This window comes from Echeneis naucrates, chromosome 24 (assembly GCF_900963305.1).
Source record: "Echeneis naucrates chromosome 24, fEcheNa1.1, whole genome shotgun sequence".
NCBI lineage: Eukaryota > Metazoa > Chordata > Actinopteri > Carangiformes > Echeneidae > Echeneis > Echeneis naucrates.
This window is the reverse complement of record NC_042534.1, coordinates 8566200-8854557: the sequence shown is the minus strand read 5'-3', so window position 1 is coordinate 8854557 and position 288358 is coordinate 8566200. Positions and strand designations below refer to the sequence as shown.

Sequence of the window (288358 nt, the reverse complement as noted above, 5' to 3'; positions counted from 1 at the left end):
AGGTACATAGATGTTAGGAAAGCCGTTTTTACTGTAATGAGAACAATTTTGTTGTTATAATTATATTTGAATTCATCTTCAATTTTGTTCTGTTTTGGATATGATGGGAAAAATGACAAAATCTATGTTTGCTGCAGATTTCATTCAGTTGCCAGCTACAGTGTCTTCATGTGAGTCTTCCAGTGTCTTTGTTATGCTCCCATTGCTGTCATGACCTCCCTCACTTTCAGCTCTTGTCTTTGAACTGTAAGTCAAACTTCACACAACAGCAGCCCTGTCTCAAGAGCTTTCAAACACAATACATGTCCTCTCTGACTTGAATGGGACTGGGATTTTAAGATCTGGCTTAATTGTTGTCTTTTCAAGTGTTTAATTATAAAAACACCAAAGCACAGTCTCTGTTGCTGTCTAATTCCACTACGTTCCGCTAATTATGTTGTGTTAATAGAGGTTTTTCTGTTGTGGCGTCACACTCATTAACTTAGCGGTGACACTGCCCTTAATTGGATAAGAGGCCATTAAGTCACTTTTCTTTGATTCAAATTATTGCTTCCTTATAAACTTCCCAGATACTAACTGGCTCAAAGGATGTGAAACAACATTTGACATAACTTTCATTATGGCAATCAAAATGTTGTAAACGTAATATGACATTGGACATCCACAGGGAAAGCTTCACCTCAGCTGCATAGTCCAACACAAAGAAACTACACACAATAAGTCAGTCTATGTAAGAAGACATGAATGTCACTTGCTGCTGCATACTCATGTTGTAGAAGCAATACAGCTCCACAGTATGCTGTAGGTTTAATAATGATCAGTCTGGAAAGAGAGGTTCCACAAACCTCTAAAATGTCAGACACTGCAGTATCATCACTCTCAGTAAATTGCTTTTTTTCCCCTTGATCTTCTCCCTTTGTCTTTTTTGTTGTGATCCTCTTGGGTCTGATGCACAGCGGTGATGTTGTGAACTGATTATTAAAAAAATACAAGCTTTCAGGTCAGCTAACTGATGTATCTTTCAAAGTCAGTGCTTGGAATTCACTCCAGTTAAGTTAGTGCTGAAGTCGTCCTATTTAGAGCGTGTTGTCAAATCACTGCCTGCCATCATGTTTAAAAAATCTCAAAGTTAATATCAAGCAGACCTCCATTTAACACAAGGCTCAATATAGACAGAAAACAGTCTGACACTACTACTGCTTTCAAATCCCCAGTACCCCTGTTCCCATACCCACACATGCCCTCAATTACCCTATGAGCTCCACATGTGCAACATCATTAATAAGATCCACTAATAATGGTGGCGAGCTCCATTGGCCGTGAGTGAGATTTGACTAATTACTGTAATTGTATTGGAGTCATGCTCATTAAATATGAAAATTGTGTTCTGTGAAATGAATGGGGTTTCATGATCACTCTTGTATGGACAGGCAAGAAATAAATTAGAGAACAGTTTCTCGTTGCACAATTAACTACTGCACACACAGCTACCTGCCACTCCCCCCAGTCTGGCAATATAATGTGTGTCTGCGTGCGTGTGTGTGTGTGTGGTTGTATGTGGTGTGTGGGTGTATTTCTGTGGATGTTTGCCAATGTGCCATTACTTGTTGCTTATGATTCTCTGTGCACATACTGCATGCATGACCTGGTTGCCCATGAAACGTGGAAATGTTAATATTGCACACAGCATATCATTACAATTATAATGATTTTTTCTTTATTTTTCAGCTATATTTAATTCATTTTTTCATTTTTATTTGATATAACAAGCCACTTATATCAAGTGCTTTCTCTTTTCTTTCCAGTTGAACAGAATAAGCGATAAAGATGGCATGAGGAACAGAAAAACAAATTCTTAAATTTAGCAGTTTTTATGGAAACTAAGATATTTAGAATTTTAAACTGTACAACTAGATTGTATGATGGAATCACACGACTGACAAATAGCAAAGTCAAACAGCATAACCACAACTGAAATATATGTTTTTATGCCCATAAACAATTAGTGGTATACATCTTCCAATCCAAACACAAGCATCTCATCCCTTTACCCAGCAGGATATGCCAGTGACTCTTTGCTGTAACTTTTGTTCATACTTTTTTCCATCGTCTCATGGGATTTCAGCAGCTGTCAGGACTCCAGAGCCTAGACGACAGTGTCTGGGAGTGGCTACGTCCCAGAGGAGCAGAGCATCTTTTTTTTCCCCGCTGTGTTTCTGCATGCTCAAGTTGTTTGAGAAATCTTGCAATGCAAATGTGGTACTTACCTTTACCGCCCAGCAACAAAACTGTGTCACAGTCAGAGCGTTCTGTGAAAGCCCTGATTTTGTCTGAAGAGATATAGAGGTGAGGAGAGGCAGGTAAACAAAGCATAATGTGGAGGTCAAATGCTAATGAGCGCTCCATTTGTTTCGTCTGGCTCCCTCCAAAGGCAAAGTAACAACGTCAGAGGAACCCAGACATAATAAATCATCCAAATAAATAATAAAGATTCAGAGACTTCATGGTGTTCATTGTGCCACTTTAAATGGATTTACAGCCCAGGCCTGATTTCTCTCATGTGGCCTTATTTAAATTGTCCCCATTTTAAGCATCCTGCTTGAGACAGCAAGATGCTTGCAAGTCCATTTCCAGGCCCAACACCCCACCACCCCACCATATAATTTCCATCTGTTCACTGGTTAATAGGGTAAGACCGGAGAGAACCCCACTATCAACTGTAGTGTAACTTGCTTTAGCTGAGGTGCTGGCCAGGGCACTGTGAGATTTGAACAGATGCAATGCCATGCGGGGTTTGCAGCTGTTGCGAGCTCGCAGAAAACCCACAGCTGTCCCATCTCTGTCTGAGTGCCCCGGTAAACGGAGACTGAAAGACATATGTGACTGATGAGGTGACGAAAAATCCAAAGAGGCAGGTGGATCAAGACTATCACAGGTAGCAGAGCACACAATTATAGTTTGCTTCTGATCATTAGTTTTCTTTTCTTCCTTCCCTCCCTTCCTGCACTTTTCCATACACTATTACCACCTATAGATGGCGCTCAATTCATTTTAAACACAGAGGCCTTTCTCTGGGCTGTCCATTACAAAGTGCCACAGACTGCGTGGTGCTGCGGAGAAAGGCACCCTTACCTGTCCTTGAGCCAGGGGAGAGAGAGAGGAAAAAAAGAGTAGATTCAGCATGTATGTATGCTGTAGCCGGGAGCCATAAATCATGACCTTCTTCAATTTACACAGGGAGCATATTGATGGTTTCCTATCTCCTTCACTCACTTTCACCTAGTTACATTGTCTAAGACAACACCACTCTGGGTAACCATGACTGACACTTTACAGCCTATTCTCAGTGGACTCTCACTTCAACCGCTGAATAATCCTCACATGAAGCAAAGGAAAGAGAGAGAGAGAGTGTGTGTGTGTGTGTGTCTGTGCGGTAGTGGAGCTGAAGCTTGTGCAGTATAAGGTTGCATTGGCAGCATGAGCCTAGATTTTGTGAAAGAGGCACGCAACAAGGTTGGTTGCTGAGCAGACCGCAGCCTGACAGAATCGGAACCCCATCAGACAGAGAGGTCAGACAACTGGCGATGATTTAAGGACAATAAAGAGATGGTTTACAAGAGGAAAAGTCACTCTGAGGACACTGGGCCTGCTTTGAATCTCTTCTACATGACTAAAAACAAAGTGAAAAGTGAAAAAGACTAGCAGTGATGAAAAGTCAGATTTTTGGGAAAAAAAAAAAACAAACTAAAAACAAAACTCTCTTTATCATATCAGTCTTAACTTCTAGATACTACTAATGCTGATACGCTGTGCACAACAATCCACAAGTTAATGCACAGTAGTTATTTGCAGCAATAATGTGGAGTGGTGGACGCGGGCGTGCCAAGAATAAATAAAAAATGAAAAAGTGACAAGGCCATTTATTTGTTTAATTCAATCTTCTGTTGAGAGATCTTTTCGCTGAACATCAGAGTTGATTTTGTTTAGAGGAATGGTTTGTGACAGGCTGATTAAACACAGACTTACCCCCCCCCCCTTCAACCCCCATACTGGCTGAAGTTGAAAGCCCAGTAAATGAAATGACTTCCACAGGATTGCACCACAAAGTAAGAGAGTGTGTCAGATGTGCATTCAGCCAGTGTTGTAGTCAACACAAGGTCAAATGGGACGTTGTGTAGACAGTGAACCAACTGACAGTCGGGGCAGGAGGATGCCGTTATACCCCAAGGCGGTGTTTTGGTAAATGATCAAGCGCGCACACACATCCATGTATGTGTCATACTGGGCACCATTTGACTGTACATTTCTTGTCCGCAGTATGAGAGGAGGACAAGGCCACACTGTGACGCTGCCAATATTTCTATTCAGGGCATGAAATTTCTATTACTACTCAGACTTGGGTTGTTTTGTTTTTTGTTTTTTTTTTTCTACTGAAAGGAAAACGTTCTTCCTCACAAAAAACTTTCCGTGGATACAGAAGAGCTAAAAACTACTTCAAAGCAAATGAATTAAGATTTACGTCATGATACACACAGGTCTACACAGGAAGTGGCAGGCTGTCCTGAGATTTTTGATTATTTTTGAGATTTTTTTATTTATTTATTTTTTTCATTATGGTAATAATATTAAACTGAAACTTAGTTTTGGAGGTGTGTATATCTACAAATTTAATTTGGTCTAACATCTGCTGTAAGTCGTGGTAAGGCTACACTTATTCTCAGTATTTTAGGGGGAAATGTAATTTAAATACATAACAAAAATCAATTCATTGCCATATTGCATCTGACTGTTTTGTCTTCTTGTTGATATCAAGAAGACAAAACAGGTTTACTGATGTTACTCATGTTACTCATACTGCTAATCTTCAAGATCGACATTCATTCAAAAAGGGAAAAAATAACCACGTACTGATTATTTTTCTTTTATTCTACAATAACAAAAGCATGTTTTGAGCACAAATACTCTTCCACAGGTTTGAGGGTTCGGCTTGAAACCAGAGGAAGCATTTGTGACTGAAACATGATTACGTTTGTGAACAGTAAAAAAGACAGCAGTGAGTGGGATTTTTTTTTTCTTTTTTGGTTTCCATAAAGGATAATAATCTGATAAAAATGTAATCCTGAAAAAAAAAATGGTGGCTGTTGACATGTTGATTTAACCTTGTCAGTAATTATGGTACAAACGAACAAACTGATCTTGTTTAGTGATTATTTTCCACACCGTGACTTGAAGATATTTAAAGGAATTATTTACAGTGATACATAAACCATGTGGTTTTTATTGTCCCTGTACATTCAGTGTACTGTTCGATCTGAATCACTCCAAAAAAAGCATATATTTACACATGGGTACAGTAGGCATGAACACAACAAACAAAACAAAACACAAGAAAATGGCACACAATACTGTCCAGTAAAACCTAGCTGTGGTTGGCTTTTTGCTTCTTAGTCATCTTGTCATCTCACATTTTTCCCTTTTTGTTTTCCAAGCAGCAACATGTGTGCATAGCTACCCAGTCTATTTTAGAGCACAGGGTAAGTTTACAATTAAAATGAATCAAAACATCCTCTTAACTTGATTCATATATCAAAATTGCTAACATATTGCTTTTGAGGGGAGTAAAACTCTTGGGTAATCACGTCCATGGTACATACACCAAGCAGGTTTCTTTACAGCACAGCCCAGAACAGCCAGAGAGGTTCCTCCATGTTTTATGTTAATCTTGTCATCTCAGAGTGCATGGAGATAAAATAAGTCCACAAATGAACAGCGAATAAGCAGCTTTCTCCTCCGAGGAATGTGTTCCCCAATCGCAGGAGGTTCATCTACATTTTTTTTAATACCCAGTCAGTGATGTCACTTTATTTCTGTGCCACTGATTCCCAGGAGAAACTCATGGCCCGCTTCCAAACCCAGTGCAATTTTCAAAATATGAATTGAGGTATAGGGTCTAGATGACTTCACTCACTATAGATCCTGCTGTGCTGATAACCAAAATCGATGGTAAGTCAAGAGTGTGTTTTCAGCATCACAGACAAAAAAGTCACAGAATCCCAAAACAAAATAGGAGAATATCCCATCTTAGATTCACACAATGGACTTATTCTCACTTGAGTAATTACCCTTTGACTTGTTACATTGATTTGTATTATACAGCTATACAGGCGGGCTTAAAATTCATGTTGAAGATGCCAAAACATTATTAAAATTCAGTTAACTGGCAAATTCAACAAATGATTACTATATCAATGCACAGCAGCTACAGCATAGTAAAGTGAAATATGCAAAACACATTTGCCGTGTACAGAACTGTACAGTATGCCCACATTGTAAACAAAGCACAACTAAATGTCAGTCTGATGCTCAACAACACAATGAACATAGATGGCCATATTTGCCTTGCATAGCCCAGTGATCGCTCTGTTATGAAACTATTACAGACACCCGTGAAATCGCCTTGGTAAAGGTTTAGACAAACCCTCCCTGCTGTCAACCGAAATAAAACGACTCTTGTCCCCAAGGTAGAACCAAAGCAGAAATTTAATTGCTCTATTTCTATTGAGAATTTCAGCTTAGGAGACAATTAGAATTAATTGGATGTAGTAGAACCGTTTTAGAACTCTGAAAATAAATTAGGCATTTTTCTCTTATTTTCTCATATTAATTTTGGCGACGGAAAAGTTGGGAAACAATTATCTTCTATCAGTGTTCAAAGCGCACGGAGGAAGAACGTGACCAAACTCTGATCAGAGAAGGGAAAGGTCAGTTTGTGTGTGCTGGTCAAGTTTTTCTGCCAGAACGTGTTCATTAACACTTCACAACCAGCACAACACGAACAGATGGAGCTTGTTGAAACACTCTCCTTTAACTGTCTTCACACAGACTCTGGCAGGAAAAATGATCACCACATTAGGTTCAGGGGCTGCTCAAATGAACTGATGCACAGCTGGATACTCATCAGAATGAAAGTATTAATATTAAATAACAACAGCGTTTATGAAGAAACAGCTGGCTGCAATTTTATCACTGCCACTTTTGTTTCATTTCAAATGATTTCGAGACACTATGCTTTGGTTTGCTACTGTACAGAGGTGATGCTTCTCTAATTTCAATTGGGAATGGATTAGCTGGTTATACATGTGGGGAAGGGCATCATGGGAATTATATTCTCTACTGTATTGGGTCATAATTATCTATGCATTACATAGCAGTAAATCAATAGCATTCATTCCAGTGGGGATTATATATAGTAACTGGTCGCTTGACTTTCTGTTTTCTTCTTGATTGGGCAGAAGATAATGGCACTTGACTCTTCAAAGATACAGCTGTTTTAAAGAATTTATAAGGGACAACATCTGTCTCACTAAAATCCTAAGAGCAGCTGATTAATTGATTATTATATTATCTGACTTTATGATAACGTGTTCCATCCAACCTGCTCAGGTTATCAGGACAAGACGAAAAATGGTGAATACTGCGTCACATTATTCTCTTTGCTTTCTTTGAATAATTTGGCAACAGGTTTATAGTTGATAGATATCGGTCTCAACGAGCTGACTATCACTTTTGGAATATACAGATAGCAACCCCAGTACAGTGTCAGTCTGAATGATTAGCACCGACAAACAGATAGAGAACATCAGTGAGCCATAATCTAAGATTTGCTATAATCTGTAATTATGTTGAGTTTGAATTCAGAATGTCATTTAAGTTATTTTCAGAAACACAAATACCATTATATTGTTGCACACAAACTTTTTAAATTATAGTGTAAAAGCTTAAAAGGATGTCACCTTAAATTCAAACATTTAGGGAGAGAGAGGCTGTGTTTTAAATTTGTTGATTTATTTTGGAAAACATATTTCAAATTTGTTGAACCATTACATAAGAGGAAGAATTATTACTAATAATGGTTATTTTCATTATCAATTTATCTTCTGATAATTTTTTGATTAATTGTACAATTGTTTTTGTGATTGTAAAAAAATTTCTGCTATAATTGTCTGCCGTGCAAAGTTGTGTCAGCAAACATTTTGAATGACAACAATCCCAAATTTTTCAGAGAGAGAAAGAAGTTATGTGAAGATATGTAAAGCATGTGACTTTGGTGTCAAAAAGGGTACTTGCTGTGGGACTAATGCTACCAATATAGTGACACTTGTTGTTTGCAAGGGGGTGGGGAGGCCCAAGAAAAAGCAAAACCTATTCAATATATTGCAATCTAATACAGCACCTTCGCAACCTATAGGCAAACAGAGTTGAGTCAGCACCGATGTGACACAAACAGAATATTATCACATAGGTAGTATTTATTGCTAAGCTATCAGGGCATATCAGATTGCATTACATTGCATAGATTTTGCTGTTATGGTGCCCTTTATCTGTATTTACATAACATCGTCTTTTTATGACAAGCCGCACAGTTTAGTTTAAAAATTCTCAGCACAGAATATAGCTTATAGTGTGTGTTTCACAGTATGTCTGGTTGTCAATATTTCCGTATGACACAACACAGAAACGATGAGCGAGTCTCTAGAAGCAAAAACCATTGACCAAGACACTACCAGACAGAGCTTGCTAGTACAATATCCGTTATTGCCACGTTATTCATAGACGCCTAGTGCAAACTCCTCGTGAAATATGATCACTAGCCAACCACTGTCCTTCTGTAAGCACCAAGTTGACTATAACCACTGAGCTGTTGAAGCTACTATGAGGTAAATACATTACGAGGAAGTCAAGAATCTTACATACCCGTTGTGGTGGGCAGCGCTTTCTTTGATGACGAATATAAGAATATGTCTAACAGTTCTCCACACGCCCAGTGCAAGTTCACACAATATACAGTACACATATAATATGTCGACCAGTTAGAGACTATTGCTTTAACAACTGAGATTAGAAAATATGAAAGAAAGAAACAAAAACACACAATGTGGCTCTGTAGTCACACAGTTCTTCAGGACATTTATATTAACACACTTCCATGTTGAGATGAAAATAAGATAAGAAACGATTTCACAGAAGCTTCAGGTGATATAGAGCAATGGGCCTCTGGTTATAAGAAGACCTCTGTTGCCTGATTTCTGTACACAACATCTTTATATACATCATCGTGATCCCACATCAATCAGTGTGATTCTCACCCTTTTTCTTTTCTTTTTGTTACCTTTTAAAGTGTTAAAATGACTCAGTAGTCCAAAGCTTTATCCTTTCACTGTTGGCACACTGCCTCTATTTTCATGGTCTTGCATTGGTTGATGCAGCTGTCTGTCAAATATTTGGCCAAGGTGTCAAGCCTTGGCCTCTAGCATCTCCAGGAACAGTTTGTGCATTGGGACTTTGCCCTGCATTTTGATGCTGTAGAAGTGCTGAACTGCCTTGGTGGCGGTCTGACGGAGCAGAGGCAGGGTCATTAGGAGCTTGCCTGCCCGTCGAGGGTCCTCCGGGTGCTGAGAGCCCTCAAAGTCCTGCAGGGCCTCGTGGAGAGAATCCTGGAGCCTTTGGACAGCCTCAATATTCTCTATGTGCATGGAGTCTGAAGAAGGGTGGAGGGAAGGACACACAAAAGAATATTTTAATCATTAATATTTCAGAGCAACATTAAATAAATTACTATATTAAACAGAAAACAAACCTTTTATGCTTATTTGCATTGCGACAAAACATACAGTTACAAGAGTAACCTGGTGCTTTGCAATTGCATCAACTGGCTTAAAATTCTGCATCTTGTCTTTGCAAACATGCAATTTTGGAGAGAGGTTTTCTCTTGTTAGTAGTTAATGACGCTCCTTAAATAAATGCCTATGCGTGGCCAGGACTCTAGGGACAGGGAGGAGGGGGAGATGTACGGTAGGTCTGTATAAATATACAGGGGGACAGGAAAAAGATTCATTTCTTTTGGTATCATGGACCACATACATCCCCTCTGCTAATGAATTCAGATGGCTGCATTACTAGGATATCGTTCAGCTGAATGATGGCGGCAGATGGCCTTCATTTCCATAAGAAAGAGCAGTTGGCCCCCTTATGTATAGGCTCTAAAATAAAACCAGTTGAGACTTATTAAAAACTGCTCTCTATGTATAAGTCTACATGTTGGAAAAAAAAAAACAAGCTTGTCCTCCAAAGGACACTCTGACAGAGAATGTTTTAATAGACAAGCAGTGCTTTGCTTTCAGCCAATTTCACTGTACAGACTTACAGTGTCAGGTCTAATCTGTGTATGTATCATATCCACAATTCATCAACTGATAGATAGAATGGTGCACAACAAAATGTGAATTCAATTCAGTATTATAATTGAATCTAAACAAGTCATCCTTGTACATCTATCAGAACAAAATCGAATTGTTTTCTGCCCAAGCACACTGGATTACTAAAGCTAAACCAAATGTGGCTGCTGATTGAAGTGAGTGAGTGAATTAGATCAGCCCTGCTATGTGTCATGAAAGTTGTGGAGTGAAGTAAGACCGTGTATGAACATGTAAATGTGGCAGAAAAAAGGAAAGTACAAGGCTAATTATGTTCCTAACTGACTGATTAAGTCTCTTTTACCAGTCGCCTTCTGTGTAAATTGCGTTTCTATCTTGGGAAATTAACTAGGCTATGTGGACCGCACATGTGTTCCAGCACTCTTCATTTGAAACCTTCATGTTAATACTGATCTGATCCTCGTTTGGCTGTGTGTGTGTATGTGTATGTGTATGTCTGTGTGTGTGACAGGGAGAGGAGGAGATGTAAGAATATGTTTCCAAATGTGTGTCAGCGTGGGTAAATGCACAGGGTGAGTGTGACTGTTTTTGTGTGTGTGTGTGTGTGTGTGTTGAAAGAGGTTAGGGGCGGAATGCAAAACTAACTTTGAAGAAACAATTTCCATGTAATCCGTCAGCAGCCTGGCGTCAATCCCGTCGATACTCCGCTAATTACAAAATCAATGGCCATGAATTTCCACAGCTGTCACACCCACAGGACCCCTGGAGCCGAAGCTCTCCGAGACAGCGTTCAAACGAGCCGAAGCTGCCCTCTCGGCCTCGCTGAGCCTCCCTCTCAACCCCTGCCTTCCTCTCTCACACTTCTCCCTTACCTTTACATCCTTGCCTTTCCATCACCCCTCCCCTCCATCCCTGCAGCTCCCCCCTCCCATTTATCCTCCCCTCTCTCCACTCTCCCATGGAGAGTTTGTCATCAGAAGACTAAAGCTCTGGGCTCAGCATTTTTCATTTTTCAGTCAGGCAGGAGAAAAGACTCCTAACGGGCATTGATTAGTGGGGGACAGGCCCAGCCTCATGAAAAGCAAACTGTCAATACGGGCACAGCATCTTCACATTGGAACAAACGAGGCCCGTCGCTCCCCAACGCTCATTCCACTCCACTTAACACATTTTATTGACAGCCCCTGTTTTCCTAATGAAATGCTAAATATATCTCCCTTGGCTGTGGCGCGTTGGCAGCTACTGTTATGGAGACACAGAGAAGGAGAGCCTAATGTGACAGTCACACACACACACACACACACACACAAACCCGCGTGTGCATACTGTACATGTGTGTGTGTGCGCGCAAATATTAAAATACAGATGCATGCACTCTCACACATGGAGGAGGTGTTAAATTAAACAACTGTGCTCCTGACCTTTCTGTCCCCCTCTTATCAGGTATGCGTCATTGTGGAAGTGATAAACTTCCCAGATTTAGAAATTTTTTGTTATATTTCTTTGTTTGCTTTAATTGAAAGCCAACTATCCTGATTTGTTTGAAATTTAACGTAGAGATGTACCTTCTGGCTAAACCAGCATCACCTTCGAGTTTATAGAGAAAAGTAAAGGATATTCGTCCAAATGGCTTCAATTTGCAATAGATAAATCAGTTCTTGGTGGGGCCTTTATATAATAATTTGGACCACAGTCAAAATAAATTGTAACGACTCAGCAGTTTCTAGGATAAAATCTGAAATGTTTGTTAATGTATGCAAATTCCCCTCCCTACCCAGTTTACACTTATTGCTATTTGAAGAAGATTTGTGGTTTGGAAAAAAGATGCAGTCCAAATCCAAACTGCCTGACAAAGTTGTAGGCTATATATATATATTCTGTCTCATCTTGTTCCAGCTCCTCAGTTACACTATATAATACACTGAGTGAAATTCAAACCCAGATGTTTATTCTCGATGACTTATTACTCAACTTGAAATACTTTGTGTGTTTGGACGTTTTACGATCTTCATTCAAATTAAAATAAAAAACAGACATAAAAATTTGTGTTTTGACTGCACAACATGAGTGTGTACTGACCCACACTGGGATCAACTGGGATAAATTTTACCTGAGTTAGCAAGCGCGATGGCTTTGAGCGTAACAAACTCCTCCTTCTCCATGCGTAGTTTCTTGTAGCGTCGGACCAGCGGCAGGATGGCGACGTGCAAGTCCAGCAGGCCAGAGATCCTCGCCTGCTCCTCATCAACCACATAGTCCTCTGCGTACACAATTTCATCCTCGCAGGGCAGGGAGCGAAACACGATGCTCAGCACCAGGATCTCCATCCAGGCACTCTGCAGTAGACTCATCTGATCTGCCAGCGAGAGAGTGGAAAAACCTGCAAATAGAAAAGAAAAATGAAATATGTTATCGTTTTTAGATTTTCTTCCCAGACATTGTTCTGTGTGACCCAATGGCATAGCACAGGATCAATCGATTAATCTTGCAACACTTTAATTGGCCATTTCATAGTTCTCAATATGTTTTATGGGCAGTGTATACAGCGCTTTACAATCCCCGGAGAAGCCTAACTTGAAACAGAGGCCCAGCACTGTATGCTGTGGCTTAAGGGAAGAATATAAATCAGTCAAGTGGAGAGGCCTGTGAAACATGAGCCGGGACCGCTTCGCTCATCAACCGTCAACAGTTCTTCTGTGACCCAGAAGTGTGAAAGCACATGAGACAGTATTTAGACAGATCCACTCCTAACCTTCAAACCATTGCTTCATCAGTAGAGAAGAAAGAGCATTTAAAACCTGACAAAATAAATGGCCTGAAATTACGGAGACCAAACATCATTTCAATTTTGTGCTACCATTCTTGACATTCTACATTCATTTATCATTTTACTTCTCCAGTACTGCAAACATCTTCCATCCTCATTTGTGTTGTTTCTTTATACAGCAGGGTATATAAACAATAAAAAGCCTCAAGACTCACTTAGTAACTTTTTTCCTCAAAGCTCTCCATAGAGAAGTTTGAATAATGTAATGGTTGCATATTGCAATTTACATTTCTCTTGTTACTACAAATAAAACGAGTCTACCATCAGGGTGGCTTGGTAGCTGAAGAGTTTGCGAGGAATAAACTACAGCATTTTGTGTTTAAGTGGACTGATGAGTATCTAAACTCATCCTGGCCTGCATCTTCTTTTGTTCGATCTAAAACTAGGACTGGTTATAACAGTCCTATCAGTCATAAGCACATTTACTGAATCGGTATTATGATATCAAAAGATTTTATCAAGCTACCAAATTTATGGCTCGAGATTCTACCTGAAAGCTTCATTCTTTATTCTTTTGACCTCAGCCCCATGAATTCAGTAACAATTTATCCAGCATCTTGAGGTCGACCCTTCAACTCTCTCCTCTAACATTCACACACACCACATCAAACAGATGGACACCTGAAAGGACCCAAAGCGCCACAATACCTTTCACTACTCTATGGTGAATAGGAAGGTGATTGGGGGTATTGACCAGGGCCTTGAACCAACCACTCTGCTTACTTAAATCTGCACTTGTATGGATGGGAATGGGGCAGGTTGACTTAAAAGAGGTCCTCTCGATGGTTCTTATCAAGCAAATAGAGGAACGATGAGAAGGGAGAGAATGAAGCAGAGAGAAAAGAGTGCTGGGGGTGTCATTGATTAGTAGATTGTAATCAGTCCACCAAATGCGAAGGGGGGATCGATCCAAGCCTCAGATCTGACAAACAGACAGTTGATGGAGGACATCCGGTACACGTTTAGTGGGGGATGGGAGGACTCTGGCATCATAGATACTGTAGGCTGCAGCAGGAATTCACAAATTTACACATGTTCTAAGAAAATTAACAGGTTTAATCCTTCAAAGTGTATTTAGAATAATGAGACAGGATCAATTCCACTATAACATATTAGCAGCCAGGAAAAAAAAAAACCCTGAAAAAGCCTGTCTGTTTCTTTTCAACTCTTTTTCCACTCCTCATCATTCGTTTCTGTTCCCCAGCCTACATATTTTTTTTCTTTCCACTCAATTTACTGACGCGACTGAGTGACTTCCCTCTTCCCGGCGGTCACCTCGGAGCTTCAGGTGCTTCACCCGATGGCGGCTGAGTTAAGTGTCACTGTGTAGGGTGATTCCCCCTGATGAAATATCAATACTTCAACATACTGATTTACTGCCATGACCAAACATGACACAATATTGGGCCAACTGGAGAACATCTCTGTCCGTCTCTCTGCAGTTATTCCCTCTTGAGACAAAAAGCTAGTTGGTAATACAGGAGTCCGATGCCGTACAAAAAAGTAATTACAGTCTATTCTGGCTCATAAAAGGTAGAAACTTGGTGCAGTAGCGTTGAAGTAATCAGCCACAGCTCACACTTGGACATTGGGCTGACATAGACAATCACTCACTCTGCTATTTTTTTTTTTTTTACTTTTTTGCTTCTCGAGATGAGAGAGTTTGAGTAGGCGTTTAGTTAGCGTGAGTTAGTGATTTTTTTCAACTGCAAAATTTCTAGAAATTCGGACCATACAACACCATTGCAACTCATTTGCAAATAATCCCTCAAAGAAAAGTGATGCCATCTGCTTTCATTTTCAACAGACATAGTGAGTAAACATGGTTAATTAACATATTGCAATGGGTTGACACTGAAACCATCTGCACAGTGTTCTCTGACAGCGTTTCTTTCCCCACCAATATTTGCTTGTTGCAGCTAAAGCTTGATAAATTATTATTTTTAGGAGCTCATTGCACTTAGTCACTGAAGGATCGTGATTGTGGTTGGATATTGAATAAGTCAGTAGTTACTTGAGGCAGAGGCTGTTCACTTTATAGATATTTAACCAACCAAAGTGATGTGGGGTGTTGGTGGGACATAAAAGTAAAATATGATTCTACTTTCTTGGACTGCAACTCTTTGTGTGGCACCCTCTGATATACCAGGTCAAACTGTTGGGCCAGATGATGTTCATGCCTGCATCCAGTTGTTTATTTCCATGCATATTTGTGTTAGGCGGTCCATTGGCCGCACACTAGGGTAAAAAAACTTTTGTTGCTATACAACAGTACAGTACAGGTAGAGATCAGATAAGTAATTGAATCCCTATTCGATACAATGAAGAGAGTGAGTGGTTGGCAGTGAAGCTTGAAGCTGTCATTGAGAGCTAGGTTTAAAACAGACAGCAGTTCACTCTCTATTCATTTAGTATCATTACAGGCCTCCTAAGAGCCCTAATGGGCCTAATAAAAAGACAGAAGTAATAATGAGACTAGAGGGCCCTATATGAGCAGGAGGAGTAGGAGGGGGAGAGCCAGGGGAACGAGAGAGCAAGGAAGTCAGAGTGTGCGTGTGTGTGTGTGTGTGTGTGTGTGATATGAGGAGAGCGAGAAAGTGGCAGAGAAAAAGAGAGGCAAAAAAACCAAAGAGGAAGAAAGTGATGCTCCAAACAGAGTGAACATTAAATACCAGAGGACACTGAATGCTGCTGCCTCAAATATAAATCTACACATGTTGTGTGCAATTGCATGTCTAAGATGGTGTGTCTGTGTTAACAGCTGCACAAATTAGTGGACACCTCTGACCTCCTGACAACCGTGTTACGATACTGTTTCAATTTTCATGACAGTCTGTATAACTGCCTGGTGATGAGTTACAACCATCCACTTTAACGTCTTTAACCCTGTCTCCTAAAAGGTTTGTATTTGAAACCAACATGTGTTGCACTTCTGTTTTATTTTTAAAGCTTCCATCTCCTGTTCTGGCGTGTAATTATTGCGAATTAAAGCTTTGCACATTATAGTACCTCAGAGTCTGTTATTACGATAAGAGCTATTTGCCACAAATATTCAAGCCTTTAAAAATGTGTAACTGAAACTCGATTCAACTTTGCATGTTTCCTCCCAGGTCTGCACATTTAGGTGTTGAAGGACTTTTACATTAATGGAGCAATCTCCAGTAATGACTCTTATTACCTCATCGTTAAGGCCATTTGCGCAGTGGTCTATGAGTGTAATGGTGGGAGTGGACTGTTAAACTGTAGGGACCCCTTTTGTCTTAATCGTTACTTGGTGACACTCTGACCTGGTGGCCCCGGGTAAAATGTCCCTAGAGTGTCACATGCACCTTTAACAACAGGTCTGCATCGAGATCGTTATAGCATACATGATCAATAGTTATCCGTTGAAAATGTAACAGATATCAAGCCCAAAGATATGACAGTGAATTTCGTGAATTTAATCCTACCCTCCCTGTGGCTATGATTAAATTGAAGAATTTGATTGTAGTTGCCCTAGTTGACCTCTTTTTCATTCTCTGAAAAATGTACCTGAATTAGATTCTAAAAAGCTAGTTCAGACATATCCGTGTTCGCAAGATATTCGATGAAAAAGAGGGCAGGGGAAAAAAAAACTGTGCATTTGGGTCAGGGATGCTCCTTTCGTTTTAGCGTAAACTTGAGTGGTGAGACAGCACCCTCGCCTTTTACCCCAGCAGCACTTCGCTGCCTCTTTGGCGGTCTCTGCAAGCATTCCTCTGAGGTTCCCAGGGCCAGTTTGGGATCAGCAGACCTGCACCCATTCCAAATTGCATTACTTAAAGGGTGAAACATAAATCTGATGACAAATCAGTGATTAGGGATAAACCTAAACAGAATCAGATCGCTGAACAGCTGGTTAGTGTTGTGCCAGCTGGAAATAAATCCACAAAGAAAAAAAAAAAAAAAATCTCAAATTGTTTACAGTCATGAAGGAAATGCCTTATTGCTAATTATATTATTTTTTATTTCACTGGACATCCTGTATGTTTCCATTATTGTTTATTAGATATGTGAATCCTGAAACTGTAATCCAAAAAACGGAGACGCATTTGAAAACGTCCTGTCAGATAAAATAGCTGTGCAGTATTTGCTGCATGCGTAGATTTGCACACACTTTATTTGACTGAATCAATGAAAATGCATTTACTTTGAATCTAAGAAATGCTCCTTTAAAACATACTGGGGTCCAAAGTGAGCTTGATTGAGATAAAAAGAAAAAAAGATTTTGAAACATTTGCATAACAAGTCTTATTTAAGAATTCTCCAACAAGGACGAGGGAGATCCGTCAGAATTTCCCTAAATAAATCAATTTTACCACAGGCCCTGTGTAGTCTCCTTAAATAAGTAAGAGGATTGCTTCTTTAAGTCCTGGATTGAAATGGAATACATTGACATCGGGGCGGATCCCAACCCCCCAGACTCCCCCACTCTACCCAGTCAAATCAAAAGATTCAGCTGCTCTTTATTGATTAGATTTTAGAATATGGGACTAGCTTTTCCCTTAGGTGCAGATGAGTAGCAGATGTTAATTATCCTGTGTGTGCATGAATGTGTGTGTGTGTGTGTGTGTCTTGGGTCGGTGGTGGGATGTGGTGCGTGCGTGTGTGTGTGTGTACGCAACAGTCAGTGAACTATTTCAGTAATCTCATACTGTATCATTTCAGCAAATTATAGTACATCTGGCCTTTACCGACAGCAGAAGACCTACGAAATTGCCTTTCAGTCACCAAAACAAACAAATGAACAAAATTTTATACAAATTGTGAGCCAACCTGTTCGGTTTCTTGTTCTACATTGAGTCACCTCTTGATTTTTGTCAAAGCAAGTAGATAACTTAAAAATTATTTGTCAAATGATCGACAGCAGAGTCATCCACTAGCAGCCGTGTCTCTACCTGGGATATGTTTAGCCCAGCCGATGATGACCACCAGCTCGCGGTCGGCCAAGTCGCAAAGCGTAGTCAGGGCCTTGATGTCTCCGTCAGGCATGGTGGGGTCGGGCATGGCGTAGATCTTCTCTGGTTCCACCACCAACAGATGGGAAACGATTTTTGTCACTGTCGGGGAGGGAGACGGATACAGGTAGAGAGATGAGTTCTGTATTGTGCGTCAGTTTCAAGTGACAGCGTAGTAAATTTGAATTGAAATAAAATTTGTAAAAATGACGTTTATCTTAAATTAATTGCATCATTATCTGCGGTGACTAGTTCTCCTGGAGGTGAATCTGACTTTAATATGAGTGAGCACGGCTTATTTTATTTCATAAACATCCCAAGTTGTTAAAAAATATCAAGATATCAAGTTAGTAGAAAGAAACAAAGGTGGGACTCACGTGGCTTTTTGGCTGGAGGGGGGATGGTGAGGCCGAGGTAGGCGCCGTTCTCTGTGTCCAGCCGCCTCTTGTACTTCTGTCGCCCCCCTCTCACCCGGTCCAGACGCACACCTGCAAAAATGGTGTCGAACGTAGAATGAAGTGGACCTTTCTGAGCAAAGAGCCAAGATTCAACTGGACTGTTTCTAATTTCATGTTTTGTTTGCAAGTTCTGTTTTTAAAAAGCCAATTACCATCAGAGCGAATAAAATTGTCACATGACCAATTTTATGGCTCATCTTCGACCATAGGCACAACTGCTGACAACAGTAGCCTCTTTATTACGGCTTACTGACAAAACTTGACTTCCTTGCATATTTGTTGCCTTGTCGTAAGTCTCTCTAACGAGAGAGAATTTTAGAAATTCTTCATATAAAGGGCAACTTTACATACATTAGTTTTTATTTATAGCAGCATATCACCAAACTGTCTCAATAATGCGATAAGGACTTATATTGCGTGTATACTATTTACATTTCAGAACTGGGATTACAGAGCTTGATTTCTTCATTTTTAACCTTTTGACTGACCGTTCAATATCTCCTTGTTACAGATGGAGTGAAAGTACCTAGTTAGTATACAAACGTGACATATCTGGGATTATCTTGAAAGCCATCTCAAAGGACACTGGCTGCATCACATGCACCTTATGTCCGGGATTTACACACTTGTATTAAAAGTTGTTTGAGCATCGAGGGAAAGCAAACAGATTTTACATGGTCAAGTGGAACCGAGTCGTGTGAGATATCCCAGTGACTCACATAAATTCCTTTGATTCCCCTGGAAACAAAAGAATCCGATTAGGATGGTCTTTCAATTTCCTGACACCGACTATCCACTAACCTAATTACCCACCGTGCCCAGAGGGAGCTCATTCTTCCCAGCAAACACAGTGAGATCATTTTATGCCTGGCAGATTGAAGCTAAATCGAGAGCCCCTCTCCTAACACAGCTTTCCATTTGTACGCCTTAAAGTAATCAATAAGGCTTGCAAATAGACTTCTTGTTCTTTGGTCACATGCGGATGTGGTTTTAATTAGTCAGTGAGGCAGCTAGGAACTGGGTTTGCGATAGATGGAGCTTTAGAAGCTGTTTTTACCATTACTCCTGGTTAAAGTAAATTTAAAACTATAAAGTGTACTTCAGGAATCTGCACTGATGTACTCCACATATTAAATCAATTCAATATCTTCTTTCTATTCAATGACACAAACAGGCCGAATAAAGGTGCATGCAGTTAGTAAGGACATTCATTACACAAGCCAATAAGCTTGTGTAATGCAAAAATGTATTGAAAACTTAAATTCATACTCAAGAGACTAATTGACTAAGTGACTAAGTAAATTTTTGCAGCTTTTGTCCCTGATCTGCTACCACCATCCATGCACACATTCACACAGACTCATATGCACAAACAAGTGGACAGACACACAAAAACACTCACACATTGGTCTCCCTGCTGTGGGCTGCAGGGTCATGTGGCTGTGACAAGCGACAAGTGACCAAACAGCCGGAGTTAGAATTCCAAGATCCGCGGGGGCTGTTTGAACTGGAACATCCAACTGACCCATAATTAATGGACGCTGACAAGAATTAAGAGCTCAGCGCTAACCAGTTTCAGTTTACAGCTTAGCAGCGCTGCAAACGGCAGAGACCCATTGCAGGAGGGCAGACAGAATGACAGAGAGGAAAAAAGGGTTAGATAATGCTAAAGAATGGGGGAGTTGGGGAATAAGACAAAACAAAACTGCTGATTTTGGCTGAATATATCGGTTTTCTGCAAGATCTGTGTTTTCTTTCTCTTATTTTTCCATCTGTTTGCCTCTTTTTCCTCTCCCTTTTAGCATCGGGTGTACATCTCCTCCCTCACAGCACTGCCTGTCCCAGCCAGCGCCTGATCCAACCAGTGCAGGATTATCCCCTCCCCATGTGATCCAGCACAGTACTGAGAATCTGACCACAACAAGACAGCTGGATGAGGCCCTTTGTAGAGTCGGGGAGGGGGGAGGAGGGGGTTGTGTCATCGTCAACTCCACATTCCACAACTCAGACCCAAAACCCTAACAGCCTCCATGCTTCGAGACAGTCGTGTCTTGAAGACAGCTTGTGTCTTGGTAGTGAGACAGCCTGGGGCATGGGGGTTAGGTCGGTGCACAGATCATGTTAAAAGCATCCAGATCAATTTTTTACGGTGGCTGGCCCTTCATAAAGTGCGGCAGCCAGAATATGGATACAGCGGGTGAGGTTATGGGGTAAAAGAGTGCAGGGAATGGAAGGTGGTAGAAGTGTGCGAGCTGGATATTATGAGCTCGGTAAGATCATACAGTACAGTACAGTGCGCTCATAATTTATTGCAGACTATGAGAGAGGCAGGCTGAGACATAGAGATACTGCCTGATAGTCCATCCTGTCCCTCTGTGTGTGAGAGTGTGTGTACATGTGTACGGAAAGACGATGAGGCGTGTTTGCATAGGAGCAATTTTTATGGCCACCTGACCCCGGCTTCAATTTCACATTCAATATCTTTATCGACGTCTCCAACCTTAAACCAGATTTCTGATTGAATTGGCATCTTGCTTCTTTCTGGTGGCAGTGTGTGTCAAGTGGATTTAATTAAATCTTATAAATGTATGCTTTTAGATTAGTATTTATTTCCAAAGAGTAATTGGGATTGTGCCTTGTGCCGACATCAAAAAACTATTTTAAACAATAAAAAAAAAAATTTAATTGCAGTCTTTACTTGAAAAAGTTAGATTTTTAACATTTTAGTTATTGAAAACAAACAAAAAAAAAAGATGTTGAAATGAAAGTATTTGTCATATATAACCATTCTAATAATTTTGTATAGAATTACATTTTCTTTAAATTCCATTGAACAACATGGTCTTAAATGTGCTATCACCAAACTGCAAGAATGTAACTCAACGGGGGAAATATATGAATCATGAAGTGGAAAACACAGAAAATAGTGAAGTTAGCTTATAAAGTACACACCATGTAATAGTGAACAGGAATATTCCACCCTTCAGTTTTAATTTATAGATTATAGCATATCACAGCCAATGGTTGTTTAGCTCCTCAAATTCGCAGACAAAGTAACACAACGCAATGTCCTCAATGAGTCAGCACGCGTTCAAAATAAAAGTGAAAAATTGATGAACAAAATAATAAAAATGACATAAAAATAGATAGTCCTGAAAATGTACTCCAAACAGTAACCACCGTACAGTATATCTGTTTCACATAATAAAGATGAAGCTCAGTAGATTTAATCTGGTAAATGTGCATGCTGCTCACAGTGTATGTGTCTAGTTTGTGTGTTACAATACGACCATGTGCATGTGTGTGCGTGTGTGTGTTTGTATCTCACACAACTATTTTCAGCTGCTCACCTGTCATAGGCACTTCTTTCTAGAGAATGTGTCAGAATTGGCTGGCTGGGGAACACTGCCAAAGGGAGATTAGGAGCTCCCTATTTTAGCTGGGAAAAATCAGAGGGATGCAGTGAGTGCCCCCGCCTCCAGTCCCTCATTCTTTACAAGGCTCAAGGACCTTGGCCTTGCAGAGCTACTTCTGAGGGCCGAGTCTGTAAGTCTGCAAAGAGCTGAAGGCACTGGAAAAGCTTTTGTTTGATTGTGCCGAGGGTGGGCTGTAGAGACGGAGGGAGTCTGAGAAAATGGGCAGCGGTGGGAGGGGTGCATCGAGGATGGTGTTCCACCTGCTCTAACTCCTGATGGTCTGACAAGACAAAGCTGGAGTTGTTCACCCATAACCACACCACCCTGGCATTGCTCTCTTGATCATGTTCTACACTTTTCATAAATCTGAGCCAGCGTGTCCATAAGGGGAATTACTGTGCATTACCAAACCACCCTGACCACAAATGTGCCCGTAATCGAAAACATCTGCGCGGCTGGAGATGGGCGGGTCGAGTTAGGATCTCCAGTGTATTGGCATAGCAGGCATTCAGTTTGTGGTGTTTGCACAGTGTGTGTCCGAGTGGGCGAGAGAGAAAAAGACATAAGAGCGAGACGGCTGCCAGGAGGAAACATGTACTTCAAGGTCTGATTCCATGTCACTTGTCAGGCGTGATATACTGAACATGTGGCATGTATACATGAATGTATGTCCTCCGAGTTGAGTTTGCGTGTGTGTGTGTGTGTGTGTGTGTGTGCGTGCATGGAGGGTTGTTAGGAGGTCAGCACTTCGCTAAATCCCCTTCTTCAGAGGAACACGTGTTTGCCTTCGTGTCTGATCTATCACCTGCCAGACAGTGAGGACAGGCCAGAGCAGAGCCTCTGGGTGGGCGCTCACTCAGCTGTAGTCTGCCAGCTACTCTGACACCCCAAAAAGCAAACAAGGCCTCATAGATGTGCATTAGATGGACAGCTTTGTGGTGAGAAGCAAAATCATGTCGCAAAGGGTCAGAGGGCATCCATACAAAGATGCAGCGCTAATGCAGCCTTATATCATGTGGCATTTAAATAGTCGAAGGCACACACAGAGTTTTGCTATGTCTTTATTCTGATGATGCAATCTCAGCGTATAGATTGGCTTCTGATCTGATCTTATTGATTGGCAAAGGACCTGACAGTCTGTGATATTGGATATGGCTTTACTAATCTTTTGTGTATGTGGCTGGAGGAAAATAAGGCTGTAATGTTACCCCGGTAGCCACGTTCGCTCAGGAAGGACTGCTGATCCCTATCTGTGGTCTGGCGAGGGCGAGACAGCGGTGTAGGTTGCCAAAATAGTCTGGCAGCTTGTATTCATCCACCACATTACAGTGGTGTCAGAAAATCCCCACAAGTAAAGAATACACCACAGAAACACTTAGCCAACGCTAAAGCCAACAAGCATCAACTTCAGAGGAGCAAAGGCTTAAGTGTCTTTTATTGAAATTGCTGACCATTTTTGTTCATGACAGAGTTTCAGATGGTCCACAGCGGTGGATGCTTCCGATTCAATAGGACATACTTATTTTAAACATGCTAATTTGCCAACATGATGTTGTGATTACTCCGTCAAATACCCGCAACCATTATACTGTCGCACTAAATCTACAAATCCACAAAACTACAAATAAATCCTCCACCTTCAGTGGGAAATAGCAGTGATTTGAACCACAAAAATCAAAAAATGCTTCATCGTCCAGAAAATTCATGCATCATTTAACACCCTACAGTAACGCTATGGGGGTATTAGCACTACTATTAGCTGTGGGCACTGACTCCTGGCAGTAGTGACTGACACCATACCTTCCGCGAGTTGTAATTACGTGAGGGTTTTTCCATTGGACCTGTGACCTTTTATCACCCTTGGCTGGACATTTAAGGGGTCACAGAGCGAGGGAGGTTTCTTCAAAAAGCCGCCTGTCACTACAATCCACCCAGCTCATATGAGCACTCTGCTGCGGCCTGTTGACTACAGTGGGTTTTTTATTTTGTTTTGTTTTGTTTTGTGACATAAAAATTTTATATATTCATAGCTACAAAATTCGTTGACATGCATTTTGCTTTCCCTAGGTCAGAACAGTTGTTTTGGTTGGCCTTTCATTCAACTCAAAATGTACCTGATGCCACCAAACGGTGGTTAAAAATTGAAGTCAGCTGATCAGTGGCAGGTGTTGCAGGAAGGATGGGTTTCTCCTGCCCACCATCATCAAACCCATCATCACTCTGGCAGCTAACGCTTTATAATTTGGGACAGCAGGCTCAAAGTGATTTCTTATGAAATCTGAGATTTTTTATGATATCTGCAGGTGAATACACACTTTGATTTGGGACAGTGTGAGCGAAGAGAAACTTGTCATGTGAGCCATTCACAAAAGGATGAAATCAAATAATTATAAAATGGTAATCTACAAGATAAAATCTGAATGCTAATATTTGTATGATATAAAATGTCACCCAAGCGCATATAAATATGTACTATCACAATTTTTTTATTTTTTTTTTCTGGAGGAAGTCTTGTATTTGGTTTGATTATTTGCTTTTCAGATTTCTCAAGACAATATATTTCTTTATTACTGATCTGCATTCCTTTTATACTATGTTCATATTCTTTTTCTATGGCCAGCTCTTGGCCACTTGTTATATGGTGATCTCATTACATGAAGTAGGACATGCCGCTGTCCCCCATTGATTCCATGATCAAAGTTCCCCCAGGAGCGTAGGAGACCAAGCTGCAGCACTCAGCCACGTATAAATGTCCTTTTTCCTTTTAATTGAAAGCCATCACTTCCAGAGAATCACCCACTGTGCCACATGTCGCGGTGACTGTGATGCTGCATCTCAGCAGCGGCAGGTGATGCAGGCTATGGCATCAAATTCCTCCCCTCTCTCTCGCTCTCTCACACACACAGAGACTGTCCACATCAACGGCTTAGCTCGGCCCACCACGGACAATGCCCTGCCGTTTTTCCTTTAAGCATGCGCTAATAGTTTCAGCTTTATTTCCGAAGCACCAGTGTATTTTCTGGCTGACAGTCAAAGCCTCAGTGTGAGATATTTAGGCCAGGATGAAGACATCAAGACTGGACACAGGTATAAATAGGACTGTAACAGCAGTACAATGGTTGACCCTTTAGTTTGAACTGACCAGACACCTAGATCAGTACACTGTGACTTTATATTGGTGGAGGCGAACCAACAGCCATAATATGGACTTGTGTGACCACCACAGATCGCAGTTAGATTCACAGTTAACTGCCACTGGCTTCTATTATGAGACGTGCTAGTGCTGGCAGAATACAACAAACATGCATCACCACGGTTTTATTTTTAGGAAATTTATGAGTGTTGTGTCTCTAAGATGAGCCTATAAACAAATTCTGTAAACATTGCCCTTTATATGAGGAAATATATCATACACGCAGTGTGGAAAGGACTGGGCTGGAATCCATGACTTGGTCTGGTCAAAGTTCAGAGATCAAATCATGTTAAATGTTAAAAATACAAACATTTACATGAAGCAACGAAAAGTGTTTTTATGGTGCATGGCTGAAATCTGACTGTGCAGCCAAAATCATGAAAACCAAGCTGAATTATTTTCTGCTCTTGTTTGCAATGAGTGTCTTTTAAAGGAACATGAAAGTCATTGAATTTACAAATATGTGCATCTCATTGTGTGTACTTAGGTTAGACCAACTTGTAGCTGCCGCTGACTGAGTGGATAAGCAAAGACAGCCAACTTCCTGCTGTTTTCAGAACACCTGCATTTACCTGACTTGAAGAAAAAAAAAAACAAAACACATAGCATACATTACCATCACAGCGGTATAAATGTCAGTGTACTCTTCTAAATGTTACCATCCAAATTGTCACAGTGACCAAATTAAATAGCTACACCTCTGTCCTCTAATACGTTTACTGTGGATGACGATGTGTGGTGCTTATTGCCAACAGTGAAGCAGTGAAGTCCCGGTTCAGCACTGGCTATGATAATGATCTTTGCAAAAAACATAACTTTGAGCTCAACTCAGTGCATCAATGTAAACACACAAATGAGAAAAAGAAAAAACAAACAAACACAAACATCCCTCTTCCCATGGAAAAAGAAAAAAAACAAGTAAATCTATTGGCTAGATTTTCTCTCTGTACTCCCAAAGGTCTCTCAGCGGAGGAGAAACAACACATGCAGGAAGTGAGGCGGGATGTTCGGAAAAGCATTTAGTGGATCAATATGCCAGGCAAGAGAGAGGAAGGGAGTGAGACAGTGAGAGTGAAAGTGAGAGAGAGAGGGAGAGAGATACCCTTAGCCCATGGGAGAGGGAAGTCTTGGGGGAACAGCTTGTGCTTTTCAAGAGTAATGTTACACATCCCAGTCAGTCTTCGTAGGAACATCCAACTCAGCAGCTTTTTCCCACCCGTCTGAGTTTAACACCGAGAGGCTCAGGGATGTGAGGAGAGGTAAGTAAGGCATGTGGGTGATGTCACTGGTGTCTCCCTGAGGCAACAGCTGGCTTTAATATCTGATCACTGACTAGTATTTTATCCCTGTGAGACCGAAGATTCACTGTCGTGGAAGAGACAGACCAAGCATTGTCGTTTCTCAAAATATACTAATACATGCTGAGTCCTTCAGTCCAACATTTAAATAAACCTTGCTTATTAGCTTTTATTCTCGATAATCAACTTTCTTTGAGCCTAAAAAAACGTAGCAAAATTTTAACAGCATCTAGTATGTTGTTGAATTGAATTGAAATAATTTAAGGTCTTAAGGTCTTAAGGTCTTTGGTCCCATAGAAGAAAGTTTAATTATTTTAAACAATGAAAATAAGATTTTATCACTAAAATTAATAATTAGTGGTCATTACTTTTATCATCATGATTTCATTTCTGAGAGTAATAAATCAGGGCTGCAACTTAAAATATTTCTATTATCAGTTAATTCTTCATAATGTCACAAAAAATAATTATTATTTTGGTTTTCCAATAAAATGATTATTGAAAGAATCAATGCTCACCTTCTTTCAGCATGCCAACTTTAAGACATTTCATGAAGCGGCAGGCCTGGCAAGATTTGCGTCTCCTTTTGGTGATCTCGCATTCGTTGGTGGCCGGGCAGCTGTACTCAATATTCCCTGTAAAAACAAGTAAACGCGTTTCCATGAAGCACATCAAAAGCGGGGAGTTTCTTTTAAAATGATTGAAAAGAAAGATGTAAAATCCATAAACAAAAGGCACAGACAGACAGTAAGAGATACATGTGTACACAGACACACACACACACATACACACAATGTCCCAAGGTGACCTGTGTGAAGGAGAGGAGTTTAGTGGCATTTTGATGGGACATGTAAAAAGCACCTACCCGCCCCAGAGTCCCACCCCCATTTTGATTCACAGATAAATTTGCTTCATTAATGCAGAGCATCCTCTCTACAAAGTTCAACATGACCCCTTCCAGCCCATCCTTCTTCACCAAAAGGATGATGGGAAAGCTGCCCTCCCTCCACAACACTGGGGCTATGAGAGACATGCTGCAGATTGCTCTGCATAATGTTCTCCAGTAAAGACCTAGAGCTGCTGTTAGATTGGCCAATCTAACACTCCCATATGATGTAGAAAACCTCAATGTATTATTCAAGTCTGTCTCATGGGTTAGGTTGGCTAAGTGCGGAAATATTTCAGACGTAATTTAATCGCGCCCAAAAACAGCCCGAATGACAGACATACTGAATCGGCTGCTACAACATTGGCAGATGCCTGTCTTTCTCACCAGGTTCTGGTTAACAATTTTTTGCTGGATCATTGCATGCTCTCTTCAAAAGTTGATGTGACCCTGAGAATCCGATGACAAATTCTCTCGATTATTCAAATCCCTCGATTGGACATTTAAACAATGTCCTGTAGGTCCAGAATTGTATTCATGGTACCTAAAAACAGCAAACCAGGTGTTGTCTGTTGCAGATCTGCCAGATCTGCCCCCCCCCCCCCAGCCACACACACACAACCCCCTGTCGGACAAGGAGAAGGTGCCAACATTTGTCAGGATCCCTGGAATCGATGGTGCCAGCAGGGTCACATGCACAGTGAGGGGCCGGGGCACCGTGCCAGGATGTTGGCAGAGGCTGCTGCTGGTTTCAGGGTGGCTAAAGTCTTTTAAACCGAGACGCGCTGGCAGTGGGAACACACAGTCGACTGCAGTGCTCATGTGTACATAAAAGTGGTATGCTGTGTGCTAATTCTATACTACAAACTGAGTGAGTGTATATAATCTACTAATACTCATAGTATACTCTGTGTGCAGTATTACACTTATGCAATGGCTGTGTCTGATGATCACCATATGTACTATTTCTACACAAGCTTTGCATTTCCTGTGAGGAAAGTGAAGTGCATACAAAAGGGCTTGTGTGCTTATTTGATTATTAAAACTACTGTTGATTCACACTGAAGTCAAAAGGACTAAAGGAGATAAGCATTATACAATGACAGATACTAAATGTCATAGCTTGTAAACTATTACTGTAAAAATTCAGTTGTACGGGGGAAAGCATTTTTCTATACTACCAGAAAATAATGCAAATAATACAAATAGTGCAAAGCAATGTACTATGCTGTCTTATCCAAAGTCAACGACCTACACATAAATCAAGAAATGTTTCTAAAACGAAGCCTCGGTGCGCCTTTTCTTTTGGTTTAAATCTCTTCCTCAAGCTGTTTCAACCACACTGTCTGTCATCGTGTTTTGCAGCTGTGAGAAGCGTATTTACTGTGGGAAGGAAATACATCCATTGTGTGTGAACTCTGGATGCGGACTGTATTATTCCTACAGAGAGCCCTGAAAGACTTTTCCAGCGCAGCACAAAAGTCGGGGTCAATGGCATGTACAACACTTTCTGATAACAATCCCACAGTGCTTTACACTTTAGCGTTGTGTAAAACTACAGCTGTCCATGATGACGCAAAGCGACAATGAACCATAAGTGCTTGAAATCTAATTTTACATTTTTACTATTCACCACACAGTAAATGAATGTGTGGAACACATTCATGAATAATGTGTCTATAATTCAGATAATTGAGTGAAATGTGGTTTAATTTATATTCTGATTTTGTTATACTGAGTACACTTTATTTTACACTTTTCAGTTTTGCACAATGAAAACACGAAAATTGACCAAACTAACCTCACAATTAATCCGCAAAGTGTGTGCTTGTGTGCGCGCTGGTGAGTGTATATGATTGTGTGTGTATGTCAGGTGGAGAGGTGGGGGTGTGGGTTGTACTGGGGGTCCACAATAGTCTTAAATTGCATACCTCTAAAAGCTCACTGTCGGCATACCCTCTTAGTTAATCAGGTCTTGTGTCCACCTTTATTTCTCAAAGGACATTTCAACCACTCTAATATCCTTCCTTAACCTCTCTTATTTTCCCTCTAAATTTTGATATATTATTATGCCATGCTATTATCCACGCGCTCATCTCCACTCAAGCTGGACCTCTCCTTGTCCTCCTCCTTTGCTGAGGCCGGGACCCCCCTTCCTGATTACCATTCCATTAAAGCAGCTTCTCCTTTCAGTGAATGACCATGTCCCCTGTCCCTTGTCCTGCTACCTTATATTTAGAGGACTTCTTAGCGTCTCTCTCTCTCACTCTCTACCCTTTCTGTGTTACTGCCCCAACAACATGTGACTGAGCTTCTAATTGCCCCCACCCCTTGGGTAGAGGGGCCCGGGGGCAAAGAACAGATCCACACCTCCCTACCCTTCCTTTCTTGACTTTCTCCCAATGAAATGCCTGGTTCTTAATTACAGACACCCAACACTGATTGTTATTGACTGAAGCTCCCGTGGCTCAGGAGCGAATGACGGATAGATTAGGTTCATTACAAGCCTGTCCTCCACAAAAGAGAGCAGGAGAAAGAGGAAGAAGAAGAAGAAGAAGAGGGACTGCAAAACAACACAAAGTCACACATGAGCACCATTAATTGTCTTTAATGTGTGGCTGGCCTGACTGAAGGGTGGGCAGCCTTTAAACTCCAGATGCTAATTTAAGATATGTTTAAAATGCTTTGTCAGGCTGAAAGTTATCTGCATTTATTTTTGCCTTCAAATTATTTAAATGGGACATTTAAGAATTTTGCTCAGTATCAAAACAAGAATTTTGTTGCTTTTGCCGCAGCAGTTTCCTTGTTTTATTCAGCTGGTTGAATAAATTATCACAAAATAATGTTTGAACTTTTTTTCAACATCATTCACAAAAATACGTTTATGGTAAAATATTTGTCTTTAGCTAATTAATAGGTATAAATCGGCAATAAGACAGAAAATGTGGCTCTCAGGTTGTCTCTCAACTTACAGCCACAATAATAAAAAAATCTTAATCTTAAAAGAGCGTCTGAAGCAAACCAGCCAAATACCAATCAAATTAAAAAGGGTAATTAAGGTGATTCAGATGAAGAAGTTAAGGCGTTTGGATAGAAAACTTTTCCCTCATATGCCTTCCCGTGGCCACTGACTCGATTCAGATTTCTCACTCTGTGTCTGCAGTGTTTAATGCTGCAGATAAAAGTCTGAAAGCTGCATATCATTTTTTGGCACATTTTCTCTGTTGATGTGATTATTCTGGAACAACTCCTGCACATGGCAGAGTTGATGCCAGATGAACAATTCACATGCAAACGCATAAAAAAATAAAATAAAATCACAACCCAGAGCAGATTTACAGTCTGGGCCTAAAGCCTGGTGTAGACATTTGTAATCGCTACACTGTATTAGTCCCATAAGAGCAGAGTGTTGGCTACCAGCTCTAAGACGCACGTGGAACTCATGACAATGGTCAACAGTCAGGGTGGACCTAATAAAAAGTGTTTAGAGTCATCGTGGAAAATTGCATTTTTATATTTTGACACTTATGAATATTGAAAAACCTGTAAAATGATTGAAAATATATTCACAAACAGTGGGGACGAGCTCAGGTGAGCCACTGAGAAATGAGAGAGAAAATGGGAATTACCTTGTATCGTCCTTTTGAAGAAGGCTTTGCAGGCCTCACAGGAGGCCACCCCATAGTGGTACCCTGAGGCAATGTCGCCACACACCAGACACAGCCTCTTGGGAATGGCATTGAGCATGTACTCGCACTTGATTGGTGAGTCATCCGCCATGCTGCCGGAGCACTCCTCGTAGCGGCGTAGGCAGGCCCCGCCACCTGCAAGCATGCCTGGGTTGAACATTGGCGGGGAGTCCAGAGCGTGCGAGCGTCTGCCGCCGCCGTTAACGTAGCCGCCGCTGGCGTCAGAGTTGCCACTGGGACTGTGGTGACTGCCGGTGTCGACTAAGGAGGACGAAGGACTGGAAGGCTCAGTTTTGACGTAGGAACCGCAGCTTGAGGACAGGTGTCTGTCCTCAGAGGGCATTCTGGTTAGTAACCTGGATAAACACACACATGGCCAGAGCTGCAGTCAGATTCTGGTGTGAATTCACAGTAAATACAGTTCAAACCAGGGAATACGGCTGATCCACCCATATTCAGCAACCTTGCAATCAAACAGAAACAAATCAGACTCACTGTTGAGTGATTTCCCTGCAGGAACTAACAACGCATCTCTTAAAAGAGCCCAAACAGTCACAGACACTTACATTTTCTGAACACGCAATGGATCATGTAATCTTTTAGCCTTAAGCTTGGCTTTCAAACGGTATGGAAATGATGCCTGTTTACCTCACGTACGAATAGGAAATGATGTTTGAGAGAACTGAGAAACACGGACCTTTGCCATAAATCCAGCATAAATGAGAAAACTACAGTATCAATGAAATCGTCAGCGCTAACAAGTCTGACAAGATGTACTGCATGTTGCTTTCGTCCATCATCACCTGATTATCCTGCGAGGGATTCATCAGCTGTGATGGAGCGCACCGGTTCATCTGAGTTTGATAGATTATGTTACAGACACAACCATTAATGTGTTGGAATGCCAAGTGATATACTACAGTAGCTTATTTCTCTCAGGCAAAATGCTAACTAATGACCATGTCAATGGATGCCCCATACATCTTGCAAACAATGCCCACAATGGGTTGGCTGCCAGAACTAAGTGAATAAATGAAACTTCAGGAGGCTGTTAATGGACACAAAGAGGTGTTATACTCAGCATATGGAGGATCATGGGTAATACATGATCCAATCAATAGTCCTGCTTACTTTGAATGGTGCTGGGTTACAGAGGACTACAGGGAGACGTTGGACAGTTTGAGGAGGACCTGGGATTTTGCACAATCCCAAATTTAATTTTTACGTTTGGGGAAAAGGATTTCTCTTCATGCGTTCAAAAGGGTTTTCCTCCCTCTGACTCTTCCTGACACTTTGTCCCTTTTTCACCTGATTAAAAGCACTGTTGGTTGGTTTATGCCTAATGGGTGCAGACATAGTTAAAAATGACTTGTCTGAAGTTGGCCCAACTTATACAGTCAAAATAACCTGTTGTTGCCAAAGGTCACCAATATTTCTGAAGGACTTTTTATGTTTCTGCAGGGCAAGCTTTAAAAAAAGAAAAATAAAAAGCGATATAGAACATTTTTCACGGCAATTTCATTAGTAGAGGCAAAAAAGGACCCAAGGTTCTGTATTCGCCATGTTTTCTAAGTTGTACTTGCAGCGGCTTCAATAAAACCCTCTCAAACAAAGCATGAAATGAGGCTTGGGTCTGTGTTAAAACTGCTGGCTCTGTCTGTCACAGTTGGTGCTGATCTTACACAGCTTTGGTCCTACATGCTTGTAAATATTGTGTGAAAGCAGTGGAAAGTCATGCTAAGAATGTCTGAAACTAACAAGAAGCTAATGCTGGATAGATTCCCCTAAACTTATTGTCCATTGCTGTGGGGTGCTACCCCCCAGCCACCCCCCCCACCCCCCCCCTTATCCTCCTTCCCCGCCCCGCAAATTGCTGCTGTGGTTAGAAATGCATTTTCCCTCAGTTGCCTCTTTGCATAAGAGTTTATATAAAGCCATGAAGTCATCAGGCCCTGAAAACATGAAACCTCTCTTTTAACTGCTCAGGGGTGGCGGGTGGAGGGAGAGAGGAGGAGATAGCCTCTACCCCTGGGCCAAGATCAGCTCTATTGATCCTTCGCTTCCTTCCTGTTCCAAATGAGGCATGAAAAAATAAACCCCTCTCTTACGGGTCCCAGACATTCCTTATGCATTTTTAATCAGTCAGGACTGTTAACATAGTGCAAGATAGAGCGATACAACATAATGTTAGTCTTCACTCTGAGCCCGTTGCAGTTTATAAAAGAAGTCCAGACTCATGTTAAATCTTGTTAGCAATTATCATGTACCTATAGTCAACTGGAGGGTATATTTTCTCCCATCTGAGCGAAGTGGAGAGAGCGGCGTGGTAACAGTTAATACATCATCGCAGCCAGATAGGGGGAATCCCTCTGGGATCGTACATTGTGGCATATGTAAAAAGTAGTTCATTCCACACTTAGCACACAGTAACGCTGGGGAGATGTTTTTTGTTAGGTTTAATGGAAATTTCTAATGGGTCCTTTCAAATCTGTCGAAATGAAATAATGGCACGAAACACCAATTCGCATGGACAGAAATAGCTTCATAGTTTCATAATTTGGTTTTCCACTATTATTATAAAGAGACGTGGTTTTATAAGCGCAGCCTGACTTCCCTCAGCCCGCCCCGCTCGCTTGGCAACACATACACTCTCACATACACAATCAAACACACGCACAAAACGCATTGCGCCTAGTAACTAATGGAGTGGCGTTTGCTCTGCCACGCAGAAAAATGGCACAAACCGAGTAGACAAGCAAGACTCATCAGACAGACTCGGAGGTCACCTGCCTACTGTGTTCTGCTGTTCTTAGAGGGACAGATGCTCCCGCAGTGGATGGCTGAGGGCAGCAGACACACATGTTTCAGTGTCCACCACACTGAAAGAAGGAGTCTGGACAAAACTACATGTAGAAACCAGAGAGCTGCCCAGAATGTTTAATACAGCCAAGGCGCAGCCTGAAATGCCAAATCAGTGACCACTGCTTTTTTTGTAAATTTCTTTCTTTTTATTTTCGAGCCAAAGTGTGATGGGCGTGAAAATGTCCCATCAGAACAGCTTAAATTCTCAAATGTCTGTGTCTGTGTATGTGTAGATTTTGGCATGCCTCCTCATGCTGGCGATGCTGCAGAGCCTCTGCTTCCCTACATAAATCCTGAATCCATCCACCTCTTCTGTAACCCATGAAATATGTTGTCCAGCCTTCAAATTTCAGCCCAATAAATTATAACAGAAGTCACAGAGAAAAAAAAATAAAAATAAAATGGATAATCAAAACAGTTCTCCGCAATGACTTCATGCTTTCCTGTTGTTGAGGATCGAGGGGTTAAAATCCAGTTCTCCATATTTCACCATGTATTTTCCCACTTAGGGGAAATGTTATTGTTAAGCGTGGGGTTTGGCTTGTAGCAAGGAACACAGCGTAAATCATGGTGCTGAATACACAGTTGAACATGCAAGCGCAGAAGGACAGAGGCAAGGAGCCATGCATGAAATTAGTTCATTAATCTTTCTATGATAGGCCGTCCTTGTTTGGGGCAAACTCTATCAGCTTTAAACTGAGTGCCCCTTCCTGCCTGACACATAGATTACACTGTTAGTTCGCAGCCGGGGTGTCTGGGAAATGAATGGTCACGCGAGTGGGAAAACGGGGTAGCGTGTGTCGTCCAAGTGTTAAATAGTAACAACAACATGCATGTGACGCAGCGCTGGCACATGTGAAGGTCATCAAAAAATGGGTGTGTTTCAACATTTCAAAGCGTGATTCATACGCTGCTGCAAATAATTTCTTTGGTCACTGGAGAAAAAACACTGGTGAAAGTACACTAATAATGCACATTAAGGTAATGTGCCGGTTTTACTGGAGAAAAAAGCCATATGTATATGTACAAACTGGGTCTCGTCACCTCAACGCAGCCTCTCAGCCATAACTTAAATTCTGGTTATTACCCATGAGACCGTTTTTTTTTTTGTTTTTTTTTTCTTTTTTAACTTTTGTGTCCATAAAGCAGCTTCAGCTCCTTCTGCTCATAACTGTCTGCTGGATGAGACAATGCATTTTCTGTTTTTGCCTTTAAAATGAAACAGGTTACCTTAATCAGAGCACACAAAAACTCACCTGCTGTTTTTATTACGCTTATTAAACATTTTATTTGTTGGCTTATTTATTTGCTGTATTCTTTTGTTCTTCATTGTGCTTGTATCTTGTAGGTGTCATCATATTTATATCATAATCTTTTATGGAATTTATTACACTGCTGATGTTCAACTAGGCACAAATTCATGTTTTACCTGGCTGCATAAGAAATTTTTCCTCTGGGAAAATAATAAGGCAAACAAGTAATTTTTTTTTTTTCAAAATCAAGTTATTTGCAGATCATTAACTTGATTTATCAGTGAATCAGGTTACTCTATAAAATGTAAAAAACCAAGACCACCGATCTGCAAGTTCAATTTACTTTCATTACTGATGTGGTCACATGATTAATCTAATGTTTTCTCTTCTCTGCCAAATTTGATCCCCTTTTCAGCTCGAATGGGGTTAAAGTTTTGCATTGTGTTTTGATTTTGAGGGTTGTTCAGTCCGTTGTACATGCGTGGATATCAGTGTGTCCACCACAGATTTGTGTTCCAAAACGTGGCAAATGAAAACTGATGCTCTGTAAAACTTGACGGTAAAAAGTTACCACTCCTGAGTTAGTGCTTTACTTTCTACTTTGATTATACTGCATTGATATACTTTGTTTCTGCCTCTCTGCCTCTTCCACACGTACACATTTGTACACAGAGCTTCAAGCATATGGCCTCCTCAATGTCACTGCCACGAGAGGAGATTGCATAGATTTCCCACATGGATGATGTCTCCTTACCTGGAGTATCAACCCCCATCTACATACTCGTCCACCACCTCCAGGAAACCGCTCTCCCTGCAAAGTCAAACACACCTTTAACTGCCTTTTAAAAAGAGACAGAAGAAGGAGGTTATGGGGACGAAGGAATAAACGAGCAGAGACTTAAGCCGTCATTGGGAATCAGAGGGGGACTCATGAGGGACAGTTACGATATTGATTTCATAAATAAACAGAGATGGCCATCGATCCTAATGTTATTTTGCATTTCAATTACTACCCAGAAACATAACCTTCAAACGTCTGCTTCTCCACAGTAATAACATCCACTGATAATCACAAGTGAGTCTTGACTGGCGCAAATTGGCTTTTCTCTCTCTCCTCTTTTTTTTTTTTTTTTTCCAAATGTGTAAATGACACAACTTTGCATTTGCCTAATGGTATTAGGGCATGGACTGAATTTCAAGTGCGACTCAACAGTAGATACAGTAAGCACTCCGGTCAATTGACACAATGCAAATTAACGTGCTGAAGAGGAATTAAGTTCACAATGTGAGACGTTGCGAGGCTACAATGAGGCCCATTAAATTAAACATGCTGGCTGACCCCCACTCCATGATTAGAAGCACTGCTTCTCTCCGAGTATATGCGTGTGAGTGTGCATCTGTGTGTTAATTTCATTTGATCAATAAAACAAACTCATTTTAAGAAGTCTTCTCCGTTGCTTATATTCAGCCTGAGCCCATTAAAGCCACATTCATGTTTTGATTGAATAACGGCTGCAAAAAAGAAAAAGAAAAAAGCCCATCTACATCGTGATGAATTCAGAGTCCTTGACAGGCTGCCTAAAGGATATATCTATATCAAGAGGGGGTCATGACATGTAATGAAGTTAGTTCTCCTCTCATGCCGTCACACAGCAGCACTCTACCAGAGAGCTGGGCTCTACCCTCATATGCAGCAGCCATTGCCATTAATAAACATGACAGTCTGCACACTTGGAAAACAGTGTCATGACAAAATACAGCAGTGAATTTCAAAGTGTTTTGAATTGTTTATATCTTTGGTCATTTTTCCTCAAGCTCAAAGCTGTTAGTGAGAGAAAAGTTGGAAGCAAGCAGCATTTTTTCCCACGGATGTGAACGCAACACACCAACCATCCATTGTCCCACTACCTGCTCCCTCCATCCATCAGTGGACGCATACGTTCAGTTCCCAGCTGGTTTTAGCATTCCTATCAGCCAAATTTCAGATCACACCGTGATGAGGTGTTTTAAAAAAAAAAAAACATAACAACAATCAATACGCATTGGAAGCTATTATCCAGGAAAGGTAAGCGAGGAACAAAAAACTTGGGCCACTCGCAAGGAGTGAATCAACAGATTCTCCAATGTTACCATCACTCAGACATTAAATTTAATTTGCTCTTTCTGACAAGCACACAAATGCATTAAAGAAGAACCAACAGTCGGTAAATTGTCAATAAAATTTCTTCGCTTCATAAATCTCTCTTAATTTCACTCTTGGTGGAAAAAATTCAACTTTGGCAGAAGACAAGATGTAGACATGACCGTGAAATCTACATCAGTAGGTGACAATGTGACGTTTTTAATTCTCACGTCGGTTTAAAAAGTAAAGCAAAAGAAAGTCTTGTTTAAACGTGTGCTGCTGTCATTAAGCTTGCAAAGATTTGACATATATTACACATATGTATTTACTTTTTAGAAGAAAGGAACGGTTTCGAATAAATAAATGCAGTGTAAAAAAAAAAAAAAACGGATTTGGACCAAATACACAACAATGTGTAACAAATTCAGATACAACACATGATGAGCTGATGTGTTTGTCTTAACGGACATAGTCAGGTGTTTCCATGATATGGCACAGCTAAAATTAGTTACCAGGTCAGCGTGTGATTCTTTGGTCTCATCCGTATGTGTGTCCACATGTGTGGGTCTGTGTCTGGGATTGTGTCTTTTAGTGTGTGCCTTACATTTGAGTGGTTAAGCTAATAAATTCCTGTTTGTTTGCGAAGTGCAGTCATGGGACCAGCAGGTGGAACGAGACAAAAACTGAAGACAAACATTTGAGCTTTAAATCTGAGCGATAGTCATCAAAACTGTCTCGACGGATCATATTAAGACCGTGGCTAATTACAGACGCATAAAAAGTTTGCAAATTTTGATAGGATTTGTCAAAAATGTGAAGAAGAGGATAATCTTGTTTGTTTTTTGTCGAAAGGAAAAATATTTTCTGTGTCTAAGAAAAAGAAAAGGTCCATAAAATCTGAAACTGTTTATAATTAGAAAGCAGATCTTTTTTTTTTCTCCTGAGAATTTTTCGATAATCTCCACTGACTACAGTGGAAAGTACCCGAGGAGGCGGATTTGAATAGTAGACCATACACTTTAATGGCCAGGTGTCCAGTCTTTGTTATTTCACCCACATTTTGATTTAAGTTTCAGATTTTATTCATCAAATTTAGATTTTAATTAAATTTGGTTACAGAAACTGCAAAATTGTCCTGATGTAGATATCTTCTAAATATTTACTCACAATTTGATAAATAAACAGCTCACTGTGTAGTACCATATGGACAAAAACACTGCGAATCATTAATGAATCATTTCATCCCTGGAAAGAGTCAGAACAGGATAAGCTATCTATCTCTGCATTTGTCTGTGTGTACATTAGTTTATGTGGAATCATGTTCTCTACAGAGACATAGCGTGACAGTATGACACAACAGTCAACAGACATCCCACCTTAGGACTTACGGTCAAAAGTCTTCGAGGGGTTAATGGCATTGCCTAAAGCCAAACCACCTTAAATCCCGTTTTATCTGACTCAAACAATAGAGACTTAAAAATTTACAGTATGCATGTATATAAAAATGTTGCTTCTGGTGTTTAACTGTATTGAAGTATGATTAACAGTATTCAACAGTGGAGACAATTTCTGATAAAATTTGCTGTAAATCTTATTTATAGCTCATTAGTCGCAAAAGCAAGAGTGTAAAAGTTCCCAATAGTTTGTAGTCAAGGTGTGAGATTTTCTTTAAATATTTATCAGGTTATTTTTTAATCTTATCTTATCCTCTTTAGATATTAATATAATCAATGTAGTGAGCTAAATTAATTGATATAGAAAACACAAAATTAATCCAGTTATAATCAGTTAAACAAAAAATTAGTTTGCTCAGCATTTGCATTTGTGGGTTAAATTGTTTTAGGTTTTTTTTTTGTCTTTTTCTGGCTCATGCCATTGTTAGTGTGTCATGAAAAATGAAGTCCTATCAAATGTGACTAAATCGTCTCGCAGCACCAGAGGAGAGACAAAGATTAGCATGGACACGTTCAGAAAGCACACAGTACGCTTACACAAGTATAATTATACGCATGTACAGAAGTAAGCAGCTCCTGCCCCGCTCAAACAACCATGCATATTTTTGGAGGTATGCACAAATGCAGGGCACACATGCAAACATCCAGTGTCGCAAACACACCGTCACACCCCTAATCCCCACACCAAGACCTGATCGAGGGTCACTAAAGGTTAACGCCATCATTGCTCTTTTTTTTTTTCTTTTTTTTATCTTCAAACGTTTTTCACTTTTTTTGTGGACTTAGTTACACAATATAAAATTCCCTTTATTGTATTTCTCATTATATTTTAGTGAATTACAGTCAGATAAAACCTGTTTCATTTGAATAGATGTATATTTAATGCAGTTTCACAGATTCCACAAAGTGATGATTGTGCAGAAAAAGAAGAGCTCAGGGTTGGTTTTGTATTATTTTTTTTTTTTTGTTTGTTTGTTTGTTTGTTTTCAACTGCCCTGGAAGCTGCACAATGTGGATTTACTTTTAAACCATAATGTGAAACTGATATATTTAAACACATTGAAACAAATGAAACCCAGGTATGTCATCTTAATGTGAGATATCAGAACAAGTGGCCTTCTTTTAATGCTATAATGCTGAACAATTTTTTTGTATTCAAAGAGAAATTTGTGCCACTAAGTCAGTTGTACAAATGAAACAAAAAGGACAGTATTTGTACAACACATTTTTTTTCACTGCCCAGTTAAAACAGTCTGAATTGTCAACTATGTCAAACTTCCAGTCCATTGTTGCATTGCATTTTATTTATATGCCAGTAATATTAAATAAAAAGAAGGTAAAAAAATCAATTTTTTCTTGCTTCAATCAATTCTGAGGTCAGAGGCAGTTAAAGACTGCGACACATTAAATGAACATGTAAACTAATTGTAGAAAGTAGATCTTTCTTGTATGTAGAGAATCTTGTGGAGTTGGAAATATTCCTGTGATTGTGCTGTTCAAAGTGTTAAGCAGGTTAAACCTTTCCAATCCCATCTAGAGATTAACATTAAGAGGATGTCAGTGAAAAGTCTCCCCGTCCAGTCATATTGGTTTAAAAGAGGCGAAGGAAAGCTCAGCACTCGTTCTCATGATGAGACTAAAGAGTTTCTTTAACCTCTCATTTTCTATAAAACAATTTGCTTGATCCCTGTATTTATAGACTGAATGCAAAACGCCTATACATGAACACAAAGTCATTAACTGTGTTTTCTTTATACGTGGCCACTTTTTGGATGTCAAACAGCTCATAGCAGTGTCGTTTCCGCATCATTTTCAGCATAAGCGGCAAATTGAGGGAGAATGCAAAATTGCAAACAGAGTAGTGACCAATATTTAACTAAACACAGGCACATAGTCATCTACTGTTTCAAATATACAGTTATCTATTTCCCATGAACATGCTCTTTCTCACACACACACACACACACACACATACTGGATAACAGCACAGTCACAGTTTTTTCTCTCCGGGACACCGCCGGACATCGGCTGATGCCAGAGGATAGTCATATGGATATTGTCTGCATTAATCTGCCTCCAGCTCTTCCCTGTGGCTGAGGTTAAACCCTGGATCCTGATGCAGAGCTAGACAGCTGTAGGGCAACCATCGGACCTGGATTCCCCACGGGCAACGCTACTGCAGCCTCCCTGATCCAACTGAGCTCGGCTGTCCCATAAACAGGGGAGGTGGAGCTGAGATAATGCAAGGACTCCCAATCTTTTGAAATTGTCTACTTTAGCTCCCCCCCCCCCCATACAAAGTAAACAATTTCTCCTCCTGAATAGTTTATTTACCCTAAAGAAGGCCGATAAGTTCATCTAATTTTGTGAACTTAAATGGAAAAAAAAAGTAGAAATGAAAAAGGAAAGAGATGTGGAAAGAGATGCACCTACTGGTTGTGGTAGCAGAGAGGGTCGGGGATGCACAGTTCGGAAACATCCATCAGTCCACGTTAAGCATTCCAGGTGTTGCAATAAAAAAAAGCAGATAAACAAACAGCTTGGGAAAAGCTGAAGGAGGAGATCAGTTCCTAAGTCTCCACATATCTTGATGAAAATGTTGGTCAGGTGTTCCTGGGTGTTGTCTCCCCTCCCTCCCCCTGTTCAGCACGCACACACACACACACACACACACACTTAACAAAAAAACCTTCTGCCTCGGCCAAACTCCAGTCTGCACAGGTGCTGTACACTCAGGCTTAGGAGTACGTTATAGAGAGAGGAGTGGATTTAGTGATGGTATGGAGAGGGCAGGAAAAAGAACTTGAGGCAGAGATGGAGTGAGAAAAAAAAAAACAAACAAATGAAAAAAGAGGAGACAGAATAAAAATCCTGGGAGTGATGGAAAGAGAAAGAGAGAATAAAAGACAAGCGGCAGTTGGATGGAGAGCAGCAGTGGTGAGAGCGCACTGGCTGAGTAAGTCAGTGAGGGGATTGAGTCTCCATTGAAGACATGGGGGCTCTTTAAGAGCAGGAGGGAGTGGCTTGGTGCATATGGAGGAGCTGTTGTTGGCCGGTTTTAGAGGGGCCGTCCTGAGAGCAGCCAATGAGGACAAAAGGTTACTGCGATGGGACGGGCTAATCGACGACCTCTCACTGTCCAGTCATTCACAAGGGAGCTGCTGCAAAACAGAGATACAGAATCCCCTAAAGAGAGAGAGAGAGAAAGAAGGAAAGAAATAGATAGATAGATAGACTGATAGATCTGTGCAACTCAACTGGAATAAAACTGACAGAAGTAGCAGCAATTTCACTGAGGTTGAGTCAAGCAGGTCTGTTTACTGTGCTTTAAAGAGCTCAGTGCCAGCTTACAGGGCTAAACTGTTCCTATACCCTTTTATCCCCCACCGACCCACCCACCCACCGTGGATCTGGCTTTCAACAGCCTGCCCTCCTTTAAACTAATGGCAGCTGCTTCCCACAGCATTTAAGCAATCACACAGTGGAGCAGGGATCTACCTTTCCTGAAAGAGACAGGCTGTAAGAAACAGAGAGTGATAATGACCTAGACAGGAATGTTAATAATGACAACAACTCCAGAGAAGTTTGAAAGCACCCTTCGCACATCTGTGTAATGTGTTGGCCATCAGAAGAGAAGCAGCCCCCCCCCCCCCCCAAATCCCACTTCATCAACCCACATTTTCCTGATCGATACAAAACCCATCACACGCTCTTATTGATCACAGCGTTGCTGTGTCGCCAGAAGCCTCAGGACAGACTCTGTTTCCCAACCATCTTTTAAATAAAAAGGAATTATAAATTTGAACGTTTTCTTTTCATGTCAGTCTGGATCAGAGTCACGGGTGCACAGGCCGATTGCTTTAATAAAGGAGCTATGCCTCCTCAATTAAATTTTTGATCAATATTTTGACATTTAATGTACTTTCCTGTGAAGGAAAACCAGGATATTCCTGCTGATCTGATTAAGACATCCAGACATAATCAATAGAAGAGATATGTTTATGTTTTTAATGAGGCAGAGTGAAAAGACAGAAGAAGAGGGAGACTAATGTTCAGATGACAGGTATGATTTTACATTCGGGCTGGATACTGGAGCACTAATGAATTTAATAAAATGTGGAAATTTTGTGGCATTTTGGGGGTTTTCAAGATTTCAATATTCATTTAATATCGACATCTGTGCAGAGTTGAATTTTTCTGTTTTGCTGTTTTCCTTCTGTTGGCATTTTGCTGAGGTGGGCCATGCTGTATGCCTCCCTCCCTCTCAGTCAGACAGCTTAACCAGTGAAGGGACACCGGGCTTCATGGCATCTGACAGGAAATCTATCGAGCACACAGTCTGTAATCCAACTATCACGCTATCGCCAAACGAAGAAACAGTAATCCAATCATTAAGTCTGTACTTAAGCAAAACAGATTTTCAGCTCTATGACCAAGAGTCTGTCCCTTTAAGCAGATCTCAGCCGCCCCGGGATCTCTCCTCTGTGCATTTTGAGGCAGCAGTTTATGTTTTCATAATACTTTTGCTCTCATTTGCTGTGTTTTTTTTTTTTTTTTTTTACATTCTCAGTGATGCACTCCCCTTCTACAGTGTCTCAGAATGCTGGAATACAGCCTACATTTAGAATTGGTCCTCTGAATCTAAAAGGGGCTTATGTTTATTTTCAGTGGGAAAGTTAGGCTTAGGCAGCGCACACAGCTGATTAATGTGTGCACACATGAACAAAAACACACAAAACCTGAATTATAACCGACTAAAACGCTTCCCAAAACGCTGAGATTTAACCGTCTGTGTCTTTCTGCAGCTTGTTTCAGAAAAGTGAAAGAGGGCCAATCGGCATCTGTCAATATGTAGTAATTGCATATTGTGTTGGGTTGAGGGACACAGTCTCTCTGTCACACTGGGTGTATGTAATTAAATTCCTGATTCATGAGCAAACTGGTCTTTTATGTCTGACCTTGTGACCTCGGCACAGAGACCCAGTGGCTCAGCAGGAGGCTGACTGTGTACTCCCTCCTGTCAGACTGCTGTGGACTCAACTTGCAACAACGGTTGAATGCCAACTTTAAAGAACCAAAAACATGCAGGCATGAGATGATTTAAGTGAATAAATAGTTTCTGCAGCAAAATCAGCACAACAACAACAACAACAAAAAAAGAACGGGCTGAATTGCCAGAAAATAGTGAGATATCTGGAAACTATCAAAGCAGCTTCCTGTCTGAATGTCTAAATTATTAAAGAGTCATTTAGTTCACAATGGAACTGACGGCTGTAAATTTTTATTTGATCCATATTTCAGAGCAGCCAAACACTGCTCATGCACCTCTGATTTTAATGAACATCACGTGTCCTCTAGCTGCTGATAGTTACGGAAAATTAAAAATATATACAAGATATATGAGAAGAAATTTTCCAAAAATCAATTTCATCTAAAGTTGAGCTTTTTTGTTTTGTTTTTGGTATTTTATTAAATGTAGAAAAAAATTGTTTTTATATCCAAGTCAAAACAAAAGCTAGAGAGAATTCACATCAGATTTCTTTTCTTCTCAGCTCAGTAGAAGAAAAACAGAAGGAGATTCATATTTATGACATTTCTTATACCGTATAAAACATGACAGCCAGATACTGGTATTATGCACAAATACTCAATGTTAATTTCTCTAATTTAACTAGAAATATATTTATTATGACGAACAGCGGTGTGAGGAGTCTGATTTTTCCTTTGTGGACATCATGTCATTGAAAAGCAGCTACAGCAACGTGAAACGTTTTCTATAAAGATAAAAGGGACTTTCAGAGGTCAAGCTGATGAAATGGTACTTGTGTTGCATTTAGGTGCATTTATTTATTTATGGTTTTAACGTGGTTTAAGGCTTAAGATGATTCTGTGTATGTTATGGAGTATGGTTTGTGTTTAGATCTCACAGTCCTATATTTTCAATTCAGTAAATATATTGGCACAATATTTGGTAAGATATAAAAACAACAATAATGTCCAGGGAGAATACAAACCGGACCAAAATGCTGTTGAGAGTAAATGTCTAAGACAGAAGAAAGCTTGAACTTCACCTCTCTCATGTGTCTTTATTCAACTACTTACTCGAAGCCTGCTAAACAGCCTGAATCCCACAGAATCCATCATTTCCACATTCCCCCTCTCACTGCCACACACTTGTTTGGCTCATATGCTGGAGGAGTGTGGAGAGGGATAATTACTATAGCCACGGGGCTGCATTAATCAGCTGGGTGCATTTGTTGGCTTTTATTATGTTCCACTCCTCTCTCTCAGCCACGCTAACTGAGCCACCAGGACTAGACAGGGATGGCGGAGGGCTGCGGTCACCCCGCTGCCCATTCACGCTGGGTTAATAAATGCTATTAGCCTCTATGTCTTGCCTCTTAATTTCTCATTTAACTGAGGACGGTTAAAACAAAACTCTACAGAACTACACGAACGCTGGTGTTAATCAGGGACTTGTGGCAGGATGCAGATATCTTGATTGAGAGTTTTAGACTCGCACAATGAAGGACGGGAATTTATGCTGGGATCTCAAGCATCTGAACTGGAACTTATTTTTTTCGTTGACTCTACTACTCCAACTTACACTGATCATATATTATAGCAGCGGTATGATGAGATGTCGTTTGTCAACTGAGCGTGTCCAAATATTCAGTCCATAGTCTCCAGCTTCTCCTAAACTGTCTCATTACACTTGATAAAGTTTTTCCTCCTGCTGTTTACACTGTGGCTATGTATGAGATAAGCAAATATAAGATAAAATGTTATTACTCCCAAAATAAATTCTTATGAGTATAATACTTTGTCATTAGGATAGGGAGTTGATAATAGAAGTATTAGCAAAATATTTGATTGGGCAACATTTGTTGACTAAAATATTCTATTTTCTATTGTATTTTTAAAAAGGAGACTGAGTTTCCACTCTTCTAATATTGTGAAATGGCACTGGTACTGTCCTGTATTACCGGCCCAACACATCCATGGGGGTTCTCTCAGCACAGTTCATTATCAAAATGTTCTCCATCACAATAACATGCTTTTGTTAAAGGCAATTGCTAAATGGCATATATTATCTTGAAGACATTTTTCTTACCTGGGTCCACTCCAGTGAAATCCATGATTCTGATTCCGGCAACAGTGAATAGTCTCTGGGTTTAATCACATCAAATATAAACAAAATCAATTGTACCCATATGCTCTAATTTTAAATAGCTCCTTGACACCAGTCGAATCCCTAAGTGACTCGTCTACGTCACCTGCATAACACAAGAGGTCTGGATGGAGTCACCTCTAAACTGAAGCCAGGTTGTGTCATTGCAATCCAGAGCAGGATCAATACATTCATCTCAAATTCATTCCAATAAGGCAGCTGGCAAAAACGGCCCTCGTGGTGTCAGCTTTTTAAAGCTTTATCGCGCTTGTGCGTACGTAGCAAGCCCGCTGTGTCTAGACCGTGCAGATAAAATAGCTAGTGCCGAGAGAGGTGTTTAACTTTACACTTTTGCTTTGAGACTGACTAAACAAAATATAATGGCTTTTATCATCAAGAACTTGTTTAGATTTTTTTTTAAATATATATATTTAAAATAACATTCAGGGTCTTTTTAACAAAGGAAATTTGAGTAGCCATGACGGGAAAGTGTGAAGAGGTATGCAAAGAAAACTCACTGGGGAATATGTAGACTGATCTGTATAATAGCAGTTGTGACAAACTCACATCAGTGAACCTGAATGTATAAAAGAAGAATAAAAAAATAGCATATTCACTGAATTCGCTGGGCTCGTATCGACTTCAACATCTCAGAACACCCACAGGGCACAGTTAGCTCAACTAGCAGCTTCACTCTGAGGAACAGTTAACCAAAGTACAAAACTTTCTGTTTCAAATGACTTAAAGTGGGTTTGATAAGGAAATTATCCCCTTAGCTTGTCCTACTCCCACGATAAAAAAGCCTGTTACTGCATACCGATAATTACCTCAATAAGCACGAGGATTGCAAAACTTTTGAGACAGCGGCCTATCCTGTGGAACAATTAGTGAGAAATCATCAGATTGTTTGGAATGTATAGTTTAAACAGCCACTGATCTCATCCCTGCACAGCCAGGCATTTCTTATATGAACTGTGAGGGAAGAAATAAACGTCCAGAGGAATTGAAACTGCAGCAGTCGCTGCCTGTTTACACAGTGCTGATGAATATAATACTAAAAACAAACATTTATGTAAAGCAGCCTCCGTTGGCAGTAAATCTCATTTTGAAGAGAGGCTTAGTATTCCAGACTTGGCTCCCCTAAGATCCAGGGATGACTTTCATTTAGTCTCACCTCTCCATCCAACTGGGGTCACCCCTGTTGGTATAGCAAGCACAGCAGTCACATTGCTCCACCATGCGCACAGATTGCTTACTAGAACCGCCTGGAACCTTTCATATTTCCCAGTCAGCATTTTTACAGGATAATTTTGGCAGCCTTTAAGGATATCGCTGCCTTAATAGAGGATAAAAATAAACGGGTGGTGGAAGGTCTATATCAGGCCGGTATAATCTTGTATTCTACACTGTGTGGAGCTAAACGTCTGGCTTTGGCTCCATTCAATGAGATTAAACTTCTCCCCAGTTGATTCCAAAAGACCATTTGTCCTATTTTTGAAACTAGAAAGAGAGTTTTGAGCCAAGTATATCTAAAAAGGCCAGTTAAATTGATTAAAATACTATGGTGTAAATAGCATTATAGCGCAGCTTCTAAGAATGTCCTGGGTCTATATCCCATTGAGCGATTCTGGTCAGCAGATTTCTATAGATGGTTCGTCAGATTCAGTTTGTATTTTTACACGTGTGCACGCCCAAATGTGTGCGTCTAGATATGTGCATACATAAACAAGCATTTGTGTGTAGGTGCTGTATTGTGCATAATGGTATGGGTTGTGCAGTTTTAGCAGGGACCGACTTCTGAACAAGAAGGCTTGTCAGAGAAGGAAACAGCTTAATTCAATCAGCACTATTGCTTTTTAAGACCACAAGGGAGCCAGCTAATGGTGTTAGAAATTTGAAAAGTTGGAAAAATAAGCTTGAGGAAGTTCTCACTACCTGGGAAAGAAGACTGTTCCTTGAGGCTTTCTTACACTGTATGATAGTAAAAGCTCCACTCTTCTGGGCCTTGTTGCTTCTCTGTGAGCTCAAATGCTGGATTTTAGTTTGTGCTCCTCCCATGAGGGGCAAAGCTTTGCAGAAGTTAGAGGAGGGTTATATGAAGTTCAGTGAAAATGTTTTTTGAGTACTCAGCCAACTTTTTAATAAAAGACAAGAATGTGGATCGAGATGTTCTGCTGAAGCATGTTTGGAAGTGAGTGGATGGGGAGTTGGAGGATATACAGGTTTAGTTAAATGTGAAAAAGAAAAAAAAAAAGTAACCCTTCTTCTAAATAGGCATCCTGCGGGCATTCCTTTTCAGAAATTATGAGAAAGAAACAAATGTTATGCCAAAATCTGGAGAAAACACCACAGTCTGTGTCTATTGCTGTGCAGTGCAGTGAAAAACTGCAGGTCTATAAGGCATGCACCTCGTTATTTTATGCACCCTTCCCCCTTCTCCGACATTCACCCACATTAATTCCATGATTGTGTCTTCCTCTCATTTTCTCCCTCGTTATGCATTTAATGTTTCCAATTTGCCGTCATCACAGAAAAACGCCACAAGACACTATAAATTCTTTTCTAATTCCAAATAATTAGGATTACACGGACCAGTAGTTTTCAATCAGTGAGATCATCTCAATGATAGATGGTAGGATAACTGGTCATTGCCGAGACATAAATATTGTGTCGTTCAATTAATCTGGTCTAATGAGGTGTCAAAGCTGCCACTCATCCATCAAATACAATTAGGAATAAACACATATGCATGGAGATGGGTAATTAATAATTAGCAAAGCAAAGAAAACAGTATTGGTTTCAGCAGCCACATTCACAGAGCAATTTACCACAGCTCTTTTCTTCTTTCGATTTTTCAAGTGAGCGAGACAATGCCCCATCAAAGGAATTTGAATCAATTTTTACCCATTTTCGTGTCTGATTTTTGCTATGCTCTGTGATTCTGCCAAGACGTGTGTCAGTTTTAGGAAACCGTTATGAAACTTAAAGAGGTGCTGCCACATTATATCACCTTCACTGACAGTTCAGGCTCCTAATCCAGGTGCCTTTGAAGCAAATGCATTACAGCTAGAGCTGGAAATAAAAGAACACTTTGCATAAGTGAGTGCTCCTAAAACTTAATGATGGATAGTCTTCTTTTCTGGACCAAAAAAAGGAAAACATTTATACTAGATCTTGGGAATTAGGGACTGTCATCAACAGTTTGTCTTCATCTCTCTCTAAAGCCCACAAGGCTCATTGTCCTAAAAAAGACATTTCATACAGCGTGTTCATTGTCTTCCATTTTCAGAAGGCAGTCAAGCACCCTGACTAAATTAAAGCGTAATGCCGGGATGAGACCTCTGACAGGAAAATAATAATTTATTCAGCTTCACCAAGTTCAATACGCAATGTTTCAGCTGTCAAAAGGCTTTCATCAGACTCTGTCACACAAAGGTAGAAATATTTGTAAGCCACTCGTGTCAACTCAGCCAAAGGTCCCACTTATTAAACCCCTCTGTAGCACAGGAGCTGACACCTGTCATACAGGACCTGTGGGCTAGTTCCCTTTGACACAACACAATTACAAGCCTTCACCTACACACCTTTGGTCACGTTTGTTGAAACCAGAGAGCAACACGACAATTCTGGGTATTTATAAAATGAGTAGTTGAGCAAGGAGCAAGTTATGTTTTGTGCTGTAAATCTATCAAAGTACGAAATATCAAAGTAGATCATATTTATTTTTTGTTTGTTGACAGTCGGACTTGTTTGTTAGAACAGAAGATAAAAGTGGAAACCGCATTTCTCCCCTGGGGAACTGCACCATGTAGAAGTTTTCTTAAAGGATAATCCTCATTTGCAGCAGAAAAAAGGTTTTGAAGGAGATGTTACGTCAAATTCATAGATTTTATTTACATAAGGAAAGTTTTTCAGGAATATATTTGACAGGTGTTTACTGGTATTGAGTGTGTTTCCACTCAGCTGTGTTTATTTATGTGAAGTCTCAATCTGAGAGGAAAAATGTAAAATATCCAGATTCCAGATGTTGAAAAAAGGTTATATGCTTCTTCAAATTGCGGCTTTGATAAAAGCGTAATGTGTCAACTGGGATGAATCATTGTTTATACCAAAAAAATAAAAAAATAAATCACACTTTGCACAGTAACACCCAGTGACAGTTGTGTTTAGGCTTTCACAGCACCACATTAAGGTTATATGGAGAGACTGCGGTCTTCATTAAAAGGTTAAAAAAACAAAACAAAAATGTGTTAACTGTGTTAACATTATAGGAGTATTTTATCACATGCAGAAAAGCAGTGTTTTACTGCCCTCTTTGGTTCAAAGTCTGTTCCACTTATGACCACACACGTCCACACTCATCACAGATGCCCTGCAGTCCACCTGTACGTGAGTGCAGTGAGCCGACTTAATTTGGTTCAACCATGGAGGTCAAGAAACAGAAGGAAGAATGGAGTTACTTTATAAAAAAAAAACAAAAAAAAAACAAAAACAAACAATGTTTGCATTAATTGCAGTTTTACTAAAGTACATTTCTTTGAGTTGTCTGAATTAAGCCTTGTATATTCCAATTGCACATGGTAACAATGACGTGGTGACAGAAGCATCATAGTCAAAATCTTTAATAAATTGAGTTTAGTTTTTCAGTTTGCACTGTGTGTGTGTGTGTGTGTGTTTTAATCTGTCCTGAAGTTTTCCTCTGCTGAGCATATATTTATAGAAATGTACATTTAAAAATAATGTTACTAAATGGACCCAGATTTGGATGCAGAGCATGACAACACATCCACATTGTTTGGGGACAGCGTCGTCTCTAAGTTCATTTTTGAAAAGCAGACGAGGAGGAGGCGGTGGATCAAACTGAAGGTCCAGAAGTCTGGATCTCTGTCTCAGATTTAAATATCTGTAACGCAGCCACCACGTCTGTGGCGGTAAAATGTTTCACTCTTCACCTCCTACCGCACTCATGTACCAATAAAACGCAATGTTTTTTTAATACTTTGTTCAATATTCACTTATGGTTTCAATAAATACCATAATTAATGACATGTTTGTTCCAGTGATATTGAATATGACCTCTCAGTCTACAGTTTACAGACTCTGCAGCGTGCAGCCTCCTGTTCGCCGAAAAGTTAACGTACAGTGCGGCCCTGCAGTGTCCCAACTGGTGACGGTGGTGACACACGATGCAAGAGAATTCAGTGGTGTCTTCCTGATTTAAGAGCCTATATAGCAGGCACAGAGACACCGAGACACCCTGACGGCTAAGTTCAGCTGTAGCAGTAGCAGCAGCTAAGAGGCAATTACCCAGAGGCATCGGGGCGAAAGACAGGAAGAAAATCAATACATAATTTCAGCATTTCAGAGGGTATTTCCTTCAGTGTCTCAGTACGCCAGTGTAAGCTGGTTGTTTTCCTATGTTGATCTCTTTCTGTATTTTATATTTCACAATTTAAATGTTAATAAACAATGGCTTGCCTGTAATTCCTCTACATGTTGTGGGTTTTGTGAATCAGTTTCAAGTAAATGAATGCAAATGCCGTTGACATTTTACTCTCGTGAATGTGAAGTTAAGCATTAATAAGAACAGACAGCCTACTGCCATAAATATGAGTCTGAAGAAGCAGACCCTAAATTCACTAAAAAAGGTTCAACAGACATCTCTGTTTATCCCGAGAGTGGCATATAAATGTGAATTCACTTCACCTGACCCCAGGTTAGGCGTGTGAGAGCAATTTCATCTAGTCCTAACAGCACGGGAGCATAGTGTAAGTTCACACACAGTTTACAGTGACCACACAGTGGCATTCTGAACCCTGTCACAGTCTGTTGTGGAGGCAGGCAGATGGGCAACCCCTTCCTACCCAGCACCAAGATGCCATGGTGAGGCGACAGCAGCCAGACACACACACACACACACACACACACAAAAAGAAACAAATCAATAGTGGCGTCTCTTTTGGAGAAGACCAAACCACGGCAACAACATGATAATGACCACAAATCCACTCAAGCGTTGAGGCTACCCCCAGAGAGGCGCTTGTTTAAATGAATGTAGGTTAGTATGATTGACTAATCGCCTACTAAATTAGAAAAGACAATATCATACGGCCTGCGCTTCCTCCGAGAGCTTGGTCTGCTCTGACTCATAGAAGCACCTATGGCCCATGATGACTGTTAAACATAATAGTACACCTTCTTTCATAACCTGGCAATTATTCCACCTGCAAAAACTTCAGGCATTATCTCCTTACAAAACAGCAAAAGACCAATTTTTAGGATTAGATATGGCTAACTTTTATGTTGAGCATTTGAATATGAAAAGGAAACTGGTGGGGAGCGCGAGGAGCCCAGGGGACCTATACACAGACTTCCTCTAAAATGTTAATCGTTTGGCTAATTGAAGGTATGTTCTTTGTCGGCTCTGTGTTTTGGAGGGTCCCTTCTATGGACTGAACGAGCACAAGGTAGAAGAGCTTTCAGATGTTATTGTATTTGACTGCTGCTGTACTGGGGTGCCAGTGGATTTAGGGACTTTCAAGATAAGTTATGGGGGACACACGCACACATCCAAAGACATGCACGGAGACACATGCACGTGCGCACACGCACACACACACACACACACACACACACACACTAACACGTGTACATGCCAGCCATTTACATTTCAAAAGAGAATAATTGCCGAGGGCGGTGGCAGGGGGAGTGTGGCCTCAGGATTCCCCAAGAGCACCTGTGAAGTTAACGAATCGTGAGTTTAGACTCAACCGTAGCTCCTCTTTCATACAAGTGCATTCACACCAGCATCCTCCTGAGTAATATTCAGGTAGAGTACACTGACAACCCATTCACTGCTTGTTGCAGTTCATGCAAAAAAAAAAAAAAAAAAGCTTTTCCCCTTCCCCTTGTTCAAGGATAATCTTTAATTGTTTTAAATGTTGAGCTCAGTTTTACATTGTAGCTGCTTGGCACAGTGATTAGAAGAACACAAGAAGACAGTTCAGAGTGAAATCAAATTAACCTGACCACTGTTAAATCCACACGTACATGCACATTTTATTCATGTGAATTTTTGCATGTAGCCTAATAAAAAGCTGTAGAAACAGTGTTCCTCTCGTAATCGTTGTGGATACAGTTCTGAGTAATGGGCTGTTCATTCACCCCTCAGCGCAGCTGTCACGCTGATACAGAGACGGAAAAAAGCCTTTGGGTTTTCGTACGGCCACCACCCCCCCATCAACAGGTTTATCTTAATCCCCTTTTATCACGTTGCTACGGTAACTAATGGGAAAATCAAACGACAGGAAGTTCAAGTGCTCAGCGCAGTTTAGTGTAAAGATCATACAGGAGATCATTTTAAGAATAGCCATCAACTCTAACCAAATGTATACTTTGCAACTAATTTTCATTTAGCGTTAATCTTAATCTGGTGGCAAAATACTTGTTCATTTTAATAACGTTTCTGTGCCAGGTCAAAGCAGGTCAAAGCCTCAAAGCACTTTGAGGCAGATCCCTCCATCTCTGTTGTGTACCGTGGCCACGGTTACAGCTGTAGTTTTTGTCAATCCCAAGGTCAATACAAGACAGTATCTATGTCACTCTGCTCTGCAGTGATAGAACAGACTGATGCCTCAGTAAATCCAGTTATCACGATTCACTTTGAACCTCATTCCTGTAGGTCTTCAGCTTCCTGCTCTCCGATGCACAGCAGCCAATCATTCAGGCGCTCCCTAACTGCTCACTGTCTGGGTTTGTGATTTTTCTTTTGCAAATATTTAGTGGAAAAGTTCAATGTTTTGATGTCGACATGAATCCTTTAAATTGCTCATTCTAGAAACTGAACAGGAAACATTTCTGGGTGACAGAGGATGCGGTTTTACAGGTTTCACATAGCCAGACCTCCACAGCGCTGTGTCAGCACTGGACCCATAATCGTCCTGTTTCAGTTTCCAAAGGTCAACAAATTTAAATTGAAATACAGAATGTTGCACTGCACCAATGCAAATGGATAAGAAAAAAAAAACAAACAAACAATGATGTTAAGTTAATGTACACACTCCGAGAAGGAATGACCAGCAGACAGCTTGATTTGATGTATAGAGATAAAGACAGCCTTGTACATTCTGGTCAGACTCATGTCAGTCCAGTGGGGACAGTCAGGGAATGATAGAGGAAGCTGAGGTGATGCTGAGTCTCGTACTACGTGGACTACAGTCAACTGAAAGCTAAACTGCCACGTTGCTGGAAAGAGTGATGGCCTGGCAGAAGTGTTATTTGTCTCGTATTGCTGGGTGAGCCCTCACGTCCACTCAGGAAGAGATGAAAAAGGGTCGGACGGTCTGTCTGGGAAAAGTGCTAGCAATGTGGTAGGGGACAATCTGTCACCAGCAGTCATCACTTAACTGAGCCCAGAGCTGCACCACTCACTCGATGAGAACCTTAGCAGACTTAAATGGGAACGCTGGGCATAGCCAGAAGGAGACATGATTAAAAATATGCATGAAATGAAATGAAATGCAAATTCTTCATTTTTTTTTTTTTTTTTCTGAGCTAAAAAAAAAAAAAAAAAAACGGAACGTAAGCCGAAAGACTGATTTTAAACAAATCACTGTTGTGCAGAATTTGAATTTGAATAACCAAGAATATGAGAACAAGCTGAGCTACGTTTGACTCTCAATCCGTCCTTTTTCACTAATGTTTTCCACATTTTTACCCCATGTTAACAACCGGGGTACTTAAAAGAATAACACACAAGCATACTTCAGTTTCTAATAAGAGCTGGCACTGCACATGGAGGTGAAGGGCGCGCAGAGTGGCTGCCCTGTCTCATGACACAATAAATGACTGTGATCCAGGTTCCAGCAAAAACAAGGACTGCTTTTCAATTCCACCTCTTTTACACGGATGAATGATGAACCCTGGGTAGGAGGTGCAGTGTTATGGTATTAATATACATCAGGGGCCTGAGCGCCACACTAAATCAGAAGCCCCGGTGCATTTGTTATTCTAATGACAAGCAATAGCCACATTCTGGTTGTGTGGAGGAGGGGGATCCTGAAATGCGAGAGGACTAAACTAAAAAAGACTTAAAGTAAAAGCAAAAAATATGTCTCAAGGGTGAAGTTGGAGATCAACGTGCGGAATGGGATCATTTTTATCATCACTATTATTATTAAGTTAACTAAAAACGGAAAGCATGACAGGTGAAGAACCATCACTGTAGCACAATGCTACCCTCAACACAAATAATGTATTAAATGAAATAAATAAATGAAGTTCAAAGAAGACAAACTGCTTTTTAAAATCACATCAAATCACTGATATTCATCTCTGAGGTGTTTTAACCAACAGCTGCTGATCTGACCCAGTAGATCATAAATCAGCTTTCAGGAGAAGATTACGTGAAAAGGAGAGAAGACAGACGACTTTGTTGAACTCTGTGGATTGAATAATCAATACTGACAAAAATAAATGGCGTGACTATTTATCAAAGTCTGTGGTCAGTGGTATAGCAGAATTCCTGTAATGTATATTTCATACACTTTTATACTCATTGATTACCTGCCCTGTAGTTTGTAAATTACGTATATATTGATCTGCTCATCATACAGTTGTGGCTTTTACTGTCGACCATTTGTGCCACTGATAAAGAGATCAGGATTGAACTGTGCTGAATAAATCTTGAGCCATTTTCTGCCATTATCACATAATATTACAACATAAAATAGACATTTATGCAGTGTTTATACTGCGATCTCTTCTTTTCTTACGCTGACTATTATCACTTGAAACTACATATTAGAGGACAAGGTTGATTGAGAAAAGCATTTAAGAGGTGGGCAGATTCATTCTGTTGAAGCTAATTTATATATATATATATATATATATATATATATATATATATATATATATATATATATGGGAAGAAAAGATCTGAAAAGTGATTAATCAAATTTGTTAAAGGAGGAATACCAGTTACAATCAGAACTACCATTTATTCTCATTATCTGAGCTTGTGTATATTCCACAGGGAGCGGGAGTCAAAAGATGAACAGGAGTTTTCCTGTGAATCTGAACAGATTTCAGAGGTTGAGTTGGGGGTAGGAAGGGAAAGATGGGAGGTTTGGATCAATGGCGCCAGATCAATGATCAATAGGCCGCTCACACCAATACACTAACTGCTGACGCTCATAGCTCTGGTTACACAGATGAAAACGGGTGGGCAGGGCCAGAGCGTGATGATGATTTATGTCAGCGGAGTAGATGTGATATTTTGGAAATAGACTGTCTGATACAGCTGCCTGAATGTCACTGCCTGGATTCAGAGAATGAAGGAAACAGACAGGAAACAACACACAAGGAAAAGAAGCAGTGTTCGGCAGCTTTTGAGAGAGGAGGGATAGAAACAAATGGGATCCAATAAAAATCAGAAATACTACGCATAGGCTTTGGCCTATCTTGCAAGTAATTGCAAGTATTTTTTTATATTAAATCCAAGGTGAGTTGTTGCCACTGTGTGAAGAGGATTTAGTGAACGGAGGGGCAACAAAAAAGAAAAAATGGACATCCAAAAACAAGGTAATAAGCCACTTACAGTAACATGGACAATATTTTATCATTAGAAACATACTACAGACTTAATTACAGTTTATGCTGTTTCTCCACTCAAAGTCTTTCCCTGGATGAAAATAAAATGCTGCTGTGTTGGGGTAGGTTGTGGATGAAGATGACAAATTGCCACATTGCAACACTGACCAAAGATTTTTTTTTTTTTTTACTGCCTTGTCCATGTTTGCCTGTGCCAACCAGTGTGAATACTCAAGTGACCCAACATGGCCAAAAAGGTATTTCCAAACACTTTATCTCAGAGTCCAAGTCAAAGTTTGTGCTGAAATTTGAAGAAAGTCCCTCCATGTGTTACTGAGATACCATGTTCACAAGGACAAAAACATTCTGTGAGGTCACCATGACCTTGTCCTTTGACCCTTCACTGAATTATAATCAGTTCATCCTTAAATTAGACGAAATGTTTCAGATGTAAAGTTCCTGAAATTTCACTTTCAATGTAATCTGAAGTCGCTGTCACCTTGACCTGTGACCTTTGACCATCAAATTCTGATAATTCTTATAGTGATTTTTTTTTTTTAAAGAAAACTAAGGGCTGTGTTTTGTTTCCTGTGTTGTGCAGCTGTGAATTTATTTGTAAAAAAACTGAGGTCTCCAATTTCTCCCCAAACAAAGCTTTAGTTTCTGGTGTAGAAGGTTAAACCAACAGAAAACAAAAGGAGCAGCAGTGACAAAACTCACAAAACACCATCTAATACTTGTAACATTAGGGCAAACGCACAGCACATTCCTGTGCACCCACACACGGAGTTGCACACATGAACACACACGCAGGCACACAAACGAGGGCCGTGTCACTCACCCATGCCTCTCACAGCCAAGGTCTAGTGACAACTGTTAAATCAGAGCATGCCTTCATCCCCACCATGGCTAATGCTGTTAACTGTAGAGCATCATCGAAGCTAACGCACTCTGGGTAACAAACCCCCCCCTGGGTGAGTCTCCGCTCCTCCCTCAGCCCACATGGTGCCCAGCTCCTCCACACTGTGGTGGGAGAACCGTCGAGAGGAGTCCACACGGCATCACTCATCAATTTCATCGCAAAGCGGCGCACTCTCCTCCTGAGCTTTCTCTAACCTCAGCGCTCCACCCATTACAGCGTCCCCCCAGCTGCGATCCCACCTTAAGTTGCCCCCTTGCAACCGTGTCCAGCCGCCTCTTCGCTGCTGTAAATTGGGTTAACGCTCACTAAGTGTCCCATCGTTAGCGTTGTTAATTGACTACTGCATGTGATAATTAACAGGGTGCAGACTGCCTACCTCGCTAATCTTTTTTAGGTCATTTGCATTTAAAATGGTTTTGGTCTCTGGCAAGTTGGGGGGGAAAAAAAAAAAAAAAAAAAAACACCCACTCGGAAATCACGCCTGATTGTCAGTGCAGCTACTTAACATAAAAGCCTGTGAAATTGTGGTTGATGAATGAATTTTGTGTCGTATTAAAAAATTGCTTTTGAAACGGCTTTAGTATTCGCGGTTATAATGTAACAGAAAAAAAAAAATATGCAGAAACTTTAAGATGATTAAAGGATCGGAGCAGCCACAAAAACTTGATTTGAACTTCTGAACACTGGACCTACATGGCTGACGTGTTTACCAAAGGCACCCTGTCCCAAAAATGTTCCCATCACATCCCCATTCCTCTTACGAACTAATGCTGTGCTCTCTGAATGTATGAAGGTTGATTTTGTTGCCGTGCTGTGATACCTCCAGATGAATGTTTCCTTTGTTGGAGCACCTTCTGTCCTATTTTGGCAATGACATGAGCATTCGGTAGCTACAGGGGAGACACGCGGCGGAGCGCTCCTCCTGATTCACACAAGCATTAACACAGCACATTAGCTCGGTGGAGTAGTGGGAATGAAAGATGGGCTAACACCGCTGCCCCAGGCAAAGTGAAGACGCACACTAAAGGCAGCTGCCATCTATTATTGATAGCCAGTGCCGACCCCCACTGTTGGTGTTATGGGGGTGACAGTGCTGTCCTTGCCGAGGCGTTGACCTTCTTTGGTGGGGCGAGGGCGCTGGACAGATTAAAAGTGGACTGGCTCACCGTGCAGTCCAGGCGTGCCCCTGATGTTCTGCCCAGATGGTAACCACACACACACACACACACACACACAAACGAATACGTGCGCACACACACACATTCTGCTGCATCCTGGGAGGGCAGATGTGAAGTTTCGAATGCAGCCACTCCTCAGGGTGCTCAGCCTGTAGAGTTTATACACTCAACAACTACATTTTTCCCACACTTACAGCACTGAAAACACACACACACACGCAGTCTTCTGGGTTCTAACCAATCCTCACCTCCTCCACTCTCCTTCCGAGTGTTTCTCCATCACTTAATTCTGGCTGTATGTATGTGAATCATCCATCACTCACTCAATCAGTCCATTGAATTTCATTTAGTGCGGTGTTACACGGGGCATGTGATTGATTCACTGGTACCTTTTCACTGAAGCTTGAATGACACACAATACTGGTTTGTAGACGCTTGCTTGCTCAAACACACACACACACACACACACACACACACACAGGCAGCACTTGCGTATACGCTGCTGCACTGGGTCTCCATTGCCAGGGGGGAGAGTTGGGTGCCCATGCTGCCAAAGAAGACCCCTCTGAGACTTCGTCAAGGTCGCCATGTCCAGCTGGCTGTGCCAACATCTGTTCAAAATGGCCTCAAGACTGGCAAGAGAAAAGCCCGTCTACGCTGCTTGACCTTGGATCAATGGCCACATTCGGAAAAAGGAATGTCACCGTAGACATTGCCGCCTGATGTTGTATGAATGTATGTATTCTTGTATTCTTCCACTGACACAAAACATTTGTTCCTCTATACTCAAAGCAGACTCAAACAATTGCTGAGCACTTAAGACTGAAAATGAACAATAATTTAATTCAGCTTTTCAGAAAGAGATCAAAGTTGCATTGATTCATATAACTAATGAAATGTAGAAATGTACAAGACAAAATTATTGTTGCACAATCATCATCATCCACATTCTTAAAACCCCCATTATTAAAATGTGCAAAGATGGGCAACATCCTCTTAGAGAGAGGCAGAGAAAAAGCACAGCAGATAAAGGTGTGTTTGTAGAAACTGTAAAAAGATTAAACACATTTTTAAAATCCCTTGATTGTCCGATATTGACGTCAAAACAAACTCAATAAATTTTTTTATTTTGAATCAAAGATTTATTTTGAATAAAGATATCATTATATTGCCACAATGAGAACCAAATCTCCCAACTATAATAAAAGAACCTATTTCCTGACATGAACAAATTGATTTTGCTTGTATGTAATTTTAGTGCTTGTCAAATTTCACAGTAAAATAAAATCATCAATTGCACTTTTTCATCTCCTCCAATTTCAAGGCGACAGCGAGTTTCTGGAAGGTAAATGACATTTATTCATGGCTGCATCAGTAAGTGTAGTGTTAGTGGACAGAAAAATGATTGACCGCTACCAACGCTTTCCCTGTTTTAATTCTTCATGGAGGTTGTTCTCTGCCAGCAAGCCTATCGATTTTTCTATCAAATACGAAAACAGGCGTTGTGGAGAGGCCGCAGAGGTCAGTGTGAATTAGAGCAGAGGTGTGTCTGTGTGTGTTTGTGTGGTTGTATGATGTGTGCGTTTGTTTGTGTGTGCATCTATGGATGTGTGTGTGCGTACACAAGTATGAGTGTGCCCCCTCCTCCTCCCTTACATCCCCATTGTCACTCCCCAAAGGCCTCTCTGTTAAATTGGCTGACAGATAATAAGATCATACAGGAGAGTAAAGACAGAGAGACCTTTGTCCCACAATCCAACAGTCTTACTTCTGGTAAAGCTCTTCTTCTTCACAAACAACACAAAGCAAGAGCTGCATGGACATGTTGACGAAGAATCAAACTAAACTGAACTAGTTTTTCTTTTCTTTTCTTTTCTTTTTTTTTTTTTTTTGAAGAGTTACAGTTTCTAAGAGGTTACCAGCTCCCGCTGGCAAAAATGATGTTGTCAAAGCCTGACCGTTACATTTCAGGGGTATTAATTGTAATATTAATAATTTGTTTCTTGTCTGTTCTCCCTTCATTTTTACTCCCCATTTTTAAGAAAACAATTTGAACTTTTGCATATAATTCAATGCTAGGAATTCTATATACATATTATAGCCCATAATATATTAAATGCTGGGCAGAATGTTAACTATTTTAGCTGATCTTTTAGTTTGCAGTGACCAGTGGTGTGCCAACTGAAGAAAAGATAGAGTTACCGTTACTTGGAATAGCCAGTCAAGAATTTTAAAATTAATTTTTCAACCAACAGCTACACCACATATTAAATTCAGGCAATGGCAGTTTGTTGTAAACGGCTCATGTAAAAATGAATACTTTGTGAAAGTCATTAGAATTAAAAATTTACTGTAGATTAGCCACCTTGGGCAATAGCAGTGTCATAGTAATGACATGAATAATTACAAATAATTACGTCTATGCAGTTCACAGGCCAGTTGTGACTCAGGATGGTTAGCGGAATCAGGCTATCCTGGTTTGTGTCTGTCAAGAATATTTTTTTTCTGTCAAGGTGAAGTCCACAGAGCAGGTCGTGGATTCTTCTTTCTTCAGTCAGTCCCTGCTGGTGTAACAGTAGCTAACAGCTCTCTGCAGAAAGGTTGATGTCTCTTTCGCACAAACAGTGCAGAAGATGGCTGTACTTTGCAACATCTGATAATGACAGTCAAAGTGTAGCAGTATGAGATGTCATTTTATATGGTTGGCCATAATGATGAGACGCTTCTGTCTTTTTTTTTTTTTTTCCCCCAATCATTATCCTTGCTCATGTATTTTGCATCAGTACAGTTGGCCTAAAAACTTTGGTTGCAAATTGTTTGACCCTGCCAGAAGATGCAGATGTACCAGACAGAGTGGTGGCATGTCCTTGTGGCTCTTATTTTACTGTCAGTCCACTCTTTTTGTAAAATGAAAAATGCACATATCTGGGACCTGTTTTAAATGCTCTCTGTCAGTCTGAAAGACATTTATAGTTGGATATCTGTGCATATGTATTAAATGCATGCTTGTGTGTAGTATATATGCATATATATGTGTATGTAAATGCATGATATTATGTATGCGTGAATGTGTGAGGGATGTATTCTGCTTTGGTCTGCACAGCTTACAGCTAAACAGCACTCTAATGTGCGCTTTACAAGATTTTATATCAAAGGAAACAATGGCGTTGCTCATTGGTTACAATTAAAGGGATAACGAAGAGGCACTCTGCAGAGCCAAAATGACATTATCAAATGTGCATGCATCAGTGAAAGTACAACTGCGTAACTCTCCCTGCTCATCTGTTTGTCGCCTTAGATTTATATAATACAAGTTCCTCCTTCTTCTCATCATCCCTAAATCTTTCTTTCTAAAAACCCAAATGGGCCAATTCAACTCAACCTCTATCTACGCTACATTTACCTACAGCATTCATATTGAGATATGCAGTTTCCCCCTTCCTTATTACATCCCTTAATACATCCCCATAGCATGTCCTCAGGCCTTCTGCCCCAAGGGCTCATGGGATACGAATACTCCCTGGGGCTGCTGCTTTTCACAGCCTGTGAGAAAAGCACTCGAGAGAGAGGAGAGAACAGGAGAGAGGCGGCAGCAGCAGCGTTTCTCTGTTTGCTTGATGTCACTATAATGGAAATATGCATATGTGAAAAAAGGCATACTGGGCCTTTGGGGCCCAAGAAGTACAAATATTTTAATAACAAACACTTTCAGTATTTGCCTCCTGTAACGGCACCTGGGTATTATTTCACATTGAAAGTAGTCATTCAGTGCCAAATTCTGTATGCATAAAGATATAGATGTTTTCTTCTTTCACTGGAAGTGGCTCTCATGCCATGGAAAGTTTTGCTGGTGATATGTCCTTTGGAGAACTGTCATTAATCAAAAGTCAAAGTCACCTCAGATCTCACATTAGAATAGACCAGTTTAGCTACAGCTGAAATTGCAGCTGACCCCTCTTGCCCTGAGTACTTATTCAAAATCAGCAACACGGCCATCGGGGGCTAAAACAACTAAATTGAGTGAGGTTGCAAGAAGCTAGTAAGAGTACTGGGGGAAAATACCCAATAAAGCAATGCCAACTGGCAATCTCAAGGGTTTTTTTGAGCTTTCTAATGTCCTGATGGGTGACTTATGGCTTTGTATAAGCTGTAAATGTAAATGACAAAGGGGTCATACTGGAGAGACTAAGGAAAAATGAACAAAAATGGTGCTGTTCATGCCAAAATACTAACCTGTGTCCTGTGCAGAGGGTCCATGGTCAGAAATAGGCTTGGGTATCTGACAGAGGTGATGACCTCCAGCTTCACAAGGTGAGCAGTTAACTCAAAACACAACTGTAATTCACCTCTAAAATCTGTGTTAACCACAAAGGGAAGCAAAGACCTCTGAAATAATTGTGTCTTTCAAAAGCCTATATACTGATGTTTCGTTGGTGTTGTAAATACCAGACAAATATATGTATCGCTGCACATTTGGTAACTCTTTATATTATTTTCTTGACATTATTTTCATCATGCTCATCTCGAATCTTTTGGAAGTTTTGTTTTTCTGGCATTAGGACTTCTTTCACAGCCAGAAAAACACAGTCTCAGTAGTCACTTGTGCCCATTTTCAGTGTGTTTGAGAATGGGGAAAAAGAAAAGGAAATACAGAAAAAGGTTCGGCTGAACAAGTCTCAGATTTTCATAATGAGCTGTCAGTCATTTCTCAGAGCCCAACAACTTTCATCTGCCCTGATTCCTCCCAACCTCTCCCATTTATCACTCCTTTCTCTCTTGTGCGACGCACTCCTCTGACGCCCCGTGTCGTTTATCACGTCTGGGGGAATAGAGTTTCTCCAGCTGTCAATTTAGGAAATGGAGTGACGAGCAAGACCCTTGGGACCCTGCACTAATCTCAGACTGCAATGTTACGGAAAATGATGTACATCTCCGGTAGCCAGTTACGCTCGCATCCACAGGAGCATGTGTAAATCAATTACCTGTCCTGACCCAAAATTCTTCATGTCAGTAGACAAACAACTAATCAAACACAGCAGCAGGGCAAAAGGCAGCTCGTAGTTGTCTCTCATAGCACTGCATCAACAACATCACATAGTTGCACTTAGCTCACCTGTATAGAGGATATAAATTTATCTTCAAATCTCACTTAAAGGCTGGGAAAAATCTCCTCAACGCTCCTTAACTCAACTGCTCCATCATGCCAATAATAGTATTCAATAAACTACTACCTGCTCCAGGGTTTTTAATGGTCGGTGGTACTGTGTGCTGTCAGAGCATGTGGTGACAAATGCCAGTGTCACATAGTTATGCATCCCATGGGGAACAGATATCATAGTCAGTTACATGACAGGTGTGGCAGATGAGTAGTGAGTGAGACCTCTGCTCATCAGTCTGCTGACCGGTCCACATGGCAGCAGACAGTAAACCATCCTTGCTCCCTCGCCTCGGAACGCATAGAAACCGCAGATCCACTGATACCTGGAATGGTGTTTTATGAAAATATCAAAATCTCCAAATGCTGTTAAGTTTAGCGAGTTAGTCACTGAGTCTGGTCCATTTTTTGTAGGGTTAGGGTTAGGGAATACAATTACAATTCTGTCTGCATATGTGGTGGGCCTTTTTTTTTTATATATATATTTTGAAAAACTAAAAAGTACCACAAAGGAGATGCCAGTTGGACCAGAGTGCAAGGATGTATAAAAAGTATGTAATGGCCATAGTAAAGCAGTTATTCCATTGGCTGGCCACTTGTAATCACCCTTGTGGTTTTAAAGGTCGAGGGGTCAGGGGTTATGGGAGATAAGGACCCCTGAGACCGTCATAAAACACTTTCGACACTACAACCCTCGTTTGTCATGCCAGGACTCGATATAACTCATTCATCTTGGTTAGGAAAGTCTTTTCCTTTAATAGACATTTGACGTCATAATCCTGCATTGTAACCAGAACCCGGGCCACTTTACAGATTTTGCTTTTACAGTTATGTCTAGAGCAGGCTGGGTATTTTTGGACTGTACGAAAAGAATCCCTGACTTCCTCTATTTTCAGTCGAATATTTATGTTTATGTCTGTGTCAAGAAAGACCATATTTAAACCTGCAGCAGTTTTACTTGAAACCGTTTCACCCGCTCTTTGTCTAACCATGACACGAGTTTGGGGTTTTCAAAGTCAAAACACACTTCCTCAGATTGGGTGGTAATAGGGACTGCTCGCCCTCATCCACATCTGCATCTTATTTCCCAGAATTTGCGAGCGTAGAAAGGAACAATCAAACAGCCGACAAAACAAATGAGATTCCCTTACATTACGCAACCATGTAATCGCATTTCCCATGTTGTCTCTTTCCGTATGTACTATGCCCAAAGTGGAGCCAGAAAACTGGAGCTGCATCTGGAGGGTCACAGTGACGCTCTGCTCTCGCTGAGACATCTCATTTAGTGCATCTGCAAACAACATTACAGGTAGAAATGCTTCAGGAGATGTCTACCAAGCATTAATCCCATTTGTGTCCTAACCCGTTTCAAATGTGTATTCGGCTGCTCTCATGAAATGAGAGAGATGCTGCGCCGATCAAATGGAGGCAACACAACCATTTTCAAGGACTGCAGTGGACACGCAAAGGAAATGTCATCACTAAGAGGTTCTGCATTCAGTGAAAAGAAAAGTAACTGATGGTGCTGAATTATGAGAGGTTCATTCAATAATAGTGTAGTATGCAATATGTGGCACAAACAAAGAGGGACTGTCCACATGGTAACCACATTATGTCCTCAAATTTTAGAATGAAATGGAAACAGCAGCATAATTTGTATCACGCTACTTAAAATGCTCCTTCAAAAAAAAAAAAAAAAGGATTGCTTTCATGTGAAGCAATCAAATGAAATTCAGCACCATAACATCTTTTAATTTAGTCATTTCATTTTGGGTGAATGATTCTAATCATGAAAAGAACATACAGTGTACACATCCCTATGGAGGCGACAGTTTGAGGACAATACCATGAATTTACTCCAACCAGTCCAGTTTCTGCTCTTTGCTGCTTCCTTACTACTCAAATCTGGTTTCCTAGACAGCATTTTGATTTGATTTAGAGTCACTGTGGCCGAAACATTAGAGATGACTGAAGTTCTTACTTTCATTAAATAAAACAGATTAAGTTCCTAAATCCAGGTGTGAAAGCCTAAGTAATCCATCCAGACAAAAATGTGTACTCAACCGAACCGCAAAAATAGAAATACAAGCCGCAGATACAGCATGGAGGGCAGGAAGCATGAAAAAATATTCACTGCTGCCAGTAGTTATATACTACCCTCTAGTGGAAATTTAAATATCCCTTGACATCTAGTTGAGACCGAACCAGAGGCAGCAGTGGATGCATTTCATTAGTTTTGAGAGTGAGGACAGTAGCATCCCTGTGATACCGTTCACAAATAAACAGAAATATAATCTGAAACATATGATCATGATTTGATTTTCAATTTTGACTAACATGAGTGAAATGAAACAAACTGAATTTAGGATACTTTTGAGATTATGGCAACACACATTAGTTGTTAATGTATCAATCGGTCAATTGACACAAAATTATTAGGCAGCAACTATTTTGATTTGAAATATGTCAACATTACGTCGTTCCCAATTCGTGAATCTGATGATTTTCTGTTTCTTTTTCATATGTGACTGTATATTGAATTTCTTAGGATTTTAAACCTTTAGCCAGTCAAGATGTAAATTGAAGATATTACGGTATTCTTTAAAAACTTCTGAAAGCCAATTTTCTTTTTTCTTTTTAAAAAAATCCACAAATCAAGAAAGCAGCTGGCAAGTAAGTCAATAATGAAAACAATCCTTGCAGAAACACCTGTTCTCCTTTTTTCTTTGCTTCTTTCTTGATGATTTTACTTCTGCATTATGAACCTAAACTACTATTAGTCTCCATCTCTCCCTGTTTAAAGCATTCCCCTCCTTGGTCACGTCCAATTAGCTATCCCCTAAACACTCTTTCTCATTAGGCAATCCATAATCTACTCATACTGCCTTGATTTGGCAAATAAATCACACAGAGTTTTTTCAGACTCTTTCCCCTCCCTCCTTTCCTCTGCTGCTGTCTTTTTAAGCTCCGTCTCTCACTCAGCCTCGTTAACCCTGTCCAGAGTTTCTACGGTGACAATCTCTGCCGGGCCTTCTCATTGGACATGGCAGCTAGCAATTTGCATGCTAGACTATTTCTCTTCATCATTGGGCCTCTTTCTCGCTCCCTCTTATTCCCCCCCAACCCCATCTCTCTCTATGCTAGAAGAATAGAAAATAACTCAGCAACTGACGGCAGTAGGCATGCACGTCCTTGTCCTACAAGGTTACGAATCCATTTCATCTGTGCAAGAGGAGAGTGAATTAAAATAAATGATAGCTGGACATTTATTGCATTCTTGGGGTGAAGGAGGGATTGGGGAGGAGAGGCAGAAGTTGCAGAGTGAGACTTGTGTCTCATACCAAGTCAGACTGGCAGTTTGGTACCAAGTGGGACATAGCGCCAGCGTAAAGAATGAGGACAGCACGGAGAAGGTGAAATAATCATCCACAGAGCGGAGTTTGAATCAGCGCGTGTCTACGTTACTGTGCCACAGTCTGAGCTCATGTTCTGGGATTGCACAAGTTTTCATGTCAGTCTGTTTCCAGCATTGCAAGTCATGTGTCACTGGTTAGCGACAGGGCAAGCTGAAGATGACTTCATTTTATTAGCTTTTTATCAGTCAAATGCCATACAGTACATTAAAACAGTTCAAGAACAATTACATTTCACCTGTTTGTATTACTGTTAATACATTCATGCCCCTGCAAGACTATTCTACAAGCTGTTTTTACTTAAGTATAGAGCAGAACTTCATGGAATTGAAATCAAATCCTGAAATCTGTTTTTGACTTTTGGAATATGATGAAAAAAGTGGAATTTCCTTTTGGAATTATTTTGATCTCTATCAAATTATTTTATTCTCCCCATTTTCAGAATGATGTTATTTTTTCATCTCATTCGCGAGCTCCAAATATTCGCTGCTGTATGTAAATCCACACTGTTTTTGTGCAGATGACCTGAGTCCATGTCCTCTCTTTCGCAGTTTATATTATTCCTAAACCAGGAATCGCTGTTTTCTTTATACGTTCAGCACTGTGATGTTGTTGAAAGACAGGGGCCGTGTTTATAGGTGCCACTGGAGCGCGGCTGTGCATCAATCCAAACTGTTTGCTTGTTTCCATCTGTGGTTCCAGAAATACATTGCGGGCCCAGAGGATTCCCAGCTAAGTGACTTTTTTCCTGTTGACCACAAAGCTATCAATATGTCTGCCTCTTGACACTGCCCTATCTCTCTCTGGACGTGGAGGCCAGACTCTGAATGCTGACTACACAACGACTGCACAATGCTCCTGGACGTCTTCCAGGACACTCCATTGTAATATAGTTATTTTTAGACAAGCCGACGCAAATAAATATTTATAGTTGTTTGCAGGTCAGGGGTCTCAATGAACTGCAGTTCGGACCTACAGCTACATAAGCATGAATGAGGATTCAGTGTCGCAGGCCGGGAGTAAACTGATGGATTTTGAACTGAGATGAAAGGATTGGCACTTGCTCACACTTGAAAACAGAAAAAAAGCCCAGCACAATAAGAATTATCATGTGCGAAAGACAATTAAAGCTAAATAAGCATCTATTAATACAAATACTGGTGAGAATTCAAAATAGGTTAAGTAGAGGTCTGTCTGGCGCCTTATGGGGTTATTTGTAGCAATGTGGTGTTAGATTTTTGCTCACACTTTCCTTGAATGCAGCTTTCTCATTTTCCCTGACATCTGGATCCCTGTGATAATAGCCCTGGCTCCTCTGATCACTTTTACATTTAACTTCAGTGTGTCCATGGAAATTATTACACTTGTCTCTTCACTCCACTTACTATCAAATTTATATTTTAGAGAGGGAATTTGCAAAGAGACCTGAATGACCTAGATGAAGCCTTGGCTTGGGTGATGACGGAGTAGTGCAAGAGAGGAAAATTTAAGGTTTAAGGAAATGAGGAAATGCCGAAAGAGCCAAAATAGTGATTGAATGGTAACATTTTCCTGTGATCTCCCCCACTGACCAGAATTTGGACTGAATATGGGGAAATATTGTGTTTCTGTCACTGTTCATCTACCTATATTTAGAACTGAACTTACAGGTTCCAAAAGACTCATGCCAAGCCACACACGCATGCGTACATGCACAGAAATACAGAAAATATGGCGTGAACACCGATTTTACCTTGTAATGATGATGTTTTTTGTTTTGAAATGGTTTTTATCTTTCAGCCTTTTAAAACAAATTGAAGCATTTCAAACAAACACACTTAAAATGCATCATCAGTGCAGTTCAGGTGTGCGAGCAAGCGGTCAGAGAATACAAGGATTACAAAGAAGTCCATTTTCATTTCTGCAGGTAATGGTGGACACCTCCATCTCTGAGACAAAATATACCAAAAATGGACCAAAATTACTGCCAGGAAGTTTTGTCCAGTGCCTTTCAGAATTTTCTCAATTAAGAGAAAAGTAATTATATGGCGGACTGTCCAATCTGCTATTAAAACCCACATCAATATTTGCCACTGCAGTCAAAGGGCTCAAAACAATTAGCAATCTCTGGTTTCAACAACTGAAAAACCAAACAGGGACACATTTTGACCTTCCCACCAACCAGCCAACCAGCTGTCTGTCAGTCAAGGCCACACAAATAACCGGGCTACTCAAACACTTGTCATCATCGCTCATCAGCATCTTGATTGTTGAGGAGGACGGATCAGTTGGAATGTCCACATACATCCAACGGCCTCTGATGTGACAGCAAGGGTTTATGGGATAGCAACGTGTGAGCCCCACCTGCTTCACCTTGACCCCACCGCTCCACTTCCATCGCCACCACTCCTCTCGTCTCAGGCTCTCCAGTCTGACCTCATCATCCCAGGGGCCTCTGGCCTCGCCTCTGACGGCTGAGTTATTACCATAATTACCCAGGAGGCATTGCAGGGAGCAGCCACGTGGCAGCGGCCGCCCATGTTTAACAGAATATTTGGGTGTTTTATCGGCTTTAACTCAGCCCCTGGGGCAGGTGAGAGGGGGCCTAGATGATAAGAAAACCACTCATGTGGGAAATGAAGAGGACCATTTCACAGACAGAACCAAGAAGGGGATGAAATATATTGTTAAGGCAGCAGTGGCCAATGCACATATGTCATATATTCTCTAAGACAAGGTGTAAATATGCTCATATATTCAGGCAGTGTTGAACAGAGGAGCTGCGGAGATGACATATCTAAAAATAGCACATAAAGTCTCATACAATAAAAAAAAGTAATTTGTGTCAAAATCAAATATTTCATGTGTATTCGAGGTGTAATATAGGTCGATTAAATAAATAATGCGCATTATTTACTACTAACAGCAGGAGAAATTTTCCCCCCCTTCTTTTAATTACTGATTTGCCAACTTATAAGCAACTTTTCATATCTCTGTACACTTCCACCAACATTCAAACTGCACACAGTACCGTGAAAAGGTATGCAGGGATACGAGTGCAAATTTGGCTTTTTTCAAGAAAATTGTATTAAATTAAAAATAAAACACTTTCTTAATTTTTAAGAAAGCGGTTTCTAATCCATGTGTATTCTGCCATGTCTAGCAGCCAGGAGGCCATGCATATTCATACGGTTGGAGTGAAAAGTACAGCCCATCCTGCCATACACAGGTCACAGAGGCCATTGGCCTCAGGCCAACTACGCACAGAGAGACAAAGATTGTGTACATGAGTACACACGTCTATTGGTCTCCATATTTATACTTAAAGGCTCAGTCAAACGCACACAAAGAGATACTGAACCACGCACACATTCACACACGCCCTCACCCGCTCACAAAGGTCAAAACATTAGCATTCCAATACATACAGTATACAGACTTTCCTAGCCCAATATAGCTACCCATCAAACATGTCCAAGATGGCACTTAGCCGTGTGTGCCCGTGTCTTATTATGCAGACCCATCTGTGTGGGTTCAAAGGTCATGGCCAGGCCTGGCAGGGGCTACAGGTGAGCAGATGAGAACAGTAGGGGCTCGGTTTAATTTAGCTAAGCACTACAGGACGTGGTGTGCCCCCGTATCTGGGAAGGACAAGTTGAACTTTTCACACTGTGCCTCAGACTCATCATTTCAATAAGTGGAAAGTTGAGGAAAAATGAGTAATCGAGTCAAAAAAAAGAAAAAAGAAAAACGAAAAAAAAGGGAAAAAGAAAAGCTTTTGACATAGAATTTTTGTTCCTGTGTGATTAAGTTATTTATATTTTATGTCAGTGTTGTTCATGAAAGACAGAGCACATAAACACACAAATACACAGGCCTGTGTCACCAAGTCTTTGTTTTTACCTGCCTTTCTTGTTTTCCTTTTGACAAACATCCAAGTACACAATACACAGACATAATGAGAGAAGATGATTGTCAGCAGTGTAGCTGTGTGCATGTGCGCATATATATTTGTGTGTGTGTGTGTGTGTGCGCGCACGCAAGTAATATGCTGTGAGGGTGTGAGGAGAAAATCCCTAATCTGGCATGGACCAGCTTCCTGTCTAGACTCTGCATGAGGAGGCCAGCACTAACCTGGCCAGTGCTCTGTGTGTGTGTGTGTGTGTGTCAATGCATTCACACATAATCATTGTGTTTGTGTGCATCTTGCATCCTGCTAATGTGTGTGCACATACCTACATTGTGTCTGTGTCTTACTGTCCGTGCACACTATCATTATTCTTGTCCAAAGCAGAGAACAGACATTAACCTCTGCCCTTCTATATCTCCAGTCCAATGTCTGTTTTTAATTGGACAATTTCCAGTATAGCTCCTTTTTGTTTTCTCTGTTATTTTGACACTTTCTGCCATGTGTGCCAATGCTGCCTTGATTCCAAAAGCCAATTTCCTCATTATCCAACTTGCAACACTTACGGGAATACAGAGGTGGGTGTGGGGAGGGTTAAAGTTGGAGGAAAGTGGGGAAAAATCCTAATGTGGTTTTCTCTGATATTTCATATAAAGAAGGAGGATGGGCTAGAAAAGGCCCTGAGCCTCGTTTTTCTTTCTTATTCCCTGGCATTCCTCAGATCAGCTGATCAGTAGATATGGTAGTGAACGTGTCTTTATATTTCAGGCCAAACAGCATAAAAACAATACTGAAAGTGAGGAAAGTGAAGTCACTGAAAAAGAATCCCATCATGGTTTGGTAACATGATTAAACCGAGCTGAATCATAACTGGAATCGCTGACAGCCACTTGCCGTCCATCATTCGCACAAGCCATGCCATTAGTAATCGCAACAAGCATCACTGAGCACAGTGACTTTCTGCTATCTTATTCACACTGAGCGCTGATCAAAAAATGCTAAGCGTGTTTAGCCCTAGCTTTGACACTATTTGTCTGGAGTGTGAATCAACATCACGTTGCTATTTCATATTCATGCTGAGGCCCAATGACACCTTGTCCTCTGCTTTCCAAAAGGCCCTAACTCAGCAGATCACCACCCCTTAGACCCAGATGTAAAGTGAACAGTCTTCACCTTTGTGACATCAGACCACCTCAATATGCCGTCTTATGGGAGCAAGCCATCACAAAGTCCTGCCAGTGACCAAGGCAGCCAAAAAGCAAGGGGCAAAAAAAAAAAAAAAAAAAAAAAAAAGAGGAAAAGTGGAAAACTGAATGTGCGCTGAAGTGTGAAAACTTAATGAATCAATATTTTGATACTTAAATAGGATCAAACGACTTTGTACGGTATAATGCGAAGGGTCAATGACTTGCAGTTCTTTCCAGCAACTTTTTAGCTTTTTACAGCTAAAGCACTTTATAGCTTTGTCATATTTCTCCCAGACAAACAAGCTCTGACTAACACGACACTGAACTGCAGACAGACAAAGTCTACAACTAGCTGATTCAGAAAATTAAGCAACCATGCCAAGATCCAGATATTTTGCTCAGGCATGGGTGGAAATCAAAACAGAAATAAAAGGAGCGTGATCACTGGTCTTACATTCATGTTGCTCCATCTCTCCTGTTGCCACATCAGGGCTGTGTATCCCTCAGCTGGTTTGAAGGTCTTCTGTCTGCTGGGGATCAAGACAAATTTGAAATGAATTGAATTGTCCTTCATGGTATCCATAAAAATACAATTACACAAGATTTAATGTGACAAGAAAAACGTTGAGTCTCCACGGGAACAAGGTGAGATAGTTCTGATTAAAAAAAAAAATAAAAAAAATCAGAACTGCAGTAAAAGCTGGATCTATTTTTCTAGTAATATTTGTTTATTAAAGGTACCCTCTAACTAATTGTTTTCTATGATTAGTTAAATTTTTAACAACCAGAATGAGATGAGTGACAGTTTTGAGCTGTAGCAGAAAATTCTGATTGCGTGCTGTGTTCAGTCGCCATACTGGAGAGCGAAATCGGGATCACCAGAGATGTTGGACAGCCGAATCACAGCCAGAATAAATCAAAGCTACAGCAGTCAGAGCCTGAAACACAACCTGAGCACACCTGTCAGTGAACCAACACTGAGCTAATCGTTTCTGCCAACAAATTACTTCCACAAATTTAACCACATCACAAGAAGTCGAACTCCAACCAATGTGATCAATTTAAGTATTATACTGACAGAAGAACAGAAATATACAGACACACATCTCAGACTTGACAATGACAAAGTGACAGACTAGCTTTTACTGATGCCACATGATTTCACCTTAAGTCATCGTCTAGCCACTATGGTATTCCTTTCCTATGTACATGTATTTAACAAAAAAAAAAAAAAGATGACCAAAACAGATGGTGGACAAATCAAATGAGTCATTTGAGTTGTACGGCTAAGACATATACACATCATCGTCTCCGCTGCTGCGGGTTTTAGGGGTCTCCTGTTAGCATTCCTCCCCAACTGACTCCCCAAGTATGACTCATATGGCTTGTTACCCACAGACAAAGCAGACTTTACTGTGCTGGCTTGTCACTGTGCTGTAGTAGGGAAATTTGGCAGGATGTTGCTTAGTATTTGGGGTTTGTCTGACTCTGTCTAGCCAGCCTTAAGCAGTCTGACTCTGTGTGTGTGTGTATGTGGTCTGATGGTAAAGTCTGCCTACTCTATGGAACCTTTTAAGATTTTAAAAGCCAAAAAAAAAAACAGTTTTATGTTTTATGTGCATTACTCTACAATCTCCATGCTGCTAGATGAAGTTAAATACTCTGGTCACAGTAAGTGCTCTGACAAGCAGAGTAAGCAGGAATCTAACCTACATTACAGGAAAAAGAGGACATATTCTTCCATATGGCTACCAGCATGTGTTTTTGTTTTCATCACTCGGACTGTAGCTGCATTCCTTTTCCGTGTGTTGTGCGAGACGGACAGATTGCCGGAGAGTGACTCACTAAAACCTGACCCAGCAATGAAGTAATCTCTGCAGGACGGCTGGAGTAAAAGTGAACTTTGATGGTGATGTCTGGGATCATGTGTACGAATCCCCAGAGAGAGGGGACTACTACATAGTGTGTGTGTGTGTGTGTGTGTGTGTGTGTGCCTGCGTGTGAGAGAGACGACAGAGAGAGAAAGAGGGATGACATAGTTGTGAACCGGAGAGGGTCTGTGTGTGTGTGTGTGTGTGTGTGTGTGGCTTCAGGATGAAGATCCAAACCCATTACAGAATCTCTCCACGCAGCTTTGATAAGACTGACAGAAATACATGAAGTATTGTTTGCACTTCTACATTAATTTTCCTAATTCTGCCTGTTTTTCTACTTTTCTGTTATAACCAGAGAGGACGCGTGGAGGATGTGGGGTTGATGTTGATGATGACATTAGACGTTTTCTAATATAAATTCAAAGTTGGTCAAAGTTAATGGGCCTTTTCACAGAGAAAACTGAAATGGCATACTGACAAATTTAATTCACTTATTGCAGTAGCATTGCTGGCTTCTCAAATCCAGATATTTGAGCAGTAATCAGATATTCTATAGAAGATGATCCTCTTGAAATGTTGAGTTCATTTGCTCTTGTTTCCGTGAGCAGTCAAAGACAGCAGACACAGTTAAGCAGCATCACCTGCTGGCTCAGTGGAGAACTGCCAACATTACAGAAATTGCCAAAGGACAGGACAGAAAGAGCAGCATTACAGATACAGTACAAGAAGTCTTGTAGATTTCATGAAAACCGAACCAGACGTTTGGTTTAGAGAATGCAAACTGATTTATCTAGAGAAAGAATATCCACATTAAGTCATGGTATAATCAGAGATACCACAGAGACTGGAAAACCATTCACTGGAAGATCATTAGGAGAAAAAAAATGACTTTGTTGTGTCGTAACTTCCTCCATATTCTTCTCTATGATTATATTCAGACTTTTGTGATAAGCTTTAATTCATCAGAGGACTGTGGTCAACTGGCTGAGGGATGACGGGGTCCTGGATGCTTGTCTCAGAGTAGATTCACAATGGCTATGAGGACATCTCATTCCCCTGCTCACTCTTGGATCACTAAAAGCCCAAGCATCCATTTTGGGTTTGGATCACGACATCACTGAGCCAAATTTTTGAATGAAGACATTTCTGCCGAATCCCGGGGCAACTCTAGTGGAAACAAATTTCCAAACAATAAACAGAAAACCATAAGTGTTCCTATGACCATACACTTAATCATCCACAAAAAAATAGAGCATGCAGTGTCTGAAATTTTAAGAAGCACAATCAAGTTATATTGCAACTGATAGTTACAGTTTGTGGGTGAACAAATTGCGCATTCAAGGTTATTTTTTATGCAGCTGCTAATGTAGCTGTTGAAAAAAAATTACATTCCTGAATTACTTCATTCAGAACAAAAAAGCGCGTCTGTTGGTCATTCTGATACAAAAATTTTGTCAAAATGAATCACAGCAAACACAAGAAGACCTCTGACCACAAAAACACTAAAAGCTGCTGCATAAGCACAGTTACAACAATAACGAACATCTTTCTAACAAACAAACAAAAAAGCTCATCTGATCCATTTCCGGGTCAAACAAATCTGCAAAAAAAAAAAAAAAAAGTTTGTCTTTAGTACACACATGCACCTGCAGATGATCCAGAGCCAAATGTTTACCAAGTTTGGACATTCTACACAATCATTCTTGCCATGCATACTGCTGAGCATAAGAAACATAGTGAAATACCAGACCCCATGTTTGGGTATGGGGCCTCCAGTGGTTGAGTGAGCTTTGACCTAAAATAGGTCTGAGAAATGTGGATATGCTCTATGAAGAGAGATAAAACAGACAGCAAAAGGGGAAAAAAATATATGTATATTAAAAAAAAAGATGAAATAACTTATGGCTCTGCAAATAAACCTTAAGACTTGAGCGTAGAAAAATGAATTTTATGTGCATAGTGGTTTGCAGAGGGCATGGGAAAATGTGTCTCAACAGTGAGGAAACTGTTACTCTTGAATAGTAATGAAATCATGTAGCCAGCATGTTAAGTCTGAAAGGATTTCTGTAATTTGAGAGCAGCCTCTGACAACAGGATTTGTCCCGTATTGTGTGGGTCTTTATAAGAGAGAGAGAGAGAAGGGCTCCAGCTGAAGAATAGCCGACAAAGAAGCCAACTGTGAATTATCCCGAATAATACTTGTGGAATTTTATGTGTAAAATCTGGAAACCCTTTTATTGTTATTTATAGCGGTTACAATGAAAAAAATAGCATATTTTAGAGAGAAATAGTGGATTTAAAATAGATTTTTCTGCAAGATTGCGTGGAAGAATTTTGACAGTGACTTAAATCTGAAAACAGTAAACTTGAGTGAGGTTGGTTTAGTTTTCTTGAGCCTATGTTTAGAGGAGGATTTAGAGAATTGTGTCGGCCTCCATTACATTCAGGCCATAGACCATGCAGAAGGAGGGCAATCGGAGGAAAAAGTGACGTTCTCATAATATGAGCTGGTAATTGACATAATGCCTGTCGATGGAAAACACAATAAAACACTGAGGGAGCAATTTATTAAAGGAAAACTCAGATACTGTAAGTTTAAAGTAGGTGACTGGCAGTACCACGACTTGCCACTAGAGGGTAGAAGACCCAGGCCACAACAAGAAAGCTGAAATAAGACAGAGGTGGACAAACCAGGAGGAATCTCAAGTGAGACCTCTAAGATCACAGGTGACTGCGCTGATCAAACAAAAATAATAAGAAGGAATAAAAGAACAGATATTTACACCGCGTAATGTGTCTATAAGGGAAAGTGAGTGTTGGGTCACTTTTCAATGTTATTAGGAAAACATAGTAAAAATAATAATAAGAGGCACAGAACATAAAGCCATAGACTTTTTTTTACAGGTTTATTAGTCACAGCTGATGTCTGATGCGTCGCAATGAGCCCTGTTATGATCTGGGCTCTCCCGGCAGCCTGCCTGCCTGCCTGCCTGCCTTTCTGCGGTCCCTCCTCCACCAAACGTCAGAAACAACTGGTATAAAACACGACAGGCCGGACCCAGCGCTCAAAGGCGCTCGTATACCTCGTTGACCTGACAGCCTGCGGTCTGTCTCCTCAGAGACAATAAAGAGGCTCCAGATTTTAATGAGACAGAAAAGAGCAGAAGTATGCCCAGCTGTGGGACGGCTTAAACCGACTGGATTGAGCACAAGAATGCAAAAGCAAAGTCGGTTTGTTTCTACAGAGATATTTGTGCCGGATAAATGTCATATATGTGGGGGAGTTTCTGCGGCTCGGGACTTTAGATTGGGTCATGTCTGATGGGCGAACGCACACTTGGATTTCTGCAGATAACAGAAGGGGCTGCCTCGAGAAAACGAATTAAGCAGGGGTGTTTGTCATCAGTAGCCCCGGAGGAGGAAGCATCGGCGGGGCTCATCGGGACGATCTGATCGATCGCTCTCTCTCACACACACACACACACACACACACACACACACACACAAACACACACACACACACACCGACTTTGGCCGTCGACGCCTGTGAATTTGCACATTTCTGCAGAGAGAGAGAAAGATGCATTTGGGGAAGGCTTTGCTGTTCGTCCTCCTGCTCAACTGCGCAACTCTGAGCTCGTCCCTGTCAACTTGTGCCACCGTGGATATTGACCATGTGAAGAGGAAGCGGGTCGAGGCGATACGGGGTCAGATCCTGAGCAAACTCCGGCTGACCAACCCTCCGCACTCCCTCGGACCGAGTAAGATCCCTTATCAGATCCAGGCGTTGTATAACAGCACCAAGGAGCTACTTGAGGAGCTGGGGAGGGATCGGCAGCAGAGTTGCGGTCAGGACAACACGGAGACAGAGTACTATGCCAAAGAGATATACAAATTCAACATGGTTTATGGACCGTCAGAAAGCAGTGAGTATCACAGCTCTGCAGGCATCCAAGTTTTTATGACTTTCTCATTTTAATGCCGGCAATTAAGGCGCCCACTGTGCGTAATTACGCACCAATTGAAGAGGGAGCCAAACGCGTCAATCAGTTACTGTATCAGGCAGCTTTTATCACTGAGACCCTGCCCCTGCGTTGTGTTAAAGATCTCCTTCAAGACAAGGTTAAGGTCCGCTACCACAAACTCTTGTATAGTAACTTGTCTCTGATTGGCTTCCATACACCCATAAAGGATTTTGATTCAACATTCATGCAATGACACCTACTCCTGTCTTCCTGAGAAACCCGGAATCAGTGACTGCACACATTCTGAGTATTTTTAAGTTTAACTTTTGGCCATAATCTGTCTCCTCCTTCTCCACCAGGTAAGCACAGATAGAAAATGTCCTCCTTAAGCAGACCAATAGATGACTTCAAAATCAGGTGTTATGAGTTCAACTCCGCGCATACATCATCCTCTATGTTTAAAAACAAAAAAAAAACGTATTGTGTCAGAGCTTTCTGGGTTTCTTGTGCTGCACTTTGAGAATGTGCTTTGTCCCTGTAATGCTCACCAACCTGTTTTAACCCTGAACTAGTGTTCCAGGAAAGTCACTCTCCTCCTACTCCTGACTCCACTCTTCCTCCTCTTGTTTTTTTTCCTCCATGGATCCTGTCCCTCTCCCCAGATGTTCCCATTTCCTTTCCAGTCAGGCCCAAATGAGAGGGACATCTGCCCAGGCAGAGGGGGATGCCTTTTCGGAGAGGGAGTAGGAAAAGTTAACGGAGGTGGACAGGAAAAGTTAGATGGAAGGACCTCCCCGTTAGCCTGGATAGAGGGATCCCCCCCCCCCCCCCCCCAGAGTGTGGCTGTACAGGAGGAGTAGTGTCCCCTGAAGCTATCGCATACAGACACATCATTACCACCCACCACTCCACTGAAACAGAGCATTAAACCCACTGCCTGTCCTGGCCTGTGAATCACTCACAGGGGTGGCCCGTGAGAATGAGATCACTAACTGCAGTGCTCAGGTTTACCTTTGCTAAATTGAGTGTGAAACTGAGCCAGCACCAACCCCCTTAAAACGCGAATGACTCCACTCTGCCATCACTTTAATGCAAATAGCTAATATTAGGTAACTCTTTCTGCTTGGCCAATAATTAACAGCCTGTTGTTTGACAAATGTTTGTTAAAATTATCCTCCAAGTCGTGCTCACATTCCTTGCTTTGTGCAAAACCTCCTCCTTGGCACAACTTTCTCCTTCATAAAATTAAAAGCTATGAACTGTAAGTGGAAAACCTACGCTGAGAAGGACATGTGTCAGTGCTTGAGGGAGATTCATGCAGCATGTGGTCCAACTCAGTCTGGATGAGAAAGTAGAATAGGATAAATGCTGTGCGTGTGTAAGAACCGGAGAGGGCCTCATGGTCTAGAGGAAAGCCAAGACCATTGCATCACAGTCCCTTTGAAATCAACAGGTGTTTCTCAAAAGACCTATTTTCCTTCAGCAATGTTCTGTTTTGAATCTCACAAAAATGGTTATGACAAAAACGCAGGCACTAGGTGCCTCAAGTTCATGTGGTGGTTTCATTTTTGGATTCGTAGTCACAGATGGGCTTTAGGTACAAAGATGTAAGACAGATTTAAACACTTACTTTTTGTTGGGTGAAGACCATTGTTTCTTTTGGCATAACCCCATGCAATTAAAGAACAAATGGCACGAAAACAATATCAAACTGTAAGAGCTGCACACATAAGTACACACGAGTGCGTTCTAGTCCACCATCTCTACTACGTAAACGGTGGACAAATCTAACATCACCTTCATTTTTCTACTTCACTCGAGCCTAAAGCTGTGGCACTGGCCAACGTTTTTATGTGTCCAGTGTGATCTCATAGCAGGAAATATGCAATCTGCCTATAGCTTGTACAGGATATCCACATACACCGAGTCTGCTTGGACTAGTTAATGTGATTTTCATATGCTAAAACGGGCAAGACAAACAATTTTCAAAACCATTGTGCTGGACTTTGAGAGGGTATCGAATTACACCTCAGCAGATTAATATTCTGTATTTCTATTGTTTGCAGTACTGATTTTATTGTTTTATGTTGAAAATGTTTTCATTTAATGTAAAGTAGTTTTACAAGTTTTATTTCTAAGAGTTTGTGGTCAAAGTTAAAACAGTTGTCTTCCTCAAGTAACTGTGGTTGCTGCAAATGTGGTCAAACATTTATGACAAATAGGTCAATGACTGAGACATGATATTAACAGGAGCGAAGCCAGAAATGTAAAGAAGGTGGCTGGTCCAAAGCCTCTTCATAAAACCTTTCACACACCGTGTCAAATTGGTCTTAAACAAGTCAACTAAAACGAGAAAGTACTTTGTTGGTCCATGCCTTGGTGGAGGATACATAAATGCTTCACTCTTTAGAATCTGACTACACTCTGGGTAAGGTATAATTAGAGCGAGATAAACATTGTGGTAAGATGGTTGGGCTTCTGCGTTAAGATTAGGGAAGCTTCACTGTTGTGTTCACGGTAACAAACACTTGTTTAATGTAAACACCCACGATGACCCCTGACTTTAACCAGTACCCATCCACCCCAACTGCCCCTCCATGAATTTATTACTCTATTACAGTGTTGCTGGACTCCTTCCTTTGCTCCTGCCATAATTTCTGCAGCTTCTAAAGGGCTCTGTCACTTAACCATTACATATTTATTACTATGGGACCTGCTGATGTTATTGTTCTTTGGAACATCGTCTCCAAATTTGAATAATGTTGTTTTTTTGGCCATGTTTTGATTTTCTTTCTTTTTTTTCCCACCCTTTTTTTTGATAGCCACAATACAAGTGACAGGAGAGTCATTGAGAGAAAAAGTGGGGAAAACCGGAGTGGGAATGTGGTCAGACTAATGTTTTCTCTACTTGTCATTACAGAGGATAATTGTATTTATCAACCATTTCCCGACTACAACAAGCAGGTATAAGCAAATGGCTTTACTGTCTTATGGGAGTCAGACGTGTTAGAGGAGCTGTCTCTAACCTTCTAGTCCACATGCTAAGCTAAGCAGATTGGCCACTGACTGTATTTACTGTGCAGAGTGATATTGATGTTCTCAACTAACTCTGGGCAATCAAGAAAATTTGTATTTCCTGAAATGTTGAACTGTTCCCCAAAGATCATCAGCAGCAGACTGAGTGCTTAGCCAGTAGCTACGAAGACATGGTCACCTTAGGGTGTTGGCCTTTGTGGTATGACTGGACCAGAGCGCTGGCTTTGTGGAATTAATTTTTGACTCAGAACCAGTGAGTTCACTCTCTTTCCCTCAGTTCATGTGGGCAAATACACACTCTCCTTTTGATGGTTTCTGAAGGTAAACTGTTGACCTTTGGTGGATCTGAGGCAGCTCTGTGAACCACCACAAATCCGTGACAGGTGCAAATGAAGCAGAAAGCTGCCGGAAGACTGGCAAATTACTGCATTGAGAGGCTGGACAGCAAACATCGGAAAGATTTCCTTTTATAGCATGGTACGCATAGAGAATCTGGCATATGTCAATGACTGAGGTAGGGTTGTGGAGAAGTCATCATGGTCAAAAGGGGCTTGGGCCCAAAGAGTTGTCAGTGGAAGTGAGGATAGAAGGGTTTTTGATATGCAGATACCAGGAGGATGAAGTCACTCTAAGCTCAATAATATTGCTTTTTCAATTACAACGCTTTCATTTCCACCAAATATAGACAAAATGTGTTGGAAAAACATGGAGGAATTCTGATAAGGCAGGGAACTTCACTAATCATTTCACTGATAAACTTAGTGCCAACCACCAAAGAGTCAGCAAAACCAAGTTCATATTTTAGGTGTGAAAGGGTCTATAAGCTTTCCAGTGTAAAATAAATATAGAAGCTAATGCCCTTACTTCCATTCTCATGTAAAGCTTTACTGGAACAAACTTTAAGAAATATGTTATTACACATACTGCCAACTGAGTGTGATATCGGCTGACAGAGTGCCGTACCTGTTTGGAGGATGACTGACAATGTTTGATTTAACACACTAAATGGCAAGTTACTTAAGAGAAAAAAATTTGGAAGATTAATCTCAAGTTAAAATAATTATTTACAGTCCCGTTATTAACCTTGAAAATGTTCAGTCAAGGCTTCCAATGTCAACTTCAGAGTATTTAGAAGTATAGACACTGTTTTGTTTTAGTGCGATGAAAAATGTTTTTTAGCTAGTTGCAAAAGTTCATAAAAGGGTTCTCAGAATAGCGGTGAAAAAACCTTTTGAAAATATGATCTTTTTCATTGGAGTGAAAATGAATGAGATCATTGTTTTTAATGGTTGCCTTGCCACCCAACGGCTGATAAAAAAATGTCACATCACTCAATAATGGGGCCAAAAAATGACTTTCTCCCATGAAGACTTTCACGTGTCATTGGGAAGAATCTGAGATTCAATAACGAAATAAATGACATCTAAATTCCAGCTTGCTTTAAGGTTCTTATTATTGTTCAAGCTCACCGTCATATTGTCACGGCCCTGTAGACTTCAATAGAGTTTGACATATAAACGTTGATATTATTGGTAACACACATGGGCTGTGGCCAAATCTGTGCAGTGAAACAGTGTTAGACCTGAGAGTCTCTTTCATTTCATTTCCTAGTTGGATGTGAAGGAAACTACAAAGAAATTATCTGCGATGATGCGGTTGTCTGAACATACATGCTGATTTATCAGATCATGATAAGACTTTTGAAGCCTGTTCTCTCACTTAGCTTTAATTTCATTCTCTGTTCCAGACGATCTGCTCTACTGCCCAAAAGGCATCACCTCTAAGGTTTTCCGCTTCAACGTCTCCGCCATGGAAAGGAACTCAACCAACCTCTTCAGAGCAGAGTTTCGGGCTCTGAGGGTGCCAAACTCAAGTGCCAAGAGGAATGAACAGCGGATTGAGCTCTACCAGGTGTGTAAAGATACAGTTTCCTGGTCCTTCTACAAAATCAAAGGCAAAACTCAAAGTCGAGGCATCAAGGAGCTTCAAAACCTTTCTTTTCTGGATTTAATCTTTCTATGCTGAAACATTACTAGATTGTAGTCTGTCAAGAATGCATCTTACATAACCTGGTTACTTGTTCTCCACCACATGATTTCAGGCTCTAATTGACAAAGAGAGTCATAGACAACCAGATTGTGGTTGCGGCTGTGGGCAGCAGCCAGACCAAAAGCCAAAAAGCTCAACAGGCCTGCGGATTGTTTTCAGAAGTGAGACAGGGTGGCTGTTATTGCAGCACTGGCAGGTCAGATCTAATATGCTCCCCATTTTTGCTATGCAGAGGCCTTTATTTAATCAAGCTATTGAAATGGGAACTCTGCTCTGTTAAGTGATGACATTATGTGACCACTTTTATAAATTGTAGTCCACATCATCAAATCTCTGTTATTCTTTATGTCTTAATGTCTTTGGTATTATGGATCCAATTTTAACTATGAAAATAAAGCAATGAGAAATACCTCAATACACACAGAACCGGTTGAGGCGTGATGTTATGAGACATCTAGAAAAAGATTTCTACCCAACACAGGTTAATAATATGATATTACAGGAAGCTGCAGCTCCAATCTGTTTAACTCCCCATATATCACCTTTTTTTTTTAACCCCAAACGCATGTATTTTGAGATTGTTTTTTACTAAGCGCATCTGTCTATCTGCTACCACTTAACGGGATAAGCATGTGACGCAAGAGGATTGCATGAAAAATAAGACAATAAACTGTAAATGTAACTTGTGAACTGACAGTCCTGCAATTCTGAGCCAAACACACTATTTAGCCAAAGTTCTTATATGGTTAGTATCAAGAAAATGTTTGTTTGCAGAGAAGCTGATGGTCAGTGTTATGGAGGGGAGCAGCAGGGGACATGTTTCCTTCTACCAAAAAAATTAAAAAATTACTGCCAGTTTCAAACACAGGGGGGAGTACAGAAAGAGAGGAGGGTCAAACTCAGTTACAGACTACACCACGGAATACAGTTCAATATTAGCAAGAACACAAGAAGTAAATAAATGCCCTGTGTTTAAAATCTTAGCATTCATATAAATATTGATAGCAAACTATACCTGATTACAGCACTTTTGTTAATGTAATTTACATTTCACAACCAATCATCCTCAAGACAGATGTCCTTAGAAATAAACAACATTCCTCTTTTATTTTCATATTTGTTCACATTTCCATCCAAACACATGGGATGCATGAATGTGCATTGTTTTATTGTTTAACCCCAGAGACCAGTCAGGAGCTAGTGTGTAATTTACTTTTATAGGTGCTTCCACTGAAGGCAAAGTAGCCACAAAGTTTCTTTTCAAACAAAAGCCACCAACTCGATGAATGTGTTTATATTTTGCAAAGAGTCTCACTAACGGCAGGTAATGTGGAAGTAGCGGCTTGCAGTGAGAAACTCACATGCAATTAACATTCAACTTTAATATCTTTGTACATTTTTTTATTCTGTAGTTTATTGTTTCGGTCTAGCGGCACACAAATTCACCAAAGGGTTGGATATTACTGCCAACAAGCTTTTTTCCATCTTTAGCTGACTGTTATTTTCAGAAAACAAGCTTTTACATACTATGCCCTACTGTGCCATTATAGAGAATAGACAAGCCAGTTGGTGAAGAAAACAAAAACAAGTTTAAGAGCCAGATTAAAAAAAACAAACAAACTGCTGAGCGTGAATATTGGACTTAGATTTATTGGTCTGACAGAAACAGGACTGAAATCAAATGTTGCTCCATCTTTTGTAGCAGCTTGACGTGTAGATGTCTGCCAATATTGTGTCCAGTTCTTCTGCCCCTAACAGACTATTAAAAAAAAAAAAAAAACACACACACAACCCACAAGCCACTGCTGATACATGCCTGGTGTTTTGAGTTTTTTGGCTAAGGAGTATGTGAGGCCACCAAACTCCACCAACCAATCAAAATAACCAATGTGTAAACTGTGCCATCCCACAAAGTGAGCAAATGACTGACAGAGATGTCACTCACACTCTGTCTCACCTGAGAGGAAGTCCTGAGGTCTAATCAATCAAAGGTCAAATACCCACATCTTCACTAAATGCATGTTACTTATCATCACGTCCAAATTTCCATGACAACATACCTGCACAATCATCAGGCTCTCAAATTTATTTTTTTTTTTACCACGCCAGCATGCTATACTACAGCGGGAAAGGTTAAAGTGTGATACAACATCAGAAATATCATTGATAGAGCCTTTGCCTGTCTTGCCCATACAATTACCAGTGACACTGAAGAGCTTTGCTCCTTCTGCTGCAGCAACTATCCATCTGCCTGTCTGTCTGTCTAAATATCTTGGCATTAACTCAAAGTATTGAGGTGTTTAAAGCCACATTCATGTACTGAAGAAAGGCAACTAAAAGATGATTTACTAAAAAGTATGTAACCTCACAGCTGGTGATGGCAGATACAAGCTATATATATATATATATATATATATATATATATATATATATATATATATATATATATATATATATATATATATATATATATATATATATTAGAAATGATTTAGTTTTATTGGATAGTTAGAAGAAGACAAATAACAGCTTTTTCTTGTACCAACGGCTTTGTCTGGTCTCTGCTCTGCTCTGAATGTTATTTCGTTGAAACTACTTTAGTATTGAGAGGAAACTTTTCAGAGAGATGATGTTTTATTGTCTTGCAGATTGTGAGGCCAAATGAACACATCAGGAAACAACGCTACATTGGAGCCAAGAATGTGCTGACCAAAGGTACCCCAGAATGGGTCTCCTTCGATGTGACTGAGACGGTGCGGGAATGGCTGATGAACAGAGGTGAGATTGAGATCACTCAGCCCTAATCATCGTCCCACGTTTGAACTCAGTAACGTCACTTGTGTCATTACTCTTACGTGTGCTGACATTTAGGCCAAACGAGAAACATAATCTTCTTTTCTACCATCAGGAACTAATCTGGGCTTGGAAATCAGTGTGCACTGTCCCTGCCACACCTTGAACCCTAATGGTGACATCATTGACAGTGAGAACGAGGTGCTGGAGGTGAAGTTCAAAGGTGGGCTTATTAAACATTTTATCATATAGTTGGTTTCAGTAGGAGGATCTATTCTTCAATGTATATTTTTTATATATTATTGTCTTAATTTCTAACTCAGCACCTAATTTAAGTGCTGATAATTGTTTCCCTTTGTTTGAGAGATTAGGTGTTGCCTGAGTCTACTTTTGCCTCAAAACTAAAAGTAAACATGCAATGATAATATTTAATTTGTCTCCTTAAATATGTAAGACAAAAAGTTTTGGGGTTTTTTTTTTCCCATTTCTGCATGGTGTAAAAAATAAAATTGAATTAAAGGACGACAGTTTCTTACTCCATAATTTTGCAAATTGCATGCTCAGATTCTGGGAAATTATGATAAGGAAAAAAGCCACTAAATGGCTGGTTCATGTGTTTTTTGATGATCTATAATTTAGGTGTGGATGTAGATGAGGAGCACAGTCGCTTGGATCTTGATCATCTGAAGAAGAAAAGGGAACAATACCTGCCTCACCTTATCCTCATGATGATCCCACCCCACCGCTTGGACACACAACACACACGCCGACGCAAGAGAGCACTGGACACAAACTACTGTTTCTCGTTAGGGATTAATAAATTCTCTATAGTAAATGACAAATAGCCATTTTTATATGAAAAAGCATTTTCATGCATCAACTCATAAATGTAATATCCCAATTATATGGTGCAACCAATCTGTTATAGCCCATGTGGTATTAAATGCAAAGAAAATTGAAATACAAATATGGAGACTCATTTTCACTGTCATTTCAGAAACACAGAGGAGAGCTGCTGTGTTCGCAAACTCCACATTGATTTCCGGCGTGATTTGGACTGGAAATGGATCCATGAGCCCAGCGGTTACGATGCCAACTACTGCTCTGGGCCCTGCCCGTACCTGAGAAGCTCAGACACAACGCACAGCTCGGTAAGGACTCAACAACAAGGACAAGCGGGTTTGCGAGAGAAAAGTATGAATAATAAAATCTTTCCACTTACTGTTAGAATTTAATTGCATGCAGGTACATCTTGCCTCATTTGGGCACATTTGAGATTCCCCTGTCTCCATCTAGTCTCTTGGAAAGATCAAACCCTACACTGACACTGAACAAGCTGAACGGCTGTAGATAATATGCGAAAGTGAGCCTTTATATCTTCCTTATGCTTTCTAATAGCTGCTGAGCCTGTACAACACTCTGAATCCAGAGGCATCGGCCGCCCCCTGCTGTGTCCCTCAAGACCTGGAACCCCTCACTATACTCTACTACTCGGGACGCACCCCCAAAGTGGAGCAACTGTCTAACATGATTGTCAAGTCTTGCAAGTGTAGCTGAGAAGACTTGGAGAGGGGGACGATTTGACTAGGTACTGACCAAACCCATGCTTGTTGACTTTTGGACTCTTAGCTGTGACAAATACTTAAACTGACCATGTGGCCTTGTGGCTTAGATCTGAAAACCATTCTGGAGGTCACACTTTTTTTTTTTTTTTCTCAAGGATGCAGATTTTAAAACCGGGGTCATCTTTTCCTGTTTTGCCAGCCACAGTCAGTTTTGGATGACAAGTATTTCTTAAATTTCTTAAAAAAGGTCCAACCCAAACAAATTTATTCTTACAACCAAGGTACAATCTTAAAATATTTCCATCTACATTTGTGAAGATGGACAACACGCTCTTAAGGCTAGAAAACACAGAGACTCCTGTAAACACACACAAAAAAAAATGAAAAAAATAATGAATGAATGAAAGAAACTTGCTCTGTGCTATATTTTCTACTTCAGAGCTAAAGCAAATATTCCACTGAGTTGAAATCTCTGTATTATCAGTCGAGCAGCCTTCCTGTTTCTGGCCTTGGAACAGTGTTGTTAATAGTCACAAATATACATGGTGCTCTCCTGAATAGTTGAAGAATCCTTTCAGGCTGGATTTTTCCTTGAACTTGCCTTAAGCCCCCTTCCCTTCAAACAGTGGGCATTATCTTCAATCACAAAAGGAGAAAGGACAGACTTGCTGCTGTATCCAAAGCCATAGCTGTGGTCAGGGAAAAGGAGAGCTGAGAGAGAATGCCTGTTGGATTTGCAATGGAAAGTGAGTGAACAAAGACGTTGAGCCAAAGTTTTCTTTTTTTGGCCAGCCAGCAGCAATGGCCTTTTTTTTCAGTGCATCTTTTAGAATGGATGGAAGAAGAAGAAGAAGAAGGAGAAGAAGAAGGAGAAGGAGAAGAAGCAGTAGAAGAAGAAGAGGGAACTTGTATGCAAGGGAAGAACTGTGATGGAAAATAGCCATGAGCACACTGCCTGCCATTCACTGGAAGTTTTCATCCCTAACACATTCTAATAATTTTTTCGGACATCAAAGAATATACTGGAAAAGAACAAGTGTTACGCAACGACGTTTTATTTAATTTTTTATGAGATTTCTCGTGCATTAATAGCCGATTTTGTCTGTTATGCAACATGTCATATAGTGATCATTTCACTAACTGGGATGAAAATTGATGGACATAAAAAATTTTCTATAAAAATGAGTACTGATACATGTTCTCTTGATTTAGAAAGAATATGCAACTTTTTTGTGTACAAATTAGTTTGACCTGTTGTATTTGATCCAGTATATGTTTGTATAAAGTCTTAGTGTATTAAAAGGTGACTAACCCCCAGAAAGTTCAATCAGAGCACTTTTCTAGCAATAACAGGAGATGTAATGAAATTTGAAGTGCACCTGTTTGTTTCTTTTGCTCTTCTTCTTTTTTTTTTTTTTTTTGTTTTTACTATCCTATCAACTCACCTGTCACCTTTCACTCCAGCAAGCTGACGAGGAGTCACATGTGCATGTGCAGTCAGGACTCTGGTGTTCCCAAAACACTGCAGTCTTTCATTCCCTCGGCTCCGTCTCTGTTTGTGTTGGTGCCCTTTTACAGTGTGAAGACCTAATGGAACAAAAAAATGAAGAGGGAGGGGAAGAAGTCATAACATGACAGTGGCTGGATGTGCAGTTAAACCTCATTTTTCTCGGAGACAGGAGAACAATTCTGAATCCCTGTACTGTTTGACATTGGCCCAGTCGGAGTCATCTAACCTTTAGGTGACATTTAGGTGATTGATTTTGGCAGTCATTGTGTGGTTGACCTGTTCATAATTGTTATTAAAAACACAACATGCAAAACTTGTGTGAGCCCTTCTTACACACAAAATCATCCAAATGTACAAAATCTGTAAAATCATTTAACTCCAAATAAGGAAATGATGAATTTATCCACTGCTCTTGTCTGTCCGATTGAAATGGCATTTAAAATGCTACTTTCTCATAATGTTTTGGTTCCATATGAACATAATTTTTCTAATTTGAGGCACATCAGTTCCACCTGTTTCCTGCAGGTTGCATGCAGATGCCTTTTTTTTCCCTACCAGAGTAATAAATTTAAGCTTTTTTTTCTCAGGGATGCTGCTTAACAGCTTTCTCAGGCAAATACATTTACTCTTGTTTACAGCGCTTAATAATGCGCAGGTAGGTATTTTCCAATCTTACATTATATGGTTGAAAATCCACAAATAAACTAGAGAAATTTATATTTCTACATCTTTTACCTTCCATGTGCATATCTTCCCTCAGATTGACCCTTAATTTGTGTTTTAAGTGCTTTAATTTACCTTGAACAAAACACAGATGTACTGTTTGGCATTCTGCAAAAGATGGTTTATTATTAGTTAACTCACACCTTATTAATAAATTACTAACATTATTGATTAATAACCTACATTGTGCGGGTGAACCTCATGAACCTTTAACATTTGTTTTTACTGCTAAATTGATGGCTTACTTAAACGGGTTATGAATTATTTATAAGAAAACTGAAAACAGGAAACAAAAACCAGTCTGATTGTGTTTAACCCTAAACATCTTGTTGGTGGTTTACAAAGAACTTATGTAGTATTACTAAATGTACTATTAACTGCTAAGAAAGAAAACGGTTAAATCTTACAAAAACCCTGATTAAAGGTGAAATAAGCCTATATTTCCGTGTTATGTTTAACATTAGTTTGCAATCAGTCAGACATTTTTATGTGGGAAGGTGGGAGGGGTAGGAGGGGCTTGGGTTGAGCTAATACGGACTGACAAGTACCCAGAGAGAATGCTCTTTCTTTCTGTGCCCGTTATTGTTTGGTGTCACAATCAATCAGAGATGAACCATGATGGAGACACAAAGACCAGAGGGCATGACGAGATCTTTAACAGGGGTTGGGGCTTTAATGGCTTTGCAGATGGCCCCGTGCTAACAAACACACATTACCGGTAAAGAGCAGCCATGTCCCATGCATGATTGGCTTTTAACCTTCAGTTAAACCACTTACTTTCATTCAACTTTATTCATCCCGGCTAGAAACAAACTGAGCAAGACTGCAAATGCTGCAGTTGTGTCCCTGTTTACTTCTTCAAGTCTGTAAAGGCAACCTAAACTAGGTGGTTGTCCGCTGGGTGGAGTTCCTGCAAGATTAAGATAATATAGCAGAGATTCTTCCAGAGTGTCTTTTCCCATGTCGGGGTAATGGAAGCAGACTGAGGGGTTAGAAATGGCGAGGCCTCTTCTAACACAGGCAGTAGCTTGGCTTGGATCTTTCTATTCATGCAAGGAGTCATTTTGGCTCACGTAGCGGCTAGCCACATTGTTCAGAAAACAACCACACAGACGGTGAAAAGCTCACAGTAAGAGACATAGAGTAAAGCCTCTGAAGCTCTATGACACTGCATGTTTGGTATTCAGTATTTGGTTCTACAAAAGGTGCATAAGGTGGGTTGCATAAGCAGCAAATGAGTATCATCTTCACGAGTAAATGTGGATGTTGCACCAGCTACAAAAGAGCTTCAGTATTTTACCTTCCGTAATTGCATACACTTTTTGAAAGCAGAAAAAACTCCACAGGTTCTGCTGAGCCGGTGCTTATATTTATAGAAACAATGGCACTGTAGGGATGTTTGAAGATTGAGATAAGAACATTGTTTTCTTCTTCTGGGGTCAAGCTGGCCACCTCAACCTCAAACCTGCAATAAACCTATTTCAGGCTCCCAGCTACTGGATGAGCAAGTCACAATCTCATTCAAGCTCAGGGTCCACTTCTGGGTTGAAGACTAACTTTCTCAGAACTTGTGCTGCTCCAAGACTTACCAATGATGAATTGCATGACACGTAAATGCACAGAGGTTTGGAAAACTGTCTGCTGCTATTCCCTGAGCAGATTAACAGATGTGGAGGGAGAAAAAATGAGAGGGGGGGAGAGTTAGAGACAGAGACAGTGAGGGAAAGTAAGTGTGCGTTTGTGTGTGTGTGTGTGTGTGTGTGTGTGTGAGTGAGTGAGAGAGAGTGTGAGTACGAATGTGAATTGGTGTGAGAGAGAGAAAGAGAGGCAAAGACACAGGGAGAGGAAGAGAGAGAGTCCTCAAAAGGACTGCTGCTGCAATAAAATCATCAGGTCACATCAGACCAGTTCTCAGGCCCCAGGGTGGAAAGAGTTGTGTAATTCAGCAATGAGAAGAGCGTGTGTGCGCATACACACTCTCTCTCATATACATACACAAGTCAAGCCAGCAGCCATAGTTACTGGAAAAGAGTGAAGGGGTGAACAAATATGTAAACACATATCAACTTCATAGACCTTTATAGCTAAACAAATGAATGGGAGGTCTGGATCAAACTACAGCATTATATTACAGCAGAGTGTGTGTTTCCGTGACAGTATTCCAATAATAGAGGGATGGTGTATGTGAGAGAGAGAGAGAGAGCAGAGAAAATGAGAGACTGGGAGAGAAAGGAAGAGAGAATGAGATTATAATTTGCACACCCTTTTAAAATCCAAATACAGCTGCCAAATTCAAATGACACAAACGGCTGATGATTTAGAGATGGTCATAAAAAATTTGATAAGAGGCCAGAGAGGCATATCCATGGCCCTTAATGTGCAACCATGTGACTTTAAACAGTCCAAACAGAAACGAGAAATTGAATTCATAAGCAATAAAGTGCAGCCTTGGTCAATTCCCTGCACTTTTCCAACCAACACGGCCCCTGCACTGTTTAAATTCACAGCTGATTGTCCGCTTAGTGGATTTGCTGATACTTTCCTCCATGCAGCTTATGGTAGCTAATGTTAACTATTGTTAACAACTTTCAGTTTGATTTTCTTGCTATATGACACGCATTACACTAAGTCCACTGATTTTTTTTCCACAAGTGCTACTTTGACAGCAGTTTTTAACATTTGGCCTTATCCTATCCTTATCCAATCATCATATGTGGCCCAACTATTAACTACAAATGATGTTAAGGGCTGATACAGACGGTGAGTTACAGTCCTAGTCTGTAGCATGTAAATGCAGTTTTTGGTACTTGTATGGTCTCACTTTCAGTTCGATCCTTTCTAACAGAGCCTCAAAGACACAATATTATCTTTTTACTTTTCATATCATCTTAAATAAGCAATCTAAACAATGGCGGTACTCGCATCATGTGACACACTGAAAGTCCCGGTCACATACACAAACTGTCAACCTGTACAAATATCCTGACAGTAAATTTAGAAAAAAAAAAAAGGAAAGAAACTCCAAAGCTCCCTTGTTTCAGGACTATGCCAGCAGTGCGTTTATGTTTCCTCTATTTCATTTATTTTGTCTCTCTGTAACGCCTTCACCGCTTATATCAGGTTATAGGCCCTAATGCTTTACCTACAACTAAATAAACTCTGAGAGAAACATGAGGACTGAGGATAAAGCAAGATGTCTGTGTGGCATGTGTGTTCAGCAGGCCGTTTGCTTTTCTGTGCGTATAATTGCACATACAGTAAGTGGCTTGTGAAAAAAGGAGAATCTTAAATCATGTGGACACCTGAGCAGTAATAGTTGTTAGATTACTCCCTGGGCGATGGTAACACTGGCCTGCTCCCACTGACTCATCCCAGAAGAGCCAACCAGACTGACGAGTGCCGTCATATCTTTAACAGCCTCCTGAGCAGCTGCCTCCACTCAAACAGGTAATGGAGACAGTGTCAGCGGGGCGCTTTCTCCTGCACAACCTCCAGAATGAGGACCTCAGTGGTTTTGCTTAGTTTATTATCTCCCTGCCTATCTGGCACACTGTATGCTCTCACAGTTACTGGGGATCAGACTGGTGAAAAACGCTATGCAGTGGTGTCTCCACAAAGAAGAAGAGATTTATACCTCTTGGACAGAGGCTGGCGAACACAAGACTTAAAGTCACAGACTCAAAGAGCTGTAAGACGACCTCGCAGATGTAAGAAACGCTGAAAATAAAGACTCTCTTGACCTCACTTTCCTTAAAGAACACTGAAAATAGTAACAGTGCAAACACGGGTACAGTCTAATGCTGCGTGTAGTTAAGGGCCATTAAAACGGATTGCTCTTAATGTTGGTGCATAGAAAGGAAAGTCTGCAGGTGTTTCATATACTGTGGAGTTTTGAAAATAGCGAAACAAAGGAAAACCAGGTGTTTCCTAAAAAAAAAAAAAAAAAAAACTTTCAACAGGTGTGCAAGCAGGTCTGAGACATTTTTATGACTTTATGCTCGGCGTCTTTGTATTGAAACCTGATGGCATATGTATGATAAGTTGGTGTTAAATGCTATTTCCAGCCCAATTATCCAGGCTACATTTAAATTTGGATGGTGTACACTGAGCTAGATGGGCTACAACTGAACTACAGATGCCACAGTTGTAATTCAACACTCGACTGTGAAATACAACTAAAGCAACAAGGTTTAATGGAGGAAACCAGAGTACCCAGAGGAAACCCACGCAAACTCCACACAGAAAGGCTCCAAGGCTGGGAACCGAACCCACGTCCTTCTTTTTGTGGGGCTACAGCGACAACCACTGCTGACGTTCTGCCTGACAGATATATATATATTGCTTGAAACAATTCAATCCAGTTTCTGGCCCCACCATAGCACAGAAACTGCCCTCCTCAGATTCAGGTTACCTCAGTATATAACAGTGCCTAACCTAACTTTCTCTCCCACTTTGAACTGTCACTAAACACCACTGGCTCTGCTCATCCTGCCTAGAGTTACAATGCCTCCTTCATTGCTCCTCTGCCCCAAGGTGTGCCCCAAGGTTCAGTGCTCGGTCCTGGGATATATATTGTTTGCCCTTGGTAACATCATACGCCATCAAGCTCTGTTTCTCCACCAATGTATTCATCACTGAAATTCCCTCCACTCTAACCAACTGAATTCAGAAGTCATATAGTGGATGTGAGCCTTCCTCCCTCAATCTTAATCATCTTTGATAGCAAACTTGCCTTCAAACATCACATCATTCATATTGCTGAAACTTTTTTTTTTCATCTCTTTGATCTATGCATTCATCACAATCCAGCTTCCACTTCAGCAGTTTCATTCATGGTACATCATCATCGTCCTACATAAACCCACATCCCCCCTGTCTGCTGAAAGTTCCACTGTCTTCCTGTCCAACAATGGATCCGTTTCAAAGTCCTTCTCTTCATATTCAAAACCCTCCATAATGTGAGGTAATTATAATGTTGAAATCTTTCAAGCTGTTTAAAAAGTGAAATCCATATCCATTGCATGCACCTTGATTTACTCCTGAGGTGCCACCACAGAAACAGCAGCTTGCCTCCCTCTGCCTACAACCAGGATTTGTGTGTATAATTTACACCTACCCAGCAGAACAGCGGGCCCGATGGAGGTTTCCATAAATGTCACGTAGCAGCAAAATGAGATAAAATTGCCAGTGTGAGAAAGGTCCTTGGGTTCACTTTTGGACACAATGGCAGGACAAGGAGAGACCACGGGGGACAGTGTCTGTCAGGGCCTGTTTGCATCAATGCAACATCGGATTTATACACTAAGTCACTGCTACACACAAACAAACTTAAACGGCATAGCTTTCAAGCCGCATCCTGCCATCACTGTAAACAAAAACTAATATGGGTAGTTCCATCTCGGATTTCAACTACATGCTCCCTCACATCACAAAAAGATTTGCCAAGCTGCACTCTTGAACACAATCGCTGGAACCGGCCTCACGAGGAGCTAAACTGTGAGCGTTCATCTGTCTTACGTAGGTGTTTCTATTGAACTCCAAACAAACCGCTGCTGATTCACTTTCTCTGCTCTCTCATGTTCAGAGCGTCGTATTTGTCCAGATGGCCAAATCGGATCTGTAAACATACACAATAAAATTCATCCTTCCCTGTCACTGCTATTCATCCCTCCATCTCCAGACCCCAATCCAATCTGTCTTTGTATTCCCTTCCAAATGAAATAGTGGTTTCACTGTGTCTGTAAACTGAGCCGATCAGCTGTGTTTTGTTATGTTTGCAGAAGGCAAATAACAAACATCCTTGTAGTCAAGCTGCAGGCCGTCCAGCAGTCCACTTCTCTAGCCCACTGCCTAACATGTTTCTTTTATTACATGGATTAAGATCTAACTCCAGTTTTATCTATTCAGCACCGCAAACATAATCAGTGTAATGAGAGACAGAAACCCACCCTGCATTAAAAACAATCATTTTACGATTAAAACTTCCCAAGATGTACTCGCAAATAACGTTTTCAGTATAAGAGATTTGTTGAGTAATTCGGGGTTGTTGTTTTGTTGTTGTTTTTTTTTTTCTCCCTTAAGTCGCTAATTTCATTTTTCTTTTTTTCATTTTACTGCATTGTGTTTTCACTTACCCTTTGGCACATTCAAATCTATTAACTTCAAGTACACAGATTTGATAAATGTTCATTCTAAGTATATTGATTAAATAAACGTTCTTTTCGATCCCAAACTTCATTCTTACCATTTGACTGCAAAAATTTTGTGACAGCCAAACCGCCTGTTATCCAGCAACAAGACACACTTGCATTTTTCTAGTTGTTGTTGTTGTCTGACAGCATTTTTGAGGGAGGTGTATGGTCTAAGCACAGAACTGGACATCACCACAAGTTTATTCACATTTGAGAGAAGTATGTTTTAGCTTTGCAAACCTCTACGAGCGATAAAACCAGTAACACACTGATGCAGATGTTCAGCTGTCTCGTACCTGCTGCTACACTCCCTTGGGCAGACTAGGCGCGCTAAAACTGAGGCCATTGGTTTGAGAAACTTGAAGAAACTTTCATTAGGGTTTAATATTTAGTGGGTGCAACAAACAGCAGCGCGGGCTTCATTGATCCAATTATTTAAATCCAACCACATTTTTGGTTGCTTATATTTCCATTTTATGACTTTAAGAAAGCAAAAATTGTTTAATGATAACCAAAAAAGTTACCAAGACTCAATTTAGAATGAGAAAGCCATTAGACCCAGCACTAGAAGGCCACCATGAAACCAGCACTGACTTGGTTTATTATCATTTCAAATACTTGAATGAATCATTAGCTCTGGCTCTATGCTGAAGACAAGGGCAGGAAAACTGAGCACAATAGACAAATAAAATGTTTTCGTCGCATATTTATGTCTCCAGGATGCTTTCATGTTACACATAAAGCCGTCCCTCTGCGCTCTGCCTGCTCCTCTGCAGCAAATCCATGGTCTCAGTACAGACAATTTCAGGCATCAAAGAGAAAATGTACACAGTCACTTACACTGCAAAGGATAAACAACACTTTGTCACATTGAGTCAACACAGCGAGTTTGTCTACAATGAATTTAAGTTACAAAGACACCTTTGTAATCACTGTAGGTTTGCTGTCCCCATGGAAATTTTGAGAAGTCAAACGTGGGAGGTATCTGATACAAGGCTGTATGCATGCAAACAACCAGTTTTATTTTTTACCTAACTGTGCATTTGGAAGCGTCAGTGCTGTCAGAAGTTTATGGTAGTTCAGCGTGAGCTTTAAATCACTGTAATCTCCAAAGCACAGCACATAACATGCCATTATCCACCACAGTTTCACATGGCCTCTGTTTTTGTGAATTAACTCTCCACCATTATACATGGTTTGCCGTACACTGTCAATTAACTTTGCCCAAAGCTTCCACTTTTAGGTGTTTCTTTGACATGATAATTATAAACATCACCAGGAAATTTGCATTTTAAAGACACTCTCCAGCAAAGATACATTACACTTGAGGAGGATTTAAGACTCTTTTCAGCCTTGACAATTTCACCTCGTGTCCCTTGATTACATCAGACTGGTCATGATCAGCTCTCATCAGTGGTGTAAATACACGCAGAAACCCCATGAGGGTCATGATCTCAACTTCTGGGTAAAATTTCACTCCAGCCATTACAATCTGATAAGAATTCAGAGCTACTAAACAAGAGATTGAGATCTAAGAGCAATCCTCCCTCTTGTAATGAAAGAGAGGGAGAGAGAGAAAAAAAAACAGGCCGGACACACTTAAAAATGACTTTACGGTGCAGTGTATGGGGGGATTTTCCAGAGAAGAGTCCTCCTACCCCATCACCTCTCCTACAATCGTTTCTCCTAAGCCAAGAAATGCTTTGAGTTAAGACTTTCTCATAGTGGAAAGTTTTCGTTGTGGACATATATTGAGGAAAAACCTTGCCATGGAGATAAGCTATTCCTTAGATAAGAGTTGTGATTTCAATTCAAATTCAATGTGTGTGTTTGAACATTTTCACCAGCCTGAATTGCTGTAGGACCTCCGGTGCTCTCTGCCCAACCTCCCTGGGACAGTGAGAGCATCTGTTATCATTTTTTACTTTTAACTACATAATGTTTTAATGCGAGGCTCAGGCTTCACCCACTCATAAGAAACCTACACAAAATGCACTGATTCACCACCATTTTTTTTTTTTAATAGAACAATTGAGCTAGCAGGTCAACCATCAAACACCAAGAAAATTACCATCTTTCATTCTACAGTAAAGGAGAGTGGTGCCTGATTTTGAAATTGAATCCTTGAGCTGACTGATGATATTTTTTTCATTCATGACAAAGCTAAGCCCCTTCTTTAAAAAAAAAAGGAAGAGGTTTTTGTTTTAACTTTAATCTGTGACTTTTCACCACACCCCACACATGCAGCATGAGTCAGAAAATAAACAGTATCTGCACTGAATTTCCCAACAGTGGTAGGTGTCCCATGCATCTTGGAGGGATGTTTGCTCAGGCGTCGTCTCTTCTCAATCATATCTCACTTACTATTGCTATCAAAGAACATTTATCTGATTTATTTGATAAATAAATCCCAAGGCACTACGATCTCTTCCAAATTTTAGGCCTCACACGATGCCTGCAGTGCTTGGAGGCAATCAAATGCAAGCATGTTGTGGTTTTATTGATCTATTTGAGTCAAAAATGTGTCATCTTGCTAATACAAGCTAAGATATCAAGGAAAATAAAACCACTGTCTTACATAATCAGGGCCCCTCAGCACTGATCAATCACAGCTATTCAAATGCAACTGGGAGTTGATCCCAGATAAAGATTGCAACTACAGACTGAGACATTGACAATTATGGTGTGCTGTGCCAGAGCTGCAGAGGGGAAAAAAAACTGAGTAAAGAACATAATCTGGAAAAGTTGTTGGCCAATCTTTGCCTGAGAGACAGTGAATGTGGCAGTGCAATCTAATCTCTGTGCAGAATAACCCCGGAGGCTGTCAAACTGTGTCACTGGGCATCATTAGCATGTAGCTGCTCACTATGAGCAGAGTTGTCTTACCTCAGGGGATCAGGGGTGCATAGCCCCTCATCTGGTTCTGATTTACAAAAATGAAGGTGGAAAAGAGGGTTTTTTTTTTTTCCTTCTTCTTCTTCCTCCCCCCCATTTTTAAGGAGGGGGGAAAAAAAACATTCTCTTTTCATTTCGGCACCCCTTCTCATTTCAGCTTTCTCAATTAACTTTCTTGGATTGTCAGCCTTTTGGATGCTTTCACTTAAAGGAGGTTACATGAACTCGACCATGCAATTGCCAATTTAATCACTGCTTCATGCCAAGAACAAAGAAAAGGAAAGGGAATTCAATTTCATGTCCAGCTTTCATCTTCAGAGAAGATCTATTACTGTATATAAAAGTCAACTGTACAGGATTATGTGACAGGACACATGATTAATGTATTTCTCTCTGGAACTAAGAATAACCCTGTGAGAAATTACTCATTTTTCTCCTCACCATAATTCGAACCCCTCACTCAGTTTTTGAAAATTTTATGTTTTGTTTCTTCCCATCTATACTTTTATGAACAAATGGGTTTATGCTGAAAAAGTAAAGGCCATAAATGTGACACAACAGAAACTAAAAGTATTTTATGCTAAGTTGTGCTAAGAGACAAGATTTCCTGTTTGCACTCCCATTTTAAAACTGGTCTTATGATCCCAATTCTAAATCATACCATATGTTCCAAAAATTACTTTTTTTTTTTTTTTTTTTTGCAAAGGCACATCCAGCAAGACCTAGAGTTAAAAATAGACACCAGGGAAATTTGGAGGGTGTTCAGGTATGTTGTTGGTTAGCTTCATATGGTAGATCCATTGAAGCCTCTATTATGATCAAGTATATCTACAGATGTGGCTGGAGAACAGATTTATAACAGACTTGTGTTAGGATTCTTTGGCTGAAATCAGATCAGATGTTAATCTTAAACTCATAGCCATTCCCCGGAAAAACGTGGGGTGCTTTTTAAAAAATAATATTGAGGGGGAAAAAATGGTAGCCTATTAGTCTTGTGAATCCAAATATGTGAAAATATGGGGGCATGGCTGCCTAGTGGTCGTGTAAAGGTTTATGTGCACAAGATACATACAGGCATTATTATAAAGCATCAAACCATTATTACACGCTTCTGGGATTTGGGGAAATAAGCTCCTTGCAGAGTTGGACAAGATGATTGATGTGTTACCACCCACATGGCTGAGACTAAAACTGTACTTAGTATAACAACTGGAAACAGAGAGGGGGAACAACCAACATGACCAGACATCTGTCCAGAGCAAAACAAATGCACAGAATGTATGCCTAATAAAATGACTCATAAAACTGCTCGATACAGGAGGTTTTAAGGCTGGAGGAGGAGGGATGAGGACAGGTGCTGCCACCGTTTCTCTTTTACCTCCTTTAAACTCCTCCTCAGCGTCACAACTCACTCAGATCGAAGCTGAAAGACACCATTCACTTGTTTTTAGATTGAGTATCACTTACAGTTTCTGGACATCACAATCCCCACACGTCCATCGAGGGTGAACCTCCGTTCAGGATCCAAAGGGAAGACGCTCCGTTGATCTCCAGAAGTTGCCTGAGAATCGTCGCGTTTTTAAACTTTCTTCGGTATCACAGTAATGCAGTTTTAATCTCTTGTACAGAAATAGATTGGCTGTAAACAAGAAGTGCTACTGGCTGAGTCGGCATACATTTTGGGGAATCTGGAGGCAAAATAAGGAAAGAAAGAAAGCGAGAGTTGTAGCTTCAGACGCCTATCATGCAAAGAGGCACTTTCTGTTTACATCGCCCAAAGCATATTGGGAGATGTAGTTTTCAGTCATGTCACACTTTTAAATCCAGCTCTAAGGTTTTGGTCAAAGTAAACGGGAGATGTCCACAGACAGATGTCGGTCTACTTAAGCATGTATCACAGCAGACCTCCCTTTTAATGAATAGAAAGAATATAGTCCAAACAACATGTTAGCTATAGGTGAATCTCAAAGGTCCAACTATTTAGTTTGAGATAATCCTTTAAATCCTTCTTGTGTTACTATATACCACTGAGTGTTAAGATAGCACATGAAAAAAAAGGGAGCACCCTGCCACCTGACATTTATTAGGCATCAAAAACAGATATTGGATTTATTCGTGGATTTTTTATTTCACCCGAGGAATTTGACTGGATCAATTCCCTGGACTTGTTTTATCGGACATCTTAGACTGGATTTACTGCTTTATTGGCTCTATTATAGTCCTGAGTAATTGACTTTGTCATGCCTGTCCTGTCATAGCATTACCCACAAACACCTGCCAAATTCACATCCAAGATTTTTCTTTCTCCTTTAATTTTCCTCAGATTTTAATTCTCTTTTCTTATGGTTCCTAATATTCCTTCTTGGGACAAAGTAACAAGTGAATGACACTATTTATAGTCCATTATATCACAGAGCTACAATTTTAAATGTATTCTGCTGATTTTAAGTTGTGGTAGTTAGGGTCACCCAGTAAATGCTTCAAATCCAAATGTAGATACAAGTTGGAGTCGAGAGATAGAAAAACTCTTCTGAGGGAAATGAAAAAACAAACAAAAGCAAAAAGCTGTGCAAGCTTTTAAAAGCTTTCCATTTCCAGAGAATATATCTGTTTTTTCCCCTCACAAAAGACCCCTCTGAGACTATTACGCTTACCTTTAAATTCTCCCAACTGCGACCCAATACCCCAAAGTAAGTGCCCATAAAAATGCCACAGAAATTAATTACAAGGAAAGTTGATCTTCCCATTGTTAATTTGCCAGTTTAATATTGGTGTCCCTGTGGGAGTATAGAGATCTCAGAAAAAAACTTACCAGGAGAGTTCATTATTGTGGCTCTGTCTGTAAAGATACAGTTTCAGTCTAGGAAGCTACAGGGCTACGGCCATAACCACAAACACACTGAAAAAATACACTAGTTCAACTTTATTCCACATGGAGAAGATACAAGAGAGCGGGTTTTTTTTTTTTTTTTTTTTTTTTTTTAGCTTCTTTGATGCTCTGTCTGTCTTTTCTCAAGAATGAATGCTATTATAGAGGGTAATTAAGATGCCTCCCTTGCAACCCACTGGCATCAGACTACATTATGTTGGCTGTAAGCCTGAAAAGCAAAGAAAACATTGGCCCCAAGAGATGATCCGGGCTTGGCTCAAGCAGCCGGGAAGATATATTCTCAGTAACGTTACATCAATAAGAGCAGTGCACCCATGTGTTGAATCATATCTTATCATGGATGTCAGCCCAAAGAACTTTTTCATTTCACAGCATCGTATCAGAGGGCTGTTTGCTTTTACCACCAGTGCTGATACAATCAGCGTGAGACCGAAGTCTGCATTTTACAACACTAGTTTGAGTCTTAAAATATCTTTATGGCTCTTAAACTAATACAAATAGGATGCATAGTGCTCAGGGAATAGCAATTTAGAATGGGGGTATAAGATTAGGAGACATGGTGCTCATGTCTTACTACAGACATTGTTCCCCGAGCCATAAATTTGTCTTTGTAGCTCTCATTCTCTTGCTCTCTCGCTTTCTCTCAAGTTCTCCCTTCACTGTTGGCTTCGTCAGCGAGTTTCCATGAAATTGCAATGCCTTCCTCTCTCAAGAGTCTCTAAGATATAACACAGTAAATGTAAAGCAATGATTCACTTGGGGGAAAAAATGACTGCATGGCTAACTGGTAAAGACATGGTTGGGCTGAAGGACAATGAGAGGTGGATGACAGATTGATAACAGAATAGACAGAACTTGTACTTCTGTTCCTTCCATCATCGATTTACTGCAAATACACGCTGTAGTACATCTAAAGCCATACTATATTTTCATAGAGCGTACTTTCATTCAAACCATCAACTTTAACAGGAGTTGTAGGAGTTTAGTGTCCGACTGGTCTGGATTCATTGTACATCTGAGAATGAATGTTCAAATTAAAGCCAATTCACTACTCTCATGGCCAATATTTACATTTTTACAGAGCCAATAGCTCAGGTGAAGCATATTATAGAAGCGCAATATGTGAAGGGATTCTTGGGGAAACAGAAAATAACAGCATTGATATTATGACATATGTGATATCATTTAAACAGAGACCTAAGTTCAACTTTGCTGAGAAGCCAATAATGATAGCAGCTTTTCCAAGAATCAGTGAATGCAAGCTGCACTTAAATGAGGCTGACATTACAGTAAATATCATCACTGCATTCACCACATCTGTCAGTGAGCGCTGTAAAACACTGGTAACAGGACAATTACTCCCCGGACCTATTTACTGCTGAAGTGGGGGCGTCTTACAGGTGCAAGCAGTCATCTGGGAGGTATCAGAAATCAGGAAAGAGGCAGCCAGTGGGGCTTCCTTATATCAGGAGGTTAATGTCAGATAACAAGATGTTAGTGTTTCCTGTTTGACCAAGATATAAAGCACTTTGTGCTATCAGTGGGTGGAAAAAAAACCCCATAATATTCAGATAACCCTGAATTCTCACAGATGCCTTGCAGCTTTGGAAGATTTGATACCAGCTGATTGGGTCTGAGCGAGCCCTTACCTCAGATTATGGACATTTAGAAATAGCCATCATTTTGTGTCTTCTTTAGCAGGTACAGTCACACAGAAACTCCATCTTGCAGTATCTCTGCACATGCTACGCACAGCTACATCTCTTTTTACAGTAATTTGATCTCACCACTGCCACAAAAAAGGAGGATGCCAAAGCAGCAAATAATTGTCCATACATGCCCAGACTGAGCTTGTCTGTACACTGTGATGAGATATTGCAGAGATATACAGTATATGGAGACTATGAAAAAGTAAACAGTAAGGCACCTGCGAGAAGGACAGAAAAACATACATAGACAATGAACACAGTTTATTTGCTAAAAGCTAAGCTCTTTTTGTGGGATTATCGAATTCTGAATCCAAGACGGCCAATTTTGGGATGCCATCAGTTTGTTTAAAACTTAAGGTTTGTCAGATTGCCAGACAGCCACTGAAAGTCACTCTTCCCATCAGAATTGAAAGCACTGTTGTTTCCAACAAGATGGTGGCTCACTATTATCCCCGTTTGTATAACATATTCCAGTGAGGTGAAACAAAAACAGTCCTTGGACAGGTATCAGGTAAGCGTTGAGGTGCAGCCAGGGGTGTCAGCCTGTTTGTCACAGGCAGCTGGAAAACGTGCTCTTGCCTTTTGACATGCCACCTGACCTAGTTTGTATTAAGCATAGTAAATCCATTTTGACATCATCTGATATATTTTTAAATTATCTGGGAAAAGCAAGTGACCTCACAGATGCTCTTCATATATTTGTCAAGCTGTTAAATTATCTGCTGCAGATGTGTTTTGAGTGAATTTCAGTCTTTTCTTTCTGATGAGGTGTCATACAACACTGAGGATGACTGTCATCAGGAATCTGTTCTATGTCTAACATTATCCATGCATGATGAATTTCCCACCATTTTATCTACAACTGAAACTGAGCAAATACAAAATGCGTGCCCCTGTGGACTGTGTGAGCCTCACATTGTGTTGTTTGGCATCACTAACGCTACCTTGGGAGCTATTATTGGGCTGAAATTTTGCAGAAAGGGGACAATTATCTTTCCTCTTTAACCTATGAGGATGATGTAATTAATAACAGTTTTCTGCTTGTCTCCAACTCTGCATTGTCAAGGAGCTGCAGCAACGGCAGCATTTAGGTCATGGCCGCACATTGTATGGACAATAAAGACAGCAGAAAGTTGGAAAGGGAGCTTGGAAATGAAAAGGTAATAGCTAGTTTTCGCAGATTAGATGACCTTGAGGACCACTAATTTCAGGGTTGCTCTGTCCAGAAGAACGACTAGAATGTGGAAAGTACATCCTCCCTGATGGTTATGGAAACCCTTGTTTGTTTTTGCACCTGTGTGTAGGAAAAGAACATAAAAATCTTGGTTGGACAACATGGTGGAGAAAGGATCACATCAGGACTTCGGCTAGTTTCTCATAGAAACTAGTCACTTTACGAGGAAATTCTTAAATGGAAACAATTATTGAATTATTGTAGTTTACTGGACTGAATGACAAATGTAGTTTTATTTATCTCTTGTTCTTGTATTTTCGAAAGTGCAAATGAAGTGAGATCTGACATTTGTTGTAAAACATTCATTCTGGATCCTACATTTTCATACTGATCCTCAGGATTTGTATGAGTGTAAGTGTATCTCTTTGTGAAGTGGTGCCTGGCAAGCGATATACAGTGACATCTTCACTCAATTAATCAAACCGAGTCTTGAAATGAAGCCCTCAAATGAAGCTGTTAAACATCATGTAAGTCTTCTCGAAGTTCCCAGCATCAGTTTTATGATCTGAAATGATTTAGCTGCTAAACTGATGCCCCTGTCCACTAACTGGACTGATCCCCCCCTTTCCTCATCTACGAGGCTCCACATTTTTAGGCCCAGTTCATCCCAGTTGAGCTGTCATCCGTGGCATGAACAGAGATAAATTGTGGTGCTTTGCAAACACAAACATCTGACAATGCGGGATAAAATAAAACACCCATTGCTGCAGTCATCCAGCTGTTCACTGTCCCAAGGCTGGAATGCGCTGCCATTTGAAGTCCCAAAAGAAGACATTCATTTCAGGATTAGGCCCACACTTTGTACTGACACAAGAATGAGGGCAGCTGAAAGGAGAAGAATGAAATGATCAAAATGATATTCAAGCACCATTTTGCGCATGAGAGGAGATCCTGCCGGTGTGAGTAGCGGCAATCAAAACAAAGTGCAAAGATCCTCCCTTTTCTGAGGCAGCCCCATACTGGCAAAGATAACAACAGAGGTGGAATCCTGCCGCGGCTAAGCCTCTTCAGTCCACGTTTTCATGTCGCGCTTTAAGGTGTGAAAAAGGCTGAGATCAAAGACGCTGTGAGCACTTACTAATTCTTTAAATGGAGCAGTGATCAACAAACACTGAAGAGGCTGAGGAGTCACTGTCTGTTGAGCAGCAGCAGCAGCAGCAAGTGATTCAAGAGATGAATTAAAAAAGTAATTCAGTTAGGGAGCATTCATGGGAATGCTACAAATCTTCCAGGACCTTCCAGTAAAAGCTCATATTTTCAAATTGAGATGTCTGTGCTTTCTTCAAATAGTTCATTCTTTGGTGTCTTAAAAACAGGTCAAAAGTGTTTCAACCGTTGTTCCAAGGCAAACAAAGGCATTGCATTTCTTTGCTTGTTTATTGGAAGTTTCAATAATAGGCAATTTGGCAGTGACAGTAAGAATCCTCAGCAGAAAACCATAAAAGTGGCAGTATGTGTGGTCTGGTGCTGCCATTGCAGTGAACTCCGAAGAAGCAGGGCCAGGCGTACTTCCCGTAGCATAACACATGCCGACAGCAGGCGGACATGGCAAACTGGACTCTCCTTGTTCTCACACTCTGTGCCAAATTGGGGGAAATTCTTCCAGTGGCAAGTATCAATTACTCACTTTAAACAAACATCCAAGGCTTTTGAATATCAACATGGTGCATGCATGTCTCTGTATAGGGCATCTGATACACAGAGACCACACATGTGGATTCACCTTTCTCCTCACGTTAACTTTTTTCTTATTGTCGTGCTCCATATGTCCCTTCATTCTGCCATTAATTGAGATGAGAGGTGGCAATATCTGCTTTCAAGATGAGGGAAAGAATGCACTCCACAAGCATAAAAGCTAGCAGCAGTGAAACAATACAGCATCTCCTTTAGAGAAATGCTTTTACTGACTCTGCGGGGCTGTATTCAGTCACCGTCGTGTCATATAATGTATTAAAGAGGAAAACACATCCGTCTTTCGCTTTTCTTTTCTTTCTTTCTTTTTTTTTTTTTTTGTCGGTGAAGTTGACAGCCATAAAGTCTCCACCCCAGCTGGTACAGATATACAGGCGACCTCAATTGGTCAGCTTCAGCCTTAAGACAAATCACACTGCAGCTTCACACAACCACATGGTCTTCATGAAGCTGTGCAGATTGGATATTAAAGAGCGTAGTAGATCACACAGTTTGTGGTGAAGAAAATCCAACTCAGTATTGGTCACAACATAACGGGCACATATTTCTCCCATAAAAAGTGATGCCTATAGTTTCAAAGGACTGACATCTGAGGGTAATCTACTGCTCACCCGCTGAAAACAGGTTCTGTTTGAACCTCTAATGCTATTTGAACTCCTGTTAATTTCACCATATCTCATAGTGCGACAGAGCCCAAACATATAGCGAGTCGTAAAGAAGGCCGGCAGTCAGATGACACCCAACCCCCACCTCCAAAGCCCATCTCAGCGTCAGTCAGCGATTACGTGAGTAGGAACATTTGTGCTGTTTCAAACAGTGATCACACATACTGTAAGGTCGACTTTCTTGTTCAAGCACCCACTCTTTACTTCCTCTTTACTTACTTTTTCAGAGTGATATTGTTTTCCCTTCATATTTTGCCTCACTGCCTCCTCAATTATTTGGGATTTTGAATGAAAGAACATCAGTCTTTAATTACTGGCAGAATGCAACTCTCTTTTTACTCCTGCTGCTAAAAAATCACCAGGATGACGAAAGCTTGGTAACTAAAGCTGGTGCACATGTCAGCAGCTCTAAAGGCTTTAACGCGCTGCATGAGACTCCTACATTAGGGGCGCTTTAGGGTGAAAAGGATTGTGAAAATGAGTCAAAAGTCCCTCGCTTGCTGGGAAACTGAAAACATGAGGGTGTTTTTTTTTTTTTTTTTTTCTTTACACAGGAAGGGAAAAAAGAGGCTTTGATATCTTAAAGTGTTGACAGTGCAAGGACACCTTATCCAAAAACCTCCCTCCCAGTGGCTCCTTGAGCAGCTCCCAGTGCAACAAAGACTTCAAAACAACTGCAGGTCATTCAGTTTAATGGCAGCGCTATGAGAAACAAATGCACATGATGTAATTCCTTCATTGATAGTACAGTGTAATGCAATTGTAATTCTGACCTCGAAGAAAAGGGCAACAGCTTGAACGTAAATGACCTCCAAAATCTCCATTTACTGTTGCAATTACAGAGAAAAAAAAAATCAAATCCAGGTGTCACACTGTAACTCTCAAACAGACTTTAGTTGAACTCTAGGCTTGTGTAAAACCACTCCACTGTACCTCCAAAACAAATACATCTCGTTGTGGCCTGTTGGTCAGGGACTGATTTGAGGTAGCAAAGACTACAGTCGGGCGGCTGAAAATCACACAGAGTGAGAATGGCTCTCGACTCTGAGAATAGCGATGAAGCCGGGTTTTCATATCAAACTAATAAGAGTCATATGGAGCGAAAAAGGCATCAGCACTCCACACTGGGGATTGATGTGGAGAGTAGAGTGAGAGATCATGGCAGCACAGTGTTTTTCTTGTGCTGTTGCGAAAACAGACACTAGGATTCAGTGCAAGTAGCAGCCACTCCATAATGCGTGGTTTTAGAAGCAAATGAGCAATATAACCACTAGTGACTTTCAACGCAGACACCACGCATCAATATAAAACCGCAACAATCTGCACTCTATGCATTACATCTATTTCTCAACATGTTCAGAAAAAATCGATTTTAAAATAAATAATTTTCCGATTGTCATGGTGTTTTAGTTAGGAGAGACATTCAAGCGTCTATTTCATAAATTAGTCATCTCTTTTTTATCGACGACAAACTGGAGTTCATTGTAAAGGATATAAAGATGCTCGGCGCTGGGAACAGCTTGCCGAAAGGCCCTGTAGGCTACAAGAAAAAACTCTAATTTCCTCACAAATCCCGTACAACAATATTAGTTTTAATCCACTAAAGCATTTTATATCATCTCAAGGGAATGCTGGTCGCCAGAAGTATAGGAAATAGAGGCACAGGAAGGATTTAATGCTCGGGCCAAAAGAGAGAATCAACTGTCTGAATTCAAATTTGTTCACATTACAAACTCTGAAAACTCGAGGCGTTTATTTTGAATATGCTATTTGACCTTATTTTTGTACATTTCAGTATTAACGTACAGCCAGATTCAGTGTGATGACGTTTAAAATGTTCTAATAGATTCATTAAAGGAGTGATCACTTCGCATGTTTCATATTAAGCGTTGTAGATGCTACTTCTCTTTTGCTCATCTGCAGTACACATAATGCTTAGCAGAATATTGTGTTTATAGTGTTATAGCCAGCGTTTTTCATATGTCACATTTTTGGCTCTGGCTCAGGAGGTAGAGAAAGTGATTTACTCATTGTAGGCTTTGCTGTCAGATTGCTGGCTTCTCTTCCCCATATGCCAGTGTCTCCTTCAGTGAGACATTTGACTTAAAATACTTCTAGAAAGCCAGGCCACCACTATGGCTTGTGAGTGTGAACATGCGTGTGAGGGGCACGGTGAAGTCCTGCTAGAGTCATACCATGTAAGCGTGGACTACTCATGATTTTTCTTTGCTACATCCTTTTGCTATTTGCTGATAGAGCAACCAAAGTTCCCCACAAGGATCATTAAAGCTTCATTTTAGCTTGTGATTAAATTCAGTTTTGCTTCCAGCGAGCTCAGCAGTGAGTGGGGGGAAAACCCCAACAACCAACTATATGTGATACATCATCAGCCTGTATTTCTCGAAGAAGGATGTCTGTTGCATCACTTTACATTTTTGTGTGATGACTGGTGTTTTGAAAGGAATAAAAAAAAAGGCCAAGACAAAAGCAAGGGCTAATTGCTGTGTGGGATTAAAATAAGTTCAGTAACTTCCCTTACATTGAGGCCAAGTGTAAACTGGGATAAAGAGGGCTTAAAGCCTCAAAAATGGTCTCCTAGCTGCCAGGATCCTGTGTGACCCTCTTAGCTTTTATATTGTATTAAGTGGCAAACTTAAAAAATACAATCATGCAAGCAGACACGTGATAGAAAATCCTCTTGACAAAAGTGTAACGCTAACTAGTTAGCCAAACACGGGTGTGTTAGGAACATGTCTTTTTCAATAAATCCTTTAAGTATATCCAAGGCGGTGGGTTCAGTATTTGACTTAACCAAGCCACAGTCAGCTCTTGGTCTTGCTGCTGCTGCTGCTGCACATTCATTGGGCTTTGTGGAAGTCTTAGACTATGATTGATCATAATTCACAAAGCTGGCTTTTTGCAGGGCTGATGTAACTTCCCTTTTCACTCTCAGTGATCACATTCACAGTTGACCTTTTCCTGCCAAGGGACAGTTTCCAGAGGAATGGTGTGTTTTTTTGTTTTTCTTTTTCTTTTTCTTTTTTTTTTAACTAAAATCCAAACATGAAGAGTTTACATGATATTCAGCCAGAAGGGCAAAAAGGCAAACAGACAGACAGCTGATACAGCAAATCAGGGATCCGTGTGGTGATTCATACACCTGTTTAGTCCAACAGTGAGACGAACAAATGAGAGCCAGCCAGAGGATCCTGGACCAAGTTTCGTCTGAGGGGGCCAGAGAATGACTCAATAGCAGGTTTCTGGTGCAGAGTAAATCAAAGGGACAAAGACTGTGCACCACGGACCATAAGAGCAGGTGCCTTCAAGATTTATTTTCAAAAAGATGGATTTCTTCTTCGTGATTTACATATTTGTTATCCAAAAATAAATAAATGGCTGATTATGAACGCCCCATACTAGTTCAACACATTCAACATTAGACAGTTGCATTTTTATTAGCTTCTATGTAGATGTTGAAATGATATAATTATTGAATCTGCTATTTTCACGAAGTTCTAATTGTGTTGGCAGCAGGTTAACAATAATATTATCAGTGGGAGGTTGATATTGTGAGACTGTGAGCAAATGATTAGCTATTTAGACATCCAGCACACATGGAGCAAAAAGATTCATGAATTTGGAGCTGTTTGTCAGGCTGCCAAACAAATGCACAGTAAGTGCAATATTGATACTGCCTATTGCTGTTTTTGGTTTTCATCGAAATGTGTAATGCCTGGCTCTTCAACTGCATATGGTGGACGACCGGTTTGTCTCCGATCTGAGGCAAAGCAGATACAGCATACAACCTGTTTTCGGAGCTTTTTCACAGAAAGCAGCTGCGTGCTGCGCAGAATGAGCTGAAAGAAGCAAAAATGTAATAATGCAGCTTCATGGTATGATTTATGGTATGATGTGTGTGTGTGTTTCAAGTGGCGTACTTACCATAACTTTGCAACAGTGTTAAGGCTGGATCTCTGCCTGGACACTATCAGCCAACAGCAGCTGTGTTTGTTTGGTGAATCACAAACAGGGTGTGTTTTGGATCAAGCCCACTCTGCCTTAACATCTTCATCCAGATGATGATTTTCAGTTGAGGAATTCACTTTTCTAGTGATCTCAGAACCTGCTAACTGGATCAAAGTGGACATGGAGGTGATACGGCAGAAAATTTCAGTTTTTATAGCAGGTAATTGATCTCAGGGGAATTTGTCAAACGATGGCTGTCTTTGAACACATGTTGGTGGGCGTTGGTGAGCTTTGGATCAGTGTAGCATGATCTAGTTAGCATAAACGGAAAGATTTGCTCTCATTTTTGTGGACAAGCTTTTTTTGCGGCATGTGTGGAGGAGAGAGCGAAGGTGTGCAAGGTTTCTGCGTGTGCATGTGGCTAATGACCTGACATGGCACACCAATACGACAGCAGTGGTCAGCAAGGCTCAACAGAGGCTGCGCTTCGTGCCAGCTGGAGGCGAACCTGATGCAAACTTTCTGCTGTTCCACGGTGGAGAGTGCGCTGACGTACTGCATCACAGTGTGGTATGCCAGCTGCGCAGTAAAAGACAGGAAAGCCCTGCAGGGGGTCATAAAGTCGGTACAAAGAATCATCGGCCGCCCCCCCTGCTCTCCTTGGAGGACAATGCAGACTCTCGGGAACTGTACAGAGCAAGGAGGAGCCCCCTGCTGCCCTCCGGCAGAAGGTAGTACAGGGTCTGGAAGCAATGCACTAACTGGCTCACCAACACTTTTTACCCCTGGGCTATGAAGCACGTGTGCAATGTGTGAATGATGTGTGGGTGAGAGATAATAATAGTTTTTAGTTTTTTGGTATGTTGTATTTTATCATTTTATATTTACAGTTTATTTACTTCTCCTTTAATGCAGTACAGTAGGTGTATCCTAAACCAATCTAGTAACAAGTGTACAACGACAATGAAGCATATTCTATTCTACTCTACTGTAAAACTAAGTCTAACAGGGTAACACGTCGAACAAGGTTTACAGGACAGATTTCTAAAATGAATCAGAAAAAAATGCGAAAATACAAATGTAGTTTTACTTACATCTCTACAGGTTTCATCTGAATTCCTCCTGACTGCTGAAGGTGTATGTTTCCTGATTTCCCACAGCAACAAGCACAAGAGCTCTAAATCTCCTTTTCCTTGCACTTTCAGCTTTGATGCACAAAGATTTTAAGGTAAATAGCCTTTTTCCCCTCTTACAGACCAGCATTTGCAACCTGTTGGCTTGTCACTGTTAAATATACCTCTCATTTTATTCAACTTCCCTTTCTCTCTTCTAGTAACAGACAAACTGTGGAGCTGTTGGCTGTGTCTCTATCCCCCATGTTAAGATGCTGATGATTTAATGTCCCAACTTTCTGCAGGAGATAGAAATCCAAATATTGAATAGCAGGAGGAAAGAGCAGCATTGTCAATGACTTAAATGTTTGTTCTTTCCAACAGGAAAGCGTATATAATGATGCACTAATTTATGAGACATTCTATCCTTCCACCGAGCCAACTCTGATATCTGCTGATTTAAGTGGCAACGTTAGTGAACACAGACGAATGGCTGTCATCCTGGTGGAATACCCAGGTGTGCAACTCTCATGCATACAAAGTGGATTGGATCAAATAATGATGGGTGTGTGACATATTTGGTGAAAGACTAAAGCAGGCACTCACTGGTGTTCATTAGGACTGAGGTCATTGTATCTGGCTTGTAGTCAGGGAGGCAGGCAACCTTGTCCTTTCTGGGCAGAGAACAGTAGGTGGATGATTTGAAGCAGATAGGACTTTGCCTGGGGGAAGGGTGGAAGAGAAGATGTAGAAACCAACAGAAACATCTTGACAGCACAGAGTCTGAGGATTGCCTCAGTTAGGCCTCAAATTTGTCCCCAAGTGTTTCTGCCAAAAAATGTTATTACCAAAATGATGATATAAAGAAGTGAGGAAGAGCTGTCGATGCAGGTGGACATCATTGGTTGTAGAAACCGTATGAACTCTGCACGTGGCACAGCAATTTGCTGCAAGCTGAGTCAAAAACTATTGACTAAATAGTATAATGACCATTGAAGTTGATGGATCAGTGGTATGAATGTTAGTGTCCAAGTGCCACTCGGCGATGTCCATCCATCCATTAACCACACCGCTTATCTTTATAAGGTCACAGAAGAGCTGGAGCCAATCATCAGCAGCACTTCCGTGTATTTGTCATAAAGGAGGAAAGCTGTTTTTTTTTTTTTGTTTTTTTTTTGCACCAGGATGTGAACATGTTCATTTCTGCTGCGAGGCTGGTCATTTTAAAATGGGAGACTCCTGACACACTTTCGGAGTCAGACTCAAGCAGCCATTTGAAGAGCTGCAGCTTTTGGCACTTCTGTGTTGCACTGCGTGTTATTTACATGTTGACATTGTTTCTGATGCCAAAGAAAACAATGCTAAAACATATGTGGCTTGATGCCATTTTTCCATTTGTCTTTAATATCTCTACATGACATATTGAACTTTACGATATGAGCTGGCACGATGTGTGCTCTAATGAGTACTCTGGCGATCGGTAAGCACTCCCCTATCGGATTTGTCTGCAGGCAAATAGAAACAGTGACAGATCCACTGTTACTGAGAGCTCTGGTCCATGCAGGCCATTTTCAACATGACACTTTCCCCCTGGTTCACTGCCTTCATAACTCAGTTTGAACATAGCTACAAACTTTACAGCCTCCCCCAGTGATTTCACATTTGCAAAGCAGAGTTATTAACATGCAGAAAATACTTTGTCGGTATGAAGCAGTGCATTTATATGCATATTCTCAATGGCTGTTAAGTTATGGAGGCTGTAAAAAGTAAGAGTTTGACACTTTCTATTAACAGACATCAGTCATTTTGGAGTCATGCCCAGAATTAAAAATGAGGTTTACTCACATAATAGAGAACGTGTCTGCTGTGATCGCTGTGAATGTGATTGCTGGTGGAGGGATCGAGGGTCACGCTGATGTAGATTGATTGCTGCTTTCTTTCTTCAGACTGAGGACAAATGCCACAGTGGGTGATTAAATCCAGGCCATACGCTTGGATGCTTCTGGGGCAGATTTTCCAAGAGCAAGGGACTTGGCGCCGGGGATCCTGTGTATTTTCCACCCTGATCTCTGCTTGGCAGAGGCCTAAATAATAAAGCTCTTTTTACTGAGTGGCCGGGGGTTCCCTGTGTACAAACACAAGGCCTGTCCACCCCCCTCGCGCCTCTGCTGTTTTAACAGGACCTGCAGTAATAAGGGTTTACCTCACACCCCACTAAGCACCCATCCTGAAGTTGTCTGGATGTCAGCCCCCCACTCACACAGGTCAGGAAAATTTGGTCTTGGGGTAATTTGGCTGGGACCTAAATACACAATGCTGGGCTTCATCAGTGAACACAGGAAGGAAGCTAAGAGCTAACAATCATCTAAACCAAATCTTGAGGAAAAAAAAAAATCAAGTAAAGTGATGTGAGGGCCATTTAAGGCGTGCCCACTGCACCCATACCTACAGCTCTCTACCAGTTAATATTCTGCACATGCTTTAGTAATCTCACTGTTATTTTTAATTGCATCATGCAGTGCAGCTGGGTGTGAGTCCACTACGATCACAGAAATGTAGCAAGCTGTGATGAAACGTCCATTCATGCGGCCATGCATGGATGTGTGTTTATTTAACTACTGTGCAGGTTAATCTGGGCCCTCAAAGCCTGGAGCTGTGTGCTAGTGCCAAGGCTCACAAACCTTCTGCGCTCTGATCAGCCTGCCAGCTTTGAAACCTGAGGAGAGATGCCAGAGAAACCTCCTCCAAAAGCTATGGCCAAGGCCTCCCCTGCTCTCAGAAGAGAAATTTAAAGGTAACTTGAAGAGCTTTACTAGTGCATGAATACCCTGCTTGCCATTGAGCGTGTACTGTGCAGCAGAAAAATGTTCCATTGTCGTTTTGCAGCCGTGTTGCCCCTTACACTGTGTCACTGACCAGGGTTTGGTAGCACTTACATCCACACGGCAACAAAACATAAATCATTCACCGGAGAGCCAGCCTCCTGATGGCCGCGTAGGCATAGGAGTGCGCTTTAAAAGCCAGAACAGTAGCCGGGGAGCGAAGGGAAAATTAAGTGATTTTTCCATTTTTACCGGCTGAGCCGTTTTCCCCCATGAACAATAAAATGAAAACAACACACAGGCCTCGGGGAACACTGGAAGAAATTAGTCCTCGGCTACACCAACAGTGCCACAACACACTTTGTGACGCTGGTTTTGTGTGACATAATGTGAGATAAATGTTAGCGTGGCACCCTAAGTTTTTGTGCTGTAATCATGGTCAACCATATGAAACTCACCGTGAGATAAAGTGATTGAATTTTTGGTGTAATTAGAGAGAAGGGATGACGTGTTTGAATGTGACTGGTCCTGGGGGGGGGGGATGGATTAAATGAATGACAAGGGCAGTCAGAATGAAATCAAAATCACCTTGATCAGACTGTGATGTAACAATTTCTCCCAGTGTGTACACCCGTATCATCTTTCTGTTCACTAATAAAATGATCTAAATTTTCTGTCCAACCTGCAAACGTCGACATGATCCAGAAATTCATAAACAACAGAAAGGACAAAACTCAGCATTTAGTGTGTGTGTGTGTGTGTGTGTTCAGAATCAAACACCAAACACACATATTCTTTGTTTGCTTTTTCAAGTGCTCATTATCTTAGCCCCCCCTTACACACACACTCAAACGTAGAGGAGGGAAAAAGTGACTGAACTAAGAAAAATTAGAGAAGTCTTTATCTGCTCTGTAAAGTCAGGAAGAAAATGCTGGTACCAAGCGCAGCTCCTTTGGCACAGAGCCAGCGTTCAAATATATCAGGACTCAGCACACAGTTTGACTCCTCAGCAGTGCCTCCCTTCTCTGCAGTCCGTCTGTGAGCCAGTTATATCGCTCCAGAATGTGCACGGATGAGGTGCTCGTTCCAAAACCTTTCCAAAATACACCCAGCAGCCATCTGTGTGTGACAAAGTCTTTACCACACTTACTTGTATTTCACTCTCAGTCCTGGTTACACTTTTATCCGCTGTCTTTCAACGATCTTTCCTTCCAGTTGTTTTGATATCCGCCTTGTCTTGCTTTTTAGCCTTTCCCTCTCTCTGTTTTTCTCATATCTATAAAATCATGTGGCTTTATCTACTGTATGCCTCTATTTTTTTTCCACCTTGCACACACACACACACACACACACACAACTCCCCATTTACTACGGTGCATTGTACGTGGCTAGCGCCATCAATCTCTGCTGCTGTTTGAACAGGCAACACAAACAGGAGGCGCTGCGTCATGCCGTGTTTGCCTCAGCCTCCACTCCATGCCTTATGAGCCTGATGTTATCTGCACTGCTACACCAACTGGCACTGTTATTGGTCAATTTATGGTTTATTTCTACTTTCTAACTAGTTGCGAGAAGGCCTGCAATCTATTCCCTCAGCCTGAGCTGATTACAGAATACTGTTTTCCACCCACCTCTCTTGACAAACTAAATATAGTGTTTATAATTTTAGCTGTGTATTTTTGGTTTGTGGTTTGTGGGTGCACGAGGGATCACACTGTGGATAGTTGATAATATCTGTGAAGTAGCGGCAGGCAGATAGGATCAGCCATGCTCAGGGCAATGACGCACTTTACCATCATGCAACAGCATTGCAGAGTAAATCATCAGGCCATGAAATATTTAGTAGTATTCAGGATGAGAGTGAGGTAGACCATCACCAATCCTGTGGTAAGGCTGGTAATACTGCTAATCTGTCACAACACTATTCCCACAAGGCCGTACATGAGCACGTCTCGGAGGGGGTGATATGATGACATTTTACCACCAGACTCCTTTTATACTGCGTTAGCGTTTCTTTAAAATGATAGTTTTATGCTGGGACACGCATATTATTCTAACATTTTTTGTGCGGCTGTAAATGAGAAGATTGATCCCACGCTTGAAGCTGGGCAAAAATGGCGCTACCAGCGATGCTACAGGAGCTGGTTCACATGAAGGCTAAAAAGCCTGGCTCTCTCTAAACCTGCCACCAACTCCTCTAAAGAGTTTTGCCATCATTGTGGCACTGTTCTGTCCCCTAATTTAGTCCAGCGGGAGGAGGGGACCAACAAGAGTAAAGACAGATGGGTGGAGCGAAATAACTGCCAAAGTTTTCAGCCTACCAAAAAGGTAAGCTGATCACAACACTGAAGCTCAGTCAGCCTCTCAGATTGGAGAGTAAAAAGCCCAAGAGTTGTCTGGTGATCAGAGAGGGAGCGCTGCCCTGCCACATCAGTCTCTATACCCAGCTGGATTTGGAGGACACATACACACCTGCAGGGGAAAAGAGACTCAGCTCAGCCATTCGCATTTGCATGGACTCCTTCTGGAATGAGAACAAACAAACACAAACACTTTAGTTTTCGAGGTAATATTTGACAGTTACTGCAAAAACATATGAAAGTGAAAATAGACTTTGCATATACATATAAAAAAAAATGAAACAGATAAATATGTGCTTTCTCTATGTGCCCATTCATAAACATTACAGGGAAAAATGTTTAACTCTCCTTCCAACCTCCTCCATAGCTTTGTACCAGCAGAAAAGTAAAAGTGAGCAAACAAGCGAAGTAAGTGACAAAATGACCACAGTCAAGCCAAGTTGCGTGGTATGAGCGGAGTGACTTAACCTTCACATGTACAGTAAGTTCTTCCAAGCAGCCCTGAAATGCCACATGCATACAAGAGGCCTTATTCAAACATCCTTCTCTACATGTGGGTGGGCAAACTGTCAGGAGTTTCCTCAGCAAGCCCGAGGTCACACCCTGCTCGTCCTCGTCCTTTTGTGACCTTCCTGTCTCCAGTTCATATATTCCACATTAATAAAGCTCATAAAAAGAAGAAAACGCTGCTGTGTGGCATACGGTAAAAATAGTGTTGACACAACAAGTGACGTACGATGTCCGCTTCTCAGAAAAGAAAAGTCACTTTGCATTTTTCCTTATTTTTCCTCTTCCTCAAAAGTGTTGAATAATAAAAGTGATGTTTGATGCGATGTTTGGGTGACTGTACAGCAGATGTGAAAGTAATTTGCTAAACTGAAGCGATGAATTTTGCATTCATGGACACTGAAACAGTACTACTGAGCACTATTTCCACAGGTCTATGTGCTGACAAACCTGTAGCACCAGGAAAAACTCATGATAGAAACTTTAACGGTCAATCTATGCCAAGGATCAGTCATTAGCTAACTAGAGAACAATGAGATCATCAGAGAATCAGTCAAATGGGAGCTGCTCTTTGAGTCCTGGCCTAAAGTCAGGATGATCTCATAAGAGAGCTGTTCCGAGGCAACTTTATCTCTTTATGCCAATGTCAAGTTTAATGCAGTCATTTATTCAAACCGGAACACACCACACTTTTTTTATTTTCAGGCTCTTTTTGGGTTCTTTTCACACGTTCTATCTGAGCAAAATACTATTTAATAGGATACTGAAAGCACTGGCTTTTGTTTTTTTTATTTCGCCCCTCACATGAAGCCTGATGGGCTCTCTCGTTCACTGGATGACTTGGTGCTTTGTATGTGACAATGCTGCCACCCTGTGACAAAAACATATACACACAATTGAGAAATCATGGGACGGATATTACGCATCACTGCAGACTCGGGTATGATTCACTTTTTCGCCCTTCACCCCCGTCTGGTGCTGACATTCAAAGAACTACTGTATCAGATGATAAAGGGAGGAGGCAAAACATTGTGCCTTTGTACTCTGAATCCATTATTGTAGCACTTATCTTTTTGTCTTGATTCAGCATTATCTCATTTGGCTGAACCATAAGCTATTCATCACGCAACAAGATGCAGCTTCTAGAAAACCATAATGTGACTCCATGTTCTGAGCTAATGCTGCGGTTGCTGGAGTGAGATAACATCTGTTGTGCAGAAAGACAACGCCATCATCTTCCAGCACGTATGACACTGTAATCAATGAGTATTGTTATGACAGAATAAAAACTGTGGATAACAAACAATTGTCTATGTCACACACAGTGTACATCGGTGTCCCTGACTCCAGTGTGGTGGGCCTGGGTTTTACAAGATGAAAAATAAAATGGCACAAAATGAAGAGAATAAACTTCATGAAACTGTTTTATTTCTGTTAAATAAGTAACCTTTAATACTGTTAAATAATTACACAACATGTCACGCCATTATTGTGTCCCTTATTGTAGGCTGCCATGGATTAGAAAGCCTTTTTATTCAAAAGATTTTCTACAAAAATCATTCATAAAAATGTGTATAATATATATACATGGTCAACTTATTAAAATGTATAATTCAGCATTTTTATTTTTAAATAAATAACACATTACCTCTACCTCTTCCTAAAAAGTAATTGGATCTAAAGATTGTGTTGTTCTTAGTATATTACACTATGTCAGGAAGCAGATTGTTGTCACTTTCTAGGCTTTTAAGTGTGTGTGTGTCTAAAAATGGGTTTCTTTGATGACAGAGGGTGCAGCTGGGCTCCAATCGTGGCAGTCAGAGGGATCCTCCTATCAATCAGAAGAGGCTTGTTAATTGAACCATTTCATGGTATCAATGTAGCAATTTCTTTTGGTCTCTTTAGATTTTAGTTTGACTGGTTTGGTTTCATCCTAAAGAGCAAAAACAGTCAGGGGTAAATAACTGTCCATATTATCGTACCTGTATTTGATACTTTATGCTATTCATTTACTTTTAAGTTTATATCCTTAAACTGTGAATAGTTAAATTATTTAACTTTGGCAGATCTGCAAACCATCCAGTTTTAACAAAGGGGTCGCAAGGCATTTAAAGTGGAAACCGCTGATTTCATGCTTAACAGTATTGTTTTATTTATCTGTTCACTACTTCATAAGTATTGTTTGATCTGGAAAAGTATAACTGCCAGATTGATGCCGTGAAGTTTAAACTTAAATTTTCCTCTTGCAAGTGATGGAAAAGTAGCATAAAAAAGGAGAAACAATGGAGTTGAAAAATAGATTAACAGACATACAGTTTAATATACAAAGCTTTCAAAGGAAAAAAAAAAAACTGTCTGAAGTTCTATGTATGTTTTACATTTAAAGTAGGAGTGAAAATCAGTCATCTATTCAGAGTCACAACTCTCTGGGAAACTCCCACACAATGCTGACGCTTTGTTTTTATCATTACGTTGTTATTGTCATATCGTGCAAAGTTGAGATGAGTTTAATAATTGCCTGAACTGAGGTAAACCAAGATCAAACTGCTATTACAGTTATCAGAGAAAATCACAAATTGAAACAGGAGTCATACGTAGTGTGGGTTTATACGTATGTGCGGTTAATGATTGCATGAATAATATTCAGTGTGATCAGAAGAGAGAGACAGGCAGGTGAAAGAGTGAAGGGTGAAAAGGTGTGCAGCCCTGTGGGTGATGACTGACAGTGTGTGCTGACTGCAGTGCCCCTACCTTTGTGCAACTGTGTGTTGAGCTAAGATTTGAGATTTTTTTTTTTTTTTGTGGAAGCAGAAAGGTTTATTGATCAGGCTTGAGAAGCAGGGCTCTGCGGCGTGGACATTAGTGACGTGGTTCCGTAGTCTTGTCCCGACCTCTGCCCCTCCGCCTAAAACAACAGCTACTGATCACTTCTCATTCAGTGTTTATGGAGGTGTGAGTCTCCAGCCGAGGATGAAGCTTGGCAAAAACTCATCTTTCTTTTATTTCCCCCAATTGAACGAGTTTCCACTTGTGTTGGTCAGCGTTCATCACTCGCTCGGAGACTCACCCACACATCACAAACAACTCCTCGGATTTTGTCCACAGTCCTGTCGCCCCCTCCACCCCCACGAGGCAGCAGATGCTTTTGTGTCACATTCAGTGCATTATTAGTTCTCTTTCAAACTATTAATTTAAAGTAACGCTGGAAGGCAAATTTAATGAGCTCTAAAAAAATAAAAAATAAAATTTGTAAATACATTTCTTATTTGCGTATTTTATCGTTAATTACTTAAAGCAGATAAGTGTGGAACAGATTTACTATGAAAGCAGATGAACACCTTGTAAGCAACATGCAGACACCTGAGTAAGAGACAGTGTAGCAGTATCATGCCAAATACTCCAGAATTTTTATGGAAATTATCAGGCGACAGCAAAAAAAAAAAAAAAATAGCAGGTTATTTCTGAAACAACACACGTTATGAGAAGCACACAGACTTTCACTTGTCTTTTATATAAAGCACAGCAAAACATTAATGATGGCGACGTGGTAGTCGCCATCATTAATGTTCTGTTCTTCTACTGTCCCAAATTAAAACGCAAAGCACACCACTCTTTCAACACTTACAGTTGTTTTGGCCGACAGGTTGGCTTTTTGTCTCCGCAGATCAGACTTGATTAAACCTGAGGAAGGATTTAGAGACAGGGCAGCATAAGGAAATGCAACTTTTCTATTACAGAGGAAGAAACAGTAAAAATATGACTTCTGGTCCAGTTTAATATGCATAACAGCATGGAAATTAAAAAGAAAGGTTGAAAATCTCAGTGTAATAATGGTGATTGTTGAGTACATGGCTCCTGTACAGACACATTAAACCACGACCCTGACAAAGAATAAGACAGTTTCTAAAGCATTTCCCAAGACAGTCAGCGCTCAAATGCAAATCTGAAGGTTAATAACAGGATGCCTAACTCAAGTCTTACATCTTCACTTATCTTCAGAATTAGCGCTGTGACAAACCAGCTTGATTGCAATTTAATAATTAACCTTGAGTTCCTCTTCAGGAGAATGTTTTGCAAGAAATCTAACCTTTGCAACTAAAGGTGTTAGAAAGAGAGATAATACTGTGAGTTTGTTTTAGCCTGGCAGGACAACCACAGCAAGACGTGTCCAAGTGCTGAGTCAGCAACAAAAGACAGTGAGTCAGTCTGCTGACCTTTGTGAGCACAAAAGTCTCATTAAAGAGTCTTTTTCTTGTGGGCACAAAGTTTAGTGCTTCAGTGGCTAATGCAAGTTATACATTGCTCATAAAGCCCTCAATGGGCCATTCGCAAACACCTAAATGGCAGCTTATTGAAAGAGATGTCAACTGAGGCATGACAGCTCCTCTGTAATCCATGACAAGGAAGTGCCACTGTATTTGTCAGAGTAGCTGTCTTATGATTGTGCTCTAGGAAATGGAAAGGTTTCCACTCACTCAATGGACAAGAAATTGTTTAGAGATTTCAGCTTGGAGCTTTTTTTTTTTTTTCTTTTAATGAAAAACTTTCTGAAGGATGATGACAGACTGTCTTTTCCCAGAGGAGAGTTTGAAACATAAGTTTGGGTTTTCACCTAATATATTCAAGGAAAGCAGAGAAATTTGAACAACTCTAAACCATGAGCTTCCCCAAAGGTCGAATGCTTTCTTGAATGCTGCGGTCTGTGACAAACTTTGTTAACCATATTGTACAATAAAAAAAACACATCTGGCAAGCCTGAAACAGTCATACACAATAAATTTGACCTCCATTCCTGGAATTCAAAATTTCCCACAGGAGCACCGATAAACTCATAACAGAAACAGTCATAAACAAAGACATTTCTTACACACTGCTGAGCAAGATGAGATCAGTAGCTGGATATGACTCTACGCAGCATACGTTTCAGTTAGAGGTCTTACCTGTCATTATTGTGCCGATTAGGAGAAAGACACAGAGGAAGATGTTTCCTGCCAGCGTGCCAAATCTGTCAATAATCTTCCCCTGGCAGATGGTGAATATAATGCCAAACACCTGTGAATGCGGAACATGTGAGCGAGGCCTGCAGTATTAAAATGCCACTCAGTGCAAAACATGGGTAACAAAGGTACTTTTCGGTGCTGCTTGCTGTAGATTTGGCTTGCAAAACTGTCACATTCCTATGCATGGGCTGAATATATTATGGTTGTTCAGTGTCATGCAAATTGCAGCATGTGCATGTTAAAGATTTGGGAAGTTTCCTGGCAAACTGTACTGTTCTGTGTTTTCTTGCACTACTTTGTTGAGAATGACCCCTTGAGTCATAACCATACTTGTGCTGAACAGTTGAGGAGTCCGGAGGAGGTTCCTTCTGACTCTGGGTATGTCAGTTCAACTGCAAACTCAAAGCCCAGCGGCAGATAGCCTGTCATGAAGAACCTGGAGACACAGACACACAAATATCAGAATATAATTAGCTACAGAAAACCAGAAAAATCTACCTAATGAAATGTTCCTGGTTTTAACTCTAATACTTTCCAGCACAGCACCAACTGCTCCTTGTTCTGTTTTACCAAAAAAATATCGGGTTCCTATTTTACCTTAGCTTCAATATCCCTCTATATTTCACCTTATAGGACACAAGCAATTCAATGTGTTATTTTTCCCCCCTCATGCTCATCTTAATAATTCAGAACGAAATAAGGCCTTTGTATGAACTGAATTTAGCCACCTTCTCAGGAATTTAAAGCAAATGCTGTCATAAATAGCATTTGCTTTGCTTTTTGCTTTAATAGTGAACAACCGTAGTCATTACCACACAGGAACAACAGGATTTGAAAGTCGTTGGGTGACATCAGTTAATTGTCTTTCCACTGAAGTGACAATAAGTGAAACTTATTCACAGGGTTCTCACCAATATATCATCCTGAAACAATGCATACTGTATTTCCAGGCACCTTTCTTTGACATTTAAGTTGGCCTCTTCTGCCCTTCAATAACGGGAACATGATGCAAGAGGAGTACAGGTATTATATTAATTCTCAGAACAGAAGCTCTTGGATACTAAAAAGAGGAGAAAACATAGGATAAAAAGAAAAATAAAACTAAAGCAGGATTATCAAGTGAATACTGGGAACGTCAGCAGGAATGTGAAGCTATTGTGAGCTCATTTGGTCTCCATTAGACTGAGTCACATGGATCTTGAACACTGTCTGGCATGCATGTGAGCATGTACGGCATATTACATAGGTGCGCCTTCCCAGAAAGGGCGAGCCCAATCTGGGAGACCAATCTGTGCTACTGAGGAGGTGTTATGATTTCACCACAGCCACAAAAAGGTTCAAACTGCATATGAAAGTATTATTGGCTAAAGCTGGTTTTAAACTGAAAAGAGGAAAGGCCATTGGTATTAGCCTTATAGATCATGTCCCTCCACAGACTCATTTTTCCAGTTTATAATGGCTATACAACCTTTTATATTCATTTGCAATACCATCACATCATCACTGTGATGCATAATCTGAAAACCATCTTTTGTCTTGAACATACAGTATATATATCCCAAACTGCCTGGAAAGCTGTGACGACAGATTTTTGGGTATCCATTTAAATAATATATTGAATTAAATAAACAGCCGAAGTGGATTCCACACACCCATGGGCCCTGTGTTTTTGGGGTTGTCTCCCCATGAGCTTACATTTCATTGGAAAACCAGGTCAGTGCGTACGAAGGCAAAGGCTTTACCTTTGTATGCGACTGCTTATCGGGCCAAAGTTGACAACTAAATAAACACGTTGTAAATTATTGTTGCAAACGTCAACACAACTATTGCACTGTGAGAACTTAACATATTACGTTTCACAGAATGAAGAAATAATTCACTGAACTTCCAAGACTTGGAGTGTAGGGGAGATATCCTCTGCGTAAGAAATCTGCAATGAGTTCGATTGTAAAATGTTATCTGGACTAAGCCTAATTCATCCTGCTCATTCATGTTCTGTGTAAATAAATAAATCATATTCTCTTCGTCTATCAGCTGATTTTCTGTCCCTTTAATGAAGCATTAAAAATAAACATATATAAAAAAAAAAAAAAAAAAGAAGAAGCAATAAATCACGGCATACCCAAGAGCTCCAGCAGTGATGAAGACCACCCAGAGGTGTCCCAAACTGAGTGTAGCAGCATAGACGATCATCCCCACCAGAGACATGAAGTAGACTGCGAGGGTAGTCTGCCTGAAGAACACGTAACATGCACAACACCGAGCACCATCAGAATTATTACCAGGCAGATCCTGGGCTGTTTTAAAAGCACGTTCAGTTCGACTTAACATTACAGATGGCGTCAAATTTAAAAAGGTCCCCTGTGGAAGTCAGAAAATGGTCTCATACTTTGCCAACGATCAACAGGTGGCAGTAACACGCCAAGAAACACAGCCAATGCCAACAGAACGACTGAACAAGAGAAACAGTTAGTAAATATGGATTTAAAGAATGCTGGCTGTGGCCACAGGGACCATAAGACAGCTGAAACTGCAGTCTAACATTTTGATAGATTTACTTTATTGATCCCAAACAGACAAAAGTCTTGTGAATAAGACAGGTGGGGGGGGGGGTGTTTACTAAAGCCCCCCTATAGGGGGGGACACGGCTGTCATCACACAGCCAGAGGGCCCATGAGGCAAAGGGGTCACTGTTAGAGCAGCAAGCTGCACCTGGATAAGCAGTGACAGACCCCCCAACAGACAAGACAAACTGCAGTGAGATGAGAAGTGATATGATAGTATTAAAAAAAAAAAAGGGCAGAAAAGTGCTTGTGTAGCTGCTTCATGATGGATACATACAAGTAAAGAAGTGAAAGAGAAATATCCAATGCTTTCTCCCTCTCTGCACTTGTTTTCACCCCCAACACTCAGGACGCCTTACTTGTATGTTTTCGTTCTGTCCAACCAAACACCACAGATCAGGGAGCCGACCATCCCTGCAACGACTATCGTAAGGCCGATCCTCCCAGCAGTCACCTCTTCTCCCTGAAAGTGAGTGAGCTTGTGAACAAATATACCAAAGAAAGGCCAAACAGTTTCAGATAAAGCAGGCACTTATTCACACAGGTGAGGTGTGAAGTTGAGTTTCGACATCCGTCAGTTGCATCGTTTCTCCCCATTTCCTGTTAATGGCCAGCAAAATTACATTCAAAGCTTAAGAGAGAGAGAGAGAGAGAGAGAGAGAGAGCGAGAGAGAGAGAGAGAGAGAGAGAGAGAGAGAGAGAGAGAGAGAGAGAGAGGGGTAAAATCCACTAAATTATACATATCTCAGCAGCCAGCATTTAGCTGTGTTGATCCACAGTTTCAATGTGACTTAATATGAAAATCACCAGTTAAAATAAATAAAACAATACAGAAAATTTGAGTCAAGGAAAACTGGGTTTACTGATTTATCTGTTAACACAACCGTTTATATCATTTCCGGATATTCAATTTTTAGGTTGGAGCTGCCATTACAGGATTATGATTATACATATTGCACTCTGAATAAAATGGCATTATACAGTGGGTACAGAAGTATTCAGACCCCCTTAAATTGTTACATTGCAGCCATTTGCTAAAATCACTTAAGTAGATTTTTTTTCCTCATTAATGTACACAGCACACAGCATTTAGACAGAAAAACTGAATTTTATACATTTTTACTAATTTATTAAAAGAACAAAACCTGAAATGTCACATGGCCATAAGTTTTCAGAGCCTTTGCTCAGTAGAAGCACCCCTTTGAGCTAAAACAGCCATGAGTCTTCGTGGGAATGATGCAACACGTTTTTCACACCTGGATTTGGGGATCCCCGGCCGTTCTTCTTGCGTATCCTCTCCGGCTGCATGGTGAATGTTGGTGGACAGCCATTTTCAGGTCCCTCCAGAGATGCTCAGTTGTGTTGCAGTCAGGGCTCTGGCTGGGCCATTCAAGAGCAGACACAAAGTTATTTTAGCTGTGTGCTCAGGCGAACCTTCGGCCCAGTCTGAGGTCCTGAGTATCTCTGTACTTGGCTGCATTCATCTTTCCTTCAATAGCAACCAGTCGGCCTGCAGCTGAAAAACACCGCCACAGCATGATGCTGCCACCACCATGCTGTATTGGGGTGAAACCAGCGCCCGCTTAGAGTTAAGGCCAAAAAGTTCAATCTTGGTCTCATCAGACCGGAGACTCTTATTTCTCATAGTCTGGGAGTTTTTGGCCAACTCTCTGTGAGCTTTCATGTGCCTTGCAGTGAGGAGAAGCTTCCTTCGGGCCATTCTGCCATAAAGCCCGGATTGGTGGAGGGCTGCAGTGAGGTTCAGTGGGTTCTTTACCTTCTCACCAAGGCTCCTCTCTCCTGATTGCTCAGTTTGGCCAGACAGCCGGCTCTAGAAAGAGTTCTGGTCGTCCCAAACGTCTTCCATTTAAGGATTATGGAGGCCACTGTGCTCTTTGGAACTTTAAGTGCAGCAGAAATTCTCTTGTAACCTTGGCCAGATCTCTGCCTTCTGCTACAGCTCTGTCTTTGAACTCTTCGGGCGGCTCCTTCAACCTCTTGATTCTCATTTTCTTCGACATGCAGTAAGAGCTGGAAGGTCTTATATAGACAGGTGTGTGCCTTTCCTAATCCAGTCCAGTCAATTTAACTAAACACAGCTGACCTCTAATAAAGGTGTAGAACCTCAAGGAGGATCAGAAGAAATGGCGAGCAGCTGAGTGTCACAGCAAAGGGTCTGAATATTTATGGCAATGTGACATTTCAGTTTTTCTTCTTTAATAAATTAGCAAAAATGGCTAAATTTCTGTTTTTCTATCTAGATGGGGTGCTATGTGTTTTTTAATGAGGAAAAAAATCTATTTAAATGATTTTAGCTGCAATGTATACAAAGGACACACTGGAGTAACACTTACAGGGTAATGTATGATGATCATGCGGTTCAGTAGCGTGCCAACGGCGTAGAAACAACCTACATTCAGACCTGTTGGACAGAAAAGCTTTTTAAAGATAGTCTGCACAGCATGAAGTACAGAGCAAAAATATTCTATCGGAAACTTTTTCACAATGTTGAGTGACCACTGAATTAACGTCGTTAACTGAATAATGAAATGTTTTAACATTAATACAGGAAGGGGCATTAGTCTCACTTCTGACAGGTTTGCAAAACACACAGCTGTCCTGAAAAACCTTCACCCCAATTTTTTTTTTTTTTTTTTCTTGGACAACAGTTTTAGATAAAGTCATGACATCAGATTAGATATAACCTTCCCGAAACCCTCTTTATGGCCATACTGTCGGCTTGTATTACTGGAGTCTGTTTCTCGAATGGAAGCGGACAGTGGGGAACAGCAGTCACGGTGAAGGAGACACGTGGAGCTGCGGCCTGAAGGACAGATGCTGACAAGCAGCACCAAAATTTGAAACCGGTGACCTGTAAGACCGCGTTATATGCAGCAAGACCGAAGTGCAGCGAGACAAAAGCATACCCACTATTAATAGTCACATGAAAGTTCAGAGGAGGTTAAAGTCTGTTCACAGCTGTGCGGACAGAAAGACTGCAGAGAGACTACTTTCACTTCATGAAATGTTTTACCTCGGGGGACATCGCTCAAAACACGTGTTAAATATTGTCAGACCATAAACAAACTTTGGACCCAAACACTTTGGACTCGCAATCATTTGAATAATTCATGACTTGTATGCAGTTCACTTTTATGACATGAAAGATAGAATAGGATGACTTCTGTCTTGGAAAAATAAAACATTTTTTAGAGTGTTAGTGCTGAGGATATCTTGGTGGTTAACATATATGAATCCTGATATTACCCAGTGGAGGCATGTGTTAGAGACACTGACGATATAAATACAAACAGATGTAAATGTGGGGTGTGATTATGACCAACCGTAGGTGATGATGAGGAGGATGAAGGGCCTGTTACGGAGCAGCCTGGCGATGGAGGCTGTGTAGGAGTACTGCTCTGGGAGAATGCTACGAGCTGTGGCCTGGGCCTGAGTCGGAGGAAGTTTAGGACGCTCCTGAAAGACTGATAAGTGTGGAGATAACAGCAGTGTTCAGCACAAATATGACAGCGACAGCGAACCAGCAAACCAATCCAGCCGTGAGGGAATGCCCCTGTTCTAGTGAAGGAAATATCATTTGACGTTTCGAAAATGGGAACACTGAAGGGAAATACTGGGATTTAAGAGGCTAAAACGATAAAACCAACTGCTATTTGTATGCTGTGTGAATCTGTACAGCTGCGAGCATTTCATCTGGGGCAGTCGGACACTCGCCACAGCACAGCGTGAGGGCTGCTCTGTCCTGCACTGACTGAGGGAAGGCGGCCGGTCACCGTCACCTTTTGGGGTGATAACTGTGCTGTGACCTGTTTCAGTCGTGCTCTCTCCAGGGTCAGGGCACATGACCTCAGGCCTCATGGAGAAACACAGATGTCTGTCTTTGTGGCTTCTGGAGCCAAGCCAGCCTTTCTCTCCCCCCTAGTCAAGCTGACCTGGGGGTTTGTGTACAGTCACCACTTCTCACTAAACTAACTTGCTCTTACTTGCAGCTGCTCTCTTGGCGAGAAGTGAACTTTTTTTCCTCCTCTCTTTGGACACAGTTAAAGAAAATCTCTGAATCTTGGGACTTTGTCTGCCCTGCTGACTCACAGGCCTGTTGCAGGGCTACAGATGGCCCAGCCAGCAGGACAGCCCTCACACATGGCATCTTGCATGTATGTGTGAGGGTGTGCTGTGTGTGTCAGTATACGTGTTATATCATGAAACTACTGTGGCCAACTGGTGTGAATTAACTCACTGGAGTAACCAGGAGCAGCACATGCCACATCATTCACTCTGCCCCATCCATCACCTGACCAAAACCGTGTTTGCGTCCAGGTGAACATTTAGACAGCAAAAGCTTTGTCTACAAAACTAAGCGATATGGGCGACAATTTTCTATTTTTCAGCTTGTTTATTTGAAATGAACTACATTAAAATACCAGAAGGGGGGAATGTAAAAGCTGGTGAGATGATAAGCAGGGTTTTTTTTTCTTGTCAAATACTGCATAATTTTCCCTCTTTTCTACCTGAAAATAGTTGAAATGACACAGTCGGAGAAGGGAAGGCCCCCCCACAGATTTAGAGGCACTCAACTCAGACATGAACCCTCAGACATGTATATAGTCTGACGGGACGATGTATAAAATAGGCTCATCTGCTTTCGTGCTGAGTGTTGGATAAGAGTAAAGAGTAAAGAAATTTAAGAAGAGTAAGAGTAAGAAAATTTTAAAACTGTACAAAAAACAAAAAGTCTTTCTGAGTCAAAGTCTATCACATCACCACCTGTATAAAAATAAATAAATATTTGTTTATGTAATTAATTTATTTATGTGCTTTAAAGCTGGCAAATTTTTCAATAGTGATCTTTTGAGACATGTGGTGTAGATCTGGTCAGTTCACAAGCAAAAAGATTTGATACCACTGAAATAAAATATGATCCAGGCTCATAAAAGTGATTCAAAAATGCACATGGCACCACGTTGTCCAGCTGGTGGAGTGAGCTGACATCTGGATTTCCAGGTGTACTTTAAAACAACTTGATGAGACGCTCATAATACAACAGGGGCAGTTTCGTTTTCGTGCATGGTACTACTATGGAATGCTTTCACAAGCAATCTTTTGTATTTCTCAATGCTCACGAGCACCCCACCCACCCCCACCTCTCCCCTAACACGGACAACAGCTTATTCATGTGACTTCTCTGGCCACTTCTCTAGTCAAGAGTAGCCAGCTAACGCACACTTACAACATGGTGGACTATCTGTCGTGATCTGAGTCATGACTCGTGTTATCAATCTACTCCACTCTTTAAATGACACAGCACATGAATCTCATTTTCTGGATGACACAAATAGAGAGAAAAATGAATGTAATGTAATTTTGAGGCGTGCGGTACCGAAGGTGTGATTAAAAATATGCACTCGTGACTATATGCTGGGTCACAGAAAGGATTAAGAAAGTCCAAATGCTTGGTTTGCTGACTACAACTCAGCAATTTTCTATAAGGTCACATGCTTTTTGTTAAGTCATGAAACTTCCTTCTATCAGAGAGTGGTAAGTCATTTCATTACCATAGGCTTTCATTCTTATGTATGACTAACATCAGATTTTACTGTTGATTAAAGTGCTGATTTCAGTATGCTGGAGAGCCCTTGTTGTACATTTGTGCCCATTGCCGTGAAATTGCTCGTACCACAATAGCGTCTTTCTTGTGTCCCCTTCAGGAAGGGTTTTGTGTTGGTGTGAACAAGCAGGTCAGCACTTGTCTTACAGACTGAATGGTGCTTCTTGTCAGAATGTAAGGCTGCAGTAAATGAAAACCATCATCAGTTAGAGCCGCTGAATAGAGAAATCCCATTGGCCAGTCTCAAAAAGATCCCAAAGAAAGACACCAAAAAGCCTGTGAGATCATGAGAGAATTTAAAATGTGGGGAGGTGGGTTTATTTCATTCACTTGACTCCTTGATTGTCAACTACACACCATCCATTCAATAAAAACCGTTGGCTAACGCTGCAGTAAAATCTGTTTTGATTTCATCAGCATTTTATGTAAAAAAAAAAAAAAAACGCCAAAACTGCATAAAATATTACCCATCTGAAGTTGAATCATGCAGACTTTTTGTTTCATCTGCTAAAGTTTATATGAGATACTTATCACCACTCCAGTGAGGGGAAACTCTAAGTGACAATTATATCTTAAGCTGAATAATTCAACATGAGACTTGAACATGATCCCAGTAAGAATCTAAAAATTTAGTTTTTCAACCGGAAAATATATCATACATACAGATGACATGTTTCTTTGTCACATATCTTGAAATTCAGAGAAACCAGCAGTCCTTTAAATGTGACATTATTAGCTTCTTATAAATTAGTTCATTGATGGAAAATCAATTGGCCGCAATTTTTATCATTAATTTCAGCTATTTTTCAGACATAACCATCAAAAATCTACAGATACCAGCTTCTCAAAGAGCAATATTTCCTAATTTCCCTTGATTGTTGGTAAAACAAACAGGAATATGAATATGTTCAAGGAATAATACCCGGACTTTTAAAATAAACAATTAAGCGTTTAGTAAAGAAAATAATACTAGCTTTCTCTGATGGAATAAATCCACTTTCTACGTGGTTTTCTGTGTTCATTCCTTGATTCAAAAAAATATAAGTATTTGGATAAAAGATGTCGGAAGTGACGGAGTAAACGTTGCATTTCTTACTTGGCTGGACTGACGGTTTATGTGCTACATTAATCTCACCAAAGACAACGAGGATGAAGAGTAAGGTAGCCACTCCTGCCGTGATGTAGAACATAATGCTGATGTGGTGAGCCAACTCGTCCATGTCGTCAACATTCGGCACCAGGACCGGAGGCACAAGAAAGCCAATGGCAATGCCCAGCTGTGGGGAAAAGAACCCTGTTTTAATCCCACATACACCGACTGAAAAGTACCAGATCAACAGATCATGCGTACGTCCCGTAAATGTCATGATTGCTTGTTGGAACACATTTTAAAGTGTATATCAGAGTGATTTTTTCTTTACTTTGCGACTGGTTTAAAAGTAAATATAGGATGTAAAAAAAAAAAAAAAAAAGATGATCATTAAAGGAACACATCTCAATTTTTATTATTTTTGTAATATTTTATATTTACAACATCAAACTGACCAAGTATGATGATGAGTTTTCAGCAAAGAGTTAACATAATTTGCTGAGGCCTCTCACACTGAGACACTAGAAGTCCTATCTGTCTCTGGCATCCAGTGCAGCCCTGCACAATCTACAGGCAGCTGTCAGAGAGTTCGTCGCTATCTACAGGACACTGCTGCAGCTGCAGGAGCAGAAACAAACTGCAAACCAACTAGATGTGCAGACAAACCTGGTTTCCCAGAACTCCTATGGAACAGGCAGTGGAAACCTCTTTCTCTCCAAACCACACTGATGCAAGGTAAGAGGGGATACCAAGGACAAACACTGTGGCCACCGAGCACACAAACTGGCCAAAAAAGGTGACTGTGAACAGATCTGGATTTGCACTACCAATTTTTATCCAAGCGCCAATGCAGTTAAAGGCTGAACCAACAATGACGACGTCCCGGATGCCCCTGTTGTCCAGAAGCCAAAGGACAGGCAGGATAAGCGGGATATAAGTGAGCAGATATATCATGGACAGCCAGTCGATGGGCAAAGAGCCAATGTTGTAAAAGCGCATGAAAATGTTGCTAATAATGCCGTACTGGAGCCACATGAATGCATTGCTGGCTGAGACGGCGCTGAAGAGAAACAGCATGACCCAGCGACGGTGGTAAAGTTTGGTCTCAGGCTTCGGGACCAGCTCCACATGGTCACCTTGCAAATCTTCAACATCTAACCGGGAACCAATGGAGATGGCCCTTCCCATGGGTCCTGGGGTCCACTGTGGGGAAGCCAGGCCTGGAGCGAGATTCCTTGCAGCCTTGGACCGTGGCCATTCTTCACCACTGAGTTCAGAATTGGCATGGTGTCCTTTCGAAGTATTGGTTTGTGGCATTTTACCTGTCCTAAAGCGGGCCACTGGAACGTGAGAGGACTTAAGGTTTTGAAGCTTGTGTCTGAAGTTCTCTATCCTGTTTGCAAACCACTTGTTGCACAAAGACGCAGGAGAGTGAGCACAGCTGGAGTAACTGGAATAATACTTTCACCAGTGTCCTCAGTCCATTCGAAACTCTGTGCATGTGGCAGCTTTAGCCTCGACGCCGCATGTTCACATACTTATTACATTCTGTCCTGTCATGTGATGTTAATACGGGGAATCTTCCAATTCTATCCAAACCACTCCCACCTTATCAGACCCTGAATCTCCTCTCAAACAGCACTGACCCTGGAGGACTAAAACAGACCCATTTTTATGTTGAACTTTAATGTGTCTCTTGTGAAAGCTAACTTATTTAAAAGTGAACAAAGATTTTATTGCCGCAAGATGTTAATGTTTCAAAGCCTGTAATTGTTCACCTTCTGAGTGGTTAATCGTTTTCGATGAATATTCTATCCCCCAGCATTTAATGTATTTGCTCAAGTTGTTTCAGTTTAACTTTATAGTGTCTGTCAGACAATACACTCTATAGTTGGATGTCTTTCAGGCTACTTAGATTATTGATTATGAGATTATTTCTCATATTATCAAATCCATACTGACTTATGCTATGAGAATAAAGTGATATCCCTGTAAGGGACGGCTTGATTACTGTTGAATGGAAGAAAAAAAAAAAAAATTGCCTCCCTGCTGAGACGGCATCCACAAACCCACTTTGTGCTTTAGATTAGATGCTCTGTGCTGAATGATGAATTTTCACTGACATTTATTTGACGTTGATGTTACGTCGGCTCAATTTTGCTTCTTTGAATCAGTGCATTGCATGAAACAAGCTAATTCAGAAAACTATTAATGTCCCACAGTACTGCATGTCTAGCATTTGATAATTGGTGGATGACCTGTGAAATGATGCTCTATCTATTTTCCAGCTGTTTTAGGTCTTCCCTGAGGCCAGAACCAAAATCTGTGGTATAAGCCTTTTCTGGATGCGCTAACAGGTTCAAAATTATTCAAGTGTATCACTGACATTCATTTGTACTTGTTTAGTCTACAGCTGTAGGTTATCACTTTCAACATGCTGAATCTTGTCAGACTTCTATTTTTTCTCATTTGTTTTTGTTTTGTTTTTTCATTCTCATTCTGTCATGACTATTTTAACACTAACTTTGATCCTTTATTTCTGTCATATTGAGTATCAGTGTAGTTTTGAGTTGATGTGTTCAGATAAACTGTCCACAGTAAATCCATGTCTCCCTCTGGATGCTGTAGCTGCATGACTCTGTTTGTCTCATTCATTCTCTCACGTTGAAAGCAAACTAAGGCAGCGTCGTGCGTAATTACGCAAATCTGCCAAAGAGTTGTGGGAATATCCAAGTGATTAGTGAGCCTCTAACTTATAGTTTAAATCGGTGATCGAGTAGGTGAAAGGCTAGCCTGACCTACTTACAGACTTGAAGATCCTCTCTGACTCTCAGCCTACCTGATTCCCGAAGACACCAATGGAGCAGGCCGTGGACACTTCCTCCGTGCCGAACCACACCGACGCGATCTGGGACGGCATCCCGAGGATGAACACTTGAGCCAGGGAGCAGCAGAACTGTCCCAGGACGGTGACAGCGAACAGGTGGGGCCGGACGCTGGCCACCTTGATCCACGTCCCGGTGCAGTTGAGCGCGGTGGCCACCAGCGCGACGACCCGGAGCCCCTTCTTCTCCAGCAGCCAGGCCACCGGGAAGATGAAGGGGATGTAGGTCAGCATGTAGATCATGGACATCCAGTCTATGGCGAAGGTGTCCACGCTGTAGAACTTGGTGAAGATGTTGTTGATGATGCCGTACTGGATCCATTGGAAGGAGTTGCACAGTGAGTAGGAGCTGAACAGCAGGACGATCATCCAGCGCCTCTTGTACAGCCGGGTCGGCTGCTGGGGAGCCTCCTGGCCGCCCTCCTGGCCCTGACACTCGGCCTGCCGGTCCGGACCGACATGGTTCTCCGGATCCGCTTTGCTCTGATCCTCGGTCAGCTTGGTGTCACCTATCGCGTGTTTGTCGCTCATGTTAAAGCGGAGTCCTCATGTAGCACAAAGTTTCCCTCCCAGTTCCTCTCAAGCTGACGGGTTCCGTTTCATGTGTGAGCAGTCAACGCCTTCACAGGCCTACAGTTGTGAAAGGAGACCAAACCTCCGGTCCATTGAGCTCAAAAGTCAACGAGACATCGATACAAGCTCTCCAAGTTTCAGCCTGAACTGTCGCGGATCCATTAATTCATTTCCTCCCAGTTAAAGTCTACAGAAACAATCTGCGCTTGGATCCGGATCCCTTTCCCTCATTCAGTCACAGACTAGTGTGTGTGTGTGTGTGTTGGGGGGGGGGGGGGGGTGTCGGATCCTGTCAGGTCGAGTTTAGCGAATCTCAACACGTGTAAAAAGTTTGCTGTGACCTCCTGTCCGGACCTGAAAAACCGCCTTGGGGTCTTCTTACAAAGTCCGTGAACTCCGACAACGAGGGCGGAGTTTCACTTGGTGCCGGTTGTGGCGCCTGAAGCGCCTGAACAACAGATCAGATCCGGCACAGTTTCAGCCCTGAACCCGTCCAGGAATCACTACTGTTCCCTGTTTATCATATCAGTTGAAAGAGTAATGAAATTTGACCCATCATGTTCACTTTATTACAACTTCCCGTCCAGGTTTAAAAACATTTGAGTCAAGAGCTGTTTGATTTTTGACCACCAATGTGAAATATGTGAAATATAAAATGACACTGAAGCCTCAGCCAAAAAAATAATGATAATATTCAGATACACGGAACAGGCCACAGACGGTTTATTTCTGTGCGTTTTAACATAAGCTTCTGTCGCTTTGTGGCTCATGCAAGTAAACAGTGCCATCTAGAGACAGTCTCATCAGAGACAACACGCCTGGGTGGTTTGACACACGTCTGATCAATCAGTGCAAACCCTACACACCCTGCTGTCCTGACAAAAAAAAAAATAAAATAAATCACACACAACATGAAAGCATGACAAACAAGTCTCAGAAGGTGAGAAAATATCCCCCAAAAGGCAACACATTTAATAAATATCTGCTGGCTCGTCACATTGATTAGCAGGACGCAAGCCCACATTTCGCACATTTTTGATGTTGATGTTTACATTCTGCTTGTCCACAATCAAATCTGTCAAAAAAAAAAAAAAAAAAAAGCTCCTGAGCGTCGATTGACATTTACACAATGAAACAAGAAATAACACAACAAACTCTAAACTTAAACATGACTGACATGACAAAGATCCTGTCTGTGAACGAAAAGAAGGAATTTACAAAAAATATCGACAGAAACACTGCAACATTGGTTATTTAATAATGTAAACATAGACTGGTTGACACTTTAAACCATCAAGTTCACAGACAGATCACTGATATCAATTTGATAAAAGCAAAGAGATGAGCAGAAGTGAAATAAATAGTTTTCAACACCCCGCGTTATAGTTTGCGCTCCATACTGTCATTCTTTGGCAGACACATCAGTCTGTCATGTTCTTCCAATGGTGAATAAAGCTGCATCTCAGTCTCTCTCCATTGAGGTCAGTCATGAGTTTCACAGCACACCTTCATGTCAGTAGTTGGGTCAGTGCTGGTAGTGTGGTACAGCGATGTGCTGGTGGTGGTAGCTGCTGGGATGGGAAAGGTAGAGGTCATGGCCCTGAGCAGTCAGGCCGGTGCAGTGAGGTTCGTGGCTGCTCAGCACAGATGTCAGATACTTGGCCTCCTCCTTCAGCTGCTTCACCTCCTTCCTCAGAGCGGCGTTAAGCTTCTCCAGGTTCTCGCTCTCCTGTGGAAACAAACAGGCAGACGATGCGTTTGAGCACGAATGTCTTATCCGCAGTGAAATAAAAACAAAAGGTCAAACTGGATGACACTGAAGCCATTCGCTTCCACTCTTACGAATGAAAAGCTCAATCTGCAGAGTCCCATTATCGGCAGCTGCCTTACGATGAATAATTTTGGTGATCGCTGAACATTTCAATGGCACCGTTAGATCGAATGAAATTCCAAAAAAATCAAACAAGGTGATGCCATCTCCATCAGCCTCTGCAGCTATACTAGAGGCCAGGATTAGTAATAGCATGTTAGCTTAGACTCAGCAAGGTGATTATGTTCAGTTGTGCTTTTTAAGTCATTTGAATCTACCCTGTGAATTGAGTGAAGGCCAAATGCTGCTTGGTTTCGAAATCAGCAGCGTTGTTGTTTACAGTGACGTATGAATATTGATTCACACATAAGATTAACATTTTGGATGATGGCATACAAGTTTCCAAAACAAGCTTTGTTTTTGATAGGAAAGTAGTGCAAACAGTTATTATTTTGTGGCTGTGGGAGTAGCAGGGGAGAAATCTTCCACTTGGTTAATGAAAAGGTCATTACGCCATGCCTAAAAGATTACATTATCAGCTCTTTACGGTCACAGAACCTTTGGGCAAACCCCAGTTCTTGCGTCATTTAGCCAAATACAGCCCACTACTCTTTTACAAGAAGTGACTGCCTTTTTCTCCCTCCTGCCCACGACATAAAAATTCAAGCTCATTTACACAGAAAATACTACAGAAGAAACAGGAAATAGGCCACGGTGTCATGAAGAGGGAAACTTCGTCTTCCTGTTTATCTAGTGAGACTATAAAAGCAAAACCACAGAATGTGTTCTGTCTCTGTGACGAGGTTTAAAGCTCAATAATATATGCTGTCCTTCACAGGAAGAATTCTCGTATATTCAAATCACTTAGACTGGATGCACTGCCTACTATTAGGCATTTCCTAATGTCAAAATCTTTTCAGTTCATCTGATAAAGTTCATAGAAACAGCTGTTCTGAAAGCATCATGACGACAGAGTTGCAGCGGCGCACAAGCCATTGTTATTAAAAAAAATTAAGTCACACATGAGACGACTCCATGGCCAATGTGTTCAAATATGGGTTGACAGAAATGGCGACTCTTCAAATAATGAATAAAAGGCTCATCTTTTGCCAAGTGAAACAAATAAAAGCTGAAAGAAAAGTTTCCAAGAGCCGTCTCCTCACAGTGATTGCCAGCTATGACATGAAGCAAGAGGCATAAAGAATGTGAGTGATGAACAAAACAGCTAACCTGAACACACTGCAGTTTAGCACTTCAGTCTCTGGTGCTGGATTTTGCTGCTAAAGGGAGTGATTGCCCACACGTGCTAATTTATTCGGAAAGCTTCTGCAAACACGCAGAGCAGCGTCCAAGTGTGCAGCCCAACAGAAGCTATGACACATCGCCACATGGTCAGGTAGCTTTTTGTAAATATAGTACAAATCCATTCCCAGAGGCTTATAAAAGTGCGGCGTGTTTGTTTATGTCCATGTATCGGGGAGTTCAATTTTTTTAAATTGATCAGTTAGTGTGGGCTTTCAGGCCGCACAGATATCATTGTTTACTTTCAGAATACTCATGTAAATTTTAGTGGGTGAACATTTCAGTCCATCCTTCTACATTTTGTATTTCAGCACCCTTCTGCGTGTCCCTGATAGAAATAATCTGATTTGAAAGCTGCGTTTTACAATCAAACTATTACAAAATGACACAAGACATTTTGGGTTGTGCACACAATAATCTTCAAAGCTTTGTTTGTACAGCTAAATATCATGTAGTGCCTAATATCTTGTACTAATATCTGTTGTTTTGGCACACGTCAGAGGTCAGCATTAAATTGTTCTAGTGTATGAACATGGTGTGTACTGCAAAGAAAGGTCTTCTCACCAAGTGTAGACTGTCGGCTTTCTGGGTTTGTCTCATCCTGCTCTTCTGAGCAGCAATCCTGTTCTTCTCTCTCCGCATCACTTTCTTTACATCATCTGAGGAGCTCTAAGAAAATACAGGCTGACAGTTAGTGTGACAGTCATCGAGTGGTAAAACTGAGAGTTTTGACCCTGGGAGTTTCCGGAGTCTGAAAAGGCAAATTTTCTTTGATGCTCGTTGATTAATATGAAAGTGTTGTCCTTACTGGTGCATGTGTGAATGAAAGAGCTGTCTAGTTTGCTGACAGTTTGACAGAAAATGGGTTCAGCATAGCGCCCAATGTGAAGGGCTGGGTTCGGGGAGTGGCTGACTCATTGGTGAGGTATAAGGCACACCCTGTTTCATGTCCTGAACACATAATGTTCTTGGTATCGTAATAAGTAATCCATCTCAAAATGCTGAGTCAGTTATACATCAAAGAGATAACACATTAATGATCTAACGTCTTTTTAACTGTCCCCAAATGCATTATACAAAAATATTCAAACGCCGCTGATGCTGATGGAAACCAACTCCATCCATGTACAATGATGCTTCCAGCTTCTAACGTCTCAAATTAACACATGAATGTTTCTTTAAAGAATCGCCTGGAGCAAGAAAAGGCTCACTGTGGTACAACTTGGTACACATGAAACTAGATAGCACTGAAGATGATGGCCAATTTCACACATGTGTAAGGAACTACTGCACATACTCTACAGAGTGCATGTATGCTCCTGACGGCTCCCAAATCATTCATACTTTCAGCTCATACGTTAAAAAAAAAAAAAAAAAAAAGTCTATTCATATATCTACAATTCACAAAAGCCCACACTTGAGATCAGTCATGACTCCAGCCCATGTGTGCATGTGAAACACCCGCACAAACTGTGATAAGAGCCAGTGAAGACAGACCCAGTGTCTCTGATGACAGGCTGTATCGCTGCCCAGCAAATATGCATCACTGTATCCAATCCGAGATGTAGGACTTCACATGAATTGTATTTTAAATGTCGTTCAAAAAGCTTCAGCAATAACAAAGAAAAATTCTCAAGTCCTCAGAGAAAATCGCAGGTAGCGTAGAAGTGTAGACGGAAGTGCACACTTACCGGTCTGCTTCCAGGTGATGGGGACTTGTAACTTGTGTCATTGCTGTCAGAGCCCTGAGCCATAACCAACCGTGGCGACAGAAACTGTGTGCCTTTGTCCACTTCTGCTTTGTGTTTTGGAGTGTGTGTGTGTGGTATGTGGCGTGTGATGGAGAGAGAGAGAGAGAAAAAGAGAGAGAGAAAGAGAGAGAGAGAGAGAGAGAGAGAGAGAGAGAGAGAGAGAGAGAGAGAGAGAGAGAGAGAGAGAGAGAGAGAGGAGAGAACCCGTGTAGCAGAACGTGTGGCTGGGAACTTACTTGGCCACTTAATGAGTAATGACTCTCCTTCCCTCTTTTCTTTCCCTTTCTGCCACTCCTCCTCCTCTTTCACTTTTGCACATGCTCTCTTCCTTGACCACCCCCTCTCGCTCGCTGTCATGCTCTCTGACACATACACTGTGTACACTACCTGTCTGTCTAATTAGCTGCATCTGATGCGGTTTCTGGTAAGAAATTGCGAGAGTTGCATTAAACTGGAAGTCACATGTCTGATGGAAAGTTAAAGCACCTAAGGTAATCTTGAAAACTCCAGAGAAAAAAACACGTGTAGGCTTTATGCAACAATATGAATAAACATAAGTGGATATTACCAGTCTCAGAAAAGGTTTCAAATATTCGGTCATTTGTCTACATGTTAAAACTTATTTATGTAAAAACATCATCTTTAAATAGTCACTCTATTAATTTGATTGCAACATTTTCACATGTGAGTATGTTGTGTGTGTATGTGTAAGTTGGGGGTCGGGGAGCTGGTTTGGTGGCCACAACATGGGGTATTCCTTCTTCCTCTTTTTTTAGCAAACACACACAATTTGGTTTTGGTAAAACCCTCAAGAGACAGTTCATCCCTAAACTCTGCATGGATGATTTGCTCGTGAAAATTTGACCGTGCTTCATGGTAATTTCCAGATGTGCACCATGCTTGTGACCCGCCATGTGCAATAAAGTGAGGCAAGCTTGAGGGCCTCGGCTACGAGAAATGCTCAAGGGGCTCTCCGCTGTCTTTCACTCCCAGTGGCTCTGTGATAATGTTGAATGACGGGGAATCTTCCAGGAAATATACAGATTGGCAAAGTCCACATAAGCATTGCAGCATGATGACTGAAGCTGCCATGTGCCTGCGTATTATTTTCTTGCCCCCATCACAAGGTAGCATTTGTTGGTGCAAGAACTCGATTTTCATGTGAGAGGGAAAAAAAAAAGAAAAAAAAAAGAAAAAAGAAAGAATCAGGACCAAAACAGCTTTGCTTGGCAGAACAGCCCTCCCACACAAAAACATGTTCTACCATCACAAGGATTTTGAAAAGCTTGGGCAAGGGCAGACATTTTTAATACTTGGCATTTAACGCCATCCAAAAGAGTTGAATGTGTAAAAAGAAAAGAGAGAGAGAAGAGGAAAGCTGATTAGTCAAATTATGCTTTGTCCAGGACACAGACACAAAACAGCACAGATATAAATCGCAGTGGGGAGAAAACAAGAGTACAGCTTTGGCATAATATGAGGCGATTTTTGTAATGAGCTGATCCATAAACCTTAAATGATCTTTAGGTGCTGAGGGGGGCTTAAAAATTCTATTTACTAAACCATAAGGTCTTTAAAACGTTGAGATAATTGAAAAATTCTCTAATAAGGTGTGCCATTTTTGTATGTCTGCTTGAATTTTAAGGCTGAAGCAGACAGAAGTGACAGTTAACACGTGAAATTCATTTTAACAGCAAAGCTCCTTCTTAAGGCTTCACTTAAATAAAAACTCCCCTATAGGCCTGAGATACCCTCTCATGTGGTCTCGCTTCCTAGGAAATGTTCGTGGGAGGTTTCTGATAACCATCAAATACCAAGAGAAAGTGAAGAATCGTGTGGCTGATAACAGCAATAACTGAGTTCTGGTGTTTAATGTAACTGAACATAAATAAATACTCATCTCTAAACAAAGGCCATTCATGAGTCATGAAAACAATATATGTAAAGTCCAGTTGGTGGGAAGTTGTCTTTCCACCTCAGTGTTCTGCTAATATGAGGTGAACCACGCAACCAAACAGTTGTTTACTTTATGACCCATTCCTGACTCGTATTCAGGCATTACAGGAACTGAAGGTGAAATACTGGCCACCGTACAGTTACTGCTGTCTGCGGCTGACCGTAAACGCCACCCGTGAATGCGGGAAACAACATGGTGCTGAATTTCCACAAAAGTTTCATTTTATTTTTGTTCTGAATAAGAAAATGATTTCAAACAAGTTCAGATTTCAAAGCCACTGAAATTTTCCCAAAACGTTACCTTCCTGGCATACTGCATGAATTCATCTCATCAGCTGATGATGACTGACACATTCGCTGAGCCTGATTGTGACAAATCATATTTGAGCAAAGAACAATCCGTGCATCAGTCTAACATTAAACAGTTTAACATTAACACATTTTTCCTGCTGACTGCCACTGTTTCATTTTTAAACAAAAACTAGGGAAATCTATTTCTCACACGCAAGACAACGCTGATTCTTAAACAATAAATATCATCTGAGACAGAAGCTTTTGAAAGATCCACATTTCAATGAATCAATCAAATCAGCATCAGAATAAAACAGCTGACGTGTTTGTGTCTTCACGTACAACCCGACAGTATAAACCGTGTTGTTGTTTGCTCGGCTGGTCAGCTGGTCTCAGGTGGAGGTGGTGTGGAGGTGCTGATGGGAACAAGCAGGCAAAGAGCCACTGTGTGTGTGATGTTCTGAGAAAATGTGTGTGTCTGTCGTGACAGTTGTGTGTTGATGTGGGTGAAATAGACCCACTGCCTTACTCAGACTGCAAGCGACCGTCGACAGCGCGATCCCACCGCCTGATCAGCCGGGGGAGGGGGCTTTGGCCTGCCCCGCCTCCCTCAGAGACCCGGTCCGGGACTCCCCCGGATCCGCACCGATACCGAACACTCAGCAGCCGCTCGCGGTTCCAGCCTCAGACTTTGAATTTAGAGGCGCGCGCGCCCCCGCACCGCTCCGCACGCGCTCGCAGGGCTTTGACGCGGCCTGTGTGTGTAACGTCATCGCGGAGAATGCTGCAGCGGCATTTTAATCACTGATATCAAATTATCATCTGATCTCATTTACAGTAAAGGTGCAGAGTCAATCGAGTTTCAAGTTTCAAAAGAAGTTATTTCAACGTGTGTCCTAATAACAGCATATCAACGCATGTGGAGCCATATCGAAACATTTCATTTGATCCATTCACACAACAGCCAGAGCAGACAGATATGGGTGATGTGTATCCTGAGCTCCAGCAGATGTGTTGCTGTCTGTTGGTATCTGTTTCCACCACCCACATGGTGAGAAAACTTTCAAACATTTCTCCTTTTTGTCATTTCTGTGCATTCTTTGTTTTTCCCCCGAGAGAGAGAGATTAACAAACAATATGCGTACGACAAAAAATGCTAAGACCTGCACGTATTATAACGGAAGATGTGACATCACTGATAGTGAAATAATGTGCTGCACTTGCACAATAGTCAGTTTTTTAATGTGGTGAAATACAATAAGTAAATATATGAATGATGTTCTTTGTACTATATAAAAAATATGATTATGGCCTATCATATTTTATCTGTTTAAATCCAGATTACAATCAATTCCCAACGGTTATAGTGGCTTCCTCCAGTTCTGCAGAAAAAGATAAGTCCCTCCACTGATGTAATGTCTGGGTTTTTCTAGTCACCAACTCTGAGATATCAGAGCTTTTTACATGGAAATAGAAAGGCCATCTCCATCCCACTTCACTGTTTCAGCTTTCTTTGTTAAAATTTCCAAACCTCTCTAAAATACGTCTTTCTTTTTCTGCTGGCCTTGTGCTCAGCAGCACATGGCTCTGACTCTGTGCTGCCAGCAGTTTGTTAACTGACATAAGCAGACTGTGCATGACTGCCTCACATGACCCCATGTCAGTCTCCCAAACTACCCCTTTAAGTTCAAACACAGATATTAATACGATCTAACAGGATAGAATCAGATTCTCTGTCAAATTTTTGTTGATCTTGAATTAAATGGCACGTAAACACGACTTGAGTACTCACATGCTCAGTGTGTAATCAGAAAGCCCAGAATAACTAATTAAATACCTGAATATGTTAAAATAGGAGCCACACTAGCTGAGTATGAATTTCAATCTCTCATACAAATAATCATAATCACACTTATATTACAGTTCATTTAAAAGCAATTATAACTAAATAACAGACTTGTGATGTTGTGCATGAGGCACTGAGGAGTTATTGGGCATCCCACTGAAATATTGATGAAATGTTATAATGAAAAGTTCTTCCCCACCTGAAGATGACATTATTCTTTTTATTTAAACCCCCACATTAACAGCAATTGAGTGCCAATGACAAACTAATATCGAAGATAAATTTATCTTATTTGAATTATTAGACTAGATATTAATTGTAGTATTACATAGAATCAAAGAGCCAATTGCTATACAGTTCTCCTTAAGCTTAGAATACATCCAGGACATGCTCCAACTTCAATCAGTTGTTCATAAATGGCATCTTTTTTAATAAGACCGTTTGGGTTTACAAGAGGAAAATAATGACACATACAGCCTTTTCATTTTAGTACAACTGCAAATTTTATGTTTTGTGCTTCATCTGTGCTACTGCACATTACCTGAGCTTATCTTTGAATAGAGATCAAAAGCTCCACTGAACAGCCAACATAAATCCTTACTGACTCAGTCATAACTTGAACAAAAACAACTGCCAGTGATGAATCACACTATCAAAGTCATTAGACAAATGATGAGAAGACGTGAGGTTAAATTCACTCTGGAGTATTTTAATTGGCAGAAACCTGACTGTTCAAATTACAAAACATTTAATAAAAAAACAAAACAAAACAAAAAACTCCATCTAACCAAGGCAATAAAATAATTGAAAACAGTTAAACCCAAGATTGAAAATCCATAGAGACCAATTTAGAACATCTTCCACAACTTCACATGTTGACTGCTGGACTTCTTTCAGACTCCCTGGTCGTAATCAGCTAAAAGAACAAGGGAAAGACAAAAAGTGTTTAACGCCACTTTTTTGTTAAAATAATGTCAATTTAAAATACACACATGCTGACATATTTTTCATTTCAGTGGGTGTAATCCTTCGAAATCCCGTCCTATCTGTTCACCTGCTTTGTGTTTTTGTCCACTTCAGGGCATGTCTTGGGGGTACAGATTTGGTTGGGTGGTAGAAAGTACATCCGGCACGTTTACACAGCAATGCAAAGCGACACGGCTGTAGGTGAGAAGGCAGACATTCAAAATTGCAAAGAATAGAGTAAAAGCAAAGCATCAGATAAAACAAACGAACAAAAAAACTTTTAATAAAAACCTTTAAACCAAATATGATATGCACTAAAGCTCCACATGTGTACTGCAGAATATTTTACCTTAGGATGATAAAAGGGGCAGTCCATCTTTTTGCACTCTGGGAAGAAGCGGCACACACTTGTGGTTTGCACTGGCTGCACTGCTGTGAACACAAATAATCCAGTTAGATACACAGGATGGAAATGAACAAACTACAGATAAATACTAAAATAAAGATAAATATTGGTGATATAGTGAGAGTGCGAACACCTGGTTTGGGCGGAGGAGCAACCGTGCCTCTGCGGCTGACGTGAGTGAAGGGACAGTCTGGCTTAGTACATCTGGCATCGTATTTACAATTAGGATGGATGAAGAGGCATTTATCCCCAAACTTGCAGTTGGGAAAGGTCCTTCAGGGGAAAAAAAAAAGCACAAGATTATGATGAATGAATTTGGGGGAGTGTGGCAACAACAACCAAAAAATCTATTGTCTGTTTCTTCACTTTACTAATTACTCACTTGCACTGTGTTGTAGGGTGATGGTACAAACACTCATCTCCAGTTTTACAGACCGGCCAAAACTTGCAGCGTTCCATAACTTTCTGCTTCTTCAAAGGGATGTCCTCATCCATCATCACGTCATCTATCAAAAGAGAACAACAAGAGAACAAAAGAGATAGGACTTAAAACATTTTGTAACTGTTCCAAGAAAAGTGGTATCGATAACATAAAATGACCACACACCCTCTGATGAAGACATGACTCCCTGTAGTCGGTTAAGGATGCTGGCTTTGGGCTGCCTATTGACATGGACGGTCGCATCAGTGACCTTAATGGGGGGCCTCACATCTTCCAGCTCCATGTCACAGTCTGTAAAGTTCCCCATTGGGCTTGGTACCCCATCTAAGGTGACAATAAACTTGGGGCTGGCTGAGTCACCTCTCTCCTTAGTACTATGAGAGAAAGAAATCCACAGTGAGGAGAGGACAAAAGGAAACAATCCACCGTTCAGAATTTGGAGACACTAAATGACAAACATTAACAATTGGACAGACTTTAGACCATACTGTATTTGTTTGTTTGTTTGTGGGTGTGTGTGTACCTGGCCTGGACAGTGCGTGGTAAAGAAGACAGGGCAGGCTGTTGAGTTCTAGCCTGAGATTCTCCCAACTGAGGTCGACTCATAATGAAAGAGCGGGTATCAAATGTCTTGGCCTCACTGCCTACACCGACCTCCACACCTACAGGTACATCACAAATGAAGGCATTGACATGTCATACATTCCTGAGAGAAATCCAGACATATTCTGGGATGTTTATTATTAGTTAGTAGTTTTAAATATTCCGAGTGAGTGTAAACATTAGCAAGAGGAAACTTCAAATGCTGTGCTATCATCAAAACTGAGCCAAAATAGAACTCATTATACTCACTTTGCTCTCTTTCATCATTGCTCTCTGGCAACTGGAGCCGTGAAGCTAAAGATCTCACTGGAGCTAGGGAAAAAAATATACATGAAATAAACCTGAAATAAAATAAGAGCAGATTTATTTCTTCCTCTACCTACTATTTATGCATGGATATTCAAAAACTAAACTGATTTCTTGGTTGAAGACATGGATTGCCTGTTCACTGCGATGTGGGGTGTTTAAAACTGCTCTCAGTCAAAACTATCTCAGTAAAACTACTCTCACAAACCAGTTGTTCGTGAAGGAGGTAGCTCTGCAGAGGTGTAGCCCTGGACTCTGGGGGCCAGACTGTGGAGGTGCTCTTGGACCAACTGGATGGCTGCTGTCATCTCCTCACTGCTGGCCAAGCGAGTGCGAGGTGCTACAGGAACAGTCTGCCTCTGTGATACTGTGGGGGTGTGAAGAAAGTGATTAGGACGAGTAAGATAAATAGCTTTGAGTACAAAATGTTCATGTTTATACATCTGGCAGTGGGAAATGTACTTGTGGGGTAGGCTGTAGTTTTGGTGATTGAATCTTGAGCCTCAGAGATGGCCTTGAGGATTAGATTCCTGTTGGCTTGCTTGGCTGGAGGAAGGGTAGGTCTAATAAGAAAATTCAAGATTAACCAGTTATTAATCTGACTCATGATTTTGACTTCTCACAATGATATATATTTTTTTACAAAACTACTACACTAGCTGTTACACTGACTTGCGTTCTGGCTTGGAGGGCAGGGACACTCTACTGGACAGGATTTTTCCTCCATAGTTTGATTCCTCCTCTTCCGCATCATCACTGTCTTCATTTACTGCTCGGTTCACTCGCACCACTGAACTAGCCACTGGCGCCTTCCGCTTCCGTGACAACTCCTCCTGCTAAAAAACATAAACCCAACAATATTATTAATCTTTATCAATTTTACCTTTTTGCCAAGGAAATATGAGCATTATGTTGGAGATTGCTGAAATCTATAAATTCTACATTATCATGGTATCACATTACCTCGCTAGATCCAGTCCTGGAGGTCCTGCTGCTTCTGCTGTCCTGCTGCCTGGCGTGAGAGGAGCCCTCTGTGGGTCGACACATGTTCACAGAGCTACCTGATGTAAATTTGCCCTGACCTGGTCTGTAGATTTCAGCTGTAGGTCGACTAGTTGTGCTACGTGTTCGTCCATGGTTGCTACCCATTTCTACAGGGTCTTCTGCGATGAGGTCATCGTCCATGTCAGGTTTAATGTCGATAATAGCATCAGAGGAGAAGGACTCCCCCATGAGGGGTTTAACGGTGGACGTAAGCCTTGAAGAACTCTTCTCTGTAATCCCCCGTCTGATGGCAAACATATGCATAATTTTAGATGAATGACAAAAAATATTAGTGTTCATTAGAAGAATCTGAATCTAAAATACATTCCAGCTTCAACACCTTTAACATAAAGATATTTCTACCTGCTTTCATGGGCAGAGCTGGAGACACGGGCTTCAGCTTTGTCAAAGTGAGAGCTGGATACTGTTAACACCTTCACCTCCTCTGTCCTGTTAACTTCACTCACAGATGGTCGACTCCTCCCAACCCCGGCGCTGCTGGAGTCAGACTGGGGCTGATGTTTGAGAGATGCAGGCTCTGAAACATCCACACAAACAAGTGGGAGAAGAAAAAGCTGAGCTGTCTGAGTGTTGCTGGACTGCATTTGCTGACATGAAAGACAATTTTCAGTCTAGGTGGATGCAAAAAGTGGAGAGATGGACTTACCAACTGCAACCGATCGCAACTTCTCCAGGACACCATGCAGCCTAATGGAAAGCAACAAGTCAATGTTCACGAAAACATTTATCCAAGACACTGATAGTATAGTACTATATTCAAAATGCTGGGTGCTAGAAGTGTAGGCTTTCTCTAAACACAATACAATATCATTGTGGTCCCACCAAGCTGTGAACTTAATTGTGTTGTTTCCGAGGAAGAGCGAGAGATCCTCTGCCATCTGTTGAGAGGTTTTCTTGTTTGCCACCATAACCATGATGTAGTCAGGAAGCTCTTCATCTAAAAAGGTACGAAAAGAAGAGGGCACAGGGCATGAAACCAAGCAGCGTTGTACTCTATGAAAACAAGATCGGCGTTTCAGTTACTTACCAATATATGCACCGAGCTCTTGAAGCTTGCCCTTGATGGCAGACTGCAACAGACAGAAACCAACGTTACAGTACAGCTCATATTAAAGGTTGGTTAACAACTATCATTGCAGGCGTTAACGTAGGGTTAGGATTAGGGTTAATGATAGCTGCTAAAACATCTTCCTCCTTTCTCCGACTTTTCAGATGATGCCCCAAACTGCTGCTCGGCCTTGTAAATAAAAACCTAGCTACCATTGAGCTCAACTGCCAGGCTAATGTAGCTAGCTAACGTTAGCTACAGCGCTCCGAGATGCGCTAACGTTAAGTAGCTCACAGTTCCGGTTTAAATCTATCAAATTCAGTTCTCTGTGTTACCCACTCGGATTTTCTTGCTGATCTCTGTGCCGATTTCCATGCTTGTTGCTTAAATCGAGCACGTTGTGTCACACAACAAATAATTGTTTTAGGAGCTCCACCGCTAACAACCAGGGAGAAATATGACGTGTGATCACGTGACTGACTGTGGTAGCCGAGGACGGACAAACAACTGGACGGCGGCTCAAAAAAAAAAGTGCGCAAATTGAGTCCAATCCGAATTCACGAAAGAGTTACGATAACTTCGTCGAATAAACGCATGAACGGGTCGCTGGCCTGTCGTACACAGTTAATCTGTGGCGTTATGCAGTAGAGTCTTTCCCATCATGCCTCGGGGTTTTTAGCACAAGCAAAGAGCATTTATGAAAGAGCCAACATTATGTGACTTTGATCTTTTTTTACTTTGGGGCCACAATAAAAAATATATATAGTTTACCAATTTATCCATATTTGGAGCTAAAGCTCTCTGTTTTTTGCTGTCATTTATTAAAGGGGAAAAACAAATAAACAAAAACAGCCACCCTCTCATTCTTGTTCAATTCATCCATTCAATAAAACTGTAAAAAAAATAAATAAATAAAAAATACACAAGCCATTTGTCATGCCAGAGCTTCTGTTTTATTGTTCACATTTACAGAACTGAATGTGAGTACAGCGTTTATACAGAAAGTCCACTTGTCCATACAGCAAATAGACAGAGCACATCTCCTCACATGTACTGGGAAGCCATCATAAAGCCTCTTGCACACTTGGTGTAACACTCGAAGTTCAAAATAACTTGATCAACTTTAGATGTTCAATAATGTGACAGTTAATGCATGTATGACTGTTCCTGGAATCATGTTTACCTGAAATGGAGACAGCAGGACTAAAAGAACAGGGCAAATTCGGGATTGTCTAAAGATCATTTGGAGTCTATTCATAATTTATGTCCACGATTTAGTTAATTTTTTAATTTTGGATTTTTTTTTTTGGTTTTGCTGCTCAAATGAAGGTGATGTTCGTTCACAATAAAAATCAAAAAAGGTGATCACTAGTTTAGTGGTGAGACAGTGTCAGCAGCACCGTGTTGGTCCTGAGGTTAGGCGTTTTAAGTGGAATTTGTCACAGCTGCAGAAAAATAACTTCAGCGTTTGATGACAAGTGACTCACTTAGCAGCTAGTAGACAAAAATAGAGGCTGATAAAATACATTGCTAAAAAGAAACTTGGCTGGGCAGGGTGAAGGTAGTGCATAAAATGTTCTGGCTGATTATTACAGTTGTTTAGGGGTGCCATGTCTTGATTTCATTCAATACCTGCAAACTTTCAATTTCATGTGGTGTGGTGTCAGATGTTACTTTAAAAGGTGATGTCAGCAACTTTAATCACAAGAAAAGCAAAGATTTTTTGAGGTACTAGAAATTAAAAAAAGAAAGAACAAAAAAACAACTATGGAAGATGGAAGTGAGATGGTAATTTAACATTAATTCCTGGATCAATTTAAGTCATATATATACTATGAACAAGTTGATTAATATTAAAAAAGAGAAACAAATCTGACCTGACAATAAAATTAATTCATCAATTACAACTTGACATGTGGTCAGGTGTGTACCTTTTGTAAAGACACAGGTACACTGAGGGCCTCAGCGTATTTGGCGACTGTTTTTGGTAAAGCAAAATATTTATTTATTTTTTTACCCATTTCAAGAATAATCAGATTACCAAAAATATAAACTCCACATAAATATTTGGACTGCTCATTCAAATAGTTTGATACATCTTAAAATCTCTTGCCACAGAAAAAACTATGATCTGAAGCCTCAATTCAAACTTTCTACAGTTCTTCAGTACTCCCGAATCCCAATCCCGGACAGATAACACCAGTTAAATTAATTTGTTCTGCAATGATGTTGATAAAATGCGATTAATGACATTTGTGAGCTTTCTATCTATGCTAACCTTTGTTTTAAAACACTGGATCTTTTTTGACTGGTCTTCATCGTTAATTTTGAAGATTTTATTTTAATCTATAAAATTATTTCTCTGCTTAATAAATCCAAGTTCTTGTACCTGGTAATATTTACCTTTAGCAGTTAATCCATTGATTATCTAACAACTCAACAGTTTTGCAAGCTCTTAGGGAGTAATTATAATCACATAATGAAATCTATATTTATCTTTGGTTGTTAAACTACTGTAAAAATCACACACTACGCAAATTTTTGTGTTAGTGGTTCTTCATGCAAGGGAATCAAATTGGTATTAAAAACATTAAGTGTGTGACAACTCCCTTTACATTTTACTGCCATAAATTCTCAACTTCTCACCCTTAAAGATGAAATTTCCTGTCATCGTATAGTGTCATGTAAACCAGAAACAGCACAGACCTCAGTGTAGGGAGATGGCTGAAGAAGTGTGAACACTGCAAGAAATACTGAGACACAAGTTAGTGTTTTATTCTTCAAGTTGATGTCTGATACAGAGCTGACACTGAATCTGGGTAAAATCAAGGTCGAACGATGAGAGAGCAAGAGGTTGGCGTGAGTGTGTATCGTGTGTGTGTGCGTGTGTGTGTGTGTAGTGGTGGAAGTGAGGGAATGGGGTGGTTTAAGTGATGCAGATGGAAATATTTGTTTCACAGTTCAGTGCCGACTGCTTCAGAGAAGAGGATTTTGTACGAAGCACAAGGCCAGAAGAGGTTATGGCCACGGGACAAGATGAAGCACCAGGCCACTTTGTTCTCTGCTCTTGGTTTTGTCACTCGTCCAGATGTTTTTCAGAGGTCAGTGGAGTGAGACACTATGCCAGGGAGCGCTGACGAGGCTTGATCCGAGGATAAAGCTGCAAAAGAAACAAACAGCAAGAGGAGAGTGTTTATTAAGATTTATCTGATTGGCTCATGTTTGTTTTTCATTTCTGTCATTATTGATGTCTCTCAATCATTTCTTATTTTTGCTTTGGAAAAGTATGTATCATGTCAGTTATCATTTTTTAAAGCCATATACCAAACTGAACAATTAACCAGATTTACTCATTCACTAATATTTTCAATTTTAACAATACATTTTCCCACACAAAATCTCTGAATATTATTGAATAATCATTCATAATCAATAATCCTACCTGAATCTAGCAAATTGGGAAATGGAAGGAGAAATGCCATGCTGATAAAATAAAATAAAAAAAAACAAAACAAAACAAAACCCACACACGAAAGGTGTTTTGTCATTACCCCCAGCAGGTTGCGCGGCACGTAGCCCTCGTTATCTTCAAGCCGCGCCCACCACCACTCTGTTTCACTGTCGTCCTGTCTTCGCAGAATGGTGACAGCGTCCCCCTCACTAAAAGACAACTCATCCTGGTTCTGAGCTTCGTAATCCCACAGAGCATACACTGTCCCCTTGTTCATGACACCCAACTTCTCCTGAACACCTGCATGAGAATCCACAACACCTTATCGTTATTGATTGAATAATTTTATTTAACTCAATGATGGATTTGGAAGAATGGTTTGAGTAGTGGGTTTTTTGTACCATATAGAAATTGGGAGCACTGAATATAGCCCTCTTCCATTTCTTCACACTTATCTGCAGCAGTCTCCACATCACTGATGGTGCTTGCAAAGATGGCTGCTCCAGACTCAACCAACAACTTGCAGAGATGGACACTGTTACATGAAGCAGCACAGTGAAGTGGAGTCCTGTTGAACAAAACAAAATGAATACATGGACATATCATATAAAATCAAACTTACTCCATTGAAATTAGTACACTTTTGTGTCATCACTCTTCTTTCCTATGTTAGAGAGCTTGGACTCACCATCCATCACTGTCAGCTGCATTGACGTTCACTCCAAAATCCAGCAGGAACTTGACTATGTGGTGATGGCCTGCACACACTGCATTGTGCAGAGGTGTGATGCCCTCATCATTGGGAGTGCTTGGATTTTCCACCTACAAAAAAGGAAGTGAGTCCTTATTCTTCATATTTACATATATATGAGAGTATGCGGAAAAAGTCATGACATACCTCATAGATGATCCTCTGGACAAGGTCAAACTCTCCCTCCAATGAAGCATCCAGCAAGAGCGCCAGAGGGTTGAACTTCACTCTGAAACCATGACCAGTGCGTTCGGAGTTTGGCTTTTTTAGGTTTGTGCGCTTCTCCTGTAACAACAGGGACAGGAAAAATGTGTTCACATTTCACTGGTGAAAAAGATGACTCATCAACAGCAGTAAAAGAGCACGTGTGTTTCTCACAAGGGGCTGGGAGACCACCATGCCACTTTCCTCCGGAGTGGTGACCTCTGGCACAGGGCTGGGCAGGGACGGCTCAGAACTTCCAACGTTGTTGTTATTGTCATCCTCTGGTCCCTCTGCTTCAGTGGTGTCACCCAGCCCTTCTGGTGGTGAGGGCAGTGGCTCATTGTCATTAGCATCAGTAGATGGAGGTGAAGCCTCAGAGCCCAGCTCCTCAGCTCCAGGTGGTGGTGGAAGTGGCGTCTCTGAGAGAAGGTTGCCATTGTCTGTATCTGCCGCAGAGTCACCTCCCAGGTATCCAGGAGGATTAGCTGGCTGATAAAATGGTGTTCCACTTCCCGCGCCATTTCCACCGCCTGATCCACTGACTCCGTTCCCCTCTATTCCTCCTGCTAGAGTGTTGAACCTCTGGTACAGCAGTTTCTGGATGTTGGGTCCACTGGGTCCCTCTGGTTCTGTGATTGAGCTGCGCTTCTTGAGGGGTCTTGGCGCATTGGCTAGCTTTTTACGGAGCACTTCAAGGTCAGCGTCACTTTGGTAACGCAGTGGGGAGTGTACCATGGGTGTTAGCTTAGTAGGGCTGAGTGGTCGGGGAATATTCTCCACACTAGGAGGGGGAGCTGAGGGCTCCAGGTGCTGGAAGGCCTCATGATCATCAAGATCTCCATCCAATGTGTCTTCACTGCTGGGTTGGCCTTGGAGCAATGGGAAAGCCCCTCCTGCCTGAACAAAAGGCAGGGGAGAGGGGGGCGTTGAGCTGGAGGGGAGTACCGGCTTCCCATATACTAGAGACAAGGAGGGAGACAGTATAATTAAATTTGAGGGCATTGACATCAACACTGAAGCCAGACATTATTTTTATTGGTAAGTCATATTGTTTGTCTCATTTCTTCAATATTTTTTTAGTAAGAGATATCTAATGTGTAAAAGTAAAAACACTTGCTGACATATAAAATCGCTTGTTTAGTCTGACTGTTTTGAGAAAAGCAGGATGTCCTCATATCTAAGGCATCAACAAGGTGAAGATGGGAATAGCTTCTAAACACATAAAAAAATCTTAAACATTGTCACTCCCTATTCTGTTAACTTCTTAAACACAAATATTCAGATCACTCCAGAAATTAAATTAATTAAATTTATTGTAAATACAAAAAAAATGTATAACTGCAAAATAGCAATTTTCTCTCTTTTACACATTCTTTGTGCAAAACAAAACTCTCCAGACAAAACTCTTACCTGCTTTGAGAGCAGGCTTGAGTGGTTGGCTCTTTGGCGCTGCCTGCTGGAGGTACATGTGATAGATGGAGCTGGAGTTCATGGTGGGTGGACCTTTACGAGGCGACTGAGGCCTTGACCCTCTGTCTGGCATGAAGGGCCGTACTGCGACAGCTGGTGGTGGGTCGAGGCGCTCGCTCAGGCCGGGAGGGAAAAGTGGTGCATTAGGCTGAAAGGTGGGACTTGGCGGCACTGAGATACGCTGCTGGATCTGCTGGGATGACGAGCCTGTGGAGGGGGGAACACGAGGCCAAGTGGGAGCTGGCGGGTTGGGGAGTGGGCGAGGAGGAGGAGGTGCATCCTTGCGGCGCTCCAAGGAGCTAGCTGAGTTTATGGAGGTGAGGTGGGAGCCATAGGGAGGCGGCTGTGGCTTGGATATGGCAGGGGAAGAACCAGCCAGTTTGCTGTCTAGCACCTGTGAAGAAGCAAGAAGCCACACAATCAAGGGATGAGACCTAAACATTGACTTTTTACCTTAAGGTGATATTTAACTTAAAACTTAGAGCTTTTCTTATGAATGCGACATTAACAATGACTACAGAGGGTGACAAACACACTTGTAGATAATATTGGGGATAAAAAGAAGTGCGACTAACCTTTTCTGCACTTGGAGCGATGGGGGAGCCTGAGGGAGGGATCTTGCCCTGGATATCAGTCCCTGAGTCTCTTCTCTCAGGAGGCTTTAGAGTTGTGTTGGTCTTGCCAACTGTTGGCCAACCAGTATCATTAGCTACGGCACAAGCAAGACCAAATAAGTGTGTTGCAAAAGAAAGAGAGGGGAAAAAAATATAATAAACATATTAAATGATGAGGCAGTTGAAATGAGAAGCGTGGGCCTTTATTGTAACTCAAGGTAGTGACAAAGCAAGTCCACCAGAGATAGGTCTAAATGGTATTTTTTCATTTTAAATATCTGAAAAAGTCTCTAATTATTCAAACACAATCAAAGTTTGGTGATGATATTTCAAGAGTATCCTAATGTGTAACCTTTTATACACACGTGTGTATGTACCATTTGGACCTTGGATTGATTATTTAATGGAGGGGTTCAGGATTTTGAGAAGCACATCCTATTAAACATTATGAGGTGAATCAAAGCGTTCCAATAAAACTGCTACCACAGTAATGGATGTTAAGTATTTCTATTATACTCATTTTCACATTTCTGGTCAATATTTCATCTTTCTCAATATGCCCTGTGTTGAAAGTCCAAGTTCTGTCTGACAACTGGTACAGTATAATATTTCTTGCACAAAAGATTCACAAGTTCTTCTGCTTTCTTTTTAAAGCAGAAACCGCAGACTAAAGGCTTCGGGAGAGGATGTTGATAAGACTCTACCGTAGTGACAACAATGAGGGTATCTGCAATGGTATTTTACTGTTGTGTGTGCATATAGTGCTTTCATTTAGTTACATTTGATTAATTGTGACTAAACTGTGATTAAGTAGAAGGGCTGCACAGTAAACACTATCGCAAATGTCAACACTGTTTGGATTCAAAGATACAATGAAACTAAAGCAATATGTGTGGTATGTCTGTCATGTATTGGCCGACTTCATTATTATTTATTTGTAGATTTAAAATATTTCATATAAAACCAATGGTAACATTAAATAATCAATATAGTGCAGTATTTGGTCCTTTTAAAGCAACAGTGAAAGAGTTGTAGCAACACTAACCACAGTGTAAAAGTGACAAAGTCTAAAATGTTTGTCAACTGGAGGAATATCACACCTTGGTGGTTGTGTGAATGTGGTTAAGGTTAGACTGAATGGGAATGCTATGGAATAAACAAACAAACAAACAAAAAAAAAGCCCAAGTACTGTGCATGTGTTGACTTTTTTCTTTTAGGCACTAAACTCATTGAACCTTCTCAGAGAGAGAACATACACAAACAGGATCAGCAGTGCTTTTTCAATGACAGAGTCCTCAGATTAGGCGTGACATCAACTATAGCAGCAGAGTTTCATGGTGGTGACTCTCTACTTTCATATCATAAGGTAATCCACAGAGGAATGTTAACTTTGTGATGGCAAGGGGATTCAATGACACCAAACAAGTATGATCCCATCAGTAACTGACTGCCAGCCAGGCAGAGAAATGCATCTCCTCCATCTCAGTTTCAATTTGTCCAAGACTGGTGGAGCAAATCATGAATGCTCCTACAGTTTCAAATTAAATTGTTTTTTTTAAATCAGAAAGCAGCACTGGGTGATTACAGAGGAGAGACTGGGAAGAACCCAGTACCTGCACGCTCAAATAAGCAGCCAGTTGAAAAAAATGAACCCTTTGTTTACATTTTGTTCAACTTTGTTTTTTGTCATAGACGGAATATGACAAAGGTGTTTATAAAACTTGATGCATGCTGAGGATCCTGTGATTCAGTCGAGAGAGAAGGTTCAGAAAGTGCCATCCTTCTGCTTTTGCAGTGCTGTGCACTCACAGGCCATGCCGTCAGAGCCAGTGGAGGCTCCAGCACCTGGATGTGATTCTGGAAGGGTTGGGGGTACCGGGTCCACAACGATGTCTAAATCAGACACTTTCCAAGGACCTGGAGGCTTTCGCACACCGTCTGCCCAAGGATGAGTTGCCCCCGACCCCAAAACCACAGTGAAACAGAGACATTACAAAGACATGGCAGGATAGACACGTGACACAAGGAGAGAAAAGGGAGGGAATCACAGTTTACACAACACAGGAAAAGAGTGAGGTTAGAAAAGAAGGAAAATTAAATTACAGAAATCAAGTCCAGGCAGAGAATCCACTGAGAAGTCAGGTAAGAAGGAAACAGAGTAACAGTTGGGGCCCACGAGGGGATTTCAGTCACAAGGTTCTCATGCAAGTTGCGTTGAGTGTGTTGTGGTGAAAGGCCACTGCCTCTGGGACTACGTGAAACCGAGCGAACAGAATACAGAACTATCTTCTCATCTGCTATTTTCTACCTGAAATGGACAATGTTCCTACTTTTTCCATGAGTAAAAGACAACAAGAATGTCACTCAAACTGTCAGTCAAAACTTCTCCTTAAGACAGTGCATCACCTGTTTTCAACTACAGTTGTGATTCCCTTTGTATCGAACATTTAGAGCAAAAATACACACAGAAAATATAATTCTGTTGGACTGAACCAACCTGATTTAGTGCGGCCATGGTTGGCTTGATTATTGACTCCTAGAGTCTGCGGCTTCAATGGCTCTGGTGGCATGGTGTACCCTCCTTCCTGACGACCTGGTACAGGGACCTGGATGTATGGTCCAACAGCAGCAACTCGACCCAGAGTCCCAGGAGCTGGTTGGGGAGATGGAGGTCCATTGGCTCTGTTCAGCTGGAGGAGGAGAGTCAGAATAGCGTCAAACATTTGCTATGTTGAAAGGGAGAGAGGGCTGCCAGAAAAATTTTCCTTTTCCCGTTACTTAAAACAGCTGGAATGTCTGAGGCAAGCTCTAAAGGAGATTGATACTTTTGTCAGAATTATTTCAAACAAAAAAAAAAAATAATAGGAGTTTATGTGGTATGTGGTCCTAGTCTTACAGGGAGGTTCTCTTTTTGACGTGCCTCAGCTTTTTTCTTGTAGAGGCGTTCTCGCAGCTCGCTGATGCGCTTGTCCATGAGTGTCACTTCCATGTTGCGTTTGTTGAGAAGCTCCTTTTGCTGCTGCAGCTTGCTGTTTTGCTCCTGATTCAACTTATTCCGAATCTGAGGATGATAAATGAGAATATGTGTACAGAATGAGTAGAACAATTAATACTGCTATAAGTGTATTGCATTCACTAGTTGTTGCACTTTATTTCTCCTCAGCATTACCTGAAGCTCCTGATAGAGTTTGCGGAGCTCTAAGGCTGCAGCACCTGTTACTTGGCCACCCAAAGCAGTCTGGATGCCGTTGAGCTTTCCCCTCCGCAGATCTTCCAGCTGCAGGCTGAGCTGCTCCACCCTCAGCACAGCTGCCTGTAACTCTGCCTGTTTCTCCTGGAACAGGTTGCTAACTTGCTCAATCTCGACAGCTGCATGTGGGGAACGAAATGGTCACAACAGGTCATTCATAATCTTATTGCTGGTTCATTGCAATTTTTATTTTATAAATACAATCTTGACAATGTCGGTTTCTATCAAAGATTAATGAGGTGGAGAGATGCCATCTGATTATTCTTCCTTTTTTAATATTTGATTTTAATGAGTATTGATTGATTTAGTGATGTAAAATTTTAGTAAAACTAGATAAGGATTAATTTAATACAAATGAAAGGTTACCAAAGGTTCTCGGATCTGAAATATTTCAGTTTTGGTTCAGCATTGGTCTTATACCTACATCTGTAATCACATACGTGTGTATTTATACATACACAGGTTGCCATTGATGACCTTGCTATAGTCCACCTGGCCTCTCATTGCTCTGATCTTCTTGAGTTTTGCCTCCTGGCTCTCCACGCGCTCCTTTAACCTCTGTAGCTTCTCACTCTCTGAGACAGTTTGCTGCTGACGTCGTTCCTGCTGTTTCAGGTAACGCAAACGTTGTTCCTTCAGAGAATAGGACAGATTTAATTGGTAAAGGAGTAATAACAGGTATGAAATGATTTCAACCACATCAAACTGTCCAAAGCAACAAATAATTAGGAATGTTTCATCTGTTGTTTTATTTTCTTAATGCTTGTATATGTTTAAGTCAAACTTAAACTATGCATGAAGATAAAAGCAGCTAAGTGAAGATAATATTTCTTTGTGGCTGACATATCCTCAAATTACACAAAATCTTTCTACTATATGCACTCAGTGAAATTCTGTGTTGTGTCAAGACTGTCTGAAGGCTGAAGAAAGGGTCAGATGACTTCATCTCTCTACCCAACTGAGAGCTGCTCCAGTTAAGGTCCTAAAATAGGAAATAGCAGGCCCAGGTTTCCAAATGACTGCAGGGCTTCAAGTGGGACTACTTTTCAAACACCACAACAATGGCAATAAATAGTCCCTCTCTTGTCGGGTTTCCAGCTTTCATGAATGATCAGCACAGCACAAGCGTAGTGGTCAGACTGTGTTAGCGCTCTGGAAAACCACAGAGACTGATGAGGTAGACTGGTCGTGCAAAGGCTTGCCACAAAAGAGTAAATCTACATTTCAAGCACTGCATAGCTGTGATTTGTTTGAGAAAAGTCATGTCTTTGGTGTTCATTTCTGGTGAATAGTTTAGATACTGTAAAGTGTGTGCTGTTGTTCCTCCAATGCATGAAGTCTAAATTCTGACAGACTGGACAATCCAAGTATCGTGACTCATATGGCGTCCCATCTCTCTTGTTACATAACTGTCTTGTTTCAGGTCATAATGGGACTTTTTGGATCTTTTGTTGTTCCTTTTTTGAGACAAAAAGACTTAAGGTTGCGTCCTGAACCCACCTGGCTACAATAACACCCCCTTTGTCTGTGGGATCAACGTATCAGACCCGTCATTCAACACACGAAATGGCAAGCTATGATTGGTTGGGCTCCATGTGTATTCTACCATGTCTCTTGATTATTGAGCCAATTCAAAATATTATATACATTTTTTGCTCTTCAAATGTTTCCCACTTATAGTTCAGGCTCACATGAATGCTACATCTCTATAGCATCTCATTATGTTCCAAAGAAGCATATTTTGAATGGAAGACTACAAACATGTTTTGGGGAATAGTTCATATTAAAACAAATGAATGACAAGATGTTACCTTTGCAACAAGCATCTGCTGCTGAGCCTCGATTTGCTGCTGCTGCCGTGTGGCCATCTCCTGAAGCTCTGACAGTGTCAGCTCCACACGCTGATTCCCCACCTACACATACAAGCACACACAGACGAGAACAGGTCAAGACAGGTCAGTAAACTAAAATTGCTAAATCTGAATGGTGTCCAGATACTGAGAACTGACTGATGCAGATTATAAATACAAATTTCTAAACATTTCCAGCAGTGGGCTTGATCTTATTGGTGCCCAACAATTTAAGCTTTATCTATCTCATCATTCGTTATCATTCAAATTTGTTTAATTCAAACCAGAATATGGCCCAAACAGATTTTTTGGTTAAAACTAATAGAGGGATTGTTCAATTTTTAGAAGCAATGCCCAAAACATATATTGTTAGTTTAAAGAACTCTGAAGAACATGTGACATAAGTAGCAACTGCTAATAATCATGACAGTATGAGAAGGAAATTACACAAGTGTACAAAATCACCATGGGACAATTTTTATGTCAATATTGAAAAGCACAGCAAGGAGACAGTGAACAGAATGGAGCAGTACTCTGGTGGGTTAAAAAATGTGTACCCAGCAGTCCACTGTCCATTGTCAGTGAAAAGGATGGAAAATCAGAAACAGATCAGATGTGAGATGCTTGAATGAAGAAATGCTACTTAAAACATCTTAAGTAGTTAACAGATCAAATAGTTACCAATTACGTTTGTATTGATGAATGAAGTTATAAATAGACAAAGCATTTTTGCTCCAAGAGAGACGAGATACTCTTCGGTTTATGAAATGTAGAGCAAACTGAGGCGGAGACAACAACACATGTAACCTGAAGATGTTATCCACCTTCAAAGCTGCATTATATGCATGACAGTAAAACTGGCTTATCTAAGAGGAAGTGAAAATGATAGAAAAGTTCAACAGAAACAGTCCAGATGACATTCACATTCTGAGCCAGAATCTGAACCAATATGAAGTTTTAGAATCCATTTCCCTCAAACTATCATCCTACAGTCTTCTGAATTTCACAAAAGCAGTTGCTTCAGTCAGTTAATCGGTAGAAAACTCTTCAATAACATAGTGTACTGTGAATACAGCCCTCCAAGACATAAGCAGTGATCAAATGCTGACGTGCTTCCAGACTTTTGCCTTTAGGAAGGGTGGTCCAAGAGAGAGGAGAGAGGAAATGATGCAGGAAATGTCACAGTGAAAAATGGATGCAGTGGATGGGGTATGGCATCATTTGAATGTGAAAAGGCATAGAAACCAAGGCAACACAGAAAATGTAATTTATATTAAGTGTGTGGTCCTAAACATATGGAAAGAACGCAGGACACACAAGACTGAGTCCATGTAAAATAAACATGACAAGCAAAAGGGAAAACTATTGTATGCACTTTTCCTACCGGATTAAAGGAGGCAGACCTCTGTGATTCATCTAATCTGAATAAAACATGCTTCTTTTCTGGAGAAAATTTTTTAAGCATTGTGAAATGAGGCAACAACAGTGTACATCTCATACTTCATCTCATCTCTGAGGACACCCAGCATGGCATCTGCAGTGAGGACAGTACTCTCCTACCTGCCATTTGTTAAGGACATTTAGATCCAAGCAGGTCCAGGCTGACTCTACCTGTTCTGTGATAGAAAGAAAGAGCTGGGGAAGCCAGTAGTGCACATTCACTCACACACACGCTCAAATGCGTTTGGTGACAATTCACCCAAGGGAGAAACAGACACAGGCACTCAGACAGTGATGAAGAGGGAGTTGGAGAAACATCCAACTGAGCAGGCCAGAGAGAGAAAAAGGAGACGGTGAGGGAGAGGTGGTGGGGGCAGCAGCCACAGTTCACTGAGCCCATAAACCCATCCACTGGCTGCATAGATGTGTACATATATAACTGATCATGGATAAAATGACCACAAGTCACTCGAGGTTATTCCTCATGCAGTAATGATCAACAGATCATGACTGTCAATAAGTTGTCATCATCAATTATGGTGACTAAGGCTTATATTAAAAAAGATCCAAATAAGAGAAACAATGAAAATGTATGTGATGACTGATGTTCTCTTGAGGCACCTCTGCTCTTTATCATGCAGCAGTGCTCTTAGAGGCCGATCAGCTCCGCTTGGTGGAGAGAAAGCCCCTGGGGTTTGGGCAGCAGTCCATGGAAAAGCCAAAGCAATGATCCTCTTAGGGACCGTTATATCATTCAGCAGTCTGACTGATGTAATCCTCTAAATCAGATATTAGGAAGAAACCTGGACACAAATGAGCCTCAGCACTGTGCAGCCATGGAGCTGATAATGTTCTCCTTCTAGAGGGAACCAATGGTCACGATAAAACAGTCGTACTTTTCTTGTTGAGGTGTGGCTTTTTGCACATCATCATTATTAAATGTGAAAGCATTCAATCAATATCTGATATCTAGAGTCATAAATATATGTATTACATGAACGAGTCAAAAGTTCATTCAGGATAATAAAAGGAATGGCCTCTAGCTGCTCTTGTACTATGCTGCTATAATCATTTTTAAAAAACAAAAACCATAACCCTTCCATTTCCTGGATTTTACTCTCCACCCTTAAGGTTGAATTAGTTCTGATTCCTTGACCACAACAGTTTGCTATTGTGAAATCTGGGACAGATGGTTGGAGAGAAAGGATGCCACCCCGGAGGCTACTCTTATCAGACTCATTCACATTTCTAAGCAAACAAATCCTCAAGCTAGAGATGAACATGCACAGCAATGGGTGCACCTGAAACTGAGACACTGGCAGGGACTGTAAATACCAGGGACACTGAGGCTAACCTCAAAGACCAGCTCGATATAGTCATTATTGTAATAAGGTATAAGGATACTTATACTTATAAGTATACTACTTATACTTAAAAGGATAAGGATAAAGGTAAAATATATTACACTGTTGAATATGAACTCAAATATTGCATTTGCAAGATCTGTCAAACTGGAATGTGTTTTTTTCTGGCAGTACCAGACAGCCGTATTTAGCAGCTAATTGGGATAAAAGCAAAATAAACCAAATGAATAAATGTGATGGTGCTATACTATGGTGTTGTACAATGAAAAACTAAAATGCAGCGATACTCTGTCAATTCCATATCAACACAGCATGTGTGTTTTTTGTGGACCTATGTGTAACTTCAAATATAACCCTAACCAAAGGGGCCCTAAATTAAAGTAGTTTATTGTAAGTGTATTTTATTTTAACACCACTTGGATAATGCTAATTAAGTCTCACCCCATTTTCATTGTGCTTCTCTCCAGTGTTTCCACTTCTGCGGCTCGTCTGATCCTGAGACTGCTGACTCCCTGCAAAAAGAAACAGTCACCATCACAACACCGGCAGGGCACAGACACAAGTGTGCAAAGTGTTCATCCAAATGCAGATTCAGAAACAACAAGCATTGTCATGAATAGTTTGACAAATCATTGACATGACTGCATATTACAGATGAATTTTAGAACTGGACAAGTACTACTGACTAAAGCCACCTAACTTAAAATGGACTGAACATGTCACTGCAAAAATTAGAACACTGTCCACTTGAACTGTATTTCTAAAAATCACTAGATATCTAGAGGGTACATTTGCTGCAGGGATGTTCTTTTCCAGTCAAGTGCTTAATTTGTATTTAAAGTGAATGAGATCAGGATAACATCCTGCAACATTATTCCCATGCTGCCAATCAACTCATCTTTGTATTTAAATGTTCAATGCATCTGACTCCAATCAAACAAAAAGCTGGGGTCAGTTGCTGTGTTGAGCTCAGGTACATTTTACACCTGACTTTTTCAGTGGCTACACCAGATACAAACGCGTGTTCAAAAAGATATGTGTTAATATGTGTGTGAATTAATAAGAAGGTACTTATTTAATCCACTGACATGCTCCATCAAGCATCAATTAATCTTTGCTTCTTCGTCTAAGACAGCCTTTTAAAGTCTATACAAATGGATAGCACATAAAAACAATCTTCAAAGAACATCTGTGCTGTCACAACTTAGTTCAAAGAAAACACAAGATCCACACCTGGTCTGCTTATAATCCAATTTAAAAAGACTGATATTAATAAGCTGCTTAAGTATTTCCATCTTTGGTGTGTGAGGTAGAAGAGGGTTCAAAGTACTATGCTCCAGGACCAGGCATGCAAACACACCTACATCCAAAAGACTAATGGATACCAGAGTGAGAAAGAAATTTGACATGACTGACAACACACCCATAGCTATGCAGGTCACAGGAACTCCATGGTCCCTCAACTGCACCCCCCCAGGCTCCTTCACAGAAAAACAATACAGAAAGATACACTAAAACACACCCTGATCGCTGCTCTCAGTTGGCGAGTCTTCATGCCGAAGGAAGAACTTGACCTCTTGTTTTCGAGGGCCCCATTTCTGCAGGTGTTCGTACATCATGTGCTCGAAGGGGATCGCTCTCTCTGCAGAGACAGGAAAGTTCAGCAAAAGAGGACATTGATGAGTTAGAGCCATTGGATGGAAGGCCAAATGAAAATTAGGTCCATTATATGAAAAGCACAGTAAACATAGATGAAAGAAATAAAAATGTTTGGTCTATAGTTCTAATCTATAGTTAGACAAGTTCACTTTTCTTTTTGCTGCAATTTGTGGTGGATGTCTTCATACTGACTGCTACATTGATGATGTTGATTATATAATTGTTTTGTATGTTTCTGTGAAGTAAGCTAACAGACAGCATAGGTGCTTCTCCAAAGGTCACGGCAAATACAGCAGGACAACATTAAATGGGCAATGTTTGTATTTTGCTTTTCTCTGGTTCAGTCAATTAGAAAAATTAAAAAAATATAAAAAAGAAAGTGAATTTATCAGAGCTAATTAAATGTGTTAATGTATTGAACTATTTGTTTTCAAAAAATAAAATCAAGTTGTTAAATCCCCAGAACATCTGTCTATACTAAGACTGATAGAAAACTGTATGCTTATTATTTTTTCTGCATTTTAAAAGGACAGCATGCTGTAGGCACATAGAGACAAAAAGATGGAGACAAAGGCAGAGAGGTTTTAGGAGGTTTCGGGGGCTGACGACTGCATTGTCAGGCACCAGCCGCACGATTGCATAACCTGGGTTAATAAAGCACTTGGCTGGGATGCTGTTTTCAACAGAGGAGTGGCCCCTCAGCAAAAAACGCTGATAACAATGGGCGTGGCAGCATGGCATCATTTGGACAGAATGGAATCTGTTGTGACAGTGCTGTCGACAGTGCTTCCATATAACCTTTTCTGATCCACCAATTTAAAATTAAATTGAATTATTCTAGGCTGGTAAAAGCTGATGGGAATGGGAATATATATTTTTATTTAAATTGTCTTTTTCGTCTATGAAGGTGTGGTTTTGATTCACTCAGGTTGTTGTGCACAGCCCTTTTCAACACCTTTCTTTCAAAGGGCACTTGTTTTACAAAAGCTAAAAGCTACCGCTTTAACAAATTAAATTCTTTTGCATGTAAATAAAGTGTGAAACTCTGATAATGGAGGTTCCAATTACTTAACCTCCACACATTATGCCCTCTGCTCTTTCTCTATCACATGGCAGAGCACTGAACTCTACTTCCCAAAAGAGAAGAAGAAGCTGTGAATTTCAGCTGGTAAATTTGTGCACTGCAGCAGATAAACAGGCTCTGTAAGACACAGTGCAGTTTGATCCAGTTCGTACCATTGCCTCTCCAGACCTCAGCCAGGTGGCAGCCGCTCTCGCCGGGCTCTTTGCAGAACTCAACGACGTCACGGCATGTCGTCTCAGGGGTGATGGGCACCTCAGCTACAGCCTGTTCACCATCACTGAGGTACACTGTCAGTATCATCTGAAAGAGAGATAAAAATATGATCAATCAACCCACTAAAGGCACATTAAATGTAGCAATAGATGATTACATAACTTGAAAGATTTGAATTACATCAATAAAATCATAATAGTGACAGATAGTACCTACAGAAATAAAGACATGATAAAAAGATAAATAAAGATAAAGTGTTCTGTATAAAAGTATATGGACTACAGCATAAATGCTTGGACCATCCCTTGGACAAGCCAACCATTATGACACCACATTTTGCTGTCTCCTGGCCTTGGGTCTAAGCTGCTGGTGGACTCATGCCCGTGCCTGCCACATTTCTCTTTACTATGACTAACGACTGCCAGAGTGTTGAACATACATGGTGGGTTAGACATAGCAATGCAAGCCCCTACTTGCCCGTCTGTGTTCATGTAACAGTAAAAGTAGAGACCACACAGTCATTTCTGCAATCTCAACAAATTCAAGACTTGTTGACTCTCTTGAGACATGACAAAACTGCAAATGCATCCTAAATTCTATCCCACATTTACTAAATGTCAAAGCCTAAGGTCAGTATATAGGAGAAGGGATGAGGACTAAAGTGAACTTAATCCTATGCGCTTGAAAGAATAATGAGGTGAAGTGTGACTTTGTACCTGCAGCGATCACCCAGTCCAAACATCACCAGCCAAGGAGTATTGTGACAAGGCATTCAGGCTGTAAAAAGTATATGACCTTTGGATCTGCATCGTTTAAGTCTTCAGTGTGAATAAAAGGGCTCAAATTATTAGTCAATTATTTACAAACAGAGGGAAATATCTTTAGTCAATACTGCCTGGACCTCAAGTTGGTGGCCAAGACAAGTAACAAGGGAAGGTTTAAATCAATTCACAATAAATAAATTAAAAGAGTGGTGCATTTTCTTTCTAGAATGAACATTTAGTAAGCATGAAGACTGAAGAAACCTTATTAATCTGATGATGGTTGAGAGTTTATTTAAGTGGTTTGGAAAACATTGGGTATTCACATCGTTTAGCTACGGGTTAGTACATTTGGTAGCACATGTATTGTCAAAGTTGCAAAATTTGCAATAATAGTTAATCATGAGAGCTGTAGCTTTACTGCAAATTACACTGTCAGCCATAACATTATGACCACTCAACTAATATTCTGCAAGTCCCCTTTTTTTCTGCCAAAACAGCTCTGACCCACTGAGGCCTTCACTAGATTTCTAAAGGTGAAATGTGGTCTCTGGCACCAGGATGCAGCAGCAGATCCTGATTTTGAAAGTTTCAAGGTAAAACACCTTGTTGTGTGCCTCAAAATTTTCATGAAGCGCTGTTGCAGTATAGCAGGGAGCATGATCCTGCTGAAAGAGGTTACTGTCATGAAGGAAGACTGTTTCCATGAGCTGGTGGACTTGGTTTGCAACATGTTCAGGTAAGTGGTACGTGTCAAAGTAACATCCACATGAATGACAGGACCCAAGGCTTCCTGGAAAAAATATGCTCAAAACATCACACTGCCTGCACCAGCTTGCCTGCTGCCCATAGTGTATCCTGGTGCATGTCCTTCCCAGGTGAACAATACACACACACTTTACAAGCCACATGATGCACAAGAAAACGTGATTTATCAAACCAGGCCACCTTTTTCCATTGATCTCTTGTCCAGGTATGATGCTCACATGCCCATGACCCTGCGGCAGGGTCACCAGTTTTGGTAGGAACTGGCCCCTGCAGACAGGGAACAAGAAAAGCTGCAATTCTCGATATGCTCTGAACTGAGTCTGGGCATCACAGTTTGGCCCTGGTCAACTTCTCACATGCTTACTTGTCCATTTTTCGTGTGTTCAGCGTATCAACTACAAAGACAAAATGTTCACTTGACGTACTTGCTGGTGCCACTGTGACCAGAAAATCAATAGCATTCACTTCACCTGTTGGTGATCATAACGCCAAGGCCAATCACTGTAAATGTCAACTGGTGCTTTGTCAAAACAAGAACTTTCAACATGCATTTGGGTGGGAATTAAGATCAAAAAAATATAAATGTCACTTGTTATATAAAATATTACATGTACATTTTCTCTATTAGCAAATATTTTTGGACAGTTTAACACATTTTTCTACGTTTAGTGTAACAACAAATCTAAAGGCAATCTTTTCCTAGTTTCATTGTGTTCTGTGGTGCGGAGCGCTCTAGGTGATTGAGGTGTGCCTTCCTGTTTTGTGTGACAGAGTCATATCAATGCAGTGACACTAAATGAAAACACGGTTAGGCCAAAAAGGGAGGGGAGCCAAAATATCTAGGAATTTTCAAAACGATGTCAGGGCCTTTGTGCAAGTTGGATGTCAGTTCATCCAGCTATCAGTAAACAGAGTGGTTTTTCACATTACTTGGAAATTCTTCCGTGGCTGAACAGCATACCATAACAGGGAGGAGTCTCAGAAACAAAAGAACTTTACTTACACCATGTAATCACTCTCTCTTGAAACCAACAACTATATCTCACTGTTTAGTCATGGCTTACTACACACAGCTTGTATCCCTACAGTGAAAATATACACCAAAGTCAAAACCATGATTATCTGTCTCCAGTGTTTGCAGGATGACTCAGTGTTTTCAGGGGTCATTCAATTTTCAGGGACGGGAATATCCTGTCAAATCAATTTACTTTGCCTAATGAAAAACAAATATTAAATGTTTAATCTGCATTACTTCACACATTCAAAATTTAGAAGTTAGCTTGTGCCACTGCATGTGACCTCAGGGTACATTTGAGGCTACAACAATTGCCTGTGTATTCCACTGTCATATATAATTAGTTTTAGTCACTGTACTACCTAAAGATTATTACTCCTGGTTCTCATCTGAGATGAAGTGACTCATCCTTTATCATGATGCAACTGTATGATTCATTGACATTTTCTGCAGCAGCACCACTGGAACAGAATGACCATTTGTGCTTGGGAGCCTCTGCAACTTCCACTCAGCTGATAATGATCCTAAGAGCTCATGTGATGGCCAATTCCAAAACTAACAGAAATGAATGGTGCTCAAGCCGAGGCCTTGGCAACGTTTTCTTAGGCGGGACTGTGGCTTTCTGTACCAACAGACATCCATCCTTATCATCCATCTACTTAGACTGGTAATGGATGTCATTTTGGGGATTTTGATCTGGCAAAGCATTATAAGCAAAAAAAGAAGTAACCATGCTGGATACTAGTTATATTTCTGCTGATGGATAATTACTTTGCTAATCCCCTTTGGATATTAGAGATCGTACTAGCAGCTGCAAAATAAGACCTTATGAATGTGAGCATTTGTATCGTACATTGTATTAAGTGTGCATGGGGACAGAATATGTATTGCTATTCTTATTAAATCTTACAGTCATGCTCAATGTTTTTGAAAATAACATAGCAGTGTATGTTAAAAAACAAGCAAAACAAACAAACAGCCAATCATTGACAATCTTCCAAACCAACTATAATCCTTTCCTACAACTATAACACATTATTTACTAAACGTCCTTGACTGCAAATTGTCAATCACCAGACAGAATCAACCAATCAGAGATGATGATGTGCCTGACAGAAAATTGTCCCAGGTAGCCAATTAAGAATATTGTCATCTATACCTTCACATCCATAGAAGCGACCAAATCATGTGTGTCTACATTCAAAGAGTGACAGTGCAAAAATAAAGAAACTCCAGTGGCCCAGCTCAATGACCACTGGAGAAATACGAACCGCCCTCACTAAGTTGCGTCTGCCCATGCTCTTGACTCTCTTGACCGCCCTTCGTTTCCTCCTGATCTCCTTTTTTGGTGGTCGGTGGTGCTCCTTCGCCCAAATGGTGTTCTCTTTCGAGAGGCTAACAAGGCCACGCAACACTAGAGTCATAAACCTCTTCATCATAGCACTGTCGCTTTTACAGGCATGAGACTTAACTGTTACGCCATCGCGGGCAGACCTCTGAAGCCGACAGTGGTGCGTGCATTAGAAGAGTGCTGCAGCGGAGACTTGGGAGGAAAATACACTTGCTGTATGTGTAAGTCGGGGAGGTAGGGGAGGGAGGGAGAGGGAGAGAGTAAGATAGAGCTGAGAGAGAGAGACAGAGAAAGACAGAATCACAGGGTGGTAGGGTGTGAGTGGAGGGTGGGTGCCAGAAAGTCCCCTTGGTAAAGTGTCTCTGGGTTGTGCTGGTGGCTGCAACAATAACGACAGTCTTCTAATGAGAGTAGTTTGGCCACAGCTATGATTGGCAGGAAGGTAAAGGCGCTATCAGGCACTTAACATTCAAGTGATGGACCATGTGTACCCAGCTTGCTGGATGTACATGAGAAATATACAGCGTCTGTCTTGCATGATGCATTCTGCTACAGTGGGCATGATCTGGAGATAGGGGCATTTATCATTTAACTTCTGAGAGGGAGAGAGATGCTTGTCTGGCCAGTTCTTCAGCAGAATGATTCAAACAGTCATTTCTTCTCACCATCCCTGTCACTCATTTACTTACATAAAAGGCCACAGTGACTGAGACAGATCTGGTGGAATATTCTTACACAAGAACACAAACTCTAACCCAAACATATACAGCCTTTTCTCATTTTGCACAGATTGAAAACAAACTAGGGGAAATTGAGCCTCTACATTTTTTCACATTGTGCCAAAAAATAAAAAGGTGGAACACTGAAATAATTTAATATAAATTTGAGAAGAAGCCATCCAGCATTCATTCGTTTGATCATCTGATCATATCTAAAATGAGCTCATCAAGCATAAAACCATTTACTGAGACATGAGCAGTTAGCCTTCAATATCCTTGACTGCCAGAGTGCAGTGTAATATAGACAGTTCATGCAGCCCAAATATGCCAAACACTGCCCATCTGGCTTAAAATGGCACTGAACCATATGGAGGAATGATGAGGACATGACAAACGACAGTGAGACAAACTGTCCTCTCCAACCAGTCAGGTTGAAAGAAAGCTGATTAAGAACATTGCTGTTTCATTGTACAAACCTAACATAAAACTTTTCTGAGCACTGTGTTGACATTTCAAAAGGATGAAAGATCCTAATACTGACATCGAGAACCTAATTTTACACAATGGCTTTGCTATCATGACTAATTCTAGGAAGTGATATGTTAATACTATTGATAATTTGCATTTTTATTCATAAAGTAACAAGATCAGAGAGTCCCCATCCTTTTATTGAAGTTTAAAAAAAACTGACTGAGAATTGTTCACAATGATACTGTACATGCTGATTATGTACATACTTTACAAGTAATATTTAACTGCTTACATACTTTCTATTCTTTTTAATTATGTCACTTTTTTGATTCTGCAAAAAGCTGACTGAACTGCATTGGAGTAAGACTAATTAATAATGAATACCTATTTTACCAATTCAAAAAAATTGATGGGAGCTGTTCAATAAAGCAATACATGGCTCTTCATTCATCTGTTCATAGTGACTGGGAAGGAGGTTTAAGACTAATAATTATACCCTTTAAAGTGATAGCATTTGACTTTTCAATAACACAAGCTTTATGCCATCACTGTGCTGGCTTGGCTAAAGACACTTTAAACCAGCATACGTCCAAAACTGAAAATGCAACAATAAGACGCAATGTTTACTTTTCCTGTAAGTCACACTCTGCCCAGCTTCACTGTGTGATCTTAATGCCACTTGACAATCTACTCAGCTCAAAAGTTCCCCTTAACAACAGAGCATTAGTCGACGCAGCCACACAGACCTAGATCTGCCAAGATCTCATTGGCTGCCGGAGTCACGCGAGAATCGAGTGTGAGGATGTCTGTCTGCTCGACTGGCTCTCTGACTCTGATAGCCTGTTGGTGCCACGGGGCACAAATGTGCACCAAGGCAACCATCACAGTCAACCCAGTGAACCTGATGGCACCAACAAATATTGGAGGTTTGTACTCTTGGAAGCATAAGTTATGCCCCATTAAGTTATGCCCCTGATAATTTTTAATGATAGAAAACAAAAAGTTAATGTGGTTTTACATTTTTTAACCAATGCATAATCATTTTAAGACACAGTTGGTCGAGAGTGTGTCTTGATTTATTGCCTATTTGGCACCTATTTGGACCTAGTGTAAATTTATCCTATATCTAAGTTCATGTTTCCCTCCCTGGAGGCCAAATGGGATACAGTCTCTTTTCCCACAGCCTCTAACTGCATTATCTGCAATAAACCTAACAAAAGAGGTCCTGACAAAGACATGCTTCAATAGAGTTGCCATTCAGGTATTCTATTCTTTGCTGCCGTGTGTCTTGACCAATAACAACAAGGAAAACAACAGACCCAAAATAACTCTGCTATTATGCCTGATGCTTTCAATACAACAGCCATTTAATTTTCAGTAATTTTCAATAAAAAATGTTGTGTTATTACAACAAGAGTAGAGGCTATAAGGCAAATCTGTCCATATTTATTATTAGAATTGTACTTGCTCTAAGTTGCTTTTTCTTTTTATCTTGGACAACATGTTTGATCTTGCGAAATAACATTTTATTCCCTGTGTTTCAAGCACAAACACTTCAGACCATCCCAATCTCTATTAATCTTGGTGTGGCAAGCACTGTTAGTGTTTCCATTTGCTTATGTTGCAGTCAATGAAAGCATTAACATGAAAAATTTAAGTCCTGCAGCTATGGACTCACGTGACAGAGATACTGCATAAAGATGTAGTAGATAAAATTGAGCTTTTAGGAGGTGATCTTTATTATAGATTAGTGAGGATGAAGTGGGAAAAACAAATGGATAGAAATCTCCCCTGCTTGATTTTAGTGTGCCTGTAATGTTGCATGGATTGTAATAAGATCTGAGGCTGTGTCCTTCTTGTACACCTTGTTCTTTCATAATTTCACGGCGAGGAAGCACATATCTATCACACATATATGAGGAATCCCAAATGCCACAGAGTAATAGCTAGGTGTGTCTTTCTGCTCCAGTGAAGACCATAACACCTGACAGTTTCCACTGCTTTCATTTGGCAGCTTAATCAAATACAATCAACAGCTATGGAGGCACCGATCCTGAATTTTTTCATGTCAATCAATAATTAATTTATTTTTTTATGCTAAGTGGGCGGGGGTTATGTGCACTCACCGGCATCATATTGGCAGCACTCGCAGGTACAAACTAAGAGTGCATCAGCAAGATGTGTCTGTGTTGATCCACTCCTCTTCAATGGCCCCACGGAGTCCTCAGGGACCCACCGTCCGGGCGACGGGTTCTGGTTCCTCCAGTGACAACCAACTGGGCCTCGGTCCTCTCTGTGGACCAAAACAGTGCCATTACGTTGGCAATGATAAAAACTGAACAAAGTAATACACAAGACAATGGCCATTCATAGTCATCAATCAATAATCAATAAATGAAATAAATAAGCAATCCAAACGGAGATTTAAACGTCCAGGCGTGGCTCCGTGCAGCTGCTGCTGCTGCTGCTGCTGCTACAAACAAGCTGATGGTTAGCCAGTCGCTGCTAGCTGGGAAAGCGACGCTGAAGCAGGTAAGAAAAAAGAAGAAAAAGAAAAACACCACACACAAACGGCATGCAATGCCTTGTTGCTACCAAGTAATAACACATTTATAATACTAACCAATGTCAGAGACGACTCATTGTTTCAGCGGGTAATGGTTTTTTTTTTTTCGCTAGGTGGGCAGGTAGCTAACCGGACCAGCTGTCAGCCAGCCAGCTAGCGTGAACTCCAGTCAAGTGCTAGCTGCGTTAGCTGCTCTCACAGGCGGCTAAAGGACGCTCCGCTCCCCGTCGGTCCTGCAGCTCCCACTGGCCGCACATCGGCGCAATCTCTCGACGGAAGGTGCTTCAAACGAACCCGGATAAAAAAAAAAAAACGTCCAGACGACTCGGTCAAATCTGAGTTGTTTTTTTTTTTTTGTTTGTTCAGTTTTGTTTTTTTTTTAACGAAAGCACTAAATCACAGCGACCAAGCTAGCGATGAATATACAAATAGCTGAAATCCAGTTGTTGACGGCAGCGAGGGGCGGGGCCACAGCGCGACGGCGACGGTGACGAGTCGGCGTAGAATGTCACAAATGTGACGTCACCGATTCAGGTTTATCACAACTTAAACTTAACTTCAGTGTGTTGTTCAATATGTCCTGAATGTTTTTATCTGCCCGTTGCCTCCGATTTTTTTCACTAATGACCTGTTTCTAAAATGAATTGTACATGAACTACAATTAAAATTATAATTACAAATACATACAAGCTAACACGTCCAATGGTGGTAACACGGTAAAATCATATGATTTATTGTAGTTTTCCTCTGTTACATGCTGTGATCAGGAGAGCTTTTCTCTTCCAGTATCTTATTATTCTTATTATTTCTTTAATCTGACACAAACGCTTGCAAATAATAATAAAGAAAGAAAGAAAGAAACCCTCAGCAAGTAAAACTATATAAAAAAAAAGAATGGGCTGGTGGGTTATGTTATGTTATTATGTCTCAGGTATGCAACATTTTTAAACTGTCATGTAAAACAGTAACTGGGACTTCTTATTCAGTGACATGTATAATGTATGTGAAGTATGTTTGAGAGAAAAAAAAAGTGCTTTGTGTGTCACACTATGCTGTTAAGTCTGTTGTTTTAAAACAGGTGATCAATCAACAAAATAGAAAGTAACAGGTAGCTAAAAACATCCAGAACTGTGGCAAAAAGATTATATATATAATGACTAATACAAAAACGAATGACTAAAGTTACACTAGTGACATCAAGTGGTGAATAGAAACAACTGACATTGAAAAGTATAACCAAAAAAGCATTTTCAGTTCCTGTGAAGGGATGACCGTTTTAGAAACTAATCCTGCATGTCATTAAATATCATTTTAATATTATTCAAAATATAAGTATACACCAGTTTATTCATAATATTAATTAACAGATATATATGAATGACATGAAAATATATTAAAGCTGATTGTTTTAATATAGGAAATAGGTTTACTCAAATAAAATACAAACAAACAAAAAATCATTCCCTTCTCACACAGACTTACTGTTAAAAAAAGTATAATTAAAGGACCTTTTACACATGATTTTCAACAGGTTTCAAATCAGTCTTCAATTTTAGATTTCTGTAAATATAAAATGTATTCAATATTAATATGCAAAGTTATTGATGTCTAGTTAGATTACATCACATGCCAAAGGACATTTAACAAGTTTCCCTTATTAGAAAGGGAAAAATGTACAGCTTCCACCAACAGACAGTATGGATGAATAAGCATTACATTCTTTTAACACATCGACACTACAAAATTAAATCAGATTGAAAACTAAATATAAAAATAAAACTGCACTTGGAGGAATAAGAAATAACCTTGACACCATAACTCCATCAGTATTGTTCCACCTTCGCATATTTTGATGCTCTTCATTTGACCTTGCCATGAGTCCTCAGCTGTGAAAGAACTTTGTCAACCTGCAATAAGCCAGAAATAGAAACTTATACAGTATTCACAATATTGTGGTTGAGTGTAGTGCAAATGAAAAGGTCTTATAAATCATATTTATACACAAGAAACATCAGCAGAAAGAGATTGATTAACCTGAACGAAAACAATAGGGGTCCACTACTTCAGGGTTAAAACCATAACAAAGCACACCAGGGACGAGAACAAGGCTCATTATGATTACCTCATGATGTATTGCCACAATTTATTTATATTTGAATTAATTTTTGGTTCAGTGGATTGAAAAATGCAACCAAGACCATTTGTTTGTTTTGTTTTTGTAAAGAAATTCATTTTGTTATGGTCTATACTAAAAAACCGCAATAAATCAATTTTCATAACCTTCTACAAAAAGTGAATACACTAGGATTTGCTGACAAACACTGTAAGACTCACTGTGATGAACCAGTGGGACTGCGGCCCGTAGCGAAGCTGAGACTTAATGTTCATCTTACTGGCTGGAGCCAAGGCATGTAGATGGAGGTGGGGAACAGACGAGAATGGAGGAATATGAAACCCCATCCTACAAAAAAACAAAACAAAACAAAACAACTACTGCTAGTATTACAACAAACTTTTAAAGGAATTATTAGAAACTAAACGATTCCCAAAGACCAGTGAACCAAGTCATTGTTGGTCATTGTAGTGATAACCATACCTGACATCATCTAGGTCACAGACTTTATTCTTCTCCATTATACTCATTCCCATCGCTTTCATATGTTCAACTATCAAAAACAAACAAACAAATAAGACTCACATGATATGGGCCATTTGGTTTACATCAATTAAAAAGAGTACATATTATTATTGTTGCTGTGTTAAACTAATTTAGTGTGAAATAATAATTGCACTCTACCATTGCTTACATCTGTATTAGGAGATAAAGACTGCTTAAAATCTCAGCTTGTTCCTGTTCTTTAGGACAGTCTACTCACATCATTTTGTGCAAAAAGCCTAAAATCAGAAAGGTGCTTGGTGCACTATCATGTGCCACATTCTGGCCTCATTGACAGATATGAGCCGGACAAATTAACACCAAGACTCGTGCCAATATGAGCTTGAGGATCAGGGAAATAAAGAGCAGGCCAATCCAGCTCACCCAGAGGGATACTGTCCCTGAGCAGAGCTTTGCAGCTGTCAATGTGCGTCCTGCAGACGATCAGGTAATGATGATCGGCGCCGGGCTTCACGTCACGAAAGCAAACCAGCTCATCGTCCTGTTCAGGGACCGAGAGAAAGTCAGGAATTTACAGCTGTTTCAGTTTGGTTTTTTACATGAGCGGACAGGAGGCTGTTGTACTCACACTCAGAAGGATTTCCGTGCCAGCTTGGTTGTTTGCAATTTGGCAGAAAGGGCAGGAGTCGCTGTCAGGGCCGTCCGGAGACTCCATCACTGACGTTCAGGCTGGATCATGAGCGTCTCACCGCCTCATCGCTTCCTGTCGGACCTCAGATGGGAACACATGGGCGTGTCTGCAGTCAGGAGACAGGACAACCAGCTGAGCACAGAGCTCATCGACTCCCACAGTGTCAAAGTCCTTTAAAATACAATCAGCAGGATGGTGCATCAACCAAAACACTATTTTCTAATCACATATAGATCCAAAGAATGCCTTAGCATTTTTCAAACTGAAGTCACATTTTGAAAGAAGTAAAGGCAGCTACGCTATTAAGTGTTGTTGTTGTTGTTGTTGTTGTTGTTGTTGTGCTCCATTAATATTAAATCCACCTTTTAAAAACTGAATTAGCAAACTGTAAAGTGAGCGACTGGCATGGAGCCCAAATCCTTCACTCTTCCTAATGCCCACACATGCTCACCTTGTTGTGATTACTTTGTGATAATTTAACTTACTGCGTTTTAGACATTTTGCAGTTCTGAAAAGCAACATTATAAAAGGCCTTGATGTGATTCTTCAATACTCCTAAAGTTTGTCTCAGAGAAAGATAATGGGCCATTGCTAGATTCAATATCTTTATTATTTCAGGTGATATTTTTGCATGGATTATATTCAAAAATAGACTTGTTCAAATGTGCAAAATAAGTTATTCAGCAAACATAGAGGCAGGAAGTACAAAACATGTCTTTTTTAATGTGAATAAATGCTGGCCCTAGATAATAAATATCTCGGGGCAGCATGACAGCCTGTACAGAGTACACCTGTCCAGAATGTACCTTTCTGAGGTTGTCTTAAGTAATAGGTAAGACAGCGTCAGCTATGCTTGGTACTGGTATTGATAGTGAACAGAGGGAGTTTCATGCACTGTATCTAAACAATTGATCTTGGTGGTCAATGTTGTCATTCCAATGACCTTATATATCACTCTGCCCTGAGTCTTGAGACACATCTCAATGGTTACCCCTTCAAAATTGCAATCATTGTATCTGTGACCATCATGATTTACAAACTCAGTTTTCTAATGAGCTTTAATTTTATTGTCTTTTACTTATTAACTTATTTCCTTTCCATTGTGTTTTGAATGGTTGAATGTTCCATGATTTTTTTAGCTGCTTCTGTAGATGTTCCTCCTGTAAGACAAAACAAATTCACTTAAATAGGGCAGAGATGGTTAGGAACAGAGAAGGGTGCATAACAAGATATTTTATGCTTCCATTTACATGAGGTTTGGTTTAGCCATTTAGCAACAAAATTACGAGTATAATGAGGGAAAATGTCCAAATATCTATAACAAACAATAATTTCAGTCATAAAAATTAATAAACAATGAAAAAAGAGTCAACAAAAATAAGAATGAAAGAATGTGACATACTCACAGTTATAAAATCAATGTTCCCTGGTATAAATTTATAAATCTTTGCTTTAAAGATTTGGCTGCTGGGAGCGAGCACGTGCAGGTGGAGGTGATTTACAGAAATGTAGGGAGGCATGTGGAACCCCAGCCTAAGGTGGAAAAAACATACACAATCTCATAATCAATACCAAAAATCAGAGGGGGTGCAACAAATTCCAAAAAATCTTTACCTTGTTAGCATTAGTTCTAAGGTTGAAGGTCTATCCAACATTTCAAGTCATCAGACTTTCTTCAGTACTTACGAGACACACACATGCACCACCAGTCTCCACCTACCTTATGTCCTTCATATCGGTGACCCCTTGTTCGCGTAGTACAGCTTTCCCCATTTCAACCATTCTTCTAACTGTGGGACACACTACTAATTATTTATCTGTATAAAAAGAATCTGTGTACTTATAGGCAGTATGGCCTTAGTTGCTTCTGTAGTGGTTGTGTTATAGCGACCAACTGATCTAAAAATCTGCAAATAGTATCCAACTCTAAGTCAGAATAAACACACTGGCAAGAGAATTAATGATAACATGTGGTAGCAAAGCTGTATGACCAGCAATAACAACAATATCGCAGTCAATTCTGATTATTGTTTCTTATTTACAGTAGATGTAATAGATTAATTTTCTAACTGACCGAGGCCAGCGTGTTCCACATGCAAGGAAGAGCAGCTGTGGATGTGCTCTATGGGTATAACCAGGTAGTGGTGAGGAGCAGCAGGATCAATGTCTGTGAAACACACCAGCTCTTCATTCTGTGGGTAGGACACATGTTCATCCATAGGTCAGTGAATTTTAGGCAACAATCTTGTTTTTACTTTTAATTTTCTTATCAATTATTTATTATTATTATTAATAATAGTGATTGATTAAATGAAAAAAATAAACATAAAACATAAAACACAAAACATAAAAGCTTTGAACTCAACATATCTAACTCTGTAGCACACTAATAAACTGATGACGAATAATCAGATAACCAGGAAGATTGTAGATGTAGATTTTTCCTCAAGCATCTGAGACTTTACTGCTGTTTACCTTTTTCAGAACCTCCGTTTCTTTGTCTCGATCGTTGGCTATCAAACAGAAAATACAGTCCTCAACTACTTCATGATTTGAAGCCGATGTGTTTCTGGCCATCCTTCAGACATTGTTGACATCAGAGTTCCCTGTCGCTTCTTTTCATACACGGTTTCATCAAAAGCACGGAGAACACACCGACTTCCGCATTGGCCGGGTTTGAGCGTCAGCCCGAAGCTTACGTAGACAAATGGGCGTGGCTTCGTGGAAGACGAACTGACAATACCAAAATAAAGACGTTCATATTAAAGACTGCGGATTGGAAAGTGAAGGCGTTAAGATGAGGCCATTTACTAACGATTATATTCATTTTAAATTTTTTAAACTAACATTTACAGGGCATTATAACATAAAAATCTAAATAAAAATAATCCAGAACTGAAAAATAGAACATAAAACATTTGTTTTATTAACTCTCAAATGGTGATATTGATTATAGCTATTCTAAATATATATACATATATATAAAAAAGGCTTGATTTGCTGTTTGTCTGATCACCCCAGCAACATAAACAACATGAACAAAAAAAAAAAAAAAAAAAAAAAAAAAGAGGCTAATGTTCAGTATGCTGGTATTTGGTTTCATCAGTTAGTGGGAAATGACTAGGTATAAACAACAAGATGCTTTATCATATGTGTATATTTAACATTTATTTAAATGTGTTTAAATGTGGTTGCAATAACAACACAATAAATAGATCCTTAGTGATATCACAGAACACAGCAGTTTTGGATTGACATGAAATAATACTTCAGAACATTCACAGTAACAACACAGAACAGCTACAGACAACAAAGCTCATTTTCACATGAAGCAATAACTGGCAATAGTGAATTATGAATAGTAGTGGAATGGTTGATATTATAGCAAGGGTGCCAGACATTTGCAGTATTGCATATTCATGAACCACAAACCTGTGCCAGATACATAGAATATAAATGAACGTTTGTTTCCATGTTAGTAGATTTAATTTTTTTTTGTTAGTGGTATATCAGAGTGCAAAACAGATTATCCCTTTTCACTATTTTTAGGTAAAGCAGATGCCTGTGGTCAGACAGGCAGCTTCCCAGCTATAGTGATCACATAACATTCGCTGATAACTTTTACATTGAGAAAATGCTTCATTATAGAGGGCTACAAGACAGCATGGACTATTAATTCATCCTGTAGTGCAAAGTGACATGTTTAAACTGTACTGGCTCTAACTCTCTCAACAATGACCATAAATGAAAATATAAAAGAAGTCAGCGTGAGACATGAATTCAATACTGACAATAGAAATGTCTAGTGCTTGCTGGGAAATGGAAATATTAAGTACATTTTTATAAAAGTGTAACCTTTAAGAAAAAAACAACTTATAAAAATAAAATGTAAAAATAAAAAAATCTAAAATATTTAGTAAAATATGAAAGCTCTCAACAAATATTAAATTAAAAAGAAAATATTTGGTCATTGCAAACCTTTTTCTGGCTTTGTTGCTTGTTTTGGATTGTAAGGGGAAATAAAATTTGATATGATATTTGATATGAGGAAATGCAATGAAACATTCTCATTCGGTCAATCTAGAACTCAAACTGAAGAGACAAGATGGCCTTCAGAGGAAGCGCAGCACTTCAATTGTAAACAATTACTATATTTTCCGCATTAAAAGTAATGATGGAGGATCTAAAATCCTGGTAATTTCCTCTTCCTTCAAGTTTAAAGTTCATAGCATTGTTTAAAAAAAAAAAACAAAAAAAAAAAGGTCTTTCCAAACTTCTTCGGTGCGTCAACCCATACATTCCCACACATACAAATCAAATCAACCATTATTTCTGCACAAACCTACTGTATTAAAGGACACATTATTCTGTCATACACACCTAAAATGAATTCTTTTTTGGGTTTTCCTCATCAGCAGCCTCAAGGCCTCCCTCTCACCTCATAAGCTTGTAGTGGCAAGGCAGTCTGCATGCTGGGAAAGCTGGAGGCTTATCACATGTCTAAGGCAGCCAATGAATTGAGAGCAACAACATTTTCACAAGCTTTCTCCTTTGAAGGATGACACAGACACAAACTGGCCAACCGACCTGCAGGTCAAACCCACATTAAAACTGGTTACAGAAGACTGACAGTTCCGCTCTTTTTTTCAGTCACCTTGAAAATGCCAAACGTGTTGCATTCTGTCCTCGCAAAGAACATATAGTGCCGTTGTGGGGTAGCTATGTTTGCATCCAAGTGGTGTAATAGACTTGGGGTGATTGAAGGTTTGTGGCCGTGGAGCAGAGCTTGAATGTAGTAGTAGCTAAAATAGAGCAGGTGTGGCTACTCAAAGGTCCAGACCTCCAGACTATGGATGCTGAAGTCCTGCTGAGCAGAGAGTGGCTGGTTGTTGAATGTAGCGCATTTGGTGGTAGTGCCCCGGTAGAGCTCTGCATCAAGCCACAGACCCAGCTGACCACTGCAGAGGAGAGGGCAGAGATGCAGCAAGGAGGATATTGAGAAACATGTGTACATGATTTGATGAGATGACCTTTTGCTATCCTGGAATGTGGATTATTGAAATGACATTCTCAGTCTCCCCCCCCCAAAAAAGAAAACAAACCAGAAAAAAAAAAAAAAAAAAACAAGTGCAAAATGAGCTATAGGTATTTCTTACAGAGCTGCTAGATCTTACCCTCCTCCTCCCATTTGAAGAGAATCAGTGCTGCCTTTTACAAAGTAAGAATTTTCTCCAGTCCACCGATACACCTGAAAATATATACCAAACAATGAATATGTATATTGATGAATAAAGATTAACAACCAAAATATGCTTGAAAACCAACTCAGTAAAATAACCTTGATTTCAGGACAGAAGCTATAAAGAAACGTCTCTCCTGTGCCATAGCAGTGTTCGCTGACTCTGAAGGGATGAGTTGAGAAGGCCCCAAATATCTGATGAGAGTTAAAATTTGTGCAAAATGGTTAACTTAAGTGTGTCTTTCATACAACAAGGTGTTGCCAAAGAAATGGCCCACACTACTAATGCTACTATTTGAATATTACTATCATCTACAATATTAACTGTTGCGCTTCACTTTTAACACTCTAATCAGGGTGCCAGCATTTCACATGCTCTACATTATTTTAAATTGGAAAACAATTGTTCTCTTTTAATATTTTTCTGATGGTAAGAAAAGACATGACATTGCTTGTCATGGCCATAAATGCCATCTACTGATGATTAGTGGTCATTACATTTGACTTTCAGGCCACATAGACAGTATATACCTGGTTATCCATGTCTTTGATCACCAGCAGGACAGGACTGTCCACATCAGCCAGGTTTCTGTACAGAGTCTTGAGGCTGGTTCCATGTTTCTCAGTACTGTAGGCCAGTCTCCAGGGATAACCCTGCACACGTGCTGGTAGGCGACAGGCAAGCTGGCGAGCGAACAGATTATCTGATTGTGAGGCATACTGCTCAGTGTGAAGGATATTTCTCTCTTTTTTCCCCCGATCAACAATTTTGTTTAAATACCTTCTCAATGTGTGTGTCCTGCAGCAGGTCACTGGTATCACTAAGTATGGGCAGTGTGTCCACGGACAGGTCGCCATCACAGCTACCAAAGCTCTGCCTGCGCTTCGCCTCATCAATGGTAATGATCTAGATGCCAAAAGAAACAAACAAACAAAAAAAAAAAAGCATGTAAGAAAGTCTTTATTTGAGTGGTATCAATGGCAAAAAGACCCCATTGTGTATAAAACTGAAGGATTTTCTTTGGTTGCACTCAAACTAACATCATGTAGACTGTGTGGCCGTTTAAATTCAGCTCACCTCCCAGCTGCAAGATGCAGGATCGCTGAAGAAGTTATCAATCATGTCCAGCTCATCTTTCTCCACCACAACAAAGCCCTGCTCTCGAGCTTCCTTCCCATACACATCTGGAGACCACTGCACAAAAAATGCATACAAATGGTCCACTCTGGAACAAAAGGTTGTAGGTTTTTGTTAGTTTCATTGCTGGCTTTCAGGACAACAAAGAACTTGAATTTATGGATTTTACAGTCATCTCACCTTTCTCGGGGCACAGCAAACCAGTACTCTGGTTGCTTCCCACGGCCCCCAAAGGAGTGGGCAGGGCTAGAAGTCATTCCAGTAGCAAAAGACTTTCTCATTGGCTTTCCAACTTTGAAGCAGAGGAACATTGGAGGGTTTTTACTCTTTTCCTCCGAAGAAAAAAGCATGTCTATACAGAACAGCGAATAAAAAAAAAAGTGTGAAAATTCAGTTAGTTCAACAGCACACTCTCTCCTTGACTTTACTATATTCCCCAAAAGTTCCCAGGAGTCCCAGTCCTTTTATTTTTATGAGCCTGTTTTGCTTTCTGCCATATTATATTTTTGAATCAACATTCACCACCGTGAACATACATGCCAAATATTTACAATAACTTTAAGAATTTACAAATAGATCAAAAGTCTAAGTCTACCTTCTATTGGAGCATTCATTCTCTCCATCAGCCATGACTTCACTTCTGCTTCATAGTTTTTCTTCCGTCTCTCCTCCTCACTGAGTTCATCCTCCTCCACCCGTCTGTCCAGACTTTGTTTCTTAGGAACAGCCTTCCCACCAACCTCTGCAGCCTCAGTAAGACTCAGCTTTTTGTTTTGGTCCACTGGTGTGCTGATGACTTCAGCATCTACACCATTTAGCAGCTCTTTAGTCCCTTTAAATTTTAAGTCTTTGGTTTTGGTTACCTCTTGGCTTGTAGGCTTATCCTGGAAGTCGCCCTGTGTTTCAGTCTCAGAGGAGGATTGTATCAACTCTCCATCCTCAATGGAGCTGTTTTGAGCTACACCTTCATCTTCATCATCCAACTTCGCTTTAGTATGATCAACCATCCCCTTGTCCTGGAAGTCTCCCTGCCCTGGGCAGTTTGATCCTTGGATTTTCTGTTGATCCTTGCCAACACTGGTCCTGGCTGTGGTTCCCTCTGCTTCTTCAGTGCCCCCATTGAGAGTAGGTTCCAATTCTGTGAATCCTTCATCTGACGGAGACTTCTCTGTCTGCTCTCCCTCTGTACTCCCTGGCATTGAGGAGATAAATCACACTTTGTTCAATTTTCAGTAGAATGGCATCTAAAGATGCATTTCATCATAATATTGTTTTGATATTCCACTTAAAGACCGATTTCAATGATAACTTGACTATCAAAATTGTTACATATTGATTATCTGTAGAGAGAATCAAGTGATTGATGTGTGAAAAATACATTTTAATTTCAGTCATAAAAGAGAGGCAACTGAATGTTTGGTTACAGTATCGGACCTTAAAATCCACCAACTAGTTTCATTCATTCAGTATACAAAAATAAAGATAGAAAAAAGGAATTAACAGTAAGTCATTGGTTAAAAAAAAAAAAAAAAAAATCCATTGAATGAGGTAGACGCCAGGTGCCAGTGCTGGATGACACTGGTCTTACCAGTTTCAGAGAGAGTTGATTCAATGTCATCCAAGATGATTGGTCGTTTTGGATCCAGAGCTTCATAGCGGCTGAAGGGGTTTAGATCCCGCTCAGATGGGAGCTGCTCCCATTCACCAGGCCTGTACACAGGACACAGATCCTGGGCTAGATCTCTGTGGGTCACCAGGCACCACACAAACAAGGATGAAATGGGGGGTAACACACAAAAAAAAAAAAAAAAAAAAAAAAAAGAAAAGAAAAGAAAAAGGAGAAAACAAAAAGAAGACAAGTCCAACAGAAATTAAAAATGACCAAAATCAAAGACAACTCAAAAACCAAATCAACAAATTTGAACACAAAACCATTTACAATAGAAAAATAATGAAGAACAAATTAAAATTGCAACATTATAAATTACAAGCTAAAAGCAGAATCTGAGATTTTTTTTACTTTGATGCATGTATATGAGCCAGCAGAAACAAATGTTTAATGAAAACAGAAGAGGTTAAGAGGCAAATGTTCAACGAACGAAACGTTCAAAGAAATCGAAAATTTGGAACAAACTGTTTTATTGTTGAGAAGAACTAGTAAATTGAAACTGGGAAGAGGAACAAGAAAGGAGGACTAAGAGCTGAGAAACCTAGAAGAGGAACAGTTGCACAAGGAGAAGGAAATGAGGGCAGGGAGATGATCGGGAACTCTTACGATGGCAGGGCATCTTTGAGCTTCATGCGTGACACATCGTCGTACAGAGCCACAGAGACGACCTCCTCCATGGGGCAGATGAGGCCGTACTCCTCACAGCCATGTTCAATCACCAGGGGGTCTGACTTGTGGGGATCAAACATGATGTTGTTTGGGGTCACAATCAGCACGCCTCCCACCACACCCTACAAGAATATAATAAAATATGAAGAGACCAGAGATCCAACCAACACTGGAGTGTTACCTGCAGGATAAAATTCCATGAAGTGGAAGTATTACTAAATTGATAGTAAGACAAACTTTATTACGTATTCTTTATTGATTCCGATATTTACTTTGTGCAGAAAATATAAAATATATATATATATGTATTAAAAAAAACCCAAAACAAAACACACACAACAACAACATTTGATTTAGGTGTTGATTTCAATGATCAGTTTTGAAGGCTCCTTACCATGCCATCAGTGAAATATTTGCAGCTCATCTTAATGAATTTAACCGTTGACGGGCTCTCATCCTCTGAGTTAGGGGAGAGCTCACGGCGGATAGATTTTGCTGACCTGCAGTTTGACATGCCATCCTAATTGGGGCGGGAAACAAGAGACCGTATTTTTATGCTTTTCAAAAGAAGAGCTTTAATAAACTGTTTGAACTTTGAATTACCAAATCATTTGACTGAATTAGAGCCAAACATTTGTTAGAAACCACTTAAATAATGTTATATTTGAAGTAGTTTTTTTCCACTTGACTGCACAGTACTGGTAGATGAAATTATCTTACACTGCAAACTGGAAAAGCATTCAGTATTGGCTGTTTATGCAGCAAACATTAGAAACTGCTCACTCATACCCTGAATTAAATTTGTGATCCATCATTGTGGGTGCCAGACTTTGAATTATGGGAGAATAGTAAAACACAAATGCAGCATCAGAGCCATTAGTTTACATACATGCCTCAGAGTTAGAAACAGTGTGGTGGGACAACAAGGTTTGACAGCACATATACAAACAAATGAATAAATAATCAAAAAAAAAAAAATCACTACTCAATACTCTTGTTTATCAGTGAACGTGGTATTCTTCCAAGAAACATTCTGCTACCAACTGCAGCATCATACACCTACAACAGAATGAAACTAGCTTTCACTTACATCTAATGCCTTCTCAGATGATCCATTTGTGAGCGTGGAATCAGAGGAACTCTGAGACCTAATGTCTGTTTCTGGCTGGCTCACATCAGGGACAAACAGCCTCTGTTGTGGGGGGGCAGCCAATAATCAGCAAATCTGATGAATAATGTAGAGACTGGAGCAGCAGAAAGTGGTGCTGTTAGCGTTCTCACCTGACCAGGATAGACGCTACGAGCAAACAGCTTGTTCAGCTGGACCAGTTTGTTTGGGGTGATGTTGAACTTGAGAGCGATGCTGTTGAGGGAATCACTGGGTCCCACCTGAATTAAGAGATCAACCACTCTGAGTAAACATTACATGCTATCATTCACTGTCTTTCTATCAGTAAGTCAGACACATGCTGTTATTTAAAATGTGCAGTTAGCACAGTGTTCCTCACAATGAACTCCACAGTGCCCGGGGGTCTCCTCTTCTCCCTCTTTTCCTGACTGTTAGCTTTACAGCCATCATCTGAGAGAGAGAGAGAGAGAGTGAGGTGGAAAAAATGCAATTCTTTTAAAATACCCTGTTATTTTGATGTTCAGTAACAAACAAAATATTAAAGCATCATCCTGTGAGTCCAGCGGAGAGTGTTCTACAGAGGACTTTCTAAACACACACTAAAACCGTAGTTTCTTTTTGAATCAGTTCCAGTGGTTGTATATCCCATATAATTATCTATGCTTTAAAACACACTGAAACAGTTATCTTAAATACACGTGCAATCTGATCCTTATTGTAGACAAGACCCACAGTCAGCATTTTCTTCTTGCCAAGAACACACAAGCTATTAGTACACCACTCCCTGCTGCCTTATTACACTGCTGTCTCCGCCATGGAAACGGGCCATGACTAAGCATTAGACCGCCAGGACGCCTGCTTGCTATTGTTTAGTGCACTGACCATAAAAGACAAGATCATTGTCACCTGTGTGAAAACCGGAACTTTTTCCACTTTGCACTGAGGTGTGAATAATGACGATATACTGTGCCAAACCACTGTTGGTTTGACCAACCATGTGTTTAATAATGTTTTCTTGCTGCAAAAACAAAACAACACAAAATAAACAAACAAAAAAGCAGCAACTCATGGTAGCTTTTAGCTGCACTGGGCAATGTTGCATTTTGCTTTAAAAGTAAACAACAATTGCAATGAAATGTTGTTAGTTCTTTTATCAAATAGAATGTTTCCTTTAAGCCAGTGCAATGCTGCATTTATCATATGTTCAGACAAATTTTACCGTGACCAACAAAAATGCAGCTGCTCTGATTTTTATTTTGCGCATATTGCAATTTTAATAACATTTTGCTTTAATTATATTAATTGCTCAGTCTTAGTTCGACTAGACTTTTTCTGTTCACAGTAAGACTCACATTAATTGATTACAAAGAATGTCTTTTAGGCAGTTTAACTCTAACAGATGCAAGTTCAACACATACAATTGAATCACCTTACTTTTATTGGCCTATAAATACAATTTTCTTTTTTGTTTAAAGTACTGAAAAAATATTTGTCCACCTTCAGAATTTCTATTTACAAAGAATTAAGTATCTTAACTAGGATTCTGAATGCAATTGCAGGCATTATTGTATATCAACTGTGATTTCACATGAGCACAACCCTCAGATTTTGTTACTACAGTGAATAAAAAGTTAATGTCAGCTGTAAGACTGAACAGGATAAAGGTTATGCAACTTTCAGTTTAGAACTACTGAGGTCATTTCACCACAAATGTTCCTAAACACAGAGGATCTGTCTGTTATACCACAAACCCATTAGAGGAATATCTGTTTATATAGTGAAGCAGTGGCACTGACACAACTGCTGTAAACTGCTTAAGTAACAGAAGGCAACAAAGAACGCAACAGATCAAAAACTCCCAAAAAGAGGGAGACGTTCAGACGTTAGAGCTGCTGTGAATTATACTGTTTTTAAGCCCAAATTCAAACTACAACTAGAATATGTTTGACGTTATTATATTTCTTGTGGGCTTTAGTCATGGACGGTAGCTGCTGCAGTCTCATCGGAGTATTGTTACAGACTGTTGTTCATTAAAGTAATGACGAGTCAGTTGTTGCACTGCCAAACAACATCTCCCACTCTGTACCTCAGAGTGCTAACAATGCTGGGGAACAGATGGTTTGCTGACAAAGAGCAAATTGAATGCTACCAGTAGAGCCATCAGATCTTCTGACGCTAACATCCCAGGAGACAAATAGTTTGTCTACTGATAATGTCATTTTATATAATTTAAGATGCTCCAAACGGTGTCCCAAAACCTCATACTTTTTACCCACATGCTCTTTCTATGAGAAAGCAAGCTGCTGATCTCTATTGGAGTTTCTGATGGAGGTCTTACCTGAGCCAATAGGCGGCTTCGTTGTTATTCTCTGGAGGTCTGCCTTCTTGTTGGGGTCGCTGTCAGTAGGGATGTCTGGACAGGAGATGATTGCTGTGTTCTGCTCATTCACATTCTTATCTGATTGGCTCTGTTTCAGTTGCCTTCGCCTCTTGAGTCTGAAAGGGTGCCAGATTAGATGGATTTGTTTATATCCACTCATTAATTTAGATAAAGGAAATAGAACATTTGATCCACTTTAGTTTTAATAAATCACTAAATACTCCTGTTAATCAATGACTCTCTCAGGTTGGCACTTGACATAATAGCTAGGAATATTTTCACATTTATATTTTAAGCCTGCTAATACTGTAGCTGATGCCATTTGTTATATACTAGTCCAGGATATAATGAAGCATTTAGCTGAACTTACAGCATTCAAACAAGCTATTAGTGCTCTAATTTGAATTGATAGTACAAAAGAACAAACACATTTTCTGTAATTATCTCACTCGGTTATAGTGTTTTTCAATCCATGATCTGTAATATCCAGGTCCCAGGAACATGCTTGTTTATGTCTGGTTAAAACTGCAACAGACTAAATCATGTACACTCTATGACAACCACTAAACCTTAAATATGGATGTGACTATCTTAAGTAAAGTCCAGACCAAATTGATTTATCAAATTCTTTGTGTCCAAGTTTGTGTCCAGGGCTGTGGACAAAGAAATAAGAAAAGAAAAGTGAAAAGAGAAGCTTCTGAAGTATTTAAGTGTCTTAATGGAAAGGCAAGAGTGGGTCGATAAGGCTGCAGACAGACAGCGCTCAGACCTCTCCCACAGCCTCTGGTCATTCTCCCACTTTAACCAATGCAGCAAACATCTGGTAGTGAACTCAGGAATCTCCAGGCACTTTCTCAAAAGCACTATCTGTTTCACTGTGGGGGGATGTCTCTAAGTCTCCCAATCTCTCCAGCTCTGTCATCATACCCTCCTTCTCTTCCCTACAATCATTCTCAGTGCAATGACAGAAAAAGATGAGCAACGGAAATTTAAATCCATGTTTTTAAAAATCCCTTACACAGTACTTGGCTTTCTTGTGCTTTCACTTTGTTTTGAGTAGCACCAGCGTTCTGTTTATGCCTCTCAACCACTTTCTCATGTAATTGTGTTTTATCCCATTGAATCAAATGTACACAATGAAACGTTGAACGGTTGAACATAAATTGTTAAAACTATCTTTCTGCAAGCTTATCTGAAGAAATATAAACATGACCCAGAAAATGTCAAATTTCCCTCAGTCATGACAAGAGCATACCACAGCAACAGTTTAGGTTTCTGTCTGTATCTGAACGTTTTACAGCATTATTTGTGCAACAAAAAGTCTCAACATATGCATATCACTTTAGACTAATGCACCACAATGTCATATTTCCAGTGCAATGTCACTGCACTTGTGTGCATTCTCAGTTTTAAAAAGCTTTTCCATAACATTCTTGTGCCTTTGTCCTCATGGATAGTTTTTCCAGGAAATGTACTTTTTTTTTTTTAAAAAGCATTTTTAACATGAAAATCTTTTACATGTTTTCTGGCCAAATGTTTCATGCCAAAAACTTTCAAATGACATGTGATGGGTTTTTGAGTTATGAAACAACTGGCCTTTACTGTATGTGTGCCTCACGGGGAGCTCTGCTTTATTTGTCAGGAAGTGAAGCACCATATGGTGAAAGTAGCAGGAGAATACATGCTACACATTAGGACAGTAGCTGCACTTTTTTCACTTCTGACATGGTCTGTTTATCCATCTGAGTTTGATGGTTCCAATATGCACCTTTCCACTGTTGTTTTGCTACTCGCTCCCACACACTACTTTTTATTTTTATTTATTTATTTATTTTAACATAGGATACACAAAAAGAAAAAAAATGCGAGTTCGAATCAGTCTGTAACTGTTGCCTAAACAAGTCATTCAATACATAATAAGAAATACTAAAGCCCATTATGCTGCACTACCTCACAACATCCATCAGGTCCGCGTTCAACAGCTTTGCTTTTGGCAGCATACTCACTGCGTCGAAAATGCTAAACCATAAATCATACTATTTATGTGGTTTATTTGTGCTTCATGGTCACTAACTAAACCTAACCCATTTTATGGCATAAACAACAGGCAAGGATGAGATAAACCAAGCAGAGCAAGAACAATATTTTCCCGGTTGAGGCTTTTTATATAGATGTTAAAATCATATCATATAAACATCCATTTAAACCCATCTATTGACCTTAACCTCCACTAGTCAGTCATGGTCTACAAGATACCTCATCTATGTAAACGTTAGACAGAAAGGGCTGGGCTTTGTTCCTAACCTTCTCATTTCTTCTTGGTCTATGCACCATAGCTGTGATAAGCCTCTTTCCACATATTTCCTGCTATCATGTTTCACAACGCTGCAAATCCAATGTTAGAGTGAACATCATCAGATTGGATGAATTCAAAAACTCTTGATGCATAACTGGTGGTCTTTGAGGTAGTATAAGCTGGCTGCAGCTTAGAGACAGGTGACTGAACAGCACCAATCCATGGTTTAAAAAGATGGCAAAAAGCAATGAGTTAATGCACCTTGACAGCAAAAATCTTGTGGCATGAATGACTAGGCATTATAATGAAAAAGCCACGGTGTCGCTTTCACAAGCAATGTCCAAAAAGAGGTCTTTTGTAAACAGTGGTTAGACTTTGCACTTCACCATGTGACTTGGAAAGAAACAAACACCAATTTAACAATCACACTTTCTCCAACAGGAATATATAATTCAATACTACACAAGTCAATGCTTAGATTGAAGTTCATGGTAACTGGATACTTTGCAAATAAAGCTGTTCATTCAGCTGCATTTCTGACACCGTGCAATTAATTAACTGAATGTTTCAAGTAATCCCTGATCTAAATTGTGGCTGTAATGATACTGAAAAGAGATGGTAAATTCCCCTCAGGCAAAATTTGTTATTTGTGATTTGGTAGCCGGTTGATCTTAAATATTAAAAATGCTGACTAAGAACAAATGTGAGCTTAGTTTCAAAGCTATGCATCTATTCTGTTGTATAAAAAAAATAAATAAAATAAACGTAAAGGAGACAACTTCAAAGTAATCACAAAAACAAATATAAAAAAACCACTCACCTGGCAAAATATCCCGGCTTCCTGTCTCTTTTTTCCATCAGGCCAGGCTCCTAAATCTACATGCAGTCAAATGCATCCATACAAACAACCACCCTTAAAACATGAACATACATCCACTTCTAAGTGTGTGCACGCCAAAGGGCAACTTTAGGCGGATCAGCTCGCACACCTCTTCCTTGTCCTGCAGAAGAAAAATAAGTATGAGATCGAAGGGCTCACGGTGTCTCCTCACTCGACTGCAAAAGCCCAATAACTGATGGTGAAGCCTCATCAGGCTAAGTGGAGGGTGATGAAAGCATCCAATAATAAGCATGACAGGCCACTCTGCTGACAATGGCTGACCAAGAGGGAGGAAAACGCATCTCTCCGAGCTGTAGGGGAAAGACACATCTGTCCCTAATTAATGCTGCCACAGCAAACACGGATATAATTATGTAATGCTGCTGCATCACAGCGGGCTCTGTTAGCAGCAGCATCACTTTGGGGATCCGGTTGATGTAAACACTCAGGCCACCATGGCTGTGGCTACCGAAGGGTTAATTAATCACACGCATGATCCACAGCAAAGAGCAGAAATTGGGCAGCAGCAGTTTATCCACGTGTAGCCTGAGAAGTGTTATATAACAGGTAAAAAGGCTTACCACAGAATAAAGGGCTAAACCTGAAGCGGCGGTACCCGCACCTAGCTAGCTACGCCGTTGGTAGTAGCTTCTTTAACAGGGTCTCCTCTATGAGCCGGACCATTAAGCAGCTTTTCAACCCCTCTCCTCCTTTAAAAAAAAAATAAAATAATAATAATAATAAACTTACAATGCAACAGAAATTATAGATAAATGTCCAGCGGTGCCAGGGTGAAGTCTGTCAGTGCAGAACAAACACACACAGTGGCCAAGGTCCAGTGCTCCCACTGATTTACCAGCTGATGCTAACGGGACTAGCTAGCCACTTTGTTTACAAGACAATGGAAACCTGTGAAGATGTTGGGGATAGTCCTGCTCGGCCCGACCGCCGGTGTGAGCTCCGAAGATGAGGCCGTGCTTTTTAACAGCGGTGCTAAGTCTCCGAGGCGCGACGCTGTACCAACGCGACGCATCTGACAAAAGAAAACAGGTAGCGACACATTTGCTCACATACCTTGCGTGCATCCTCAGACAGCTACGGTTGATATCAAAATGAAAGCTCCCTGCACTGCGCCCTCTGCTGTCATGTCCGCCGTTCAAACGGCCTCCGTGAACGATTCGTTCTTTTGGAGCTTAATTTTTTTTTTTTTTTTTTTTTTTTGACTCATCTCAGTGAGTGATTCGTTCTTTTTAACTCTGGTCTGCGCATGCGCGCCACAGGCTCAGATTCGTATGTGGTCGGGTCCAGTCTACTCTCTATGGCAGTCAGGTCTAAACTCTGGCCTCTAGGGGGTCCAGTTTATCTGATCGATCCGGTCCACCACTCGGCCAACGTGCTGCTCATCATACTGCATAGAAGTAGTAGATCAGCAACCTCCATCTATATTTTTCATTCAAAGATCCGAACTTAACATTAGCGTGCAGACCTGCTAACTTCGGTTAACTGGGGAGAAACAGAACAGAAATATAAGGACACATTTCCATTAAAGATTAGATTGTCTAGTTTATCGCTACAGTCCCTGGTGGTCTAGTGGTTAGGATTCGGCGCTCTCACCGCCGCGGCCCGGGTTCGATTCCCGGTCAGGGAACTGCACCTTTTTATTTGTTGTAGCTTATTTTTTTCTTCTCGTGTGTGCACCAATCGTCCTTAGAATCATCTTTATTTAAAAGCTAAATTACGCGTCCAGTGTAAAAGGGACGCACTTTGTCCCGTATTTCCGTGTTTAAATTAAAATTAAATATATTAAATATAAATAAAATTAAACGGAATCAATGCATGACAGGGCGCTTTATATGGCAATATACGGTAATACTATTGCCAGCCCTCTCCTGCTCTGTGACCAATGAGCTGCCAGCACACGCACACGCGCAGAATTGGGCTCATTTCATTGGCCAAGGTACCGTCGCTTGCGAAGAAGATACCGGAAGAGATAGCTGGGACAACAAAGCGGCGTGGGTGACTCCGGCCGGACACTCCTTTCTAGACAGGAGGGCCAAACTGTCCCTTAAAATATGGAATCGTCCCACATTTGAAAACCAACTCCTTATTAAACTGATAAGAGAGGCACTTTGTGCCGTATTAAAAAAAAACAAATATATATATATATATATATATATATATTTCAGTGCAACTGTGCGACTCCACCACCGCCGCTGCTACCTCATGCCTGTCTGCAATTGCAAAAAGTCTGAGAATCGCTTTCATGGGGATTCATATTCCTCATTACAGCTGAATAATCACAGGTCACAGGTAAGACTGCAGGTAAGAAACAAATAAACAATATTTTCCAGTAGCCGTTTCACTGTAAAAGCTGGAATAACCATTATTCCCCTCATTTATTACTTTCACACTTTAATTTGACATTTTCTTCTCTTCTGCTGTAACAGTGTGAGAAAAATAAAGAAATTTGAGTTGAATATAACCACTGTTAAAATGATTTGGTAACATTAGCCTCATGCTAACACTCACGCTTGGCCCAGATTCACAACAAGAACGACATAAACTCTTTTTGGACGGAAAACATGGAATACAAAACACTTGGCTTGTCCAGGTTTTTCCGAGCTATTTATCAAATATACCAATAGGTGGCAATGTTTCATTACTTATGTTACAACAAACGGGGTTTAGGAGGGCACCGACTATTAGGCAGATAGACAAGATTAAATCTGTAATTATCACTGCATACTAAAACAACATGTAAATGATATGTGGTTTTTATTTAGTTTTACAGGTTAAGATCTTGGCTTAAGATAATGCAATGTACACTGGAACATGTGACACAAGAGGTGGAAGATAGGACAACTGAGTAGGGTTGGGTTTTTTTTTGTTTTTTTTTTAAAGAATAAAATTAAATTTTTTCAGTTTTTACACACAATTTCTCCCCTGCTGTTCAAAAGAATGATCTGATGTGGTTTACTGTAAATGTAAATCAGCCCCTCTCATAAAGCGTAGGTCTGTTTGAACTGAACCTGTAGGAGAAAGATAGCAATTAGACAGAGATAATGTGTGTTTGCGGAGCCCTCTAAGGTGGGGAAATGCTGAAATCCCTGCAGGAGGACTTTGGGGGCTTCTAATTGGACAGCTCTGGATTTAACCAGTTCCTGGCTGGCCGTGCATCCTGGCAGTTATTTTGACAGGCACTATCATTGTGAGAGAGGAGATAAGTTGTCTTAGGGATCGCCATGGCGCCGGCGAGTCCCTCCTCTGGCCTGCTCAGACTCTTGTCAACCTTTCTCTATCCCCCTCCTCTCCCTGCCCAGTTTGAAGCAAAGAATTGTAGGGGCGGGGGGTTTGGACTGGGAGCAGGGTTTGTATTGGCAAAGAACCTGTGGCTCTGGGTATCATCACCCTCTCTGTGACTCAGAAATAGGATAGCTGGAAATGTCACCTTGTTTTTTGTTTTTGTTTTTTTTACAAATGCTTGACTTGAATGATTTTCTCTCTGCTTATCTCCAGTATGATACTATCTTACTTTACATTCCTAATTGCTAAAGCTTTTTTTAATTACAATTTGTCCCAGATCTCCTTTTTTTGTTTGTAAAAAAAGACAGTGGGAAAGAAATAAGATGTTTAAATGCAGACAGAGTGAAACATTTTCACAGAATTGTATCCAGTAAAAAGCAAAGATGAGCCTCTGTAAACTTTGGACTCTTTGCTGAGTAATGTTTTCAAGATGTGCCTCCTAGAAAAAAAACTATAATAGTAAAAATAATAACAGTCCATGAAAACATATAGGGCTAATGTACCTTCTTTCTATTATATAGGATCTACATTAAGTGGCCACATCACAGCCTCTGCTATTATATTTTTTATGATACTGTCACATCAGATCGAACAGACAGTCTGTTTTTTGCGTTACTGTTACTTCTACAAAGAAGTTCAAAGTTACACACATGCACAGACGCACACTCAGGAATTTATGTAGCAGAAGAGCAGAAAGAGAGGAACAAAAGAAAAGGGGAGAGGGTTTTTCAGGTCTGTGTATCTGAATGCATATGTACTTACAACACATTTATTCATACCTAATAATAAGCTCAACTGTTTCTAAGGTTAGTAGAAAGACTTAAAAAGTGGATGTCTCTTATATCAATTGTCATTCAATGTTTTATCACACTTCTATCTTTTTTAAAGTCAAATGACTGTTGTTGTCACAAAAGCCTGACCCTGCAAAGGCCTTGGAATGATTTAAAATCATTTTGTACGGACGTCACACATTTCGAGCTCAGACTGCAACCACTGATAACTTCAAGTACACTTTGGCAGCAAGAAGCCACAAAACCTAAACATAAAGAAAGGATGTGTCACACAAATGATAATTAATAGGAAATATGAGAGCTGTGATTCATTATAATGAACCAAACCTGTGACATAATGCAGCATTATTTAAAAACAATCTTCACTTTTACAGTGCTTGTATCTAAATGTTTATGGAAAGATAACACAGACAGATTGTTGTGCAATAAACCAACTAGAAACAAGAAGCTAGTAACCACTTACACTAATAACTGTTGAGGGTCTCACTTGCAAACAGCCAACTGCTCTGGCAGATTATAAGTTTTACTTTGAAGGAGCTGAAGAATGGGATGGGTAACTTGTTTTCTTTTTATCTCAAATAGTCAGATTCTGAACAGTTCTGATTATCATGTAGAATAAGTGTGATTTTTGGATTACATATTATTATTATTATATTATATTATTTGGAACTTAAAAAAAAAGATTGTTTTGACTTTTTTTTTTTCTGTTTGTGTATGAAGCTTTTTCTTATACATCATTTTTTCATTGTATGGTTGGATGGATATGCCAGGATGACATGAACAAGATTAAAAATATTCATTGGTGAGATTTCTGGGTATTGGACTTTGTTAACACTAAAGCTCCTATTTTTCCATACTTATGCTAAGATAGAATAACCAGTTGATGAATATTATTGCGGAAATGGGATGGGCATTGATCTTCCCTCTTCTACTGTAGGGCTTTTACTACAAATTTCCACACAAAACGTATTTGTGGAATTAAGAATAGATTGTTTAACACAGTCCCCCTGTCAGAGAAATTTGTGCTTGTCTGTGGCAACAGAATGAAAAACTTGATTTGATGTATACTCAGCACTCCCTTAGGTGGTCCTGTTCCGATTGAGAGACCACCGTGAGGTGAATGACCCCCTACGCATGCATACACACTCCCTGTGCATGCACGCATACTTGCGATTTGCACCAGCCACTTAGCAAAGACAGAGCATGGAAGTGATGGAGACATGGCTTTAAACAGCAGAATACTGTATCACATCCAGTGCCACTACACCCCACTGTCATTCTGCCAAGTCAGCTGAGGCACTGCAGCCATGATCTTTGACCCTGGAACTGAACAGGAGGAGAGAGGTTATCAATGCCAGGGTTTTCACTCTTAAAGCTAAATGTCCAGATAGTGCAGGAGCCACACCTCAAGGACGGGGCAGACAGTGTAAGAAACCTGAGGGATTAATGGACATAAGCAGAATACCATCCCCTCAAACACACACATGCACCCTCTCATCAGTGTTTTTTTTTTTTTTTTTTTCATCACATGACCATGTAGGGGAGCAAACAGTGCATAGTTGTTTACCCTGCTTATCAGTGATGTTGTAACAAGTAGGGGAACACACAGGTTTTAAATCAACTCACATGTATACAGACATAAATGCTAAGAAACCTCACCTTGTGTAGATGTGAAACAACACTAGATCAAAATGTGGTGAACTGTAACTGTTGTTGGTGAAAACAACTCAGATATTCTTTGCATTTGTCTATGGTCAGCCAGAATCCACGCATTATCTATTTGCCTCTCTCCTCTGAGCTCATATCTTTTGATGCAGCTAAATTAACTGAGGTTGTTCTCAATTAGTATTTCTCATTTTCTGTTGTCCGAGAACTTAATAAGTTTGAAACAGTGACTGCACCATGGCTCATTTAGACGCATTTCTAAGCTGCTCCTAAAAGCCTGTGCCTTGTCAGGGTCACTGGAGGCCGGGACAAAACCAGCGGTCCCAATAAACACTGCTCGGAGGCTCGATATTGGGATGTCTTTACCAGTCACCCAGAACTGAAACAGACTTTTGAAAGCAAAAATGAAAACACCCTCGAGCATCATCAAGCAAGCCCAGTTGTCTTTATTTAAACTTTTCCTCAATACAGGTACGCGTAATAAAAGTAGTTTATTTACAGTAATGGAGGTACTGGTCATTCAATTGGAAGTGCTGCTGGGAAACCAGGACTGCCCTTAAGCCAACGTGTAGCCCTTCACCCTTGGTTGGCACCCTCACATGTTCCTGTGCTAGGTCAATACCTTTTTCATTTCGTGTTTGAAAAATGTGCTGCTGGCTGTAAACATCCTCCAAATAGAACTTCTGTTTGTCCAAATTCATTTGCCCAAAGCTGTAAATTTGATCTTCCAGTCACTCAGACATTTTCAGAAACTCTGCAAGCCAAATGCTGTAGAGACGTGTGACAATTTTCTGACCTTTGATAACCTTACTTGACATGTAGGAGTTCATGTTAACAGTGGTCTGTATTGTGACTTGAGTAAAGATGATGAACTATTATTTCTCATTTAGAAATAAATCTCCTTCAGAAATCTCTAAACTCTCCTCTGATCTCATCTGCCATAAAAGCGGCTTAAAATCATTTTTAAGAAGGCTCTGTCTGTATTTCACTTGTAGGCAAAGCTATGAGCTCCAGCAAACATTAGACTATAAATAACAGCTATAAATTCCTTTATGAATTATGACTGTGCCTGCCCATTTATGATTGTGCGATAAGTCAACTTTTCATGTACTGTAGGGGTAGTCCTCCTTTGAGAGGCTGAAGATATAAGGGGCATGTTAAAGGTAAATGATTTTGTGCTTACTGAGACTGAGTGTCTACGTGTATACCTTTTGATGTGTATCCTTGTGTGTGTGTGTGTGTGCGCGCTCAGATATACACTCCCACTCTCACACTCAGTCTCTGCTTAGTCCAAGCCAGCGCCACATCAGTCCATCATCACAGATATGGCTTGTGGTTAGATAGCAGGTCTGGCGGTGCACAAGACATTTTGTCCACTCTGTCATGTTTACTTATAATGATAAGCTTTGATGGATTCTCCACAAACTATAGATGCCATGGCGTGTGCATACACACCATCTACTCCACTAGTGCGCATGTGCTGGACCAGAAAAGAAGAAAAAAACAGAGTCAGTAGTAGGAAAAAATTTAATCTGGCAAGGTCCAAGTAAGATGTCCAAACAAATTGAGGCTATTAGCAAAATAATAAAAATTTATCTTTAATAAAGTGCATATACATAATAAACAAACTTGCAATAATTACCTATCCTTTGGTCGTCGAGAATAAAAATGTTTTGAAGCTTATGAAAAAGTATTTTCAATCATTTAACACAATAATGGCAACAGGCTCTGAAGTTAGGGGAGTAGATTTGTTCTTTGTGTTTAGAAATGGATTCCTTGCATAATTTTAAAACTCTTAACAGGGCAGGTTCACGAAAAATATTTAAAAAATTTCAAAAGCAAAATGTTTTAGTTGCTGCTAACTGGATATGGTCTTTTCCGACTACTGTTAAAGTGAACAGTACATGCGATGATCTTCCCTTTGGTTTAGTCTAAATCAAAAAGTATCTGTTCCAGGCTTGATGTTGCTCTCTGATCTGTTGTTCGGCCTGTACAGTGTTTCCATTGGGTCGGTTTACTTTAGCCTGGCACTGAGCCAGACTGCAGACCACCACAACTGTTCTGGACCAATTAAAAAGACTGATGAGGCCCGTGCTTATCCTGTCACCCCGAGGAGGGGGGGGGCCAGGCACTGACAGGCCGCATGGCATACGATGGAGAGCAAAGATGTCATATTGTTGGTGGGTTGGTGATTGCGTATTGATAACTTCATAGATGAAAATTAAATAAAAATACACCTTGATGATGATGATGATGAAGATGAAGATGGTGGCTTACCTGCTAATGAAACAATCCTCTGTTAAAACACCTTCTTCTCTACAATCACTGACAATATAGTCATAGCTGTTTTGAAGCAGTTCACTTCCAGTTTTTTTTTTTTGTTCTTTCTGAACATATCAGCCTGGTATAATACGGTGATCAGCTCATGTGTTGCCGTCTAGAGAGAATGAACTTAGACCCACTTTGTTAGTAAATTTTGCCAGCAAATACAGGCTGCGTAGTTCTCCAGTCCAACATTGTTATTCACTTATTTTCAATGAATGAACTGAAATGTGTGAAGTAAGTGTGTTTAGGGATTGAAATTCTAAATTAATTGAAGATACTCCTTTATCAGTTATTAGTTAAAAAGATTGAGCAGGGGGGAGACTTATCCTTCCAGAGCATACAAAGAAATTAGTTTAAACCACATTTGCATCTTATGCACATTCCTTTTGTACATATTTGTTGATTACATTTAGTTTTATATAGTTATTTATATATTCTTTCTGTCAATTAAATATTTCTATCTCATCTAGTCAATTCCTGCATTTCTATTTTCTTGCGCTGTATTATGCAATTTTCCCCAACATGCCTTTTTACCCATTGAGGGACTAATAAAGGTTCGTTATCTTTATATTATCTTTAAATACATTGAACTTGAAGTGACCTCAAGTTCAATGTTATGCTTTGATATGATTTAGAGATTTGAAAAGTTGAATGAATAAATCATGTACAAGACTTGTTTTTTTTTTTTTTTTTTGTTTTTTTTTTTTACTCTGTGCTGCTGCAACGATTGCAACTTCTCCACTGTAGGACAATGAAAACAAGCTGCTGGCACAGAACTCTTTGGATCTGTGTGAAATTGCATATTCTTCTTTTTCCCATGAATTCAAATATCTTACAGTAAGAGTGAACCCTGAGTGCAGCTTTCACCCCCACTCTGAACATTATCTCACCTCCACTCCCAATCTTCCTCTTGTTTTATAGTTATTTACACCCAAGCACGCCATGGCCACTGGTGAAATTTAGGGAGTGAGAGTCTGACAAAGAGAGTGAGAGAAAATAACAGCAAGAAGTTTAGGATAAGCAACTCAGAAACAACGGAGTCTTTCTTTAGCTGCTTCTTATTTTACATATCACCCTTCTTCTCACTCTGTCAAGGCCGATTTTTTTTCTTCCTCCTACTTGCTCGGCTGAGAAAAGGTCAGAGAGAGAGAGAGAGAGAAAGCAACAGACAGACACACACACACACACACACACACACACACACACACACAAATTCAGGACTGCCCGACCGCAACCGTTACAAATCTCCTCTGCCTTATCCAGGACAACACACTGATAAGTGTGTCTCCACTCCCCATCCGACAGATCCATCTCTGAAAACATCTGACACACACATAGGAAGATGTGGAAATATGTGTGTATTTGTGTGTGTTGTGTGTAAGTGGCAGATTGATGGTTCAGTTCACTCCCATTAACTATAAATGAGTCAAACCAGAATTAAAGAAATGGGAAGAGTTGAGTTGTATGGTATGGGGGGGAAACACTGATGCTGTGGGATGATAATTAACAAGGTTTAGATGACTTAGGTTGTATCTCTGTTTGCACTTTTTGGGAGTGCTGCACCTGCAACTAATGATGTGAAACTTGCCAGCTTCATCTGTTACAACTCTCCACTCTACCCTCACTCCCCACACATCAAACTTGCACCTGTTGACCTGCAACAAGTCACACACACACACACACACACACACCTTTTACAAATTTTCTGGCATGACAATAGCCATTCCACCACTTGGGGTCGAATGGCTAAGTGCCTCCTTAACCTAGACTCTGGCAATTAATTCCCAGACTTTTCCTTCGATTAATTAATGTTTCATGGAGTAATACCAACTCTGACATCATGATATGTCAACTGCACAGCAGCCGCCCCGTCTTTTATGGAGATACATGGGCTGACGAGTGTCACGAAAAATAACCTCAGCTTTATGAGGCAGCTTTGTTCTCCGCATATCTGATATCTGAGTTTTATCGAGCTGTGTGAGTGGAAGGGTAATTGATTTTTTGAGAGAGAGGTCAAAAAGATATATTTTATGATCCAAAAAGTGATTCCCTGAACTTGTGGACTTTATTTTTTGCAAAAAAAATGTCAGTCACCACTGAAATATTGTGACAAAAGTTGTGGGAGATAAGAAATGACAACACTTTTGCTGCTTTGGGATATGTGAGGCAAAAATACAAGCTATTTTTACAGAGGTGGATGAGAAGATCCTCCTTTGGAGAAGTTCTGCATTTGGGAATTTTGATAAGAAACAGCTCATTAACTGCACAATTTATGTCTGCTGTGGATGAGATCCTTCTGTTTATCTAATAGAGTCTGTGGAAGCAGAAGATGCTGATATTGAAGATGAGAACACAACCACACAGTTAAAGATGCGTTCAGATATGCATGCAGTTCCCCATTTTATACATATGCAAGGTTAGTCAGCAGTGGATTTGAGAAGTGGATTTTGATGTATTCAATTCATGAAAAAACTTGTTTAATAATGATCTCCACCATGACAGAAAAAAGATTTTGGGCGATTTCCCGAGGTATTGATTTATTTATTATTTTGCTAGCCTAAAAGTTAATTTAACAGTTTTCTGAATGTAAAAGTTGTACCCACCACGTGGAAGTTTAGAATTGTAAAAACTCTCCTCATGTTTCCAGAAAGCCAGCGTGGGTGACTCCCTCTTTTTTTTTCCATACATTAGCCGTACAGTATTACCTCCTGCATTTGTGTGTTTTGGTGGTGGACGTGCGGGGCCACTGGGTCGAGGTGGGCTGGGTCCACGGTTCCCACAGCCTGTGTGGAGGCAGCTTCTGCCGCACTATCAGCCTCTGTCTCCGGCCCCCCCCACCCCACCCCCAGCACCAGCGGGCCCCCTTACGTCAGCCCAAGCCTGATAACGGGGTCTACAGCAGGCAACAGAGGAGGGGGGGTGGCTCAAGATGGAGGGATGAGGTGGAAGGAGAGTGGTCGGCCAGCAGGGAGGGAAGGAGGGAGGGAATGGGGTTACACTAACAGAGCCAGCGTTGGATAAGGCCCACAGACTGATAAGACGGAGCAGAGTGTGGAGCCTCTTTTGTTTTCCACTGCTCCTCCTGTCTGGTGGCATCTCCATTCTGACATTCCCTCGCTCTCCTTGACCACTTTCAGTGTCTGTTTCCAGCATGACTTGTTCAACTTCTCTCCTCCACAGCCTCTCCTCTCTTTGTTTAAACCAAAATACTCCCGCCGTTATCCGGTGTGTGCGCTGCTGGTCCCTGAATTGATGCACCTTTTCTCCTCTGCCTTCTTCGTTGTGTTTTTGTTTTCTCTCTTAGAGAGGGAGGAGCCAGTTTGTGACTGACAGAGGGAGAGGGTTTTCTGACGTTGACATAAAAAAGTTCACACACTGGCTTCCAATCTGTCCTCCTCTCATTTTCTCAACAGCCCACTCTGCATCTTTTTGCAACATTTTAACGGCTGACACCTCTTTAACCTTCTCTGTGTGAACTCTGCATGAACTTTTCTTAGACACCAATATCCATTGTTTTGATGATGTCACCTCACCTTTGCCTAACCTGGATCTTACCCCCAGTTTGCCCCTCCACGTTCAAACAAATAGCTTTTCATCTGCCTGCCACATCACACTGCAACTAAGTCCCATGTATCAGCATATTAAACACCGGCGCCATGTGTGTGCGTGTTTGTGTGTATGTGTGCGTTCCCTATTTGCTCTTCGGGCCTTTTCTTGCTAACGGACTTTGGCCACTGCTTATCACAGGGAGAGGTCCTGGGATCCCTGTGTCTTCAATGCTAAAAATACATTTGCCACAGCTTACCCACACACTAATGTGCACACACACTTTTAATGTCTCACGCCATCCCATTCTGAAGCTCTCAGTCAGGTATCACAGCAGAGTTCTGCATGTCAAACCTTTTGCACGTTGCTCACCCGACCACAACCGCTCACTCACAGAACTCAATTTTTCTCTCTATTTTATATCTGACGTTTGAACAAACAACACTCAGGAGTGGAATTTCAAATATTAGCACAAAAGCATCAAAGAAATATTCAGCTGCTTGTGTGACTGAATTGGTGAAGTAGCTTTACAAATGTGAGAGATCATCAGGGGCAAAAGAGATTTTGATAATTGGATTCTTATCATCTGTAATTGAGTGTTGTGTGATGTGTTTGCTCTGCTCTCCAAACAGTGTGAACTAAGAGTCAAATTCAGCACTTGAGCCCGATACATATGAGAACCTGCAACTGAGGAGTTAATAATTTATACAAAAACACACTCCTGGTTAATGGTCTCTCTCTCTCTCTCTCTCTCTCTCTTTCTCTTTCTGTGTGTGTGTGTGTGTGTGTGTGTGTGTGTGTGTGTGTGTGTTAGAAGAGAGAGAGATGATCTGTATAGCTGAAGCTTAAGTGTCTTGTTGAGAGGACTTGTGTCTCCCCATTGTGACTCCCTGACCTTACCTGGTCAAACACACTTAATCCACTTAATCCACAAACACAACACACAGATACCTTAGAATAACTCCAAAACCACACACTCGCATTCATACAAATACACGCATAATCATAATCCCAAAGGAAAAGTGAAGCTATTACTAGAAATGCCGATTTTGAAGATGCAGACAAATACTCTCATAGATATCAATGACTACACCTTAACTGAAGTATTATTATTAATGTTTTTTTTTACCATTTTTCTTCAAGGTATTATTTATTACACCTACCTTGAGAGAGAGAGACCCAAAAACATGGTGTGGTGTGTGTGTGTGTGTGTGTGTGTGTGTGTGTGTGGAGGGGAGGGGGGGGCACTTTATAAACCAGTATTTGTGATTGTATTTGTAAAAAGCCATTTTACCAAGGAGTGAGAATAGACACAAGGCAACAGCCCCACTCAGATCTGATAACCCTAAAAATGTGTCTATTTCTCAGCGTGATGGATTATATAGCCATGTGGACATGCTGCCTTATTTTGAAGGCAAGCAAAAATCAGCTGGAATTGAATAAACACGACAAATAGGGACAAGAATGTCAGACTAATCGGATGTAATCAGAGATCCTCATGAGCTCAGTTCCCACACAGTGAGGTAACATTGATTAGCACTGTTTTAGTGAGACCGTTATCACCTGAATAGATCGCCGATGATTAGTCTGATCAGATAAAACAGGACAAACAGGTGAGGTCAGCAAGAACCGATGCAGAAGAGATTAAAGGCCATTTGTAAAAAGGATGATGACTTCAAGCTCACTCAGCAAAAATGAGAATATCAAGGTGTGTGTGTGTGTGTGTGTCTTTGTGTTTTTGTGTGTGTTTCCCTGATCTCTGCAGGCTCATATGGACAGCGAATTCTGCTTCCTGGATTTTCCTCTTTCCCCATTTGAAGTCTTCTTCCTGGAGCCAGGAGTCTACCAGCCTCTGTGTGTGTGTGTTCTTGTGTTTGTGTGTGTGAGGAAGAAGGTCCAAAGTAAGTCACCGACCCCCAAAATGATTGAGTCCCTGGCCCAGCCAGGACGGTGACAGTTTTCCTGGATCCTGGTTTGAATGCACACACACACACACACACACACACACCTTCCTCAGCAATAGTCTGCTGTTGGCCACATTCCAGTATCTCTATCTATTCCTTCAAGTAACACCTCCTCATTCATACACACTGACAGCAAACACATACACCACACACAGTTGCAAAGAGTCATGGTTATAAACACACACACACACACACTCGCCCAGATGAACGTTTTGATGAGCTCTGGCCTCTGTCACTCTCAGTGATACAGCCTGGCATGTGCAAACACACAAATGAAAACACAGACTGTACTGTAAAATAACAGAGAAGAGGATGAACTCTTTTATTTCAAGGTATTTTTGTAAACTCTTCACCCAACATGAGCTCAGATTAGACTGCAGGATGCTGGAGTTTATAGCAGCAGAAACAAAGTACGACACTTATTGCTGCTGAATGAGGACTGACATTATCTTCCCCACCAAATTTCTCATGCAACATGCAAAAATTCCTCCAAGTTTTTTTTGATATCTGTTCACATGTCAGGCTATACTGTGTTGATCCATTCCCCTCACAAAACAGCACACGCACACTGAACCTCTATACATTAACTGGAGCCATAAAAGCATGAATCATCTCTGACAATCTCCAGGGACTAACCACCACGCCTTGATATTATTAGCCAGCAATTGGTGGATGTGTTATCAGCCAGCAGTTACACATTGATCACAGTTCCCCATTTCCAAAGAGGTAATATTGCTCTATTTGCCTCAACTTCTACAAGAGAAATAAAATAAAAACGAAACGATAGATAGATAGATAGATAGATAGTTTTTTTTTTATTTCCATTATCTGATTTGCAGTGGATCATGTACAGGAATGGTCATTTAAGGATTTTTGCTAAATGTTTTGTTAGTTGCTTTTCGACACACTCCTTCAGACGTTTTAAATGAGCTGTGATTAATAACATGTATGAGGACAGCATTCCTTTTAGCTGGGTCAGATCCATGGACCCTGTTGAGGTGCACGCTGACTCATGCCGGGGCACTTAAATGGAGCACAGTCTGTGATGACAAGTCAAAACATTTTCCAGAGAGCAGCTTTGTCAGACTACTTTTTGTAAATTTGTAAAAGAAACAAGAAGAGGGCAGTTAATTTGGTATCTCTTATCATTTATAGTTCTGTATATTCGCATTTGTTTTTATTTGCTTCTCATTAGGGTGCCTCTGATATAAATGGATCTTGCATAGATCATCACTTAGATAAACAGATAATATACAAGAAAGCGAATTCATTTTGTGCATTATAAAGTTAATCTTGCTTTTCCTACAACAAGGCTACTGTATATTCATCACTAAACTACATCCGGCCAAACTCTGTTTAGTACACACACACACACACACACACACAGTCTGTGTAGAGTCACATAACTCAATGAGAGGCTGTCAGTGGGAAGTGGCTGCACAATGAAATGGCCTGCTGTGTTTATCCCGCTGGTGTTGATGACAAGTATAAATCTGTGCTCATGAGGACAACAGTCGCCTTCCGACTTCCGACTAAAGCATCCAGCACTATTCTTCATTTGTGTCAAGAATAATAATAATAATAATAATAATAATAAAATCACCCCTCACAAAAGTCTCATATACGATCTGAAAATAATAATTCAAACTCAAGATTTTAAGTGACAAGAAATTGAAACAAATCTGCGGATCTTTTGGGAGAAGCTCTTTAAAATGACATTATAATATAATATTCCTCAGTTAAACTGATGTCGATCATGTCCTGTTTTTAGGAGTTTGATTGGAGCGATTTGTCTTAATAGTTGAATATATCTCAACACAACAATGCGGCTGAATTCTTTCAAATGTTTCGGTTTTATTTTGAGTCTTTTTTTTTTTACTTATCTACAGCCTATCTAAAGTATAGCGATTTTCTGGAGATTATACTGAAACAATTATTCATCATTTAGTAAAAAAAAAAAAACAAAAACAAAAACGACCGGTCATTTTAACGGGCAATTGGGGAAAAATTAAAAACAGGGAAACTCCGATGCATCATTTATCATTTCAGATCAACGATATTAATAGTAATGAGAAATAAATTGTAAAAAGCGATTAGTTGATAGTTGAACCTCAAAAGGCCCAATGTTCAAAATAATTTTATTTACACATATATTATTCAGATCGTTTAGAAATAGAGAATGATAATAAGGGCGAATAAACGACCAACAACTGAAAAACTAAAAATGTTGCTGCTGCTGCTGTTGGTGGTTAAAATCAGTTTCCCTGACTGAGAATCTGAGGAGCAGACCACCCAGACCTCAGGTCGGCTCAGAATGAATCCTAATTAAAACATTATTATTAAGAGTAATCACCAACCCTAATTGACTTTTCAAACATTTGAACATTTCTGTTTGACTTGGAGAGAGAGAGAGAGAGAGAGAGAGGGAGGGAGAGAGAGGTTGGGTGATAACAGCTGGATCTTGATCACAGGGTTTAGTCTGTCACTCCCCCTCCTGTCTCCTGGCTCACTTTGGTCCTAATTGTCTGAATGCTTAACAGTAGATGTGATCTGAACCAGGACCAGGGGGCTCCTACGTTTTTCTCTTCATACTCAGTCATTTTGTGCGCAGCCGTGTCCTCCATCTGCTCCTCGCCTCTACCGACACGGATGTCCAGCTCCAAGGAAAGGATATGTACCAGGGCATAATGACGACCAACCACGGACCCTCTTCCTACGAGGCCGGATTTCTGCACAACGCCTCGGCGGGCACCTCTCCGGTTTATGTGCCCACCACCCGGGTGGTCACCCCGATGATCCCGGCGCTGCCTTACCTCCAGACGGCCGGTGCGTCGCAGCAGAGCAGCCCCGCGTCGAGCCACTCCGGCTGGGCGCAGCCGGGGGCGGACTCGGTGCCCTCGTACAACCACTCCCCGATGTCTCCGCGTTTCGCCTTCTCCACCAGCCCGCCGCTGTCCTCCGGGGTGGCCACGGCCCGGGAGACGGCGGCTTCGTACAGCAGCCCGCTGAACATCTCGGCCAACGGGAGGGAGCACTACGGCGGCCGGGGCCTCAGCGGGTCATACCACAGCCCCTACCCGGCCTACATGAGCCCGAACGTGGGCGGGACGTGGCCGGCGTCCCCCTTCGACAGCCCGGTGCTCCACGGGCTGCAGCCCGGTGCTCCTCCGGGAACGGCCCGGCACCCAAACATAGGTGAGACACGGCAACACAACCGCAACAAAACCCAAGTTTTGTTATTGTGACAGTTAAATGTGTGTGTTGGAGTTATTCTGGGCTCTCTGTGCTATTTCACATTTTTAGTTTGGAGACAGAAAATCATGTTGACTTCCAGCAGACAGAAAATACTCTTTATACACTTTAATATTTGGAAATTAATGAACGATCATTGCGTAAAAACTGCTGTGAAGAAGGGAAAAGGTCGAAAAACCGGGAATATAATTATCTTAGAAAAAAGGTCCGCAGGTTTTAAAATATAACCCTCCAATAATATGCTGCTGATCAATAAATATGCTTCTTTTCCCGTTTAATATTAATGTAACAGTTTCTACATGAAAATAAAGATGACGGAATAATCGGGATCACGTTTGCTATCATCTTAATGGCCTGACTTCTGATTTAAAGATAACAAAAATATCAATGAGTCTATGATAATAAAGCGCAAAGTGTGAACGTGCAAATGAATTTTTAGATAGCTGTAACTAGATAACTTTACAAATATGTTTCTATTTTTATAATGTTTTCTAGATCTAACGGTGTGAATGATCCTAATGGATTTAAACGAGACAAGACGTGCAGGTGTGTGTGTGTGTGTGTGTGTGTGTGTGTGTGTGTTCATGATGTCTTTTGATGTGTATAAAACCACACTGACCAAAAACACCTTCATTATAATGAATGATACAAAGCGTGCGACCACAAAATAAGAAAACGAAGGTTTACTGTTACTTTGTATAATTTTCATTTGTTGCATTTTTATGAATATATATATATATAAAGTGATTCCTAATTTATAAGCGCTTCAGTCAAGACAGTTCACCGAAAAACACAAATTCTCTTTTCCGAAATCTTTATCGCCAAATTTCATTCTTATTCCCAAAACAAACGTTGGCATCACAAAGGTTTAAAAAGTCAAACCACACAGCGTAACGTCGCCACGTAATTAACTGAATTTAAGATTTAGTCATGACGTTAATTAATTTAATATTTTTAGCAGGACTGAACAATATAGTAAAACATATTCTCTTGGCTTCTCTTGCTGGATAAATAGGTTGCACGTGATGAAATACAATTTTATTGATTTCCGTTTATTGTATAGTGTATTTTAATATTAATAAAAATAGACAGAGAAGAGAACAGGCCATATTCTAAGTTTAGTATAATATAATATAGTTAAAGACAGTGAATTGACGTTTAAATGTTTTAAAAGCAGTACTCCTAAAAGTCAGGCTGGACTGGACTGAAAACATTATTAACATGTTTTTTTTACAAAGATATGAATAACAGCAGCATTACTGAAATTAATGTTTAACTCCAGATGAATGGCTGACATCGTTTATGAGAATGATACTTTATAAACTGAGTTTGACTGTGGCCTGCTGCATTAGCTCAGATTTGATTCGATCTGATTGTGATCCTGAGCTGCACTGCACCACCTTGTTCTTTCTTCACTCTGGAGCCACAAAATACCTTTTCAAATGTTTTCGAGAAATCTCATCACTTTATTCTGAGTATATCTTAACGCTGGATATCAGCTGAGGCTCAGATCTGACCAATGGCTCCCTCATGTCCTTGAGCTGGATGTGAATTTGGCCTATAACTGCAGGTTGCTCTGAACTCTGGACCATATAGAATCACAATGATTTCACAATGTATTGATTTTGCTTAGGTTGTCAGTTTTTCAATGCTTTGACTTGCACTTTGTTTAGTCTACAATGCTAATCAGAATTGACTTAGTTTGACCCGTGTTTCTCCATTATCTATATTTTCTGTACAGCTGCAGGGTGATAAGGAGCCTTAACCACTTCAATCGCTTTATCGTTTCTTAAAGGGGATTCAAGCATCTTTAAATGTTATGTCTAACCTATTCTCACGTTCCAGTTCTTTCCTGGACGTCAGTTATTATTATTGTTTTGAGGTCTAAACAATAGCTAATTAAGAGCAGATTACTTTGTCTTTTTTGAATATAAAGTTCTCTGTCTGCCAGTAAACATGTCACCGACATATTGATCATTTGGGAAGCTTCAACACTCATATCAAAGTTCCTCCGCTGGAACCATTTGACAAGGAAAGACAAAAAGATCAACTAGAGCAGATAACGGCATTGATCCAATCTGTCCGACATCTAGCTGGACTTAAAGCGAAGCTTGGTCTCCGTTGCTCGTTTTTACAGAAGAAACACAGTCCTATCGGCAACAAGACAACACTCAGTGATGCAACAGAACATCGAATGAAACCACAAATTAAAGCTTTAATTCAATGGAATTAAGTAATGCAGTGAAAGTCTCCAGGGTTTCTCTTTGTAAATGAAACTATTTCACTGGTTTTCTTACAATTTAATGAAAAATTAAAAAACGAGTCACAATCAGACTTAATGAGAAATACATTAATACAGTCGGATTAATGTTTAGCCTGATCCATAACTGCCTTTTTAATGAGGAACTGACGTTTTTGAAGGCACTTTAAAAATCTTTACTTTATTCCATCCGACATAATTTTAAAATGACTTGGTTGGTGGTTTACAAAATCTTTGCATTAATTCTATTGTAAATGTACAGGAATGAACAGGATAATCTGTCTGCCTCTAACAGGAAGCCAGTTTAGTGATACTGTTCTGAATAAATTAACGTAAAATTGACATTATTTTGGTTTCTAAAGCTATATGACCCACATTATCTACATGGAATCCAGAATGAAGTCAGCTTTGTGTTTTATATTATTTTATATTGTTCTGTTTTGGAAATAAAAATGTATTATAGGACTGAAATATTTAGGACTTTTCTGCATTTGGATAAACATAAAAAAATGTCACAAATCTTAAAAAGGTAAAATGGTAAATATATATATGTATTTTTATGTATTTTTTTCTGGAGGAATAAGTACAAGTACGAATATTAAACAGCAAAAATTAATAGTCACATTAAAAATAAAACACCTTGACTGAAAATGTTCTAAGACACATTATAATAAATAGATCAATATATCTCTATAGATATAAGTAGATATGAATGAAATGTACATTGAATATTAAGTGAGTCACTATATTTATTTGATTCAAATGTAGTTAGTAGTTAGTTTATACATTAATATTTCACATATATCAATGAATGGATTAGTCTTGAGAGTTCATCACTTATTGTGCTAGATCAGAGTCAGATCAGGTAATCCAACCTGAAATGTAACGAAAGGTTCAAACACGCTGTGCACGCTGAGCTGTGTAAATAAACGTTGCCCCTTTTAAATGTTGCTACTGTTAATTCTCTTTAGCCGTATTATTGTTGTGTTTAACAATAGCATTTCAGAGCTGCACGGGCAGGTGCTTTTCACGTTCATCACGGCCGATTCAGTCCTTCCCATTTTCACCCCGAGGCATTAATGTGGCTGTTAATACAGCGAGCCCATTATTTTCAGTATGTATGTGATAAAGATGCACAGTGACATTTATACAGCGGAAAAAATATCCCCCTGTCGAGATAGACACTTCAGTATTTCTTTTGTGTATTGTCTTATGTTGTGTTGTGTTGGCTACAATGGCTGACTCTCCCAAGGTTAGCTTGCCCCGCTGTCTCTGTTTTGCTCTCAGCCTTGGAGGAGGCCTGCATATGCATCACTGCCATTCCTCTTACTCTGTGCAAGGAGGGAGGAACAAATGGAGGCCACAGTTGTACTCTCTGAACGACAGTAATTACCGACCAAAGCGTACGAATAGAAAAACTATTAGGGTGCAATTTCAATGGAAATTGAAGTTGATGTCTTCTGCAGTTTTTCCATGCTATTGTGTCTTTAACTTCACTTTGCTGATCATTTTTACGACCTGTCCTGTTCTATCACCACTAAGTGCAGAAAAAAAAGGAGCCAATCTGTCACTTCCACACCGCAGATTAATGCCTTCTGTGAAAAAGCTGAGTGGTTCTTGGGACGTACTGTTAAGTGCCAGATGAGAGAGTGAAGATTACATTCATCGGATGTCATGCTATCTGAGAGAGAGGGAGAAAGAGATGTGATAGACATAGAGTCTCTATTTGAATATGATGGAGCTCCACTCTGTCTCTATTTCCAGCCGACTCTTTATCTGAAGGGGAGTTATGAGATAAGGAGGGATTCCAGCCTGTGCTGCTGTGGACTGTGTGCCTGCAGCCTGCTCCTCCTGCCGGTGTACAGGCATCACTGCACAACATAATCACCCTGTCAGGGTTGGACAGTGCAGGAGACAGTTTATGGAACAGAATGGAAAGAATCTATTTAGCACAAACCCAGCTGGAAGTTTCCGTTTCTCTGGGAATCCCTGAATATTTCGCGGTTTGGTGATGTGAACTGAACTGAACCTGTGCTCTAAGTAATAATATATATGGAAATTCTAATAAGATTTCAGTTTAAGCGGGAGAGTGTTTCGCTACACGTAGCATTGATAGATGCCTGAACTGATGTTAAAATGTGAAAAGCATGACAGCTGGTTGCAGTTCAGTTGATTTTTTACTTGTCCTTTCTGATCAGATTTGTTCGATGACTTTGCTGAGGGACGAGAGTGTGTGAACTGTGGGGCGATGTCAACCCCCCTCTGGAGGCGGGATGGTACAGGCCACTACCTATGTAATGCCTGTGGGCTGTACCACAAGATGAATGGCATCAACAGACCTCTCATCAAACCCCAAAGACGACTGGTGGGTGCACCACAATTCCTATCTAATGCTGTAATAGAGATATTTTTTTTTATGTGAAAGATGAATTTCTTACCTCTTTCTCTTGAAATGTTTTGTATGTGTCAGTCTGCCTCACGGAGGGTGGGCCTATCCTGCACCAACTGTCACACCACCACCACCACCCTGTGGCGACGAAACGCAGAGGGGGAGCCGGTCTGCAACGCCTGTGGCCTCTACATGAAACTCCATGGGGTAAGAGAGAATGAAGGCAGGGGTTGAAAATATTCTATATTATGGATGTTGCAAAATTCAACAATTTGCTTTTGCCCTTACCTTGGTGTCTCGACAGGTACCCCGACCCCTGGCTATGAAGAAAGAGGGGATCCAGACTCGCAAACGCAAACCCAAGAACCTCAACAAGTCCCAAACTGGTGAGTGCTAAAAATACATATTTAGTCTAATAAATGACTTGACGATGAAGTGAAAATGAATAAAGATGTGAAAGCAGTCGCCCATCTTCTTTGGATTTTCTACAAACTGAATCGTGTTATTGCACACTGGGGCTGACCGTGAGGGATGACCATGTCTCTGTGCTCCACAGGGACTCCTGGCAGTGAAGGGACTCCAGTCACACCTAGCAGCACTCCCCGGGCCAACACCACCACTACCAACACTACAGAGGAGCCCCGGCAGATCAAGACAGAGCCGGAGACTCACAGCTTGTACACACACCACAGCACACACGCACAGGTATGACGTTTCACAGCGCATGGTGTGGTCGCTTCTTCTTCTTCTTCAAGCTTTATGGCAGCAACAGCTTACTGTTGCTTTAAGGGAGATCAGGGAAAAATGACATCCATGTTACAATTATGCCAAATTTAACCGCGTTAAGCCATTTTACAATTTCATCCACTCAAATGGCCATTCAGAACAAATTGTACCTCTTTGACTCTTTTTGCCATGTTCTACTGTCATTCTAGATTTCAGCCCTGCCAGCCTACATGGCAGCTCAAGGAGGGGCCATTCCTCTCAAGATGTCGCCTGGAGGCCACAGCTCTTCTGGTTCCAAAGCTGAACCTTGGAACAATCTAATCCTGGCTTAGAGGACCAGCAGCCCAGCATCTCAAACCAAGTCATGTACAGTGATTTAGCTCTCCTGACAGACCAGAGTCTCAGGAAGGTGGACTGCTGCTTGGGAGGCATGCGATCCCACACAGCCCGCTCACCCCGCATGTGAGGATTGAGTGCAAAAAATCTTGGAAAGAAATATGGCAACCAGAACAGAAATGGAGATCGTTAACATAATTGCACAGCTGTTGTGCATGCGATCCTGTCAGAATTTGTGTTAAGCAATTGTGAAAGAGCAACTCTGTGTCTCGAACCACAAAACAAATTTTGATATGAAAAACTGCAACTGTGACAGAACTTTGTATTTTTCTCTCTCACATTGTGCCGTGCAAGTACTCAGCTTAAGCTGTCAAACAAGCCAGTGGCAAACGACAGTAAATTCCCAGGGTTGTTTTTATTTCAACATATTTGACTTTCGTTGTAATTATTGGCATGTTATTATGGACAATTCTTAAGAACAAGAAATGACTGATATACCAAACATCATACATAAAGACGGCAGCAGCAGGACATTCTTGTTGTAGCAGGAGATGTTGTAAGTGTGTTTAAAGTGTCAATTCGTATAAATAAGAAAAGTAACACCTATATATTTTCACACTTACCCCAGTGGTGCATTTGTAGATAATGTTTTGAAAAACTCAGTAGCAATGTCTCAGGATAAGACAAAAATATGTGCTGGTCACTTAATAATCCACAGACCTCAGAGTTGTGTGTTCCAAATTGTTTATGACTTTCTGTTCATCCAAAGAACCCGGTGTATTGTTTTTGATAAGGCATGTTGCTAATGAGTTCTTCAAATGGGTTACAATTGTTTGAGCACCTCAGTTGTAATGGGGTGGCAAAATTAGTCTTAGCAGCTTTTATCTGCACCACAAGAAAACGTTAACTGCCAGAACATTGGTGGACATTATTTAAGATCAACTGACACTTAAATACTATAAAATCCAAGCAACATTTACTACCCATCACTGTGACATAAAGTAGAAACATTACAATGCATATAACCTCCAGTCCTACAAAGACAAACAAATAATAATTATTTAAACCCTTTACGACTGGATTTATTTACAATTTTCCAAATAAGAAAAAAGATATTAAACTTGCATTGGGGGAATAAATATGCCATCTCATTGCATATGCATTCTGAATGGAAGCAGGTTGAGGCTTATTGGCAACAATCGGCATCAAGGGGTCAATTATTGTAAAACTTGCTGCAACTTTAAGAGAACTGCTCTTAACATCCACCACTCTTCGATGAAGTGATACATGATTTCCTATTAAGTGCAACAGAAATTGCTCCCTGCTATCCATGTGTCAGCAGCTCCCTCTGCTGACACATGTTCTTCCAAAGGAATAAAATCTAAAGGCCCTTCCCAAAAATCCCACGGCTATTTATTATTATAGACACAACCCCAAACCACACTATCTTTCAATTATCGTCTATTATAGGGAGGTTTTTTTGGTGAATAGTTTGACAAAGTACTGTATCAAAATTGTACAGTATGTTTTCTTGCGACATGCATGGAGGCAACATATGTAAATGTGGGACACCACCATGAATAATTAGCAAAACAACAATATGAGTATATATGTAAAAACTCCACTCCAGTATACCTGTGTAATACACCATTTGTGATATAATGTAAGTAAAGACATCGTGAGAGATGGACAAGTGTACATGTATTTCTTTCTACCTGATGCTCGTCCTCTGTTCAACTGTAGCTCCATGGAGGAACCTAATAAAACAAGGCATCTTGAGATTACAAATGCTGTAGCTTTTGGCAACTTTCTTTGTGCTTCAAATGCATGCCGAAGATTTTTGGATAGGTTAGAAAGGTACGCCATTTGTCAAACTCATAAGGGATTTAATTTATGACAGTCAGCTTTTTGTACTTTTGAGTCATCTTCTGGAAAGCGTATCTTTCCAATTTGTAAGTACTCATGTGTAAACTTCCCAGTGTCCTGGATAAAAAGCTGGACGGCACGTCGATTGAACTCGTCAGTCAGCTTCTCCCTGATTAATTTTGCATATTTTTCTTGTACCATCTCCCTCCAACATTCTTGAAATGTGAGTTTTATTTGCTCCTGGAGGGCCTCAGGCATTTGTGGACTAAAAGTGCGATCCAGTGGAAAGGCCTTCCCGCTTTCTAAATGTTCCTCAAAACTGGCACTTTTTTGAGAAAGCAGCACTTGTGCAGCTTCAATTGCAGTGTTCAGCTGCTGCGTGCAAACTTCTTTCTCCTCCTCTGTTTTGCATTCAAAAATACTTTGCATTTTTTTGAAGTAACTCTTCCAGTCCTGCCCCTGCATGACAGTCTCCAAAGGAAAACTTAAATTGACGGACGTCACAAAGTTTTTAAATACAGACTTCACATTTTCACATAGAAGACTGATATCAGTTCTATTTCCTGCTGCTTCGCCATTGTCACCATTGTCCTCAGTCTGTTTTATATAGTCCCTAAAGTCGACGTCCCTGAACAGATTTTCTTTGGTTCCTTTGAAGCCCCAGCATCTCACATAGCCAATGTGAGTCTTGACTCTATATGCACTCCACCACTCCTGAGCTTTCTGTACTAGGTTTAACATACAAGGGTCAGTGTTTCTGGCCAAACATGGGCTGTTCATGGTGAAAACATAGACCTTCCAGTCCCCCGAAGTTTCCTCTGCCTCCAGAAGTTCCTCTGTTTGTTTGATAATGATATCCTCACTGTGTTCTCCTTTATTGTAGTTGGGATAATAAGGTCCATACATGATGATCTCCGCCTGTTTCTCAATGACAGCCCACGAATGCTGCTTGTCTTCTGTGCCACATTCCTCTGTGATGTCATTGTGAAAATCCAAAAATTTCTTGTTCACTGGGTCACTGAGGAATGTGTCATCAGTGGCTGGTCGAAACATGAGATGCTCCAGCACTTTCTTTACAGAGCACTGTGTGTCAGCCCAGGATGAGATTTGCTTGTTGTTGGTCGGATATTGAACCTCTGCATTAACGCAGGCTTCATGTATGCAGAGATGAATACAGCTTGTCCTGTAACACAAGAATATATAATAAGATGTAAAAGAAGAAAAAATTGTTACCAAAAACTGGAAAATTGTATACATTTCACAGACAACCGACTGTTTAAGGGATGGAGGTGAGCTAACTTGCAGCTCTCATGCAATAACACTAAATGAAGCCGTCAAAGTTAATGCAAACTTTTTCCAAAAAGGTTTCTCAACTTTGAACTTAACAAAACTTCCCATCTGCTGAAAGGTCATATTGGGATAAAGACTGTTACTACACCCTCCGATGCCTTTTAGAGCAATATTCTTCTATAAGAATAGCTGGTGGCTAGAAAAGTGCAGAGGGACAGTCTGGTAGGTCAGCGATTCAGCGGCTTCATTTGATGGGCAGCAAAGTCTCTAGATTCAACCCTTACAGACCGTATGAGTCAAATTTGACAGCAGGAAAAAATATCCTAAAAATCATTTTTTTAGCCTGAAATTTGATGACTTTTCCTAAAGGGACCAAAGTACCCAAAAGTGATTTATTTTTATTTTATACTTTTGTACAGGTGCTACAATTTCTTTTAGATTAGATCCAGACCTATTCGGATTGATTTTAGCTCCACCATTGTGTGTCAAATCAAGGAATGTAGTTTTAGCGAATCTGGAAACTGTGAAACTCTACAGGCCATGTCTGTGTGTGCTTTCTATGTGACAGAGGTTAGAGAGGGTAACCTGTCTGTGTCCCTCCATATTTGCCCAAGTGTGCTGTAGAGACAGACACTTGCTGGTCTTTGAAGGTGCATGGGGGGTGGGGGGGTCATGGAACAGTGTAATTGTGAAACAGCAGAGCAGAAGTCATCCAGAGGTCAGAGGGGGCCTTGACACAGACACAGGTTCAGCACCTGCAAAAGCACCTTCAATGTAACAAAATAATCCACAAAGTAGCACATTTGAAACACTTTGGTGGTGGTGGTTGTTCTGGGGGAATTATAACATGAGATGTTATCTCAGCAATTGAGACTATGGCAGCAAGACTCACTACACAAGAGGCCCTTGATCAGTTGATCACCAAAATGAGGAAGCTGACAGCAGCTTGGAGGAGGGTGTGTCAGAGCATGTAGATAATGTGGAGGAAAACTCTGATCACAACCCCTCCCACGAAGAGGAGGCAGCAAGGGAGACATTTATGTCCAAAAATGATCCTATCTCTTGCTCTTCAATTCCACACCGAACTGCAGGCACATGGCAGCCGAAAATGTCATTACAATGACACCAGCACCCCCAAGATCATGGGACTGACTGGTGTGTACAGGTCACCAGGTGAGGCTGCTTCTAGGCTGGAATATTTCATAGGTCATTTACCATGACCCTGGAAATGCTCCGTACCATATTGACAGTGCTCAGATTTGACAATCGTGACACAAGAACTGCATGTAAAGCACGACATGATATGTGTAATCGATGTTTGGCTGCAAAAATGAATTTAGAAACACCTAAAAAAGACACTTTCCCTGTTCTCTGGAACATATTTTAAAGAATAATCCTGGATTTATTTATGTCAGATAGGCTATTTAATCATTCTAAATATATCTGTGGTTCAAAATTTGGTATAGACACTTAATATGAGGAAATTCTCGGGGTGGGTCAATAGTCAGACAGAAAGCAACACATTAATGGGAATTAATGCAACAGTGGGTTAAGGAGCTGAATAAGCCATAAATGTAACTAACTTGCAAAATTGATAATTTCTAAAACTTTTATGACCATTACATGCAAAATGAAAGTTTTAAATATCTCACAAGAACAAAGCCAACTGGTGTGCTTCCTTTTGACATGTACAGCACCAAAAGGAAATCAGACTTTGATATCTGAAGTACCCTTTTTTAACCTGAAACAACTTGATTTAATCTGGCACTTACCTCTGTCGGGCATGCTGCATGGCTCCATCCTTCTGCCATCTGTCCTCCAGAGATGGAGGACTCGACAATGTTTTTTTAGTGTACAGCAGAGGCTCCTTTTCATATCCATGATGCAGACGGCGTTTACGGCTCAACCTGAGTGAAAACAACAGACTGATCAACAGAAAGCTGTGGCACACTGGTCTACTTGACATTTTACAGATCATGAATGGTTATCCCATTGAAATGTAGCTGAGAGGATGACACAGGATGCAAGGACAACATTTCACAGCCTCTGTTTCAATCCATAAAGCTTTTGCTTAATTCAATATAGTATTACTTACATGGGATGTTGCATCCAGTCTCCTCACTCCTTGTAGATCAGAAATCATCTCATGAAAATTAACAACAGATTTGACTTTTCTCTTGTCTGTTCAGTAATTTTGTCGGAGTTCACCAACTGAGTTCACATCACAGAAAAAGCAGAGAAATACTAAACAAATGACAGTTAAAGTGTTGCACTCTCAATAAAAACCACGTCTGAGGAGGTTGCAGCTGTCAGCGCTCCTCTTCCTGGTAATGCTCAGACTTGTTTTGTTATCATCTAACCTGTTCACCGCTGATATATTGCTCCTGTTGGTCCAGTTATGCTGTATGTGTGTGTGTGTGTGTGTGTGTGTGTGCACCCTCAGCACCCCTCGTTGATGGTTTGGCAACTTGACAAAAGTAGGCAGATATAAATCCACTTCTCTGTCACCTCTAAGCTATCTTAGCTTTGCCTCATAACAAAGCGATAAATTTAAAAGACACATTTCAATGTTTAGGGGGCGTGTGATTTATTTCATAGGTTGCAGTGATCCCTGGAAACTATAGTTTTGCATATAAACCCAGATGAAATTAACCTCATTGCGAAGCTATGTGCCCCTGAGCACAGACAGACATTTCATATTTCAGAGGGGTGAAAAATCTCTCCATGAACCCAAATAACACAGTGAAAATGAATTTATGATAAAGTGAGAAAAACATTCACTTATTTTCTGTGTGACATTCTGTAGATTATTGATTGATATAATGACTCGTATCAAATGCGGGACCTTTCTTTTTTTTTTCTTCACACATAACGTGCGCTCGACCGAAATGACGAACACAATAATGAAGCTTGAGTAAAAATGGCAGCTGAACATTAGATACAATGCAAAATCATAAGCAATAACAACGTAGTAACTTAAAAAAAATGTTAGCTTAAGAAAGTCTTGTACCTTAAGCTTTTTATTACCAGCACTTTTGTGTTGTGTATAATTTTTCACAAACCATCTCCTGTGTGATTTAGCTGAGGGAAGTTAAACTGTGTCACCCTCACACAAAGGCATGTGGACACTGTTGCCATTAGCAGAGTCATGCAAGAATACCAGTTTAAGCAGGATCTCTTCCAGATTCTCAAACTGTAGCTTGACTGCACTTCAGACATGCCTGAAATATTATGGTGATGCAGCAGGGAAACTATGGTTAAAAATTCAATGAAAGTTGAAAATCTATAGATTTTTTTGCATCAATGACCAACATAAAAAACATTTCTGTCCACTTTGGATCCTTGTTTAAAGTAAAAACAAAAACCAAAACCGCCCTGATAGGATTGTTTCATTTAAGCTGTGGGGTCTTTCACACACCTAAACCTCAGAGAAAATGTCTTGTATTCTTCTTTTTGTATCTTGTTTCAGTGGATTTTATTCAAGGCCTTGGTTGCTGGTCGTAGATGTGCTAATACTGGAGTTTTTTAACAGCAGGTATATGATTTGAAACATTAACACACAGCACAGGTGTGACACAAAGGAATGATGGCTGCTTCAGTTTCAGGATGTCAGGTTTTGGGTTAATGCTGGTGTTTAGTGTTCTGTCCATGTCACTTCCTGTTTTATTTTGTAGTCCTGGTCCCTTCGTGTTCCCGGTTATGTTACTTCCTGGTTGTGTCCCATGTTGATTGTCTTCCCTGCCCTGATGTGGATCACCTGTTTTCCCTCGTTTTCTCCCGTTGTGACACAGGATCTCGGTACACTGTGTGCTGGCTGCCAACTGTATCACACTTAGATGACTTAGTGGGAATGTACAGTCTTCAATAATATCAAAAGTGACGAATGAGTCTCTGCTATGCAAATTCAAATGACTTCTGTGAACAGGCATGTTTTAACTGAAAAGGTTTTTTTTTGTTGTTGTTGCTCTTTGTTTGATATGAACAGTCCTATTTTCCTCTGCTTATAGGCCAAAATCACAGTCAAATTGTTGATTTGATCCAATATTCCCATAAGGATTATTTCCAGTAAGGATTAAATGAGTGGCTTAATTTTTTTCAGAATTAAATTATTTGGTATTGTGTAATTATTGTGTAATCACACCATGGCAACATAGGGACATTTAAGTTAAACTGCAGACAATAGAGACAGATAGATGTCATAGGAAGAAACAACGGTGGACATGCGTTGTGCCTAGACTGTGCCTCTGGTATGTCCTTTGCTGACTTCCTGATGCTCCACATGCAATGTAGCAGCTCAGTTTAATTCAAATAGATGGGTAAATGATAAAACACATAGTTGCTTCTATTATCTCAGAAAAAAAAACCCAGACAACTCATTGATCATTTTATATTTATTTTTGGACGTTTTTTGCCAACTCATTATGTTTTTATCATAATATAAAAAATACTGTATATATTATTTTGCACCTTTTATTGATACCTTCTCAATAAAACGCAGTACTAGTTTTATGAATTGTTCATATGCGTTAACAGAATGATTAAACATCAACTGAAATTGCAATTCATTTATATAGATTTTCAAAAAATAAGGTTTCACTTTGTGACCATGAAAGAATTGCCTATTCATGACTGTAGACTATTTCAATCAAACACTTGCGGTTTGTAATTGTCTTTGAGACACAGTGTAACAGAGAGGATTATTTCATTCAGCAGGTAAAGGTTTCTTTGATATCAATAACCGACCAATCAGAAGCCGCGTTTTGCTGACGTCCTTGCGAGGCGGGTCGTCACACCAGAAGCCCACGACGGCCATTGGACGCTGGCAGTAAGCCCATGACGCAGCAGCCAATCAGAGGCCTCCGACGATGTGCCGATGATGGTGTCGGTCTTTCTCTCGGTCGCCGGTTCTGGCTGTCAACATTAGATGGAAATTCCAGCAGCCGACTGAGACCGTCAGCTGATCTACCGAGGCATCATGGACATCCTGAAATCACTGGGCCGCCCGGAGGAACTGTTCAATCTGTTCAAGTTTAAAATGGGAGGATGCAGAGCCGTCATGCCAAAGTTGGATTTCGTGAGTAAAATTGTCCTTCCAAAAAGATTCACGAGAAATGAATGCAGTCCGCGTGAGACTCTGAAAACCGAGAATGTGCTTTCATCGGCTGCATTATGATCAGGCTGCACAGGGATGCTTTCCTGTGAACACAACCTGCTTTCCTCCTCCATGAGCCGAAGGAAACAGCATCAGATAATTGGTGTCCGAGTCAGATTAGATCAGGACGCTCAATCCTGCGTTGGCTGAGATACACAGACACTGAGATGACCACTGATTTGGGATTACGTTACATAAGGAGCTCGGAGGATTGAGGGGACAGATGACGTGCGCGTGTTTGATGGCTAATCGTGACCGGGTCCCAGCAATAATCATTCAGTCGTGCACGAGTGATGCTTGTTTCACCATCATCTCCGGTTTTTAACACACGACAACACTTTGTGTAACCTATTAAACTGAGATGTCACATTTGCATTTCCATCACTGTGTCATTGTACAAACAGAAGGCCTAGCTACACTGACCCAGAGTGGATAAATGGTGAAGTGAAATAGGGAAATGATCATTCTTATCAGACAGGTGTGTTTGCTACGCTTACATGAGATACTTTGGTTCCTGCTACCAAAAAGGCTGATAAGGTTTAGGTAGATTACACATGGCTTTAATAAGTAGATTAGATATTTAGATATTTATTTGGCTGTGGCCACGGTCTGAGATGGATGCTGGTTAACATAACGTCCAACCTGTCCTTCCTTTATCTCCCACCAGGTGCCAGAAAACATTTCTACACTTCTATCATTTGCAGTACATTTTTTATGCCACACTTATTTGTTTAGGCAGCATTGTTGTGATTGTTCTACACTTTTCCTCCGCATACCAATCAACAACAACACAACGGGGTTTGTACCATTAAGCATGATCTGGAGTTATTGAGGTAACTTAAGGCTAAATCCTGGGTTTTCTGGGTTTTCACTTCTTATCAGGATAAATCACCATGGTAACTAGTGCTGAACGGACAGAGAGCTTTAACCCTCCTATTACCCTCAAATATTACTAACACATTTCACCCTTGGGGTCAATCTGACCCCAGGGATATTTGCCCCCAGAAAATGAGTTAAAGAAAATTGTTGACCAAGTTTTCTTTGTTTATTTGCTGAATGCATAAATAACATTGATAATGAAACCTTGACCTGCCTGCTGTTGAAGTGGAGAAAGGGACCATATTATCGTCCCATTTTTGGAGGGGATTGTGTCTGCTGGTGGTTGAATGACAACAGGAGGGTCAATACTCATTCTCATCAGATGAGAATGCCTCCGAATCAGGGTCCTCCTCAACACAATCCTCTGTCTCAGACACATTCCCCTCTGTGTAACTTTCACTGTCAAAGAGCTGCTCCAAAACATCACTGACAGTCAACCTTTTCCCAGAGGCCATTTTCGAGGGAGGGAGGGAGAGAGAGAGAGAGAGAGAGAGAGAGATAGAGAGACCGAGAGAGAGATAGAAAGAGAGAGACAGCACACGGATTGAACTGCCAATGTCCTTGCTGGAAAACCCCGCCCTCCACAGCTCCTGAAATATCAGTTCTACTTTGGCAGGTGTGAGTAATAGGTCACATACACACACATTCGTAGTACTCCCTATGTCGTATAAACTCAAAAGTATCAATTCTGCACCTGCAGGTGTGGGAATCTTAGGTCACACGTAGGCCACACACAGGCAGACCAGTTTTACACAGCTGAAACAGCTTGGGGTCAAATCGACCCCAGAGGAACACCAATGCGTGCAATATGTGTTCAGCACATTGAAAAAATATCATCATGATAATTTTATGCTTAATAAATTGTACCCATAAAATTAGCAAATTAAAAATGAAGAAAAAAACAAAACTGTTATTTTTTGAATGATAAACATTGAATGGAGTCAAATTGACCCCAAGGATAATAGGAGGGTTAATGAATCAGCAGGGAAGAACAGAATCAGAAATACTTTATTGATCCCTGGGGGAAATTATGTTTTCTTTTTCTAAATAAACTTTATATTTTCATATATTCTTTATATTTTTATAAATAAATATATATAAATAGGCCTTATAATGTTCAGTAAAAAGTGAGAGATCATTTAGGTGAGTGGGCCAACAGAAATAAATAGGTGGAAATAGTGAAGAATACTGAGGCAGCTCGGCAGTATGGTGGTGAAGCGGTGGATGATTAACAAAACGTGCAGTGTACTAATAAGTATCAGGTAAGTGAAGGTGCAGCGGTGATGCATTTTATTTCATAATCTTTCTTAAAAGTCTCTCTATTATTACATGATAGAAGACGATCATTTACACAGTCAGTATTCTGTAAAGCGTTCTTCAAACTTGTTGACGGTGATATCTTGATTAGTGACGTAAGCAGCTCCTCCAGGGCTTCCTGTTGGTCAGGTGTTGAAGACTCCACCCCTTTTGCTCGGACAGGTGAAGCCGGATCGCCGGAACAAGTCGTGGGTTTATTAATCCCCCTTCATTTTTATTTTCAAACCAAAACACACGAGGCTCCAAGTTTTGAAACTTGATTACAACTGATATTTACGGCGCAGGCCTCCGTCGTTTTTGTTTTCGGGGTCAGACATGTCGAAGCTGTTTGGGGGGAGGGCGCTGGAGCAGCCGGAGCGGCCATGACAGCTGATCTGTAAACGCCGTGCTCGGGCTGCTCTGGGCGGCGCGCTGAGCTCCTCTGCTGTCAGATCAGCCGGCGGCGGGCAACGCGCCGGATTTCGCCCCCCCCCCCCCCCCCCCCCCTCGACGTCCACAAACTTTTTCACCTCGCTCGACCCCTGCGGCTCGCTTGTCCTCTACATGGACTTTGCGTTTCAAACTTACCCTCCAGCCTCGGCGTCGACTCCGGCTACGGGGCCGCTCCTATGGCCGGAGCTTGCTGCAAGTGTCCCGTCTCCTTGTCCGTGTTCAAGCGCTCCCTCTCGGTGGCGCCGCGAGGCTCCGGGGCCGCTCCTCGGTGCTCCCTCCTGACGGGCTGGAGGCTAGGGGAGCGGGGCCTGCAGGGAGCCGCCCGGCCCTCCTGCGTCCTCAGACCCGCCTGTTTTTACCGACACGCGGCCTTCTTCTGTCTCTCCTGCCAGGAGTCCATGACTGAGAGCCTGAGGACCTGCTACCTGTACCTGAACCAGACCAGCCGGAGCTTTGCAGCTGTGATCCAGGCGCTGGACGGAGAGCTGAGGTGGGTGCCGGCTGGCCAGCTTTTCTCCCCTCCCTAAATAAACATCTATTTCAGTGGACTTTATTTTGGACTTGCAGATCAACAATCGAGTCAATCACTACAGCAGCCTTAACAAAAACGCACCACAACTTATTTCTCTTCATAAGAAGTTGAGCACAGACAAACAGCGACACCTTCACTGCATTAGTTTGTTTATTATGATTGTTCAGGGGGTGATTGTAAAACCAATGCTCTGATGCAGCTCTGTTTCTGTAGAGTAACACTAAGACTTATGAAATGCATGAATTATTGTAGCAATAATAGGGAAGGAAACTGCTACTAACAGGCACAGGGAACTGTGCTTCTGCTTTGTGGCTAATCTAGGCTGGCAGTTCAGGCAAGAGTTCAAAGGAAAGAAGTGACAGCTGTTCGTGAACACTTGTGCTGTGTGTGTGTTTGTCTTTCCTTGTTCAAAGGAAATGATTTAATATTTCAGCTAATGTGTTTCTGTCGGGATAGGTCTCCTATTTTTGGCATTTTGGATAATCTATCAAGGCGCATCTTGCCAGCTTTTACACACTCCATTAAACACTTCCTCCCTCCTCTCTCTATGATCCAGACATGCCGTTTGTATTTTCTACTTGGTGCTACGAGCTCTGGACACAGTGGAGGATGACATGAGTATTCCCTTGGACAAAAAAGTGCCCATGTTGAATGATTTCCACACTTACCTATATCAGGACGAGTGGTGCTTCACTGAGAGCCAGGAGAAAGACCGGCAGGTCTTGGAGGATTTCCCAACAGTCAGTAGTCGTGCATGGGGATACTCTCAAATAAAAGCTTTATCACTCTCAAAGACAGCAGTTAGTTGCAAATACAATATTCTTTTGTCCTTGCAATTCAGATATCACTGGAATTCAGAAACCTTGCTCAGGAATACAGAGACGTCATTTCAGATATCTGCCACCGCATGGGAGAAGGAATGGCTGAATTCCTGGAGAAGAAAGTTGGATCCATGAAGGAGTGGGACCAGGTGAGTGTTAACCACGTTACAATTCTGGTAGGATGATGGCACAAATATTAGGAACACAAAATCTATCTAAATTACAATATGCAACAAGCACTGGCTCTGGTTACAGTAGCTCATAACATTAGAGATGAATAAACTGAACAGTTTGCTGGACAGAGACTTTGAGTTGGCATATTACTGTGTAGTACCCTTTGGATCTTCAGCTTTCAAGGATACATATTATGGTTCCTTTGTGTTGCCAACTGATAAAATCTAAAAGATGTGATGAACCACGAACTAACCTTGGCGATCAGCTGTCTGAGTAACTTCGCTGATCAGCCACGTACATTAATTTTACACATTACAACACAAGAGTTTCAGTTAAAAACCACTGACGTGATGGATATAACATGCTGTCTGTTTAGCTCTAGGTTGGTATCTTATCACACATGTCATGCTGCAGCTGTGTGTTCTTTCCCCTCTGTGCAGTACTGCCACTATGTGGCTGGGCTGGTTGGCATTGGTCTGTCTCGGCTCTTCTCTGCATCCCAGCTGGAGGACCCTGAGGTTGGACGTGACACTGAGCTGGCCAACTCCATGGGCCTATTCCTCCAAAAGACCAACATAATCCGAGACTATCTGGAGGACACGCAAGAAGGACGAGCCTTCTGGCCGCAAGAAGTAGGAATATGTGCTTTTGTCTTAACAGGGGTGTGTCCCGTCATACAACCACAAACCACACTCTCCCTTCTCTCTGTGTCCATTATGAAATGTGTGCCATTGGACCCACCAGAGGAGGAGTAAAAGAAAAACCCATGTGTCTCTTTTTCACTTTTTTTACCATGTGATGACATGATAACCTGTGTCTTTCTGTTCATGTACAGGCTTGGAGTCAGTTTGCAGGCCAGCTTGAGGATTTTGCCCAACCAGAGAAGCTGGAGTCGGCACTGTACTGTCTCAATCTGCTAGTCACTGATGCTCTGCGACATGTCCCGGATGTTATCACTTACCTGTCTCGCCTGCGCAACCAGAGCGTCTTCAATTTCTGTGCTATTCCACAGGTTGTGATTTAATTTGATTGCTGTCTGTGCTCCTCTCTGTAGACTTTGACCATATAGGCCTTAATCTAATATAGATTACCTTGATGTTTCAGACAACAGTTGTGTTCATTTTTAAGTATCCTGTTGTTGTGAAATCAGTAAATGCCAATTTCTACTGGAAAAATTACTGATTGCTTTTCCGATTTCATCAAATAAATGATATATAGTTTCAGTATATTACTTAAATCTCTTTCACTTAACTATATGGTCTTCCCCTGTTAACCAGGTGATGGCGATAGCTACACTATCATCGTGCTACAACAACTCCATGGTGTTCCAGGGAGTGGTGAAGATCAGAAAAGGACAGGCTGTCACGCTCATGATGGAAGCCACCAACATAACAGCAGTGCATGCCATCATCTCCCAGTACAGTCAGGAGGTGCGTCTGTTGTTGCTTCTCACTTGTGCTTTTAATATGGTTGCACCTTAACACACTTGAACACGATCAAGCTTGTTTTCTGTCCCTTTCTGCAGATTTTACAGAAGGTCTCCCTCACTGACCCATCGCGGGACAAGACCCTGCACATCCTGGCTGTAATCCAAGAGAAGTCCATGGTGTCCCAGTCCAACCTCCCCTCCAGGACCCACCACTTGTCCCCCATGTACCTGTCTGCTGCCATGCTGCTGGCTGCCCTCAGTTGGCAGTACATCAGCACTACTGTCGCACAAGCACAAGACATCACAGACATGCAGGGGCAATAAACCCCTAACCCTCATATTTCTTGGGGGCTACAGACTAAGAACCCCCCTCTGCTCACTCTAGAGTGTGGCTTTTCTCTCACCAGAGGATTCTGAAGCGCTTCTTACTCTGCTTTGCCCTCTACATTATGGTTGTTACATGACCATGGACTTTAACTGAAGAGGGGTTCTGGTAGCAGGCTGTTGCTCTCATTAGGTTTTGTGATATCGATGTGATAGTCCATCCTACATCTGGATTCATTGTCTACACACAGTGTTGTGTGGTTATGATCACCAGCATTAAGTGCACATTGAAACAATTCAGGGCATTGTCATTTGATATTGATGCTGATTATGAGTTTTCTTCCCTTTTTGTTTGAAACGTCTTTGCTCAATGTTTGGATTGATGTAGATTATTCAAGATGTTTCACGATTTTTATTTTAATCATCCTTTTCTGGTGGTCAACTCTACGAAAAATGACACTGCCCATTTTCTTATCTCACAAAACAGTGACCAATTTTCTCTTCATTTTGTCTCAATATTTCAACATTTCACATCACAATATTTCTCCTATGTTTCCATGAGAGAAACGCTTAAACTGTTATAGCAGTGCTGTACATATGATTATAGCTGTGGATAGCAGCCTCTCGCAGCAGAGCTTTATCTTTTACACTCTTTAGTCTCAACTTTCTGTACTTTGAAAAGGGAGAAAAGGAACAGTGCACTTTCATGGTAGCTTTTTCAGTATTTGTTTGCTTAGTAAACAGATATATTGAGCAAACGTCATTTCTCTTTAATTTGACATGAGAAAGGGAATCGATTTCAAAACTGCTAGCTTAAGTGTCCTTAACACAGCTTTGTTGAGTAGAAAGGCTAACACAGTAACTTTGCACAGAACCAAAGGAGAGCTACGTGCATTGCTATGGAATGTGACATTTCCATTTGTACATATATAAACAAATAAAGAGGAGAAATGAATGGTCAGGAAGGTGATTGCTTAGATAGCAGGAGTCATGTTTTGCTTTAGTACTCGATTTTAGTGGGCTGACCTTGATGGATGAGTTTATAGACTCTGTTGAATTGATGTCAGTTATTATACAGGTTCAGGGTTCCCATGTCCTATTCTGTGTATATGTGGGGAAAAAGCGTAACAAATGAAACAAAATGATAAGTGGAAATGATTTTCCTAAAATAAATAATGAAAAGGTAGATATTTTTTTATTTATAATTTCCATTTAAAAGCACCTATAAACCTTTGGAAAGACGTTTTGTAGGTCACATGAGATTCATGCTGATGATGCGCTTGTTACTCAAGACATGTGATTCCATAACTGTAGTACTCTTGTAAAACAAATACAAAAAGTGACAGGCAGAGGTGGAAAGGAGTTTTCTCCTGTGAGAGGAACCCAGAAGACGCTGCAGGTAAAAGCTCTAATTTAGGATTAGGAGGTTGTTGACAATTGGTGTTTATATCATCTTTAATTGATAAAAAGAAGTAAAATTTTGCATTTTTAATATTTGACAGTAACAATGATATATTCAGCTGAAATCCAGATTTTTTTTAGATTGTTTTATAAATAATAGTTGCTCACTTGATGCGATGACTTGATTTTTGCACTAATAACCAATTACTGTCAAAATACGTCCGAGTAATTTACATCAATTTTACTTGGTTTTAGCTGCAGTTGTTACAGATAATTTATATCTGATTTATCAGAGGTGCAGAAACTGTAGCTAAAAGATAAACATGTCACCCACAACCATCTTCATATATTAAGTTGTGTTTGTTGTAATTGTTTGAGATAAATAAACCTGATTTATATTTGGTGTAATTACCTTGTGATCTTCAGTCTGTGACGTCATTTTAAATGTTGTATCTGAGGGGGTTATTTAAAAATCTTCCTGCTCACCCGTTGTATCTTCAAGGATGCATTGCCTTGTCCTCCTCTGTGTGCTTGTGACAGCCTCAGTCACCTGGTCGCACCCTCAGCGGCCTCTGCTCTCCTCAAAGATGATCAACTTCATTAACAAGGCCAACACCACCTGGACAGTGAGATCATCTTTTTCCTCTGATTAGTGTTTACTGCATTTCTCGTGACGTAGCTACTCAGCTATTACAGTCTAATTGTCTTGTTGTCACACACTGGTTGGCATGAATTTTAATGCCACAAATTTTACTTCAGGCCAAGCAGAACTTCCACAGTGTTGATATCAGCTATTTGAAGGCACTGTGCGGGACTATACTGAATGGACCCAAGCTGCCGGAGGTGTAAGTCTTAACAACACTGATGGGAGACTGGAATGGTTTTATGTGTGTGTCTCATGTGTCCCAACAGGTGACAGTCAGCAGGTTCATTTCATTTGCTTCAGTGACTATCCTTTTCTGTTCAGGGTTCATGATACTGAAGGCATACAGCTTCCAGACAGCTTTGACCCACGCCAGCAGTGGCCCAACTGCCCCACAATCCAACAGATTCGAGACCAGGGCTCATGTGGATCCTGCTGGGTGAGACTGACAAACAAAATGGAATCGATTTAAGAGGTAATTATCAAATGCTGAAACAAAGTTCCCTTTTAAATTTCTCTCAGGCCTTTGGGGCAGCTGAGGCAATATCCGACAGGGTGTGTATCCACAGCGGTGGTAAGATCTCTGTTGAAATCTCAGCTGAAGATCTGCTGTCCTGTTGTGATGAATGTGGCATGGGGTGAGTATGTGTGGAATACAACACAGTGAAAATGCCTCCTGTGAGAGTCATCAAACAACACTTGTGGTATTTTTATAGCTGTAATGGTGGTTTTCCCTCTGCCGCCTGGGAGTTCTGGGGAAAAAAAGGACTTGTGACCGGCGGGCTTTATAACTCCAAAGTCGGTATGTGTTAAGTAAAAGAAACAAGTTTATGCAAGAGTTAAGAAAGTTTCAAGTGAAACTGAGGGTGCTTTTGCGTGATACAGGCTGCAGGCCCTACACTATTGCTCCCTGTGAGCATCACGTCAATGGAACACGGCCTCCATGTCAGGGTGAAGGGGATACGCCTAAGTGTGAGGAGCAGTGTATTAATGGATACCCACTACCCTATCCGAAGGACAAACACTTTGGTAAAGATATTCAAAATGATCTGACCCCCTCCTACAATACGTTTTTCATCATGCCTCATGTTGCTACTGTTCTTTGTGTCTCTGTTTTCAGGAAGACGCACATACAGCGTCCCATCTCAACAGGAGCAGATCATGACCGAGCTGTACAAGAACGGGCCTGTAGAGGCAGCCTTCACTGTTTATGAGGATTTCCTGCTGTATAAGACTGGTGAGGCTTATACTCTGTATACTGTATGTACACAGACCTCAAACATACTCAAATACCCATACAAAACAAACAAGAACCTGTATTGTTTATTGGGAAAATAAAGCCTTGCTTCTTTGGGCTGCTCAGAAGGATGCCATATGCGACCAAGTAAAAAAAGCAAAAGGCTTTTCATTGTGTCTTTTCTTTAATCTAATGTAACGTTTTAGCTATCAATCTAAAATAGAGCATCTGCTTTAAATGGGCTGAAACATGAAAATCCTGTTATAGGTGTGTATCAGCATGTGACAGGGGATGTGCTGGGTGGACATGCCATCAAGATCCTGGGCTGGGGGGAGGAGAACGGGACACCTTACTGGCTGGCAGCAAACTCCTGGAACAGTGACTGGGGAGACAAAGGTATAAGAAAACCAAGAGTTTGGGAGTCACTTTTCAGGTCACAGTTCATCCAAGTTCAGAAGGGATCAAAATCTCATAACATGGTAAATGGTATCGTGAGGCCTTGAGTCACATTTGTTCTTCTTTTGACTTCAGGTTTCTTCAAGATCAAACGTGGAAATGATGAGTGTGGTATTGAGTCAGAGGTGGTCGCCGGCATCCCACACAACTAGACAAACTGCGTCCTAGTTTCAGACATTTGTCCAATGAGGTTTTGTGAAATCAATGCGTCTTAATGTGCACAGCACACGGAAACAAGAACTTTTGATATTGTTCTAAACAAATAAATAAATATGAGTTGATCTGCAATTTTCTCTTCTCTGTCTTTTTTTATGTGGCTTTCTCAGCTTCACAGGGCCATAGAGTTCAGAAATAAAAGCAAGAGTAAAAAAAAATAATTGCAGCTTTTCAAATTATCTTGTAGGTGACGAAATGGATCAAGGTAGAAAAAAAGTCATGTCAATATTTGCAAAGTCCTCTGCACATACACAGTAGACCCACAACCAACTGGATTTTAACTCTGAGCCCCAGAAATCAAACAATAATCAACATTATTATAAAACTAAAATACAGAAAATGCAGAAGAGGTCATTTAAAACAGAAGTCCACGCATGCGTGTTGGAGAACTTCCGTATTTATCGTCGGTTGTGGTGTCATCAGCATTTCGTCACTGTGGAGGCGGACCCGGAAGTGCGGCGGACTCTGTCGTTGGATCTGATGTGCTGATGATCCGGACCAGGATCCGTCTGACCCCGGAGGAACCCCCCCCCCGCCGCTAGTCGGCGGCCATGAAGGCAGGTTACCGTCTTTCTGTCCGTTATCAGATCCGTAGTGTCGGTTAGCTGGCCTCGGCACCATGTTCGTGTCCCAGTCGGAGCTGTGGAGAGCTTACTGGGACTGTGTCTCCAGACCGGACACCGTGTTCATCTGCTCCCTCACGGCCGCCCTGTGCTATCTCTGGGGCCGCCGCTGTCAGGTCAGCCAGCTGATTCCTATCGTTCATTCAGTCTCATCTCAGTTTGTCTTTGATAGACTGTTCTCATCATAAAAAACAAAAAAAAAAAAAACAGTCTAAACATTTAGAAATTTGGCTTGTTTATTTATTAGTTTTTTTCACAAATATGTTTCGACACCATTTAAATTCTTAAACAAATAAACAGAATATAAGTGATAATTATACGATTAATTAAGTAATTAAGTTAAAATTAAGTATAATTTAATCATAAAACCATTTTAGTGTTGATTAATACGGAGCCCCTAAAGTCCCAAAAGCTGGTATTCTTTTTTATCTTGTGCGCACAAGTTAATATTTTATTCCCTGAAGACAAAAAATAGCACATCTTGGGACTTTAGGGGCTCCGTAATCTTCAACCATCTCACCGAAATTAACGAATTATTCAAATCCATAAACGCAATTTACCCCCGGGGTCTTCAAAGCACAGGCCTATCACACTGTAAGCCTTCAGTTAACCTGTTCCCACAAAATATTAACTTGTGTGCACAAGATAAAAAAAACAAAAACAAAAACCACCTTTTGGGACTTTAGGGGCTCCGTAGATTAATGTAATGGTCCAAAACTATAACTTATAATTTAAGTATCCATAACTGCTATGTAAGTATAATTATGTTTGAAACATGTATAAATGTCTTTAATCTTAATCAAAAAACCTGCTTTGTTCATTTTAAACATAATTACGTTTAGCTGTTATATTGTGGCGTCTAGTGCACTTCTTACATGCAAGTTATGGATCCTGTCCAAGAAGAGTTCTATTCGTTGATGTATGCAACACAAAGAAAATGTGAACTTTGAATTAAAAGTTTGTGGGTCAAGGGATGAAGTGTTACTGGTAAGTATTCAAGTAATTGTTTTTTCAGCATGTCAGTAACAAATGAAAAAATGTCTGTCACTAAAGTCTGTGATGGTTTTTACGTCATCCAGGTCATCAGTTCTTCAGTGTCATAACCCAAAGATTTTCCGTTATCATTGTTATTAATGCCACATCATTATCCAACATGTTTCTTGGTTGTTTTATATTGGAAGAAATCAGGTTTTGTTGTTTGTAGAATAAACTGGCACAGGTATTATTTTAGGGTGTTTTCATCCCTCTTCATATTGTCTCTTTTCCTCTCAGATACCAGCTTTGGTTTGTAGTGAGGCTTTCAGTGCATTCCTTTACAACTATTGTCCCGTGGTAGTTGAACGCTTCAGTCCCACTCCGTGGTGCTGGGGAGGTCGCTTTCAAACCCTGGTCTCTGCCCTCCTCAAGTCCAGACCCCCTGTTGCATATCGCAAGTACATTCATAATCCTAGTATCTTCATCTAGCTGTTTTTATTTATTTATTTATTTTTTAAGTGAAACACTATCAACATGATCATCGTGTCCGCTGATCTCTTCATCCCTCAGTGAGCGGATCCGAACGGTTGATGGGGGTCAGATCTTGCTGGACTGGGTGGACAATCAGGACAGCGCGGCCTACCCAGAATCCTCTACCCGCCCCACAGTACTGATCATCCCAGGCCTGACAGGGAACAGCAAGCAGTCCTATGTGCTCCACGCCATCAGCCAGGCCACTCGCCGTGGCTATAGGTCAGTTTGGATTCCCTTGTGTAAAAACGAAATGTGAACTGTTAACATCCTAAACATTTTATTTAAATATATACACCTAGGAAAAGTGTATCTTAATGCCGCGATTCTCATGGGGCCAACTAATGGGCCCCAAACAACATTCAGTTCCTCCCTGACCCACAATGCAGCTTTCCACCACTTAGTAGCAGCGAGGCATCAGCCAGTTGTTTAACACGCTCCAATAAGCAGCAGCAGAAGAAGCCAGCTGCAAACTTTTGGCAGAAGTTATGGAGAAGTTTTTAAAACGTCTAGTAACTTCTAGGTCTGCCATGCAAAAATGAAGAGTGCTAATCTGTCAAATTCATAAAATTTTATTTACCATTTAATTTATTTAATATGAAACTTTTATTTTTAATTGTATTTATCTTATTAGCACAGAATTTTATTTATCGGAATTTCTCTTCAGTTTTTTGTTCTTGTAGCAACTCGATTTGTTATAATTGCTAGCCTGCTCAGTGTTGTATATGCAGGTTTACAAAGTAAGCACTAAACTTCTGTGGAACTGAATTATTTAAGCTGATTTCTTACATACTTGCATATTCTCTCCTAGGTGCTTAGTCTTCAACAACAGGGGGGTTGCAGGAGAGGAGTTGTTGGTAAGTGCAATAATTAACCATTGAATTATGGCTCTGTCATGTAACACTGAAATGTCCTGATTCCACCGCTGTGACCACAGATTTTGTTTGTGAAGTAGCTTCACATTTTAGACTTGGGTTGCTGCAGAGCTGGAATGTATTTGTGGATTTGCTTCACTGTTTCTATGTGTTTGGTTTTAAGAGCTGTCCTTGTTTTCATGAGAACTTATTTTTCTTGAAAAGAAATGAGCGATAAGTAGAAATTTGAGATGCAAAATTTCTTTCTTTAAAATTCTTGTCATTTCTTGGTACTAATTTAAGGCAGTAAAAAAAGAATTTAGGATAGTTCTGTAATACTAATAGTAAATATGTCCTTTGAGCAAATGAAAATGAAAATATGCAAAACAACAAGGATCTTTAACAAATGCTGTCAAGTGTCTCCAAAGCCTGAGAAAACTATAAGGTGGATGTGAATGCATAACACCTACTCCAGTATAATAGGCCAAATACCAACATTGGGCACTTGAATGTCGCATTTAAACCTCCTGCTCTGTCCTCTTACTCTCTTCAGACGCCTGTCACCTACTGTGCAGCCAATACCTCAGATCTTGAGCGTGTAGTGCAGCATGTTAAGGGACTCTACCCTCAAGCCCCTTTGCTTGGATATGGTGTGTCTATGGGAGGGTGAGTCCTATTTTATAGGAGGGGGAAAGTCAATTTATTATAAAATTGTCTCCTGCCTCCCTCTTTTAATTACCTACACACCATCTCTTTTTTTTTTTTTTTAATGAAATCTCCTTTCATTCATTAATTCTTTTACCTTCTGAAGCATGTTGTTGTTGAACTACCTGGGCCGTAAGCACGCTGAGTCAGGGATGGTGGCAGGCTTCACTATTTCTGTCCCCTGGGATGCGCAGAAATCCTCAGAATCTATGGAAGAACCGCTTAACTTGCTGCTTTTCAACAAATATCTTACAGTCGGCCTGCGTCGTGCTGTTACCAGGTCAGCTGGCTTGGGGTTTCTTAAGTTTCTGAATTTATTTAAACAGGTTGGCTGTATTGCCTTAATTTCTCTTCCATTTGTTTTTAACAGGCAAAGGAAGATTCTGGAGAAAGTGGTGGATGTTGACTATGTCCTGAGGGTATACCCTGTCCTGAGCATTCACCTTTGTGTGATTGCCTTTCCTCTCCACCCTCACCACATATCTGCTCTCTCTCTTCCAGGCACGGACTATCCGTGAATTTGACGAACGCTTCACTACTTTGCTTTTTGGTTATAAATCTTGTACGGAATACTACGGTGATGCCAGCCCAGACAGGAAACTCCACAATACAGCGGTGCCAATTCTGTGTCTCAATGCTGCTGATGACCCCTTCTCTCCTCAACACGGTGAGTAGATAACAGGAGAAGCTGGAGATGTCTTCTAATTTCGCTCATGAGACAAACATATCACCCCTGCAGCCTTCCCACTGACCATAGTGCAGAGCCTGCCGAACGTCGCCTTGTTGTTGACGGCTCATGGAGGACACATCGCCTTCCTGCAGGGTTTGTTCCCCCGTGGTGAGAGCTACATGGAGCGCGTATTTGGTCAATTTGTCCAAGCAGTCTTTGAGCACCCAAATGAAATCAACAGAGCCTGTGGCATCATGGAGAAGCGCAACAGCTGATGTGCTCACTGAAGAGCATCCTGTTATGAAGGAATTAGAAGTCACTTGCATTATAGCTGTAGAGTACCAGTACACAAAAAAGTGTTGCTTGTCTCTGAATGCTATCACGCTGCCACAGAAATGTTTGTCCTGTATCTGAGCGCTGAGTAACCAGCTGTATTGCACATTGTACAGTCACAACTCTGGCGTTCCACCTCCGAGCAATCTCAGGGTGGCTGTCAATGAAAAGTCTAAGAAAAACAGTTGGAATCAAGCAAATAGCACAAGCTGTGGACTCTTTTTTGAATTATTCTAATACTTTTACTTTTAATAAGCTTATGGTTGATATTGATATTGCATTGTTTTATCCCTCTTGCCGTCCCACCTTTACCTGAAGTAATTTGTTGTGCGTTTAAAATATAAATTATTCCATGTGAGAAATTTTGTATTTGAATTTTAGGCTATTTAATGTTATTTAAAAAAAAATGAATTGACAGTGTCATGAATATTTTGTAATTTCATTTTCCCCCATGTGCTTTTTTTGTGCATGAATAATTTTTCTTCAAGGTGTGATGGAGGTTTGATGGAGGTTTGATTAGTCATCCCTATCCTATAGCCCATTTCACCTACAGATTTTCATTGCACAGAGGAAACATTCACAGAAAGGCAGATGCAGTCTATATCTGCCTTCGTAAAACTGGTTTATCATCGCAGTATTTAATTTAAAAAATCTGCATCAGTGCGATTAATGGATGCTTTTACATGCGTTTGCATTATGCTTGGATCATCAGCAAAAACACAGAGGTATTGACATATTCAGAATCAATCATTTTGTGGTTCTGAATTCATCTGTGTGATAATTATTTTTTTTGTGTGTGCGCTGTTGTTGGAGAGTGGCTGACAGATGATGGAATGTCTTGTCAGTACTGTTGCAACTTTAATTCCACCTGCTTATGATTTTGTGCATACTTGGTTTTTCATTTAATCACCACTTGTCTGTGTGTGTCTGTGTGTGTCTGTGTGTGTGTGTGTGTGTGTGTGTGTGTGTGTGTGTGTTGAGTGATTCTCTTTTCACAGCTTCATGAGTTTGAGAATATTGTTTTATTATGCTTGTTATCACCGTTAGTGCTATGGTGATATACTCACACATTTTATTATTCCAGGTATTATCCATTTTAATCAGGTATAGCAGTTTCACAACAAGCCTCAGTTGTTTGAAATGACTTGCGAATATATGAATATTTAGAATATATATATATTTAGAATAGTTAGATGTGGTATTTTCTCAGAAGCTTGACATGTTTATCCTTTTCATCTTTCGCTTCTGTGTTTTTTATGCGATATGATTTTTTTTTTTCCCACATTAATGTTTTCATGAGAGTAACCATAATCCTTTTCTGCAGTATCAATTGAGATGGCTGCATTTATCTTCAACACCTTCGGGCATTGTCTGTTGGTGAAACCTGAATTAAAGAATGAGAATTATACACATTTTAATTTCAGTTAGTGATTTTATGTATTTGAGTTGAATCGGATGATCGTATGGTTCAGATCTATGTGGCTGTGAAAAATGGTCAGACTTTGATGAAACAAATATCACTTGTTGCTCGCAGTAGAAAATGTCACAGCACGCACTGCCTGTCACCGAGCTTCAGTGCTGGAATCCAAACCTTTTTATCTCTGAGTGGTGGGGTCGTTAATGTCGTTGATTAACCAGGCAGCGTATCAATAATTAACTGGATCCACACCCTCTGTCACAACGCTCACCCTTTAGCCTAATTCAGATTCATGTAATTTAGCCTGGAAACTGTTCAGTCAGTGGAAAGAATACAAACCTAATGGGACTCCCATGATAGATATAATCTGTAAATTGTCTGAGAGTTCTCTGAGAGTTACCAAAACTCCATGCATACATTTTTTTTTTCATGAATAACAGGTCAGTGCTATGCACAGGCAAAAACAAACAAAAACACAAATTCTGTGTGAGCAGCCTTAGTTGTGATATAGGGCCTAAACTTCTCTGTGCAGATAGCATCGAGTCCTGGAGCTTTAAAAAAAACACTCACTTTCCATGATTCTATGAATATTCAGGCCAAAGCAGTGTTTCAGTGTTAGGACAGTGCGGTTTAAAAGCAGATATCCACCCTCTGCATAAGCAGGAAATAAACAATTATTGCTGGACGTTCAAGAAATCAAAAGTTTTTCAAAATAATTTTCGGTAAAATATTTGTAAAAAATAACTATAGTACTGCTAGAAAACATACTTTTATGGCTTGGCTTGATTTAGCATTATTATTTTCTTTTTTTCATTTTACACCCAACTTCAGCTCCACTCCATCCTCTACCTGGTGAGATGGGTGGAGCCTCAACTTATTGTTAATGATTGAACCTCAGAGCTGCTGAGACTGACAGCTAGAGAACGAGGAGGAAACGCTGAGAGTGAGAGAAGATAGTAAAAGCTGGAGAGCAGAAATGGCAGTTTAGGCTGAGAAAATGTGCAGAGGAAGACGTAATCCCAAAGAGAGCAGACAGTGAATTCATGTGCTCAGGTGTTTCCACTCTGTAGTCACCCTGGGGGTCAGCGAGGTCGCGGCATCTGTATGCAAAATCGAATATTTCCTTGCAACTGGAAGGGGATTTTCTGAGCGATTGTTTTTGGTCCTGTCATTCATGCGGCCTTCATGAGCTGGTCCGAAGCTCATCTTCTCTCTTGATCATACGCAGACTGGAGGTGAGTGTGATTCTTTTTGTCTTGGACAGCTTCAGTGTTGTGTTTGTGCTGCTCAAGTGGCTCAGTATCTTTCAAGTGCAAATTGTCGACTTTAAAAGCATATAAACAGTAATTTTACACTTTGAGAAACTGGAGTTATTGCAAGTCCTACTCTCAGTGAAAGAGAGTTTCTCCAGCACACCACCTGACTACAAATATACCCTGCAGGTTTCTTTGACGGGGCATCTCATGGGATTTCCTCTGTAGTTATACTTGAATTAGTAATGAGGCTGTATGGGATCTGTCTACAGCTGGAAACCAGTCACTTTTTAATTTAGTACTTTACCAACTCTTTCCCTTTCTGTTTTGCTCTCTGCCTATTTAACATAATGAGTCAATGTTTAAAAATGCTCTCACTAAAGGTTATCATCTCTTTCTGCCCAAGTTGCACATTCCTAGAAAGCTAACCAATAATGTCGCCACCCTTCCCCAAAAACTACTTCTAAATATGGTGCAACACGCTGCAACATACTTTATCTTGCTATTATGCCCCCTGTAAAATTTTAATGAGTGTTAAGTCTTGTCTTTCCTTGTGACGCAGGCCTATTAACACTTGGCAATGCAGCCACTGCATTTAATGCACTGGGCTACATAATCACATTGTTGCCTGCTTCGATAGTGTGTCACAGGCAAAGTGGAAAATATCCAACTGAGGTGACTTGGAATGCTGTGAAAAAGTTATTTAAGCACGCAAGGTAAAACTTCTTGCCACCTTGCGCACAGATGGCCGTGAAAGACACACATTTCCTCTGAGAGCGGAATAGGAGTCATTTTATATTTGCTCATCTCTATATTGCCCAGTGACTTTATGGTCCGCTTCAACATCACGTCTAATCTCAGAGCCGTTCAATGTTCAGAGTGAGGAGGTGGTAACTGGGGTCACATGGTGATCACAGTGATCGCAGACAAACAAGATGGCCAAAGGGTTTGCTGCAGTGGATGTGTGTGCTTTTGGTAACTCGTGGCCTTCCTTTTGAATTGTTTGCAATGATTGGTGGTGGCGAAGATGCCTCATTACCAGGACTGCTGAGAACAGAGCACATGGAGGCAGAGAGATATTGGCTATCCCATCGCAGGCAGCAGTGCTAATGAATCTCTGTTGGCTCATCTGATAATGTCTGGAGACATTTGTTTGGCTGCTCCTTCTCTCAAGTTTAATTAGTAAATTGTGCAGGAGGGGTTGTTAACATTCCACATTACTGTAGCAGCACACAAGTAAAAAAAAAAAACAAAACCACACTTAAGTACACAGTCTCCAACGAGGGACTGTGTAATGAAAGGCTTTATACTGACAGGTGGAATTGGGCTGTTCTTGTTCACAGAAGTTGTAATAGACCTTTAGCAGAATGCTGGCAGGGTGTAACAGCATTTAGAAAGCACCCTGTTGACTGTCCATCATTAGTTTGGATTATGCGGCGGGGATCTAGCTGTGTGCAGCCAGTGGAGCAGTGGAGTTCACAGACGTCAAGAAAGCATCAGCATAACTGCATACAGTTACAGTATAATGTGATCTTTACACAAATCAGTGTCTTTGGTGCTGTAATTGAAGAGTCTGACCTCAGTAAGCTGATTTCAGGTTTCTAACTACCTGCCATGCTTGTGCTGCAGTCAATCTGACGCTTTGGATTCTTCTCGTGTATCCTCCTTTCCCCATGTTTCCCCCTGAAGCCATGGAGAAGCAACTAGAGGACCTGAAGCAGCAACTAGAAAAACAATGTCTGATCAACCAGGAGCTGCAGAGGCAAAATAAAGACCTGGGTGAGCACAGCTATAACTCCGCACTACATTTTGGATTACACCTTTTACAAAGAACACAGCGAAGACAGTGACACAGCCAGCTGTAATGTAAAAATGTCCAGTAGGAGACACCTCTGCAGTGGCTACAGAGCAGGTGGGTTAAGACTGATTCCAGGTAATGGATCAACATTCAGAATAATGGTAGTAAAAACCTATGGTTATGGGTAAATGATGAACTTGCTACCAGTACTCCCAACCACCCCTTAGCCTTGGTATCAGCCTCAAAAATCTGTATTGAGCTGCACAAACATTTTTCATTCATGTCTGTGATGAAAAGAGTGAAAAAAATCGTGCCGGAGAAAGTAATTTATCACAACAGGAATTTAGATGATCTGCCTGTATTTTCGCAGAACAAAGACTGCAAGAGAAAGAGAAACTTTTGCAGGAACTGCAGAGTCAATACCATGACCTGGGTAAGAAGCCAGTGTGGAGACACACACACACACACACACACACACACACACACCTCCAGTAGCCATCTTTCAGGGGACCTGTCACTGACTTAGTGGACTCCCTACAACCCTAACATACTCCTTATTCTAAAACCACTTACAAGTGTTGACCCTGACAGGGCCTCCCAAGTATAGTGGACTCCCTGTTTTTCAGAATACAGTGAAACAAACACGACGACACGCATTCCTTTCATTCTATGAATTTTAGGTTCTACACTAAGCAGATATGTAGCAGCTATTTACAGCAGTTAACTCTCCATTCGTGCATGTTTGTTTGTTCCAGAGTTTCCCACCCGCGGCAGTAATGAGATTGCACCAGAGGTCAGGAAGAGCCGTGCTGCTGTCATTGCCTCTGAACCAATCCCTGAGAAGCTGGAGATTACACGCACCAAGGTCAAGAAAACAGCCAGGTTGGTCAATGAGAGCGCTGATGATGCAAAATCCTTTTTCTGGCCATCTGAACAAATCCATCTTACTGCCTCTTCAACACATCAAGCAACATGTTGCATGAGGCCAACTTCATGTGACCTTAGATCAGCATGACCTCTCTCGTCTTCCATCACCAGTGAGACGAGTCTGATAGTCAAATCCATCCAGAAGAACGACTTCTTGAGCCGCCTCGATGACGAGCAAACAGCCATGATGGTGGAGCTCTTGGTGGTATCTACGTTCCAGCCCGGGGATGAAGTCATTAAAGAGGGCACTGAAGGAGACAGCATGTACATAGTGGCAGGTGGGGATCTGTGCGGTTTCAATGTGAATCATATTTTAAGGGTGTTAAAAACCCCTTTGTTCATACAAAAATGTAATATTGTTATTCATTCTGTTGAAACTGTATGAATATCTGTTCATCCACTCTTGCAGCTGGGGAGCTCCTTGTCAGCCAGGCAGGCCGGGAGCTCCGGACTCTAAGCTGTGGTGATGTATTTGGGGAATTGGCCATTCTGTACAACTGCAAAAGGACAGCAACTGTGAAAGGTCAGCATCTGTAATGGCTCTATCAGCCCATGTGTGCGATGAGTGGGCAGCTTAGCATTATACTGTAGGTATTAACACCATGCTACCGGATGTATTATACATATGTGATGTCTCTGGGCCTTCCGGGCATCCTGAGTGTATTTAATCACAACCATCAATCAGACTTCGCTGCTGAAACGTCCGCTTTTTATCACTTATGTTGCAGCAATGACAGTGGTGCGTCTTTGGCTAATGGAGCGACAAACCTACAGGACGATCATAACCAACAAGTCGAAGAAGAAACGAGAGCAGCTCATGGGCTTCCTGAAGACGTGAGTTCACTCTGTTGACTCTGCAGCCATCATTAAAGCTGTAGTTCAACAATTGTGATGGATTTGTTGGGGTGGGTGGGGCTTTTCTTTGCTCTTATGGCTTTGTGCAGACCACAGCTCTTCTGCCATGTTTTTTGATTTATTGTCACAGGTCTCGTACTCTGAAGGACCTGAATGATGTCCAGTTATCCAAGATTATTGACTCCATGGAGGAGGTGTGTATTTAGATGTACCATTATGAACTAAGATATCACCGATAGGGATTTTCTTGTAAAAACACAGTTCTGGTGATTTTTAACTGCCCTAAACACAAGATTTGTTTTCGTGTCAACTACAGTTTATTTTAGTTTATTTTGAGGACAAACAAATGGTAAAATTGTGTAAAAATGTGAACGAGACCTTTTATCTTGTCTATCCCAGGTGAAGTACCAGGACAAAGATGTAATAGTTCGAGAGGGAACTGAGGCCAACACGTTCTACATCATCCTGAAAGGAGAGGTGATACAGCGTCATCCTATGTGCACAAACTAATATTTAAACTGATATTAGTCCTGCTGTACTTGTGCTCATCTCCCTCTCATGTGTGCCCCCCCCCCCAGGTACTGGTGACTAAGAAAGTGAATGGGCTTCAGAAGCCAATTCGCAGAATGGGAAAAGGGGAGCATTTTGGGGAACAGGCCCTTATACGGTAACCATGGCAACAAAATAATAGTTGTCTGGTATGTCAGCAGTGCTGCAAAAAAACTAAACAACATTATAGTCATCTGCAGTAAAATAACATATATTATATGCCGTTTTTTAAATAAAATGCAATACCTTCCATCTACTTCTAGATGGCTCACTACACAGTAAGGCAACATTTGTATTATTCCATTGGAAGGTTTTTGGATGCAGATTGATGCACTTTCTTGTATTTATATACATCTCTGTGGTGTTATTATCAACAAATATACAAAGCTATTTGTTGTATTTTATGATGATGGTAGGTCTGCTGCAGGAAAAAAAAGTTTTTGAGAGCTAAAATTCACTTTTTGCATGCTGACATGTTTCTGTGTGATGCTTTGCCTTTTGCAGGGAAGTTTTAAGAACTGCCACTTGCACTGCTGATGGCCCTGTTACATGCTTCTCCATTGACAAGGAGTGAGTCGTCACATTAGATTTTGAGCATAAATGGAAGTGACAGCCTTCAAGGAATTCCCTTGCTATGTTTGTTCTCTCTCACTGTTGCCTGAATTAGCCTGTATTGTGTTAGCTTTAGGTTGTTTGTCACTGGTTAGTTAATGCACAGGTTGACCACCAATGTCTTTTAATTCAGGGTATTTGAAGAGACAATTCCCATCGAGCACCTGGAGCTGTTTGATGAGTGCGTACTATAGACCAAGTTTCCAGTAATTACTTCACAGATTTGTATATTTGCATAATAGATTAGCATGCATTGATTCTCATTTGTTTTATACTTCTAGTTCCAAAGTTCTGCAGGAGGCACAAGTTCCAGAGAAGTCCAGGTGAGTGACTGTGGTAGATATATATACAGTATATAAAAAAACACGGCAGAATCAAAGATGTAATAGAATGGTATGAATCACACAAATGAATAGTTATCATCAGGTTAAAGTTCGCTGCCTTCCTCAGCCACACCTCCTCCTTGAGGTTTAAGGATCTGGTTCCTGTGCTGTACCAGGAGGGTCGCCATTTAGGAGATCCTGTTACACTGGGAGTTGGAGGGTTTGGGCGTGTTCAGCTGGTGAGTGTAGCTTTGGGATTTTGTCAATTATTCTATTGATATTTGCTTAAGTTCTCTCATACAAAATCACACTTGAAGACTTTTCAAGTAATTGAAACCACCGAAAAAAGGGATATACTGTTGGGGCTCATGTGCTTCTAAACTCAACCAGTAAAGATCATTTCTGTGAAACTGTAATTTCTTTCCACTGTCAAAAACTAAGACTACTAAGATTTTGGTGGCAATTTGTCTTTTGTTTTTTGATTTAAGATGACCACAGTGAACCATGGCAAATATTACGCAATGAAGCGAGTCAGCAAGAAACACATTGTTGCCAAGAGACAGGAGGAACACATGCTGTTTGAGAAGAAGATCCTTAAAACCATCCAGTGCGACTTCATCGTCAGGTATCTGTGATTGAACACACGCTGACTGTAACCATTTAATAACACCGTACAATAGTAGTGTGCACAGGAAACTTCAAAAAATACCTCAGAGTTATTTCACAGACTTCACAGACTTTGCAATCCTCTCTATTCAGGCTTTATGCTGCTTTCAAAGACACACGATACATCTACATGGTCATGGAGTTCTGCGGTGGTGGGGAGGTCTGGACCAAACTCAAAGAAATGTAAGAAAACTGATGAAATGCCATCATGAAATGTTGGTTAAGCAGAATGTTGGAGATGAGGTTACAGCAGGTAGAATAATTCCTGGTGTAAATTAAAGGTTTATGAAATCAATAAAACCACGGCAGAAATGGTGTCGGTTTTATTGGTTGGCCTTTGGGGGTCTTGAGATCACCACTTCAAATCTACTGAAATTGCACCAACAGTCATAGCCACTATCTGATACAGAAAAATACTGGTTGATGCAGAGTCAACAATGAAATAAACATCAATTTATAAGAACTGCTTGTGGCCAGGTGGATGTAGATAACAGTAATAGAAAGCTTTAAGAGCTGATAAATCAAACTGAAAGCAAATTAAAACCTGTCGATGTTGTTTCAGAGGGCGTTTTGACGAGCCTGTCTCCGTCTTTTGCACTGCCTGCGTAGTGGAGGCCTATACGTACCTCCATAAGAAGAATATCATGTACAGAGACCTGAAACCTGAGAACCTGATGCTGGACATGAAGGGCTATGTTAAACTAGTGAGTTTGTATCTCTGAAGCTGTGTTTATTTATTTCTGCCCACCGTAAGTTGTGAAATCACATGAGGAAATACACAGAGAGAATGACCTGCATGTGTTATGTGTGTGTCTGTGTGTGGGCTTTTTTGTGTATGTGTGTAGGTGGACTTCGGTTTTGCCAAGGAATTAGCGCGTGGTGAGAAAACCTACTCATTTGTGGGCACTCCTGAGTACATGGCCCCAGAGATCATCAAGAACCAGGGACATGACTTTGCAGTGGACTTTTGGTCACTTGGCATTCTGATCTATGAGCTGCTGGCGGGAAGGTAACACTAACGCTAACACCAATAATGAAACTGAGACTAATATTAACACTAACACCAGCAAAAATAATAACTAATACCTGCTAGACCCAATAATTGACCAGCAGATGGCAGCAGGGAAGTGAGCATTATATCTGCATCAGTGGAACGTGCCTGTATTTTCCTGTTTTAGTGCCTACAGTCACCGGCGGAAGTTTCCTTGGATGCAAATGAATGGATGATTTCTGAAACTTTTTTTTTTTTTTTTTATGTCTGTACATTTTTAAAATGAAATAATCAAAAACAAAAACATGTTTCTCATTTCTTCTTTTCAGCCCCCCCTTTTCAAGTTCAGAGCCTCAGAAGATTTATGCCAAGATATTGGATGGGGTGTTGAAGTACCCGCCTTATCTGAGTGAAGCAGCCAAGTCCATTATCAGCAAGCTGTGCAGGTGAGAAGGCTATAGCATACTGAGTGCATTCTCCATGATAAAAATTTTATAGTGATAATGCTGAAAGATGCATTAGATCAATTTGCTGCCTGAATAACTGTCTCATAAATAAGCATCAAATTGTGTTAGAGTTATATGAAGAGGTGTTGGTGTGTCATGCAGGTACTTTTATGTGCATCATGAATTATTGAAAACATCTGAAAATTTATGTTATACAACATGCATTTATATGGCGTCTGAAAACAAATGCTGGGAAAATATAGAAATGTCCTCACTCTCGATTCTGTGCTTTTGCTTGTAGACCACGGCCAGGTCAGAGGTTAGGAAACACCAAGAACGGAATCAAAGATGTCCGAAATCACAGGTAACCATGGTAACTGCCCCCCTAAAGAAAAAAAAAAGAAAAAAGAAAAAAGGATGTGGTTATATTGTCTTGTCCTGTGTTTAAGCTCCTATGGTGCTGAATGATCTGTTGAATTACGGATCATTACAGTCTTTTCTCTTTGATCTGCAGTTTCCCTTCCTTTTTCCCTTCAGGTGGTTTGGCAGTATGAATTGGCACAAACTGCGCGTGGGACAGCTCGAACCACCCACAGCCAAGCTCTTACGCAAGGCAAGTTAAGGCTCTAGCTGAGTGCTTCCACTGATGTGTGAAAAATGGCAGCACGCTAGTTTAGTTAGTTTAGTAAACAGAGACAAAGAGTCCAGCTAGTTTACTCTGAGAAGAAATTCTGCAGAGTCACCGACTTCTCCATCTGATCACAGTGTAGTTTCAAATCTAAAGTTAATGGCACTTGCCGGAGGTGCATCATTAAATGTGTAAGGATCAAGCTAATGTTTTTTTCTGTAATGTTTGTCACAGGTGGGTTATTTGGAATGCAGTTTACAGGAACAAAAATGTTCAATCTCCAATGTGTTTTTCCTCCGTCAGGGCCCCTGCTACATCAACTTTGATCATTTCCCTCCAGACCATTCGAAGGCAGAGGAGGAGTTCTCCGGCTGGGACCGTGACTTCTGATTCTGACTATTGAATTTAAAGGGTCAATAGCCACAGGAGTTATCCACGCCACTCCGTTATGGAGTCAAATCAGACTTTTACACAACTAAACAGAGCCAAAACCGGTTTACAGCAACATGATGGTAGCAGAGGGGACAAGGAGCTCCATACTGAAAGAGCATAATCCATCTCACATGAAGCTGATTAGCAAATGAGTAAAACACCAGTTTCAAAATATTTATTGAAATAGTCTGGAGAATGTGAAAATATTCTGTCTCAATTTTTTGTGCCTTGTGGTGTGAAAAACATCTGTCTGCAAATTGCTTGATTTAGAAATATTAGAAAAAAAAAAAAAAAAAAAAAGACATCTCTTCCAAAATCTAAAATTCAAGAAAACTATTGATGCTACCATATCAGGCATAACTGTATTGTAATAAAGTGTATTGTTCTTTTGCTCTATGTTAGTTTTAGAGATAAAAACAAGCTTAGCTGAAAATAGCACAGCTATGAAATGCTTTCTAGTTTATTTTTTTTATGTTTATTTTTTACTCTACATAAACCCCCTAGTTCCTTTTCTTTTGGGAAGTCTGCTCCCCTGTTGTAGCCAAATTTTCACAGTCATTAATTTGAAAAAAAAAAAAAAAAAAATCCTGATGAAAGCTCTTACGTGACTGAGTTTAGTAAATGAAGTGATGAAATGAAGAGTTAGCTGTGTTTGCCTCCTGCACTTACATACCGCTGTGCTGCTTTCTCGCTAAAGCCTGAACAATGCCACCTCTATGGAGATTTGATGAGACATAGTGAACAATACATACAATGAAATATCGGTGTATAAAGATGGCCTCTGAGCGCGAGGGGCTTCAGGTCTAGACTGATGTGCTTGTTATTGGTTGCCGCTGATTAAGTGGCTCTGGAGGGAGTTGTCTCTCATGGCAGCAGGATTTAAGGCAAGAGGAAGGAGTCATCCTGTTCCTTCCTGATAACGCCTGTGGTTCCGCTGATGAGACCAGTTTTCCACTGCCAAAAAAGAAAAGAAAATCAAAAGAAACCGAGAAAGCCCCCCCCAAAAAAAGCAGCCGTTTCTTCCATAGGGGGAAACATACACTGCCAGATGTTTCCCCACACACAGGCAAACACACAACACCTTGTGTTCTTTAAGTCTTTCACAGACTGACAGAAATCACAATAGTGGCTCAGAGGATTTACAGTATAGTACAAAATGATCTCTCCACAGCAGTGAACCTTATAACACCTGCAGCAAATACGTGTTCCTCTACATTTTTATCATTAACACATCTAACAATGCTAAAACATTTTCTCAACCCTCAAAACTACTCTTTGCACTGCTTTGCAAACTATGAATATTAATTTAACCATGGCAACACAACACCAGGTAGAAGTCTAGTTAACTGAAGATGGTGTCTCGTTATTGGACAGTGTTACAACCTGATTTAGTCTCAGCACAGCAATCAGAAAAAAACAAATATGGCACATGTTCAGTTGTGTACCTTGATTGTATTTTGGTTTTTCCATCCCAAGACACACTGATTTGAGACAATCCCACTGTGGGCGCATCAGATCTGTGTGTGTGTGTGTGTGTGTCAAACTTAACCTCTAGATGGCCTTTGGGATCGCATCATTTCAGCCACAGACCAAGACACTCAGAGGGCAAGAGTCTTCCACAAATACATTTCTGACCTCAGAATAGTTCCAGAGGGAAGATAAAGAGTTTGGTCCTTGATTTGTCTCCAAAACCTGAGGCCTGGGAGGAGATGAACAAGACAGAGAATTACTCATATTCAAGAACTTCAAAAGAAATGCAAAGAGAGAAAAAAAAAAAAAAACGAGTCTCAACAATTTCTCAAAAAGGACAAAGCTGAGAGTGTCAAGAAAGTCACTGTCATTGACCGAACACCAGCACAAGAAGGAAATTATGTGTGCTGTCCATAGGAACCAAAAAGAAGAAGCATCATTCAAAAGATTTGTATTGATGAGTATTTATGAATTTAAATGGAACGGCTCAGTGTCGAGGATTGTGCCATAGTGTGTGGGTCGCCTGTGTACACTATTTCATCAATAAACAAATGCTCAAAAAGGGTAAAAGTGGCCTTTTAATAGCAAAAATTCTAAATGTAGGTGAACAACCGTTCACCTGGAGTACAAGCAAGAATGAACAGGGAAACAGGACTAAACAAGCGGCATGAGAAGTGAGGATGGTTTAGCACAGCTGAGTGGGAAAGAGAGAGACAGGATCTGCAATGAGAGTGAAATAACCATGAATCCAAAATGAGCATAATGTCCAAACTCACATCTTGGAATGATACATATGCAATAAATATTATTTGCATATTTCACATTTTCATGTAGGTCCACTACAATCATTTGGGTGACTGTGGACACACTCACTACTCAAGAATGAAAAATACTAATATCAGTTACCTAATTGAAATAAAATGAGAGGAATCTCTGTTTTAGGCAACAGCCTCCTTTGAAAAATCAGAAATGGCCATCAAGACTGGAAAACTGTTCTCTTTAAGGTCACAATTAAAAATGCTATTTTTTTCCCCCCACCAATTAAACAAGATGTGATTTTGAGTGTTAGAGGTGCGTTGATCCAGGGCTGAATCGCACTCTGGGGAATCTCATCTGTAGACTGAAAAATGCACCAAAGGCTCGTGGTTCTCTAATAACCTGAAAATGTTAAAATACATACATACTTTGTGCTCAGGCTATTTGGTGCATTTTACTAAACCTCATACAAAACAAATGAAATGATAATGATGATGAATGCTAAAAATTTATGGTCCGAAGACCCCTAATGAATCCAACCTGCAGTCCTTGGTGGGATCATACTGAATAATATTGGGATGTGCTAGATGTTTCACTTTTGACATTATTGCTTTATGATGATTGCATTGAATTGTTTTCACGCATAGATTTTACTACAAATGTGCACAATCATACAGTCCTCAAACACTCAATGTTAACCAGACAGAATTAAAACCTTTTTTTTTTTCTTACTGTCTTCCTGTGAAATATCTTCTGAGCCCACTGTGCTGACAGGGCTGACTCCTGCATCCTGAGGTTTAATTTAAACCTCCGAGGGAAGAGCATTATTTGTGTCGCAGCAGAGCTTTGTTCTGTTTCTGATCTGCTCTGGTCAAACCTTCTCCTCTGAGCAGCCTCTGTGTTTACACCTGTTCTGATGAATAATCGGTTGCACCTGAGCTCTGTCTATAAGCTCCTGTTTGTCCCTTGCTTTGGTTTGTTTCTGTGGGAAGTTCTGATCAATGATTCGCTGACCTGAAGTTATTTTATTGCTCCTAGTTTATTGTCCCTTTGTTGCCTCGGTTTGGAGAGGACTATGATACTGACAAGACTTTCAAGAGTCTCTTTCTGCTCTGATGGAGACTTAAGTCTTTAAAAGTTAAAACTCCTTCTTAATCATTTAATATCTTAGTCAGGTAGCTTGTTATTTTCCCAGGTGTGCACTTTTATTTTATATGTGGAGACTGTAGGGGAAGCTGACATACAACATCATTTGTTTTTAAGAAAGCTTATCTATCTCACAGCTCTGTCTCAATGCACCACTGCATTGTTTGCAGTAGCTAATAATTCTGTGTGAAAGGCCTCTCACTAGTGCACTTATCTCAATAGCTCAGCTGTCCAAATCTGCCTTCATTTTCCAAAAAGATTGCAACTCTTTGTCTTTGCAGTGATGGTACAGTGCATGTGAAACGCTGAGGATGTTGCGTAACAACTACCACCCCTGCAAAGTGAGACTACAAACCACTTTCACAGCGCGCTTTACAACTTCAATAAAATATTTGCTAAATTATACATCCAGCCGACACAGCAACATCAGCATTCATGAAGTGAGCTCCTGTACCTGTAAAGCTGAACAGGTAGTGCAAAATGTATTCATGTAATTTGAATTACATTTTTATAATTACTTTTTTTTTGGATGCAAAAACATAGTTGATAACTGATTATCTCTGGGTTTCTCACTACAAGTAACTTCTTTAAGATATGTAATGTGTCTTTTCAGTTAAAATCATTACTTATGTAGCTTTAATGAACCAAAGCACATCAATGCTAAAAAAAGCCCACGCTCTTGCTTGCATACAATGTGTTGGCATGTCATGGAAATATTTTTGAAAAAAAAAAAAAAGGAACTTGAAAGGTAAAACGAGCTTTGCCATTTGTGAAGCTCTTACTCACCGTTCACTTCCCTCCTGTGCTTTATTGTGACAAGACATTCCTGTTTACGGAGTTGGGACTCTCATCTTGTGCTAATTCCTTCATTGTGAGATTTCCTGTGAGATTTCCTTCCCTCTGTTTTCTCTGGCTTTTCACAGGCCTCTCTCTTGGGTATTTGAGCTCTTGCAACTGAACAGATTTGGTAAGTATTATTTATGCGACCCAACCCACCTGTTGCTTGGAATAGTCTGACTTTCTTGTGATGTCAGTTTTTGCACTCTGCAAAACTACTTTTGATTGTTTACACACTTGCTGTACAGCCACTGGCTCAGTGATATCAGTTTTCTTAGAAGCATTTTATATAGCAGTATATCTGCTTTGCTGCCACAGATCCACCTATAGCTGCTTGTGAATGCACATAACGTCCCCTAGAAGTGTTCTCCCATTCTTTGGTTTTCTGTCAGTAATCCCTGTGTAACAGTTAGGGGACCTTTTTATTGAGGAACTCTCAGTCTTGAATGAATTGCAATGTTCTACAAAACTGGATTTCTTGGCAATTGTCTTTTTCCTGAATTAATGGCTCATTAAAGCTCCTCAGACACTCGTCACAACAACTGATTTCTATGTGTGTGTTTTCTTATTCAGTGTGTTTGCTGGATGATTTAATGAAAAAGCCCACTTGTTCACAACAATGGGACCATTTTCCAGATGTCAACAGAACAAACACACTGATTCACACACGTCACAACTTGGCCATTTGCCTCTCACTTCTAGTTGGATTCAAACTTACGTGAAAATGTGGCACACAAATTGTGTGTGCTGTTGTATTGTTGTATAATGCTCACTGTTATTTCAGATTTCCCAACAGGCCAAAGCTTACTTCATTCAAATCAAAGGAGTTGGATTGCACATGAATTCTAGATATGTAAATGGATCTGAAGCTACTTCATCATTTGGCCACAGGAATGGTTTTTGTTGGATGAGCTGCACTTTCAGGTACCTACAGTGAGAGATTTCTGTCTGTGCGTCATATCTTTCATTTATATGTAGATGGGCCAACTGTTAAATGAACCATGAAAAGTAAAAGTAAAGAAAGTAAAAGAAGGGGACACAAGACTTTGAGTGTAATTCTGGTTATAATCACAGTAGGCCTTGATCTGCCAACTACAGAAAGAACAGGTGATGCCAGACAGAAGGCACTGCAATCGCAAAGCCCAAACTGAACGACCGAAGAAGAGTTTCTATCTCGAGGCCACCCGAACACGTAATCCTCACTCTCGCAAATTTTAATATCTGCACGAACATTTCTGCAAGACCTCCCTTTCTGTCTGCTTTAGCATTCCTAGTTCCACCTGTGCTTTAAAATTGTCCATTTTAAAAATGTGTCAAATTGACACGTGTGTCACAGTTGCTGAGGACTAGTGAGTGTCAGAGGGACTGTGATGAGACAATCCATGAGTAGATTAGACGGCTCCGAGGTATAAACTGTTCAGTCAACACTTCAGGCAGCAGAAACCCAACAAAGAGGTGAAAAATGGAAAGATGATGGCCGTGAAAAGCTGTCATTCTCTTTGTGTAAAGCTTGTCCATCACATGATTGATACAAACAGGAATCATGCAGATAGCACTGGGTCTTCAGTATTATTCTAGTTGATGCCTATTTTTAGCTTTAACCAGTCACCCTGATGGCACTGGGGAAAAAGCCACATCGCTGGGTTGCTGTCGATACTCTTTACCAAGGACATTCGCTGGCTATATCTATTCATGCTCCCTGTGGAATATTGAAGCAGTAAAGGTCAGGATGTCATTCATCCTCTCAGCATGAAAGGATATCCTATCTGCAACAGCCTGGACACAACAGGAAAATGCTGTTAAATTCAGCTAAAGTTCAAAGTTGAAATCATCCCCATTCGGATTAAAGAGCTGCTCTTTGTTGTCAGGATACCTTTACAGTCGGCTTTGTGATCAGCTGACTTATCAGATCAAAGTAAGGACCTGCCACCTTTCTTTAAGATAGCTAATATTTTCTTCTATGGAGAAAATCTGGCTTGATGATTTGGGGTGTGTTTTTATTTTATCTGCAGCTGTCCATCCTAAAACTGTGGTGTGAAAACATGAGATAGATCCAGCGACTGCCAAACTGCCCCTGTTTCCCGACGGTGTTGGGCTAAACTAACTGGCTTCTAGCTCAACATATTTACTGCACAGGCCCGGGTGGTAAGAAAGTGAACGAGTCATATGTGGATTCTTGGTGGCCGCAGCTGCTCGTCTCAGTTATCAGTATCACGGCAGGGAAAAGATGTGAGATGCATTTGTGGCCAATTATAATTTGAATTACATGGTGGAATAGGACAGCCTGAAGGAACATGTCACATGAAATTATCTCCCATCCACACACACACACACACACACACACACACAGAGTCGAGCTGACCCTGCACATGTTAGGTAACCATGGCTCTCGACATGTACCTCTCCAGCCTGAGATGGTGGTGTTTGGTCTGACTCAATGATTTCCTTTCGCTGATGTCACTGCAGACACAATCACTAATGAATCGAACCATCTCCAGCTGTGCTGACTGTGTGGCTGCCGGTCTGTAGGGTGGAAAATGCTCCCTCTTTGCATCCAAGTGTATTTCAAGCTTATCTTCTTCTAAATGTAGAATGTGTCAAAATTCGTGAAAGGAGCTAACATTTAAACATGATTTTTTCTGCATCTATATAAGCCGGCTCCTATTTGAAGGGCACAGAGTTGTGGGTTGTGTCCTCTTGGAGCAACAAAGCATCCAAAAAAGAGTTTATGGATCTATCTGTCTCATGAAAGAAACCTGAATGTGACGTATAAGGCCACCCTCTATCTTCAGTCATTCACCATCAGCTGCCACAAATCGTCATGGTGGAGCTAGTCTGTATAAATCAAAGTACAAGATTAATTCCAGGAAGCTCATCCTGTTGCACAAATAAATAAATAAATAAAATAAAATAAAATAAAATAAAAATGCTCAGGGCAAAGCATATGAGGTTAAGATGAACAAAGTGAGACAGGGTGTCCGCCCATCCTCGCTCCACACTGTGCTTTTGAGCCATGATGAACATTTTGTAACTTGTGACTCAGGCCACTTTGCCAGCCCTGGTCAATTATCAGACAGGGTCTGCCTTTGTGTTCATGTGATTACAACACCAACATCTCCTTTGCAATTCAACTGCATGGAAAAGTCTGCAGCATATAGAATTCTTCTGTGGAAACTCACCATGACAAAACCATCACAGTGTACAGCAATGAAATTTGCAGGTATACTAACCCTAACAGACCATGAATTCAAATTTTTTCTGTACTTTTAAGTCCAGGCACTGTTTCCGTTTTGTTCTTTTTTTTTCTTGCTAATCTTAAAAGGGTAAAGATGAGAGATTTGGTCGATAAAAGCAAAAAAAAGTGTATTCAATGACTTGTGTCATCAGTTATTCTGTCATGAAAACATTAGAGGTTATACATTTAACACCTAAACGTACTACATTATTGCCCTGAAGAACATATTCACTGATTCACTGCCATGAATGGATTCCGTAGCTTTGACTCAGTCACACACAGACCATCCTGCCTTTAGAAATATTAAAGAGCAATTTTAATGGAAAGAAAACAGTAATTTAGATTTTTTTCCATAAAAAATTATTTATTCTAAACCTTTTGAAAAATTTGTCATTACTTGACTTGACATACATTAACATATTGAAATAATGGAAACGTGGTTGCTATTAAAAAGGAAAGCCTGGGCTCATCGACACATTCGGTCTATAATAACTGGAAGTAACACTGAAAGTAGCATGCAACACTTTAGATTTTTTTTTTTTTAAGATGTGCATGTGTGCACATGCATCATGTATACTGACATTTTTTTTTTTACATATGAATTTATTAGAAATGTCAAAGTTACAGAGAGGTTTTCTTTGACATAATGGGCCTCGTTTAAAAAGATTATCATGCATACATTCTGGGAAATTTACAGAGTCTAAACCATTTGGCCATTCCATTGGGTTGGCTACATGAGCCTGGGCCAGCGGCATTAAACTCTGGACCTGGCTTCCCATTATAACCGCTGAGCTGATTGACACATACATAAATCACAATATTAAATAATGAATCTGCTTACATTCATCTCTCAGCTCCTTCGTCATGAATGGATAGATACAGTCAGCGTGCCTGAACTGGCCTTTGGTGCGAGCAGACTTAATTAAAAGCTGTCACCAGGGGAAGAAGAGTGGATGCCATGTGAAAACACCAGCGCGGGTGGAAAATGAAATGAGTTTCTTTAAGCCTCAATGCACATTTACAATCATGCCCTCACACACTTACTGTAAACAAAACAATGCGCATGTATCCTCACGTGTGGCCTTGAATGGCTGAAAGCTCCCTGACTTTCTGCTGGCTGACAGCTTGTTTCTCAGCTGCTGTCAATCACACGATTGGTGTGGGAAAAGGTAATGGGACAACTTTTGGGAGCTTTTGCTGCACTTGTCTTAGATTGTGCTGTTAGAATTTCCCTTTGTTTGGCAAGTGTTTACTTTTCGTTCTGCTGATTGCTTTTGAGGATCATAATAAAAAGAACACACTATTTATAGTTGCACATCCAGTCTTTGAGGTTCTTTGACTCGATCACACATGACAGCAGATGACCTTAGAGTTCAATGACTAAGCAGCACAGATATCTTTCAAGGAAACCAGCAGATTTGGAGCCGTAATATTTTTATACTCTCCTGGATGGGGATACACCATCTTCATTGCTAAATTTGTGTCTTTCCTAAATTCTTAGTAGTGATTTCTAAATCAAATATGAGTTGTAGATGGCTTCAGTAAAGGGAAAATTAGAGTTTCAATAAAAGATCTCATCACATTTTTACCTGTGTACAATCACCTGCGTCAACAGGGGGTCACAGTTCCTTTCTTAACATATGGATTGCTTCGTTTTATTAATAAATGCATGCATTGAGAGATACAGTTTCAGCATTAGTAATATATACATCTAGTTCAGAATGAGGGAAAAATAAATGATGCTAAGCTAGCTTGTGTTATTAGCTCATTTAGCCTGACATTAATGCCTTAACATTTGGCAATTTGAGCCATTTTGAGTCATTTTGTGAACTGTTAATGTCCTTGCATTGTTTTCAGAGAGTCACATTTCTTATCATGTAGGTCGACCATGTACCGTTACTGCTCCCTGTCTTCTTTCCAAATTGGTAATATATTAAAACATTCAAATTAGATTTGTCAGTTGGCTTAGTTAGCTGCATTACAGTTACACCGGACAGTTTCTGAGTGCAACCTGTTGAGTGATGAACACATTTTATTATGACTACTGAGCTGAATTTAAATCTCTAAAGAGCTGGTGCAACAGGCTTTACATTTACTGCACATACTCTTCCAGTAACGAACCCATGAATTATACATATGTTTAATGCAACATGGTGGCTTGTTGTTTGCCCCATGCCACATACAGACTTCTTAAACACGCCATATTGTAACTGTGCTTTGTAATTCTCTACGCTGAAAATAGTACAATAAAATGTACAGAATGACACTAAGTCACACAATCCATACTGTTCGACTGTCATAATATCATCAAAGAGAATCCATTCTTTCAGAAATATGTTCATTAAAACAAATTAAAATATGAAAATCTAAATATACATATATATAAAGCATCAAGAACTGGATTGAGATTCTTTCTCTTCATCAACACCAAACCAGCAGCAGAGAAGCACTTAAATAATGTCCTCATTTTCCATCTGATGCAAGAAAAGAGGTTTTTCAATCTGATCATTAAAAGACCTCCAAAGTCCTGATGGCGATAGAGAGTCACTGCAGTGATATAAAGTAAATCAAGGGTCTTGATGGTGTACATTCAATATTGGAACGACAATGTGGCCATTGTTTTTATCATCTGAGGAAATATTCCCCAACTCCCTCATCACAAAACTCAGGAAGGTAAAGATATGGTTCTCTAGAGCTATCTTAAGTACCATACATGCAGGGACTTGTTACCACACCATGCTGTCGGCTCCAGTTGGATGAAACCCCCCCCAAAAAAAGATTACATTTTAAAAACTTACAAAAAAGGATTGAACATTGACAGAAAGCACTCCCAATTCTTTGATCCCTTTCTTTTTTTTTTTTCCTCGGTCAGAAAAGCAGGCTCTTTACTTTGGTATAGGGAGAGTGAGGTTTGATCAGTGAGCCTGGCACATTTGGTCAGTGGAACTATCTCAGCACATAAAACAAGATACGCTGCTGGACACAACAATGAGATTTTTTCAAGACACAGTGTCGCCATTCACTTCGCCTTAAGATCATTTAAATAAAAATGCCTTTTCCCTCTTCTTCATACTGTTTTTCTGAGATGCCACCTACATCTTATTACTACTGTGCTCTTTTATAATCAGTATTAGTGGAGAGACAAGCTGTCTTCCGTCCGCCTCGCTGTCAGTATATGTCGAGTGTGGTTGTCACTAAGGCACAAACAGGCTGTTCCTTCAGGTGAGAAGATGAATGTCAGTAATGAAGAAACAAAAACGTTAACATTCGTCTCTTCAGTGTGGGCATACCAACAGGTGAATGCAAGGCATATAAATCCATACTGTAAAAACTGTAAACTGAAAGAGACGCCACAGTAGGTTCACCAGTGAGGGCCCTTTTTATCTGATGCAGATTTCAGGGCCTCTGGAAATTCAGCAGGAGATGAGTTCAGATAAATCTATAGCTCTATTGCTTTTTAAGTTTGATGGTTGTATTGTGTCTGCGTGTTTCCAGACATTTCATGTAGGTGTGAGAAGATGATGTTCAGCGTTTCGCTTTCAAGAAGAAGTTTGTGAAACTCCTGATCATTTTTTTTTCCTAGTTAGGAGCAGGTAGCTCAGTCCTTCGCCCAGCTGTTGAACATGTTGGCACAGATGCAGTGAATAGAAGTTGGAACCACGGCACATGTTTGTTTTTTTTTTGTGCATGGGTATTAAACACGCACAGAGCTTGATGGTTGATCTGTGTTTAAGTCTTTTTTTTTTTTTTTTAAATCAATGATCGGAGCACAATCCATTTGGTGAGTATGTCTGGATAGCTTATCATTGATGCTCAGTCAACAAGCACAACAGCGTTTGTGTGCTGCAGTAGACATTTCACTAAAACTCATTGCATGCTGCTCCTCATTTCAGGTTTTCTATGATGGCGATCTCCTGTCTGTCAGTGTAGTCTGGGCTGAGGCCATTTAGGAAGACGCTGTCGTTCCTGGCCAGAGCTCCTGGTACAGGACTGAGAGAAAGAGTCAAGCTGGGATAAGCCTCTCTGTCCTCACACAGGTTGGCCGACAGCGTCCTCTTGCAAGGGGTCATTTCCTGGTTGATGGCTGCATTAATGCCCAGCTCGGATGACAACTTGCGCTTGATGGATGCAGCACGCTGAAACTTGTCATAGATGTCAACGCTGAGACGCCGCCGGGTCTCTTTGAACTCTGCTGACACGTTTGCTGTCCACTCGGCTGCATGAGCCCGAAACTCCCCAACCTGCAGAGGAAGAGACTGAAGATTGACGCATGCAGGTGTTCAAACACAAGCTACACCTGCAGTTTATGGGGCTTCCCTTTGGAAAATATCTCCTGGTTTACCGTTGGGTGCCATGCTAGCTAAAGAATAACAGTGGGAGTTGGTCTTGATTGATTCTTCAACAATGTCTGGAAATAAATAAGTAACTGTAATTAAAAATATGCAGTGTGGCAGGTGAAATATTGTGAACCTTAACAGTGAAATGCTGAATAAAACATTTGTGGAATAAAAGAATTGGTAACACCAATGGTGGTTTTTCTGTCTTTCTAATATCAGACAGAATATCAGAGTCAGACAGAATAAATGAAAAGAAATTACCCGCCTGAATGGCTGAATAATACCTTGTGAAAGTAGATAATCTCATCGAATCTCTTAAAACTGCGGTGTTGAGTTTTGGCTTCTCTTTCATTAGCACTGCTCTTGACAGAAGTCTCCAACTTTCATTGATTTTAGATTTATTCTAAAGCAGGACCCGTAGGCCATAAATCAGAAATAACCTGTTCATTAATACGAGGCTGAGGTTTCTGAGGATTATACAATAACTGTATCCAGCTCATCTTTTAAAGAGAGCAGCACACTCCTCACTGACCCCCTTTGAATATGCGTTGGGTCTCTCTCCCGGCTGTTTATGAAACTATTAGTAGTTTAAAGAATACCTCTGAGCTCCTACATTAAAATTTAGTGGGCCTGTTTCTGTGCGGTGTGTGCATGTGTGTGTGTGCCGTTTTCTCCTCTTCACTTTCTGTGCCTGCTCTCCCCAAAACCTCCTCCCTTCCACCGCCACCATCCCTCACTAATGTCGTTTTTTGTGGAGCTCACAGGCTCCGCAGCTGCACTTCTAATTATGCTGTGAAAGGACTCCTGTTGCAGAGTCCCCCCCCCACCACCACCTTGTTACTTTGCATAGAATTAGGAAATAAACAGGTGGTTTGGTTTTTGTACTGTAGTAGTACGTCTGCGTAGTTGTTTTCTTTTTATACTGTATGATAGCAAGATTTCTTATTACTCCTGGGCAGCCACCAGAAAAACACAAAATACTTAATCCAAGCCTTGTATGAGATGGTATTTTCTCCAGCGGGCCCAGCCTGGACGCCGATTCATCACTTCAGGTTTATGGCCTGAAGAGTTAAGTAGAAAACAGTGCGAGATATTACTCTGTCACTGTGAGGGCTTGGTGGATTTCATCACATCAGTGAAATAACTGCAGACCCCCTCACCTATAATATCATATTTTATATTTCAAGCAGGTAAAGCTGAGGACAGGTCTTTATTTCCTGTGAATTGTCTTACTAACTCTGAAGACAATTAAAGCACATATAATACTTGGAGACAAGACTGGATTACAAACCAGCAACTGGACAGGAGAGGATAGACAGGATTTCTTTATTCTGATATGGGATTCAGATAATAAAGAAATACCTGGAGTGGGATCGGATGCTTTTAAAAATTCAATTCTGGACTAAAATATCTGTAGTAGAGCATTTCATTCTGTTTCTTGCCGATTGTCGAACATGCTTCCTCTGCAGGTTAAAAGGATCATCGTGTGCGGATATGCCAGGAGGAACCTCTCTCCTGCCTGTGTTTGTGTTTACCTCCTCCTTAGTTTTCTTGGAGATGACCCGGAACCAGTCCCCAATCATACTGAGCACAGCGGCGAAGTATGCAAGGCCCACTAGGATCCAGAACAACACCACAGGTTTGTAGTAGTTCAGATAATCTGAACTCTCCGACCCACCTGCAGAACCAAAGATGAAGCAAGCATCGTTTGTGAGCCACACTACAAACATACATGCTAAAAACTGTTTCATCACGAGCGGGAGAGCAAAACCAAGCTAGACATTCGAGCCCGAAGATTTAATTTAAATTTAATTTAAATTTAAAACGATCTTGACTGGAATCCTGACTGCAAACTTTCAGCGTTAGAAATCGTAGCTAGATGTTGTATAAAAAGAAGTTTTGACTGCAAATTTGTCTAATATGCCGAGGTTGATTTTCATTTAAAGTCACCCAGAGAAAGTCGTGTGTGCCCTGTAGCCATTGTACATGGAGCAATGGCTTGAATCATACATGCCCAGATCTGTGAGTCACACATACACAAGGATGACACAGTTCACACTGGAGTCATATCTTTGTGTCTTTTGGTAAAAGCAATTATGATAAAGGGTTAGCTGCTGATTTGGATGAGTAAATCTATGTACACTGTATCTGTGCAGACACGTGGATTTATTACTTAAACACATTTGGCACTGCTGACATTTGTCAGTGTGCTCTGTACTGCTGGATGAGCTCTCAATAACATCTGAAGCAGCAGACGCAGCATGGTCTCTGTGCAGTGAGCTCTTTGTTCATTATGGCACCAATTTAACTAAGAACAGTCCAGGCTGATTCATTTAGTGTAACTACAGGGGTTGGCAGAGGTCGTGTAATTTTTTCAATCTGCAGCTAAGTGTTTATGGTTTTTTTCCCATCTGTCTCTTCATTATTGGTGAGCTCAGAAGCTCACATCAAGTAAATACCATCTGCTGTTGAGTCAGACTGACTCAACAGGGATCAACTCCACTATTAAAGGCAATGATTTAAAAGTGCCAAACGTAAAAATGAACGATGACCAATAAATACAAAAGAAAATCAGATGACCTTTTTCACCGGCAACAAAGTCTCCGAAGCCGATGGTGGTGAGGGTGATGACGACAAAATAGATGGACTCGAGGGCACTCCAGCCTTCAATGTGCTTGAAGATGGCAGCAGGCAGGGCCACGAAGATTAGGCACCCAAAGAGGATGAAGAGTAATGTGGAGATAATGCGAATCTTTGTCTGGCTGACTTTCCATTTCTGCAGGGAGATTAAAAGAAATGAAAAAAATTTTATTAGCTGGGTGTAAATTTGAAGTCTCAAAAGAAACTCAACCCCGAGCAGGAGTGTAGAGCTTTTGTATGCTCAAAACTTTGATAAGGGAAACAGTGTTATATTACCATCTAATGTGATCATCTGTGTTTAAATCTCTTTCATCTAAATTCAACCAAGAAGCAAATGTCTCCTGGTCAAAATAGCGTATGTGACTTGGGAGATTTTTTTCCCCTCAGGCTTTTTTCCTTTAGCTTACTTCACTTTGTGATGACTAACTTCCTTTGACCCCCTTCTAGGAATACATTTGCTATTTTCTCCAACATCTCCAACATCAGGCTGACAGCCTTGTGTGACATAACTTTCACTGTCAGATGGCGCACCCATCTGAGCTGAGCGCATGACCTAACATGTGCCATGAGCTGTAATATGATAAAATATTTCTTGCGCGGTCTTATATCCTTGGATTCATTATTAAGGAAGACTTGCTATTAATTGCAATAATGAGAATTTAACTTCTATGAGCCTCTTTGGTTTCACATTTGCATTACATTAGATTGTGCCGCTGCATCTTCACTTGAGGGGAATGCTTTCAGCTGCTTCCCCGTGTTTCCTGCCTTTTTGTTTTCCCAGTTATGTAACCCCAAAGCGCAGTGAGTCTCCGTCGTGCGGAGCGGTGGAGTACAGCTTACAGGCACCTACAGTGAACCTTCCAGGACACCATTAGCTGGAGACTGATCATTCATATGTTCCAAATGGTAGTTTCTCAGCTGATGCCGGCAGCTGGTACAGTTAATCAATTTCCATTGTTCAAACAAGCTGCCACCTCCCTCCTCCTCCTCAGGGAGAGAGGCCACCGAGTCAACAATGAAACAAATCCTAATTTACCTGTTAATGTCCAGTGTTTGGTATTTATTTGGTTTTGGCAATTAGTTTCCTGAACCTGATAAGCTTCTCTCTCCTAGTTAGGCATGTTTCATCATTAAAACAAAAGGCACTGTCTTATTGTCTCTTTTTTTAATCTTTGTAAACCACACTGAAAACCGTACGTCTGTATCAAAGAGTCATTGATCATTGATTTTGTGATTTATTAGTGTCCCTTCAGACAAATTCATTAATCAGCTTGGAGCACTCTCCCCCGTAGCTGAATGTCGTCATGTTGAATAATGTGCTGCCTCGGCAGTAAAAGGCCATTGGAGTCGCACTTCATTATCTCTCTGACATTAAGTCATGCATCTCCTGTTCATCACACTTTCCAATTTTTAATTGCCAGTTTTCCATTAGAGGAAGAAACCTGAGGGGGGGAGCTGCTATTTTTTAGCCTTTTAACTTTGATACTTTTTTCTGTATAGATCTGGCTCTTATTCGTTGCTTTGGCCTCGGCTCTCCCTGATACTGCAGCTAGTCGCAGAACGGGGTTCCTTGAATTACTCATCTAACTCAGCGTTACTGCCATCACCCCTGGGACAGGTTGGGCTCGTAACAAGCTACTGCATAAATTCTGTCTCTTAAAAAAGTAAATTAGATGCTGACAATCACTGAGTCAGATAATGTCATTGATTTGTGCACTGAGCAGCTGTTTGGTTGCTTTGGTTTTTCTGGAATAAGCCAGACTGTGGTGCAGGATTCATTTACAATCTTACAATTTCATGATCAATAGGAATGATGGCGCCTGCTAACTGCTGTTGCAGAACAGTAACACACGTGTGTATGTGTGCATGTTATGACTGAATGTGATTCGATATCAGCAGAAGTAAATGTGTGACTTGGAGTGTGGTGAGCCTACAGTATTATTTCAGAGTGGTGTATTGATTTGTGTGTGCAGCTTCTGTCAGTTTCTTCCACTGCCAGAAGATTAGTTCAGCTTACAAAGAGGCTGAATTTTGAAATAAGGCTAAAAAATTAATTGCTGGAGTCTGTTGACTTAGCAACACCAAAACTGCATTTCCTTTCCATACTGGTTAAATCTGAAGCAAAAACAAACCCTGCACATCGAATGTGAATCTCCTGCTTAACTATCTAAGTTTTTTTTTTTTTTTTTACATCGCAGCTAGGTGTCTGACGTTACATCTTTAAGGCCAACCAGGATAATGTTGTCATAAACTGCAAATCATTGCACACAGATAATCATGCAGAGAGGTGCTTAAGCTTCAGACAACACACACTGACAAATCACCTTACCACAATCATCTTCTCCACTTTGGCGATGCCCTTCCCAAAAATCGTCCCCAGCTGGTCACCGACACCTGCCAATAAGAATCCAAAGAGAGGGATCCCCAGCAGAGCGTAGATTATACAGAAGATCCGCCCTCCTTCAGTGCGGGGAGAGATGTTCCCAAAGCCTAACGGAAAGAACACACAGTGACCTTAGTCATTCATTTAACGGACCAGAGAGGGTAGCACTTATTTCCCTGTGCTGAACTTCGTTTAGTAAATCTGGAAATTTGTCTGCAATACTATGGATTCTCTTAGTTCTCCTTACTGCCTGTAGTTTTGCCATATACAATATGAGAATTGGCATCTTGAAGGGATTTCATTGGTGTTGATTTATACAATTAGAATTAAATTTTTATTTAGTGATACTCCTCTCTAAAGGGAGACATCTTCTGTAGGTTTCGTTTGGAAAGACCCAAAAAAAGTTTTGTTTCTGTGGACAGTTAGGGTTAGGGGTTATAAGGGTACACTAAAAACAAGCTGAAGAAAGAGTCCAGGCAGTATATTTGGTATATGTGGTAGATACCTCAGTATTAAGTCAAGTCTATTAATTTTATTTACTGACAATTGATACTGTCTGAAAACTATGTATAAGTTAATGAATATTTTGAAACAAGAATAAACATAATAACAATAATGAAAAGACATCCTGTAAGAAGCACAAGGGGCTTTGAACCTACACTCAAACAGAAACACAAAGAAATGCTGTCCATCGCCAGTTTGGTGCCTTTCATCTTCTCTCCAAACCCATAATTGTGTGAAGTGGACGACACAGAAGTTCATATCCTGGTAAACAAAAACCTCACAGACCGGTCTTACCTGCATGTAGACCTGACTGCACATTTAACAGCAGGACTTTCATTATTGAGCGAGTCTGCATAATGAACTCCCTCCACTTTTCTTTATTAATGCAGTCATCTGTCTTGGGATAAGAGCTTCGGGGTGCCTCCTAATGACTTTCCAGTCTCACATCAGGAGAGAGTGACACAAATTGTGAGAGTCTGTCAATCACGTCTCACTATTTTCATGATTAGTTCAATTGGAGAAAGGGTGCCGGATCAGTTTTAACACCTCTGGATGCAGAATGCAATGCATTTTAAAAGGTACCAGGATCCTCCTGATTTTACAAGCAGCTTGATGTTCATCACTCAAGCATAATACGAACCACCTCACCAGAAGTTGAAAAACTGTTTTCATGTTGGATGAATCAAAGACTTTTTGGACCCCACAGCCAGTCACTGATTGACAGTGGTTTCATACAAATGATAAGGAAAAATAAGGTTCTATAATCATATGAAGACATACAGCATTCAAGTTTGACCAGTTCTCTATTTAGCCACTTTTCAGTCAGGCAAAGGTTGAGCGCAACATAATGAATTTTCACACTTTACGACAACATCTCCTGTGAAAGCAATCATTCAGGCAGCTTTTTTGCATCTGGCATCTGGGTAAAGCCTACATGAAAATAAACGAGAGCAAACAGTTTTTAGCATATCAAATTAAGATCTCAGCAAGTGCAAATCAACCTGTGGATATGGATTTTTACTCAGTCACCTGAATTAAAACCAGGAGAATATAAACAAACTGTTCAATATAATGTGGCTTCAGAAATATTTCCCATCTGGTCATGGACCAAGAATTTGCACAAAAGCTTCCCATGAATGTAATTAGTTTGGTTAGCAGCAGTACGAAAAAAACTAACAAGTATCACACGCAAAATAAAGCCTAAGCTCTCTGCTTTATACCAAGACTTTTTTCTGGTTTTCTTTTCTTGGTGTTTGATTTTTACAGAAAAGCAAACAAAACAAATTGAGGCATTCAAATTGAAAGTAAGGACTTCTATTACGCTACGTCAAGAAACAAGTTGCCATGGCTCATTTCACAAGAAATCACCACCACCACAATCACCATGGCAAGTATCTGTAAATCTGCCTGGAATAGAGAGTCAATTTCTGTGAATCACTGAAGGGAGAGAAGGACTGGGTCAGAGTTTAGTCAGCAGAGGTTGGTGCAGCATGGAAAAAAAAAATTTTATTTATTGTTTTTAATAAGCAAGATTTGACCATCTTAAACACAAATTTTAAACCGGGGAGCAAAATTCTATTTTTACAAAAACAAGGGATTACATTTTCTAGTTGCCTAATGAACAGACCCGCTGACCTGTCAGAGTAGGTCTGTGTGTGTGAGAGAGCGACAAATGTGTTTGTTTTTTTTTCCTGATAAGTAAGCTCTTACAGGTGCTGGAGATGTTAGAGGGAGCGACGGTGTAAAGAACATGATGGAAAAGGGAGCTGTGTTAATGTGTGTATGAAAGCGCCACGGGCGTCAACAGATGACAGCTCTTTGACTACACACTGCGCTAACTAAGAGTAAAAGAGCACAATGGGCACCATATCCCATTATTCTCATGCAGTGTCAGGTTCCTTTGAGCTCTCCGAGTCAAACATTCTTGTTCATTGAATGAGTTTAAATAAAAAACACATCACTCTGCCGTATCACTTCATTTCAATGTGCACTTTAAAATTACTTTAGCCTGCGGTAACATTAAATAACACTCATGGTGGCTGGGACAATAGCTTTCCAATGTGGCTGTTAGATTATAACTGGTCAGTGCTGCTCCGAGAAAACATCAGCTGTTGTTTTGTTCTTGAGTCCTTGTTTGATGAGGGAACAAGGACAGAGGAAAGAGTTTTGAGTCCAAGTGAATGTGGCCAGCTGCCTTTGTGATGTTGGGACTTAAATCCAACTGCAATCACGGCGCAGTGAAGCACAATCTGGGAACGCTGATGATTTGTGTGCAATTTTGCCACATAAGTACTATTTCATGGCAAAATGGCCACCAAAAATTGAACCATGCCAGAATGACAAATGAACTGTCCCTGTGAAACACTTTCCAACATTTCTACATTCAAAAATAGATACCTTGGATATTGTCCAAGCATGAAATAAATACAGAGGAGACATCAAAGAGAAATAGAATGAGAACTGAGTTGCTCAGGACTAAACAATTACTTACCGATGGTGGTGATAACAGTTCCAGCAAAGAAGAAGGAGGAACTGATGTCCCAAAGGCTCATTTGATTAGATGAATTTCCTGATGGATTCACACCTGCTCGGACTGCTGAAACCACTTGCTACAGCAGAAAGTAATAAACATAAAAAATAAAAAAAAAGAAAGAAAGAGGGAAAGGACATAGAACAGAAGTTAGCACGCACTGCCACTGTCTCTCAGGGAAGCTGGTAGGTTGGCTGAAGACAAGAAACATCAGCTTTCTCAGGGAATTGGTGACAGCAGTGATAAACAGCCAACTGAAACCAATTAGCAGCTGAGAGAGTGAAAAGCAGCTGTCACAAACAGCAAAAAAAAAAAAGTCACTATCTTCACCTTTACCAAATGAGCCAAGGCGCTTGTATTCTTCAAAGGTTTCATTCAATATAAACCGAATATATTGATATTATATATATATATATATATATATATATATATATATATATATATATATATTTATATTTATTCAATAACAATCTTCAAGAAAATGAACTTCTCTTTTCATTCGTTCCCAAGAAGCTGCAGAGAGTTTAATTTGTTCCCAGGAGAACAGAAATCAGGTATAGGGTGCGCCAGCCCATGTTATATTTGGCCTTGAGCCACTTCTCCAGTCAGTGGTCAAATACTGGTCAACCATGATGTGACTGTAAAAATGAATTCTAACCATCATCATTATGTGTCCTTGTTTTCCTAAAAGCAGTCACGGCCATCAAAATGAGCCAACGAGAGGAACACCAGATCTTCGAAGGCCAGACAGCGTTTGGCCAGCTCTATCAAAGATGCCAGCGATAGTGATGGGCTTTAGGGAAATGACTGAGAGTGTAGGAGAGCACGAGGTATGACACAAAACTGCACACCTCATCTTAGCGGCTTTGAGTGCGATAACGCCCTGGTGACACCTTGTGACGGCTGCACAGGAAACAGAGCAGCAACATTATCTTCCACTCGGGGCAGCGCTGTCATGAGGAGAAGGAAAACACGCCACCGCACGGCTTCTCTCACTCACACTCATAAAAATCTGAGCTGTGAGGCTCACAGAAACAGTCTGTGTAAGTCTTTGTAGTTTGGCAGCCAACACAACACATGAACTGTTAAAACCTTTATAATTACAGTATTGAATCTATAAAATTGTAATCATGTTAAGTTTGGGTTTTCTTATCATGTTAAAGGAGTTCAGATAGTAAAAATAAGATTGATTCTCAAATGAATGTGCCTGGCTGACTTGCGTACTATATGCATGAGTACTATATTCATGAGCATTACTTTTAAAGCACAGGAGCATGTCATGAACGAACTGATGACTTCATCTGTGGTAGTTTGTCTACTGTATGGAAGCTACTTCTATAATAAAACCAAAATTTGTTGGACTTGAAGTTGACACATCAGCTCTTCAGCAAAGTAAATGATACTTCTCGCTTTGAATATGAAGCTATCCTCAGTCTTATAGCATGTTCTCATAAAGGAAGTCAGACCTTTCAACGAACCCGTGCTGCTAACGTTGGCCTAATTATTTTATCTGCAGCTGAAAAAATCTGCTCAATCAATCTGGCAAAATGTGCGGTTGCTTGCTTAAAACGAGATCCCTGTTGTTGTTTCCATTTAGTCTGAAATCAAGGAGCCACTGTCAGATAAATTGCTGTTAATGAGGGGAAATTCTTTCACCATCTTTGTCAACTGGATGTGCAATTAAAAGCAAGCAAGACAAGTGGATGGTCTCAAGAGAGCTTTCTTTCCCGAGCCTGACTGAGACTAAAAAGTCGTGTTCACTGCAGTAACATTTTTCTTAACCCATAGGGCCCCCCTAGATACACAATCATTACTGCTACGAATGAAACAGAAAAGCTCAGAATACCATATACTCCTACGGAGACGATGTTAATAAATAGCAGCATAATTTAATGGACTTTATTGTTAGTTACTTGTACTAACGGGAGGGTAGCTCCTTTTAATGATCTCTATTATTTGTATTCAATATCAATAAAACTCCAGGAACAGAGTAATAAAACAACGATAGAGCTCATAATAGTTCATCGAACCCCTCAACCAGCACTGTCAGCTCTTTCTGCACACACACAAAGAGCGCAGGGTCGCTGCAATATCATGGTGTTCTCCGCTACACTCCATCGCCCTCAGAGAAACTGAAGGAGCTTTCATTAACCTCTGACTGCTGCGTGCGATAAGGAAGTAAAGACTGAGCATGCCAGGCATGAAGTCAATGAATAATGGATTGGAAATCGAGAGAACGGGAGAACGAATGTAGTAACTAAAAGTTACCAATGCATGGCTGCTCAGACAGTCGAGCAATAACAGCTGATGGTGTTGAACCTTGAAACATTGGAATTCAACGTTTACAAGGAACTGTGTGTTCATACAAAAACTAAAAGGGATGGCTGACGTATATCATTTTCACTGTTTTGTCAGGTGACAGGGTCGGACAATCTGTAGTGGTTTCTAACCTAGTTATTCTGAACGTGTAAAAAAAACATATAATACATCGTGCATATAAAGCAGATTAACCAGGTTTTTCTCCCCTGTCCATGAACACAGCTGCTCCCTGTCTCCCCATTTTCCCAGCAAGCACTTAAACCAGTCAGTTCCACCATCTTCTATTCAAGTTGCATGTGTGTTTCCGTATGTGCCTGCATGTAGCTCCCTGTCAGTTTCTGTCTGCCCATCAACCCATCTGTAAACCTGATTCTGATGTTCCATAATAAAAGGGAAGTCTGCACCTGGATCCACACTTCCTGAGTGTGTGTGGTTTTTTTTTTAACAGCTTTATTCCTGATCATTTCCAAACACCACAAAAATTCTCACTTCTCACATCCTCTGTGGCTCTAAACTTCATAAATCAAACCACACAAACACACAGGCTTGGCTTTGTCCGCCTCCTTTGTTTTCCAGCCAAAGCAGCCACGTTAATTCATTGCGTTGGTACTCACTTGTATGCAAACTAAATGTGCTGGGGATAAATAAGACGGGACAACGTGAGGACCGCACTGGTTGCCAAACAGCTGGGAGCGATTGAATCGTATGAGCTTTTTGACATCACTCACGTTTTTATAATTACCCTCTTTGAGAACACATTTCTCCACAATCCTCTGCCGGCTGGCTTTTGATCAGTAAGAGGCTAAAGTCAACAGATGTGTGTGTTTGTGTGCATCTGCATACATAATTAAGTAAAAATGAGAGTTGGACACCTGTGTTGAAGCTGCGTATCAATAAATCATCAGAAGAGAAGTCGTTGTGTTAAAAAGCTGTTCAACAGAGCTATTTACTCAAAACCATTCGCTCAAACTGTTGAATAAAACCACAAAGACAGCAAGATTTCTTGTCAGCCCTACGGAAACTGGCTTACAGGTAGCCTGATAACATTAAGGAAACATTAAAATCCTCTCCTGAGCTTAAACAGTTGAGCCAGTAAGTCATTCTGCTGATTGTTTCTCAGGTCCAGGCCAGGATGCTCTGTGCAAAATGTTTGCCTTTGTGACCTATAATGAGCCGCACTGATTCAGCAGAAAGTTCAGTGACAAAAAGTCAGACTGCCTGTAAATAAATGTTCAACTAGCTGAATGACATCTGAGGATGGGGGACAGATTTCCATCCATTAACTTTTGACAAAGCTACACTATAAGACTCTGCCACAGTAGGCAGCATCCTTCGGCTCATACTATATCGCAGGCTGAACATTCCCCGAGAAGTTTAACAGCACTTTATTTCCTTGCTAAAAACCCCATTGGACTGTTACAAATGGATTGTGTATAGATTTCTTTTTACCTCTATCTACCCGTGCTAGTAACTCTGTGAGACTCCACTTTGTGCTTTGTTTACTTTGTTGGGCACCAACTCAGCTTGTCTCCGCTGTCTGAACTCTCTGAACTGGACAGGTCTATCTTTTATAACCATAGCACTTGATCATGACGTGTCTTTTGGTGTTGCCTTCGAAAAAGGAGAAGAATGGTTTTTTTTCTGCAATAAGTCGAGTTCATGCTGACTAAACAGCAGTCAGCTGTTTTTTTGTGTTGCCTCGGCTCACTTGGTGAAGGGACCAAAAAATTATGTCCTATGACGTCTACAATTTCTGACCAATAACAAGTAGATCAGGTTCAGCTGGTATGACAGCCGAAAAGAGCTGTTGGTGCTGAGGTTGGTCTTCAGCTTCCAGCGGTGCAGTAGATGAAAATTTCCCTAATCATGTTCATAAAGTTTGGCCATTAATGAAACCAGTCCAATAGCTTTTGAAGTCTTTAGTGGATGAGTTGATATCTGGAGACAGTGGAGACATTGTTATACCCCACTGCTTTCTTTGCTAAAAACATGCTGCCGTGAACAAAGACCATTGTTTTTTATTTTTATTTTGTAGAATCAGCTGCTGCTGTTTCTTTCTTTCAACCAGATTAATCTCTACCACGCCAAATGTTGGCACCTCAAATGCTAACAATTATGGTGATTGTGATACATCAGCTCATGGGCGGCCAGGGAAAACGACAAAAGAAAAACTGAATTTAGATACATTAAATAATGCCCGTTGTCTGAGCATGTTAGGAGAAGATGTTCCTGGTGATGATGAAATATGATTTTATCTCAGTAAGTGGTATGTTAAGTTTGGAAAACTGGTAAACCAAAATTTCTGACATCCGCCATTTCTGGGTCATTGAGAGATCAAGAAATAAATCAAATGGCTATACACACGGTACCTAATTAAAAAGAAGCATTCTGCCATCATTATTTATGTCATTTCTTATACTCCTTTAACTTAATGGTGAGATTGATGCATGTTTCACCATTTGGAGGCACGGCTAGTACTGCAGAGTCAGAAGAGTGGTTCAGCTTTGGGCCACAATTAGGTTGACAAATAAGTTTCCCCCGGGATCTAAAGATCTCTCAGTGCTAGCACATTAGAGAAGTAATCATCATTCTCAAGTCTGATATTCCAGCTTGATTCCCCAAGAGAAAAGGCCTTTTATCAGTCCTGATAAGTTTGTCTGCTGAGGAATCCACTAATCCATAATGGAAGAGTCATGAAATCAGTGGATGTCTTTCATTTTAAAACTGCTCACTCAGTAGCCTAATGACCTTTAGGGGGCATATTTCTTTCAGTCACATTTTTGTTCAAAAGGATAAGCAGTGAATACTGAATGAATAAATTGAGCATGTGTCCTCATAAGGGCCAGAGGCACTTCAAATAAAACCTATTCAGGACCGCCATCAAGATTTTTCATTGGAAACTCAATGAACACAGTCAAACTTAAAAAATTTCACCATGCCATCCTTTTTTAAATGCCTAAACTGAACTCATGCCTTTATCTGTTCGTCTTCTATTTCTCCTTTTGTTTGTTTAGTTTTTTCTTCAAAGCACGGCTTCAAATAGTGACATCACAATTGAAGCTATTTAAATGTGGTTGACATGTAAATAGTGCCGCTTTAACAGAGTAATGTTGCTCAGGGTTCTTTTGAAGGCTTTCTATAATATTTCATTAACTAGCCAATGCTGTAATGTTTTGTCCAATATTTGTGGAAAAACATTATTATAGATTTCATTTTGACATTCTCCAGGGGCCACATAATAAATGTGTATATACAAAAAAGTTTTCTGGCTCTATTAAAAATATCCTCAGGTTAAAGGTCCTGCAGTGTTTACATGTAATTCTATTCACAAGGTTCAGACAAGCTGTCAAAACATTAATATTTACAGCAGTGTGTATTTCTCCTCTTTCATTTTGTGTAGCACACTGGATGAAAAGCACATTTATACAGCTGAACATAGAGAGATTTCTTCATCCCGAGCAGAGGAGAAAGAAATTTGAATTATGTATGACATTGAGGTTTGGCCCTACCTTTACCAGAGCCTCCAGCTCAGAGGAGTTAACACAGGCATGCATGGCCAAGAAATCCAGTTTTTCAGCAAGAATGGCCAGTTTCTGGGAGCTTTCATGAGGCTGTTCCAGCGCTCTGAACACCGTCGCCCCAATAATCAGGTAAAGCACCACCAGGAAGAAGATGGCCGACACAGTTTTCCACCTCATGACAGTAGTCCGTGTGTCGCAGTCATCCTCTGGAGCGTTCAGCACTACCGGTTTGGTCGAGAAGGACAGGCGAGGTTTGGAGTTGTGAGCAGCAGACCTTGGGTCAAGAAGGTCAGGTGCGGCCACTGTGAGGATGGAATTAACGTGGATCAGTGGCTGACCATCTCTGACCATAACGCCGGCACTACCACAGACACAAACAGGCTACAACATGTACTAGACGAGATTCATTCAAGACTACAGTTGATTAATCAGTTAGCTGATTTGTGGAAAATGCTCATCACAGTTTCTGGGGCACAAAGTGATGTCCATCTCTTCGCTCCCTGATCTACTTTTGGAAATTGTGACCTTCTCTTGGATTCAGGCTCTCTTTCTTCAATTATTATGTTTTTATGCATAGTAAAAACAAGAGACATCTTTGAATTGGAATCATCTTCTACGTAACTTTAATGATGATGATGATGATTTTTGTTGTTGTTGTTTTTTGGAGTCCCACACCATAAATCAACAACAATTATCGAATGAAAGCTATTAAAACAAATTAAAGACTCTTTTTTTAAAGAGTAGATATAATTAAATAATCCTCACACGTGATGGCGATCAGTATGCTATTCCATCATTGATGTCCTGCGAGCAGGTGAAATGAAAATAGAAAAGCCCTTAATAGGTTTTTATCAATATTTAAAAATTACATAACCGTGGAGAACATCTTCCATGTAAACGTGTAAAACGCAACAGATGCAAAAATGCAGTGAAATTACAATAATAAGAAGAAAAACTGTAGTTGATGAGGACATAAGTTCAGATTCACTCAGTAAAAATAAGCTGATATCTGACAGCAGGTTAAGACCAGGCAGGCAGAAAATCCCTGATCTTTCCATCATTCCAAGGCTGAATTTGAACTAGTTGTGAACGCACTTACTTCTCTACCATCTCTCCTCTCTTTGTTTCCTCATCGAAGGATCTTTGTTTCCACAAAAAGTACGAACAGTGGTGGCTCCTCTGAGGTCCCTCTCCTCCTCCTTCCTCCTCTTCCTCTCAGGAGCTCCCTCTGAGGGACGTGTCGGCTCTCCACATGGTCTCAGGCTCTCTGCGCTCTCCTCCACTTTATAATCTCCGCGGAAAATACATCCAGGACATCACGTCCCCGCCGAGAGATGCGCTAAGACCGAGCGGAAAAAAACCAGGGGGAACCGATGGCTTCCACGAAATCCAGCCAGGTGTTTGGAGTCATTGTGCCTGGGGCGGGGGAGGAGGGGTGGGGGTGGGGGGGGGTTTGGGAGAGGAGAGGTCTGGGTTGTTCTGCTGTCTGCCTGGATGGAAAGAGAGAGAGCTGCTGGATGATCTGCAGGCTGCACGATTTTAAGGAGGCATCTCCAAGCTTCTTCTTTTCTTTTCTTTTCTTTTTTTTTTTGTAAGATTGTGCAAAATCTGTAAATCTCTGTGCACATCATGAAAGACCACTCTCGTTCCCAGCATCATCCAACCCATCTGCCCAGCCCGCTGCCTCTTCCTCAGAGCAGCCATGCGTGCACTGCCTGCATTGTGTAAAACACACACAACTGCACAGGACTGCACATTTTTTCTATTTCCATCCAGTGTATTTTACATAAGAGCACACTGACCCCCTACAACAGCCAGGAGACCACCTTTTGCGTTCACTTTCTACTGGAAGGGCATTTTGTTGCTGGCTGAAGGAGCTCTTTCCTCTCGTTCTTTAAACTGGTGACATCCAGGCAGCTGCTGTCTTATCAGTGAGTGGAGGCAGAGCTCAGGTTGCATTGACAAAGTACCCCGAGGGCCAGAAGTGCATTAATGACATTAACCTGAGACAATGTTTATGGTCTATGTTGTAGATTTGACGTGCAGGTGTGACTGCTAACATGGATACAGAAAACCAGGGGTGACAGGGAGCTTCGGTAATTAGATAGTCAGCAGCTGCTTTTTCTGCCCTTCTCAGTGTGAGTGTGTGTGTTGGAGAAAGAGCGTGCGTGTGCAGAGTCGTCCACAGTATTGATTGCATATACATAAGCAATTAGCTTCTGCTAATCGAGTTGAGTGACTTGCACAGCTGCGGGCCGCTCTAACACACACACACATCATTCTGGCTGTTTGGAAAAGGAGAGGAAAAATGATTTTTGGGAAATGTATTGGCAAAGACTTTTCATTACTAGTTGTAGTCCTGGATCTCTTCTGTTGCTGTGGCTACTGGATGCTGCAGCTATAAATGACTTCCACTGGTAGGCTTCTGTGGCGGCAGCATCTACAAAGCAGGATGAAACAAGAGTTTTGCAGCATAAACCAGAAAGTTGCAATTTCTCTGACGGTGCAGAGCAATACCATCAGACAAAAACAAGTACATGTAGAGAACTGTATCACTTTGTGCTGAAGTGAACAAATTTTGTGAGCCGCTTTTAAACTGCAAAATGTGGGTTTTCATTCTGCTTGATGTCTGCCACAAAGGTCACAGGTCAGCTCCCACAGGGAGGACAGGGATTCATTAGACTCTGATAGACAAACATGCCAGCTACTGAAGTGTTTTTCACTGAAGCCTCCTACCATTGACATTATCAGCCAGCGGATTTGTACTTAACACTTCAGCAATAGTTGCTGTGGGACTTTGACAGTCCGTAAATCCCTCTGACTTTGCTTCAGCGCTGTTTCGTAGCTTTTGCTATAGCTTACTGCTTTTGTCACTCTTTACATCAAAGTATAACATTTTTAAGGATGAAAACCAAATTCATTAATAGGAAATCTTTTCTGTGTGATGTCCTTTAATCGTTACTCATGATCTGCCCTATGTGCTTATTTCTGCTTCCTCTACCTGCGTTTTTGATTACTTCTGAGTGGAGTGAAACAGCACAGCGTTTCTCTGTACGGTCATAAGAAGAAAAAAAAAAAATTCAATTCGAAAGCCTCTATCACCATCAAAGACACAGTTGTTCCCCAGTGCATAAATGTAATGACATAGGACGCTTATCTGTAAATTGGCTGCTAGCTTCTGCTGTTTGCTGTCTGTCGTTCCTCAATGCACATTACGTTTGGGCCCACTGCATGTGACGTGACTGCACAAATTTACTAACCTGAAATTCCATTGACTTTGAAAGAGCCTTATCTCTGCACATTACGTAGCTGCACAAAATTCAATTAGAGTTATTTAGCATGGGTGCTTGGTGGAAAACCTGAAAGAGGCTGTCTCCGAGCTCTTAGCTGACGAAGTTGCACTATGGGTCTTTAGCTTTATGAGAAATGATCTTAGGTGACGGTGAGTTTTGGGTTTTCTCATCAGATCTATTTGGTTATCTTTGGAAAACAAACAGCTTGACGGGTATGACATTTGGCTCAATGTCATCTCATTAAAAGTCTCCTCATAATGTGCAATCTCATGCATCAGCATCTCTTGTTATTTGCTTTGAGAACCTTTCTCCATGAAGCATATGACTGTTGTCCTACGACAGTAATCTTGTTATTGGTGACATTGTTGCATTAATGAACCTCATTACCATAGTAATCTCCTCTGATGGCACTGCGGAATGCCAGACACCGGTGTAGCAAGCTGTTTTACAAGTCACCTGTGACTCGCTTGACAAAAGGTGCTTACAAAGTGGTTTCCCACAGAAACAGACTTTAATTACAGTGAAACTTTGTGCAATTTTTTATTTATTTACTTTTTGTTTTACTGTAACTGACGACAGATTAATTTGCAGAGATTTTCAGCTCAACGAGTGCATTTTTGGCATTTTCGGCTGTATTTGATATTTTTTTGGCATGCAGTAAATGTGCTTTTTTTTCATAGGGACATAAACTGGATATTATCCCCTGAATGCTATTATCCAGCTCCATGCAGATGCAGAGCAACATGAAAATAGTGCAACATCTTGAACAAAGTTTGACAGCAAACGAAACCGCTGAAATTTTGAAGTATCAGTGAAACATGTATATTTTATAGTCTTGCCTGCAATTGTGCTTTGTAAACATTATGAGGGTTCAGCATCTGTCGAATAAAGTACTCCTGAATGCAGTTCCTGCTGAATCTACCTGAATCTTTTCCACTTTTTACTGAGAACTGAGCATAAGATGATTGTTTTTTGTTTTTTTTTTAGATTGATATGAGATCTGCAATCAAATTTCAAATTCCACCCAGATGCAGACATTATGTGTCGAAGTAAAAGTAAATTTATAAGTGAGGACGTCTTACAGACAGTCAGTCATTTTATTTTCACTGAGCTTGCACTATAGGTGTTTAAATATTTACTAGAGAGACAGACTGACCAGCTGAATCTGTCCATAAATTTGAGCGTCCAGCTGACTGCACTCTTTCCCTGCAGTGATTTCTGTTCTCCAAGAGATCACTGACCCTGATTGGGGTGAAAGCAGATTGCATATAGCTTAATATGCAATTAGCAGTCATGTGGAAACAGTCTCTATAACTGTTGTTAGTCTCAGGCTTTGCCCACATTAAGCCGTGTTCGACACAGCGTTGCAATGTCAACCTGATTGTCATGCCTGGTTGTTCCAGTTGTTGCTTCCTGATTGCTGCTACAGCTCAAGAAAGAATAATTTGGATTTCAAAGTAGAAGCGAGTCTTTCATCTTCTGTTCAAATAAGAAAAAAAATGTATATATATATCTTCATGAACAACTGCAAAATGGAGTTGAGTCACATGCATGTGCACATGAAACCTTCAGGATCACACACATGGACATTTCTACCCAGTTAAATGACTTCATCTCTTTCTGGTGTCCTGCTTTGAAGTATAAAAACCTGGAGAGCTGTGCGTTTTTTTTGTTTTTTTTTTGCAGCAGACAGTTTGTGCTGCTACAATAATTACTTGACAGCTTGAATAGGTATTCATCAAACAGTCAGGAGTGTACTCTGAGAGGCTGAACAATTTAAAGTTTAGTATGTCAACAGAATTTCCATTAAATCAGATGAATGATTTCGCCTCCAGAAGGCCAGCACTCCAGAGGTCCAAGTCCTGAACAGCTTCAACTGAAAATCAGGTACATTTCATTTAATGTTCAAATCTGGATCTGATTAGATTAGATTACATTAAAAGGTGTTTAGTAAATGTTGTTGTAGAATGGAATAAGGTTTCAGGTTTGACATATTTAACAGAAGAACGCACTGAAGCAGAAGAGAAGAGAACGCACAGAAGAGTTGCACTGTTCAGGGTAAAGCATTGTAGTCTTTCCATTTTAAAGAGTAAAAATTATTTTTCTGTCTGGTCATCTCTACTGTAAAAATCCAAATTGAATTCCAACACACAGAAATGTTGCATAGCTGGTGAAAATAGTAAGGAAGGGTCAGAACTCAAGCAAACAACCAAACAAAAAAACATTGCAGTTAAAACAATTCCCCACAGCTTGTAATATTCATCAGGGTTACAATAAATCATATTTCAAAGAATATTTCATAGGATGAGCACGAGATAAAAAAAGAAAAAACGAATTGCAATGGCATGAGAGCACTTCATCTCTCTGAGGCAGAGAAGGGCCCATACTCGGGTTGATTACTGTCGTCACCGACTTGTGAGTACAAGAATAAAACCCAGAGAGAAACTGGGTTAGTGAGTCCTTATTAACCGCCAAAATGAGCAGGAGCGACCACACACAGTATGATGTCCCAGCAAAAGAGGGTTTGGGGTCACAACACAAATCTGAGAGGTTGTGAGATGGTTAATGATAGGTAAGAAAACATAAAGCAGTCGTGCAGAAAAAATTAGCTGGGCCTGAACCCCCCCCACAAAAAAAAAAACAAAAACGCTTTGACTTCCAGCGTTTAAGCTTTTGTTGCTGTTGACGCTTTGCTTTTGTTGCATCGCAAAGCAGGACATATCCTGTCCCCATGTCCGTCACAACCTACTAAGATGCGTTAGCGTAAATCAAGTGTAGTTCTCACGTGCTCCAAATTCTGCCCGTTGATGAAGATGCAGTAGATTTATCTGGATGTGGTTTCAGATGATAGTGACCACAGTGTAGCTACATCAGACCTGCACCAACCATTTCACATAGTTTGAGCTAGTTAAATTGCTGCCTGAGATCTTAGTCACCTGACTACAACTGAGCCGGGAAGGCTCAATTATTTTTTACATTTGCATCGAAGTACGGCCCAGGTAGGTGTCTCTGAGTTAATCCCATTCACGTTCACTTGTGTGTGGAAAAATATGTTTCAGCCTGGGTGTTTTTTGTCTCTTCGGGGAAATGGTTTGATGAAAATATAAAACAATACCATTTTAAATGAGGCTTAGGTAGACAGCATTAGGCTAAAAACTGGTCTACTTCATTCAGCAGCTTACAGCAGTAGCTGGTTTGTGCCACGTATAAAGGTGCACAATTCAATTTATTGCAGAAGTTGCACTTTAATTCTTTCTTCCAACAGAGACTGCTCTGTGGGTTTTTTCCTTCCTCCTGCAGGATCCAAGATTATTGTGGGATCAGCGATGCGTTTTGTTGTGAGGAAACCTAAGTTTTCCTCTGGGGATGTTTGCTTGACAGGGAGAGTTGCAGATTGCAAGCATGCAGCACACACACACACACACACACACACACACACACACACACACACACACACACACACACAAATCCACGCTTTGGTTTTTGAACACTTGAGTGCTGAGTACTTTACTCTTTCTTCACAGGCAATTGGCAACCAGCGGTCAGAGACAATGACACACCAATCGATAAACATCTGAGGGCTGAACTGGGAAACCCTTACACGTGACTGGGCACATGAGTCCCACTTCATCCTTCCCTGCAGACATGACCACTGAACAGCAGCATCCCCAAACAACTAAAGGTCTTTTGATTTGCAACAAAGAGGATGTGGCTGTCGAGACCAATAGTGACTCTCTGTTGTGAGATATTTGTGCTTTTAGACATTGGGGAAGGGTTAGGGTTAGTGTGAGTGTGCTGAAGCACGTCTAACTGGGGGTTTGCACCTTCCATAACAAGCTCTCGCCCTAAGACATTATTACATGGTGTGCTTTGACAAGGAAGCATCCACAGAAGTCCTGCCTCTCTTCCTATCTCACTGAAAGTTTGGTTGCCCATCTCCCGTTGTAGCCTACAGCAGCCCAACAGATCATTATCTCCTTGATAATGTCCTGGTGGCACATATGCATGTCAATGCATTTGCAGATCTGTGACCTGTGATTAGCTTTCATGTAATGAGCTGCATAAGACACTAAACTGTATGCTGTAAAGCAAACTGTCAGTGTGCAAAAATACTTATTAAGTGTATCCGGATGTTTACAGCACCTCTAATTTGAGAATAAATTGGAAACGATGGCTTTTCCCATGTGGTGCTGCAGCATAGACCGCAGATTTTTAATGCTGCTTTTTAAACATTCTCTCCAACTCTCTTCACTCATTGTGCTCCACATTCGGGAGACAAATGTGGGTGTTAGATCAGAGTGCTTCCTGCCATGTAGGTCACATCAGAAACAGCTCATTGTGCCTCTCACAGGCACACAGAGTGAGCAGGAGAAGGGAAATTCAACTGTTTGGAGTTCATCTCCATGTGTTGTGTACTTTCTACTATCTCATACTCGTAAGCAGGCACCATCTGTTAGAAGTGATGCTGGCAGGGACTGAACAAATGATATTTAATGCTCCTCTATTTACCTGTCTGGAAGGGAAATTATTCAGTTATTACATGTTGCCTGTTGGCACTGTCTCTCTTGCTGCCAGTTGCTCAGCTAGCTGCTCATAGGGATGTTTTTGTTATATCAGCAGACCCCTTGAAAATAAGACTAGCAATGGATTAGTTATGATAGCAAATGACCAAAATCAAAATGTTCCCCTAAAATTTTATTTATTCATTGTTATTGCAACCAAATTGCATTTATCTTGTCTCTCACAAACTATTGTGGAAAGTTGCACGTATGTTGTATTGGTTAAAAGTCCATCAACACATGTCTGACTTGGCTGTAAAACACAGCATTATTTAACATTGACGTCCTGATGTCCGTGCTAAATTCTGCTGATTCACTCACTGTGCTGCAGAAATTTGTTTCTTCAAAGTGTTTCAAGCAATTATTTTTATTTTTAAAAAATTATGAAAATAAATGTAACATTTTATCCGAGAAACAGTTTTTTCAAACAATTGCCCCAAAAGTGGAGAGCCACTAAAATGCAAAAATTTTTTAATTCCCAACTCTAAACTCAAAACTAAATTACTAGTGGTGGAGCTCACATTCACCCTGTTTTCTTTTAAATTGTGCATAAAAATGTCACCAAACTAAAGATGGTGATTATTTCTGGTAATATGAGAAAAACTGCGATATTCGCTAAATTCCCCAAAGACCTGGTATACTGCTAACCAGCCGTTTCTCAAATGTTTTCTCATTTCATTGAATGTTTTCCGCAGCCTGGAAATTAATTGCAGTCTGCTCCTGTGGGTTTTACTCCCTCTCCCTCTGCTTGTGTCGTGTCACAGTAATCATGCTTGTGCAACTGAAACTCAAATATTAAATACAGATATTGCAATCATGATGAAATTTAGCTTATTATGCTTAATGACTGGACAGTCCAAAGGAAATATCCTGGTGGTTTGACATTCAACCTGTGAGCGCAGGAGACAACAAAGATCTGGACATTCTTGTATCTTGCACATTTAGCGCTATCACAGTCTAGTCCAGTATGTTTTTGTTTGAATGCTCCAACAGGGTTGGAATAGATTTGAAACAAAACATTTTTTTTTTCCTCATGTGTCACATGTGTGACACATGACACACATGACACTATCACTATCACTACACACATCACACTATCACTATCACCTCGGTGTCACATGACACATGTGACACCGAGGTGATAGTGTCCAAATGTGACGCTGATTTAAAGGAAGGTCAAGGGTTTGCTCCTTGATGCCTGTGACACAGTTACAGTTACTGCTCCGTGATAGTGGCACCGTAACTGCAGCTTGTGTTGCTTGGCAACTGAATTGTAAACCCCGACCTTGTCTCAACACATCACACACTCGGGCTGTTCACTGTTAATGACCACACAATTCATTTGATGTGTACTGATTAAAAGATATAGTCTTCCTTGTTCTGTGAGCTATCGTCACGTTGGAGACATGAATATTGTCCTGGACACGTTTCAGCGACAGGCAGTGAGGACGCAAAAAAGCTTTTCACATTTTGAGAGGTTCAATATTGAGCGAGAGGAAATGACTGTAGTCTTCATGGGATGAAAATGCCGTGAGAGTTGGCACAAATTAAAACATTCAGCACAGACAGTCCTGCTTGCTGAGTAGCTGCTCTTCAGGAAACACCTTTCTCCTGCGGTTTCTTTCTCTGCTGCAGCTGTTTGAAGACCATAGCGTTGGAAAAAATGCATTTTTTCTCTCTGCTGCAGTGCAGACTACTGTGATACTTAAGTGGTGCGGGCTGTTCATTCTTCTCAAGTGCCGTTGCCAACCTGAGGAGTAGCTGACCAGATGACTACTGCAACAGATATTTCAGGACCGCATGAACCATAATTCTGAAAAGTGTTTTCTTCTTCAGATCCGAGTGTTGCATGCTGAGGTGCTCGGATATCGTTGACTGGTCTGCAACTAAAGCAGCCGTCTCACCACTTGCCCAAGGCAATTTCCAGGAAAGAACATGGCAAAGACTGTAATTGAAAATGTTTTTCTCCCCTGATACTTCTGGCATCTCAAGCTCCATTAGCTGAGCCAGGGAATGGGAGACGTGAAAGTAAAAACTGTGTGGTACAATACAGTATACACTTGCTGTTACCTACCGGCCATCATTAGATACGAGTTACCGCCAATCTATTCTGCTTGTTTTTCCATTTCAGTTTGAAAAACCTCCAGAGTGCTTTTCATTTATTGCGTATTGTACTGCAGAGTATACGGTGGCGAAGGGTGATGCTATATCTGTGTCTGTGCAATCAAAAGTTTTTCTGTATGTCGGCAAAATTAAAACCAACTGTGAATTTCTTTGCTGTACAATCGGGGCTCATTGCTCTGTTGCACGGTCAGCTTTTCAGGAGCTGTAGACATAGAGGGCCTCAGTCACACACTGACGTAACAGTCATCAGGTGTAAAAAGTGTTCAGTATCTTGGCTCTCAGACTGAAGGAGCCAACGATCACACCGCTCCACTCCTTTTATGGGCATGTTTGTAGGCATGTGCATATTTATCCTGCATGTCTTTGTTCTGCAATGCAGTGGCTGACATGAGAACCGTGTATACGAGGAGAAGATTGTAAACATGAAATGAAACATTGCATGTGTTATTGTTGCCTCGCCATTTGTTACAGATGGCGTGTCTTCATGTTTGCAACAGAACGAGTTTAATAAAACACTTTTATGCCCTTTTTTTAAGTGACGAGGTTGAAAATTTGCCTTCTCCCTGTAAAATCATCCTATTTGTTTATTTCCCACTCAGTCGGATGTACAGTATGCCGGTGTTTTTCTGTCAAAATGAGGTAATGTGACGGAAACAAGGAGTGACGTTTTGCAAGCTTGGATTGTCTGAGGTATTATATTAAAAAGCTGCGTGTTGTTGGCTTTCAAAATTAATTAAATGAAGATGAATGACTGTGTCCTTTTAAAAAGGGTCATCAATCACCTCGACTGTCCCTGTACAAACCTCAACTGCCATCATTCCTCCATCCAGATCTGTGGGCTCAGATTATCTGGTGATATATTTTGAACGTATGACCTTGAATATCCATATTGCTGATGATGGAGAATGTATCAAACTGATCTGTAATTCAAAAATGTGTTGAATTGGCCTCTCAGGTTATTTGTGAACAGTTGGAAGCTGGAAGCTACCCCTCTCAGTGACGTAATTTCTCATCCACTGATGAGGCAACAAGAGCAGGAATTATCTGGTTTCGGCACACTGGTGTGCATTAACCTATAATAACGTAATCAGCCTCAAATAAGAAGATGTCAGTGGAAGGATAATAGAAAACACAGCCTAACTCACCTTCTGAAAATTGGTTTCAAGAGCGTATTATGCCAAAACTGAAACACACACACATTGCGGTCATTGTGGCCACTTCCACTGCAAAAACAAAGATATTGATACTTAAAAGCTTCTGTTTGTTCAACACATGCCAGCCAAGTCTTATTCTGCAGAGAGAGGAAGATTTTACCCCAAGTGGAGGCTCCAGTGTTTGTTCTGAAGAATGACCCCAGAATTCAGGGAAATCAAATTACCCTTCTCATCTGACTCAAAAATGATTCGTAATTAAATTGAAGAAAGCAGTTTTCTTTACCTTTGGCTCTTTCCTGTAAGCAGGAGCACAAGTCGTGGGCTTTCAGACGAGAAAGGAGACAGAGTCAAAAAGTGACTGAGAAAATACAAATGAGGTGAATCCTTATCTCCTCGGTGACCTTTGCTCCCTCTCGTTCTCCCTGCTGCGCAGACATTCCCCATAATGGAAGTTAAACCTTTCCAAATACCTGCTGAAGCATTAAGTGATTGAATGACTTCTGGGACTGCACCCCTTATGTTGGAACAAGATCCTATCAAAGTGTGGATGAACCTTTCTGTCTTCAGAAATCTCTTGAAATCTCTTTGGAGAGCATCTCCTCTACTAAAACGCACACGTCTAACTGGCACCGTGCACTTTTGTTGCACTTTTTTTATATTATCTCCTGCACTTATTCTGTAAATGTGGTACTTGATAAATAGACTAAGGCCTTCTACTGCACAGAAACTTTACTGATGCCCGGCTGTTGTAAGTTGCTTTGGATAAAAGCTTAATTCTATGGCAACATTTTTGCATAATCATCATTTGAAATGGTTTTCCTTAACAATTTCGGCTCAGCCCTGATCAGGCTTGCATTTTTTGTTGTGACAGAGAAGCATATCAACCCCCAATGACTTACACTTCTGATTGATAATACAGCAGCACATTAACTGTTATCACATATTACATCTAGCTAACATGAAATAAAATAATATTTTTAATCTCAATAATCTTTTTTTTTACAGGTTGCCATTTTTGGTAGATGCACACAGAGATAAGAAGCCTGAAGTGTACTGTAAGAACACTCCCACGCACTAAAACTGTCATGGATGTAGCAGCTCCCAGCAGATCTGAGTCTCCTCCACAGCTCAAACGAGTATTATCTGCTTGAATGGGCCAGTTTGCGCAGTTTACAGAAATAAACAGCTACTTCATCAAATGGTTGGACCTTTCCCTCTTTGCTCTGGCTCGCCACTTCCCGTGCTAATTATCTACATCGGTCTCTGTGTCTGCCTTTCTGCATATTTAAAACAGATATGTGAAATGACTGCTGGATTAGACCCTCAATCAAAGCCTTTTATTTATTAAGTGCATGTGTGAAATGGGTTCGTATTTTCCCTCTTAACGTCTATTATTGACTGGGTGTCGCGTTTCAGGCTTCAACTGGAGAAAGTAATTGTACATGCTCACAAACACCCTTAACAAGACTTAACTTTACCCAGAAGTAGTCCAAAGTACCAGATGTTTAACTCCATGAATAAAGTATGAAAAATAATGTCGATCTCTCTCATTGAGCAGAAGGATGTGACCCAGGCCAAACTCTGACTTTAGATATATTAGAGCAATTGAGAACAATTTAGATTTAATGTTTTTGACTGAGACAGAATTAATATCTGAACTAAAATTCACAGATTCGAGCAAACCCACTTCATTCTGAATTTAAGGGATTAAAATATTAAAGGTGCTGTGCTTGGTCCCAGACCTAACATGGCTGCAGCAGTGAAGATTGTATTTAAGCTTTGTTAATGTGAGCAGGGTAGAATTTTGATGTTGACATTTAGCTGTAATCGCTGCTACCCTAAAGTGCATTGGCAGATTTGATTTTGTATTCTCAAAGAGAATTGCTAAAACCTCCTGTTGGATTTTTTTTTTTTTTTTTCCATTGTTTACCACGATGAATCATCAGTTCTGGATCGCAGGTTATGGCTTTAATGCAAATATGATTTCACTTTCTAAATTTGCCCTAAAAGATTAAGTTATAATGAACAATGAGTCATTTATAGGATTCCCTGCTTTTAAGCTCTGTAATTAGTCTTCTGTTGCTAGGAACGGGGATGCCTTCTGAAACCTGTAAATAGCCCTAGAGGCTGACTCCTAATTGCAGATTGGCAGGCTGCAGAGAGGCAAAAACACATTCATGCACACACGCACACCAACACAGTCCTTGTGTCATTATCATTACACAAATGGAAAAAATTAAGCATGCGACTGTGATTAGAAGACAAAGTGGGCAGAAAGCTCCAAGTTAG

General features: G+C 40.6%; 15 protein-coding genes and 1 non-coding gene across 32 annotated transcripts; 7 read left to right on the top strand and 9 right to left on the bottom strand.

Moving 5' to 3' along the window:
* Positions 1-9293: 9293 nt before the first annotated feature.
* Positions 9294-41140, bottom strand: esrrgb (estrogen-related receptor gamma b). Its single transcript, XM_029496410.1, has 7 exons — positions 41082-41140; positions 30898-31313; positions 26901-27017; positions 18395-18505; positions 17958-18119; positions 12325-12594; positions 9294-9538 (listed from the first exon to the last, which is right to left on the bottom strand). The coding sequence occupies exons 1-7, from the start codon at positions 41129-41131 to the stop codon at positions 9294-9296; spliced, it is 1371 nt and encodes a 456-aa protein (XP_029352270.1). The 5' UTR covers positions 41132-41140.
* Positions 41141-77107: 35967 nt separating this feature from the next.
* LOC115037532 (transforming growth factor beta-3 proprotein-like) lies at positions 77108-89249 on the top strand. 2 transcript variants are annotated; one of them, XR_003840467.1, is made up of 7 exons: positions 77108-77950; positions 82773-82936; positions 85723-85852; positions 85983-86090; positions 86507-86697; positions 86865-87018; positions 87266-87406. XR_003840467.1 is itself a non-coding variant. In XM_029496147.1 (7 exons), exons 1-7 carry the CDS (start codon positions 77605-77607, stop codon positions 87422-87424), a joined length of 1227 nt encoding a protein of 408 aa, XP_029352007.1. In that variant the 5' UTR covers positions 77108-77604; the 3' UTR covers positions 87425-89249. The 2 variants fall into 2 exon arrangements, 1 of the variants encoding a protein (XP_029352007.1); XM_029496147.1 differs by having other exon boundaries at positions 86507-86672; positions 87266-89249.
* Positions 89250-119137: 29888 nt separating this feature from the next.
* flvcr2b (FLVCR choline and putative heme transporter 2b) lies at positions 119138-135784 on the bottom strand. 3 transcript variants are annotated; one of them, XM_029496651.1, is made up of 10 exons: positions 134828-135784; positions 132034-132175; positions 128617-128757; positions 127627-127694; positions 125632-125735; positions 124831-124941; positions 123039-123144; positions 122649-122760; positions 121334-121389; positions 119138-119539 (listed from the first exon to the last, which is right to left on the bottom strand). In XM_029496651.1, the coding sequence occupies exons 1-10, from the start codon at positions 135401-135403 to the stop codon at positions 119471-119473; spliced, it is 1485 nt and encodes a 494-aa protein (XP_029352511.1). In that variant the 5' UTR covers positions 135404-135784; the 3' UTR covers positions 119138-119470. The 3 variants fall into 3 exon arrangements, with proteins under 3 accessions (XP_029352511.1, XP_029352510.1, XP_029352512.1); XM_029496650.1 differs by lacking the exon at positions 119138-119539 and adding an exon at positions 120477-120613; XM_029496652.1 differs by lacking the exons at positions 119138-119539; positions 124831-124941 and adding an exon at positions 120477-120613.
* A 207-nt stretch (positions 135785-135991) lies between these two features.
* batf (basic leucine zipper transcription factor, ATF-like) lies at positions 135992-143190 on the bottom strand. Of its 2 annotated transcripts, none has more exons than XM_029496654.1 (3): positions 143085-143190; positions 139122-139226; positions 135992-137174 (listed from the first exon to the last, which is right to left on the bottom strand). In XM_029496654.1, the coding sequence occupies exons 2-3, from the start codon at positions 139197-139199 to the stop codon at positions 136971-136973; spliced, it is 282 nt and encodes a 93-aa protein (XP_029352514.1). In that variant the 5' UTR covers positions 139200-139226; positions 143085-143190; the 3' UTR covers positions 135992-136970. The 2 variants fall into 2 exon arrangements, with proteins under 2 accessions (XP_029352514.1, XP_029352513.1); XM_029496653.1 differs by lacking the exon at positions 143085-143190 and adding an exon at positions 140249-140704.
* A 1435-nt stretch (positions 143191-144625) lies between these two features.
* On the bottom strand, positions 144626-149708 carry zc3h14 (zinc finger CCCH-type containing 14). 3 transcript variants are annotated; one of them, XM_029496178.1, is made up of 17 exons: positions 149577-149708; positions 149217-149259; positions 149012-149126; positions 148836-148876; positions 148532-148706; positions 148088-148412; positions 147797-147960; positions 147587-147687; positions 147333-147491; positions 147068-147130; positions 146739-146877; positions 146381-146589; positions 146156-146279; positions 145907-146046; positions 145717-145799; positions 145456-145562; positions 144626-145317 (listed from the first exon to the last, which is right to left on the bottom strand). In XM_029496178.1, the coding sequence occupies exons 1-17, from the start codon at positions 149610-149612 to the stop codon at positions 145314-145316; spliced, it is 2028 nt and encodes a 675-aa protein (XP_029352038.1). In that variant the 5' UTR covers positions 149613-149708; the 3' UTR covers positions 144626-145313. The 3 variants fall into 3 exon arrangements, with proteins under 3 accessions (XP_029352038.1, XP_029352036.1, XP_029352037.1); XM_029496176.1 differs by having other exon boundaries at positions 148836-149126; XM_029496177.1 differs by having other exon boundaries at positions 145717-145796; positions 148836-149126.
* Positions 149709-150171: 463 nt separating this feature from the next.
* Positions 150172-174696, bottom strand: ppp1r13bb (protein phosphatase 1, regulatory subunit 13Bb). Of its 2 annotated transcripts, none has more exons than XM_029496631.1 (18): positions 174297-174696; positions 173800-173966; positions 166528-166675; positions 165155-165274; positions 164074-164144; positions 160790-160891; positions 159437-159611; positions 158898-159097; positions 158625-158789; positions 158226-158418; positions 155689-155822; positions 155054-155507; positions 153818-154602; positions 153587-153724; positions 153377-153510; positions 153090-153256; positions 152789-152988; positions 150172-152397 (listed from the first exon to the last, which is right to left on the bottom strand). In XM_029496631.1, the coding sequence occupies exons 2-18, from the start codon at positions 173806-173808 to the stop codon at positions 152356-152358; spliced, it is 3237 nt and encodes a 1078-aa protein (XP_029352491.1). In that variant the 5' UTR covers positions 173809-173966; positions 174297-174696; the 3' UTR covers positions 150172-152355. The 2 variants fall into 2 exon arrangements, with proteins under 2 accessions (XP_029352491.1, XP_029352492.1); XM_029496632.1 differs by having other exon boundaries at positions 158649-158789.
* A 936-nt stretch (positions 174697-175632) lies between these two features.
* LOC115037769 (histidine triad nucleotide-binding protein 3-like) lies at positions 175633-178006 on the bottom strand. The gene is made up of 5 exons (XM_029496492.1): positions 177485-178006; positions 177280-177397; positions 176836-176905; positions 176574-176700; positions 175633-176146 (listed from the first exon to the last, which is right to left on the bottom strand). The coding sequence occupies exons 1-5, from the start codon at positions 177569-177571 to the stop codon at positions 176099-176101; spliced, it is 450 nt and encodes a 149-aa protein (XP_029352352.1). The 5' UTR covers positions 177572-178006; the 3' UTR covers positions 175633-176098.
* A 133-nt stretch (positions 178007-178139) lies between these two features.
* Positions 178140-180198, bottom strand: LOC115037768 (histidine triad nucleotide-binding protein 3-like). Its single transcript, XM_029496491.1, has 5 exons — positions 180023-180198; positions 179622-179739; positions 179268-179337; positions 178954-179080; positions 178140-178707 (listed from the first exon to the last, which is right to left on the bottom strand). Exons 1-5 carry the CDS (start codon positions 180122-180124, stop codon positions 178612-178614), a joined length of 513 nt encoding a protein of 170 aa, XP_029352351.1. The 5' UTR covers positions 180125-180198; the 3' UTR covers positions 178140-178611.
* Positions 180199-180627: 429 nt separating this feature from the next.
* ncoa7b (nuclear receptor coactivator 7b) lies at positions 180628-194075 on the bottom strand. 8 transcript variants are annotated; one of them, XM_029496915.1, is made up of 18 exons: positions 193771-194015; positions 193529-193657; positions 192888-193068; positions 189730-189887; positions 187771-187841; positions 187544-187651; positions 187353-187454; positions 186657-186782; positions 186200-186384; positions 185513-185667; positions 184520-185116; positions 184105-184276; positions 183865-184012; positions 183568-183693; positions 183318-183470; positions 182886-182981; positions 182722-182795; positions 180628-182505 (listed from the first exon to the last, which is right to left on the bottom strand). In XM_029496915.1, exons 3-18 carry the CDS (start codon positions 192923-192925, stop codon positions 182370-182372), a joined length of 2445 nt encoding a protein of 814 aa, XP_029352775.1. In that variant the 5' UTR covers positions 192926-193068; positions 193529-193657; positions 193771-194015; the 3' UTR covers positions 180628-182369. The 8 variants fall into 8 exon arrangements, with proteins under 8 accessions (XP_029352775.1, XP_029352771.1, XP_029352776.1 ...); XM_029496911.1 differs by lacking the exon at positions 193771-194015 and adding an exon at positions 194022-194075 and having other exon boundaries at positions 192888-193657; XM_029496916.1 differs by lacking the exons at positions 193529-193657; positions 193771-194015 and adding an exon at positions 194022-194043.
* A 448-nt stretch (positions 194076-194523) lies between these two features.
* Positions 194524-194595, top strand: trnae-cuc (transfer RNA glutamic acid (anticodon CUC)). Its single transcript has one exon. It is a non-coding gene; the product is annotated as a tRNA-Glu (tRNA).
* Positions 194596-209213: 14618 nt separating this feature from the next.
* On the top strand, positions 209214-215500 carry gata4 (GATA binding protein 4). Its single transcript, XM_029496695.1, has 6 exons — positions 209214-209736; positions 214252-214418; positions 214524-214649; positions 214747-214828; positions 214999-215147; positions 215378-215500. The coding sequence occupies exons 1-6, from the start codon at positions 209214-209216 to the stop codon at positions 215498-215500; spliced, it is 1170 nt and encodes a 389-aa protein (XP_029352555.1).
* Positions 215501-223635: 8135 nt separating this feature from the next.
* Positions 223636-231529, top strand: fdft1 (farnesyl-diphosphate farnesyltransferase 1). 2 transcript variants are annotated; one of them, XM_029496618.1, is made up of 8 exons: positions 223636-223734; positions 226833-226930; positions 227529-227712; positions 227814-227942; positions 228408-228599; positions 228803-228979; positions 229245-229397; positions 229493-231529. In XM_029496618.1, the coding sequence occupies exons 1-8, from the start codon at positions 223636-223638 to the stop codon at positions 229718-229720; spliced, it is 1260 nt and encodes a 419-aa protein (XP_029352478.1). In that variant the 3' UTR covers positions 229721-231529. The 2 variants fall into 2 exon arrangements, with proteins under 2 accessions (XP_029352478.1, XP_029352477.1); XM_029496617.1 differs by lacking the exon at positions 223636-223734 and having other exon boundaries at positions 226617-226930.
* A 95-nt stretch (positions 231530-231624) lies between these two features.
* Positions 231625-233609, top strand: ctsbb (cathepsin Bb). Its single transcript, XM_029496619.1, has 9 exons — positions 231625-231747; positions 231881-231966; positions 232089-232203; positions 232287-232402; positions 232481-232566; positions 232650-232793; positions 232885-233001; positions 233269-233397; positions 233533-233609. The coding sequence occupies exons 1-9, from the start codon at positions 231625-231627 to the stop codon at positions 233607-233609; spliced, it is 993 nt and encodes a 330-aa protein (XP_029352479.1).
* Positions 233610-234122: 513 nt separating this feature from the next.
* Positions 234123-239823, top strand: LOC115037631 (phospholipase ABHD3-like). 2 transcript variants are annotated; one of them, XM_029496300.1, is made up of 9 exons: positions 234123-234412; positions 235569-235729; positions 235842-236024; positions 236614-236659; positions 237210-237322; positions 237468-237641; positions 237732-237780; positions 237863-238028; positions 238101-239823. In XM_029496300.1, the coding sequence occupies exons 1-9, from the start codon at positions 234293-234295 to the stop codon at positions 238304-238306; spliced, it is 1218 nt and encodes a 405-aa protein (XP_029352160.1). In that variant the 5' UTR covers positions 234123-234292; the 3' UTR covers positions 238307-239823. The 2 variants fall into 2 exon arrangements, with proteins under 2 accessions (XP_029352160.1, XP_029352159.1); XM_029496299.1 differs by having other exon boundaries at positions 237468-237780.
* A 5833-nt stretch (positions 239824-245656) lies between these two features.
* On the top strand, positions 245657-249585 carry LOC115037632 (cGMP-dependent protein kinase 1-like). Its single transcript, XM_029496301.1, has 12 exons — positions 245657-245733; positions 245909-245956; positions 246057-246098; positions 246226-246337; positions 246587-246723; positions 246858-246947; positions 247327-247468; positions 247610-247773; positions 248085-248201; positions 248503-248565; positions 248739-248814; positions 249133-249585. The coding sequence occupies exons 5-12, from the start codon at positions 246587-246589 to the stop codon at positions 249217-249219; spliced, it is 876 nt and encodes a 291-aa protein (XP_029352161.1). The 5' UTR covers positions 245657-245733; positions 245909-245956; positions 246057-246098; positions 246226-246337; the 3' UTR covers positions 249220-249585.
* An 11004-nt stretch (positions 249586-260589) lies between these two features.
* On the bottom strand, positions 260590-275131 carry kcnk2b (potassium channel, subfamily K, member 2b). Its single transcript, XM_029496635.1, has 7 exons — positions 274928-275131; positions 269061-269178; positions 266012-266172; positions 263632-263818; positions 262578-262720; positions 260715-260946; positions 260590-260681 (listed from the first exon to the last, which is right to left on the bottom strand). Exons 1-7 carry the CDS (start codon positions 275114-275116, stop codon positions 260590-260592), a joined length of 1122 nt encoding a protein of 373 aa, XP_029352495.1. The 5' UTR covers positions 275117-275131.
* Positions 275132-288358: the final 13227 nt, after the last annotated feature.

Excerpts from the sequence above, each read along its gene's own strand:
- flvcr2b (XM_029496650.1), bottom strand. The coding sequence starts at position 135,403 with ATGAGCGACAAACACGCGATAGGTGACACCAAGCTGACCGAGGATCAG. Across the intron at positions 128,758-132,033 it reads CTTCATCCTCGTTGTCTTTG|TCTTTCAGGAGCGTCCTAAA; the intron begins GTGAGATTAATG and ends CACACTTATCAG. Across the intron at positions 124,942-125,631 it reads GACAGAACGAAAACATACAA|GCAGACTACCCTCGCAGTCT; the intron begins GTAAGGCGTCCT and ends CGTGTTCTTCAG.
- kcnk2b (XM_029496635.1), bottom strand. The coding sequence starts at position 275,116 with ATGAGGTGGAAAACTGTGTCGGCCATCTTCTTCCTGGTGGTGCTTTAC. Across the intron at positions 262,721-263,631 it reads CTTCGGAGACTTTGTTGCCG|GTGGGTCGGAGAGTTCAGAT; the intron begins GTGAAAAAGGTC and ends TTGGTTCTGCAG. Across the intron at positions 260,947-262,577 it reads CCAAGAAAACTAAGGAGGAG|GTTGGGGAGTTTCGGGCTCA; the intron begins GTAAACACAAAC and ends CTTCCTCTGCAG.
- LOC115037768 (XM_029496491.1), bottom strand. The coding sequence starts at position 180,124 with ATGGCCAGAAACACATCGGCTTCAAATCATGAAGTAGTTGAGGACTGT. Across the intron at positions 179,338-179,621 it reads TGTGGAACACGCTGGCCTCG|TTAGAAGAATGGTTGAAATG; the intron begins GTCAGTTAGAAA and ends TGTGTCCCACAG. Across the intron at positions 179,081-179,267 it reads ACCGATATGAAGGACATAAG|GCTGGGGTTCCACATGCCTC; the intron begins GTAGGTGGAGAC and ends TTTCCACCTTAG.
- LOC115037631 (XM_029496299.1), top strand. The coding sequence starts at position 234,293 with ATGTTCGTGTCCCAGTCGGAGCTGTGGAGAGCTTACTGGGACTGTGTC. Across the intron at positions 237,323-237,467 it reads TATGGTGTGTCTATGGGAGG|CATGTTGTTGTTGAACTACC; the intron begins GTGAGTCCTATT and ends TACCTTCTGAAG. Across the intron at positions 238,029-238,100 it reads CCCCTTCTCTCCTCAACACG|CCTTCCCACTGACCATAGTG; the intron begins GTGAGTAGATAA and ends TCACCCCTGCAG.
- zc3h14 (XM_029496176.1), bottom strand. The coding sequence starts at position 149,612 with ATGGAAATCGGCACAGAGATCAGCAAGAAAATCCGA. Across the intron at positions 147,688-147,796 it reads CCCTCCAAGCCAGAACGCAA|ACCTACCCTTCCTCCAGCCA; the intron begins GTCAGTGTAACA and ends TTTTCTTATTAG. Across the intron at positions 145,800-145,906 it reads TGCTCCTCCGCCCAAACCAG|CAGTGCAGCCAGTGCAAACC; the intron begins GTGTTCGCACTC and ends TTGTGTTCACAG.
- ctsbb (XM_029496619.1), top strand. The coding sequence starts at position 231,625 with ATGCATTGCCTTGTCCTCCTCTGTGTGCTTGTGACAGCCTCAGTCACC. Across the intron at positions 231,967-232,088 it reads GGACCCAAGCTGCCGGAGGT|GGTTCATGATACTGAAGGCA; the intron begins GTAAGTCTTAAC and ends TTTTCTGTTCAG. Across the intron at positions 233,398-233,532 it reads CAGTGACTGGGGAGACAAAG|GTTTCTTCAAGATCAAACGT; the intron begins GTATAAGAAAAC and ends TTTTGACTTCAG.
- ncoa7b (XM_029496911.1), bottom strand. The coding sequence starts at position 192,925 with ATGGAAAAAAGAGACAGGAAGCCGGGATATTTTGCCAG. Across the intron at positions 187,842-189,729 it reads GAAGCCGCCTATTGGCTCAG|ATGATGGCTGTAAAGCTAAC; the intron begins GTAAGACCTCCA and ends TCTCTCTCTCAG. Across the intron at positions 186,385-186,656 it reads AATATTTCACTGATGGCATG|GGTGTGGTGGGAGGCGTGCT; the intron begins GTAAGGAGCCTT and ends ATATTCTTGTAG.
- fdft1 (XM_029496617.1), top strand. The coding sequence starts at position 226,617 with ATGGCCGGAGCTTGCTGCAAGTGTCCCGTCTCCTTGTCCGTGTTCAAG. Across the intron at positions 228,980-229,244 it reads ATTTCTGTGCTATTCCACAG|GTGATGGCGATAGCTACACT; the intron begins GTTGTGATTTAA and ends CCTGTTAACCAG. Across the intron at positions 229,398-229,492 it reads TCTCCCAGTACAGTCAGGAG|ATTTTACAGAAGGTCTCCCT; the intron begins GTGCGTCTGTTG and ends CCCTTTCTGCAG.
- LOC115037632 (XM_029496301.1), top strand. The coding sequence starts at position 246,587 with ATGACCACAGTGAACCATGGCAAATATTACGCAATGAAGCGAGTCAGC. Across the intron at positions 247,469-247,609 it reads TGAAGGGCTATGTTAAACTA|GTGGACTTCGGTTTTGCCAA; the intron begins GTGAGTTTGTAT and ends GTATGTGTGTAG. Across the intron at positions 248,202-248,502 it reads ATTATCAGCAAGCTGTGCAG|ACCACGGCCAGGTCAGAGGT; the intron begins GTGAGAAGGCTA and ends TTTTGCTTGTAG.
- LOC115037532 (XM_029496147.1), top strand. The coding sequence starts at position 77,605 with ATGCATTTGGGGAAGGCTTTGCTGTTCGTCCTCCTGCTCAACTGCGCA. Across the intron at positions 77,951-82,772 it reads TTATGGACCGTCAGAAAGCA|ACGATCTGCTCTACTGCCCA; the intron begins GTGAGTATCACA and ends TCTCTGTTCCAG. Across the intron at positions 86,091-86,506 it reads GCTGGAGGTGAAGTTCAAAG|GTGTGGATGTAGATGAGGAG; the intron begins GTGGGCTTATTA and ends TCTATAATTTAG.
- LOC115037769 (XM_029496492.1), bottom strand. The coding sequence starts at position 177,571 with ATGGAGTCTCCGGACGGCCCTGACAGCGACTCCTGCCCTTTCTGCCAA. Across the intron at positions 177,398-177,484 it reads GCACGGAAATCCTTCTGAGT|GACGATGAGCTGGTTTGCTT; the intron begins GTGAGTACAACA and ends GTCCCTGAACAG. Across the intron at positions 176,906-177,279 it reads CAGGGACAGTATCCCTCTGG|TTGAACATATGAAAGCGATG; the intron begins GTGAGCTGGATT and ends TGTTTTTGATAG.
- batf (XM_029496653.1), bottom strand. The coding sequence starts at position 140,665 with ATGACAGCGAGCGAGAGGGGGTGGTCAAGGAAGAGAGCATGTGCAAAA. Across the intron at positions 139,227-140,248 it reads CATCACCTGGAAGCAGACCG|AGCTCCTCAGATGATGTAAA; the intron begins GTAAGTGTGCAC and ends GTATTTTCTTAG. Across the intron at positions 137,175-139,121 it reads AAGCCGACAGTCTACACTTG|GAGAGCGAGAACCTGGAGAA; the intron begins GTGAGAAGACCT and ends TTGTTTCCACAG.
- ppp1r13bb (XM_029496631.1), bottom strand. Across the intron at positions 165,275-166,527 it reads TGAGGTCTGGAGAGGCAATG|AGAGAGCGATCCCCTTCGAG; the intron begins GTACGAACTGGA and ends CTGTCTCTGCAG. Across the intron at positions 158,790-158,897 it reads AACTCTATCAGGAGCTTCAG|ATTCGGAATAAGTTGAATCA; the intron begins GTAATGCTGAGG and ends TATCATCCTCAG.
- gata4 (XM_029496695.1), top strand. The coding sequence starts at position 209,214 with ATGTACCAGGGCATAATGACGACCAACCACGGACCCTCTTCCTACGAG. Across the intron at positions 214,419-214,523 it reads TCAAACCCCAAAGACGACTG|TCTGCCTCACGGAGGGTGGG; the intron begins GTGGGTGCACCA and ends TGTATGTGTCAG. Across the intron at positions 214,650-214,746 it reads TCTACATGAAACTCCATGGG|GTACCCCGACCCCTGGCTAT; the intron begins GTAAGAGAGAAT and ends GTGTCTCGACAG.
- esrrgb (XM_029496410.1), bottom strand. The coding sequence starts at position 41,131 with ATGGATGTTTCCGAACTGTGCATCCCCGACCCTCTCTGCTACCACAAC. Across the intron at positions 18,506-26,900 it reads AGTTGGCATGCTGAAAGAAG|GTGTGCGTCTGGACCGGGTG; the intron begins GTGAGCATTGAT and ends CCATTTTTGCAG. Across the intron at positions 18,120-18,394 it reads CCCTCCAGCCAAAAAGCCAC|TGACAAAAATCGTTTCCCAT; the intron begins GTGAGTCCCACC and ends CCTCCCCGACAG.